The sequence below is a fragment of the Podarcis cretensis genome (assembly GCF_951804945.1).
Source record: "Podarcis cretensis genome assembly, chromosome: 9".
Classification (NCBI taxonomy): domain Eukaryota; kingdom Metazoa; phylum Chordata; class Lepidosauria; order Squamata; family Lacertidae; genus Podarcis; species Podarcis cretensis.
The window spans coordinates 59276752-59565109 of record NC_137178.1 but is presented as its reverse complement, the minus strand read 5'-3'; the positions used below and the strand labels follow the sequence as shown (position 1 = coordinate 59565109).

Here is a 288358-nt window from a genome sequence, read left to right as displayed (position 1 = left end):
TCTATTAACTGATTAGCTGACCAGTGTCCCTATTTTTGAGTGACAGTCCCAGATTTACAGAAGCTGTCCCGGTTTTTAATGTGATCCTGGAATGTCCCGCTGTCCCTTAGGTCTTAGGACATCTTTATTTTCATCAGAGAAATGTTGGAGGGTATGGAGTTATGCAACCCTTGAGCCAAGGAGATAAGTAACTATACAACCTTTAGAAGACATCTGAAGGCAGACCTGTATAGGGAAGTTTTTTCAATGCTTAATGTTTTATTATGTTTTTATCTCTGTTGGAAGCTACCCAGAGTGGATGGCACAGCCCAGTCTGATGGGCGTGGTGTAAATAATAAAATGATGATGGAATAGGACATCCCTATTTTCACTGGAGAAATGTTGGAGAGTATAAGACCATTCTATGATGATCTTAGTTATCATCATCATCATCATCATCATACTAATTAACTTAGGCTGCAATCCTGTAGTCATCTGAGAGTAAGTCTCACTGAATTCAGTGCCACTTGCTGCTGAGTAGACATGTATAGGATTGTGCTGGTAAACATTTTAATAATCTCTAGATAATTACTTTAGCCACAATCGATTTCAGAACAGTCCTACCCAGAACTTCTGGCTTTGACATAATGCATCCGCTGACACTGATCACCTTGGTCAATGTTGCCTCTGTACCTCTAGTGGACTTTTGGAATAACTCAGCTTTTAAAAAGGAACAAAACAACACAGCCTCAGATGCTTTGTTCCTGCAGCTGAATGGTGGTATCCAAATATCGGCAGCAAACATTGTTTGCTCGAGAAGAAACACAATCTATACATCCCCTGCTAGTGAAAAATGCTGAAACCTCTTTGTCCAGCAACAAACAAGACCCGTGGAGATCAATTCTTCCTTGCCAGCCATTAGGTGTCAGTGCAGTAAATGGGAATTATAGACAAATGGTTTTAAAAAGAGAAACCATTACTAAAGAAAAGGAGGGGGGAAGCATCTCTCTCTATATAAAGAGAATGATGGTTGTTGTAGAGCCTTCAAATGGGGCCCGGCCCACAATGCATTGCCAAATGTTTGGCTCTACAAACACAACGGTATTTGCTTTGCCTCAACAAAGCCCAAACCCTCTGGAGTGGTTTGAGGAAACCCAAAGGTTTCCAGATACTCCCAGAAATTCTTTGTACATTTTTAGGAAGGATACAAAAAACTTAGGGACAAAAGGCACAAGATGACTCCTCTGAACAAAACAACTTCCTCTTTCCTTTGCCAAAAGCAAAGTAGCATCAGCAGTGAACAGGAATGCATATATAATGTTCACAATTAAATATGAGGTTTCAATTTACACCCATGACAAAAATTCTGAATATATCTTGGTGTATCAAATCTACACATTTGTAGAACCTAAAAGGAAATGTCATCGATTGAGGGATGTCTTCGATTCTAAGGGACTTTCCAGAACATCATTTTTTGAAAACGGAAAAAACAAAAACTGTCACCACCCAGTATTCTCTCAACTAGGGATTTCAATGAAAGTTGCTCCCACATAAGTGTGTATAATTGTACCTATGTGGAAACCTGGCCTGTACTGTGCTTTTTAGCCAACTGCGCTTCGCAAGCACACGTATCTCACACCACAAGTGTGGCAACAATGGATGGGCTAGGCAGGAGATGATATTTTCCTAGCACAGCTCCCGCCTGTGAAATTTTGACACCTGAGGCAAACCACAAAATGGCATCTGCCTCCCTGCTAGAGAAGAAGGGATTAGTGAAGATATACATAAGGGACAAGCCGGGAAGAAAGAGCTACAACAGGATCTGCTGCCCCTGTTGATCCTGAGGCGATCATCACACCTTGCCTTGAGGCATCTAATCGCACTCATGGGTGGGCCGGCCCTGTTCTAGCAAGGCAACTTTTCCCTTTGAGCGCTGAAACAGTGCAATAGTTCTGCAACACAGAAGTACTATACAGTATTTGACAAAAGGGTTTATTCATTTAGCGTACTTCCAGAATATGGGACCTTCGCAAACCACAGTGCCACACACAAAAGACTCTTCTGGCGGGTTGCTCTCCAATCAGCAGAGTAATGCTTGGATTTTCAGGTTCCCCTGGAAGTATTTTGAGACTGATTGTACTTTGCTGCATTAAATAGCAAGGCCAATGAGAAAATGCAGCGCTGCCACTTTAACTGGATTTCTACTGCTTTCCAGAAGCCTCTAAGCAAACCAATTGACGTTGTTTTTCACATGCAGTGCTGCAGGAGTGTAAAATTATTCCAAGTTGAAAACAATATAAAATTATTGTTTTTTAATAACTACCAATATTTTTGCTTATTTCTTTATTAATACAAAGTGCACGTAATATACAAAGTGCCAAGATGAACCACAATACACACAAAATATAAATTACACAGGCATATTTAATTACAGTGTTGAACAAGATATGTGAACGTTAATATCAATACTATCATTTGTTTCTGAAAAATCAATAAAAGGGTAGTGTTCTAGAGTTTTCATTATGCCACCTTCCATCCCAAAATCTTAGTATCACATTTAAATCTGTTGCACAGTAAAGATGTTGCCTACTGAGTCTTTGCAGGTCAGGATTGGTCCGTTTTTATTATTTTATTTTTATTTTTGCTAAAACTGCTTTAGTAGCCGTTAAGGAATTAGAAGTCATTGGACACTGGTTCAGAAATTAACAAATGGGGATGTACTATTAGACACAGCAACATGGCACCTCAGCAGATGATTTTGGGTGTTACAAAATATAGGTGTGAGAAACCTTTGGGCCTCCAATTTTTACTGAACTACAGCTCCCTTCAGTGGACATTGGCCATGTTTGCTGGGGCTGATGGGAGTTGTAGTTCAGCAACCTCTGGAGGGCCAATGGTTCCTCATATCTGTGATCTGTTTATGAGGTATAATCTAAGTGCAATATTATTATTGTGTTTCTACGACCAAGGAGGGGGAGAGGTGCTTGTGGGATTTTCTGCCAGGTGCCAAAATAATATGTCTAATCCTAAGTACTGTGGAATTTGACTTGTGATGAGAGGCATCATTTGCTGCTCCACCTCAGGCAGCAAAAAATACTGGTCCAACCCTGTCAAGTAGCACAGCTTGGGACCGATAGGATATAAAATCTGAGAAGCAACAACAAAAGTCTGCCAAAAAGGAAGGAGATGAAATGCCACCACTACCACCAAACTGTCAGCATGAGCCCAGTAGGATTTTGGATTTTGTCATTTCTCCATCGTAGGTATCTTCTGTCATTAGTTTCATCTAGCTGAAAACTATCAAACATATTTGATACTTTATTATCAGCAAAGATCATTGTTTTCTTTCCCCTCCTTCAAAAGGAAGATCTTCTCTGCTTTCAGGCAAACAATGGAAAATGCATTTAATGAATTTAAAAGGGACGCGGGTGGTGCTAAACCACAGAGCCTAGGGCTTGCCGATCAGAAGGTCGGTGGTTCGAATCCCCGCGATGGAGTGAGCTCCCGTTGCTCGGTCCCTGCTCCTGCCAACCTAGCAGTTCGAAAGCACATCAAAGTACAAGTAGATAAATAGGTACCACTCCGGCGGGAAGGTAAATGGTGTTTCCGTGCGCTGCTCTGGTTTCGCCAGAAGTGGCATAGTCATGATCCAGAAGCTCCCTCGGCCAATAAAGCGAGATGAGCGCCGCAACTGGAGCTAACGGTCAGGGGTCCCTTTACCTTTACCTTTACCCAGGCATTAAAATCAAGCTTACATGTTTGCTTCCTCCCCCCCCCCCTTATTTTTTATTTTGCAGGCTGTAATGGTTCTTCATCTTCTTCTTTTGTGATTGCTTGCATTTGGGGCAATGAAGACAAACAGCTTAGACCTTGAGCAGCACATGGGCCAGTCAGATAGATGGCATCTGGGAGGACTTGAAGCTCCCTCCACATTCTATAGGGAAAAACAGAGCCAGGTGCACTTCTGCAGAAATCAAATTAGCCGCAAGATGCCACATCCAATTGTAGTAAATTGATGTGAGAGTTTGTGATGTCTATAGCAGATCTTACAACAAAGGTCAACGTGCAGAGAGATAGACAACAGGCTGCTATAGAGCAACTTGTAATGGAGCCTAACAATAGCAGAGAGCCTGGAAAATGCAGACGGGTTTCTTAGAATGGCAAGAGAATCCTGTTTTAAGGATGTTGCTTAGCTGCACCGGCCATCCTGCTCTCTACATTCCCCCCAATAGCAAAATCTGAAATTACGCTTACTTGGAATATTTACACTTGAAACAATCTCTCATCAGCTTGAAAAAGAGGGAGCACTTAATGTAAGCACAGTTTCAAAGCAGAGGCAACCAGGGAGAGTTGTGAGAGATGCTGTTATTTGGAAGCAAACATTATTATTTACTTCATGAATGTCATGTGGAAGGGGAGAACCACACACACACATTGACATATTGAATTTACCTATCATGATAGCTGCTCCACTGTCTTTCGTCTGACGCTAACAAGTTTGCATCATGTTTTATGACACGTAACTAGCTTTCATTTTACGTTATCGAATTAACTTCGAAGACAACCAGAGCAATCCGAATGTTTTCTTAAATAATACGGAGGCAGCATGCATCACATTCATAAACCCTGTAGGCCAAAATGTTTGGGTTCCATTAAGACAGGGACGGGGTGTCTGGGGTCCTCTGTTATTGGACTACAATTCCCATAATCCCTGACCATTTGTCCTCTTGGCTAGGACTGATGTGAGATGCAGTCCAACAATATCTGGAGGACCAAAGGTGAGTGAGAGGCAACATGCTAGAGAGATGTGTGAAATTAAGCGGATAACGTGCTTCTCTCTCCCTCACAAAATTAGAACTTGGAACCAGTCAATGTTGGACAGACCAAAGAAAATGCTTCTTCATGCAGTCAATAGTTAAACTATAGAATTTTCTCCAACAGGATGTAGTGAAGACCACCAAGTAAAGGTAAAGGGACCCCTGACCATTAGGTCCAGTCGTGACCAGCTCTGGGGCTGCGGCGCTCAATTCGCTTTATTGGCCAAGGGAGCCGGCGTCCAGCTTCCGGGTCATGTGGCCAGCATGACTAAGCCACTTCTGGTGAACCAGAACAGCAAACCGAAATGCCGTTTACCTTCCCGCCAGAGTGGTACCTATTTATCTACTTGCAATTTGACATGCTTTCGAACTGCTAGGTTGGCAAGACCACCAAGTAGGATGGCTTCAAAAGAGGATTAGACAAAGTCATGGAGCATAAGGCTATCAATGGCTGCAAGCCAAAATGGCTATGTTCTTCCACCACTGTCAGAAGCAGTATGCTGGGTTTCAGGTGGAAATGTGCTATTATACGCTGGTTCTGCCTACAGATTTCCCATGGGCATCTGCTTAGCCACTGAAATAACAGGATGCTGGCTTATGTGGGCCTTTGCCATGAACAAGCAGAGCTTTTCTAACGTTCTTATCCCCTTTCCCATGCAATGAGACTACAATAATAATAATAATAATAATAATAATAATAATAATAATAATAATAATAATTTATTTGTACCCCGCCCATCTGGCTGGGTTTCCCCAGCCACTCTGGGCGGCTTCCAACAAAGATGAAAAATACACTAAAATGTCACATATTAAAAACTTCCCTGAACAGGGCTGCCTTCAGATGTCTTCTGAATGTCAGGTAGTTGTTTATTGCTTTGACATCTGATGGGAGGGCGTTCCACAGGGCGGGCGCCACTACCGAGAAGGCCCTCTGCCTGGTTCCCTGTAACTTGGCCTCTCGCAGTGAGGGAACCGCCAGAAGGCCCTCGGAGCTGGACCTCAGTGTCCGGGCAGAACGATGCTGGACAGAAGGTAGCAAAACCTGAAGCCACACACTTGACCACTGCCAAAAATATATGCCCATTCAATTCTAAACCCAATATAATTCATATTTGTTATGAATATTATATCTCACCTTTCAGGGGAAAGTTCTCCAGGGATGGCTTACCAAATCAACCCCTTTCCTACATAATGGTAAACCAAGTTTTAAAATTGTAGTCCGCCTTGGGCAGAAAGACAATATAAAAATAAATAGTTTTTAAACTTATAAGTTATAAATCAAGATGAATGTATTGCCAAAAATGTTGTTTTTGTTTCAAACTTTGCAGATTGTGGATAAAATGGAGTGTTTTGGGAGGTGGCAGAGAGATATTTCAAAATTTGTCTGGCAGGGCAAAAAGCCCAGAATTAAGTTTAAGATATTAACTGATGCTAAAGAAAGAGGGGGCTTTGCCCTGCCAGACTTATAGTTGTATTATGAATCAGCAGCTTTCTGCTGGTTGAAAGACTGGCTACTTCTTGAGAACACTGATGTTTTAGATTTGGAAGGATTCAACAATGCGTTTGGGTGGCATGCATATCTGTGGTATGACAAGGCTAAAATACATAAGAATTTCAAGAACCATGTTGTCAGAAAAGCAGTATTTAATGTCTGGTTGAAATATAAAGACTTATTGGAAAACAAGACCCCAAGGTGGTTATCACCAATGGAGGCTAAGGCCTTGAAAAAACTCAATATGGAGGCCAAATGGCCGAAATATTGGGAAATAATAGAAAAAGATGGAGATAACTGGAGGTTGCAGAGTATGGAGAAAATAAAAGATAAAGTGCGAGATTGGCTACATTATGCTCAGATTAAAGAAGTTTTTAAGTTGGACAAAAAGGTAGGATTCCAGGTGGAAAAATCAAAGTTAGAAACAGAACTGTTAGAACCCAGTTCTAAGATACTTTCAAGAATGTATAATTTGCTGTTAAAATGGAATACACAGGATGAAACGGTCAAATCAGCCATGATAAAATGGGCACAGGACATAGGGTACAACATCATGTTTGCTGACTGGGAAAAGTTATGGACCACAGGTTTTAGATTTACGGCATGTAATGCCTTGAAAGAAAATATTATGAAAATGATATACAGGTGGTACATGACCCCAGTCAAGCTTGCAAAGATATACCATGTGTCTGATAATAAATGTTGGAAGTGTAAAGAAGCTGAAGGAACATTCTTTCACCTCTGGTGGACTTGCCCTAGAGTGAAGGTTTTCTGGGAAATGATTTATAATGAACTGAAAAAGGTATTTAAGTATACCTTCCTTAAGAAACCAGAGGCCTTTCTCTTGGGCATTGTTGGTCAGAGTGTGCAAAAGAAGGATCGAACCTTTTTTATGTACGCTACTACAGCAGCAAGGATACTCATCGTTAAAAGCTGGAAAACTCAAGAATTACCCACACTGGAAGAATGGCAGATGCAACTGATAGACTATATGGAATTGGCGGAGATGACGGGCAGAATCCGAGACCTGGGAGAAGAACTGCTGGAGGAAGATTGGAAGAAATTCAAGGACTATCTACAAAAATATTGTAAATTGTATGATTGTTAAGAAAGATGTAAGATTAGCAAAAACATGGCTTCAACAAACTAGTTATAAAGAATATAAATTTAAATTTAATTGGAAGATGAAAAGATAAATTTTGGATAAGTAACATTTTATAATTAAGTTTTAATAAGAGTATGTTAAATCTTAAAATTTGAGATATTAATATTGAAAAATTATACTATATGAATTAAACCAAGTTAATAATTTGTTGGTAAAATTTATGAGTTTAGAAAGCAGGAACAAGGGCTGTGAGGAAGTCCAAAGATGAATATGAAATGCGGATTTTGGAAAAGAATGTGTTATTAACTATGTATTTTATTGTCAAACTAAAATTTAATAAATATTATAAAATAAAAAAATTGTAGTCCTTGGGCAGAAAGACAATATAAAAATAAATAGTTTTTAAACTTATAAGTTATAAATCCATTGAACCAACATAAAATCGTTCCAGATCAGAAAAGACTTTACTTACATTTCAATGCAGGCAGCAGATACAATGCAGGCAAGGAGACTTCTCAAGTGCAAAATACAAAAGTTGGCTTCAAAATAGGGTATGTGTGACTGGAAGCCCCAGACACATGTCTGCTTAGCTTGGAAGTATGGTGCAGGAGGAAGTATAAAAGATTATCTGTTGTTACTTAATTCATGCCTAGAAGAGACGGGAAAATGACCACACAGAGGGTCCTCTCTAGGAAGTTTAAGAACTCTCTGTGTACTAGCCCTAGACTTGTCTAGCAAACCATGCATTTGTGATTTGGCTGCAAACTCCATACCGTGAGTATGATCAGCTTCCTTTTGGGAGTGTGGCCAACAGTGCAGCGCCAGCTGTGTGTGTGTGTGTGTGTGTGTTTAAATGCATGTTGCAAATTATATTGTTTTCTAAACCAACAGGCTTTTGATTCAACGTATTACATTTTCCAATGACTCTCAATATCATGGAATAGGCTCTTAAGCTTTAAACATTTTCTTCAGCTGTGATCAACTTGCCCTGTAAAGCTACAAGACATCTAGCAATTTCTTCTCTTCAGCTATTTCCCCCCAATTTATTGACAATGATATGAGAGTTGTGCACTTCCAAGCAATTTAAAAATAACTCATCGAGCATGATCCTATTTGCTTAGTTTCAATGCAAGGATGATGGGAGCAAGGATTATCCCCCCCCCCCCCCCGTTGTAGTAAATTATTTATGGGAAAGTTGTTTTCCTTTTAACAAGTAAATCTTCCCGGACCAAATTGCATTAGGCCTCTTGAATTTCATAACGGGGTTATCCACGGATGCGTGCAATGCTTCAAGGTAAGGTTCAAGTGTAATTGAGCTCATGCATTTGCACGCTAAGAAGAATCAAGAAGAGGGGGAAAGCAGTTCAACACATAAAGAAAAATGATTGCGCAGCCTTGTCAAAGTCACACTTGGTAAAATAAGAATATGCAGATGTAAGCTTGTGGTTAGCCAATAGGGTCCTTTTTGAGGAGGGGTGATGGTTGGTGAGCCATAATTCCATGGCACTCTCTTGGCCAGTGTTGGGGCTTCAGCTACTTCCCCCTTTCAACAACAACAACAACAACAACAACAACAACACTTTATCACTTTATTACGGTCGTAGACCAGCATAACCTTTCAGATATAACCTTTGCCTTTTGCATTTAGTATCTGGGGGACCAGATAACTCAGTTGGTAGAGCATGAGATTCTTAATCTCAGGGTTGTGAGTTTGAGCCCCGCGTCGAGCAAAACGATTCCTTCATCGCAGCGGGGTTGGACTAGATGACCCTGGTGGTCCCCCTACAACTCTACAATTCTATGGTTGTATGAAAACAAACAACCCTTTATAGGTGCCAACATTGGTTCTTTGTCCACCAGTTGCTGATTGTCTGGTCAAGGGCAGTGTCGTCTGCATTCTGTTCTGCATTCTGCACATGGCCAGCGCTCTGTGAAATGTTGGCTGATATAATATAAAAGTATTTATATTTATTTCAGGCATGATATATTGTGCATATAGTTTGAGACACAAGAGCAATGCTGCTCTTTAAACAGCAAACGATAGCATTTTCCACTGAAGCACAGCCTATCAGAATACACAGTGCTTTACAAAATACAGTGGTACCTCTGGTTATGTACTTAATTCGTTCCGGAGGTCCGTTCTTAACCTGAAACTGTTCTTAACCTGAAGCACCACTTTAGCTAATGGGGCCTCCCACTGCCGCCGCGCCGCAGGAGCACAATTTCTGTTCTTATCCTGAAGCAAAGTTCTTAACCCGAGGTACTATTTCTGGGTTAGCGGAGTCTGTAACCTGAAGCGTATGTAACCTGAAGCATATGTAACCCGAGGTACCACTGTATATTTGTTTTGCAAGCTTTATCGATCTGATGTATTTTAGTGATGATGGCCCTACATATATTTGCTGTTTTTATTGGTTTGTTGGATTTTAGCTGCTCATTAACCGCGGCTCTACTTGCACATTGCATTGGAAAGCTCTTTGGTCAAGCAGTTTGTCAATCTTCTAAATAAATAACAACAAAGCAAACTTAAAAACCAAGCACAACTTGTCTCTAAAAGGTTGACTATCTGGGGCCTCCACACATGATAGCAAAGCAATGAAGAAGACCCTGGAAAATAACACTCACAGAGAATTGATATTGCCAATTTCCCCCCGCCCCTCAGTTGCTTCTTTCTGTTCTGCTCTCATTTTTCCCTTGTGTTGGGCGGAGTGGGCTGTGTTTAATAACATAATTTGCATCAGCGAGTCCCCAATGACCAAGCTACTGAGGGCTGGGAGGAGATTAGCATGGTAATCTCATTCCAGAGGATAAAATTAGCAAAGATATTTCCCTGAATGGAGAGCTGCCATTGGCGAGCTGCCGTGCTTAGAATCAATTACTAAATTACTTTGAGCTCTAAGTCGACATTAACAGAAAAAAATTGCCATCGACCAAAGGGAAATAAGATCAAAAATATGTGATCATTAAATCTCTCGCTACTATTCGCAAATGTGGCACACAAGAACTGCACCAGAAATAAGGCACAATTTAATTTTTAACAGTAGCCCCTGTCATCATTTCAGCCAGCACTCTCCATATCTTGGAAGTATGTCTTGGGTACTTTTTCATCTTCAGATGAATAAACGTGAGAATAGAAAGGGAGGGGGGGCAGAATTCCTAAACGTTCTCCAACATCCATATTGCCACTAGCTCCTAGTGTTCCTGGACTAATTTCTATGTAACGCTGTTCACTTAATTTTTATTTTCATACAAAATGTTTTTTTGGGTGGATAATCTAGCTCAGGGATGTGGGTGTTGCTGTGGGTTAAATCACAGAGCCAATCAGAAGGTCGGCGGTTCGAATCCCCGCAACAGGGTGAGCTCCCGTTGCTCAGTCCCAGCTCCTGTCAACCTAGCAGTTGGAAAGCACATCAAAGTGCAAGTAGATAAATTGGTACCACTCCAGTGGGAAGGTAAATGACGTTTCTGTGCACTGCTTTGGTTCGCCAGAAGCGGCTTAGTCATGCTGGCCACATGACCCGGAAGCTGTACGCCAGCTCCCTCAGCCAATAAAGCGAGATGAGCACCACGACCCCAGAGTCGGCCATGACTGGACCTAATGGTCAGGGGTCCCTTTACTTTTACCTACTCTAGCTCAAGGCAGTGCAGCCCTACCACATTTTTTTTATCATTGCGATAATCCTCTTTGGTAGCTGAGGCACTGGCTCCTTGACTAATGCCAACTTTTCTAGGCAATATAAGAAGGAGCCAAATCTCTCGGACAAAACCAATTTCCAGATCCATGTTCACTGAGGTCTAGGCCTGGAAAATGCCTTGATTGCCCTGTCTGGTGACCTTTGCATGGATGGAGCCAGCAGGGGCATCCCTTGTCAATCCTCCTTGATCTCTCAGCGGCTTTCAATGCCATCCATCATGATATTCTTCTGCAGCAGCTGTCTGAGTTGGTAGTGAGCAGCACTGCTTTGTGGTGGTTCCAGTCCCACTTTGATGACCATCTTCAGAGGGTAGCGCTGGGAATTTTGTTCAGCCCCATGGAATACGGGATGCCATAGGGTTTGATTTTTATCCCCCATGCAATTCAAAGTGTTGGTGCTGACCTTTAAAGCCCTAAACGGCCTCGGCCGTAGCGTCTCTACCCCCATTGTTCCAGTGCCGAGGGCCTTCTGGCGGTTCCCTCACTGCAAGAAGTGAAGTTACAGCGAACCAGGCAGAGGGCCTTCTCGGTGGTGGCACCCGCCATGTGGAACACCCTCCTGTCAGATGTCAAGGAAATAAACAACTATCTGACTCTTAGAAGACATCTGAAGGCAGCCCTGTTTAGGGAAGTTTTTAATGTTTGATGTTTTTAATATTCTGCTGGGAGCCGCCCAGAGTGGCCGGGGAAACTCAGCCAGATGGGCAGGGGTATAAATAAATTATTATTATTATTATTATTATTTATTATTATTATTATTATTATTATTATTATTAACTACATGAAAGAATAGGGTCACCCATAGCTTTGGATTGCATTGTCATCAGTATGCTGACAACACAAGTTCTATTTCTTGTTAACATCTGCAAGGAGACCTGTGGATACAGGGCAGTATATAAATTTAATGATTTATATGGACTGGATGACAGCCAAGACACTGAAGTTTAATCCAGGGAAGCAGGGGTACACATACTCCTAAACATTTTGCGAATCTTTGTACTTTTATCCATTTACTGTATTTCTTTTTCCCGATTTGAACTACAAAATGGTGGTTTTTCTTGAGTCAAAATGAAAGTACCCCTAAACATTTTTAAAAGGAAAAAAGCCCATACCCTTGCGTCCCCCCAGAAAAAAAAGCACTGGTTATATCATTCTCTCATCAGCATGTAAATTTTTTAGGTTGTTTCTCCTTGTTCTTATGTTTTTCACTTTCACTTTCCTGGGGGAAAAAGCAGCCAGTAATAAATATAATTATCATATCAGGGCAGTGGCATACTTTGGGCTTTCAAATTTCAGCAGCGCCCCATGCGATGTTAAAATCCAGAGCCCTCCCATCTCTCATGCTCCCTTCTACAGCAGTTTTAGTGCCCCCTGTGGGGTGGGGCCCAGGGCGATGGCACCGGTCATCCTACCCTAAAACTGCCTCTGCTTGGGGTCACCAATTTGCTAGCACCAGCTATGTTACCAATGGCTAGCATGCTCTTGCTCATTGGTACGCTCATTGGGATGTGGGTGGTGCTGTGGTCTAAATCACTGAGCTTCTTGGGCTTGCTGATCAGAAGGTTGGCGGTTCAAATCCCCGTAACGGAGTGAACTCCCGTTGCTCTGTCCCAGCTCCTGCCAACCTAGCAGTTCAAAAGCACACCAGTGCAAGTAGATAAATAGGTACCGCTCCGGCGGGAAGGTAAACGGCGTTTCCGTGCACTGCTCTGTTTCGCCAGAAGTGGCTTAGTCATGCTGGCCACATGACCCAGAAAGCTGTCTGTGGACAAACGCCGGCTCCCTCGGCCTGAAAGCCAGATGAGCACCGCCACCCCATAGTCACCTTTGACTGGACTTAACCGTCCAGGGGTCCTTCACCTTTACCTTTGCCTTTACCTTTACCTTTTACCTTTTATACTCTTGCTCAGCTCCTATGCATCAGTGCAAGGTCTGCTCAGGAAAACTCATTGACCCCTGCCTTTCTCTCTTACACACACAAAGCAGATTTTTCTTTTGCTGATAATATTGCCATAGTCATTACAAATAATTAAAATAAATAAATAGCAAATACGCCGCTGCTTTCCTGCAATTAATCTCACATGTCTCTCATAGTGGGCCTTGGGAACACGCTGGATTTCAAGACATCTTAATGTGTTCTCCCCTCCTTGACCTCCGAACATGAAATTGGGACTTGAGTGTCTGGACTTGAGCCCATAGTAGAGCCCATAGTAGAGCCCATAGAGTGTCTGAACTTGTGACCTGATGGATGTTAGGGCAGCCATTCCGTCTGTGTGCCACCATCCCGCTCTGCCCAAAGGGTCTGATTGCTGAGAGACCATCCATACCTACCAAGATAACTTCTTAACCTTGATAGGCCAGAGAAGGTCAGGCGATTCTCTGTGACATCCCTAAAAAGTTTCTGGATTGGATTTGCTACCTGATCTAAACAACGAAGAGACTTGGTCTTGCTTGTCATTTTTCCTTGCTCCTTCTCAACAGTTGCTTTGCGCCATTCTCAATCAAACAGCACAACCAGGTCTAGCATGTTGTCACAAAAGGTACAAGCAGAGAACTTTAAACTCTACCAATGTTTCAAATCAGAGGAGTGCTAAGCAGTCTATGTTATCCTCATAATATACACCATCAGCTGTCAGATATAAGGAGGTCTTGAATTCAACCCTGCTGGGGGAAGCAGGGTCAACATCATTAACTATAGATTCTGTCCAGGGGTTTCCATATAGAGCCCTTGGGCAATGTGTCTGCCAGATAGATCTCTATAGATATGCATTGCTATAGGACCAGGAGGGGGCCCTCACACACTCATTAGTGATAGACAACAAGCTTTTGTTTCTTGGAAGGTTTACTGGAATTAACCGATTACTGTCAACTTGACACAATATCTTTTGTCTCCGACGCCGTAGATCATTTTTGATGGTTTTATTGATGGAGTGTTGTCTAATGTAAATCGTACGGGGAGCTGGGTTTAGATGAAGGAGGCCACATTTCTTACCGGAGAAGAAATTGAAAAAGCCATTTATAAACCTATCCTTAAAAATGGCATGTTTTGTTGCCCTGCAGCCGCAATAAGAAGCCAGAGCGATCTTTCGTCCTCTTAAGGCAACGGCCGCCCTGACGTTCATGGGGTCAAGATTGTAGCCAATGATAGTAACAGGAGCAATTAAAGGGTTTTAACATTGAAAAGCAGACAGTGTGTTCATAAATTGGACCCAGAAGCAGAGAGTCTTTCCATGGCAATTAGAAGCTAAACTAAGGAGAAGACAAGTTTGACAGATGTCCTTCACTAATATATTATCCTGTTGGATGAATGGGGTGGGTCGGCTACAAAGCATTCTTATCTCTCCCCCCCCCCCCCACAGCCTCTAATACATTAAAAAGTGACTAATTTAGAAATAATATGGCATTTGCTCCAGTGTGATCAATATAGAAGACCACACAGTAATTTGGGTTTCATACGGATTACGGGTATAATCCAGCCAAAATTAAGCATTTTCACTCCATTGGGGAAAAGTTAAGAGTGCACTTAGATTTCTCCCAAGCCATTGGTAGGCTTTAAAAGTTCTTAACTTTGGTTAAATTGTACCTTGTTATTATTTTTTTCATTTCATATTATTTATGATGGTTTGGTTTGGTTTTGATAATGTGCTTCTTTTCTAATCTGTGGTACAACCCATTGACTAAGACTGAATATTTAAAAGCACATTTTTGAGTGTGGAGATTTACGCTATTACATTCCAGGAAATTCAATTAAAAGTTGCAATAAACAAATTCTTCATCGTCACACATTTCATTATACAATTTCTATGAGAACAGAAATTGTATAGCACGTGTAATAGCACAGAATCTATTTTCAGCAGCTCCTAACAGTTGGATTTTATATATTGACATGATATCATAAATAGGACCGTCAACCTGGTCCCATGAGAGCAACTCACAAGTAGAAGCAGACTTCCATGTACGCAGTGTTTTGTTCTGGATTAGCTCATGCACTGGTGCATCACCCAAGATCTGGCACTGCCAACTTGGTGTCCGTGGGCACAAATGCACCCATAATGAGTTCCAGTGGCGTAGCGTGGGGGTGCAGGGGGGGCCAGCCGCACCGGGTGCAACATTGGGGGGGGGGCGCGCTCGCACTCGCAGCTCTCTACCCCTACCTGGCTCACTCACTCTCTCTCACTGCAGTGCTGGCTGTGCGAATCCGATCCGAGCTGCCGGGTCGCCGCCCGCTGTGGAGGGGGAGGGTGCCAGGCGTGCGTTGCGGTGCGGAGCGGAGAGAGAGCGAGGGAGGGACTATCTGGGGGAGGGACAGCGCAGCGCTGAGCGCAGGAGAGAACCACATCCGACCAGCCCAGGCAGCAGCAAGAAGAAGCTGGCAGCGGTGGCAGGTTAGGGGTTAGGGGCGCAAATTACTTGCCTTGCCGCAGGTTAGGGGGCGCAAATTACTTGCCTTGCCCCGGGTGCTGACAACCCACGCTACGCAGCTGATGAGTTCCCCTGGTGCCTGTGAGACCCCTTTCTGCCTTTCCCCCTTCCTTTTCAAAGTGGGAAGGGATCAATTACAGCTTAAAAAGGTACACAGAACAGAGAGAGGCAGTGAGAAGAGCATTGCTTTCCCCCTCTTCCTTTCAACTTTGTGAACTTTTCCAGGCTGGGATCTGGGGCAGAACAGTCAAACAGGAGGGAGATAAAGCTCTCTGTAAAAATGTTGTTAGAAACAGATATGAAAGGTATGTTTGTGGGTAACAGCAGCAGCAGTAACCAGACCAGATGCATTGAACAAGGGAGAGAAAGTCTGAACGGATCTGGGCCAGGCAGGATAGTGGAGGAGGGATGAAACAAGGCAGTGGATTGGGTCTATATTTGTATATTGGTCCATTCTCCTCCCCGCCCCCCTGCCAAGGAAAACGAGCAAGGTCCTAACTAAAGAAGAATGGCAACTTAAGCTGGTGGAATATGCACAGCTTGCGGACCTAACACATAGAATAAGAGAAGAAGAAGAACATAGTTGTAGAGAAGATTGGAAAATGTTTATTGAATATATGGGGGGAGATTGTGTACACTTGAAAACGTTGGCAGCATTAAGATAAATTCAGCAGTGCAAACCAGTTTTGTTGGATGCAATAATGGAATACTTAATGTTTAGTTTATGTAAAATATGCAGGGATTTATGATATGCAAAATGAAGTGTGGAAAGAGAAGAAGGGAAGTCACGGATATTTTAAGGATGTTTAAATGAGTATTCTAAATTGTAAAACAGAAAATTTAATAAAACTTATTTTATATATGTGTGTGTGTGTACATTTGTTCTTATTCCTCTCTGAGATTGGGCCTGCATTTTCTCTCTGTGCTAGGCTGTGTTTTATTCTCTTTCACACACAGTTGGCTGTGCATGTTTTAGAAGACTAGATGGGTTTATAGTCAAGGTAAAGGTAAAGGGACCCCTGGCCATTAGGTCCACTCGTGACCGACTCTGGGGTTGCGGCGCTCATCTCGCTTTATTGGCCAAGGGAGCCGGCGTACAGCTTCCGGGTCATGTGGCCAGCATGACTAAGCCGCTTCTGGCAAACCAGAGCAGCACATGGAAACACCGTTTACCTTCCCGCCGGAGCGGTACCTATTTATCTACTTGCACTGGCATGCTTTTGAACTGCTAGGTTGGCAGGAGCAGGGACCGAGCAACGGGAGCTCACCCTGTCACGGGGTATCGAACCGCCGACCTTCTGATCGGCAAGTCCTAGGCTCTGTGGTTTAACCCACAGTGCCACCCGCATCCCTAGATGGGTTTATAAGGAACATCTAATGTTCAAGAGAAACATTATCTTGAATTTACCATTCACATATTAAGGGATCATAGCACAGAATTTATAGAGAGGTGTTGCCAGTTATCAAGTAAGCATAGCCCCTGATGTTCAAACGATATGAAAACCTCTCCTGGACTCACCACCAACCATGTGTGGTCGCGGCCCATGTTCTCATGAAGGGGAAGTGCCATTCAAACTCTCTTATAGGACACCCGCTTGTGAAGCAATCACTAGCAGACAGAGGATCGTTCCCATGAGCCTAGCCTAGAGCAATCTTGTGAGAACTGTCTCATGTGTGAACTGGCCATCTGCTTACCTATTTGAAAAAATATTTGCCTTTATGCCACGACTACAGACCCATATCTTAACGATAATAATGAAGCCACAACTCTTTTCTCCTGCTCAAAATATTCAATATTTCTTCACAGCCCCCATCATTTTATAAATACATACATACCACAGATTTTCTTGATGCTTCTGCTATAGATCTTTGTATTAGTTCTCTCTCCAGCCAGTTTCAGCAGCACTTTTCAATCCACTACTGGGAAATTCAATTAACGTGCTATTTACATTTCTGTTAGCCGGAGAAATGCCTGTAAACAAAGATCGAAAAATTTGTAGAGATGGTTAAAAACGTCTTAGGCAAAAATAGGCTTGTGGAGAGCCTTTCAGCGCCTCTGTAGACATCTGCAGAATTCAACACATTTCTGTTGACCCCTAGTTATATTTTAACAACCCACCTGCCAGATTTAAATGCATGTAATAGACGCTATTTCCAGACCACCCTGCTCCAAGAAGGACTTGGAAAATCAATTGGTGCAATTGCCACCGCCTTTCCTCTTTTATACCATGGGGTAAACAGATCACAATATAATCAATGATATCAGACAGAGTGAGGGGTGGGATTCCAGTACTTTATCTTTCCACAGGAAATAATCCCATTTCATAAGCTCATTAATAGACATGAATGGATTTCTCCAGTGAAAATAGGGATGCCCTATTCAACAACAACAACAATTCTACCTCACTCATCTGACCGGTTTGCCCCAGCCACTCTGCGTGGCTTCCAATATATAAAAATAATAATAAAACATTAATCATTTAAAAAAAACTTCCCTATTCAGGGCTGCCTTCAGATGTCTTCTAAAGGTTGTATCTCATCTCCTTGGCTCGGGAATCGCATAACTTCATACCCACCAACATTTCTTCGACGAAAATAGGGACATTCTAAGGAAAAGCAGGACATTCCAGGATCCAATCAGAAACTGGGATGGCTTCTGTAAATCCAGGACTGTCCCTGGAAAATAGGGACACTTGGAGGGTGTGGTTTCAGAAATTTTAGCTTTGCTTACTAAATACAAGTAAAATAAAAATACAGTGGTACCTCGGGTTACATACGCTTCAGGTTACATACACTTCAGGTTACAGACTCTGCTAACCCAGAAATAGTGCTTCAGGTTAAGAACTTTGCTTCAGAATGAGAACAGAAATCGTGCTCCGGCGGTGCGGCAGCAGCAGCAGGCCCCATTAGATAAAGTGGTGCTTCAGCTTAAGAACAGTTTCAGGTCAGGTACGGACCGCCAGAACGAATTAAGTACTTAACCCGAGGTACCACTGTTGCCAAAATTTGATTACTCTACAGAGTATAGGAGGGGAATCTCAAGCCTGGAGGGTTGGAACTCTCCCAGCACACACCCACTTTCTCCTCAGGCCACACACCCCACTGACCATGCTTCACACCCAGAGTGTTTTTGCCTGGCTGGAACGTGTCCTTCAACTTTGATCATGCTTCTTGCTTATCATGACAAAGGACAGAGAAGGTGGGCTTGAATGTATGTCAGAAGAACTATGTACAAAGGCAAAATTTCCATTTGTTGCTTTGCGCACTTTTGGCTCTGGGGATGCCCACCACGGGACGCAGTCCTCAGAAGGTTGTTAGAAGCGGCTCCTGATCTCTCTCTTTTTTTAAAAAAAATTATTTTTTATTAAATTTCCATTTACCAAATTAAACATATCATACCAATTAGTCCAAATTGTATCAATACACATCATAAAGTCCAAATGTTTTCCAAATTAATTTTTTTTGTGGGTGGTACCCATGCTTCGCGATCGTCAGGAGTCCAATCATCCATATTTCTGCTGCTTTCATGTTTACAATGATGTTTTCAGTCCCATCTTCTCAACTCTTTGTCGTTACTCATTTTCCTTTTCAGTCACCTCCGAGTTCTCTCCACAAGTGGATTGAAAGAAACAGTCTTATTTATATCTCTGTGTGGGAAAAGCGGCTCCTGATCTCAAAAGGGTTTCCTACCCCTGCACCAAACACCAGAAACTTTCCTGATGAAAACTGAAACTTCCTGATGCAGATTAACTAGAAAGGCTTCCAGAAAATGTCCAGTTCAAATGTATTTGGGCTATTCTGAAGCTCCCTAAAGTGTCTGATAGGAGACTTACGTTTGATATTCCTGGATAGCAATTGGAAATCTTTTGAGAGAAATTCCAGATTAAGGGACATACAGCCCAATACTGAAGTATATTCTGTATCCCCCAAATCTTTCCTGTGTAAATACTACTAAACGTAGTTTAAGAACAGACATCCATAATTTTATTTACATGCCTGGATAGGCTTGCTAAAGCCATGTTTATTTAGAAGACTTTATAAACCACTTATAAATCACTAAGCAGCAAACATAGAGCAATTTAAAACAATTATAATATACTTATCAAATCATACAAATGTTAATGCAAACAGAATTAATCAAGTAATCAGCTAGTATTCTGTTAAACAAGTGACGGCCGTGGAGAAAAGAGAAGTAAGCAGCAGTTAATTCTTAATACACCTTAATTTCCCTTTAAGTGAAGAAAAGGGAGTAGGGGAGAATGAGTGATAAGAAGTGGATTATTTTCTAAATTGGAACACCATTTAAAGGGCCAAGTGGTACTTCAGCCTTAGCAACAGAAACGTATTCAGCACAACAGACAAGGGCAAAACAACTGGAATTCGGGATTGTGAAAATGTTCCCATACAAATGCACTATACAGTTCATAATTTTGCCACATTTCTGGTAAATCTAGTTACAAAATTGTAGTGAGTGCTGGTCTCAAATCAACTAATGCTCTTGGTCTCTCCACCCATTGGTTTTCATTGGGTAAACCTACAGATCAACGTGGCTTCTGGACAATGCCTTTCCACCTACAAATGACCCTCAATTCTTTCTGGGGGTTACAGAAAGCCCTTAATTAATTGTGCTGGTGGTGCTGCAAAAAACTTCACAGACTACCCGTTTCCAATGCCCAGTACAGAGAGGGAAAGAGCAGCCTTCCATATGCTTGGCTACTTTGGGAATGTTTGAATATCTAATTCAGTCTTCCTTCACCTTCCCCAATTGTTGTTAGCACAGCCAGGGGTGAGGAAGGATGCGAGCTGTAGCCCAAGATCTTATGAGGACCCGAAGAGTTTGGGGTGTTAATTAAGGTAAAAGGTAAATCACCCCTGGACGATTAAGTCCAGTCAAATGAGACTATAGGGTTGTGGTTTTCATCTCGCTTTCAGGCCAAGGAAGCCAGCATTTGTCCACACACAGCTTTCCAGGTCATGTGGCCAGCATGACTAAACCGCTACTGGCACAGCGGGACATCGTGATGGAAACCAGAGCACACGGAAGTGCCGTTTACCTTCCCACTGCAGTGGTACCTATTTATCTACTTGCACTGGCGTGCTTTCAAACTGCTAGGATGGCAGGAGCTGGGACAGAGCAATGGGAGCTCACCCCATTGCAGGGATTTGAACCGCCAACTTTCCGATCAGCATCAGGGGTTTAGACCACAGCGCCACCTGCGTCACTCACTGGGCAACCTCCCAGCTCTCAGACTAACCTGTGTCCTGGAATCCATCATGGGATTAGCACCACATCTGTCAGGAGCAAGCCAGCAGTAAATCGCACCGTTCAAGTTGGGAGTTAACTATTTATTAGCAAGAACACAATCTGAACAGACTAGGTGGGCTCTGAGCCTTTTTCCCTTGGGAATTCCCCAAGCTGGTTCCTCCCACCATTCTTCTGTGCCCAACCAGTCCGGGACACAGGCGGCGCTGCGGTCTAAACCCCTGAGCCTCTTGGGCTTGCCAATCAGAAGGTCCGTGGTTCGAATCCCTGCAACGGGCTGAACTCCCGTTGCTCTGTCCCAGCTCCTGCCAAGCTAGCAGTTCAAAAGCACACCAGTGCAAGTAGATAAATAGGTATGGAAGGTAAACAGCATTTCTGCATGCTCTGGTTTCCATCGCAGGGTTCCGGTGTGCCAGAAGCGGTTTAGTCCTGCTGGCCACATGACCCAGAAAGTTGTCTGCTGAAAAAACACCGGTTCCCTCGGCCTGAAAGCGAGATGAGCGCCACAACCCCATAGTCACCTTTGACTGGACTTAAACATCCAGGGGTCCTTTACCTTTTACCTTACCTACCACCCCAATGTAAACCATTTTTAAAAGGAATGGAATGGTGGGACACAAATGTGATAGGTCAACAAATCAAATGTGTTCTAAATTAGGGGTTGCGTTTATTCCACATGAGTTGATCTCAGACAGAAGACTCGTTTTACAGGCCACTAGAATTTCAGAGTTCTTTTTTGCTATTGAATCCAATGGACCTACCAGGGTGGGACTTAGGAGGGTCCTCAAACGCAGCAGGGCTGGCCTGCAACATTTTAAAGTAAATAAAGCCATTTCATCACCGTTCAGGGAAGCACACTGCTCCCTAAAACACCATTAGGTCCAAGGGCTGAAAATGTCTAAATGCCCCATGGATTGTCTCTTCCAATACTTCTCCTGTATCACTTCCGCGCTACATCTCTGGTGGTACCAACTGTAGTCAATGCTTCCTCACAAATGCTTCTTCTTGCTGCCATCCCAGACATGGTGAATATGTTTCTCCAATTTCACTGCAAACAGAAAGGCCTCCTTGCCTAATTTAATCTGCTCTCCTTTGTCACAGGCAGATGTCACTTTTACATCTGTGCCTCTCTTCAAATGCTCTCCTCTCCCCCACCTTCCACGAGCCAGCAGCTGTTCCTGCTATCAGCAAAACTCCAGCAAAAAAGCAACGTGGAGATCCCTCTGCTGGAAGAAGCTTGTCGCACTTTCCTGCTTTCCTGTGTTTATAAAAATACACACACAAAACACTATCATATATAACAGGCTATCCTTTCATAGCATGGGTGTAGCTGCCCCACCCACCAAGTAAAACAATAGAAATACTTAACCAACTGACTAATCACGACGGTTCTGCTCCCCCCCCTAACAAAAGTCCTGCCGCCCCCCAAAAAGTCCTGGCTATGCCCATGTTTCGCAGCTAGCAAAACTGGTATCAAAAAACACAACTACACATAACAGCAAAACATGCTTATGCAGTTAGGAGGTACAATTCCCAAAGCTGTGAAAATGAAACACTAATGAGCGTTACAGTAGACCTGTGCATAATCAGAAACAGGAAACTACTGCCGAAAGCAGGATCCCCTCTGTAACATATAGTAAAACATACCTGTTGTTGCCCGTGTCATCACACTGTCAGCTTCCTGCTTTGCCCTCTCCCTCTTCAGATGCTTCTGTGTGGGAATGTTCATGGATGCAGGAGAGGATATATTGTCTGATAATAGCCTTTCCAACTTGTGTTAACAAGTTCACAATTTAGCAGAGTAACATTCCCCTTTTTAAACTTGCAGCAGATGCGTTTGCTCAGGCTCATTAAAGCCTCTATAATAACTGTTCTGGTATTTTCCCCTTATTCCCTCATAAAAGATAAGACACGACACAGTCTTCTATAAAAGTATTAAAAGGTTTACTCACACATCATTCTGTTCACAATAGGATCCCAGAAGGCAGACTTAGCTTAGAAAAGTAACATACACCTGGAAACTATCTCATAAGGAGACAGTCCCTTTGTCCTCTCTTAGCTGGAGCCAATAGAGCATCTTTGGCAAAGCAGATGTTGTTTCTTCGATGCATGTAGTCAAAAGAGGGAGATGGCTGCCCTGCCCTGTGCTTTTGTCATTACCTGCACAGGTGAGGCCACGCCCACCTCTAGTCACATGCAGAGGAAGACTGTCCCAGCCCAGAAGGAAACAGGAAGTTTACCTGCTGGCTGGACAAACATTCCTCCCCATGTTGTACTTGATTGCTCTTGTGTTTCACATCCCACATTCTGGAGGCAACAAGGAAATGTGTTGCATGATGAACTACAGCTCCCAACATCCTTGACAATTGGCCATGCGGACTAGGGCTCATGGGAAATGGAGTCCAACATCAGGAGGGCCACAGGTTCCCACCCCTGGTTTAATGTGAATGAACATGCACTGCTCGTTCCCCCACTCCTGCTGTACTGTGGCCAAAACAAGAGAGAGTCGTCTAACCCCAAGCTCATCCTCCCAGCAAACGCTGAGTAGTAACCAAGATTTGTTCTTGGCTTACAACCCATGGTCTGGAGGAAACAAACCCCAAGGCTGGGTGTGGTTGACGAGACTTTGGCTTGCTTTGTCCAGGATATGGCAGCGCCATGGGAGCTTCTGAACAGCATGCTGCTCGTTCAGAATAAAACCATAGTTTTTGTTTGTTTGTTTGTTTTTTACAGAAGTATGTGTAATGGAATTTTTTCCATGTAACATTTTTACAAATCAGTTTCATTTGTTGAGACATTGGGGGGGAGGAAGGGGGGAGGGGGGAATATGGGGGGTGTTTCTATTTTGCTTAATGTATGTAGGGTTTGGTGTCAGCGTTGCTCGTGTTGTTCATTTGTGTTTCTTTGGTGGTGAGAGAGGTTGGGGTTGGCCTAAGGTGTGGTTGTTTGTGATTGGCTGTGGTGATCTTTGTTTTCATGTGTGAGTGGGGTAGGTGGGTGTTTAGGATCAGGTTAGCCATATTGATTCGTATGCTGTTGGTGGATTATTGTCATTGTCTTGTTGGGCTGTGCGTGTAATAAAGGGGAGCCATACCGGGGTAAAGGCATCTCTTCTGTTTGCCCCCGTGTCAGTTTCAGTTTATTGGTTAATTTTTCTAGTAGGGCTGTTTCCCATACTGTTTGGTACCATTGGTCCATGCTTACTCCTGACAGGTCTCTCCAGTGTCTGGTTATGGTGTTTCTGGCTGCTGAAAGTAGGTGGGTTATGAATTCTTTGTGGTGTAAATGGGCATTGTTGTCTTGGAAGATGTTTAGTAGGGCCAATTCTGGGGTGATGTCTAATACTTGCTTAGTTATTTTACATATTAAACCATAGTTTGTTTTAAGCTATGGTTTAACGTGACCCGCAAAGGGGGTCATTGTATCACTTGTGCAAAATATAATGCAAAGAACATGGTGAATAGCCACCAGCTCCCTCTTACTGCTTTCTAAATGTGCAGAGAGCACAGCGGATTTATTCGATTTATTAGCTGGCTCATCTGCATGGAATAAAAGAGAGAGAAAAGAAATAGAAATATTATTCCATTTCAAAAACTTAGAGAAGATACTTTGATTGCATGCTGATACAGAGAAAGTGCCTCCTTCCTCCCTATAATCTTTCAATGTAACTAAAGCATCTTGTAAGGGAAAAAAAATACAAACATAGTCTTTGACTACAAGGTTTTATTCACACAAAATTGACTTCCATTGAAGAAACAGCTATTGTCTGTTGCTTGCGTTAGTGACTCTATTATTTGCGATATTGAGTTTGATCACTAACATAGTCGATGTGTCCCTTGGCATAGGCTACAGTCTGTTTTTCTTTTCTTTTTTGTGAATATAAAAATCATAAATGGAAGAAAATTGGGGAGCCATCCCAAGCCCAAATGACATTTTTGAAGCTGATCCTTTGCTTGGTGGGCATCTCTAGCGGGAATCATTAGCGGTCTCTCGCAAATAAAGCAATCAAAAAGAAAGCTCCTTTGAAATGCTCTCTGGTGTTTAATATTTGATTCATTCCCATGTTACTACTGTGTGTTTAGCCTGCGGAAAAAAACAGCTTCATAGGAGTGAGACATGATGGGCCTGACAAGCGTTTTGCCCGTCAATTGCTACTTCAGTACAATACCGTTTTGTTTGCTGTTTTGTTTCCCTGTCTTCTAACATTCTTTCTGACTTTGAAGGGAGGGGGGAGATAGATGCCGTGGGAGGAAGGGGGATTTTCCTCTAAGAAGGCCAAAGAATAGGAAAGAGAAGTTTCCTTTCAACTCCAAACTGATCTGTCCTTGATACACATCACCAACCCTTGGTTCACCTCTGTTACCTTCTTTCCTGCTCTAACTTCCTTGTCACTGCTGTAACCATATGCAGGAGGAAAGGGAAGATTCACACAAACCTCCTCATCCTGTATCAATAACGGACAGAGCAACAAACTGTATTTCTGGTTGGCTGGACCTGAATTTGTGATGTGTAGACAAAAGTCCGCTTTTTGGAACGGGAGGGAAGCTGGACAGCATAGCTATTGGTGACTCTTAATTCTATTTGTGCCGCCTGGAAGTCAGGATGGTTTGTGTGTGTGTGTGTGTGTACGTCTTCTTTTTTTGTCCATCGCCCGCCCCCCTCCACACTTCATTTTGATTTGATTATTTCGTAGAGATGGGCTCCCTTTTCACCCCCTCCAGACGCGTGGAGGAAGGCTGCTGAGGCAGTTGGCCTATAGTTGCCGTAATCAAATTAAGCATTTGCTACAACTTTTGAGGAGAACGGCTCGCGTGTAAAAAGGACGACTCCAAACAAAAAAGAGAGCAGGGGGCCTGGGGATGCCAGGAGAGGAAGGGGAAACCCGCAGGTCCTTTCATCTTTAGAGGAAAATTTGGAGAAGGGAAAGAAAAGAATCTACAAAAGATTCCACCCCTCTCCTGCCCTGCCGAAAACAACCCCCCACCCCCCAAATGAATAAATAAATATGAAAACAGAAGGGAGATAATCAAGTCCAGGGCATTTGCTCAGGGGGCTGAATGGCACCCTGAATGGAGACTAGAAGGTGGCAAGCAGGTGGAGGGGGGAAATGGGCGCTATAAGTGAAGGATAAAGAGAACAGCTGAGTCGCAGCAGGAAAAAATGTGAACACTAAAGGCTGTTTAATGGTTGTATTTTGGAGCCTCGGTTTATGGCCCGCTGGGACCAGGGAGGTTTTTTTAAAGCCCCGCCTAAGGTCTTAAGAAGGGACGCGGGTGGCGCTGTGCGTTAAACCACAGAGCCTAGGACTTGCTGATCAGAAGGTTGACGGTTCGAATCCCCGCGACGGGGTGAGCTCCCGTTGCTCAGTCCCTGCTCCTGCCAACCTAGCAGTTCAAAAGCATGTCAAAGTGCAAGTAGATAAATAGGTACCACTCTGGCGGGAAGGTAAATGGTGTTTCTGTGCACTGCTCTGGTTCGCCAGAAGTGGCTTAGTCATGCTGGCCACATGACCCAGAAGCCGTACGCCGGCTCCCTTGGCCAGTAAAGCAAGATGAGCGCCGCAACCCCAGAGCCGACCATGACTAGACCTAATGGTCAGGGGTCCCTTTTACCTTTAAGGTCTTAAGAAAGAAATTTGTTGTTGTTTAATCGTTTAGTCGTGTCCGACTCTTCATGACCCCATGGACCAGAGCACGCCAGGCACTCCTGTCTTCCACTGCCTTCTGCAGTTTGGTCAAACTCATGCTGGTAGCTTCGAGAACACTGTCCAACCATCACGTCCTCTGTCATCCCCTTCTCCTTTCCCAACATCTGGTTCTTTTCCAGGGAGTCTTCTCTTCTCATGAGGTGGCCAAAGTATTGGAGCCTCAGCTTCAGGATTTGTCCTTCCAGTGAGCACTCAGGGCTGATTTCCTTCAGAATGGATAGGTTTGATCTTCTTGCAGTCCATGGGATTCTCAAGAGTCTCCTCCAGCACCAGAATTCAAAAGCATCAATTCTTCGGCGATCAGCCTTCTTTATGGTCCAGCTCTCACTTCCATACATCACTACTGGGAAAACCATAGCTTTAACTATACGCACCTTTGTTGGCAAGGTGATGTCTTAAGATGCTGTCTCAGTTTGTCAAGAAAGAAATGGTTCTCTCTTTATCTGGGGCTGCCATTGCTACCAACTATATAGGAGGCCAGAATGAGGTACTGTCACTGCCATCCATTTCTCTGGGCAGAGACCACTTTGGCTCGTTGAACTTGTGATCCACGCTACTAGCAGTTCCTCGTTATCCAAGCGACTCCGCTATAGGCTACTTCCATGCTTCCACATGTGCAGAATGTGTGCCTCCATATGCACCTCCATCAGAATTTACTGCTCGGCGGTCTACTTCTGCAGTCTCCAACCCAGTCTTTAGCGGAATCCAGGTAAAAAGAGAGATGTGCCGTGCAGCTGATAAGCAACCTTAAAATGCTACATCTAGCCCAGTGGCTGTGATAAGGGCTGCAGTAACCACAGTGCCCATGAATAGGAGGCCTATGAGATACGAGATGGTCTGGAGCAGAACTAGGCCTTGCCCCCAAATCCCCCAGGCCTAGGACCTCCAGCCTTGTCCGGAATGCTTATTTGCTGGCAATGTTAGGATGACTATCTCTGCTAGATTTATATGTAAAAACCAGGTGAAACAGCCATCTTTGGCAGTTGTATCATCTTAGGTATGTGCCCGTCGCTGTGTGGGATGGATCCCCTATTAAGAATAACGCACGCATGCCAAACGGTGCAAAAAATTGCCAGTTTGCTTCTGGCTGGCCACTCAACTTTGGGTTTGCTTCTGAACTCTGGGACACATCCTTAACTTTCCTGCAAGTGGAACGGCAACAAAATGTCACAGTGTGCAATGTTTTTGTTCAGGGTTCCAGCCAGCCAGCCATGCCCTTTCAGGACACTCCATTCCCTTCCCCCTCCCAGTTTTCTGTTCTGTCCCCAACCGTCAGTTAACTTTCTGTGTCCAAAGCTCAGACCACAGTGGACTTTTTTCAAGAGGGGGGTGGTGGAATACTTCACACATCCTTGTACTTCTGCAAACCTTGGCCTGCTAACACCTCCTTTTATGCCATTTTGGCTACATGAGGGTCCAAAGAACGAGTTAGCTTTTACTTATGTAGGTTATGTACCTTGGCCCAAGCGCTGGCAGTAGTCTTTGGCCCATAGACATACCCATTGCCTCCTCAATGTGTCACTGATATGAGAGCTAACTAGAGCTTTCAATCTAGAATGGCTACATATATGAGCAGCAGCGTCTTCTGCTCACTGCAGTCCTCGGCAGAATAAACAACAGCTGCTGAGCATGACCACTTGCAAGAACCAGTAAGGTTAGAATTAATATTGATATTGGAAGGAAGCATGTCTCATTAGTGGGTGTGATTTTTCAAGAGTCAAATTTGTGTATTTGTGTGTGTGTGTGTGTGTGTGTGTGTGTGTCCCGCCCCATCACCAAGGCCATCACCAGGGGGCAGGATTTGGGAGCAGAAGTCAAAGTCCAGCTCCCAGCCAGAATAAGCAGGCGGGCTCCCAAGAACAGCAAGCTTGACTGATTTTGAAGCAAATGAGGTAATACATGATCAGTCAGTAGAACATGAGACTCTTAATCTCTAGGTTGTGGCTTTGAGCCCCATGTTGGATTGCAGGGGGTTGGACTAGATGACCTTAGCGCCCCCTCCAACTCCGGTTCTTGCAACTAACACCATAGTTCTCAAAGGTTGTGGCAGAAGAGGATGCCAAGTGAGGCAGGAAGATCCAACGACAATAATTTATACATTCCAGTGTTGTGTAGTGTAGTATAGTATAGTATAGTATAGTATAGTATAGTATAGTATAGTATAGTATAGTATAGTATAGTATATATATTTAAAAAATCTTTCTTTTAAGAATATGGATAGTTATCTTTTCAAAATCAAGCACTGCTACCAGTTGCTTGCTTTCCAATCCTTGTGGAGCAAGCAAATATTTATTCTGAAAGTGTAGCCCAGAAAAACAAGTGTGAGAAACACTGGTGTAGCGCAAAGCAAGCTACTCCAGAAATACTTATGCTACCGAAGGAGCGTTCCCCCGCCCCAAGCAGCCATTAAATCCGGTGTCAAAGCTGACTTAACTGGAGGCCGGGTTAAAAGCGTCAAGAGGCCACGTGGAGTAATAGAGGCCTTGAGAGTGGTTGCGTTGGAGCCACTCCCGAGGACTCCGCCTCCGAGTCCGCTTGGGGGTTGTGGGTTTTTTCTCTGCTTGGGGTTGGTATGTTGTGTGTTTGTGTGTATAATGCAGATGTGTATGTATGTGCCAAAGAGGGCAAACAACCGCCCCTAATAGCCTTTCGATGCGCGCCACTCTGCCACTCTTTGCATGGACGGCGGACCCCTCACCCCGCGTTTGGACTCCGGAGAGGTCTTCCAGGGAACCCCCCCCCCTCGCCACTTGAGATATTTCCCTCCCCGACTATCCTTGCCTGTTCCGGGGCAGAGTGCCCGTTTCCCCCCGGCTCCGGTTCTGCGCCGCCAAGGTCGACGCGCAATTGCGCGCTCTCCAAGAGCACCCTCGACGGCATCACCATCCTGGCCCACGGACTGCAATTGGGCTGCGTGGGTTGTCCCCTCAAGAAACCCTTTCATCGGCGAGTCACAAGGACATGTAGCAAAACACACGCACGCACACACACACCATTGCAGCCGCGTTTAGGGTTTGAAGGAGCCTTTCAATGTGCCATAAAACACTGGAGAAAGTCCGGTGGTAGTTCCGGCGCACGCGAGATTTCTCCCCACCCATTTTTCCATTCTTTTAGGCTCTGTGAAAGCTCTGCAAATACTGCGGATCGGTCTTAAAGGCTTTAAATACTATCCGAGTGTGATAGTTTTATTAGCTCGGGAGGGATGCAAGGAAGCGCATCAGAAACACCCGGAGTTTGTTTGTTCCCCTCGCCCCCCTCACTTGCCTGTTCATTTTGCAAACTCGCCTCGCGATAGTTTTGGTTTTTACCAGCTCAGAGGAAGGGAGATCTAAATGCAAGAAAATGAATGGCGTGGACTTTGTATCTTGGGGTAAATAACAGGCTGCAATGATCTCCAAGGAAGCACCATGCAAATCGTGAAATCCACAGACAAGAATCTGGGGGGGACGGGGGGACTGATTTGCTCAGGCTCCCTGGGAGGAGAAATTTATTTTCTTCTACAAGGGAATGTGAAGGGAGCTGCAGCGTTGTCAGTAAACAGAAAACGTGACTTCATCCGGAGCATCAAGACACCAATTTGTTATTGGAGCTGTTTTAAAGTAGATTATTATGGTCATTATTATCGTTACGTTGGGACCCCCACCAAGCGCAGAGATTGAAAAGGCGAACGTAAAATTAAAAATAAATAAATAAGCACGTTTTAAAAAAAACCCGCCCCCGCCTCGATCTCCATGAAAGGATGTCCATATCTCTTCCGCTAAAATCCATCGGATTATCAAAATGTTAGGGTCCGGCTGGGGAAACGTATTTTGTGAACGCGGGGGGAGAAAGGATGCGGGTTTTAGGTGGGCGAGGACGCGTCCATGATTTAAACCCAGGCCTGGGCCTAATCGCTGCCTTCGAAACCCAAGTGTTGGGAGCGGGCGGGCTTTTCTCGTGGGCCCTCGGTTAGTCTCGAGAACCACCGGGGTGAGGGTGGGGAGTTGGTGGTGGTGCGGATGGTGCCAGGAAAGGGAGACGCAGTGGAAAGCGCCTCCAGGCACGCGCGACCTTGGAAGGAGAAGCGCGGGATGTCCCGTCGGTTCCCCAGCTCCACTCTCCCTCCGACCAGGTGCCCATCCGCTGCCACACCCCACCCCGGGGTCCCTTTCGCAGGGTGCCCGAGCCCTGCCAGTGTCCTCGCCCTTTATCACATTTCACGCTCGGAAGGGGGTCTCTTTAGAGTTCAATTGAGCGCGTAACGCGCGTACAAAGCAGGTTTCGCGACAACCCCGGGGTTTCACTCCTTAGTCCGAAGCTGCGGGGGTCGGAGGCTTATTTCTCTTCTTAGCTGGGGGGGGGGGGACACCACCTCTCTCCACACACACCCTTAAAACACGCCCCCCCCCAGCAACAACCCCCAACCCTTCTCTCTTTTTATTCCCAGTTGTGTGGATGTGCGTATGCATAGGGCAAACTTCTAGAGCCCCCCAATAAAATATTTAAATATTTGAGGGGGGCTCAAAGTTGATAGCCATTGCCATTCAAACGGTGTGTGGGTGTCTTGTCTTGTGATCGATTATGTGGGGCGGGGTTTACCTGGGGCCCCCAATATTTTAAGCAAGTTGGCAGCCCTGTATATAGGGGTGCTTGCGCGCGCGCGTGTTGTGTATGAGTGTGATCAGTTAAAAAGGAGGTTTAAAAGCTCGGGCAAATCGGATCAGGGAAAATCGTCACCCAACTTTCCTCCTTTCCCAAGGAGGCTGATCGAATTAAAAGGGCAGCGAGGCTGCTTGGCGAAACAGAGGACCGGGGACGTCGAGGGTGTGTATTAAATTCTCATTAGAGATGCAGGAATCAGCCAGAGGGAAGTTGGGCAACTCAGCCTCCCTCCCTCCCTCTTTCCTCCCCCTCCCTCCCCTCCCCTCCCTCCTTCTCCCCTCCCCCTCCTTCCCCTCTTTCCTCGCTCCCCCCACCCCCACCCCAGTTGCCAGCCCAATAGACTGATGAGTTATTGTCATGTAAAAAGCGCCCGCGATCAGACCAACCGCTTTGCTATTGTCCAAGTGGAAACAGCCAAGTTTATGATGAGGACTATATGCTCTAGAGACCTCAGGCAAGGCAGCTCATAGGAGCCGTTTTTTCATAAAACTCGGCACGGCTGGTAGCAAGGAGGCCACTCTGGAAGCAAGAGCGGAGCTGTGCGCATCTCGCTCTCTCCCCTTGCCTTGGCTCTTCTTCTCTCTCCCCTCATCCACCTCGCCCCCACCCCCACCCCCCACCCCACCTTGACCAGGAGCCCCATTTTTTCTCTCTCCCCACCCTCCAGCCCCCAAACCCGTTGGCTGGGCCATCCCCGAGCCTTTTCAATGTATAAAATGGAATATTCTTACCTCAATTCCTCCGCCTACGAGTCGTGCATGGCTGGGATGGACACGTCCAGCTTGGCTTCGGCTTACGCGGACTTCAGCTCGTGCAGCCAGGCGAGTGGCTTCCAGTATAACCCCATCAGGACCACTTTCGGGGCCACCTCCGGGTGCCCGTCCCTCACCCCCGGATCCTGCAGCCTGGGCACCCTTAGGGACCACCAGAGCAGCCCATACGCGGCAGGTAAGGACCCTGCGCCCCTGGCTGGAAACTGGAGAGAGAGAGAAGGGGAAAGGCAAGCAGAGAGAGAGAGAGAGGGCAAGAGAGAGGAAGGGGGAAGAGCCAAGCCAAAGCCCGACCGAGGAGACAAGAGAGGGAGGGGAAAAAATAGGAGAGGGAAGCCTCGCTTTGATTGCATTTGGAAAATGGCAATGTGTTTAGTATTTACCCAACGAAATTTGCTTACACAAATGAAAGAATTTATCACGTTAGGAGCGATTGCAGGGAAGGAGAGAGAGGAGAGGAGAGAGGAGGGGGGTGGGTTGGGTTGGGTTTGTGTGTTGGGGGGGGGGGAGAGGGGGGTGTAATTCACTTACACCGTTACACTATCCGAAGTCACACCCGAAACCGCCAACAAAATTATCTTAAGCTGCCAAAATGATCGGCATAATTTATTTACTTTGCGAGGGAGACGGAAAAGCTGGGGGAAATAATTAAATAAGCCGCGAGGAAAGCTCATTACTGACACTGTCTTCTTCATCATCTTCATCTTCATCGCCTTTTTTCCCTTTCCCTCTTTTAAGAAACCGCATCCACCACGGGCAACAACAGTAAACAAGCCATGGAGAGATAAGCGGCACTGTCTCGCTGCTAGTATTTTTCTTTTTCTTTCATTCCTTTCTTTCCTTTTTTAGCAGCTCCCCCCCTAGGAACAACGAAATCCCGCCTGGGCGAAAGTCTTCGAGTAAGGGAGGAGGCGCAAAAAATTCAGGGGCAGCTCTGGAGGCGTCTGGGAGGGGGAGGCGACACTTACTTGGGAGCACGTCCCATTGAGCTCAATCGGACTTCCGAGTCAACATATTTAGGATGGCACCTGTCGGTGTTGCTCTATTCCGGTCAACGCCACGGGTCGATTTTGCTATCGAATTCCATGGAAACAGCATCTCTGGTGCTGGTCGTGGATCATTATTATTTTTGGACCATTTTTTGTACTAAATCAAGCAGGCATGTAGCAGTAGCATTTTGAGAGAAAGGCAGCCTTGGCCGTCTTGTGTGAACGCTCATACCCGCATCTAGCGAGATCGCCCTGCCAATCTCTCCATTCGTCATCTCTCTTTGCGACATTGAAGGAGGAGATGGGGGGGGCGCAACTACAAGATTTGCCTGTCATTCCAACGAACCACCACCCCCCATCTTAATTTAGCATAAATTGTCGTCGCTCTCCCCTCCCCCGCAATTTCATTTTTGGAAAATCGTCGCTAAGGGTGGTATACTTTTGATCCAACCGCAATAAACAGATACTGTGGGGTGGGATGGAGGGGAAGGGAGGTGGTTGGGGTTTTTTTAATAACCTATATCGAAAGTAAAAAAAAAAAAAAGTGTTTTGGAGAATCCATCCGCAAACAGACCGTATCATTCTCCTTCCTTTTCCATTTCGTTATCGAAATACATCCCTCTCCCTTTTCTGGATTAGAAACATTAACCATCTCAGAAAACGGAGGGGACACGAATGCGTTTCTTCTCCATGTCTGCTCGCGAGTAAGCTCCCTGCTTAAGCGGGTTGTTAGCATGGCGGTGTAGACGGTTTCGCGGGTCACGCTCCGACCGCCGCAAGCGCAGTGAAACCATTCGAATCCGGATCCCCCGGACGGCTGTCCTCGCGTTCCAACGGCTTATTGAGGGGAATCGCAGCACGTTATCGACTGGCCTGTGTTTCTTTTCCTCCCACCCCGCTCCCCTTTCCCTCTTTAGTCCCCTACAAGCTCTTCACCGACCACGGGGGCTTGAACGAGAAGAGGAAGCAGAGGCGGATCAGGACCACCTTCACCAGCGCGCAGCTGAAGGAACTGGAGAGGGTGTTCGCGGAGACTCACTACCCAGATATCTACACCCGGGAGGAGCTGGCCCTCAAAATCGACCTCACCGAAGCCAGAGTTCAGGTTGGTGAAGGAGCTCCTTCCGATCCGGATTGCAGCCGCCGCCTAGGCCGCTTCATCCGGAGCAAAGCATCGCGGGTGGTCTCTCGCAAGCGCTTTCAAGATTTTGCTGGACGGGAGGTGACCAACGACAGAGAGTCCCAGGGTGGGAAGTCTGTTGCTTTTGCACATTTTCATACTTCCCTTTGGGAAAAAATATGAAAATGGATGCAGGGTTTTTTATGTTTATCATTCCGGGCCGCTGCCTTTTATTTTTTTAACCTCCTTTATCTTGAGTCATTCCTCCATCAGCAGCAGAAGGCATTCAGCTTTGCATCCCAAAGCTGTCTCACCTTCCTCATGGTAATGGACTCCTAAGGGCAGCAATTTCCTTGGAGAGCCCAGGGGCTAGGATATGTATTTCCTACAGTTGGCTCACTTGCTAGAGCCACCCATTTCTGTACAAGTAGCTTGTCAGTTCCTGATTTTGGCAGAGGACACATTATCATCTGGATAGCTGAACAGGGCAGCATGTGGCGAGGACCATACCATTCTGCGTATTAGATATTTGCATCCCTTCTATAATTTTGATTATTATTTTTTTTGAGATCTTGTTGGCAATGCTCTCTATTTCTGTGGGAACAATTTCTAACTTAGCAAACTGAAGATCTGAATTCTAAAAACAGGGAGAGCTTTACACTAAGATCTCACCTGATCTGCAATCCAGGTACATATAAACACCTTTACCTTGGAGTCACTGACGTGAAATAATTATATTTGGCATACACTGATGTGTCTTAAATTAAGACACACCCTAAATCAGGGGTGGAGAACCTCTGGCCCTCCAGATGTTGGCCAGGGATCATGTTAGTTTATATCTAGCAAAATCTGGAGGGCCAGAGGTTCCTCACCTTTGCATTAAATACTCTTTCCTTTCACTACTTCTGAGCATTTCAAGAGTGCAAAAGACTGGTTTAGGATGTGCCAAGAAATAATAACACAAGTCATCAAGACTACAATCCTATGCAACTGCCCAGCAGAATGAAATTGAGATTTCTGAGAAAACAAGGCTGCAAACCACTCTGATATACCACAAAGCAGGTCACAGGGAAGCAGTTAATTTGCAAAGCAAGCCAGGCCAAAGCATGCCACGATAGACTGTGGCATCAAGGCTTTAAGCATGGGCAGAAGAATGTTAGGGTGATGATGCCAAACAGCAATAAATCCGAACAGAGGAGAGCCATTGGTATTGGAGCTGAAAGGGAATGTGGCTGCTCTGCTTTGGTGTTGTTTTTGTTTTTATTAGATATTTTATGGGGGGTTTTCTTGATTTTATTCTGTAAACTGCCCTGAGACTCCCGGGTATAGGGCGGTATATAAATTCAAAAAATAATAACAACAACAAGCAATTGGCCAACATGCCAGATGTGCGTGGCCAATGGTCTGGTTCCATGCCAGCACACCTGGAAGCATCTTAAGTGTTGCCATGCTAGACCCTACCAATGGTCGCCTGTTCTTTTTATTTACGCACCGTGGCCGAGCTGATGGCCAACAAAACTCACAGACAGGCTACATTATTCCTCATCAGAGGAACAACAATGCATGTTACTTTATAGCAACAACCAGCTTCTGCAGTGAAGGACTTTTCCTGTCCACACTGCCCACACAATAGGGAGTAGATTACGGCAGTTCATTGTCTGGACCTATTAAAAGAAAAGAGTCCTCTGCTGAAATGATATGAATGTTCTGAGATGAAAGTTCTCCTTTAGCTTGGCATGGCCAATAGCTACCCAGAGTCCGTCCATTCAACTAGGGCACATGCCGTCCTTTTCTAAACCATAAGTGGAAGAATTTGCAACCTAGCATCGTTTAGACACTGGGTGTCTAAAGCCAATTTACCCAGTCGCATCATGCCAGAAAGCAAATATAACCATGGAATAAGCTGGCCATCTGTAACATGTTATTAATCTTACTGTTGCTGGTACCCCTGATTTCTCACAGGAATGGGAATTTGTGATGCTCACAGATGGGCTTGTCTACGCTCATTGCCCGTCGGTTGGCATTGACTTGGGAAATGGGCCTTTTCGTTCCCCTTCCTACACCCATACGCTCAGAATAGTTAGCAGTGGGTATTTTAATCCTTTTGGGTGCACACTCAAGTTCACGTACTAAAAATAGTTGCCAGTTAAGACCTAGAAGGATAGATCTTTCCACATGTTTATTGATTGTTTTCTTTGGCTCAAGCTGGGATAGCTCAGTCGGTTTGAGCACACGTTGGATAAAAGATAACGGGTTGGCCCCTTCCCATTCTACAATTCTATGATTTAAGTAGTGATCGCTGAGTTCTGGATCAGCTATTTTGAATCCACTACTGCAAAGTGGCTTTCAAGGCGCGCTTGGGAGAGAGGGAGAGAGAGAGAGAGAGAGAGAGAGAAGGGGGATTGTCTCGCATAATGGTCACAAACACAGAATCAGTGCCTCGAGGTTGCTTTGGCTTGACTCGCATATCCCGTGCACGTGGGAACAGAACGCCTGCCCCCCCCCCGCTCGCCGCCCGCCCCACTCTGAACCTCTCTCTCTCTTTTTCCCCCTCGCTCCTTCATTCCTTCCTTCCTTCTGGCCAGGTCTGGTTCCAGAACCGACGGGCGAAGTTCCGCAAGCAGGAGCGCGCCGCGGCGGCAGCGGCGGCCGCAGCCAAGAATGGCTCGTCTGGGAAGAAGTCCGACGCGTCGCGGGACGATGAGAGCAAAGAGGCCAAAAGCACCGACCCGGACAGCACCGGCGGGCCCGGCCCCAACCCCAACCCGGCGCCCAGCTGCGGCGGCGGCGGGCCCAGCCCCACGGGAGGCCCCGGCGGACCCGGAGCCGGCGGGCCCGGGCAGGAGGCCGGCAAAGGCGCGCCGTCGGGGCCTGGCGGCTTGTCGGCGGCGGCGGCGGGGCCCGGGCAGGGCTGGGCCCCCGGGCCGGGGCCGATCACCTCCATCCCGGATTCCTTAGGCGGGCCCTTCGCCAGCGTGCTCTCGTCGCTGCAGAGACCCAACGGCACCAAAGGCACCTTGGTGAAGAGCAGTATGTTTTGAGCGCGGGGCCGGCCGGCCGGGGCTGCGTCGCCGGGGCCGGGCCTCCCTCGACGGGCGCTTCCCCAGTGGCCGAGAGCGAGGAGGCGGCGCCCTCTGCAGGGAAGGGACTCGCCAGGCCTCCACTCCTGCCCTCCTCGCTCACGTCGGAGCGGCCCCGACGGCGCGGACTTGCAAGCGACCTTGCCCGGGCTACGAACAAGCGAGCGCGCCCCGTCGTGCGCATCGCTCTGCTGCAACAGGCGCCGCGCCTCCGCCCTCTCCTCCTTGCGCAGTCCCTGGCCGGGAGAAAACTGTCCACAAGCTGCCAGTGTCGTTTTGTCGGTGTTGCTGCTGCTACTGCAATGTAATCCTTCCTCCCCACCCCGCCAAACCCCCCTCTCTTGGCCGGGTTTTTCCTTGAGGCCGAGGTGCTTTCAGCGTGGCTGCACACCCGTTGCAAAACCGCGCGTCCGCCTTTGCGCATCGTGAGCGCTCCATTTTGGCGACTTGGCACGGCCGTCGCCTCCAAGGCGCGCGCATTAAGAGCCACGCGGTCTCCTCCTCCCCCAGGGCTAAATTGGAGCCCACTCCGCCGCCCCCCTGCCTCCCCACTCACTCACTCACTCCTTTTCGTGGGCTGAGCTGACGAGGCCCAGAGAACATATCCAGAGTTGAGAGGTCTAAATTTGTAAACGTACTGAAACCAAGGGGTTGCTGTGCAAGTCGTTTGTACTGTAACTAGAGCACAGCTTCTGAATGTATCGGTTAGGCTAGTAGGACGCACACCCCTTCCTGCTTTCGCAGCTTCCCTAGAATATAATTGACACGGAGGGTCTAAAAATTACAGTTAAATGTTATGTTACACCGGAGGGGGCGTGGATTTAGTTACAGAATCAGTGCAATCTGGTTATGTTTTATTCTGAACCAAATTCCACACTCTTCAATCGGGCTTACTCCCTTAATAAGCATGTTTAAGCCTTAAACTTTACGGATTGCCGCCTCGGTAGATCAATCTATGTTTTCTAGGTAAGGGAGCCCATTTCTGAAGGCTTCCCAGAAATATTTTTGCACCACAAAACACCAGCCCTCGTGGAAACCGCAGCTTGCCTCAGGGAAAGCTACTTTTGTTTAGCATTCCTCTTAAACAAGGTGACCTAATTTGATGTGGCAGTTGTCAGAGGGTATGTATGTATGGTTCAAGCTACATTAAGGTGGTTTAGGGTGGTGTGCCAAATGGTTGCTGTTTGTGCCCGGGTACCGCTTCGTAAATGCAGCATCGGTGATGACTTGCATTTGTGAAGGTGCAGCCAGAGGACCCAACCCATCTCCTTCTGCGAGGGTGATCAAAAGTCGTATCAGAGTTCAGCTGCCAGCCCTCGGCCACACACAGTAATCCACTGAGACGTGTGAGCAACAGTTCTTGGACCAACTCCGTTTCCAGCCCTGCCGAGTGACAACGTGAACCGGCCCTGACCATTCAGCATAGCCAACCCTCTTATTATTGTGATCATTACTAGCACTGATTAGATTTTTCATTTACGGCCCTACCCTTTCCCCACCGCAGTTGCTGCAAACCTACCGTAATTGTGTGTTTCAATGTGCAGGGAGAAGTTTACAGAAGGTGAACCAACTCTCTGTCCAAAATAGCCCCAGGGGTCTTAACAGCCCTTTCTGGCAAATGGATTGGAATTCATTCTGAAGATTACGATTACATTGTCCATGCAGTTTTTAGGCATCTCTTCTTAGGGTTTTAAAAATGTTTCTTTTACAAGGCACAAGAACCTAGGTATTAGTTATGTCGACAGGTATGCTTTACCATCTTTTTCTGTGTCTTTCTAAAACTGTGTTCTGTGACTCAATTGTATAGTGTTAATATTGATACAAACTTGTCTACTCTAGTTAGACGTATAAATAATGTTTTCTCTCCTTGTAGTCTTTATGGTGTGTCTTTATGGAGAAATGAGGTTCTCACTGGTTACATTTCTTTGCATTTAGAGAGGTCGGCTTCATGCAATGGTATCAGCTTTGGTTATCAATTGCATGTTGTCTCTTTTTTATTATCGTTATTTTTCCTTTTGTGTTGGGATATGTTTGTGAGCATTAACCATCATAAATTATGTTCCAGGATTTTCAGATTTATTTATATGTGGTTAAAATGAATGCTTCTATTTAAAAGGGGAAATATTTCTACATGTGCATATAGTTTTCCAAGAGTGTACCATTAACTGATTGTTGATAATAAAAACAAAAAGCAAATACAGGCCCTCTACATCTCTCGGTCTAATTTACTTTCTTCCTGAAGTGTGTTTTTAAAAACAAGATTGTCGTGATAAATGGTGGCTGATAGGCACTAGAGAGTGGGCAGGATCTGAGCGGGAAATAAATCAACCCCCCCAGAATTTCCTCTGTGGACAATGTTGTAGGAACCAGGAAGTGCTGTGACCCAGTTTCTAGGGTGGTGATCAGGTTTTGAACCCTTCACAATACGGTCTTCAAGTATAGCACTTCACTGCATTGTACCTTGTGTAAGTGCTGCCATTCATTTTGTGAATATCTCCTTGAGATAGTTGCTTTTTTAGCATGTCAGAAAGTTCCTTGTTGGATAGCACATCAACTTAGGTCAGAAACAGATTTCAAAACAACCCATCCATTATTTTTCATCTGAAATCTTTTAGAGAGAGGTGCAGTTTAATTCCTCCACAACACTGCAGTCCTAACAACCAGAGAATTAAAGTGGGTTGCCCGATGCATAATAATCTCTCGGTGACTTCAGCATGACAGATCAAATACCCCAGTCAGAGCTTTTCATGTCATCCGACCCCACCCCAAAGCAGTACTTTTAGCGGAGGCCATTCACACAGTCACCAAAAAGTCGATAAACGATAAGTTACTGAATGAATGTGAATTGCCAGAGATCTTTTTCTTCTTTTCAAATAAGGGCAATTCAGGCTTACAGGATTCAAAGAAGAGCTTTCACACCAATACAAAAGTATTCCGGAGTCCAGTGTAAGGTGTATGTGTTGTGTGAATGGGAGGAGATGATGGGCATTGAGAAAGAAGTAAGATATTATTCCTTACACCAAAAGGTATTTAACTGGCAAGAATAAATCAGTGTTTGTGGATAACTTACGTAATGTACATGGTATAGGTATTACAGTATAGAAAACAAATCTCAAATATACACTTTGTTATACAGGCTAGACCTAGCCACCCGGTTTGGCTATTTCAACTCTCTTTGAATTCATTAAGCTAATCACATTGAACAGGAATTCATAACTGTGTTAGTTTTAAATTCAAGAGTTACCTGGCAGTCACGATCGTAAGAAATATCCTTTTCTTTTGCTCACTTCCTAGCAGTCAGCATTTACAAAACCAGATTACCTTACAAAATAAATATTAAAAGGCCTCCTTGGAAACTGCTCCAAAACATCCCAGATTGGGATCTTTCTGAAAATGCTTTGTATGTCTTTTTTTAAAAAAAATGCTTCATTTTTTGTTTGATTGAATACCCAAAACTTCGACTGTGATGTTTCCCTCTAACAGTTATCCTCACAGCTCGAGCTGATGTTCTGCTTTCTCAACACGCAATTGCATGCCAATGCTTTAAAAGGCTTTGTTGCAGTTCAGCACAGAGACATTTTCCTCTCAAAAGAAGTACAAAGATAAAAATAATAATTGAAATGTCGCCAATAGTTCCAGTACAGGACAGTCAACCATGAACAGAGTTGATTATGCTGGAATACCAGAGCCCTTTGCAGGAGACAAACGATTTTTAATACCACTTTCAACAAAGAATAATTGCTAAATGCCTTGGTGAGGAAAAGCTGCTCAGAATGTGTGTTTCTGGTGACCAAAATCATCCCTTTGGATTAGAGATGCAAGGAACTGGGCTTGTGCATCGCACTCTCCACTTCAAAACAATTTGGAACTTGTGTTATTTTTAACGGATTTCAGCTACAACACCAAATATTCAGTAGCGATAAATACATAAGGTGTAGAATTCGCTATTAAGAGATAATCTGCATGTGATTCCAGATGCGGCAAGAGAATGTGGAAGAACACAATCAATACACACATTAAAAGGACATAGGGTTTAGTTGTTAATCTTTTAAAATAGTTGCAACTATGCTGTTTAGTTTATTTCTTGTGCTTTTGGTGCTCAACAAGGCCAAAGATCTCGCAGAGGAAAACTGGATGCCACACTTGTTAAATTGAAAGTCTTTATTAGCAATCCAGGATAATAGATATATCCCCCTAAACCATGTTCTCAAGTTTTGTAGAGAGTAATTATGTGTTCCATACTTTTTCAGATGTTAAGGTTTCTGTTCCAAGTGTTGTTTATATATTTGGAATTATTTACATATTTTCAGTTTGGGGGGCATTTTTAATATTCATTTTAGCTTAGGTGTATTTGCATAGGAGTTTCTTATCCAGACAAAACCCTACTCACTTTATGCACAGACTAATAAAACTGGATGTTTGTTGCTGGGATACATTGATTAAAAAACTGATTAGAACTGAAAAGAAAAGTCTGTTGGCAGGGTCTTGCTTGAGCCTATAATAAAGGGCTCTAAATTTATCCCCATAGTAATTAGCTAACTACTGTGTATTTTAGTTTTTTAACATGAGAAATAGTCATTGTATCTTTGCTGCTAGGTTCTGTGTGTATTGTGTGATGAAGATGTTGGGTGGTATATGTGTAGTATGGGGTTCATCTTGATTTTGAGGTGTGAAATTATGTTCAGTAGGCAGCTTCTAGGCTTCAAAGTGAAGCAGCATTTCTTTCCATTGCAATTCCAATTTTTATTACATACTTATTTCTCCCTTTGAAATACTAGGACTTGTATGTTTGAAACATTAATTCAATGAACTGGCATAACGCCATGCAGCAAAGAATGCCAGAGGCTCAGAAGCAACGCTATAGTCTTTTTTTCCTAACCAAAAGAGAACAACTCCAAAGAGGGGAAATGTTTCAACTAAATCAACACCTCTAGGCAGCTTCATTAATGTGTGACCCCAAAATTCCAGATTTCCCCCCAAACTGATGCCAAATTTTTGTGCTAGTTTTGTGCCATGAACCCCACATTTTGTGCACATTTTGAACTTATTTGAACTAATTTGAACTTTGAGCTTTGAACTAATTCAAGCGTTGAACTAATTTGAGCTTTGAGCTTTGAACTAATTCAAACTTTGAACTAATTTGAGCTTCGAGCTTTGAAGTATTCAAACTTAGAGCTTTGAACTGAGGTCCATCTCCAAGGGCCTTCTGGTGGTTCCCTCACTGTGAGAAGTGAGGTTACAGGGCACCAGGCAGAGGGCCTTCTCAGTAGTGGTGCCCCCCTGTGGAACGCCCTCCCATCAAATGTCAAGGAAATAAACAACTATCTGGCTTTTAGAAGGCATCTGAGGGCAGCCCTGTTCAGGGAAGTTTTTAATATGTGATGTTTTATTCTGTTTTTAATGTTCAGTTGAAAGCCGCCCAGAGTGGCTGGGGAAACCATTATTATTATTATTATTATTATTATTATTATTATTATTGAACTAATGCAAACTTTGAGTTTCAAACTAATTCAAACTTCAAGCTTTGAACTAGTTACAATGCTCCCCAGCTAAAGCAACGAGGTAATACTACAAAGGCAGCCACAGCCATCTCTATTGCTGTTCTTCATTGCACATATATGAAACAGGCAAGCTTTGGAACATTAACACTTCACCTTACATCACCACCACAGGGTTTTTCCACAGGGTTGCTTTCAAAGCTGATCACAACATGTCAAATGAGCAGCAATAACAATTCAAAAACAGTAGGAACAATTACAGAGGAATCCTAATGTCAATAAAGTCCAATCCATAAAACGTTGCATAAAATAATACAGGAAACTAGCCTAATTTAGCAGTTGAAAAAACCAAACTTGGCAGGCACGTCCCTCAGTGCTGTGTGTTGTTGTGATGGCTTGCATAGCAGAATGTGCTATTGCAATGCAAACATCACAGGAATGGCTGTTATGTTAGCTCAATGGAGCTCATCCGCACTTTCAACAAGTGGAAGTATATGGCCTGTTTGGACACACACCTAGTGGAGAAGTCAACGCAAATGCTCAGATGTTTCCTAATTTAATGTGATTTGGTGCAGAACTCCCCAATCAGTGCTTACCTAGTGTGGAATACAGTGTTGTGCTAAGATCATTCTGTCAATATAACTATTTCTTCTTGTCAGAGGGAATAATCTCCCCTCTCCTCCCCTACCTCTGGTAGGGGAACATGCCATGCTCCTTCTGGGGTAGTTTGTCTACCTTTGTGTAATGATAGCAATAATTAATTATTTCTACCCTGCCCATCTGGCTGGGTTTCCTCAGCCACTCTGGGCGGCTTTCAACAGAACATTAAAAACAGAATAAAACTTAAAACATTAAAAACGTCCCTAAACAGGGCTGCCTTCAGATGCCTTCTAAAAGCCAGATAGTTATTTGCTTGACATCTGATGGAAGGGTGTTCCACAGGCGGGTGCCACTACCAAGAAGCCCCTCTGCCTGGTTCCCTGTAACCTCATTTCTTGGAGTGAAGGAACAGCCAGAAGGTCCTCACCCTGCACTCAACTTTCACCTGTGGCTCCTAGCAGCTGTCAGCATGCAACAGGTGGATGGCTTCCAACTGGCCAGCTAAACTGTGGGAATGTTCAGGATGGCAGGAGAGGATATATTGTTTATTAATATCCTTCCTACCTTGCGCTGGCAAGTTCCTTTACTTAGCAGAGTTACATCCCCCTTTTTACACGCACAGCAGATAGCTGGTTGCAGGCTGGTGTGAGCCTCTCACTATTATACAATTCAGTCTGTCTTCAGATTGAATTGTACATTCCTGGTAAGTTTCCTTGAATCCCTCTTAAAAGTATAAAGATGTCACAATCTTATTCAAAGTCAATAAAAGAAGTTTACTTACATCAGTTCACAATTGGATTCCTGAAGGCAGGCTTAGTTACAAATACAGTGGTACATGGGGTTACATACGCTTCAGGTTACATACGCTTCAGGTTACAGACTCCGCTAACCCAGAAATAGTGCTACAGGTTAAGAACTTTGCTTCAGGATGAGAACAGAAATTGTGCTCCGGCGGTGCTTCAGGTTAAGAACAGTTTCAGATTGAGTACGAACCTCTGGAATGTATTAAGTACTTAACCCGAGGTACCACTGTATGTACATGTGGATCTACCCCATATGGGGGAATAATCCCAGTGCTTCTGCTAGCTGAGAGCTAGCAGAGCAGTCCTAGCTGAAAGTTGGTCAAACAAAGAAGGAAGTAAAAAAAAAAAAGAGGTTGCTGTGTGACTCGTCCTTCTGTTACCTGGACAGGTTAGGTCATACCCACTTTCTCTCACATGCAAAAGGAAGGATTCTCCAGCCAGGAAGAACAGGAAGTTTTGACTGGGGGGACCAAACATTCCCTTGCATGTCTTCTCTAGCATTTCAAGGAATGTTGTACTTGACTGCCTCTAGTGGATCACATCCCACATAAACCAGGTAAGGGTTGCCAATGGGTCTCAAACCCTCACTTCCCCTGCAAGTGAGGAAAGTCTCTGGCAGATTGAGCTGACGAGACCAACAGTGGATCCAAGAAGGTGGTTTCTGCACGTGCTGTAGAGGGAAGCGAGGGGCAGATGGGACTCGTCAACCTGGGAAGGGAGCCCATCTAGGAGAAGGAAAACTAATCCCAAACCTCTGCTGCCTTGTGGGATATCTTTGGGAGAAGAAAGGGCTAAGGAGGAAGCCCTGTACAAATCTGGAGAGGGGTCTCTAAGGAAACCTTTTATGCCTCATCCTGGCAACTCCTGCAGCCAGGCTGGTGCCAAACATCTTGCTCTGCTTTCTTTGGACCACATCAGCGAGGCCAAAAGGCAAGTATTGTCATCTGGGCATCCACACTGCCCAGGCTTATGCCCCACAGAGGTCACTGCTAACACAGCAAAAACAATGCAGGAGGCAGCAGTTAAGAGTCACCGGTTTCTGCAGCCACAGCAGGCGCTGTGATTCTCCAGTGGTTTGGCCTTGTCCTTGGAGGTGCCCTCCACTGACTCTCAAGAAAGTCAGATGCCAACCATTTAATATGTCCATGATAACAATTCTATCCGTTTTAATTCCAATACAAAATAAACCGTGTCCACAGTTAATTTGAAAGGTTCTAGTCATCTGATTTATTTCCTCCGGTAGAGGGTTGTAACAGGTAATTTCCTTTATTTCCGTCATGTCCCAAGTCTCTGATCACAGGAGCCAGAGCACTTCCCCAAGTTTGGACAATCATAACTTGAGCATCTATTAACACATGGGATACCAAAACAATTTGCATGCTTTCTGGTCAGCTGCTGTACAGGAAATGTTAACATTAACATCTCTTTCCATTAATTGGCACCGCCATGTTTTGTTTTGTTTGATCACCAGTGAGCCTAACGGTTGGATAAAAGTTGTGGCCAGCCAAGACATTCATCTTAGCTGGAGCCTTTCCTACGTGTAACTGGGTATCTGTGGAAATAGCTACCTCTCATTTAAATATTTGCAATGTATCTGCTTTACAATTTACTTTTGATTATAGCTTTGAAGGATCTCACGCTTGTTTCATCAAAAAGAGAATGTACCCATGTTTACCCAGAGAAAGTTCTATTTAATTTAGTGGGACTGGATTATTCCCATTTCATTGTGTGCTTCCAGAGGAGCTATGCCCTATGCTAAGAATTAACCTTGGCTTGAGAGAATTTTTTTTTCTTTCAAAAATGACTTTCAACTTTTGACTAAGATTTTGGTTCACGTAGCTAATCATATTTTGAACGAGAGAATTAGTGGCAACTCATCCTGGTCTGCTTTCAAAAGGGAAAACTAAGCAGACAGTCTTGTTAATTTAGCATATAGACTTGGAATAAAGTACAACATCCATCATCTCATCAAAATTCAATTAAAACTCAGTCCAGCATCCAAGGAGAAGGAGCCAATTTTCTTCTGGAAGCAGAGCTCTCCAAACATCACTAAAAACCTTTAATGGTTCTTTCTTGCATTCTGGGAGTGATTTAAAAAAAGAAAAAAAGAATAACCACTTTGGGACTTCAAATTAAGCTTTACATTTAAAAGCTAGAACACATGTCGTCTTAAAGCAGAGACCTTTGTCATTAATTTAATGCATGCTGTCAACACGCTTTGTCCAACACCAGTGAGATGCATCTAGGCCATTCGAGTTCAGCTTTAAAATAACCTCATTTCTAACCGGTGGGTAGCTGGCCCTCACACTTGCTGAACATTTTGGGATTTGGGGCTGGTGAAATTGTTAATAAAGTCATGGGCAAAGGCTTTGCTTAACATATAGTTGAAGCCAATCACCTGCATTTTATTCACAGGCAGAGAAATCCAAACCCCCAAATCACCATTGGGTGGCTCAGCAAAAGGCCATGCTCTCTTCTGAGCCCGTATATATTGATCCTGCAAAACTGTCCTAATATATGGTAGACGTTTTGGGCTAACTCCTGAGTATGACTGTCATCCAAGTCCTTTCTGGCGTAATTTCACGTAATGAAATTTGGAAAGGAAAGCTAATACCTTTCTTGAATGTTCTCACACACATGCCCCTCTCCAATATGCCAGATTTCCAAAAATCAAGTCATATAGATCCAATTCAAACTTGGGTATGTTCCAAGAGACTAGGGGCAGCACTTGTATCTCTGGACTATTGATTTATCAATGAGAAGTTTTCAGGTAACAATCTACAGTACACTTTCCATCCAATGGGAATTTAGCTCTGCACATCACACATCTCAAGACGGAAAACAGATTCCTGGATTTTCAATACCTGTTCTACGGCTTCTAGCAAAAAGTATAGCACCAGGCACCAAACAAAATATATTCGTTTCCTGCAAAGTTTTATTATGTTTGGCTATACCAAAACAATTAAAAGTCAAACAGCACCAGTTTTAATCAATGTTTATTTATAAACATAACATTTACTATAAAAGCTGTTGCATTTAGACAAGAATTCTCTTGCTTTCCAGAGGCATTTTAGAATAAATATCATCAATGGAGATTAGTGTAACTGGTATTCAACATTAACCCAAGTAGGACTTTCATCCTTTGGTGATCTTGCATATAAAGTAGCCCTCTTTTGGCTCACCAACTTTTATACCACTTATAGATAACTACAGAGAATACGGAATTAATTCTACATAACAAGAATAAGGGCCACTATGAAGTTTTGAAAATGAAATATATAAAAAAATAATTATGACATGGTTATGCCTGCTCTCTAAAGAAATTAGAAGCTAAATACACTTTTTGGGGTTTTTATTTTAATCCATTATGTTTATTATATTGGCGCGTCAACAGTAAATTATCTTTTGAAACACATTATTTACCATTTCAAATCAACATAGCAGTAGATAAACTCCCCCTCCCTGGCCATTCCCTACCCTTACCCATTCCCAAGTTATTTGTGAAACAAATATTAACACGTTTATAAACAGAGCTGGAAATAATGAGGCGGCTGCAGTGTGCATACTCATTTGAAATGAAATATAAGGAGGAAGAGTTGACAGTTTTTAAAAAAATCTTTATGCTGGTGACTAATCCATCTTAATGGAAGTGGAACGTGTGAGTGATTCAGGTATTGATACATGTAAAGTTAGCTGCTGCCATCTTTTAGTTTACAAGGAGAAAGATGGTCAGCTACATTCGTAAGTGGATGTGCCATAAAATCCTGTTTGCGTATAAAAACGTTGCACTTGAAAAATTCTGCTAGCATGTAAATTCCGGCTGCAGTTACTCTCTTACTGAAGACTGGCAGGACTTGAAGGTTATTAAAAGCAGGATCAGATCTGCACAATTCTCATGATTTTGCATTTTTATTTTTTTTAAAAAGCAACCTTTGCACACAAGTGCAAATCAACATCTTCACAAGCCATTGGGATATGCTGTTGTGCAAGACCCACTGAACAGGACCTGCACAAGAACACACCACCTTCTGCTCTTGGGGCAAGTTCTATTAATTTCAACGGAGCTCCCCACTGGCTTATACTAAAACAAGCACAGAGCTGTGCCCTTAAGCACCACTGGTTCCCAAAAGTCTTGAAGATACCCAACTGTAAGCTGGGTTCAGGCCCATATCCGTAGTCCTTCACATGCACTAAATACCTATGCCAAACTGCTCTCTCAACACCTTTTAAGACGGCACCAACGTAAACACAAATCTCCTGGTCAGGTGTGCAACCGCAGTAGACTGCAGTGATGCATCAGTCCGGAGACTTAACGCACAACCCAGCTCCAATTTGCAGGGAACACACTTGCTGCCAATAGCAAGAATGCCACAACTGCATAAACTTCAGAACATTGGTGTTGGGTCCTTACATCTGCCTTTATTTGAAGCAGAGATGGCTAAGCCCCAGTTCAAGGGTCTGAACTAGTCTCTCTCTTCCACCAGAACGCCACTGATTTTTGTGGCAGCAGCAAACGGGGGGGGGGGGGGCGGGGGGTTAATGTAGATCAAATGCTATGGGGAGGGGTAGAGCTCAGTGCCCCGGTGGGGATGTAAATCACCCCTCCCTGGTCATTGGATTGATCACTTGAATGCAGAGATGGTGACAAATCCCCGCCCTCAACTAATCTGCATGGATTAGCTGAGAAAGGGTTTTGTGCAGTCTGCAGAGGAGTGTGAGGTGGCCATGTGGCCCCCAGAGGCTTGGGTGTGGCCCTCAGGCTCAGAAGCCCCTGCTGTTTCACAAGAGAACAGAAACAACGCGATAGGTTGTGCCACTGACAAGTCGATTTGTGGAACTGAGCACTTGGGCTTGCAAACCGCAGTGCTCAGATCAGAGGCCTGCCTTCCAGCTGAACCTCAAGGACTGTCTGTTTACAAGCAGAGGCCGTTTCCTGAACAGGAGACGCTGGATTCCAACCCTTGATGCAATTTCCCAAACTTCTGAGAGCTGACACAGCCATGTCTGAATTAAAAACGGAGGCGCACATCACTGCTGCACCCAAAGCAGTTTCCTTTTGTAGAGTGTGAGAGGAAGAATGGCTATCCAGGAGGAGCCAATTTCTTGCGTTTCTGCATAAGCCGCTGAACAGAAGGAGCAGAAACTCATGCAGAGATGCAATGGGAAATCTCCTTGGAGGATGCCCAATTCTGCTGCAACTCTGTATTTAATATGACGCAATGGAGACAGAGACACACCGCAGAATGATCTGCCTCCAGCTTGGCTGATCGGAAGGAGCGGAAGGTGGAGCAATCCATCATGCAGAGACACACCGGGCAGCCTCTCCTGCACTTTGGAATTGCATGAGCTTTTAACTATGCAGTCCAGTTCATGTTACAAAGCACACAAGTAACACTCTCACAGTCCACAGTTTGGGAATGACTGCTTTGCACTGTAATCCTATACTTGTTTACTCAGAAGCAATTTCTTTTCTTCCCCCCATGGCGCTTATTCCAAGGGAAGCGTTTGTAAAAACTGCAGTCAAGCAGGGGAATAATTCAGTTTTTTGGTGAGGGAGAAAGGTACTTACACAAATCAGTGGTTTCAGTTTTTATACTGTGCATTTCTTGTTATACAAAGAGGTATTATGCCTACAGCACAATCCATTCAAACAGCAAAGTTATCTATATGTATCTCCAAACAAATCACTTCAATGATTACTCACAATGTGGGGGTCAAATGGACAGTCCCACAAGGTTTGTTGTTTGCAGAACAACTTCATTGCCAATCTCTGTCCTTAGAAATTATATTTTTTCTTAAAAAACAACACCACAATTATTACATCCATCTGTCACTGGTGAATGTGCAACAGCTTGTATTTTCTAAGGCACAATTTTAATGAAATGTGTAACTTCCTATCAGACAATCGTATGTTTTAAGATAGACACAATCGTATACAAATGCTTTTGAGTGACAAAAGGAGACATCATTGCATGTTTGCACAACTGCACATCAAGACCCACCTAGACACATAAATAAATAGTGACACTGTGTCACCCTTAGAAAATATTTATTGCTTACCTAAGAAATGTCCACTATTTCTTTCTGCTAGCCCACCAAGAGATAACCGATGTGCAAATACAGTCACATACAACAAGGAATCTCAATTAATTTTGTTTGTTGCTTTCATATTCTTAAGGCAGCATAAATATATTTTTCCTTTTTGAAGACCATAACTACATAGGCTTTCCAATCTCTCGCACCTTTACTCAGCCTCCAGAAGATACCAACGAATACTGCTCACAAACCACTATTTTACAACCGTAGCACATCAGCCAAATCTAGCGTGCTGCCTCTGATCACCATCCCGGTTCTTTAGGAGTCAGGAAAATGTTAAATCACACGCAGTGCACCTGATTTGACCGGGTTTAAATCCAGATTCAAATATAACACCCTCTCTCTTTTATTTCTTGCACATTTGAAAACTTCCATCATTATTGGTCAAGAGGGCTGGTTCTTTAGCTATCTGAAAAGCATGGTTGCTGCTGCTCCTTCCTTGTGGCTGATTCTCATGCTGCTCCAGAACATAATGTTATGTGCACACCGAGGAGGCTGCATGTGGGGAACGATGTGGCTACTTCCCATTCCTACAATGGGAATGCGCCAGTGTCAAAGTAACTACATCCGACGCCCACACTCATAGTACTCCTCCCACATTATGCATGTTACCAGAGTGGTGTGGGAATCAATCTGGGGATAATGATGAAGACCACACTGCTAAGGGAGCACACAAACAGCCTGGGAAACATGCGCATCGATGCACTACGTGTTCAGGCTGTCTTCCTAGGCCATTGACTCTTAAGCCTTTGTAGCGCAATTTCCCTTCAGAGTAAACGGCTACTGGCATAAGAGGCAATGTTCCAGGAAGAGCCGACACATGAGGACTTTATCCCTCCTTGAAGAAAAGTGCATGGCCTTGTCCTAAATTTGTGTGCGTGTAAACATACCCAAATCCTAAGCATATTTATTTGGAAGTGCATCTCACCGGCTTCAGCTTAGGAGCTTAGGTTCTCAGCCGAAATCATATGATTATTACCATGTATTCATACGGGCCCAGGTTCCCCCTTTAAATTCGATATATGCAAAATCATTGGGGTACAGAAGTTTAACCAACTCTGCAGCAACTTTACTGGAAGCAGGAATATATAAATGAGTAGTCCCAAAGTTGTACCCATCACTGAATACTCCAGCGTCAAGCATGCCCACTCTCTGCAGAATGAAAGGCTCTACAGCCCCAAATCCCAGAGTGTCTGTCCTGTTTTCTTCAGGCTGTGTGTCTCCATCCCTACCGCCCACATACATCTTTCCCTACAACCGAAAATTAGCAGCCTTGGCTTGCAATGTTGCTCCACCGACCTTGCAGAAAGCATTTGCAGTGGTCGTTCTATGATATTTATCTCAAGATGGACTTCTTAACGGTTATTCCAGGGTGCCCCAAGTCCTGCATCCTCGGTAGACATTTTATTTTCCATACAGCAAGTGGTTGGAGGTGCTAGGTGTTTATGGGTCAGACTCCATAAAAAGTTACACACCCCCCCCAAAGCAGCAACACTTTCACTTTCACAATTATGGTACACATGTGCAGAGGCATAGACGGACCATTACACACCAGCACCAAGGGAGAGAAATAACGTCACATCTTCACGGAGCCGCATTGAGGTTGGGTTAGATGATGATTTAGGTACCAACTTTCCCCCGCATCCAAGTCAAACCCTGGGCACATCTCGATTAAAACAGGGTACAGCTACCAGTGGCTGGTAAATTGCTTCAGAAAGAAGATTCATCTCATGGGCTGCCAGTCGACCAATCCCTGCTGGGTATTTCTACAACCTCAAATGCATGTATTATTTAAGCTTAGAGAAAACACTTCATTCGGTAAAATAGTTTGTTATTACAAGAAACATCATTTTATGCACACAACAGATGGCATGACTGTCAGTCCAATCCTAGGCATGTCTACTCAGAAGTAAACCCCACTGAGTTCAGTGGACCCTATCCCCAGGTCCATGGGTGTAGGATTGAACATGCAATCACTTGCTCACTCAATTTCCTGACTTCCACTGAAAGTAATATAGTAAAATGTTTCAGAATTACAGGATGTTTGGATCAAACTAGTGTCTTTGTATATATATAAAAATGTTACCACTTCAGAAACAAAACAGGGGGGAAACTCCTTTCTGTCATGCTGTTAAAATTTTCTTCTTCAAATGCAACTAATTAGATTTACACATTGGCATATTATAGAACATCTACAAAAAGTAGTGTAAACTTAACATTCTCAGTTCCTAGTCGTATTAGAAACAGAACAGGTTTATTGCATCTTTATTTCCTTGTTACTTTCATAAGAGCAGATTCGGAAACCAAACGTAACTGATAATATGGAACACGCACGCTCCTGCAAGAGGGGAAAAGGAGCTGAAAGTCCATAGATGAACTTCATACATGTAAGTGAATTAAGAAAGGGGGTGGAATATGTATTGCATTGGATGTAGCCTTTTGTGCCTGCCTTGCAAAGATGAGATGAGAGCTATCAAGTCCATGGATATAAGCTCTGACAAGTGATTGTCCCGAAGCAGCCCCAGGAACAGAACAACAGCGACAATCCTTCTTGGAGAACACATTTGCACGCAAGACTGAAATCCATGTCACAAAGTCGTGGGCTGACCAGCGGCTATAATTAAGACAAAAACGGGTAGAAAAAGTGAAAGCGCTTACGCCATTCTTCACGTCCGGAAGCAACAAATAATAAAAATAATATGAAGATGATGGAGTTTTCGGAGCTAGCCGACCTAACCGGAAGAGTCCGCGACCAGAAGGGGGAGGAGTATCAGGAAGAATGGACAAAATTTAATGATTATTTAGTTAAATATGTAAAGTTAAATTAACTGGAAATAGCTTGCATATACTTAATTGGCTTAGGATTTTATATAAGTTAAGTGATGAATTAACATGTTTAATTTTAAAATGAAAAGGTATAAGGATGTTAATGTTTAAGTTAAATTTCATAAGAACCTTGATTTGGAAAACTGTTAAAAGGATATGCATGGAAATTCAACCAAGGGGAAGCGAGGAAGTCACTTAACAATGTTAATAAGTGTAATTTTAATAAGGCTATGATCTAAGTTTGTTCGTTTGTTTATTTGTTCGTTTTGTTTATAATTTTGTGAAAATTAATAAAATTTTAAAAATAAAAAATGAAAATAATAAACAATAAAAATTTATTTATATCCTGCCCTCCCCAGCCGAAGCTGGGCTCAGAGCCGCTAACAACAATAAAAGTAACACAGCATTCTAAAATCAATTCAGAATCAAATTAATGGCAACTGCAATGTATTTTTTGTGTACAAGCATCCTATGACCTCCTTCCTTCTGTATTTCCAATCTTAAACAGCTGAAGAGAGGGTGCAGAGCAACACCGGGTCTTATATGGCTGTGTACATTTAAAGGAGATGCTGGAATTGAGGCTCTGAGATGGATAAACCACAGTTCCCAGAATTCTTTGGGAAAAGCGATGTGCTTTATATGCAGTTACTCAACCAGGGTTGAGAGATCAGGCGCGATGCACACCTTTCTCCCACCTCTCCATGGCTCCCCCCAGCTCCCCACTAAGTGAGCACACTAGCGTTTCCTTAGCATTGCAAAAATCTCAGCAGTAGTCAGCAACTGGAAACAGGAACGTGGTTTTCCGTCAAATCTCCGTCTACTTTCTGTCCACCCTTTCGCAGAACAGGCTATAGCAGTTAGATTCAAAGTCAAAGGAGAATGTGGGATTGAAATAATTAAAGCCACATATCTAAATGATAATTTATCCATTGTTCATTTCATATTTACAACAGTTCCTGCCAAAAACGTGCGACTCCCTGGTGCAAATTGACTGTGAAACTATACAACAGTGCCCTCTACCTTTCAGGATGTGGAAGTGTTTCCCAGCGCAAAAAGCAGCAGCTTAGATTTAGTTTTTTTCTTCTCATTCTCTTTATAACAACACACTTTTTCTTCCCAGGAAAGAGGAGAGGTACATCTGTTGCGGTTCCTTTCTTTACTCAAAGCATCTGAAGGAGTGTCTCCACCCCCATCGTTCTACCCGGACACTGAGGTCCAGCACCAAGGTCCTTCTGGCAGTTCCCTCACTGCGAGAAGCCAAGTTACAGGGAACCAGGCAGAGGGCCTTCTCAGTAGTGGCACCCACACTGTGGAATGCCTCCCATCAGATGTCAAGGAAATAAACAAATAAACAACTACCTGACTTTTAGAAGACATCTGAAGGCAGCCCTGTTTACGGAATTTTTTAATGTTTGATGTTTTATCGTGTTTTTAACATTCTGTTGGGAGCCGCCCAGAGTGGCTGGGGAAACCCAGCCAGATGGGTGGGGTATAAATAATAATAATAATAAATTATTATTATTATTATTATTATTATTATTATTATTAAGCTATCTAATGGCAAACATGTATGTATCAACTTGTCCGCAGAGCATCTTAGGATAGGGCAGTGACACTGGGCAAACACACATATCACAGGCTTCCTGTTTCCATGCTACTCTGTCATATCTAAAATATTTATACCCAGCCCATCTGGCTGGGCTTCCCCAACCACTCTGGGCGGCTTCCAACAAAATATTAAAATACAGTAATGCATCAAACATTAAAAGCTTCCCTAAACAGGGCTGCCTTCAGATGTCTTCTAAAAGTCTGGTAGTTGTTGTTCTTTTTGACATCTGGTTGGAGGGTGTTCCACAGGCCCAGCCAGATGTGTGGAATATAAATAATAAATTATTATTATTAAGCATGCATCATGGAATGTGAGCAGCCGTACCCTCTGAGCCAGCTGGGACAGCCTGCCTTCTGCTAAATTAGCAAATGAGCTAGGCAGTGCTAAAAGATCAGTGCAAACAGGTGAATGCAGAGAGGCAGGAACAGCCTCTGTCCCTTCCTGGCCTTTTGCACTGAATTTTGAAAGGAATCAGAGCGGTTTCTTCTGCCATTTCCCACAGCCTGTGCTCCAGAGCCAGTTTACAAACTCACAACGGTGGAATATCAAGACTGCAACCTTCTTGCAGTTACGAGTATCTTGTGGGTTTACAGAACATGCAAGCATCCCCTCTTTTATGTGACAATGGTAGTATTTTATTTTACTGCGATCAGCCTCTTAATATCCCGTTAGCTCTAGCATTTAGTACTGTTGCTTTCGCAGTGCTAGATTATTTCAGCTATCGGTACGACTAACCAGGAAAAAGATCGGGAGGCAAAACCTACAATCTCCAAGTCACTCTTTGTGAGGATCATTGCTCATTGTGGTGCGGTAATGAGTGTCGGACCAGGACTGGGGAGACCCAGGGTGAGATTCACCGAGTGACCTTTAGCCCATCATATTCTCTCAGCCTAACCGACCTAACTGGAAATAAATAAAAAGCAGTGCAATAGCACCTTAAAGGTAAAGGGGTAAAGGGAACCCTGACCGTTAGGTCCAGTTGCGGACGACTCTGGGGTTGTGGCGCTCACCTCGCTTTATTGGCCGAGGGAGCCGGCATACAGCTTCCGGGTCATGTGGCCAGCATGACTAAGCCGCTTCTGGCGAACTAGAGCAGCGCATGGAAACATCGTTTACCTTCCCGCTGGAGCGGTACCTATTTATCTACTTGCACTTTGACGTGTTTTGTTCTGGATATAAGCTTTCGTGTGCATGTACATTTCTTCATGTGTGCATGCACACGAAAGCTTATATCCAGAACAAACTTGGCTGGTCTCTGAGGTGCTACTGGGCAGTTTTTTTATTTATTTTGACTGCGTCAGACCAACACGGCTACCTACCTGAATCTACCTCATTGGATTGCTGTGGAATAAAATAGGGGTCTGGGGCAGGAGGCAAGGAGAAAGAAAGGTGGGATATAAATGGAACGAATGAGTGAATGAATGAATGAATGAATAAGAAAAGTATACAGTTTCAACAAGAAATTAAATCATTACAAGATTATATGTTGGACATACCTGTAAATAACTACTTGCCCATTCACCTGTGAGGAGTGCAAATTGCCTACATCTGATCAGTTTTAGTAAAATGTGGGGTAGGGTTGGATCATGCCATAGCTAGGCACTTTTAAGTCCCACTGATCTCAGGGGGAGACTCGCATTTTCTCCCAGGGGAATTATGCAAGGCCTTGAGGCACCCTTGCCATGAAGTAAACCCACTAACCACAGTGCGACTTACTTCTGAGTTAGTGTGCACAAGAGGGTGGTGTAAAGTGCCTCAGGGCACTTTTGTTTGTTTGCACACATCTTTCAGGCAACTGATGCGCAAATGATTTATCTCAACCGGTATGTGTTGGCAAGTGAGGTAGTAATTTTTTTTGTATTTTTTTTTTTGTGGGGTGGCATAGGCCCTGGGCATATTTGCAAGGCCACTGTAGTAGGTGGTGTTGGGGGAAAAAACCACACACACACACACACACACACACACACAGTAAATATCACGTTGAGACCAGTCCCCGGTACTTACTTCTGGATCTGATGTAACAATCATTGCAGTTGAGAAGACCACTTCTAATCCGGACGTCTGTTCCGCTTGCTGCATCTCCAAGTTGTCCCTTGCAGATTCCACACTATTTATTGATAAAGAGTGGATATAATTAAAGTTAAATAATACATTCATCGGGATATCTAGGGATATGCTGTAGGCTGCCCAGAGTGGCTGGGGAAACCCAGCCAGATGGGCAGGGAATAATAATAATAATAATAATAATAATAATACCCAAACTATGTTGCTTTTATACCAGGTTAATTGTCATGGTGCCCATCCACCAAGAATCCTGGGATCTGTACTTTGGTGAGAGTTTTCACTCTGACATATCCCTTCCCTTACTCCCTATCACATGATTACTGTTCCCAGAATTCCCAAGAAATTAAATGATAGCTTAAGTCAGTGGTATGGATACGCCATCTGGGTGTGCATCTTTGTTTGGGTTAAAAAGAAAAAAATATTTCCATAGTTCCTCGCTACATCTTCACCGTCTCCAAGTGCCAGGGGCTGGAGTGAGGAGGAACGGTAGAGACCACCCCCGCCCTTTCTCCTGAACCTTCCTGAGAACAGGAGGACAGTATAGATTTAGAATAGTGGTTTGCAGAAGGGCACAGTTCAGAGGCTGCAGAGGGGAGAAGCTGGGAAATATTGGGAGAGGAACAGCAGGAAGAAGAAGCAGCACCAGGGGAGAGACAGCTGACAGACTCAGTGTCTCTGGAAAGCATTCCTGACCACCCCCTCACCCAGGACCAGGCGTGCATTAAGGGTATTAGAACAGAGAGCTCAGGGGAAGAAAGCTCAGATTAGCTGACACAGGGGTGATGTAGAATAGGAGAGATGGAGGGGGCGGGACTTTACTCAGAGCAACGCCATTATCTTAGGGAGACTGCCTTCCTTCGTCGCTCTCTGTGAATTATTGAATAAATTGCTTGGTAAGAACTTTTATTGTTTATCTGCTTCTTGGCTGCCACTGTGGGAGGGATCAGATTCCCTGATGCCTGACATCAAAGCAGGAGGATTTCTAGTGGCTGCGTTGTCTGGAGTAGCTTGCCACATAGACGGCTCGGGATGGTGGAGCGTCCATCACCAGAAAGAAACAGAGGGTATAAGCACCCGCAAGGCAAGTTGCACTAAACCTCCCAACTGTGCTGAAGGGAACTGCCATGCAAAAGGCAACAGGCAGGCCATCCTTTAGGGAGAATATGTTACTGAGGAATCCTACCCTGAAGCACTGAATATGGAAATAAAGACCGAGTGTTTCGATAATCATGGCTGCGCCTTTCCCGAGAGGCTGTCCGCAGCTAGAGCAGAGTTTCTTTCCACTGACAGACCTAAAAGAAAGAAAGAAACGTCAAAACCAGATTCAAACATTTCCTCCCATGCCGTGGCCCCCGTGAAAATCCTCTCACTCACAAAGCTGATGTTTGGTACGAGAGGAAACCTGCCGCTGCCCTGAAAAGGCTGGTTTGTCCTCCAGCTAGCCAAAGCGTTGAGGACCTAGCGAGTGCTCAAACCATTCATGGCCAAGCAGGGCATCCAGCCGCTGAGGATCTCTCATACCCCAAAGGTGGGGCTCCTCTCCTACACTATGAGAAACACTGTACTAAGCTGACATTATGGACAGTGGCTACCTGTGGTTGGCAAGGGTAGTGAATCTCCTAGAAGAGAGAGACATCTTCACCAGAGTAGCCCAATGGACAATGAGCATACTGCACCACAGTTCATTTCGGTTTCCTGTCAACTGGATCACACAGGAAGGAACTGTTTCTGGCTGAGACACCCACAGGGCTACATCCATCATAGCTACAGCATGAGTTATTCCTCTAAGGCAAGCGCCATGTAGATGTGCTCCATATTCGTGGTGGTTTGATAGGATCCTGTGCCACTGAAATTCTACTCAGTACTGAGTCAGAGTAGATTCCAACGTATAGTTAGCAGAATAACAACTTAAACTCATTGCAGGATTCCTCAAAAAACAGACCAGAGGCAATTGTATTTCATCCAGCAGAGCTTTACTGCTACTGAAGGCAAATGAGAATAATGGTCACAAATCCAATACATTCAGGATTTGCACTGTCCATAAGAAATCCAGTTGCAGCAGACTTAACTTAAACTTACAATAACTTATAGTAAGTCTAAACCTTAATACTAAGCATACTATGTACAGAACACCACACCAGAAGAAAAAGAGATAGAAAGAGAAAGTGAAGCCCAGGCACCTTCTGGCCTTACTTTTCTAGTCAGCATGACCATGACAGAAAGAGATAAGAGAACCAGTTTAAGCCAGCTGTACTCAGCTTCTCTGAAGGAATAACCCAAACATCATGAACCTTCCGTTTGTTTCTTTCACACAGAAAAGCTTCCAGAACTCCCTTGAATTAAGTAGAATAGGAGAGATCTCTACACATCAGATCAATACTTTTTGAACTAAGAAATGCAAACTGACATCCTAAGACAACTATCTCCTTTATGTTTTGCCTCCACTCCACATGGCATTCGAACAACCTCCCATTATCTGTAGAAGCAGCTCCTAGATATTTTCCAGGGTGATAAAATACTTTTGGGAACGTCTTAATCTATGCCACCACTCGTACGCCTCAAACACCAGTTAGGAGGTTTTAGCTGAAATGATAACTTTGTAAAGCAGCTCATTAGCTTGTGAAAATCCTTATTGACCTTTTGTACCTGTTGGGTGACTGGCTTTGAGTTGTAGGAGAACAGGGTGATGATGATGATCGCCCAGCTCCAGAGCTCTCTCGACAGCCTGCCCTGAAACAGAAACAAAACAAGAGGGAACTCTGGTGAAGCTTTGGAAGTGCAAGTCCAAGTGATATCATAGCTGATTGTATGCTCTCATACTATGCTGATTAAGTCACAGAAGCCTCTGTTACCTACCTCCTTTTTATTATTATTATAATATTTATTGGCATTTTCATTTTCAAAAAACACCGTGTGATTTTACATATCTTTACATATCTATGGGACGCGGGTGGCGCTGTGGGTTAAACCACAGAGCCTAGGACTTGCCGATCAGAAAGTCGGTGGTTCGAATACCTGAGACGGGGTGAGCTCCTGTTGCTCAGTCCCTGCTCCTGCTAACCTAGCAGTTCGAAAGCACGTCAAAGTGCAAGTAGATAAATAGGTACCGCTCCGGCGGGAAGGTAAATGGCGTTTCCGTGCGCTGCTCTGGTTCGCCAGAGGCGGCTTAGTCATTCTGGCCACATGACCCGGAAGCTGTACGCCGGCTCCCTCGGCCAATAAAGTGAGATGAGTGCCGCAACCCCAGAGTTGGTCACAACTGGACCTAATGGTCAGGGATCCCTTTATCTTTACCTTACCTATATTCTGACACTCTCGAGTCAACGACATCCCCCCATCCCCCCCCAACCCAACTGACTTTCTAACTTCCAATTATAATTTCATTCGCATTTCTCATTCCCCCCGTCTACCTTTCCTTTTGCTTTGAGATTCTTTATCATTGTAAACAAGTTTCTAATTTTAACTGACAAACCTTTAAGCCCGTCCTGTTAGTGTTGTTAAGTGTTGACAACTCTGTTACCTACCTCCTCATTTCTCTTGCGGAACTGACCGGCAGACCTAAATTATGTTCCGACGGAAAGTTTTTCTGTTTCGTGTCTGAAACACGTGGGCTCTGCGTAGTTAATGACTGCTGATTCCACGTAACATCTGGAGAGAGAGATTCGAATTAGGCAAACACTTGCATAATAAAGGGGTTCTTTGACAGGGAACATTTCTGAATACGAACACACACCCAAAAGAAAGGTACCATAAAGCTTTGAAAAAGACCCATAGCTACATTGCTACGGTTGTCGAGCATGGAGAGGGTCATTTTTCGAGCCTTTTGCACTTCCAGAAAACCTCTTTATTGAGTGATTTGTTTCCAGGGAGGTTACAGGACGTTCCCTGAAGCAACTGTCATTCACATACACACCCAGAGCATTTCTCCTCACTTTCCTTATCACAAGGTGTCTGGCTTATTTTGCAAGCACGTTTGTTATGTACCAAATTCACTTTAAACGTGGAAGCTGAATTTCATGTGTCAGGGAACTGCCATCGGAGCTCAGGGGGGTGGAGAGGCTCTCGGATGCTGGGAGACCCTCAGATGCTGAGGAAGGAACCAGCAGGGGGAGAGGGAGAGTTTCCGCCTAAGAAGGAGGGGAGGAGGAGACAGCGTCGGAGGTGAGGCTCAGAGACGCTTCAAGCGAGACTAGTGGTGAGAGCTCAGGACCTCCCCTTGGAACGCCCACTCTGCGCAGAAAGCTGTTGCGCAGGGAATCAAGGAGGAGACTTTCTGTCAAAGAACTCTTATGTTGGAAGAAATTCAGGAAATGCCCACTGACGGATTCTGCCAGTGATTAAGGCAGCCACGCACTTATGGCTGTGCGGTTAGGGAGAGTGTAAAAACTGACTACAAAACTGGGAGCGTTTTAGCGCTTACGCACAAGCAACCCCTTATCCCATTACATCATGGTACGTGATTGAATTCCACAAGTGAAATAGCAACAAGAGTCTGGAAGCCTTGTGAAGGCTATGTTGAAAGTTCTCCGAAGATAATTTCTGAGCAGTGGTTTCTTTTTCTTTTTCTAAACCGCACATTGTATAAAGAGGTTGGATTCTGCACAAAACAACTCAAGGTATTTTAATTCTTTCAGTCTCCTCTAAATTTAACAATACATGCAATACCAGAAAGGAGAATAGTAGATTTTATTTTCACTGCAAATGTAGTTTCAACTAGTTAGGAGAGAGTTGTTGTTTTGTAAAGAGATTTAAAAAGCCTTCACGTACCCTGGCACAGCGGCAAAGTCATCTCAGTGGGCTGTAGACATTCTGTCCTGGACATCTGTGGGTCTTGCTCATTTCCTCTCTGTTTACTGGTTCCTATATATTCTTCTTTATTTACAGTGCTGATAAACACAAAACATAAAAAGGTAGGAAGAATATGGAGCGATTTCATAATTACATTTCAAATTAGGCTACCCATTTGGGGAGGCCCAGGTAGCTTTGATTTTGGCAGCACACTCTTCCTATGATAAAGTATTGCATTTGAGATGATATGAAAATCTGTTTGCTCTTAGCTCTGGCGGCAGCTGTTTTGTACATGAAAACCAACTAGTGATGTTATCAGGTTGAATCCTGACAAGGCAGAAGTACTGTTTTGTGGGGACAAGGGATAGGCTGGTATGGGGGACTCCCTGGTCCTGAATGGGGTAACTGTGCCCCTGAAGGACCAGGTACACAGCCTGGGAGTCATTTTGGACTCACAGCTGTCCATGGAGGCGCAGGCCAATTCTCCATCCAGGGCAGCTGTCTACCAGCTCCATCTGGTATGCAGGATGAGACCCTACCTGCCCGCCGACTGTCTTGCCAGAGTGATGCATGCTCTAGTTATCTCCCGCAATGCGCTCTATGAAGGTGACTTGGAAATAACAACTACAGTGGTACCTCAGGTTACATACGTTTCAGGTTACATATGCTTCAGGTTACAGACTCCGCTAACCCAGAAATAGTGCTTCAGGTTAAGAACTTTGCTTCAGGATGAGAACAGAAATCGTGCTCCGGCAGTGTGGCGGCAGCAGGAGGCCCCATTAGATAAAGTGGTGCTTCAGGTTAAGAACAGTTTCAGGTTAAGTACGGACCTCCGGAATGAATTAAGTACTTAACCTGAGGTACCACTGTAATCCGGAATGCGACAGCTAGACTGGTGACTGGGAGTGGCAGCCAAGACCATATACATTGGCTTGAACTACATTTCTGAGCACAATTCAATTGTTGGTGCTGTCTTTTAAAGCCCTAAAAGGCCTTGATCTAGTATACCTGAAAGAGTGTCTCCATCCTCATCATTCAGCCTGGACACTGAGGTCCAGCTCTGAAGGCCTTCTGTCGGTTCCCTCCCTGCGAGAAGTGAGGTTACAGGGAAGCAGGCAGAGGGCCTTCTCGGTAGTGGCGCCTGCCCTGTGGAACGCCCTCCCATCAGGTGTCAAGGAAATAAGCAACTATCTGACTTTTAGAAGGCATCTGAAGGCATCCCTGTTTAGGGAAGTTTTTAATGTTTAATGCTGTATTGTGTTTTAACATTCTGTCAGGAGCCACCCAGAATGGCTGGGGAAACCCAGCCAGATGGGTGGGGTATAAATAATAAAAAATTATTATTATTGTCATTATTATTATTATTATTAAGCTATCTAATGGCAAACATGTATGTGTCAACCTGTCCACAGAGCATCTTAGGATAGGGCAGTGACACTGGGCAAACACACATATCACAGGCTTCCTGTTTCCAGGCTTCTCTATCATATATATATATATATATATATATATATATATATATATATATAAAAGAACACCACTTCCATATCTGTAATAAGACTTCTGTTTCTTCCCTAGTGGGAAGATGGCTCAAGCGGTTTGTTCATATATTCTTTTGGAAGAAACACCTGTGCAGGCACACCCCATGAAATGTTATTTCTTTTACACACCTCATATTTTCCTTCCATGGTTCATATTCTTTGCTTTTCAAAAAGGGAACACCATCTTGCTCAGAAAATAAATTCTTCCGAGCTCTATCTTCCTTTTGCTTATCTTCCTCTTCAGAGTAGCTCACGTCGACCATATTCTACAAAAAATAGAGATACAGACACTCATTTTTTTTAAAAAAAGAACAGCCTATTTATTTAACAAAGAAAAAATGGGGGGGGGATTATTTAAAAGTACATTATACTTTCAGGATTTGACAGAGATGTTAAAAAAAGGAGTGTCTTTAAACCTTTTTACCTCTTCACCTCCAACAGGTTGTGCCATAGTGTTATAAGTCTCATTTGTTTCCCCCAATTGAACAATGCCACATTACTGCCCCACCAAATCGCCCTCAAAGTCCAGCTATCTCAATGTCTGAACTTGTTTGGCCAGCTTCTCATTTCAGACATAGCTATATAATTCTTCCATTGCACATTCATCCTCAGCCTTCCAAAGATTCTTTTCACGAAGAGAAGGCTAAATCCCAAGGCATTTTAATTCATTTCTGCTTTCAAAGCAGACACTGCAACCAGATCCTGAACTGCTGCGCTTGGCGGAGTTTGGATGACGCAGAGATGACACACACACCCCGATCTGACTCCTTTTTTTACCATCCCATATTTCCCCCCTCGTTTCACCAGCAAACTCACCACAGTCCCATTTCCATCCGTCACAGAGGAAGACGTGGACAAGGGTTCCGCAGAGCTCGAAGTGACTGTGAATGGCACCACAGTGTCCTCAATGATCTTGCGTTCCTAAAGGAGAGAGGCAAGGATGTCGAAAGAACGAAATGGTGAAAGTTTGGCAACAAAACCCAGCTGCATCATTAGGAACCAGGCGATATAAGACTCAAATGTGCCCTTTCCCTATTTTTCCCTGGGGAGGAACAGAATGCAGGGAAGAGGCACAGGGAAGAGGCTGGAAGTCAGATATAAATGAACATTTTATAAAATAATGTGTTTTAATAATAAATGTAATAAAATAAAACTGGGCAGAAAAACAAAGGATGTAACTCCCCTGGCTGGATCCCATCATAGTCCAGCATTGATTGATTTATTTTAAATTGTTGCTACTGAGAAATTTCCACGGATAACAAAAGTATATATACCATCTAAAAGCCCAGCATTTTGTTTCTAATAGCAGCCAATCTAATGCCTTTGGGAAGCTTACAAGTAAGGTAAGGGGATTCATTCTGATGTGTTTGCAAGGAGACTGGATGATACAGTGCTGAAACCCCAGTGCACTTTCCTTATTGTAAAAAATCCGATCTTATGGGGATGTGGGGTCATTGTGCAAAACCTCCCAGTCAACTCTTAACTGAACAACCTGTCAGTATGTGACTGAAACGCACCTGGAAATAGCGAGAGTCTGGCAGCAAACCCAGTTTGGAAATGGTTTTTTTAAAACGCTAGTGCCCAGATCATAAGAAGTAATAGTTCTGCTCTATTCCGTGCTGGTCAGGCTGCAAGTGGAGCTATATGGCCAGTTGTGGGGTCACATTTGAAGGAGGAAGAGGGTGACCAGGAAGATGAGTGGTTCAGAAACCATTTCGCGTGAAGAACCGCTGAAAGAGTTTGGTATATTTAGCTTGGAAAAAAGAAGGTTTGGTGAGCGGATGGTGGAGGGGGGCAGCTAAAGAGCTGGACTAGAACCAATGGCTGGAAAACTGCAGGGAAGTAGGTGCCGGCTAAACTGTAGGATAAACTTCTTAATAGGAAAAGCTGTTTAACGGCAGAACAGACTGCCTCAGTGTGGGAATGTCGAGGAAGGTAGGAGAGGATATATTGTGTTTTGATATTATCCCTCCTCACTCACGCTAGTGAGTGAACAGCAGAGCACATTCCCTTTGCAACTTATCGGGAGCAAGTTGATGAATCGTTAGAATCCTTTAATTAAGCAGTCCAGTCTGGCTTGTTCCTGGTAAGTTTTCCTTTCATTTCCCTCTTAAAATAATAACAACACAACACAGTCTTCTTTAAAAGTAAGAATAAAGTTTTACTCACATTCAGTTCACAGCAGTGATCTGAAGGCAAGCTTTATCTTGTGGTTACAGTGAAAAGAAGTCTGAGCTACATCTCAGACTTTCTGCTTGTGGGCTCCATCCTTTGTGAAGGTTGAGCCATGCGCTGGCTGAGAGCCAGGAGAGCAAGAGCCCAAGAGAGAGATGGTTGCATAGCCAACCCTTTTATCTGGTCAGCTAGGATCATGCCCATCTACCTGGTCACACACAGGGAGAGGAAGCTCCAGAGCAGGTATGACAGGAAGTCCTCCCTGTCTGGAGCCACATTCCTCTGTGTGTCCATTCTAGGCAACAGGAAAATGTTGTACTTGACTGCTCTCCCACAATCAGGAATGGTGGGCTCTCCTTTACTGGAGAGGCTAAGGGCTAGCCATCTAGTTGCATCGTGTATTGCAGATCCTGCTCTAAGCAAGGAGTTAAGACTAGTTGACTTCTGAGGACCCCATGATTCTGGCAAAAAACACACACAACAAAAAACAACCCAACCCAATGACAAGGCAAATTAAACACTGTATTACAGCCACCATGATACAGGAACAGCCGCGTCAAAGCTGCGTCTCTGCCTTCGTACCTCCTCATAGTATTTCCGCTCCTCCTCTTCAACTTCCTTTTGTGCCTTTTCCCATTCTTCTTTCAACTTGTCCTGCTCCTTCTGATACCTTTCCTGCAGAGAGTTCCAACACAAGCTGTTAACTCGGGAATTACGGGAGGAGGGAAATTGTTTTCTCATCTGGGTCCAAAGAAGAGCTCCAAATGAATATTTATTTGGAAAAGCAACTGCTCTTTGATCAGTAAAAGAAGAAGAAGCGAGACTCGCTAGAATCGAGGATTCCTTCAGAACTAAAAAGCAATAAAAAAGATATTTGAAAAACCTTAAAATTTAACATAAAAAACCCCCAGGAGTTGCTACCCTTCCTCTTCCATAATGCCTGGTTCACCTTTTGACATTTCATTTGCCTGCGTTAAAAGATTTGGAATGGGAGTTGAGGAAAGTACACTACAATGGCACAATGAGGGACAAAGTTTATTGACTTACGCACTGAGGAAAGAGAAACATGGAAAAGGGAGGAAGCAGGAAAACTGATACAGGGAAGAACAGAGAAGGCGAAGGATATACAGAAAGTTGCTTATCTGTTTGCTATGCATTCGGACATCTCTTATGATATTGTAAACAAATTTTACGTGATGGTTCCTGAGATCAAGTAGCAGGTTTTTGTCTGTGTTTGGATAAAATGGGCTACGATTTGGAATCAAGATGGTGGACTGAACCTTTCAAAATTGCACTGATTGTAAGCGCTGATTTCAAAACTGGACTGATTTTTTTGTTTCTCCGTTTCTCAGAATTCCCAAGAAACTGTGGGTATGAGGGTGCTAGTATAGATGCAATAGTGGGTGATAAAGATGGTACTCAGGTATGAAAAAAACTGAAAAGCTTTACTTTTCACAAAGTTTTACTGCCTTAGTCCTTCCTCCTCCAATGACTATAACATCAGCTACAGTTCTATGAGATCTTTTGGTGTGGGCAAAGGATAAGACTCAGTGCTGTAAGGAAAATCATCTAACTTTTAGAAATACCCACTAAAATTAAAAATAAAATGAAATGAAATCTCCCTAAGCTAGATAATATATTTTCATAGTCCCTCGTTCAACTTCAATTTTATATTCATCTGAAATCATAAGGCAGCATGGCTATGACATGTTTGATTAGCAGCTGATCAAACTTTGATTGCTATCTGAAACAAAATCCATTCTCAGCCATAAAACAGAAGAGAAAGGAGGAGGGAGGGAGGGAGGGAGGGAGGGAGGGAGGGAGGGAGGGAGAAATAACAAAAAAATCCACTATACTTGGAAACATGGGATATACATTTTCATTTGGCTAGGTTTGCATCCGAGTTTAACTGAGGTTCATAGATATATTGACTTTGGCAGTAATCTAATCAGGATAAACTGCTGCCAGTAAAATTTTAATGAAAGATGAAGAACTATGTCAGCTTATAAGATAAACAGACAACGTATAAAGGTCTTAAGTGGAGAAGATGACAACTAGCCAAGTAGTTGATTGTTCTAGAGTGGAATTATTTTCTAAAAAATATACCCATTCTCAATGAATACCTATTTTCTGAATTAAAAAAGGAACCCTTCAAATCATATTCACTTCCCAACATCCCTATGCCTAGCCTTTAAAATGTGTATCATTAAAATGCATATCATCAACACCACTATGTTGCACTTCTGATGAGAGTTTTATATGCTTTTCTCTTTCATGGAAAAATCTGGGAGCCAGTCAGGGTTTCTAGATGAATGGGGAGTCAAAGGATTATGTGAATAATAAGGACATGTGGCTCAAGTTTTAAGGAAAACTTCTCAACTATGGAAAGGTAGGCTTGGGAGAAATTTCAGAAGCCACGACAGTCCTCGAAAACCAGGTAGGATACAAATGTAATAAACAAATAAGGATGGGAGGTACCTGAAGCACACGCTCCTGTTCATGTTGCCATCGTTCTTGTCGCTTACGCTCCTCCTCTGGGTCCCAAGACCAGCAACCAAAGCGCTGAAATAAAGTTGAGGGATACCGTTAAAGGCTAGGAATACATACCAGAAAACAAGAAGTTCCACGCTGCTTTCAACGTTTATTACTTTAAAACAGACCCACCCACACAACCACAAAACCAAATATATTCTGAAGATGTTTAAAATAGTCACACAGAGACCAAAAAAGCCTGAAGCGTTTTCTTTGGGAATAATAGGGACAGAGGTCCCCCAAAAGTTGGTTAAATTGTTTATGTATGCCACGGCCGCATCCAGAACCCTGTTCGCACACAAATGGAAAAAAGTGCGGTGGTACCTCGGCTGTCGAACACAATCTGTTCTGGAAGACTGTTTGACTTCCGAAACGTTTGACAACCGAGGCGCAATGGGAAGTTGGCAAATTCCATTGAGAAAATGGAAAAACGCGCCTTGGAAGCCGTTCGACTTCCAAGGCGTGTTTGAAAACAGAAGCATTCACTTCTGGGTTTTCGGCGTTCGGGTTCCAAATCATTCAGCTTCTGACATGCTTGAAAACCGAGGTTCCACTGTACCAATGGCAGAGGAGTGGACTTTGAAATTACTGGACTATGTGGAGATGGCGAAAATATGAGGGGAGGGGAAACCCCTCAAATATATTCATACATACACATCATCTCTATCCAGTAAGGGACAAGGAAAGTTCTACCCATGGAAGTTGGCTTCTGCGTGTGCAACCAGCGTGGGGACAAATATGACCAGAATGCAATTTCCACTAGCCCCATTGTCATTGTTCAAGATGTGGACCCATATATGTCTACGTCAATAGAGGAGTGCTGGGACCAATCGATACAAATGCACCTTTGCATTTAATGTGCAGATTTCTTAAAATGTAAACAGCATCAGTGGGGGGGGGGGCAGATGATAATAGGGTGAGAACAGGCATGGAGGGGGAAATATAATCCTTTTCTCCCTTGCTGTGTTCTTGCGGAAAATTCCTCCTCAGAAGGTGGTATTGTGAGAATGCCCCACTGGTGACAATGCCCTGATCCCATTAATTCCCACTGATCCTATTTGCGCTTTTAAAATAACTGCTTATTAAATGGAAAGATGCACTGAGTGCCACGTGTAGTTTGGCCATCAACAATATTTTTAAAAACTGTGTCCTAATTAGGGCTGGAAAAAGCATTCGACTTCTTTGTTTTCTTCTTTTGATCTGACACATTCCAAATGTTGTGCTTTCTAGGCACACAGAACGGAAGAAAAATGCGGAAAATAAATTAATTAATTTAAGGCTTGGGCAAGCCAGCCACATAAGTAATTCACAATTAAGTCTGGGAACAAATAAAAGATCTCGATACTTTTCACAAGAGAAAAAAACCCCATAACTTACATTTGATTTGTCACTGTTGTCAGTGCCAGCTGCATGGAGAGAAGAACAATTGCAATTAAAAATGCCAAAACATAAGCTTATTTTTTATATGAAAGGCATCATTTATTTACATGTATTTTTACGCCCTGCCCTCCAACCTTGAAAAGGTTTCCAACGCTAACAATTTAAAACCGACAAGTTAAAACTGCAGCCATTAACCTCAGATTTTGGCAGGTTCTTGGGCAAGATGTCCTCATCTCCCTGAATGGGCTTTTGCTTCCTTTCAGCTCTCTCCCCCTCCCCTTGCCCTTGCCCTCTTAGGGATGCTTAAGGATTTCACACTGCCTACACCAAGGGTCAGCAACCTTTTTCAGCCATGGACCGGTCCACCGTCCCTCAGACCATGTGGTGGGCTGGACTATATTTTGAAAAAAATAATGAACAAATTCCTATGCCCCACAAATAGCCCAGAGATGCATTTTTAATAAAAGCGCACATTCTACTCATGTAAAAACATGCTGATTCCCGGACCGTCTGCGGGCTGGATTGAGAAGGCAATTGGGCCGCATCTGGCCCCCAGGCCTTAGGTTGCCTACCCCTGGCTTACACTATTAAGCAGGTCCTCAGATTTCACCCTTCTCCAAAATTTGAAATGCAACTCTGAGCTCAAGACACATGCCGAAGTACATTTAAAAATCAGCATTTCAGGGTAACTGACATACCAAAAAAGTGTGATTCTTTGTGCAGGTTTTCTCTCTCTTTCTAAATGTGCATATTGATGGAGAAATGCGAAAGAACAAAGGTGTGAATGAACTCATGAGAAACTGGCACAGGCTGGAAACTGACTTATCCATCTATCCCTATTTGCCCCAGGCCCAATGTGCTGCAGAATACCGTATTTTTCGCTCTATAAGATGCACCTTTTCCCCTCCAAAAATTAAGGGGAAATGTGTGTGCGTCTTATGGAGCGAATGCAGGCTCCATGGCTTCAGCATTGCTTTCGCTGAAGCCTGGAGAGCGAGAGGGGTCGGTGTGCACTCCCCAGGCTTCAGGGATAGCTGCCCGAAGCCTCTGGAGCGCAGTGGGAGCTCCAGCTGCGTCCAGAGGCTTCGCGTTTCTTTCGCAACTGGAGAGGCGCTGCACAGCTTTTCCTCTCTGTGCAGCGCCCTTTCAGCGAAGCGGGAGGAGAAACGGAAGGGGCTCCTTTTCTCCTGCCACTTCGCTGAAGGAGCACTGTGCAGAGAGGGAGAGAATTGTTTTTTCTTGTTCTCCTCCTCTAAAACTAGGTGCATCTTATGGTCGGGTGCGTCCTATAGAGCGAAAAATATGGTAAGTGCCCTTTCTCTGTGATCCTGTCACTCACTGAGCTTGGAGAGGACAGGTGACAGCAACAGCAAATAAGGGGGGTGAATAGCAAGGCCAATGGGCTCAGGGTCAGAGGTAAGTCGCCTGCTTAGCAGTTGCCCAGTTCCATCAATTCCTGACGCCAACGTCTTTAGGATGAATCCATGCAGAAAAAGATATCAAGATTCTACAAATCTTTCTTTAATAATCTGCAACTTTTTAGAGAGAGAAAGCCCCTGAGAAAGCAGACAGACAGACCTTCCACCAACCTCTATGCAGATGGAGAAAGGACAACATCAGCATTAAGTCAACTTTAGGTTCTAAGCTACTGCTGGCTACCAACGGCTACTGCTTTTGGCCATATCTGAATGCCGCATGCTATCTAAGCTCTATTTCCCCCCTACGCTGAGCCATGTGGGGAAAGGGAATGTGTCACTCCAGTGCCACAGTTACCAAGAGAGCTCTTGCCATCTTTGGTGAGACGGTTTTGATCTCGACAGCTTCGCGGTATTATGGAGCGAATTGACAAAGTAGATGGTGGCATTGCTCTGTTATACATGAAAGGCGAGCTCTTTGCCAACTATGCGACTGGGAAGGCACTCTCTACGAAAGCAAGGAGGATGGGCAAAGATACTAGCTGTGGACACATTCTAGAAGACACCTATGGGGCGTAGCAAGAGGGCAGGCAGCCGCATCCGAGGCCGACACTTTACCTGACTGTGAGAAAAATTGGTAGCGCCGCCAGGAGTTCCGAACCTTAAGCGGAACGCTGGGGCTGTTGGGCGACTCTAGAATGGACGGCAGGCCGGGGGCAGGGGGACAGAACAAAACAAAAGACACAACACTGTGAAAGGTAAGCAGAGACCAGAGAGCAACCAAGAGACTCAGGAAGATGATTAACAAATCTTGTGAAAGTGGGCTGGTTGGTTCTAGCTTCCCATGGAGATCAAGCGAGGGCCAGGGAAGATGGAGCAAGCTTGTTTTCTCCCGCCCTGGAGGCCAGAATCTGAACCAATGGCTTCAAGTTACAGGAAAGAAGATTCCAACTAAATATCAGGAATAACCTTCTGATGGTAAGAGCTGTTTGACAGTGGAACAGACTCTCTTAGGAAGCAGTGGAGAGGTGGTGGACTCTCCTTCCTTGGAGGTTTTTAAGCAGAGGTTGGATGGCCCTACTCGAGTGTAGGCTCAACTCCTGACACACCTGTCATGTATTTGAGATTCAAGGGTTTGGACTCGATGACCCTCGAGGTGCCTTCCAACTCGACAACTCCATGATTCCATGTTTGAAAGCAACTAGAAAATGGCAAAACTAATACTGTCCTAGTGCAACATGGATCCTTGATGTGTTACTCTCATGATTGTTTTGATTGCGATTGGGCTGCTTTACTTATATTTCGCAGCCCATCTTAGGCCCAGAATGATGGGAGAAAAGGAAGGGGCAAAATGAAGACTGAACAAATAATAAATAAACAAATGGTTTCCATGGTGCTTCTTGCTGAGGGTCTGAAGGCACTCTACAGTCCCTGTTCGCCCAGTACTTCAGTCTACAGAAGTCTCCTCCTCCCACCTGCCTGCTGTCAGTGAAGGAACGGTCCTAGGAAAAGGTTTCAGCCTTTTCCAGGGACAGTCCTCACACTTCTGATTGCCTGTTCTGCTTCTGAATAGAGGTTAAGAATACCAGAGCAAGGGTGAGCTTGGTTCAGTGCCTCCAGACTGCTGGAAGATCACAATGCCATTGTGATTCAGCTTTATTCTGCCATTGCCAACCATGGGAGAATTCTACTTGGGGACATAAGGAACACCAACTCCTTTCTTCATGAAAGCCAGCAAGCAAGTGAACCAACCAAGAAGTCCTCAGGTAACTGGAGTCTCCCCCCACCTCAAACTCAGAAATTATCATAAAGAGTTTTACAACAAGCCAACTTCAAAACTTGTCTTGTGATCCTGGCTTGTTCTGAAGCTGTAAACCATGGTTCCCCCAGTTTGGATGAAAAATAAAACTGTGGTTAGCGGGAGACTTCCTGGTTTGTTTGCTCCTGACATGGAGAGGAGAATGAAGAGGTTGTGTGTGTGGTCAAAAGGCCTGCCATAACTTGTTTTGTTTTTTTAAAAGCAAAAGTATGATGTTACAGACTTGTCCTCTACCCCTCTGGCAAATGTTCAAGGATGCACTGAGACTACACCCCTAATTCTTCTTCCCTCCCCACTTCCTGTTTCGTTTACCTTGTGGGGCAGAATTCTGCAAAACCACTTGGCTCCTCTCGGGGATTATCTTCAAAAGTGGAAATATGATGCCTCCATCTTGCACAGGGGCTTCCAAAGTCTCTACCTAGGCCAATTTTTGAAGACTAGAATCAGTTCTAAGACAACAAAATAGAATACAAAATATAGACCCTCCTTTTTAGCACTGCCTATCGATGGATTTCTTAGCTGCACTAATTAAGCAGTCTAGGCTGTATCAGGTAAGCAGGATATTCTGCCTAACTTGCATTTATTTATTACGGAATATATGGTCTACTTTTTCTAACCAAACAGATGTACTGAAGTGGCTGGAAGTCCTAAAGACAGACACATGGAAATCATAAAACAGCTTGTCTGAATAGAATTGCTTTAATTTGTTTATGAAAACAAATGAGGACATCTAAACATTATTATTTTTTTGCTTGTTTGTTTGCACTGGCTGACATAATTCACAATGCATTTTCCCTTATCACCTCCTTCCTGTGTAGTTACAGTCCTACCTCTGTCCGAACAGGAATATATTAGACTAAATTCCTGGCTCTGCAGATACATAAATGAAGCTTGCTTTTTAATCTTCTAAATCTATTTGCAAGCTAGAACTGACAAACAGAAAATTCTTCTTTCCCTTTTTGTGCGAACGCTTTCCCATGAGGGTACACATCTCCTTGTGGGAAAGATGAGCACATTCCAGCTTCAAATGGTGGAAATGCAAAACGAAAACCAGCTGTGTATCTTGCATTTTGCTGGTCAGCCTAGACAAGACGCAAAATGTGTCATTAGGAACTATTCTGTACTCTCAAAAAAATTAATAATAGCTACATATGGGCCCTGTTCTCTAGCGGCAGCTAGACTGGTGACTGGGAGTGGCCACCAGGACCATATAACACCAGTCGAGGGTCTACACTGGCACCCAGTTCTTTTCCAAGCACAATTCAAAGTGTTGGTGCTGACCTTTAAAGCACTAAATGGCCTCGGCCCAGTATACCTGAAGGAGCGTCTCCACCTCCATCTTTCCAGCGTCGAGGGCCTTCTGGTGGTTCCCTCACTGAGAGAAGTGAAGTTACAGGGAACCAGGCAGAGGGCCTTTCTCAGAGGCCCTTGCATCAGGTGTCAAGGAGATAAAGAACTGCACAACTTTTAGAAGACACCTGAAGGCAGCCCTTTATCAGGAAGTTTTTAAACATTTTATTAGGTTTTTATATGTGTTGGAAGCTGCCCAGAGTGGCTGCAGCAATCCAGCCAGATGGGTGGGATATTATTATTATTATTATTATTATTATTATTATTATTGCAGTGTGTGGCAAGGGAAAGTTTCCCTCATTTGTATTGTTGAAGAGCAGTGAAACTGAAGGGACAGTGCTGCTTGGTCTGCTGTTTTCATCTTGATTAGCACAGAAAAGAAGAATATGTTTTCACACTAATAGCAGAGTTCAGGAGGGATTTTTATTGGGATTATGGCATTGGATGGAAGAATTGACCTTCCCAATGAAAATCAGCTCCCTCATGCCTGTTATCCGATAGAAAAGAATACCCTGATATAGTTTTTAACCGATGCATTGAGCCTCATATCTAGCGTCATCCTCAACTACGTTTTAGTGCATCACACTACCTTCTGGATAACTGGTGCTTCTACATCCTTCAGTTGCCCCCTTTCAAGTTTCTTCGGCTCCTCATTTGAGCCCATTTCCTTGCGATGATTACTGAGGAAAGAGTTCGTGATGGAAGAGAACTCCGCCATGGCCACAGTGGGGCTGGCACGGGAAACAGTTGTGCTGAATTCTTTGTGGTCTGAAGAAGGATTGGGGGAACAAGGGAAAAGCAAACAAAAATCAATCAGGACGATTAAATAAGAAAGAGAAGTGCAGCCTCATGTCAAGAACGTTGAAAATGTTATCCAATGAAAAGACACACAGAAAACATATTCAGAAACGTTTATCTGAGCATATACTGTTGCTTTGTTTTAATTCTCATTTTATGTAACTGTTGCATGTCGTGTGTATAAGTGTGTGTAGACACACAGAAGAAGAATAATCCAGTGCAGACGATGGCCACTATTTCTAGAAAGCAGAAAGAATAAACAGGCCCACAACTTTTAGCCAGTTAGAAACAGTGCTTTTTTTCCTTAAAAAAATGTTTAGGGGTACTCTCATTTTTCTTCTCATACTGAAATACTGTCCCTCAATGAGACCAAACTTAGATTCACAAAAGGTTTAGGGGTATGCGTACCCCTTTGTCCCCCCCCCCAGGAAAAAAAGCACTGGTTTGAAATATGAAGCTGACTAAAGTCATGCCCCAAATTATTGGACAATATGCTCAAAAGATGCAGTATAACTTTAATATAAATACTTTTGCAGCATCTAAAAGGAGGCATTCTACCTACTCTCACATAGAAAGGAATGCCTCTCTTACGATGGTTCCCACTACAAAACATACCTGCAAAGGATAAAAACAAAATATTGCATGCCTCTTCCTTCATAATTTATTGATTTATCCACACATAAAGGTAAAGGTAAAGGTACCCCTGCCCATACGGGCCAGTCTTGACAGACTCCGGGGTTGTGCGCCCATCTCACTTAAGAGGCCAGGGGCCAGCGCTGTCCGGAGACACTTCCGGGTCACGTGGCCAGCGTGACATCGCTGCTCTGGCGAGCCAGAGCCGCACACGGAAACGCCGTTTACCTTCCCGCTGGTAAGCAGTCCCTATTTATCTACTTGCACCCGGAGGTGCTTTCGAACTGCTAGGTTGGCAGGCGCTGGGACCGAGCAGCGGGAGCGCACCCCGCCGCAGGGATTCGAACCGCCGACCTTTCGATCGGCAAGTCCTAGGCGCTGAGGCTTTAACCCACAGTGCCACCTGCGTCCCTCACATACATAGCTTTAATAATTAAAAAGCTAATAACTAATTTAAATTTCGTTCCCATTTTCCCCCACTCTTAATCTCAGGGTTGGAGGTTCAAGCCCCACATTGGGCAGGGGGTTGGACTAGATGACCCTCGGGGTCCCTGGAGGGTATCATACTGGTTGACCTGCTGTTGAAAGTAATGTGGGGGTTTTTAAATCAAGTTTTATGTGTTATATACTTTCCAAGTTATTTTCATGCTTTTATTCTGAAAAACATCGTAACCCATCAAAAGCCTTTTAAAACCCAGGCAAAAACAAACACGATGTTCACTGCTGTAAACTGCTTAATTACAAGTTAGCTTTCTTTCACGAAACCTCTAGAGGACACTGTTCATGTATGTGTATAGACAAAAAGCCCATATAATATTCCTTAAAGCAACAAACCTGGAGACAGTCTTTCCGAATCGGTTTTCTCATTTTGGTTGATTGATTTAGCTTCTTCCGTCAAGGTGCCCTGCAGAGAACATTTATATTACTGTCGATCCACAGGCAGAACAAATACAAAATTGCAAATGGGAATGAAGAAAACATCAAACTTTGGTTTGGTTTTCCATCACAGAACAATATTCCAAACTTTTATATTGGCCACGCTTCCATGCCACACTAAACCGCAACTGAGTGCAATGCAATCGAGCCCTCGTGAGCCACAGTAAGCCCTTGGCTTGCATATTGTATACCCCTTTCCGCCCTTCCACCTGTGTGACTAGAAAAGAGAAGTTTGGAAGCGTTTGCTTCTCCATGGTTTGTCGTTTTGTATGAAATTACAAAGTATGCTTACCCTTTACTCTGGTTCGTTTGAAGAAAATTTGAAACCATTCTTTTAATTTGGCCTTTACAAAACAAAACAAACTATAGTTCTGTTCATCTTGCAAGAGACTAGCAAGGACCGCCGACTCTGGCTGCAGTTTATCCCACCTACGTAGAGGACCAGACGGCACTGATTGGCCGGCCGAAACAGTCCCTAAGAGGAGGCCTATACAAAGTCCACCAGTTTGGCCATTTGCTGGCAGGCAAGCACCAAAACCCTTGCCCCTTCACTGGATCATTGCAGGGCCCATAGATCGGCCAACCATTTAAGGTAAGCAGACTTCCCTGTGAATGGCTCCCATGTAGCACAGGATTCCATCTAAATGACCTTAATTACACTAATTTTATTTCCTTGCTAAAAAAAAGTAAAAATTATCCTACCCCTCAACCAAGTCCCCAAGAGCATCTTACAAAAACCAAGAATGCAATACAGTTAAAATGTAAGTGCCATACAAATGTTTATTTTTGAAATCTCAAATATGATCTAACCCATGTGAAAAGAGGCTCTTTCCTCCCAAATTGACATCCCACGTAAAAGCCCAAGTCATTGGCCCATTTCGAGTAATTAACATTAGGTCTCCCATTCTCCCCATGTCCCCCCCCAAATCTGCTCTGTAAGGGTTGCCCAGTTCCCAGAGCTGAATTTGAGGGTTCCTTGCACTGTGTGCATGGAACTCTGTTGCATCAGCAGAACTGTGGCGTTGGATATGCCCAGCTGGTGGGATCTGCTGACAAATAAGCTGCCATGTGGCTGGGGAAGCATTAATAATAATAATAATAATAATAATAATAATAATAATAATAATTTATTTATACCCCGCCCATCTGGCTGGGTTTCCCCAGCCACTCTGGGCGGCTTCCAACAGAACACTAAAATACAATAACCTATTAAACATTAAAAGCTTCCCTAAACAGGGCTGCCTTCAGATGTCTTCTAAAAGTTTGGTAGTTATTTTTCTCTTTGACATCTGGTGGGAGGGCGTTCCACTGGGCGGGTGCCACTACCAAGAAGACCCTCTGCCTGGTTCCCTGTAACTTGGCTTCTTGTAGCGAGGGAACCGCCAGAAGGCCCTCGGCGCTGGACCTCAGTGTCCGGGCTGAACGACGGGGGTGGAGGCGCTCCTTCAGGTATACTGGACCGAGGCCGTTTAGGGCTTTAAAGGTCAGCACCAACACTGAATTGTGCTCGGAAACGTACTGGGAGCCAATGTAGGTCTTTCAAGACCGGTGTTATGTGGTCTCGGCGGCCGCCCCCAGTCACCAGTCTAGCTGCCGCATTCTGGATTAGTTGTAGTTTCCGAGTCACCTTCAAAGGTAGCCCCACGTAGAGTGCATTGCAGTAGTCCAAGAGAGAGATAACTAGAGCATGCACCACTCTGGCGAGACAGTGTGTGGGCAGGTAGGGTCTCAGCCTGCGTACCAGATGGAGCTGATAAACAGCTGCTCTGGACACTGAATTGACCTATGCCTCCATGGACAGCTGTGAGTCCAGACTGACTCCCAGGCTGCGCACCTGGTTCTTTAGGGGCACAGTTACCCCATTCAGGACCAGGGAGTCCTCCACACCTGCCCGCCTCCTGTTCCCCAAAAACGATAGTGGCATGCAGTGATTTTTTTTTGCAGGGAAACAGGGACAGAGGAGCCAACTTGCTGGGGCAATGGGGGGAGTGATGTCATGACCTCCTGATGCGTGTGCGAAGATCTCGCCTCCCTCCTTAAGCTTGGCAGAAGCTTCCCTTTGGGAAGGAGGTGCCAGGCATTAATGCTTTAATACTCTAATTTACTAGGGACGCAGGTGGCACTGTGGATTAAACCACAGAGCCTAGGACTTGCCGATCAGAAGGTCAGTGGTTCGAATCCCCGCGACGGGGTGAGCTCCGTTGCTCAGTCTCTGCTCCTGCCAACCTAGCAGTTCGAAAGCACGTTAAAGTGCAAGTAGATAAATAGGTACCACTCCGGCAGGAAGGTAAACGGCGTTTCCATGCGCTGCTCTGGTTTGCCAGAAGCGGTTTAGTCATGCTGGCCACATGACCCGGAAGCTGTACGCCGGCTCCCTCGGCCAATAAAGCGAGATGAGCGCCACAACCCCAGAGTCAGTCACGGCTGGACCTAATGGTCAGGGGTCCCTTTACCTTTGCTCTAATTTACTGGGAACATTCACGGGACTAGCCTAGTAACTAGTTCACTGGTGGCACTATTGGTTTGAAGGACACCTGAAATGTACTGTAAAAGAGAGACTGAAAGTGGGTCCACCCCCATTGCAAAGCACGTCCAATCTGATGGCACGGTCCTTACCGTCTCCGCTCTGTCTTTGCTGTGCTCGATGAGCCGTTTTAGGACAAGCTCAGTGCTAGGGCTGTTTTGTTCCCCCTCCACTGAGGAACCGTCCACCACACTGTTGGACTTTGGCGACCGGCTTGGCGAAGGGGCAAATATTAACGTTGTGCATTCTCTCTCTCGTTCCTCTTCCACTCCGTTGACAGCTTCTCCGTTCATGCTGACTTTTCCATCCACCTGCAGGGTACAGTTTCAAAAACCACGTGGGTAACGTAAAATTGAGAGGCCCCAAGGCAAGGTGTATTATTTCTCAGCGGAAAGAAGTGAAAATTCTTTTTGTGGCCTCAGTGTTTTTGGCGCAGTGAAGCAGACTTTTAGGGTGCCGTTCCCGCCAGCGTTACAGCAACAGCACGCAAGCCATTTGAGTTAGTGAAACTCCACGTGTTATTATTCTTTCCCAGACACTTCTGATTCTCTCTTTCCTCCCCTGCTCTCTCCTCTGTTGTCTTCCCCTCTTGTAAAATTTACATTTTAAGCCAGGGGCCAGCAAACTTTTTCAGCAGGGGGCCGGTCCACTGTCCCTCAGACTTTGTGGGGGGGGCAGACTATATTTTGGAAAGGAAAAAAAAAAAAAAACACACAAAAATTCCTATGCCCCACAAATAACCCAGAAATGCATTTTAAATAAAAGCACACATTCTACTCATGTAAAAACACCAGACAGGCCCCACAGATAACCCAGAGATGCATTTTAAATAAAAGGACACATTCATGTAAAACATGCTGATTCCCAGACCGCCCGTGGGCCAGATTTAGAAGGCGATTGGGCTGGATCCGGCCCCCGGGCCTTAGTTTGCCTACCCATGTTTTAAGTGTTCTGGGAAGGGGTCTACTCTTTTGGTTTGTAAGGGCAAACAGGAAGAGTGAAATAAATATAAATACTTAAAGGCTGGAATCTGATTAAATAAATATTTGAGTTTGCATTTAACTAACTTCCACTCAGAGTTAGAAATTAAGGGACCCAGATTAGCCATGTTCCTTAATTTCAGCAGATCTGCTCTGAGTATAACAGACACTGAAGCATCAGAAGTTTTTTAATCTCTGAAGTTTTATCTTTTCTATTTCCTCTTGGAAGCTCTTTTCTATCTCTCCCTCCCCCCCTTATTTCTCTATCTCTTTTTCATCATGTTTTATCTTACTTAATGTTGGACAAAAAATACAGCTGAGATTAAGTTTTGCATTTCTCTTCATGAACTCTAATAAAATTTATTTTAAACATGAAAATCCTCATCAAGTAAACCCACACACATGTGCATATTAACAACCGCTCTGAAGGAAAGCATGTTTCACCGAGGCAACTGGGGCACGACTCACAATTTACCAAAATATTTTCAGTCAATTTATCTGCTTTAATCAAAAGCAGCAAACATAATGATGAAGACCCTTGTCATATTTGAAACGGGATTCTCGAAAGCTTCCCTTTCCTTTTCTCCTGAGCTACCTTTGACTCACCTAACGCAACCTACCTTAAAGGTTCTCAACACCTGCTGTGTGCTTTTGGGTTGCGAGTAAGGCTTGGCAGTCAGCATAGGCACAGCCTTCGAGACAAACGGTTTGCTTGGAGAGGTGCGGCCAGTCGAGACGCTGGCTTCTAACCCGCTGGCGGGAGTGATGGTTGCTTCTACCTTGGCAGTGTACTTGGGGGCGGGGAGCGACTGTTGCCGTAAGTATCTCAGGGGGTTGGGGTCCTTGGGTGGGGACGACGAATTTGGCTCCGCTGAATGGCTTCTCTCCAGAATTTTTGGCATCTCCAAGCGCTCGAGGACAGCTTCGCTAATGGTGAACCTCTCAATGTACTGCTGGAGAATATTATCTGCTTCCTCGCGTGACCTGGCATTCTTGTACGCTTCGTGCAGAGCTCTCTCGCGCCTCTCTCTGTTTGGGTGTAACAGAAGCAAGGTTGCAAAGGGGGACCTATCATTATTGTCATTAATTACCGTATTTTTCATTTTATAAGACGCACCAGACCGTAAGACGCACCTAGTTTTTGGAGGAGGAAAACAAGAAAAAAATATTCTGAACCTCAGAAGCCAGAACAACAAGAGGGATCGCTGCGCAGCGAAAGCAGCGATCCCTCTCGCTGTTCTGGCTTCTGGGATAGCTGCGCAGCCTGCATTTGCTCCATAAGACGCACACACAGTTCCCCTTACTTTTTAGGAGGGAAAAAGTGAGTCTTATAGAGCAAATAATACGGTAAATTTGTATACCGCCCGACACCCGCAGGTCTCGGCACGCCTACAACATAAAATCACGTTATAAAAAACACAATATACAGAGTAAGTTAAACAAGTCAGCATGTGCGCAAAAAAAGAGGATGCCCCACTTGTTTCTGCTTTGCAAGAGAGTCTGGGCAAAGTAGCATCCAGCCTCAGTTCACGTAAACTAACTTAATTGCTGGCGCCATTTTATACCATAAGCAGAATCAAATCAGTTGAGCCTGTACCACTTCCCACTGCAGTAAGAAATTTCCTAGCTTGAATGCAACCCTTCACCATACTCCCTGCATAGAGAAAGCAATCATGGTGGGGAGGCTATCAGGTGGAACATTTTACCCTGACATGCTTGTTTTCTATGTGACACACACACACACACACACCCTATGGATGGGCGATTCAGACATGCAACCCCTTCCTCCCCAGGTGCACTTATGCTTGTGGCCTGAAGTTGCACCGACCAGGAAAAGCTTTACTGTGTGAATCTGTTGATTATGCAAAAGATAATGAACAGATGATCATGAACCATATATTTTACCACACACACCTCCATTGGATGTGTGGCAAAACCCTCCTCATCCGTCGGCAGAATAATACAGCTGGGAGGTTGTTTGTTCCTTGGTGATCATGGCATCCTCATTGGATACAGGGAAGCAACTCTAGAGTAGGAATCACTAATGACAAAGTAGATCCCTGGGGCAACCAGGTGTATGTTAAAGAAGTGTTTGCTCCACCCAGAAGATGGAAGGGGCTACTTCTTACCCAAAAAGGTCCCAAAAGTGGAAGGGACCAAATTCCACCCCCTCTTCTCCGGGAAATTGCAGTAAAACGTAATTATGCATAAGTGCTAGTTTGTGCATGAAGGGATTAGACAATAGAGCTGGATTGCAAGACTCAGCTACGTCACACCCCCTCTTCTCCAACAAGTGAGGAAATGAATCTTTCTCTTCCTGTTCCCTCTCTCTCCACACCATGTAACCTAAGAGGAAGGATGTGTCTAAGCTTAGAGCATGTGTTCAGAACTATATTCTGTATTTTCTACCCAAGAGTATTCTGCCTGTGTTCTCCTTGCTGCTGCTTCGATAAATGCAACACTCTGTCCTTTGGAACGTTTTGTAAGTAAAGTATTTTAAACTTACTTAACAGTGTGGTCTGTTCACTGTAAGAGTGGAGTGCTTTGCAAGTGGACTAAACGGGATAGGCAAACGGTTAAGCAGCCTATATTCCTAACGCTTCACTGTATTGCTTGACTTTGTGAGTTTAAACTCTTCTACTAGGCTCTCTCTTGCTGTAGAGTATGTTTAGCCCCACATTTTGAATCTAGGCATCCAGCTTATTCTTTTATTATTCACCCTACGCACAGAGGTCACAGTAATTCTACACCCCACACAACCTCCACCTTACTTCACTGAGCTCCACAGCTTTAAGTAATTTTCTCCTAGCCAGCTCACTTCTGGCATCAGAACTAGAAAACTACTTTAAAATATTGGAGCTTGGTGAGGTGAGACGGAGGCTAGATTTTGCTCCCTGTTCTTCTTTGCAAAAGAACAGACCCCCATGCTTCGAACATGGCCAGCGCTTATTCGACACCCACAGAGTTGGCCTACACGTATAGTTGCACTCCAAGAGTCCTCAAACTGTGCTTTCATTAAATGAACCTACTTCTCTTCCACAATTTCTCTGTAGGTCTTTATGCTTTTCCTCCGCTCACTGGCCTCCTCAGTGCCAGTCAGTAGTCTCTCCATCTTCTTTCGCTCGGCTTCTTTTTTAAATAAGTCCTGAGAAGCACTTCTCCGGCGACTTTTCCACCTGGCTAAGTCCTGCAAGAGGAAGATGGGCAGAGGACAGAACTGTAATGATTAGGCATGATGTTGAAAATCAACTCTGTGAGGTATAATAAAAAAAAAAATAGTAGTAATAATTATTTATTTATATGCCACCCATCCGACTGGGTTGCCCCAGCCACTCTGGGCAACTGCCAACAAACCAAAGCACAGTAAGACATCAAACATTAAAAACTTCCCTGTACAAGGCTGCCTTCAGGTAGGTAGGTTCGGTTACTTGTCTTCCGCCAGTAGGCCGAGACTCACAAATGGGTAGCACCCCAACCGAAGGTCTGTTATAGCACAGTCATTTCCTCAGTGTTTCCCAAGCTTGCGACTCCGACTACAATTTTTGGACTACAATTCTCATCATCCTTGAAGCCTGGTCCTGCTAGCTAGGGAGAATGGGAGTTGTAGTCCAAAAATAGCTGAAGACCCAAGTTAGGGAAACCCTAGTTTAGACTAAATATACATATGAGAAAGCCGGAAAGCAGATGATCTGAGGCAAAAGAAAGGATGAGCTTCCTGCAGCTGCATTTGTATAACACAGTGAAGTATTCAAAGTGGTTCACATAATCTTTACAACAAACCTGTAAGCTAAGTCAATAGCATCATCTCCTCTAAACTGCAACTGAAAGTGTGGCTTACGGAAGGCCAACAAGTGAATTTGTAACAAAGGTGAGATCCAAAGCAACGATCCCAATTTCTCACAGGTTTCCTTCTCCCTGCAAAAGAGTCTTCTGTTCTCATACTCACATCTTGCCACCGGTCCTCTTCCTCTTTGAGCTGGTGGTGGATCGTCTGCAGCTTCTCGTGGCGAGCTTGGCTATGAGGTTGCATCACGGCAGCCTCGTCTGCGCACCTCATGTCAAACATGCTCACGCTCCTGGAAAGGATGAGGAAGGAGGCTATTTGTCGTGGATAGACTTGGTGCGTTTCTGCCACAGGAGGGCGCTGGAGCAAACTTAAATGCATCGCGTTCTGCAGAAAGCTCTGAAGTGGCAAAGCTGGAGGTATTTTTGCATGTGCATCCACTTCATCGGAAGCCATGTGCTTTTTTACTTTAGTATAAACAAGGCTATACTAACGTGCATGCAAATTGCCTGATTGTGGTGCGTTCCAGTAACACCGCTGCAAAAGGAAGAGCTGGAGGTCTGCGCAAGGCTGCCCTTTTGCTTGGCATCTAATGTGAATTGAGCACAGCCCTATCCTTGCATAATTTCTCAACTGTCCCTTGTTTCGTTAGGAAATACAACAATAATCATTCTTTGGGCGTTAATAGCACCGACTGGAAAGGTTTTGGAGTGAATCAGCACCAGTGGTTTTTTAAAACTGCATTCAGGCAAACACTAGGGAGCTCAGCAGGGTTCCCCAGTGAGAATTTCAGTAATGATGGAAAAATTCCCCTCGCCCACCTCTGCTGATCTTGTTTTGCAATGCACAGAGGGGAAGGCTGAATGTGGTTTAGGCTGCACTCTCAGTTCATGGGGTGTTATACAGTGGCTGTGTTCAGATGTCACGATGCAAGCCTGCTCTCCGTTCCTGTCTTCTCCCCTGATGCAGCCGCAAGCAGTTCAGAAGCTTCCACTTCTGTTTTTGCTTAACCACAGTGTGTCGTCCAAACTGCGGTTAACACCAACCATGGTTTCTTTGCGGGGGGGAAGCCAACTTGAAACCATGGCGGTGTAAACAGAGCATTAACATCAGCCACAGTTTGCACAACATGGTGTGTTGTGGTTTAGCGAAACCTTCTGTACTTTTCCTGGCACTTGCATCTAAAGAACAGATGAGAAAGGAGCGAGCAGTGAACCCAAGGCTTACCTCGCCTTGTACACAAACATAAAGGTTAGTAGTGTGATCACTGAACACAACTGGTGGGGACTTGATAGGCCATATCTGTGCCCCAAATGAACTGAGTGTGTGCCTTCAGATAGGTCCCAGAATCCACTGCAACACACAAGGGCTGCCTGGAAGACATGAAAGTGTTCCCTTCACACTAGAAAGTCTGAAAACTGCTTATCTAAACTTTAGTTATGAAAGGACCATGAGTTACTCGGAGCAAAGATTTCTGGTTTCCTGAAACAATTGAAGTGATACATTAGAGACAGTTGAGATGTACATACTGCAGGTTAAATGCCAACAGGCGAGTTAAGTAGTAAGAGCCATCCCTACTGAGCGCACATGCAGAGTGAATGGTCACAGAATTCCATTGTTATTCTGGTTTTAAAAACAACAGCAACCCACCAAAGTACCACTTATTAATACACCATTACACAAGGAGCAGCAATCACACCCCATCACAGTCTCCTTTGCAAAATGAAGTTAGAGGCTGGTTGTTAAAAAACGTTGGGTGAGATAAAATGCCACATGAGACAAGGACAGTATACAGAGCTGGTTAATTTTCAGCTATTTACAGAATATGCACCATATTTCTGGTTGCCTTTGGATGGAAGTGCAGTTGACTGTATAAATTAAAATAAGCAAATCAGCCTCCTTTGTGTTTCTGTATGAACACGCCCATACATGAAGAGATTAGGAATCTCCGACAATGAATTCTTAACTACCATGCCACAATGGTGTAATATCAACGAAGGAGTCAAGTGTAGATGTCTTCTGCCATCTACCTATTTCTGTTATCATCCTTCATACAGCAGGCCTGTATAGCCCATTTTCTATTTGAAAGTATGTGAATTGTATGGAACTATCTAATGATACCTCAGAATGCTACAGAGCCAAATTCCTCCTCCTAGAATTGGCTTTTAATGCACATTTGCAACAAAAATCTAAGGTCGAGGGCAGGTTGCTTTTTTGTTTTGTTTTGTTATTAAAAACGGATTCCCCAGTACATTAAAATAATCATCTCTTGTGGGAATACAGTCAAGATCTTTATTCTTGCTTTCCATTTCTTTGCTCCTAAGTACTCGCCCTTTAAAATGATCTAATATTACAGGAAAACAATGAAACACCTATTTTTTGTTTTTTTAACTTTTTTTTAAAAGGGGTTTGATATTATCCCTGAGACTTCATAAATTATACGCAAGCAGTCATGTTATTAAAGCGTAGCAGGATTTTCTTTTAACGAACTAAGGTCTACATTAATTTCCTTCTGGGATAAATCTTTAAGTGACAGGATGGAAAACCAGTGAACTTTATTATATGGCATGGTAAGTTATGTTTAGGGGGGCCGGAAAGTTGGATGCCAAAGGGTAACTGAAAGTCAGAGTCAGGCCAGAGTTGTGGACATCCATAGAAAAATCCAGAGTTAGTTGTCCCTAGACTAGGCATTCTAAGGTCATAGTCGGTGACATGAAGCTGGAGCCAGAATAAGTGTTTGAGGATGAAAGCAGCAGGAAGTACGCTTCTGTTCACCTGAAGTGGTACCTCGGGTTACAAACACTTCGGGTTACAGACTCTGCTAACCCAGAAGTAGTACCTCAAGTTAAGAACTCTGCCCCAGGATGAGAACAGAAATTGCGCGGTGGCGGTGCGGCAGGTCCCATTAGCTAAAGTGGTACCTCAGGTTAAGAACGGTTTCAGGTTAAGAACGGACCTCCGGAATGAATTAGGTTTGTAACCAGAGATACCACTGTACTAGGCCATGGCCATTTAGGGCTTTAAAAGTCAGCACCAACATTTTGAATTGTGCTTGGAATCATACTGGGAGCCAATGTAGGTCTTTCAGGACCGGTGTTATATGGCCTCGGCGGCCACTCCCAGGCCCCAGCCTAGCTGTCGCATTCTGGATTAGTTGCAGTTTCTGGGTCACCTTCAAAGGTAGCCCCACGTAGAGCGCATTGCAGCACTCCAAGCGGGAGATAACTACAGCATGCACCACTCTGGTGAGATATTCTGCGGACAGGTAGGGTCTCAGGTGGCGTACCAGAGGGAAGCTGCCCAAAGTGGCTGGGACAACCTAGTCAGATGGACAGGGAATAATAATAATAATTAATAATAATAATAATAATAATAATAATAATAATAGAATAGGACACCCCTATTTTCATCAGATAAATGTTGGCAGGTATGGTATTGATCAATCCATGCAGGCTTAATATTGCTTGCCAAACACAGGGGTTGATGAGTCAAGTCTCTTATCTCTGCTGTAAAGGGCTCTAAGGTCGGAGCACCCATTGTCCTAAGTAGCTCACTAGGGCTAAGTACCAGACACATGTTATGAGGTTCCTCGTTTAAGCCTGGAATCCTTGACAATGAGAACATGTTTTAAGACGGGGCCTGAATATTAGGGTGCAAAAACAAACTAAATGCCACAGGGAAGACTGATTTCTTTCTTTAAAAGCAACCACTACTAAATATAAACAACAAACTCAAAACAGACCCATTGGGCTCCAAGTCTGAACTGGGCAGGGAAAGGCTATTTACAGTAATCTTTTCCTTCCATCTCAAAATCGCTCACTTCCTCAAGTTGATTTTCTCTCTGGTTTAGGGACACACAATATGTGGACATCACCCCTTTTCTCTCATAAGTGGGGGGAAAGCAGATCGGGAAATGAGGTTCTGTGTAGGCCAAGTGGCAGGAAGGGAAACAGTTGAGCCCCTTCTGCCGCAGTACAGAAGGCTGATTTTCAATTTTATTTTATTTTTCACGTTGGGGAAAGAAATGCAAAACTTACGCCAGAGATCCTACAAGGTAAGTTAACTGTGCTTTGGCTTTTGAATCTCAGCCTGATGTAATAAACTCATTCCCTCAACTTACTACTTAGTAATCTACTCCTAGACCTAAAGGTAAAGGGACTCCTGACCATTAGGTCCAGTTGTGACCGATTCTGGGGTTGCGACGCTAATCTCACTTTATTGGCCAAGGGTCATGTGGCCAGCATGACTAAGCCGCTTCTGGCAAACCAGAGCAGCGCACGGAAACACCGTTTACCTTCCCGCCAGAGCGGTACCTATTTATCTACTTGCACTTTGATGTGCTTTCGAACTGCTAGGTGGGCAGCAGCAATGGGAGCTCACCCTGTCGCGGGGATTCGAACCGCCGACCTTCTGATCAGCAAGTCCTAGGCTCTGTGGTTTAACCCATAGCACCACCTGCGTCCCTACTCCTAGACCTAGCCTATGCTTATTCCCTTATTAATTCCAGTTCCTTTAGTCATCGCAGACGAGTGGGCCCTACAGACCCCACAGATTTTCTTTTTTTAAAAAAGGATCAAGCCACAGATTAGCAGAAGTCATATCTTGCAGCAACATCCACATGCTTTATAGCTTTCTGAAAAGGCATGACTTCAGAGCACATACCATCACATCACAGTGTATATGTTAAAGCACGCATATTTTGAACAGCTCTGCATCGGAACAATGACGAGTAAGAATGGTGCATCAGCTGCATTTAAAATTAGTAATAAATACGGAAAGCATGCAGTTTAAGTTGTTAAAGCAACCCACTGAGCACACAACAACTTACTCTGCGTCATCAGACACAGGAGTTCTGGAGCCAAATCTATAAAACCAAATATAAAATTAGAGAGGTTTTGTGGGGGGTGGAGATATAAATTGCATTGAGAGGAAAGGAGGGGCGGGTAGAAGAGGAAAACCACATCAAGCAAGGAGATGTTTATTTGAAGCCAGTCTTCTCCATCAGTCCAGAGTGTGGAACGAACATTGCATATTCAAAGCATCGCATGTGAGATCACGCTTTAATCCTTCACACAACAACTAAAAAAACCCAAACCAAACAATTTTTTAAAAAAATGCTTTTTAAAATTTGGAACACCCTGTTAGGAAGCCACACTGTGAAACCAAGGCTGGGAAGTGATTCCTCATAAAAGCAGATATAAGAAGTATATTTCGTTTTATGAGATGAGCCACACATGCAAGTTACATGTTGCACCATGCATAATCAATATCTGTTAAAAAGACATTTCAATATGCATAGTATGTGGGACCTGAGATGCATTCCGCAAGGGGGGGACCCAGATAATGCCATTGGATCCTGCAAGTGAATACGTTTCTACGTCCATTCTGAAAGTTTATGCAACTCATTAGCAATGATTGAGATTCATTCGGCACAGTCATATTTACATCCAGAAAAATCATAGCCATATACATGGATTGGAAGCTCTCCAAAGAATCTACCGTTCTCCCAAACCAGCACCTTCCCCTTCATTCCTATAGAAGAAGAAGAAGAAGAGTTTGGATTTGATATCCCGCCTTTCACTCCCTTTAAGGAGTCTCAAAGCGGCTAACAATCTCCTTTTCCCTTCCTCCCCCACAACAAACACTCTGTGAGGTGAGTGGGGCTGAGAGACTTCAAAGAAGTGTGACTAGCCCAAGGTCACCCAGCAGCTGCATGTGGAGGAGCAGAGACGCAAACCCGGTTCACCAGATTACGAGTCTCGCTCTTGACCACTACACCACACTGGCACTAGCCCATTTTGTAGAGATTTCTTAGAATTTCTGAGAAAGAAACCAAAAAATGCACCACTGGAAAGCACTTTATTAGTTTCAAAAAGGCACACTTCCCAAGTACATTATGGTTAATCCGCAATTAAAATATTCAACGCAGGAGCAAAACAGGCTTGTTTCCAGCAGGCGCACACCAACACACTACAGACGGCTTTAGGGTGCAATTTCTTGACCACAAGGTAGCTCACGTTTGTGCATGTCCGTCCTTCAGAGACGTAACTCCTTGGCTGTTTCTTTCAGTAAGCTGCATCTTCGAAGAATCTCCTGGCTGGAGAGGCTTGGAGTCCAGCAAGTCCTTATGAGGAGAAGAGGCGCCATCTTGCCTTACACCAGGGACTCTGTCTTTCCCATCTTCCAGTTTGTGCTCAGGTTGCGCCAAAAGCTTTTGAGGGCTTTCTGCACAAAGCTTTGGATGCTTTTCAGGGACTGTCGAGTCCGTCATGGTAATGCTAAAAACGTTAATTTCTGATTTAGCTTGTAGCGAGACACACTGTATGTACCCAACATGCATTCTGACATAGAAACTAACAGATGAGATTATGACACAAACCATGCATGGCTATAGCAAAGGCAAATACGATTTTCAGCGACAGTAGTTCTGTGCCTATCTATCCTGGCAGGGGGGCGGGGAACAGCATGTCTGGTTTCACCCAAAGGCAGCAATGAACTGGGTTTTTTTTGCAGCAGAGCTACCCAACACCATCAACTGCACTCTGACTTCACTGAAACCAATAAACCTTTCTGAAACTCTCAGCACCTATGTGGCACAATATCATGTCCCCTTCACGTGCCACCCCAAGGAGGACTCTGATTCGGATGACTCACAGGTCACCTCACTTATGAGGTGCACTCTCAGCACCCCATTTCACACTGCCTCAGCCTGAGGAGCTGGGTCTCCCATCTTCCTCAGACTATGGGGGTGCCTCCCCCTGTAGCTTCTCCCACACCACAGACATGCAGGAACTTTGGGCCCTTCAGAACACCACAGGAAGAACAGCCAATGCAGTTCTGTGGTCCCTAAAGAAGGAAGCAAGAGGGACCAGGGGTTTTGAACCCTGAGTTTGGGTTCAAAATTTCGCTCGGCCGTAAAGGACACTGGGTGACCCTGTGCCAGTCACTGGGCTAAAGCTCAGGAAATCTCAGCCTGCACAGCATGTCTGAACAAGAAGCTCTTCGTTTAACATGGGGGGTTGTTGTAATGTCAAAATGGGGAATGCTACACGCTGCTTATTTGTCAACAGGCAACAGCCTAAGCTACCCGACACACTTGTATTTCAGAGTCTATAAAGAGGGCTCACTCAGAAATCATTTTCCTCACACCTTGCCCCCCCCTCCCATTATCTGGAAGTTTTGACCAAATTTACTTGGCATGAGTGTAGTGCCAATACCTGGCCCCCTCAAAAACATCTCAAAAATGTTTTTATCCCCTGCAAAAGAGGTTTCCATTTCCTTTTCCCATTCTCAGGGCACTTGATAACTTCTTTAGAATTTTGCTGGATGAGGTGGTCATGGATGCTTGGTGTGTGTGTGTGTGTGTGTGTGTGTGTGTGTGTGTTCCATTAAACATTCTCCAGTTTTCTGCAGCCTCCCTGGCTGCCTACACTTCTGAATCTAAAAAGGCGCTATGAGAGGAGATATACCTCATGTCACCTCTCTCTGAGCTTTAATTGAACTCAGAAAAGTTGGCACATGAGTGCCTGAGTTTGGTCCCCTCACTGTTTCTTTATTCATGCATGTGTTTTATTTAAAGAAATTTACAGCTGAACGTTTAAATGAGTCAACTTTCCTGGCATGCATATATATGGTATGTGGCATGCATATATATGGTATGACAAGGTTAAAGTTCACAAAGGATTCAAAAACCATATTGTTAGGAAAGCATTATACAATGTTTGGATTCGATACAAGGATTTGTTGGAAAACAAAACTCCTAGGTGGCTATCACCAATGGAGGCTAAGGGGGTGAAGAAGCTTAATATGGAAGCTAAATGGCCAAAATATTGGGAAATTTTAGAGCAAGAGAGTGGAAAAATTAAATTACAGAGTTTTGAGAAAATAAAGTCCAAGGTACGAGATTGGCTTCATTATTATCAAATATTGGAGGTGTTTAATCAAGACAGGAAAATTGGCTTCCAAGTGGAGAAATCAAAATTAGAAACAGAATTGTTAGAACCCAACACTAAGAACTTATCAAGAATGTATAACCTGTTGTTGAAGTGGAATACATTAGATGAGACAGTTAAATCAGCTATGATTAAGTGGGCACAAGACATTGGTCATGATATTATGTTTGCTGACTGGGAACAGTTATGGACCACCGGAATAAAATTTACGGCATGTAATGCCTTAAGAGAAAATATTATGAAAATGATTTATAGGTGGTACATGACCCCAGTCAAGCTTGCGAAAATTTATCATTTGCCCAATAACAAATGCTGGAAATGTAATGAGGCTGAAGGTACCTTCTTTCACCTTTGGTGGACTTGCCCAAAGATTAAGGCCTTTTGGGAAATGATTTATAATGAAATTAAGAAGGTACTTAAATGTACTTTTCATAAGAAACCAGAGGCATTTCTTTTGGGCATGGTCGGCCAACTGGTGTCAAGGAAGGATAGGACTTTTTTTTATGTACTCCACCACAGCAGCAAGGATTCTTTTAGCAAAGTATTGGAAGACACAAGAATTACCCACATTGGAAGAATGGCAAACGAAAGTGATTGACTTTATGAGACTGGCGGAAATGACTGGCAGAATCCGTGACCAAGAGAAAGAGATGGTGGAAGAAGATTGGAAGAAATTTAAAGTATATCTTAAGAACTGTTGTAAAATTGATGAGTGCTAAAATGTCAAAGGAAAGGAAAAGATAGAATTATAGCTGTATTTGGTTGATGAATTAGGAGAAAAAATTGAAAAAGAAAATAAGTTATTATTTAATTGGAACGAAGGGTTGTTGAAAAAATTTAAAATAAGGATGCAGAGAGGGGGAGGTAAGGGGAAGTCCGAGAAAGAAGGTTTATGAAAAGAGGATCTGAAATTATACTTGTTTATATGTTTTTGTATGTTTATGTGTGTATGTTATTTTGTTTTAAATCTATGTTGGAAAATTAATAAAAATTATATATATATATATATATATATATATATATATATATAAAAATGAGTCAACTTTCCATACTGCAGTAGTCCCTGTCCTCCTTAAATGACCACGCCCAGAATTTGGTGCTGGGGAACCAATGGCTTGCAGGGTCCCCCATGCTATTTAACATCTACATGAAACCACTGAGGGGGTTTGGGCTGTTGTTTCAACTCCCATCATCCTTAGCCATCATTGGGGATGATGGGAGTTGTAGTCCAATGACATTTAGAAGGCCTCATCTCTGTATACCTATTCAAGTCATTCACAGTCTAAAGGAAAAGAGCCGACTTTGGTTAACCTTCCCTGCCTAATGTCACTTAGAAATTCTTACTAGGCAGCCAAGTGAATGACTACTGACAAACTCAGTGCATCGAAAGGAGACATATAGCTGCAGAACTTAAAAAGCAGGCCCTTTCCCCATGTGAAAATTAGAGACTGATTTTTTTAAAAAAGACTACAGAATAGTTTTCTGACCTCTTGACTTTCTGTTCAGTCTTTACAAGATCCTTAGTTGATTCCCCACCATTCTGCTGTTTCGAGAAAGGAACTGGGAGGAACTGACTAACACTTGGTCCAGTCTGCTTCGAAAAATCTCTGGTTCTTCTCACCATCATGTCATCTTTCCCCGGATTCCTGAATCCCGCTTTGCCTCCTGCTGCATTAGTTCTGTGCTCATCTTGGTCTTTAGACTTCTCAAAGCCATCTTCGCATGTGGCAACAGAGCTTAGGGATACAGGGGAAGGTGTTCCCAAACAATGTCGTGTCGCACAAGTCAACGGGGAACTTCTGCTAAGGCAATCGTGGGCACTGTTATTCAGGAGACAACAGATGACCGAGGAGGAAAGCTTGCCTGCGCAATAATTGCACATAACACTCTGCTGGGAAATAGCCTTTGAGGGGACTGTGACATGGCTAAAGCTAAGCTGATCTCCACTTGGACAGTGTGCCTGGATGAGAGCCTATCTAGGAACTCCTTCCAGGAAACCCAAAATAAGTGACGGAAAGAAATGCGGGTAATACCCTGATGTTGGATTATGGAAATAATTCATTCATACACATACACACACACCCCTTCACATAAAAATTATAAAGGGTGGGATGCAATATACCACAATAAGTCTCTCATTCCACCTATACAAGGATATCTCCATGTGCAACAAAACATTCTCCCCTCACGTACCACCTTAATCTGTTCTAGGAGTTTTCCCAACTCCCCAGAAAAAAATTGAGGTGGGGGGGAGTCCTGATCTGCAAGCAGAAAACATGGTGTTTACAGGACACAGTGGTTGAATACTGCCCATAGAACCAAAACTAGACCCAGAAACTAGAATCCAGAAATAAAATAAAAACTTACATACAAAAGTAGCAGCCAGCACTAACAATAATGATAAGAATAACAATAGTCACACAGCTGGACAAAAACTGCAGAAATCCTCCAGGCAGTCTTCAACAACTGGGTTTTGTTTTGTTTTACATTGGTTTTTAAATGTCACCAATGAAGATTTCACAACAGTTAGGCAGCCTATCCCTTTATTATATTGTGTTTATAATTATATCCACGAAGCTTTCCGTAATATCCCAAAACGACTAAAATCAAAACCTTGCAGCATTGTAAACCTTTCTTCTCTCACATCTCTTTTTAAACTAATCATGCTATTTTCTTCTTCTGTTAAAAGAAAGCAACTAGCTGGTTTTTGTTGACAGGTATTAATTAGAACGTGTCCTTTTTTCTCTCTTTCTTGTCAAGAAGCAGAATAATATAATGCACAGTTAGCATTTCATGCAAGACAGGCATTAAGTAGCTAATAACAACTGGTTTCCCATTTCTGACCTTTCTGCTTTCTGCAGAGTCTTCCGTTCTTTTCCTTGCTGTTTCAAGGGACGATAACTGACTACTGAAATGGGAGGACAAGATGGGCGAACGGGGCTAGTAGATTTCTGAAAAGTTCCAAATCTTCTAGCCAGCATATCATCCCTCTCAATATCTGGGAAGCTGCCATCCATCTCTTCCTCGCTGCTCTCGTGCCACTCGCTCAAACTGCTTGGCGTTTGCTTCTGAGAATCAGCACAAGCATCCGAGAGAGATGAATTACACGCATCCATAACTTCACTGACAGTACAAGACGGAGATTAGGAGAGAGAAAGGGAGAAAGGTAATGAGATCCACATGGAAGCGCTGAGAAGAGACCTTCACTTATTCATCTTATCTTTAAAAGCGAACATCTGAGTTTCTTGCTAGGAGTATCAAGCAAGGAATTCTTGCAACGACAATGGGCTGATTAGATAAAAGAAAACCAAATAAGTGAAAATTATTGGCTGCACAGAAAATTGGGGGGGGGGGGAGAGAAATGCACCGCCGAAACAAAAGTGCAATCCACTTTTAACATGCACACATACAAATATACCAGAGGGAGGGGAAAACAAAACTCTAACTAGATGCCCCAAAGAAGTAAACTCTGTAATGTGCTGCCAGAAACAAAGCAAAAGCTAAGGCTAACGCTTCAGATGGTGTAATAAAAGTTTGAGAAGCCTTGATCAGTAAGGGCCCCTCCAAGACTGGTATTTTTGGGGCAGGTGAGTTCTGTGCAATGTCATTGACACAATAATAGTGCATTAGTGGTGGATTTATAGTGAATCATCTGCACTTAACTTACTCTGCCAAACCTTTATCAGGCATTGCAAGTATAAAAAAGGTAAAGGACCATGACAGTTAAGTCCAGTCGCGAACAACTCTGGGGTTGCAGGGCTCATCTCGCTTTACTGGCCGAGGGAGCCGACGTTTGTCCACAGACAGTTTTTCCAGGTCATGTGGCCAGCATGACTAAGCCGCTTCTGGCAAAACCAGAGCAGTGCACGGAAATGCCGTTTACCTTCCCGCTGGAGCGGTACCTATTTATCTACTTGCACTTTGACGTGCTTTTGAACTGCTAGGTTGGCAGGAGCTGGGACCGAGCAATGGGAGCTCACCCCATCGCAGGGATTCGAACCGCCAGCCTTCCGATCGGCAAGCCCAAGAGGCTCAGTGGTTTAGACCACAGCGCCACCATGTCCCCATTGCAAGTATAGGCCATCATAAAACCTATATAAAATTTTAAAATATATACAAAATATATAATGACGAGGATTTCATTGGAATTTCTCTTCCTGCTAAATAGTGCCATTCACCACTCTAAGAGATACTGTTGACAAAAACTTAGTTACCTCCGGGCTAATGTCACACAGATAGAATCTGATATTTTCATTGTGCCGTGATGTTAAATTACCCGAAAAAGGGGATATAGCATGTGTTTGCGTAGCTGGTTGTACAATGGACAGTAGAAAAAATATTTTCTACAGTGTCCGGCGCATTCAGAGAACATCCACAATGTCTATCTTTTTCTGGGGGTGTTTGAATATCTGTCCTTGACAAAAGCTGAGGGGAAAACGTGACTCGTGCACACATCTTTCCACGGTATTAAGTTTTCCTGCAATGCTTTCCCGGTGTCACCACATTTTTGTGGCATGTGGAGGGGCACTCTTCTGCTAGAGTGCAACAAAAGTGGAACACCACCCTTATTCCCCTCCAAAAAACACAACATTTTGGGTAAGAAAACATACTAGATTTCAGCAGGATGGTACAGAGCACGCACTGACTGGAAGCAAGGTTATACAGTGGTACCTCGGGTTAAGTACTTAATTCGTTCCAGAGGTCCGTTCTTAACCTGAAACTGTTCTTAACCTGAAGCACTACTTTAGCTAATGGGGCGTCCCGCTGCTGCCGCACCGCTGGAGCACGATTTCTGTTCTCATCCTGAAGCAAAGTTCTTAACCCCAGGTAATATTTCTGGGTTAGCGGAGTCTGTAACCTGAAGCGTATGTAACCTGAAGCGTATGTAACCCCAGGTACCACTGTATCTACTCCAAAAATTTGGCAGTAATGAAAGCGGGATCACATATAACTTGCCCTGCGAACACCAGGTGCACAAATCGTCATGAATGAAGAACTAAATAAGATATCTGGAATGGGCCTAAGTCAACCTGTGGCTGACCCCTACTGAAGAGAATGCACTAGCACCAGCCAAATCCAGGAGAGATGGTCACGTTCTCTTTGGCCTGCCTTGCCATTCTTCTTTGCACAATGCAGCTTAGGGCAGATTCACCCAGCAGAGGCCGACACTAAGTGCTTCATTAGAATCAGGAAGTAGTATCCGAGAAATGGAGAAGGGGAATAGTGGGGCTTCATTAGACCACACCACTTGCATGTACATGCATTGCTTGGTCCACAGCAGAGGTGGGAGATCAGTGCAGACTGGGTGCATGAACATAATAATAATAATAATAATAATAATAATAATAATAATAAAATTTATTCCCTGCCCATCTGGCTGGGTTTCCCAACATATGGCTTGTGGGGATCTAGCATGCCATATGAGTGCAGAGGATCCCTCAATCAGGCATACACTGAGGAACCCATCCTGAGCTAACGGGACAGAGCAGGCTGGAAGTCTATATACAGTGGTACGTCGGGTTACATACGCTTCAGGTTACAGACTTTGCTAACCCAGAAATATTACCTGGGGTTAAGAACTTTGCTTCAGGATGAGAACAGAAATTGTGCTCCGGTGGCACGGTAGCAGCGGGAGGCCCATTAGCTAAAGTGGTGCATCAGGTTAAGAACAATTTCAGGTTAAGAACGGACCTCGAGAACGAATTAAGTTCTTAACCAGAGGTACCACTGTAAATAATAACCACTTCAGGCAACTCTTCCTAACAATAAGATATATTTATTTACAGCAGAACCTCAGTTTTCAAATGAAATCCGTCCCAAGGGATTTCAGTGCAACTTCAATGGAGAAAAGTGGAAAAACCTCACTGGAAGCCGTTCGACTTCCGAGGCGCATTTGAAAACGGAAGCAGTTAATTCCGGGTTTTCGGGATTCGGAAACCGAAGCGTTCGGCTTCCGAGACGCTCGAAAACCAAGGTTCCACTGTATTAGGAAATAAGTAGAACTGGCTTCTGAGAGACTTAGAATAGAACTACATGGGGAACAACCATGCCTGCTACCCAAACATGTCTGCCATTTAAGATTAATACAGGGTTAGGAAAAGCAAAGGGGAACTGGCAGGCTCTTCTTAACTTGTCCTACATTAGTCAGTTCTCTCCTGTGTCTGTTAGCCTCCTCACACACCCCACCTCCAAAGCATTTATTCTCCAGTCAGGTATCTTCATCGGGGGGGGGGGAGGGGGAGGGGGAAAGGTAGTTTAACACACATGGCACATTTATATGTGTCAGGGGCTCAGGAGCAGAGGCACAGGGAAGAGAGGAGATGGAGAGCGAAGGGGAAGAATCCGAGGGGAGCGTAGGAGAAGAGGACAGTGGACCGAGGGATTCCATGAGCCTATCCAGCGAATCGGAAGATTCACAGAAGGGGGCGCCAGTGGCCAGGGGTAGGGGGTTCCCAAGGGGAACGCCCCAGGAGCAAGGGGGCAGCAGGGACTCCCAGAGCAGTAGCTGGAAATCAGGACCAGCTTCCCCACCAGAGCAGAGTGGGGGGGAAGAGTCCCAAGGATCGGGGCCAGTGCATTCCCCACCAGGGAGAGAAGATAAGGCAGGGCTGACCACGCCTCCATCAGAAAGTCGGACAACGGAGGAGAGGTCAGATCCGGCCAGTGTCCCGGAAGAGGGAAGCAGTGACCGAAGTAGTGTAACGGTTAGGAGAAAGGTCACTGGGCTGGCGCGAGAGGCAAGTTCAAATGTACAGGAGCGCGGGACAGCAGAGAATGAGGATTGGGAACCGGGTCCTAAAGCCCGCCGGAGGGAGGGGGAGGAGCTAAGCGACTCAGCGTCGGAAGAGTCCAGAAAGGGCAATGCCCCAGCGGGCAGGAGGACCCAGAGGAGGAGAGAGCAGCGTAAAAGGTGGAGCAGGGCTAGGATCTTAAACTGGTGTCATAGGGGAGGGGACTCAGACGGGACTTCGCCGATCTAGGGTTTAAGACGTAGGGCTGCACGCTGTGGCTTTGAAATGGAAACTGAACTTCAATAAAGACTTTTGTACATTACTACAGCCTAGCATTGGTCCTCTGTGAGCTGGGACCTAGAGGCAGCTCTGACAATATGGAAAAACCTGCAGGTACGGGAGAAATTGAAGCACCTTTACCTGTAGATTCTCCTGCAGCAATTAGCATCCTCAGGCAAAAGGTCGCATCCAAGCCATACATTCAAAGCTCACGGACTCCCCCCAAGGAATCCCAGGGAATGCAGTTGGTTAAAGGTGCTGGGAACTGTAGCTTTGTGAGTGCTAAACTACAGTTCCTAGGATTTGTCAGAGAATATCATGCGCTCGAAATGTGCTTTGAATATGTAAGGTGGATGTGAACAAAAGTGGGGAACTCTGTATTCGCTTCTTAACACATAGTTCTGCCCTTACTTCCAAAAACAACTTAATGAACATAAGGTAAAGGTAAAGGGATCCCTGACCATTAGGTCCAGTCGTGGCCGACTCTGTGGTTGCGGCACTCATCTCGCTTTATTGGCTGAGGGAGCCGGCGTACAGCTTCCGGGTCATATGGCCAGTATGACTAAGCCGCTTCTGGTGAAACCAGAGCAGCGCACGGAAACGCCGTTTACCTTCCCGCCGGAGCGGTACCTATTTATCTACTTGCATTTTGATGTGCTTTCAAACTGCTAGGTAGGCAGGAGCTGGGACTGAGCAACGGGAGCTCACCCCAGCGTGGGGATTTGAACCGCCAACCTTCTGATCGGCAAGTCCTAGGCTCTGTGGTTTAACCCACAGCGCCACCCGCTACATAAAGGTAAAGGTAAAGGTACCCCTGCCCGTACGGGCCAGTCTTGACAGACTCTGGGGTTGTGCGCCCATCTCACTCAAGAGGCCAGGGGCCAGCGCTGTCCGGAGACACTTCCGGGTCACGTGGCCAGCGTGACATCGCTGCTCTGGCGAGCCAGAGCCGCACACGGAAACGCCGTTTACCTTCCCGCTGGTAAGCGGTCCTTATTTATCTACTTGCACCCGGAGGTGCTTTCGAACTGCTAGGTTGGCAGGCGCTGGGACCGAGCAGCGGGAGCGCACCCCGCCGCAGGGATTCAAACCGCCGACCTTTCGATCGGCAAGCCCTAGGCGCTGAGGCTTTAACCCACAGCGCCACCCGCGTCCCCCACCCGCTACATAGCTCCCTCCTTATTTCAGATATCGTGATATATCAGCATATTGCAATGTTTAGCTGTTGATGTAGCGTGATGTTGCAAACCAGGTATTGCCCAGCCCCAATCCTAGCTATTGTGCCTTTCACAGAGATACAAACTAAATACCTGGGATTAGCATGCAGCCTGTGGACATCGTCAGGATGACCAAGAGAGTTGACATGGCTCACAGAGAGCAAGGATGAGGTTTCAGCTGTGGTCCCAAGAGCCCCAGCTCTTTCCCTATTGGCTGCCTCTTCCATGTCATCTTTAGGCGCAGCCCTAGCAATTGAAAGCTTCTCCCAAGCATGAAGGTCAATTTCTGTCACTGGCCCAAAGTGCACAAACCTCTGCTTGGGACTGCTGGCCTTCTTGGACATTCTCACTTTGCAGCTTGCAAAACGGTTACGACTGGCAGCTTCCACTGCCGTTTCAGAGGTCAGAAAGGAACCTGGGGTGTTCGTGAGCTCCTCGTCGCTAACGACAAAGATGTAAGCAAAAAATAAAATAAAAAGGCATATAAAAAGGCAGCTACAAGACTGAGGGAAAACCAAGAAACCAAACTTTTAATGAGGAGGAGGAGGAAAATCACTCAATGCAAGAAATTGGGGTGTTGTGAGAAGAGACCCTGGCACCCCCCTTTTTATCAAACCAAGGAACATGGAGAAAAATGATTCTGACCAAGAGTGAAAGCAACATTTAAAAATGTAAACAGCACAACAGGACCAAAGCCAAACTGTATCCAGAAAATTATATGAACTTATCAAAGGACAAAAGTGGCTTGGTTCCAAGTGATGGCATAATGTCTCTTGGAAATCTGAGCAGTACATTCGCAAATAGCTATGATGGCAGTTTTTTCTTGCTTTGTAAACTTTTTGCTAGATTGTGCCCACAGCCCTTCCACTAAACCAGATAGAGAGCTATCGTCTAGCCGTGATTGATTCAGACATATTCCCATGTAACCCCGAGCAGAGCTAGCAAGGCTTGTTGCCACAGCTGCTTCCTGCATGGGAGTGCCAAGAAAAGAGGGAAGCCCTGCAAGTGGAAACTTGACAAACACCAAGGGAAAGAAAAGTGTTTCATTTCAAGCCTAGACTCTTAAAGATTATGATAAGGGTTATTCCTGGTTCCTGCGCAGATGTGAACAGGAGACTTGTGCACAGAGCCGCTAAGATGGCCCATGATGCTATTCTTAGCTATGTTGGGGATGGACCGACAACACTCCCCTTGGTGGCTTGGGAAGGTTCAGCACCCCACTAACCCCAAGGAAATACCAAAGACAACACACACAGATAAGGGGTGGGTGAAATCTCTCGATTTTGGTTTCTCTCACTTTCTCATTCTTCCTGTCTTATGTTCAGTTCTCCAGATTTGTCTGCAATTCCTTTTAAGCGCTCATGAAAATTCATCAGCATTCAACGCAACTTTCTGTTAATATATAATATAGTAAAGCAATTTCCCCTAATCAATTGCATTTTTTACGTTATTATCACCAGTATATGCATTTTTTTAAATGCACATTTTACCCTAGCATATGCATTTTTGTACACATTACTTGGGTGGAGAACTAACTGCACGGCAAAATTAGGAGAAGTGTGAATTTTGAAGGAAGGATGTGCTTCGGTTCACATGCTGTTTCATGAAGTGTGAATTAGGCAGATTCTCCCCGTTCCTACACAAAGATGGCTGGCAGAAAGACATCAGTTATTATTGACCAGACCTTACTGTGTACCCTGGTAATTTGCTGCATGCAGATATTATGCATATGTCTTAATTGCTGGCCTTTGGTATTCCTGAGTGCCATGATTTGAGTTAAAAATATTTTAGGAGCAATATGAATCTTTATTCTCTCTCTCCTTCTCTCTCTTTCTATGGAAACATACCTGGAATTCCCTGAAACTTTCAGTCGGTCCCAGGTGTCTTGATCTGCTTGTGTTATAGTAGCTCTCACAAAATATGGCAAATCTACTTGGGAGGGGCTAGCCTGAGTTTTTCGCTTAGCCAGGTCATCTCTTTGAACATCTGGAAATTTAGATGCGTCTTTCTCCTTAGACTCGTCCTTCTGTGACTGCGGGAATGGTTTGTCTTCGCATATCACCACTGGCCTCGCTGAAGTCACACCCATCTTCTGTCCACTAATTTAATGCACATTCCAGAATCAGCAGGACAAAGAATACTTTTGAAGGACCAGACAGTGACAAGCAGCAAGCTCAGTAGCAGGAACGGCTCAAGCTAGTTTGCTGCCTGAGGCAAAGGATGAGATGGTGCATTCCCCATTTTGGGCACAAAATCTGACTAGATTGGTAGATATATCTTACTTCAGCACTGGTGATGGGACAGAGTCCTCTACCTCACCCTTAGGGCAGCAAGGAAATTTAGGGGCTGCACAGCAGACCCTTTTCTAGTCACTTTCCGCCCTTCAGAATTTGCTGCCTGAGGCAGCTGCCTCACTCTGCCTCATGCAAGGGCTGGCCCTGCCAAATCAAAATATTGAGTAAAAGTGGGCAACGGAGGAGAGAACGATGTTGGAGGAAGCAATCATCTATTGCTGCAATTTCAGCTAGTGGCTGGTATGCTCCATTGAGAGACAATACCCCCATTTTTACATAGTTATTGTCTACCAGTGCTAGCAGCACCTTCAGTGGGCCTCCTTAACCTGGAAGAGGCAGGGGTGCAAAAGGAGAGTGCTCACATGCCTCCTCTGACCTTCTAGAGTGCTTCAAGCAAAGCAGGAATGGTGGCAACATTGGGACACAAAGCTCAGGTCTTGCCAAATGCCACTTCTTTGGCCAGGCCTGCTCTCTACAGACAAACGACAGATTATGGGCAGAGACAAGCAACCCCATTGATGCATTTTTGAAACAATATTTAATTTATTAACAATCTCTCATTTTGACAGTTATGATGACGTCTACTTCCTATGCTGCAATGAATTCAAGTTTTGTCTCCCAATATAGCAAATCTTGGGGATTTTCTTTTACTGCTAACCATTCCCAAGCTCGGCATCCAAGGATTTGGACACGTTCTTCAGATGCCATTCCAAGACATTAGTCACCAGTTAGACGCTGGGACTGTAAATGTTGGCATTTATATTGTCGCCACAAAGGCAACACTTTTTATATGGCTAAAAGCAGCAGGAGTTCACAGTTCTTACAAAAGACTTTCTGCACTATCCAAGAAAGCTATACCCAGTTAAAAATGCTGTATACAGATATTTCTCAAAGTATAAAGAGTAAATCACTTATGCTCCCTAAAAATGTCACTGCTCATGCCTTTTACTACAATGCCTACACCAGCAATGAGCAAAATGGACACCAGTCTGGCTATGCAGTAAAAACATTTTGCTCAACATCCACTTGTATGTTGCATCACCCACACCCAGCCCACAATTATGCCTGGAGCTCAATATAGCTATTGTAAAAAGAGAGAGCGAGCGAGAGAAAGGGCTTTGCAGGAATTCCCCATAAGGGGTTAACCAAACTGAACCAGACCTGTTTTTGCAGCTTCTTCATTAGCAGAAATAAATGTGTCCAAAGCCATTATGCAGAAAAGAAACTGACAACTTGGTGTAACACAACATGGAGAGACAAACAACCCTTAGAGCCAAGCTAGATAATGTGTCAAGAGTCATGAATTTTGTCTTCCAAGATCCCTGCAACTGCCACTTTAACAGAACTGCAACTGGAATTCATCTGTTTTCACCATATATATATATATATGTTGCAAGCAAGCAAGCAAGCAAGCAAGCAAGCAAGCAAACAAACGGTTCCTTTCCCACCTGGGTGGGAGGAATTGCGGGGTCAAGCAGGAGGAAAGTGATGTTGAATGAAAAAAACAGCAGGAAGTAAGAGCGTTGAACAGCCATTCTCCCTCCCATTTCTGATTTCAGTTTCTGATGCTACTTTTTAGATTAAAAAAACAGTAGAATGTTGGGAGGGAATCCCAGAGTCTCCTGCGTATTATATCCTTTTCTTAAGTCTTGTGGAAGATTCTACCCTTAACTAAGAGACTAGGAGAACAGTGGCTGTCAAACCAACCAACTTATATTCTACACTTGCTGTTCCCAGTCCAAATTTAACTGACCCAGACACTCCTCCCCTTTCCTACAACTTTTAAGAGAGCAGCCAGAGAAACTTTGCAGAGAGCTTTGAATTCCCCCACCTCCCCTGTGAACCCACTGGAAAATGGGAAGCTTACACTGAAGTGCCAACACCATTGCCTGGTTAAAAAAAATATATCCCAAATTAAATAATACAGAAACAAGTAGAATAGCACACCTTGAACATTCCTGCTTTTTCTTTTGTTTCTTCCCTTCTTCCACTTTACCTCGATCTTTGTTTGCATAAGATCCAAGTAGATACTGGTTAAATGGCAACGTAAGTTTGGGCTGATTTAGTCTTGCTCTGCGTATAGCAAAATCATCCTTCTCTAGGTCAGGAATCCTGTCATCTCGTTCGTCTTCGGACCCAGAATCTTTTCGCTGATAGCTCAGCATAAAGGGGTTCTCTTTGCGAAGGATGATGTCTGGAGTAAGCTCATCCATTTCGCACATGTGCAATTGACTGATCCATAGCAAAGTTAAATAGGAAATCCAGATGTGAAATGAAAAAAGACAACACGACTCTCCATATTTCTTTAAAAAAGGCAAACAAAATATGCTGTACGTGCCGTTAGTTCAGAGGAAGCGTTCATAATTTAAGACTCCATGCTGCAAAAACCGGGATTCCATGCATGTACAGTTAGTGACAATGGATCTTTATTTCCTGCTTTAATTATTTGTGGAACGAACATGAACAGAACAAGAATTGCTCATTTCACCATTTAAAAGAGGCACTGTTATTCTCAAAAACACTTCAAACACTTCTTTTTTCCTCTAATCAAAAACTATCAGTACAGCTTCTGGCCATGTACTTAACAGAAAGACACTCTGGATTCTTACGTTTCCTTCTAGCGCTTATAAGTTCTTAAAATGAATTTCTTTTTCTTTACATTAATAGCAGAAGTCCCCACCCACCCTCTCTCTTGAAGGTTTTGGCTTATGGTCCCATTGACGAACATCAGAGAACAGGACTGTAGTCACTGATATTCATCTATTAACCTTGAGGTGGGAAAATAAAAAAGTTCATTAAAAGAAAAGATGCAGAATATAACTGGTGCCCTTTCTTCCCACCCCTGAAGCACCCTGAAGCTATGGAACTTCTCTGATAAAAAAATGCCTCTTTTATAATATGGCTATCCCAGCTCCTGAAGAACTGTGAACAGTATCATCAACCAAGAATAATGTTGTCTACCAGAGGCCCCAAGAGGTAATATTGTCCCAATCCAAGCAAAACCCAAAGGAAAATGAAGCTATTTGCATTACAAGAATTTATAGCACAAAGCCACTTCCGCCTTCAGGAGTTGCAGGCTTCACGGCCCCTCCATGTGTGTGGTGGGTAGAGGCCAGCCCCCGCGATTGGGGGATTTGCAGCCGTGTCACCCCCTAGCTGGCCAATTGGCTGGCTTGGGGGGCGTGTCCTGCCCTATATAGGCCAGGGATCTCCCTCTTTGCCGCCTGCCAGCTGTTCCTGTTTTCCCACCCTCCCACCCTATAAGGTTTCGTTCTTTGACTTTGCTATGGACCTTGGTTGGTCCCCGTTGAGGGGCCTGCTAGGAATTTTTCCACTTGGCAAATTGGCACCAGCCACCTGGTTTTCGCCTACCTTGTAGCAAATCGTCACATGAAGGGTCAAGAAATCTCATTTTATGCTAACAAGTAAGAAGCTTATAAAGCAGTTATAAACTAGTTTAAAGTATTATGGCTTCCCCAAGGGACTTCCCAGGCTGGCTTTGCATGTTCCTATAATCTGGTTTGCATGGCATGCTTAACCAAATTATGGCTTAGCAACATCATGTACATGTGCGGGCCCCCAGAGAGTTGCTCACAGCTATCTTATTCCTCCCTAGTCCCTTTTACTGCCACTACAACTCATGGTTAGCGAGGCGAGAGCTTAACTGTATGTCCTGATTCAGAAGACACAGAGAAGTTTCTCCCCAGGAATATGCATGCCTGTAGGGTCTCACTATGGAATAGTCTGGCTTACTGTATCAGACAAATCAGTGGAAAACACCAACAGGAAAGAAAAAGGAGATTTCTAAATGCTCTTAACATTTATTAATTTTTTAAGTTTCCTTCCTCCTCTCTGCAACCACGTGTATTTAAAAAAGAAGAAGAAAACTAATTAAGTTCATCTTGGGTCTTTCACAACCAAATGGGGTTCAGAAAGGTAGGGCAAAGGGCACACAACAGCGCAGGTGTTTAGCCTGCCGCTAAAGCACAGCTTTCCTCTTTGGCAGGCATTCCCTACCTTCTAGCACCACCACTTTCAAATTCTGCACCTGGCACCTAAGAAAATACAGTATTTCAGGACGACAATGGGGGAGGAAACAATCACTTACTGCTGCAGACCCTGAACATCTTGCTCTACCTAAGACAGCTCAAGAGGTCCTTGAGAGGAGAGCATGAAGAGTCCTGCGGATAAGATGACGCCAGAGCGCTTCCCCCAACCTTTGTTGCCCTTGGCTAAAGGACTGAGTTGTCCACCTGTCATAGCTGTCAACTTACAGATTTGAAAATAAGGGACCAGCAGCCTTGAAAATAAGGGATCAGCAGCCAAAATAAGGGATTTTCCGAACACAGGTATGTTCAACTTTTGAGCCCCTCTGAGCCAAAGGCAGAAAACCCAGCCAGCAGCCAAACGAAGCCTCAAGCGGTGGTTCCCACAGCACAGAAACCCGGCAAAGGGGATGCAGCAAGGAAAACCACTGTCACCTCTCCGCTGGGAAGCGCTGAGCAAAGGCGAGTCCCCAGGCAACACAGCCGATTCGATCGGCCAAATCATGCAAGCTCCACCCCCCAGTCATTTTTAGACTCCTTATTGGGTGAGCAACGCAGCCAAGCAACACAGTTGGAGCCTATCTCCTCCCTGGCCAGAAGGGAGGGAGGGAGAGGAGCTGCTTCCTTTGAAACCCGGGAAATTTAAGGGACATCATCAATAAGGGACAGCAGCGGGACACAGTGCTGGGATAAGGGACTTTCCCACCAAATAAGGAACAGTTGACAGCTATGCCAGCTGAATCTGCAGCTTTGAAGGGGGAACTGGAAGTTGCAAGGCTGGAGCTGTGCATAATGACCAAAAAGCTGTTAACCTCCTCCAAGCACACGTGCTAAACCTATTAAACCCAGTGTAAGCCTGCAAACTCTCCAGAAAGGGAGAGACGGACAGCACTGTGTTTCATTGCTATTTTGAGTCATGTCCAAGGTTCTCATTTAAGCCTCACAGATGCTGTTGTTCAAACACCGTTGTCTTGGTTATTGCACACATTAGTCCCAGTGTGGGACTAACAGGGGTTCTGTTATTGCCTGCCATACAACCGAATACATGAGATATCGTTGGAAAAGCACCAGGAAAGTGGCTTCAGGCATTCCCTTGCCAAATGGGGCCTTGCACATCTTCCCCACAGTGACTTCCAGGTGTGCCTGAAGCTCCCACGAATCTCCGCACACTTTCGGCAAATGGAACTTGAACTTTGGTTTTTACAGTTTTGGATACAGGTAGAGATGCAATGGCAGCTCTCGAAACCAGCCTGCAAAACCAGGCACAGTTGTGGAGGGGGGAACAGTTCCTGTACTTGGAATGCAAGGGCACTGTTATGTACTGAGTTGAATAGGATCCAGAATGCAACAGTCTGATTGGTCCTAGTACAATACGATTCAGAATGATTGATCCTAGAACAATGCAGCAGTATGACTGGTCCTCAGGAGGCACCCATTCCAGCTCCAGTTGGAAGTGAATCCGCAACCTGATTGGCCTACAGAAGAATCCTGGAATTAGCCAATCACATGCAGCCCATTGTGTAAATAATGTATATAAAGCAGATATTTGGGGGGAACTTTCATTCCTCCTCACCACTATGAGCTGAATAAAGAACATGAAATCCACTCTCGACTCCGAGTATATTTCAGGCACCATCTTGCCCTCTGCTTCAGGCGGCAAAATGCCTTGGGCCAGCCCTGGCTGCTTCCAACGACGTGCCAGCATCTGACTTGAGCAATTGAATGCAATCAAGCTTGCTCATGAAAACATGTTTTTGTGCATGAGCAGCATGATTTGGAAGTGGCTGTCTCCGTTTTCCACAAAAAAAAATAAAAGCTTCAGGCTACACTAATCTGCTGCTCTGCTACACTGTTCACACGAGTAAGATACTAATGTGTCCATTGTTTTGTTCATGTTGACCAGGACTTTCCTGACAAACAAAGCAACTCTGAGTTTAGAACAATCTCTCTCTCGTGTATGTGCGTGTGTGTGTGTGTATGCACACCAAGCAGCCCTACTTGCAGTTAAGGCATTTCCATTAGTTTTATTACAGCTGCATCTGTAGCAAACCAGTACTACTGGGTATCATACCAAGAATACGTTGCAGCAATCCCTTGTCTTATCAGCATTTGGCTTGTGCAATTTCAACCATATGTAGTTGAAGGCAATCTAGGTGAAGCAACTCAAGTCAAGTTCTGAGCTCTTTTCGCATTGGGTCTCCTTGAGGTTACTTGACGTAAAGAGGTTTTAAGCTCTCTGCCTTGCTTGCTGGGCAAAACTACTTGGCACGGTGGTTCTGAGGGTACGCTCTCTCTCTCTCTCTCTCTCTCTCTCTCTCTCTCTCTTCCCCTCATCTGCAGTCCCAAGGTTTGACTGTATGCAATTTTATGCATAACCCTTGGACCTGCAATTCATCACAATATTAATACTGCCCCTTTGAGAGAACTGGTAACAGATTGGCTAGAATATCATCAATTCAATGATTTTTTTTTTAAAAAAAATGGATAAAAAGGAAGTTTTAGTTACAAGTTATCAAGATTTCAAAGAGAGATCTTAGAAGATAATTTTAAATTGTTGTAAAAAAAAAAGTATAATTTGCTCCTGGGATGGGATACAAAAGCTGAACAGGTCAAATCTGTGATGATACAATGGGCAAAAGATGTGGGACATAAGATACAAATGACAGATTAGGAGAGGCTATGGAAAATAGATGTGAAATTTACGGCATGTACTTACTTTATTGAAAGAAAACTATATGAAAATGATGTGCCGTGGTATTTAACCCCGGTAAAATTATAAAAAATGTGTAGAACAAGTACCAATATATGGTGGAAATGTAAAGAAAAAGAAGGTACCTTTTATCATATGTGGTGGAATTGCAATGTAACTAAAAAAATTATGGGAAATGATATATAATGAAATGGGGGGTGTGTGTTTAAAATAACCAGAAGCTTTTCTATTAGGAATTATAGGTACTGATATCCCGAAAGACCAGAGGAAGCTGTTTATGTATGCTACAACAGCCACTCGGATGTTACTAGCCCAGAGATGGAAGGAAGAGACAGCCCCGACCAGAGAAGGATGACAAATCAAGTTGATGGACTATGCCGAAATGGCAAAACTAACTGGGGAGCTCAGGAATCAAGGAGACAATAAATTTAAAAAAAGAATGGGAAATGTTTATAAAGTATATACAAAATCATTGTAAACAGGTCAAAACATTAGCAGGATTTTAAATACACTTGTAATGTAACAGAATGTACACTTAGGAAGATGAAAAAAATTGGAGAAGTATTGAAATGCAGTTGGAAATAGAATCAAAAGGACCCATGGAAGGGATGAGGGGAAGTCAGGAGATTCAGAGTAATCTCAATATTTGGATTTTGTACTGTTTTTTTGAGGTATGTTTATTTTATTTTTCTTTCTCCCCTTTTTTCTTTGAAAATCAAATGAAAAGATTATATTAAAAAAATACGGCACCTTTGATGGGCATTCTCTCACACCCTTTTGCTGTTCTTATTCCATCAGCAAGAGTTTGAAACAGATACACAAGCCTGATTTTTTGAAATGCAAAATAAACAAACAAGCAATCAGGAACAGCAATGCCAGAAACCCCAAGCCAGACTCCTCCATGTGTCAAGCTGCACATGGATGCACAAACATGTCAGTATTCTGACAGAATAGCCCAACTAACTGATCCACCCTGCACAATACCCACAGGTAGAAAAGCCGAAACAAACAAGCTACCCTCATATCAGACGTGCCTGAACAACTGAAAGAGAAGGGATGGCTGCTGATGACATTATTGTCACGTGTTTGCTTACAGCAAATTGTTGAACAGTCTCCATGCTCTACCAGAAAAATGTAACAAGCTGAATATTTTTACGATTCCTGTTTTAAATTATACATCCTTTAATGCAACTGCTTAACCTCATTTTTGCTTTGCATTCACGAAAGCGAAGCTCAACCGCTCCAAGAAAATTGCATTTAGAGCCTGTTAATAGGGCACAGTAATTAGAGCACACAACTCTTTTCCAGCCAAAAATTCCTGCACCATAATCGCTCAGTTGCAATGAATGTGTTTAATAACAGATAATACTGCAGCACGCCGGCCTGCAATTCCCAGCTATTGTTTTCTCAAATCTTGCAGTGAATTCCGGCGAGGAAACAACAGGCGCATTTTATGAGGTTATTTTTCTCATGACGTTGCAGCAAAACCCAGGAAAAACCACACAGCATGGCAAATACCAAATGCATGCTCACGCCAAGTCCCACAGTGCGGGAGAGCTAACCTGCTACCATAGCGTTGCACAGCCGGCATGATCTTAATACCGGCCTGCTCAATCCTTCGTAGCTTGCCCAGTTCCTTGGGATCTTTTTCTGGATTTCTGGGCCCCGCTGCTTTCTTGGCAGAATGTGTAGAAGACTGACATAAAGGCTCTCCTTGGTTCACTTCTGTTTGAGCAGGCTTCCCAGAGGGCTTTGCAGCAGAAACGCAACACCCCAACCACTCTTCTTCAGATTGCGCCAGTACTTCGGTTTGTTCCTCTTCTATAGTTTCAGGGTGGCTTTTGCTAACAAGTCATACAGGGCAGATTATTTCACACCACAGTCCTGGCTTATTATTACCTGCTGCTGCTTGCGACCGTGCAGATCAGGTTAAGTTAATTCCGCACTGAATTAAAAGGAGACGTGGCTTTTTAAATGTGAGCCATTACTAAAAGGGGAAAAAATTCCACCACTTCGACATGTGGATGTGAAGGCAGTACACTCATGTTTTTGCATATATGCACACATATTGGAATAATTTACAATAATTTATTATTTATACCCAGCCCATCTGGCTGGGTTTCCCCCAGACACTCTGGACAGCTCCTAACTGAATATTAAAAACACAATACAGCATTAAACATTAAAAACTTCCCTAAACAGGGCTGCCTTCAGATGCCTTCTAAAAGTCAGATAGTTGCTTATTTCCTTGACATCTGATGGGAGGGTGTTCCACAGGGCAGGCGCCACCACCGAGAAGGCCCTCTGCCTGCTTCCCCGTAACCTCACTTCTCGCAGTGAGGGAACCGCCAGAAGGCCTTCAGAGCTGGACCTCAGTGTCCAGGCTGAATGATGAGGATGGAGACACTCTTTCAGGTATACTAGATCAAGGCCTTTTAGGGCTTTAAAAGACAGCACCAACAATTTGAATTGTGCTCAGAAACGTACCAGGTTGGATCTAGAATAAACTAGTTGCATTAAAGTCCCATTAAAATCAATGGAGGAAGTAAATCATGGCTTAAGTTCAATGGGAACCAAGTCCAATGAACTTAGTCTGGATCGAACCCATTATATCCATATTTAAAATAAAGGAAAACTTGAGTAAGGTGGGATATTCATTTTCAAAAAGACCACGTTTAGGTGGGGAAAACACCTTCCGTCTGCTTCAGATATTCTCAGAGCCGTCATGCACCATTGTCTCCATGGATGCAGACACATGGGGCAAATGACATCTGACCCCGGGGACTGTTGTGGCTCATGTAAATCACTGCCAGGAGGCAGCATGTGTCTGTGTGACTGTGCCAAATCAGTCAGAACAGCTGCCTGTCAATGGTCAGAAAGAAAGACTTGTCACTGGGTGGGTGAGTTCCAGCTGCTTAGCCCTACAGCCTTGTCTCAGAGGCCTTCAGTGAGCTAGATGCTTAGTAGACAGTGCCCAATGGCAGTGGGAGAATCTCTTGTACGCTACTTTGAGAGCCTCTCTGGGCTGTAAAGTGCGATAGTTCTATTAAAAGTACAGTGGTGCCTCGCAAGACGAAAAGAATCCGTTCCGCGAGTCTCTTCGTCTTGCGGTTTCTTCGTCTTGCGAAGCAAGCCCATTAGCGGCTTAGCGGATTAGCTATTAGGGGCTTAGGGGCTTAGCAGATCGGCTGATAAGCGGCTTAGCGGATCAGCAGATAAGCGGCTTAGCGACTTAGAAAAAGGGGGGGGGGAAACCCCGCAGGAACTCGCAAGACATTTTCGTCTTGCGAAGCAAGCCCATAGGAAATTCGTTTTGCGAAGCACCTCCAAAACGGAAAACCCTTTCGTCTAGCGGGTTTTCCGTCTTGCGAGGCATTAGTCTTGCAGGGCACCACTGTAAATAAATAACGCTACTTCCTTCACTATCCTTCAGTGCTCCATCAGTGCCCTTGGCACTTTTCCAGATAAAATAAGCACACACACAAAAAGGAAGGTTGTTGTGTCAAGGACCTTGTGATTGAGACTTAGTTGGTAGTTCAGCAAGGGAAAAGAGAGTGGCAATAAGAGCAGAATACGAGCAACTGCAGTTATACATAAAGTCAAACTTCGGTTGCCGAACGTAATGCGTTCCAGAAGCCCATTCAGCTTCCGAAATATTCGACAACGAGGTACGGCTTCTGATTGGTTGCAAGAGCTTCCGGCACTCAAGCAGAAGATATGTCGGATGTTTGGCTTCCAAAAAACATTCGAAAACCAGAGTAGTGACTTCCGGGTTTTCGGCGTTCGGGAGTCGAGGTTTGACTGTAATGAGGCTTTTCTGTTAGTCAGGGATAAGGACTTAGGCCTTAAGCCAAGGGCTTCTTGGAAATGATGGATTTGGGAGGGAATTGAGGAAAGAGAGAAATGAGAACAAAACTGTAGCACCCGCGACGGCAATCGGTGAGAACGTTTTAGAGCATCTGAACCAAAGTTCTGGTTTAAGTAACGTACATGGTACTAATATGAAACCCAGCATCTTGTTAAAAGCAAAGTAGGTCAAACAACCTTATGTCCACAGTAAAACTCATTAAGTAATTCTGTAGTAATGTTTCAATAAACTAAGTATAGCAGAGCTGTTTATGTGATGTTCTAAGTCAAACTGCATTCCATATGATTGCCATCTTGCAATTAATCAAGCAAGAGAGAACACGGCCAGAAACCATCTGTTGGTCACCTGTGAATGGGAGATGCACTTGTTAGGTTTAGGTGGCTCTGACTTGGTAACCTGAGAAGTGGCCAAGTCCTTACCTGAAAGGTCTCTCTCCTCCTAGGGGAGAAGTAGCAGTACTCCAGCTCTTCCTGAACTCCTCTCGTTCGGCCTTCTTCTTCCTGAGAGGAGCCGGAATATAGGCAGTCTGGTTACTCTTATTGGGGAGGTATTGGTTAAAAGGCACAACTGATTTGGGTTCACCATAAGATGTCCGCCTTGCAGACATATCGTCTTTTTTCACATCTGGCAACTTTCGATGCGGCAAGTCAGATTCCGAATCGCTTCCTCTGCCTACGTGGAAAAGAAAGAAAGAAATTAAGAAAAAGAAAGAAAGGAGTCAAGTTTAAATGCTTAATTCATGTGTGCCAGTAGGAGGATCACTGCAATTATTTGGTGCAAAGGTGTCTATCTTCTTCCCCCACAAACGAATGTACGGTTTGCAGGCTTCAGAGTGTCAATTGCCGTAGAACATGACACATACAAAAGTGCTCCTTAAATTCAATGGGCAAATGAAGCATAAATTCCAGTCGCTGCTTAGGAGTGAGAATCAAGTTTTTAAATTGTCAGTAAAAGCTGTTGTGCTTTAAGATCCATCTTGAAGTTTCACAAGGTCACACTTCCACACTGCACATGGGACTGCACAAATGAGGGCAGACTTTTTTTAAAATGACCCACATCTCTATTGTATTAAACGTTTTAAAAAAACACAATTGAGTATTGCCCCTTGCACAGGGAAATCTTCAGTTAGCAGTGATAATTGAGAACACACGGGGACGTCCTATAATACGTTTTCCCTATTATAATCTTGAATTTGAAGGTCAGAAATACAATAACTGCTGTGTTCACACAGCTCCAAGAAAAACTCCTCTAGCTCTCTGCAGGCATAATATTTTAGCTGCCTTAAGCAGAAATATTCAACAAGCAGCTGCACTACAGATATAGCTAGATGACAACACAAGAACTGTCTTGCTGGGTTTGATCAAAGCCTGTCTCATTCAGCATTTTAAACAGCACTCAGCCAGATGTCTCTGGAAGGAGCAGTGGTCATCCATCGTTGCTTATCTCCAGTGCATGACACTCAGAGTAATACCATCTCTGAAGACGGAGATTCCTTGGCTAATAGCCGTGGATATACACCCCCAACCCAAGGATTTGCTAATCCTTTTCAAAAAGCCATCAAAGCCAGTAATGAACCTACAATACTTGAACTCAGGATCATCCCATGGATTTGGCCACAGGATGCTCAACTTCATGGGATGACCCAAAGTTCAAATAATATGGGAGAAAGGAAACAAATTTCTGAACAACTGTACAAAATGAACTCAAGACCTTTAAACATTTTTCCTTTCTTTTCAAAGATGGTAGTGTTGCAAAAGGTAAAGGACCCCTAGACAGGTAAGTCCAGTCAAAGGTGACTATGGGTGCGGCGCTCATCTCACTTTTCAGGCTGAGGGAGCTGGCATTTGTCTGCAGACAGCTTTCTGGGTCATGTGGCCAGCATGACTAAACTGTTTCTGGTGCACAGGACACCATGACGGAAGCCAGAGCGCACAGAAACGCCAGTTACCTTCCCGCCACAGTGATACCTATTTATCTACTTGCACTGGTGTGCTTTCGAACTGCTAGGTTGGCAGGAGCTGGGACAGAACAATGGGAGCTCACCCTGTCGCAGGGGTTCAAACCACCGACCTTCCGACTGGCGAGCCCAAGAGGCTCAGTGGTTTAGACCACAGCGCCACCCGCGTCCCTTGGTAGTGTTGCACAACAACATGGGCAGGGACAGAGATCCAAGTCTACTAACTGTAGCTCTCCAGATGTTGCTGAACTCCATTCGCACCAGTATCAGACAGAATGTCCAACCACAAGGGAGAAGAGGTGTAGTCCAATGGCATCTTGAAGGTCCCTGCCCTAAACAGTTCAGGACCAGGTGACGTGAAGGATCACCTTCATCCATATCAACCAGTTCACACCTTGAGCTCTGCATCCCATATCCCACTTGTATACTTCCATTTTCGTACAAACAAGTTTACAACATGTGGGGCACTCTCAGTGGGGTCCCCGTGTCCATGGGACAGTTTCAACTGAAACCTCCTTGTCCCCATCATTTTAAGGTCTTTAAGCAGTCTTGAAAGACCCATTTAAAACTGCTTTCTTCTTTAAAAAAGAAAAGAAAAGAGCATGCTATTTTTTAAATTGTACTGCTCCATGATACAAAACTGCAATATTGTAATTTTTTTAATCTAATTTTTTTTACACTGTGCTGCAGGTTGTTGTGATTGGTGATGCTGCTAGTTTTTAGCATTTTATTGTTAATGGCATTTTAATGTCGCAGCCGACTGATCTGCATGAGTGCGGAAGGCCTCCTTAAGTGGTTTAACCCTAAAAGGCGGCCTATACATATCTAAATAAATCAACTAGCAAGCAAATGCGTGACTAGCTATATCATCTGCTAACTAAATGTTAAGTTTTTCCCCTACACCACAACGGCTATGCTCAGATTCCCAGGTTAGAGACAGCATGCTTCTGAATACTAGTTCCTGGGAATCAAACGTGGGGGAGAAAACGGCTGCCCTCTGGTTCGCCTTTTGGGCTTCCCATAGGCACCTGGTTGGCCACCATAAGAACAAGATGATTCCTTGGATAGCTCAGTTGGTTGGAGCAGGCTATTGAGCAGTCCCAAGGTTGCAAGTTTGATACTCATACGGGACAGCTGCATATTCCTACACTGCAGGAGGTTGGACTAGACAATCCTCAGGGTCCCTTCAAACTCTACAGTTCTATGAAGTTGGACTAGTTGGGTCACTGGCCTGATCTAACCAGCCCTTATGTTCTTACCATGACTCCATGTCAATCAATTTACTGTCTCGCCAGAGTGGCACATGCTCTAGTTATCTCCCGCTTGGACTACTGCAGTGCAATCTACGTGGGGCTACCTTTGAAGGTGAGCTGGAAACTACAATTAATCCAGAATGCGGCAGCTAGACTGGTGACTGCGAGTGGCCGCTGAGACCACATAACACCGGTCCTGACTTCCAGTACGTTTTCGAGCACAATTCAAAGTGTTGGTGCTGACCTTTAAAGCCCTAAATGGCCTTGGCCCAGTGTACCTGAAGGGGTGTCTCCACCCACAACTTTCAGCCCGAACACTGAGGTCCAGCTCCGAGGGCCTTCTGACAGTTCCCTCCCTGCGAGAAGTGAAGTTACAGGGACCCAGGCAGAGGGCCTTCTTGGTAGTGGCACCCACCCTGTGGAATGCCCTCCCATCAGATGTCAAGGAAATAAACGACTATCTGACTTTTAGAAGGCATATGAAGGCATCCCTTTTTTAGGGAAGTTTTTAATGTTTGATGTTCTATCGTTTTTCAAAATATTCTGTTGGGAGCCACCCACAGTAGGTGGGGAGACCTGGTCAGATGATGATGATGATGATGATGATGATGATTATCTCCTTACATTTCAGGCCCAAGAAGTGCCACCACATAAATTTGACTGCTATGACATCCCCCACCCTGCCACAGCTTGTAATTATAAGGCAAAATGCTTCCGCCATAGCTCTAGACCATAAATTGCCATTCAGAGAGAGTTCCCTTCTGACTTCAAGGGATTAAAAGGCACATCACGCTTCCAAAACTCAAGCCAGCTTCTCCAGCGGCAGCACACCAGCTCTTTCACACCAGAAGAGCCGTGTGTCACATTCAAAAGGAGCCCTGGAGAGCACAGCTTACCATCGCTGCTTCCTCTTAGCACCACATCTGGAGACGGCGTCTGCTGGGAGCGGGAGCCGAAGGAATCCAGGCTGTCAAAAGAATCATCTCTTCCGTGGCGGGGAGGAGAAAGGGAATCGCTGCGTTCAGAGTCCCAACAGTCTACATAGCCGCTGTCACGGATGCTGCGCTTGGGGCTCTCCACATCCTCAGTCTCCTAATGTGGACGAAGCAAACACACACACCCACATACAAAGTGTTGTTGTTTTTTAAAGAAATACCTTTAATGCAAACAGCAATAACTTTCTGAGAATCTAGCGTGCCTAGAACCTACAGCTGGGGACAGAGAGATATTTTTCTAAGGGAGTTGAAAGTGGCATCCTGGAGGCATGTTCACCCTGGTACTCACACACATTTCTTTTGTATCATGGCTGTCTCTGATCCAAAAGGTTTTGCAGGTTTTCGAAACAGTAGGAAGAAAACAGTTTAACTAGAACCTCCCACGGGGCAAACAAAATGTGTACATACACTACGGACAATGCCTCTCTCTCAAAACAGTTTTGTCCATCTTAAAAAAAAAATTGTCTGTTTCCAATACCAGAGGAGTCAGTGTGGTAAAATGTACACATCACCACAGCCAGCAACGCCATTCTTGTATCGCCTTTTTACGCTTACAAAAAGAGACAAATCAGTCTTCCACCCAAAACTTCTCTTTCCGCCACTCTCTAACCAAAACCATTTTTCAAGTAACTACGAAGAAACTACTGTTAAAAGGCAAAACACAATCCACCATGGCAATGTGCAGAATGAAAACACACCAGATTTGTACAGAGAATTGGAAGAAAACAGGTTAACATGTTCTAAAGAAGAGAAGTGGTGTCGATGTGTGGCACTTTAAAAGACTAAGCCATTGATTATGGCTAGAGCTCACTTCCATCAGGTATAGGTTTACATGTATACCAAGAAGAAGAAAGAAAGGAATTGACCTGAAACATGACTGGTTCTGCATCCAAATCCATATCGTGCAGGCCATTGTCCATATCATAGGAGCAAAGGCATCCTGGGTTTAAGTTAGCAGGCAAGGCACGTCTAACTCCACCGAGCTGATCATTTCCACCTAGATATCATACTGGCCCGGGACACCTGCAGAGAGAATCTGCTGCTGCTGCTTTTGGCTCAGTCAAACAACGAAGCAGCGAGCTGCAGGAGACAGCGTCTTTCTACCTCGGAGAGAAATTCCAGTTATGAAAGAGGGGATGTCTTTCTTCCCGGAGCAATCAGAAGCCGAAAAATATGCAAAACGCTTTTCCTGATGCCTCTGAAGAATTCAGTCTTGCTCTTTGTTTGTTGCCAGCTCCTGGCTCTGGGGGATATGAAAGCACTTGTATCTGACCCACATGTTCAGAGCAGTGAGAACAATGGCCGCCTTTGACAGCCTCCCGATTATAAATTCTTTCCAGAGCAAGCCGCACATACTAAAACACTGAAAGCTCCAGAAGAGGGAAAAGGTCAGGAGAAGCCATCCTCAGCCTTCCATTATTAGAAGAACATTGCCCCTCGTTTCAGACGGTATCTTATCATCAGTTACAACGGGATGAGGCCAAGAGAAACAAAAATAAGGCCCTTTGCTGAAAAGCAAACTTTTGGGAGTCCACCCAGCTCCTGCTTCTCCCTTTGAGTAAAAAAAAGGCAGGGGCAATATTATCACCCTCAGATGTGGTCATCAGAAAAGCCCAAGGTGAGAAATGCTTCTCAGGGAGTCCTTTTGAAAAGGTGCAAAACTGCCAACAGGTGCAGAAGCGTCTGTATCATGTGGTACAAATAAACAAGTCATGCCAGAGGCCTGCTTCACTTGATTATATAAACAGATGTGGAAGACGTTGCAAGTTCAACCAACAGAGGTTTGCAGACCCATACGCCATAATGGCATATTTGTCAAGGAGTCATGATTGGCAAAGCCTCTGAGTTAGCTGTGCCCCTTGGGCTTCCCACTGTAGGGATGAATGATTCGTTCTGTTTCCAGTTCACGTCAATTTCACATTGTGTTCATTCATAAGTCCATTTTGTTTTATTTCTGAATGAATCTGTGATATATTTTTTAAAAGAAATCTGAATGGCTATTCTTATTTACATTTCTATTTAAATATGCATTGCCACCACAAACATATGTATTTGAGTAGGTGCTTTACCTCAGTACTATATGCTTTTCTAAATCTATTCTCTCTAAGAACTTTATCACAAAATTCAGAGACCCTCCCTCCCCCAGAAAAATATATGTTCCAATCTGAACATTCAAATGTGGATCAGGTCACAGGATTTCATAGGAATCAAATTCCTCAAGCATCCTTACTGCATTCTGTGTGAAATGGTCCTCAACATTAGGTGGGGATAACCCAGGTTCAGATCCTCAGTCACGTATGAAACTTAGGCAGTTTCACACATTACCCAGAGGTGAACCCAGACTTGACCCTCAATAGGGAAACCAAGGCAATCACAGCTTCCCAACAAGAGAACTGGAAAAATATATGTGTGTGCAAATAAGTGGTTCTTGCATCCCTGCTTTTTGTATTTAGGTGCACTCCTAAAACTTGCCGTATTTTTCGCTCCATAGGACGCACCGGCCCATAGGACGCACCAAGTTTTGTTGGGGGGGGAAATAAAGAAAAAAAATTATTTCCCCCCCCCAGGCGCTTGCGGGGCCGGCAGCGGGGAGAAGCACTCTTCTCTCCGCCGCCTGCCTTCAGACCAGGTCCGGGGACAGCGGGAAGACGCGCTGCGCCTCCCAGCTGTCCCCAGAGCTTGCGGGGCTGGTGGCAGGGGAGAAGCACGCGTCTCCCCGCCATCAGCCTCCAAACCACATCGGGAGACAGAGGGATGGTGGCGTTCCGCCTCCCCGCTGTCCCCCGACCTTGTGGGGCTGGCGCTGGGGCTCTGCAGGCTTCAGCGAAAGCCTGCATTCACCCCATAGGACGCACACACATTTCCCCTTCATTTTTGGAGGGGAAAAAGTGCGTCCAATAGGGTGAAAAATACAGTACTTAGCCTAATAAGTAACCTGCCCAGGGCTTTCACCGAAGAACCACAGAAAACACCTATTCTCTTGACCTGTGCACCAACAGCCGATAGCTCAGACCACCTTGTTCTGCCCTATCTACAGATACTGTATATAAGTGTTTTGGAAATGAAAGGGTCTCATGTCTCATACTGTGGTCCTGTCTGTCCCCCCAAGAGTTTCTCCCAAATTTACATACTAAAGTGGAAATAATAATTATTACAATTACTATTATTAGCAGGGCACATGTGCAGCAAAGACTTGTATGCTGCTGGCTATATAGGGCAGATACAAGGTACCCACTTACATGATATCTGATGGATGGCACAAGTGAAACTCTTCCTTGTGGGAACTGTAAAGGTAAAGGGTAAAGGGACCCCTGACCATGAGTTCCAGTCGTGACCGACTCTGGGGTTGCGGCGCTCATCTCGCTTTACTGGCCGAGGGAGCCGGTGTACAGCTTCCGGGTCATGTGGCCAGCATGACTAAGCCGCTTCTGGCGAACCAGAGCAGCGCACGGAAACGCCGTTTACCTTCCCGCTGGAGTGGTACCTATTTATCTACTTGCACTTTGACGTGCTTTCGAACTGCTAGGTTGGCAGGAGCAGGGACCGAGCAACGGGAGCTCACCCCGTCGCGGGGATTCGAACCGCCGACCTTCTGATCGGCAAGTCCTAGGCTCTGTTGTTTAACCCACAGTGCCACCAGCGTCCCTGTGGGAACTGTAGGCTTACATAAAAGAAAGGGAAAGGACACACTAGAGCAGGGTTTCCCAAACTTGGGTTGCTAGCTGCTTTTGGACTACAATTCCCATCATCCCTGACCACTGGTCCCGCTAGCTTGGGGTGATGGGAATTGCAGTCCAAAAACAGCTGGAGGTCCAAGTCTGGAAAATCCTGCACTAAAGGGAGACCACTTAGGCCTTCCCCCTTATAGACCCCAAGAATAAAGACTGTTCCTCGCTACATAGCTCAATCTCATTTATGGTCACACAGACACTGCATTTCTTCCAAAATTGGCCACAATTATTACAGCCGCATTGCAGATGAGGAGCAGGGCAGAGAGAGGCTACCAGCTTGTCTACATACTACCAAGAAAGAGGTGAGCTTTAGATGGGAAACTTCCCAGTTTGTACATCAGTCCCTTTGTTATTATGACGCATTAGGTGACATCCTGGGATTAGGTCTATGAAATCCTATGTGAAACAAAACAAAACAAAACAAAACAAAACCCAGTACCATGAACAGCAGAGGTAGCACAGAAACATACAAAGGGCTTTAAATATGAAGCAGGGTGATTCCAAAACTCAAATGCCCTACAAACTTCTCAGGGAGAAAACTTAGTAATTGGGGTCACTGTTGAGTTGGCTGCCAAAAGTCCCTTAGCGTGCTGAAAGCCAAGGTCCCCTAAGGCCAAGCGTGGAGCCGGCAAATAGCTTTAAGGTAAAATCACAGAGTTTAAGGAAGTTAAAATAATTTGATCAGATGAAAATGCAGCGTTTCATGGTGTCTCTTTCTTCTGTTTAGCAATGAACGACAGAAGTTACTACCAAGAGCTAAAGAGGGTGTCCTTTCTCGCAGGTAAAAATGTTCTATGAAATAAATTCAATGTGTTTATCTGTTACTCATACGGAGCTACTAGCCCAATTGCCTCTAAGTTACTAGGTGTGATGACCTGGGACTTGGGCTCAGACTCGGAACCAGAGGAGACTCATTCTGCACTGGATTATTTGCCTCAGGCACCATCTGAAGCAAGTCTGGGGCCTGACCCTGAAGAGTTCCAGTCTGCACAGGTCCCCCTGCAACAAACACCAGCTGGGCTGAGTCAGGGGCCTGAGCCTGCCCTGGCTCCAGATGCAGGGATTACCTCGTTGCCTTCAGCTGGGCCACCACTTATAGTTGCTCCACTACCGGTTGGGTAGCTGCAGAGACTAAGGTCTGAGAGAAGGAGAGACCTGAGTATTCGCAGGAGGAGTGCTCATCTTTGGGCGAAACAGGGAGGTAAGTCGCCGGGGGATCAGGACCGACCGCTACCCCGACAAAGATAAAAGGCTGTCGGACCCTGCCCCAGGTTGCGGGAGCAATACTGTTGTATGCTAGATCCTGCCTCTGTCCTTACCTGGTTTCCAGTCTTGTGTCCTGCCTCGGCCCTGTCGGACTGACTGCAGGGGAACCTTTGGATTCTGGACCGGACCTGGACCGTGTTTCACAGGTTGCCCTTGGGCCTAGCACACTAGGTATGGTGCTTTACAAATGTCTAGCATTTTGAATTTTCCCGTTCACTTATTTATTTCCACACTGACTAACACAAGTTTGTATACTTGAAGGAGCGTCTCCACCCCCATCGTTCAGCCCGGACACTGAGATCCAGCACCGAGGGCCTTCTGGCGGTTCCCTCATTGCGAGAAGTGAGGTTACAGGGAAACAGACAGAGGGCCTTCTCGGTAGTGGCGCCCATCCTGTGGAACACCCTCCCTTCAAAAGTGAATGAAGTAAGTAGCTTTCCTATCTTTAAAAGTCATCTGAAGGCAGCCCTGTTCAGGGAAGTTTTTAATATTTAATGCTGTATTTTTAATACTTGCTTGGGAGCCGCCCAGAGTGGCTGGGGAAACTCAGCCAGATGGGCGGGGTATAAATAATAAATTATTATTATTATTATTATTATTATTATTATTATTATTATTTGTGCATAAAGCGGGCTAATGAATATGTGGGAGGGCTAGTATGACTTCTGCGGACTTTACTTGCAAGCCTGATGCTGTTAGGACCCGGCTTTGGACAGCAGACTGAAGCAAGTCAGGAGTTGTGGGACCAGCCAGAAGTTGAGAGCAAAAGAGTAACTCAGAGCAGGAGGACAACCCAGGAGGAAGGATCATAGAGCAAGCCAGGGACAAGGAATGATGCAGGAACAAGTCTGAGCTCAGGAAGAGCTTGTGGCTCAGGCAAGGCTCAACCAGTGTTCAAAACTCCCATTGTTCTAGGAGCATTTTGCGACGGGGAATTTCATTAGGGCGAGCAGTTTCTGAGCTCTGGGTGCAGTAGTGCGTCGAATATTTCAGATAAAAATGGCAGAGTAGAAGGAAAGGAGAACCTTATTCTGCCTCACCACTTCCAGCTACTCTCTTAAGGCAGGAGAAGAGACCCACTTAAGAATATTACAGGGGTAGGCAGGTAGCCCATGTGAAAAATGAACATAATATTTTACCTGCAGTTCATTCATTTCCGGCGCTGTGGGTTAAACCACAGAGCCTAGGACTTGCCGATCAGAAGGTCGGCGGTTCGAATCCCCACGACGGGGTGAGCTCCCATTGCTCGGTCCCTGCTCCTGCCAACCTAGCAATTCGAAAGCACATCAAAGTGCAAGTAGATAAATAGGTACCGCTCTGGCAGGAAGGTGAACGACATTTCTGTGTGCTGCTCTGGTTTGCCAGAAGCAGCTTAGTCATGCTGGCCACATGACCCGGAAGCTGTATGCCGGCTCCCTCAGCCAATAAAGCGAGATGAGCGCCGCAAACCCAGAGTCAGTCACGACTGGACCTAATGGTCAGGGGTCCCTTTACCTTTGCCTTTATTCTTGTTATAAAAAAGAGTTCCTGGTCATTCTGTTGTTGCGCCCCTAAACTATTATTGTTGTTGTTGTTATTTGTTGAAATTATATACTTCCCTATACCCAGGGGTCTCAGGGCGGTTCATAGAATAAAATCAAGATATAAAACCACAAAATACATAATAAAAATAAAAACAATAATCCAATAGTCCCCCCCCCCCCACCAAAAAAACCCTCACCTAGGTTTAAGGTGCCATTGAGCTCCTCGCTTTCATATTTCAGTTTCTAACACTGGGCTCAACACCAACTGGAAGCCCTCTTGTGCGCTTTCCTGTCTAGGAGGCGTCAATGGCTGGCCTGGGGCAACAGGATACTCACTGAAGTGATTACCTGCAGTTCAGTGGATCACCACACAGGGCAGCTGTCCACCAATCTCAACTTTCTGACCAATGCTCTCTTAATAATATGAAAACTCACATCTTCATCCCACAATGCACTCTGCCTACCCATTTGGACCTCAGGCCTCTCTTAGTATGCAGACTCCCTTTGATTTTCAGCTCAAAATACCAAGCCTAGGTAGCTGTAATAATAACAATAACAACAACAACAATAATAATAATTTTATTTTATTTTTAAATAAATAAATTTTTATTTGTTTCTTTTCTTCTTTCTATAAGGAATAATGATTCCACAATCAACATCAAAAATACGTCGTCGTCCCTCTCATTCCCCATGTATTTATTTATCCTTTCACCACTATCTCTATTGAGATTCTTAAAATCTCACGACTTCCCTCCATTCCCACTTCTGGTTTCTTATATACACCAAATTCTTCTGCATTTCCATATCTCCTATTAACCCTTTATTATATCCTAAATTATCCGAGTTTCTGGTAATTGCAAGCCTTTAGTCCAAACCTGCTAATGTTTCAACTTGTTTACAATGTTTTTGCACATATACAATAAATGTTTCCCACTCTTTTTTAAACTTCTCATTATCGTAGTCTCTGAGCTTTGCTGTCAGTTTTGCCATCTCTGCATAGTCCATAAGTTTAATTTGTCAAATAATTTTATTATTTATACCTCGCCCATCTGGCAGGGTTTCCCCAGCCACTCTGGGCAACTTACAGCATATCTAAAAAATTTAGCATGTTGTGAAGGAAATGAACTGTTCTATGTTATAAAAATATAAATCTGGGTTTGCTGACACAGTAGATCACACTTAGACTGTCTGGATTTGGGAATTAAATGCCAAAACCTCAAGCGTCTTGCTTTGATAGCCAGATTAAGGTGGATCTCAGTGTGATAAGGAGGAAAAACAGAAGGGAGAGATGCAACTCTAAAGTAAGATTCATTAAAATTTTACTGTGAAGGACTGTTTAATTTTCAGGAAGAGTAGATGGGGCTTAACTCTGTTTATTTGTTCTTTTGCTCCAAGTGGGAAGAATGCTTTGGCATGCAAGTAACTTTTATTTCATTTAATTCTTTTCCCCAAGATGAACTATCATTTTTAAAATATGTTAATAAACTTTGTTTCATAATAATTTTGTGCTCTCTCTTAATTTGCCACCCCATGTCAAGAGCCAAGGCCTGTGCTACTCTTGAGCTATTGTCAAAGAGATACAGAGGACATTTTTCGCCTAGTGGCAGTAGAAAGTCTAAAGATAAGGGTGGGAGACCAAAGGGGTACACTTTATTTAGTCGGGAACTTTGCCCATACAGCAGAGTTGACATATATGTGCAACTCTTTTAACCTTCCTCTTCTAGGCATTGCTCTCCTTTCCTCGCTGGGTGTGCACAACTCTGCCAGGAAAAGAAAACACCGCAATTTGGGTGCCTTGAGTAAAATAAACTACAGTGGAACCTTGGTTCTCGAACTTGATCCGTTCCGGGAGTCCATCTGACTCCCGAAACCAGTGCTTTTTTTCCTTAAAAAAATGTTTAGGGGAACTCTCATTTTCCTACTCATATTGAAATACTGCCCCTCAATGAGGCCAAACTTAGAGTCACAAAATGTTGAGGGGTATGCGTACCCCTGCGTCCCCCCAGCAAAAAGCACTGCCCAAACAGGAACACGAGTTGCACTGTGGGTTAAACCGCAGAGCCTAGGACTTGCCGATCAGAAGGTCGGCGGTTCAAATCCCTGCGACGGGGTCAGCTCCCGTTGCTCAGTCCCTGTTCCTGCCAACCTAGCAGTTCAAAAGCATGTCAAAGTGCAAGTAGATAAATAGGAACCGCTCCGGCGGGAAGGTAAACGGTGTTTCCGTGCGCTGCTCTGGTTTGCCAGAAGCGGCTTAGTCATGCTGGCCACATGACCTGGAAGCTGTATGCCGGCTCCCTCGGCCAATAAAGCGAGATGAGCGCTGCAACCCCAGAGTCGGCCACAACTGGACCTAATGGTCAGAGGTCCCTTTACCTTTAAGCCAGAACACTTACATCTGGGTTTGCGGTGTTTGGGAGCCAAAACGTATGAGTACCAAGGCATTCAAGAACCAAGGTACGACTGTATGAGCAAGTGACAATTTGCTTTTCCTTTAATGGTAACCCAGATATCTCAACTGATGTGGGCTGTCTCACACCCTGCTTAAGAGCAGAGCTGGCCACCTACTTTGAGACATCACGGCATATACAAATGTAATCATCCACACTGCATGCAAAACACATTAAAATTGTTTTGTATTCCTACAAGATGGCTGTTCAGCGCATAATGTTATATATGCATGCCATGCGTTCTGAAAAGAGAACCAGACCTCCAGACCCCAAAGTCAATCCTACTTAAACACCCTCTTTGTCCCCCCCCCTCTTGGCACCCTCCCCAACCAATCTGACATCTTTCCCAAATTCCCCTGAAGCTCTACATACCAATAGAATAAGTTTAATCCTTTGGCAGATTGCCAGTTTTTGAGGGGCGGGGGCAGGGAGGGAGGAAGATAATATGTCTCACTATAGTGGAAAACGCTTGACAGCAAGGTAAATGAAAATCAGATGAGCTAGACAGTGACACAGGCCAGTTTTCATTCATAAAACATTTCAAGATACAAATTACAGAACAAATTAAAGAATGAATCAACTGTAAAAAAAAATTATATATTTTCTGTCCTTCTGTTACTTGAAGAGTAGCCTCGTTTTGTCTGTAAGGAAAATGGGGATGGATGCATAAACCGAGAGCTGCCACACCTCCACATTTTCTATGCCATTAGGGCAGATTCATGTTTGAGAGTGGCTAAGAGTTGAAAAGTAACCCTCAGCCATCAGCTAACAAATTTGCCTTTTGGCTTAGTAATACTGGCCTCCCTTGCAAGGCTATTGTAAGGATCACCAAGATAACGGGTGCAAAGCGCTTTCAACACTTGAAAATGCGCTGCTGGAATACAAAGTATTATTTAGCATAGCGATTAACATGGAAACAACTAAGCAGCCTCTCTCTGTGTGTATCCTATTATTATCGCCTCATTCAAAACATGTGGTGCAATTCCATTGCTTACATCTGCATTATGACATCTTTAAAAACAGATAATCTGAAGCATGGCATTCCGTAACACAACAGTTATCACAGCCATCTGGAAAAAATCAAATTCACAGACATGCAATAAAAGCAGTCATAATAGCTACACAGAAGATCTCTTTCCTCAACAATTTCACATATTACAAACATATTGGAGGCTGAGAATTATTATTTTTTAACCATCTGCATCACAACTTTTATTATTAAGCTAACCTGGTTGCTGGAAGGAGGGCTATGTTTCAATATTTCTGTACATTCCGATATTTATTTGTTAATCTGTTTGTTCGAATTTTGTTATCATCCCTTCTTTGCTATGAGGTACCAATGAAAGAGCCGGCTAAATTGAACATTTACCACGACTGTCTACTTTGTATGGTTTTAGGTTTTTAAAAAATGTGTTTGCTATTTTTTTGTATACCTAACTGTTTTAATTATCTTTTAGTGTACAGTGGGACCACCAATTTACTTACAGGAGTGTTAACCTCAGGAGCACAAAATAACAGGATCACACTAGTTTTCCAAAACATGAGGAGGGAAGCTGTTTCTTAAAGAATGTGTTTATTTTTACTGTCCCTCTAAAACTACAAAGGAAGAAGAACTCTTTTAAAAGCCAAGAAAAATAGGGAGGAAATGAACAGAAAGGAAGCTGTTCTGACAGGACGGAAGATTGGGATAGTTTAAGGAGGCCTCGGGAGCCACATAAAATTTGGGGTTTCCCCTCCATAAGCAGCAAGCTGCCCACCGGTGACTTAGTATTAGCAGCATCACTCTAAATCAGCATCCAGTCCCTCTAATAGAAAACCTCAGTCAACTAGCTAGAGATAAGAATGAAAAAACAATATGAGCATTAAAGGTGGCAGAAGAATATGGACAGAAATTGCAGCAGGTGTACTATTGGGTAGGAGGGCGGGGGGAAATGCCCAGATATTTCACATCTGGATACCAATGAGCCTCTTGGGTTTCAGACAGTACGTGGGTAGATTGGTCCAAAAAGCCAGGGATACAAATTTTCACGGCCCTCTACAGCTGCAATGGCTCATTTACCAGAGGTAATGCATTTTAGTGTTAACTCTGGGAGTGTATACAGTCGTACCTTGGTTTTCGAACGCTGCAAACCCGGAAGTGACTGTTCCGGTTTGTGAATTACTTTTGGAAGCTGGACATCCGACGGGCCAGAAGCTTCCTGCAGCCAATCCAACGGGGTAGAAGCTTCCTGCAGCCAATCAGAAGCTGTCCTTTGGTTTCCGAACGTTTTGGAAGTCGAACGGACTTCCGGAACGGATTCCGTTCGACTTTCAAGGTACAACTGTACTTGATTGTGACCAAACTAAGCCTCCTATGTATATTTTGCTCTAGGAGGCTTAGTTTGGACAAAGTCAAGTATACACTTCCAGAGTTAACACTAAATGTATTACTTCTGGTAAATGAGCCAGCGTAGCCGCTAGAGGGCCATCAAAATTTGTGTCCTAGGCTTTTTCAACTCATCTTACCATGTACTATCTGAAATCAAATTGGCTACCAGATGTGTGTGTTTTTTCCAGTTCTCCTACCCCACTATATTGTACTTTTACTAATGAGGAAGCTATTGTTCCACTAGTAGAAAAAACCCCAAAAGCAAATACCTTTCTCAGCTGCGTTAGCAATCCTTCAAACTCCCTCAGGTTGAGTGTTGCTCCACTGAAACCAGTGCTGCTGTTTGCTGTTTTCCCCAGCCAATAGATGGTGACTAAAACCTGAAGAATGAAATGAACATTAATTGTGGGGGTGATCTCTCCAAACCACTCTATCAGTTGAATACAGCAACCTTGTCCAGCTCTCCAGCAGCCTTTTAAAATCTCATCAAATCATTTGTCAGCGGCTGTTTTCAAAGGCTCTCTTACAAAAGACCATGGTCACACAGACTTTGAAGCACATGAAATCACATCAGCACTGCTGATATTTCTAATGTATGTGAAGTAGCAATGGCAGAGCTCCCTATTAAACCTTGTTCAACAATATCTGGGGAGCCAAATAAAGGAAAACTCAAGAACCGCAACACTTCAAGGGACAAGGCTTCAATGCTTAATGAAACTGCTTTAATATTGGTTTGTCATTCTATGTTCCCAACACAGAGGTACAAATCACAAAGATACTGACTGCCTGATGCCGAGGGTTTATTACAAGTTCTGCAAGTTTCACTAATATACCATTTTAATGCTTGTTGAGGTGGCTTAGCATTTTTTATTTCTCCACCATAAGGAATAATCAGATTGAAACTAACTCCAAAGCAACAGTCTGCTTCTCTTGAAGTTTTTCCTTTTACATGTACAGAGTTTCAAACATTAATAATCTTATTATTAATGTTTGAAACTCTGTACATGCAATGCACTCTATGTGGGGCTACCTTTGAAGGTGACCCGGAAACTACAACTAATCCAGAATGCGGCAGCTAGACTGGTGACTGGGAGCGGCCGCCGAGACCACATAACACCTGTCTTGAAAGACCTACCTTGGCTCCCAGTACATGTCCGAGCGCAATTCAAAGTGTTGGTGCTGACCTTTAAAGCCCTAAACGGCCTCAGCCCAGTATGCCTGAAGGAGCGTCTCCACCGCCATCGTTCTGCCCAGACGCTGAGGTCCAGCGCCGAGGGCCTTCCGGCGGTTCCCTCACTGCGAGAAGCAAAGCTACAGGGGAGCCAGGCAGAGGGCCTTCTCGGTAGCAGTGCCCGCCCTGTGGAACGCCCTCCCATCAGATGTCAAAGAGATAAACAACTACCTGACATTTAGAAGACATCTGAAGGCAGCCCTGTTCAGGGAAGTTTTTAATGTGTGATGTTTTAATGTATTTTTAATCTTTGTTGGAAGCCGCCCAGAGTGGCTGGGGAGACCCAGCCAGATGGGCGGGGTACAAATAATAAATTATTATTATTATTATTATTATTATTATTATTATTATTATTATCATTATCATTATCATTTCTTATATTCTAATAAAGAGATCTTCACCTAATGTAGAAGCCAGGCAAGCATCTCCAGGAAGAGCACTCAATAATTTGGGTACTGCTATCAAAGGGGCCTTTTCCTTGACTCCCCATCTCACATTACTAGGGTTTGTCTCCAACAAAGATCTTAGGGTCTAGGCAGATGTATATGGAAAAAGTATACTGACCCCAAGGCATTTTAGAGCTTTAGAGGTCCATGTGAGCGCTTTCAACTGAATCCAGATTTCTCTACTCATATTTCATTCTCTCTTAACCCCTACACTAGCTGTATTTGATAGCATAGCTCTCAGCACGTTCTCCCGCCAGCTTTAAGCATGGTTCAGGTTAACCAGGATTCCACCTCAGCCAGAATTTGCCAACCAGCTGAAAACCATAGTTAAGATGGTCGGTGTTAACCATGGTTAGGAATGACAGAGAAGGTTGAGAGAATTCACACTCAAAAGGGATGTAGATAAGGAGGGAGTGCACAATCTTGCCGTCTGGTCCAGATCAGTTGATGAAAATCAGGAAATCTACAGTGGTTGTATGTCAGAACCATTATGTCTGAATTCCACCCCCACCCGTTCCCCATTCTTAAAGATCTTTCCTCCCATCACCCCTTTCTGAGGTCAATTGCATATATTCTTCATCGTCTTAAGAGGAAAATTAAAAGCACAAGACGGGATTTCCACATGCAGGATATATATATAGGAAGAAAAACTCCCAATTAGTCCTGGGACAGTAAAGGGAAAGAATTCAGTGAAAAGTAACTTAACAAGAATGTTAGTTTAGATGAACCATACATAATCAGGGAGATATATTAATTTTGTGAGAACTCTCTATTTTTAAAAAATGCAATCATTAATGTAATCGTCTGTTGCATTTATTACATAAAGTGGTTTTCCTGTTTATTTAGTAACACCAGGTGCAATGCTTGGAATCAGTCTAGATAAACATCAGATAACTGACAGGAAACTTCCACTCACAGAAACAAATTCTCTGGAGACTGTGGGCTGGGGTGCACATCTATATATAATGGTCTGAACTGAAAATGTTCCACTATTATACTGCTTAGGAAGCCAAAGTTTTCATAATTCATTTCCTGATAACATATTTTTATTAGGTAGGAGTTAGCTTGGAGTGTTGATGTTTTTCTTGTATTCAGACATACTGAACCATATGTTGACAGTCCAATCTGATATGTGTCTACTCAGAAGTAAGCTCCATGGACTCCAGTGGGACTGGAGCATAGCACTGTAGCCTGAGTTATCGCAATTTGCTTTAACTACAATCAAAATTAAGAGCCAACTGTGTGACATTCATATTTATCACCTGAATTCCCTATAGTGCATTTTTTACAAACCCAATGCCCTGGTTTGCACATCACAAGCAAACCATGGTTTACTTGTGAACGTAAGAGATCTAGCCAGCAGAACTAACAAACTACAATTCCTGGTTTAGCATTATATCTAAAACAGGGGTCATGGTTTGTTTCACTCAAACAAGGCCAACTAGTAGGCCAGTAACAAACCTTGGCTTAATACCATGGTTTGTTTGGAGTCAGACAAACCACAATACCTGGGTTTGGATATAAGGCTAAGCCATGGATCGTGGTTTGTTGTTCCCAGTGACTAGTGCAGGGGTTGGCAAGCTACGGTCCCTGGGCCAGATCAGGCTCACCCGGGTCCTAAATCCAGCCCGTGACGTGAATCCGGAACCCGCTGCGAAGCTGAGACTCCTGGCAATGGCAACAGGAGGAAGAGGCCGGTCTGTTCTTAACCTGAAACTGTTCTTAACCTGAAGCACCACTTTAGCTAATGGGGCCTCCCGCTGCTGCCAGAGCATGATTTCTGTTCTTATCCTGAAGCAAAGTTCTTAACCCGAAGTACTATTTCTGGCTGAGCGGAGTCTGTGACCTGAAGCGTATGTAACCCAAGGTACCACTGTACTTAACCCAAGGTACCACTGTATTTTGGCCCCTTCCATATGAACCATCAAGCTTGCCGTGAGGTGAGGCTGTGCTCTGGAGTCTACTTCTGTAGGAAGTTACAGCTGCAATCCATTATGATTGTTGTTGTTGTTGATTTTCAGTTATATACATTTTCAATGGCTTTACAATCATTTTAACATTTCAAACCTCAACTTTCTTCCTCTTCTTTCTGCGGTTCCTTAAATTTATTTCCCTGCATATTCCAAATTAACTTGACATTCATTCATTCATCTACTTTAACTATATACTCTTATAAAACTGCAGGTTATTACAATATTCCTGCCAGTGTTCTTATCTGTTTACATTTTGTTTGCAAATATTCAATACACCGTTTCCATTCTTTTATAAAAAGTTTGTTATCTTGATTTCTTACTTTTCCGGCAACTTTTGCCATTTCTAAATATTCCATAAGTTTTTGTATCCATTCTTCTTTCGTCAGGACCTTTACAGCTGCAATCCTAAGTGCTTTCACTAGGATGTAAGTCCCAATGAGATTTAAAGCATAATCCTAAATATATTCACCGCCATTTATGTGGAAGTAAGCCTCAGTGGGTTGATTCAAGTAAGCATGAGGTTGTAGTTTACACAACCCAATCATATGTTTGTTTACTGATTGACTAGTCCCGATTTCAATGGCGATCACTTCCAAGTAAACATACAAAGAGCTGCACTGCATGGGTATAACCATGTAATAGTTAAGACATGTGTTTTAGACCCTCTTTGACTAATAGGTGTTCCAGAAAATCAGGGCTGTGACATAGACCTAAGAAGGGCAGACCTCCCACATCACGGTTGCTTTTACAGACAGAAAATTGGATCAGGTGCTCCAAACACAGAACTCCATCAATGCCTAGTTTGGCCTATCATGGGAGTAGAATCATTGAAACATAGAATTGTAGAGTTGAAAGGGACCACAAGGGTCATCTGGCAATGCAGGAATCTTTTGTCAAATGTGGGGCTAAGTCACATTGAATTCAGTGAAATGTCTGTGTAAATAAGCATGCCTAGGATCAGGTCCAATGTCAAACTATTCAGAACAGGGCTTTACATTATTAAAAAACAAACTAGCAAATAACATTTTTAAAGGTAAAGTATAATGTCATTATCTAATTAAAACAACAAAGCAGCAACACTGGAAACATAATTATGGAGTTTCCTCCCCAAAGGCAGAAGCTTGGTGACATCATTTCAAAATATTAGAAAGTATTTCCATTTTTTTTTATTTAAAAAAAAAATCTCACCAGGCTTTCAAAGGAGTAAATAATGTCTGCTGCTATTACTAGGCTTGGATTTAGGCTTATATTGAAAATGGAAATGTTTTAATCGCAGGTTCTTATTTGGTAGACCTGACTGAGAATCTCTTTTGGTTGGGAAGGTTAGTTAGATGTATGTATTTTATATATGCACATCTATCTTTATGAATGTCTCTTTGAAAAGCAATACACCTGCCAATGAATGGCTTTTAGTAAATCTTGTTCACAGCAACTTCAGAATGCAACTGTTCCAAAAAGGCTCATGCACTGTTGGAGGAAAAACAATTACAATACTGATGACAGGAAGGGCAGGATAAAATGACAGTGGACTTTTTACCTGTGGCTGTGATTATGGGCTCGAAAAGTTATTACAGAAAGTTCTTGGCATTTCCCTGGAGTCTCCAAGGATGTCAGCCAAACGCAACTTGAATTCTCTGTAGTTTACAATTGACAGTATGAAAACCAGAAGTTTTGTCTGGCTTTGGATAGTTTATCTAACTCTGTGACCAACTGAATTTAAAGTTTCCTTCCTCACTGTACAATCCCCAAACTGTTCCTGCTGTCACTGGTTTCAATCAACAAGGCGACTGACTAGAAAAGGCTGCTTTGAAACTACAATCCCTCAAGAACAACACAGAAACGAAGGGAGGTTTGCTGTTGTGATGGGGGGGGGGGGTGACAGTCCTGCAAAGTTTCTATAGCACTATTTAGATTTAAACATCAAAGCTTTTTCTTGAAGTGTCAGACACATCTCTATTAACCTAACAAAAATCCAAGTTAGCCTTTGCAACAAAAGCAGAAAGGAAACCAATCATAGTTTTGTTTTTTTAAATATAGTTTAAACAAAAGCCAAAAACCTTGCTGGTGTCTAAGGGAGTTAAGCTATTTCCTAACTGAAGCAGGAGCAAAGATAGCTTTCCACAGCAGCACCACAGATCATGAATTGCAGCAAGACAAAGTGCATGCCAACACACAAAAGCTCTTTTCAGCTACACAACCACATCTGCGTTTCAAGCTCAGTCTGTGGCAACAAAACCATCCATAGCTGCGAGAGGGGGAAACATGCAACAAGTACTTACATTTTTCAGCTTTCTGCTACAGTCAAGATTCCTGGATGTGCAAGCACAACAAGAAAGGAGAGAGAAATATCAGAAACGAGAAACTCTTTCCAAGAGCTTGTATTATGCAGTCGGTCACATGTTCCCCCTAACAAAAGCCTGCAGGATGTGTCTGCTGGTTAGAAACACATGAAGGGAAGATAGAGAGCAATCATTCATTTGGTTTATAGCATGAAAACATGCTCCCAATGTTACCAGAGTCAACAAAGCTACAAAATAATGCAGGTTAGCAGTCCTTCCTCAGTGGAACTAAACCAATTCAAACACACACAAACACAGGCAAATAGTCTTGCTCAATTTATTAACTTTTGTTTGTGTTTACTTGTTTATAGGGATGACAAATCAGGTGGACAGTGAGAGAGAGGCTGTCCATTTGCGGGTTTGACACCAGCTCCACTGACTCAGCTTGGTTTGCTGACATACAAATGGGAACATGTCCCAATAATGGCTGGATGTTCCCATCTTCACCGTCTGCCAATGAAACAGGCTCTTTCCTAACGTAGCTCATAAGAAATGCGTTAGTCTTTCAGGCGTCGTAAAATCCAGCTTGCTCATGCAACGCTAGTGTAGTAGTTGAGATTGTGAGTGAGAGGTCCCTGGTGCAAATCTCACCTTAGCCAAGAAGTCTGCAGGTGACTTTAGGCAAATCACTATCTCAGCCTTGATCTCCTATTTGCAGTAGGGAGATAACACTTAGCTACTTTCAGGGTTGTTGCACAGATGAGGACAAGAATGTACAGTGGTGCCCCGCAAGACGAACGCCTTGCAAGACGGAATACCCGCTAGACGAAAGGGTTTTCCGTTTTGGAGGCGCTTCACAAAACGAATTTCCCTATGGGCTTGCTTCGCAAGACGAAAATGTCTTGCGAGTTCCTGCGGGGTTTTCCCCTTCCCCCCCCCTTTTCCTAAGCCCTAAGTCGCTTATCAGCTGATCCGCTAAAACCGCTAATAGCGCTAATCCGCTAAGCTGTCAATGGGCTTGCTTCGCAAGATGAAAAAACCGCTATACGAAGAGAATCGTGGAACGGATTCTTTTCGTCTTGCGAGGCACCACTGTACCCTGTTCGGGTGTCAGAGCTACTCCTATAACATAGATAGGCAAACTAAGGCCCGGGGGCCGAATCCAGCCCAATCGCCTTCTAAATCCGGCCTGCGGATGGTCCGGGTTTCAGCATGTTTTTACATGAGCAGAATGTGCCCTTTTACTTAAAATGCATCTCTGGGTTATTTGTGGGGCCTGCCTGTGTTTTTATATGAGTAGAATGTGTGCTTTTATTTAAAATGCATCTCTGAGTTATTTGTGGGGCATAGGAATTCGTTCATTCCCCCCCCCCAAAAAAAAATATAGTCCGGCCCCCCACAAGGTCTGAGGGAAAGTGGACTGGCCTGACCCCTGCTCTAACTCAACTTTTACTGCTGAGACCAATATCCACTATACAGCTCTTACAGAATGTATAAAACATCTTCATTTTTCCAAAATATAGTCCGGCCCCCACAAGGTCTGTAGGACAGTGCGCTGGCCCCCTGCTGAAAAAGTTTGCTGACCCCTGTCCTATAACAAAGAGTACACTGGAGCAGAGAGCATCTGCCATGCCCTGCACTTACCCGACCTCCTGGCAAGGTTACCAGCTGAAGGAGTAGGAAGGGCCAGGTGGCAGGCATGGTGCAAGCACACCACCAGGAAATCCGAATTGGCTCCACTGGTGTGCTTGCCCTGCCCTGCCCACCCTGACACCTCACCCCTCCTGGTAAGCAGTGGGGACTCCCCTAGCAGGAAGCTGGGTTAAGTGCCGCTGTTGGACTGGTCAGAGCACAAAATTGTACAGTGATACTTCACGTGCAGAGGAATATCCCATCTCCAAATCTTTGCCCCGAAGCCCATGGAAGGCTGTAAAAATGTAGTCATGGCTGGGGATTAGCTACTTTCCCCACTCCAGTGTTGGTTCACACAAATATAGCTAGAGTGGTACATGCTCTAGTTATCTCCCGCTTCGACTACTTCAATGCGCTCTACGTGGGGCTACCTTTGAAGGTGACCCGGAAACTACAACTAATCCAGAATGTGGCAGCTAGACTGGTGACTAGGAGCGGCCGCCAAGACCATATAATACAGGTCCTGAAAGACCTACATTGGCTCCCACAACATTCCCAAGCACAATTCAAAGTCTTGGTGCTGACCTTTAAAGCCCTCAACGGCCTCGGCCCAGTATACCTGAAGAAGCATCTCCAGCCCCATCATTCAGCCCAGACACGAGGTCCAGCGCCGAAGGCCTTCTGGCGGTTCCCTCACTGTGAGAAGTGAGGTTACAGGGAAGCAGGCAGAGGGCCTTCTTGGTAGTGGCGCCCACCCTGTGGAACACCCTCCCATCAGATGTCAAAGAGATAAACAACTACCTGACATTTAGAAGACATGTGACATTTTGTGACATGTGACATTTTGAGGTATTTTTAATCTTTGTTGGAAGCGGCCCAGAGTGGCTGGGAAAACACAGCCAGATGGGTGGGGAACAAATAAAAAATTATTATTATTATTATCTTGCACGGTCATGTTTTGAGGTTATTCTGCCTCCTTTCAGTGGCACTGCTCCCATCCCACCCACCCCCCAAAAATATCACAACCATCTGTGCCCCATTCTATGTACTTTGCCTGGAATGGCTGCTTACCCAGTCATGGGGTGAGCAGCTGCTTCCTTCAGTGCCCTAGGAGGGTCACCTGTGTAGACCTGTGTCTTGTGGAGGAACCATTAATCCTGGGCCTGACCCTGTTATGAGCAGCCCTCCACCAGGAGTGCCTCAGCCAAGTCCAACCTACATCTGAAATCAATAAAGTTGTGGCCATGTTTTTAAATCCCAGAACGTTGTCCTGTCCAGTTATCTCACCTTCACAGGCTAGGCCCTGCTCCCTGTGGAGGGGTCACTGCGACTGGGTCCGCAATGAACACTCGCCTGCACAGACATAAATGGGATTTGGCATGCCATGGGCAGTATTACATGTCAAGTACAGAAGTGCACAGGCTTGGGCCATAAGTCAGGAATGTGAGCGTTAGACAGAAGACCACTGTTCTTTGACAGTTCATCTTCCGGGAAACAGCTGGGTTAAGATTTTGTGGGAAGTCACAGCTAGTCAAGAGGAACCTGGGATGACGTCCGATGTCAGTGCACCTTCCTCTAGCAGCCAATTTGATTCGATTTGGCTTCTACTTGACTCTTGAGCTAAGTCTAGATAAACAACACAGCCTGTGACCCTCCAGATAACAGCATTTACACTGCTGAGTGAAATCCAGAGGTTGCGGTGATGGGTGGGGACACATTTTTAAATGCTATATGAGCAAATAAAGGGCAGTCGCTGGGGTAACAGAGAAACAAATAAAATACCATGGTTCTTAGCCATTTTACGTTCCTGAATCAAAACTTGTTTAGAATGCAGAGACCTGAAAGGAAAGCTGGGGAGAAGGGTCCCTTCTGCTGGCCTAAGATACATGGAAGGTTCAAAGCTGCTAGTGCTGAAAAGGGGGAGCTGTAACCAGGAGTCCCAAGAAAACTGCTTTTGGTTTCTGGGAGGGACATCCAGGGACCTCATGAAGGATCTTTTAGCAAGGGTTGGCTTCATGGGTGACCATACTATGTCCAAAGGAAGCTAATGTTACTTGCTTCCAATTCCTTCTACAGTGGTACCTCGGTTATCAAACAAAATCCGTTCTGGAAGCCCATTCAGCTTCCGAAACATTCAAAAACCGAGGCGCGGCTTCCCATTGGTTACAAGAGCTTCTTGTACTCAGTGGAAGCTGCGTCACATGTTGGGGTTCCAAAAAACATTCGAAAATGGAAGCATTTACTTCTGGGTTTTCGGCGTTCGAGAACTGAAACATACGACAACGAAGGCATTTAAGAACTGAGGTTCCATTGTATTCTTAAGGAGGGCTCATAGTTCTAGGTAACACAATCATCATGTTGCCAAAGCTGCAGAGCCCACTATAGGCAAGATCAAGTGTTGGGAAAATCATGCTATTTGAAGTAAGAGCAGATGAGGTCTGCTATGGAAAAGATGAATTCTTCAGCCAAGTCTCCAAGATCTAAAGCCAGAAAGTGGATCAATGTAGGAACTCAATCATGAGGTTTCTGCATTCAGTTCCAGATACTACTTAGGGCTGGCATTGATTTTACCAATGATTCAGCCCTGCCCCATGTGTTTTTCAAGTTCTCACAAGGGATTCTTACTCACACTTTCAGAACTAGGGCCTTAGTTGTCTGAGTGGACCCAGTGATCGGTGGACTCCACAACTAAGCCTTGCTGGATAAACTAGATTGTTCCAGGGAATGATCCAAATGTGATCGATGCAGCCCTGGGCCTGAACAGAACTTGAATGTGAGACCATATTGGAACTGTGTTTGCTGGAGCAAACTGGGAGAACGGCAGGGATAAACATCACCAATAAAAACATAGCTATTTATCCCCACTACTTTGGAATGGCAGTGTTTGTTGCTGTGTGTATATGAGTGGGTGGGTGGCAAGGGACAGCTATTTTGCTGAATTCCTTCCCTCTCATGCACACTCAGACGCACTGTCTACCATTTTCATCAAAAGCTGATGGTTTGTTTAATCATAGGGCCATCAAGCTTTTGAGGATCCTTTAATGAGCACTATAAACCATCTTGAAAGCCCCTTTAATCTGCAACAACAAGGTACTTAATTTCTCTGCCTACTTAGAAGCATTGGTAGCATAAATATGAACAAGTGCCATAAATTTAAGCTGCTTTCCCCCCCAAACAAATGCTTTAATCTCAATACCACCCTAGCATACATTTTCAAAGCATCAGGTTATATTTTAATCAAGACTGGAATTTAGACCTTTCAGTGCCCCAGGCAAAATGTTAAAACTACAGTAAATATTTTGCACAGGATTCTGGTTCCACTGAGCTGGGCAGTCCTTTTCGCTCATCTCACTGGGACTTTCCAAGGCCCATGTGGGGAGGAGGTCCTCCTTCCCATGCCCCATAACATCTCTGACATGCCCGACTGCTTGGTAGCACCATCCTTTATGCACCTCTCTGGGAACCCATGAACCAGCGTTTTGATTATGGGGTTCTGTCACCCACCCAAGCACCAGTCCTGCTTGGCCTGCTCATCATTTTCAGCAGCTTCCGAGCCCCCTTTCTTGTTACATGCATCTTCCAATGATGTTTAGACCTTCTTCCTTCCTGGATCAGTTCCTGTGCTCCTGGGCACAAAAGAATTCCCCCTTGCCTTTGCTACTACAACAAGAAGTGCTTCATTGGCAGCAGTCTAGGCAGGGGCGGAGGAAGTGGGGTGTGGTGGGGGCAGACCGCCCCAGGTGCCTTTGCTGAGGGGGGAGACATTTGGCACGCCACCCACCCGCGACTCCCAAGCCTACCCCAAGCCATTGAGGGAAGGGGGGAGCTGCGCCACTTTGCCAGCGGCGTTACCCCCTTTCCCCTTCATTTTGACAGCTCGGGGAAGGCTTGGGAGTTGCGGGCGGGGGCGCATCGAATGTACGCCATCGGCGTCTTGCTCTGCCCCCGGCTGCAGGGAGCACACACTGCTTTGTGTGCTCAAGTGGCTACCCCGCGCCCCTCAAGAGCACGCTCCGCCCCCCTCGGGAGTGCGCCCCATCCTGGGCAGCGCGGGCATATGCTCTGCCGCTGAGTCCAGGGTAGAGTGTAGCACACAGATCTTTTTTTAAAAGCCAAGAAAACTGGTCTCCCTTTAGTGATCCTCTAATTCATGGGTATGGGGACGCGGGTGGCACTGTGGTCTAAACCACAGAGCCTAGAGCTTGCCGATCAGAAGGTCGACAGTTCGAATCCCCGCAACGGGGTGAGCTCCTGTTGCTCTTTCCCAGCTCCTGCCAACCTAGCAGTTCGAAAGCACATCAAAGTGCAAGTAGATAAATAGGTACCGCTCCAGTGGGAAGGTAAACGGTGTTTCTGTGCACTGCTCTGGTTCGCCAGAAGTGGCTTGGTCATGCTGGTCACATGACCCGGAAGCTTTACGCCGGCTCCCTCGGCCAATGAAGCGAGATGAGCGCCGCAACCCCAGAGTCGTTCGCGACTGGACCTAATGGTCAGGGGTACCTTTACCTTTTAACTCATGGGTAGGCAGACTACGGCCCCAGGGCCAGAGCCAGCCCAATCGCCTTCTAAATCCAGCCTGCGGATGGTCCAGGAATCAGCGTTTTTTTTACATGAGTAGAATGAGCCCTTTTATTTAAAATGCATCTCTGGGTTATTTGTGGGGCCTGCCTGGTGTTTTTACATGAGTAGAATGTGTGCTTTTATTTAAAATGCATTTCTGGGTTATTTGTGGGGCATAGGAATTCGTTCATTCCCCCCCCCCAAAAAAAAATATAGTCCAGCCCCCCACAAGATCTGAGGGACAGTGGACTGGCCTGACCCCTGCTGTAACTCAACTTTTACCAATGTCCACTGTACAGCTCTTACAGAATGTATAAAACGAAACAAAAAATCAATTAAATAACATAAATGCTGCTAAATAGGGTGTGAAACGTGGAATGCACAATTCAAAAGTCAGTTGCCACCATTTGTATTTTCGTTCATGCAACACCATTTTTTTCACATTCTTTTTGCTTTGGGTCATAGAATCATAGAATCATCGAGTTGGAAGAGACCACAAGGGCCATCGAGTCCAACCCCCTGCCAAGCAGGAAACACCATCAGAGCACTCCAGACATATGGTTGTCAAGACTCTGCTTAAAGACCTCCAAAGAAGGAGACTCCACCACACTCCTTGGCAGCAAATTCCACTGTCGAACAGCTCTTACTGTCAGGAAGTTCTTCCTAATGTTTAGGTGGAATCTTCTTTCTTGTAGTTTGGATCCATTGCTCCGTGTCCGCTTCTCTGGAGCAGCAGAAAACAACCTTTCTCCCTCCTCTATGTGACATCCTTTTATATATTTGAACATGGCTATCATATCACCCCTTAACCTCCTCTTCTCCAGGCTAAACATGCCCAGCTCCCTTAGCCGTTCCTCATAAGGCATCGTTTCCAGGCCTTTGACCATTTTGGTTGCCCTCCTCTGGACACGTTCCAGTTTGCCAGTGTCCTTCTTGAACTGTGGTGCCCAGAACTGGACACAGTACTCCAGGTGAGGTCTGACCAGAGCAGAATACAGTGGCACTATTACTTCCCTTGATCTAGATGCTATACTCCTATTGATGCAGCCCAGAATTGCACTGGGATCTGCTATTAAACTCAGACTGAAACAGAAGGCCCACTTTTAATCTTATGCCAGTAGCAGCTCACATGTTGGGTTGAAGCCATGGTGCTGCCCTCTAGCCACTGGCATTGCTGCAGTTTACCTGGACAAGGCTGGGAAGGGGAAGACTGGCAGGTTTATGAAGGTCCACAGATGCAGAGATGAATTGGCTCTTCTGGTGCACAACCCCAGAGCATGATTTTCATTCGGATTCTGCACTCCTCCAAATTTCCACTACTGTTCTTGGCTCAAAACAACAATAATAATAATCCAAAAATTTGTGGGTTTTTAAAATGATAAAACGCACATATTGAAATAAGATGTGCATTTAAATATCATTTTGTGATAAAATACAAATTTTTGAATTGTTAAATGGCTCTTTTAAAAAAAAGAATTTCAGGTTGATGAGAAAATGGGGACAGAGCAGACTTCTGAATGAATGTGAAACTGCCATAGTCCAGCTAAAAAAATGATCACTCCGTTCCTTGTTAGGAGCTACCACTGGCACAAGAATACGGCAGCTAGAGTAGGCTAGAGAAAGCCATGAATCTTGAAATTCTACACCCTTTCCACATAGCAAAAAATATATTATAGATATAATGCAGGCATGTAATTCCAGAAATGTAGGTGTTGTGTTACTTACCTGACTGTTGCTTTGCTTGAGTTGTCCTGCAGGTCTACTGGGTCAAAAAGCTGAGATTCTTTAAGCCCCAATTCCTTACAGCCTCTTAAGAACAAGGCAATATTGTCCTGAAATGAAGCAAGCAAAATTGATGTCGTCTTGTAATCACAGAAGATTATCTCCTTCCCCTTCCTAACCTAGATCACCTGGATGATTCCTAGTTTACTTAGTCTTCCAAATCTGGACCCAACATGTAGCTTTGTTATGTAATAAAGTAAAGTTCTGAAATATAAACTCAAATGCATCATATCTATCCATAGCTGCAGGGATTGCACTGGTCCTCATTCTTTGTAGAAAAAAACTGTGACATTTTTGTGACTACTGTAGCTTATATAAAAACCACAAGAACCACAAGACATATACCCAGAGATCTATGAAGTTTGCAAGTGAGGAACAGGAGGTCACAAATTTTACCTATGAACAAGCAAAGGACCCACTCGTCCTTTTGCAGAGAGGGTTGGGCAAATTTCAGGCCTGCAGGATCTACTTTGTTTTTTACTCGAACCCTGAGATGCATCAACTGTACAAAAACATAACAGGCCTACGAAGGTGACATCCTTTGTGGGGTGATCTGAAATATCTAGCTCAGTGAGATATTGGAAGAGATGGTGCAATAAGAGTGGGTAGGCCAGAGTGGAGGGCTAGTCCCCTTAACTATTGATTTTTGAAGGTATGGGGGACTTAGGTTGGCTAACAGAAGAGTGGATTTCATTATGTTTTCTCTCCAGAATTCAAGTACAGTGGTACCTCGGGTTACATATGCTTCAGGTTACAGACTCCGCTAACCCAGAAATATTGCTTCAGGTTAAGAACTTTGCTTCAGGATAAGAACAGAAATCATGCTCCGGCGGCGCGGCGGCAGCAGGAGGCCCCTTTAGCTAAAGTGGTGCTTCAGGTTAAGAACAGCTTCAGGTTAAGTATGGACCTCCGGAACGAATTAAGTACTTAACATGAGGTACCACTGTACAAGCGCAATACTCACTCAGCATAGTGGTGATAATGAGTGTCACCACGACACTTTGACTAAATAAATGGCATATTTTTTGCTTTTGCTGCTTGTAAAATTATAGCACAGGTAGATACTTTATAGGTTTGGTTGATTATTCATGTCTGTATTGTGGCAAAATGTAACTTATTTGCAAACTTGTATTCTGAAGCCACTTCTGTTTTATCTCTGCCCGATGGCTAGTGCAAAATACAAATCAGATTTGACAACAGAATAAGTCAAACTCATATTGTGATATTTATTTTCAGCTGGCCCTCCATCTATTTAATGTAAAACAAAAACAAAACAAAACAAAATAACTCCAGAGGGAAGACAATTGTTAACTCTTCTTTAAGTCTCAGCTACCACTGGGATTTCTTTTGCATAACCAGGGACTTACTGAGGAAAACTGTCCCTCCTTTGGAGCTTGTCTGTTCCTTTTCAACCTCATTGTTTGTTTTGTACTTCTACAGTTTCGCAAGAGTTGCACTCTTTATTATTTCAGTGTGCAGTGATCAGTTCACTAATCGCAATGGCATTTGGCATGCCAGCATCAGCACACTCACAGCTTGCAGTCACTGCCAGCCTCGCTGCAAAAATCCTAGACTGAACTTTTACAGACTTCCATGTTCTCTGAATTCAGCCCCTAGTCCAGAAGCCAGAAAGTGAAGGCAAGGGCTACAAGAAACAAGTCCTTCTTCCACAGAAGGAAGTGTATGCTTATGAACTTTTGTCTGTTTTCCACCTTTCCTCCTTTACCTCCGAACCCCGCAGCATTCTGCAAGGGGAATGACAGCTACACTAATGTCAATTGGAGAGGGGGAAATGTTTATTACGTTTCGTTCCGCCCATCTCCCGGTGCAGCTTACACATGAACCATCCTGTTTTAGTTTCACAGTCACTTTGTGAGATAAGTGACAGCCAAAGACACCCACAACAAGATTCATTTATAGCTGAGCAGGGATTCAAAAAACCCTAAGCTTCCTGTTCGAATCCAACGTGTTGCCCCTAAACCACAGTCAATCTGAAGGGTTGCAGAAAGAATCTCCCTTTGATGTAGAATCTCTCCACTTTCCCCAGGCTTCCTTCTTGCTATCTACAAAAATTTTCTAAAGACCTTTATGGATGAAATTAGATTTCTGTGTGTATTTGTGCAGGGAGGGGAATGCTTCCTTGGTGGTATTTTGAGTAGAATGGTCAGGTTTAGATATTTTGCTGATCAGAACCAATCTAAAAAGGGAATAAAAGTTAGGTACAAGTGTGTTTACAGCATTATTTGTTATTTATTTTATCATGATTTATTGAAATTGTATCTCTCAAAAGAGCATCAGGCCAGCTAGGCTAGGTACACAGTGCTTTTTCTTTTTACATGGTGGAGCACTGAAACATGTGGTAACATTTGGAAACACTCAACGAATAGGTGGGTCCCATCATACACTCCATATATATATATATATATATATATATATATATGATTTTCAGTTATATACATTTCAATAGTTTTACAATTATTTTAACATTCCAAAACTCCCCTTCCCTCTTTCTGTGGTTCCTTAAATTTATTTTTTAATCTTTCCTGCATATTCCTAATTAACTTTAATAACTTATTAACAAATGAATGAATTATTTATTCATCTCCTTGAAAGATATACTCTTATAAAACTGCAGGTTATTACAATATTCCTGCCAATGTTCTTAGCTGTTTACAGTTTGTAAATATTCAACAACCCATTTCCATTCTTTTATAAAAAGTTTGAAATCTTGATTTCTTATTTTCCCCCCCCCCCCCGTAAAGTTTTGCCATTTCTGCATATTCCACAAGTTTTCATATCCATTCTTCTTTCGTCAAGACTTCTTCTTCTTTCCATTTTTGGTCAAATATCCACCATACACACCTCAGCAGTTGTGTTCTCAAATGGGGAACAAAAGGATAGGGATGGCTCCCATTCTTGCCCTCCACCTATGAGGAGATCAGAGATCAGAGATCTTGCAGACATTACCACTGTGGTGCGAGAGATTTTTTGCTCTACAAGACTCACTTTTCCCTCCAAAAAAGTGAGGGGAAATGTGTGTGCGTCTTATGGAGCGAATGCAGGCTGCGCAGCTATCCCAGAAGCCAGAACAGCAAGAGGGATTGCTGCTTTCACTGCGCAGCGATCCCTCTTGCTGTTCTGGCTTCTGAGATTCAGAATATTATTTTTTCTTGTTTTCCTCCTCCCAAAACTAGGTGCATCTTATGGTCTGGTGCGTCTTATAGAGCGAAAAATACGGTAACTACCCTTCACACAGATACAGGAATGTAGTGTTGCAGAGGTTGTGCACCAGCCCCAGTCTCTGCCGAGTGGTAGCGAGATTCCAGAGAGTTCCAGACACTCACTCAGGGTTGTGTTTCCATTGGGAAAGCAAGGAACAGCAGAATCTAGTGTCTTTAAGAAATATGGTTTATTGTACACATCTTTACAGCTGGAAGCCTTTGATGCAGGGGGTGTAGAACATTATGGCCTAAGATAATCCCTCGTTGCTCCTCTCATAGCTTCAGCAAGACTGGCTCCAGAGCAGCAGCCAGTCATGATGACCCCTGGTCTCTCGGTGCAGCCTCCTCCAGCCATCGCCACATGGAGTTCTCCTACTTCCTCCTACATTCTTCCCAGAATGCCTTGCCAAACGCAACCCCTCCCCTTCTGTAAGCTTGCTCCCCTTCTCCAGACCTCTGTTTTTTAAATGGGTACCATCACGCCCCTGTTACCCTGGCAACCTCAGTTTCCCAGACCCAAGCATCTTCCTTTGATGAGCTATCAACACATTTGCCATGCTAAACAAATAGCATTCCAGGGGAGGACTCTCAGCACTGAGTAATTTCTAGCATCCGGTAATTTCTAACATCCACTAACTCCTTAGAATCGTGGGCACTTTTGCTCTCCCAAACACTGGTACCCCAAACCTGTAACAGTATAAAGGGGACCAAAATCATAGAGCATAACTGTTAAGTTGTGGGTGAACATATCAGACGACACAACGATTCTCCAAACAGCTCTTGTTTATTCACAGGCCAGAACTGAACTGAACTGAAGGGTTCAGCCAGCCTGCTTATATAGAGCTCCAGTACAACCTAACTGTAGCAACTTTCTGTAACTATCCAATCACTGAACGTCACTTTCAATCCCTTATTTGCATATGTGGACCTGAACTATCTACAGTATCCCCCTGCTGGCCCAGGGTGAGAACTTCAGTACATAACAATAACGGACAAAGCAACCACACGAAACCACCACCCACAAGAGGAAGCTCTCCTTGCCATGGCTGTCAACGTTTCCCTTTTTTAAAGGGAAATTCCCTTATTCCGAATAGGATTCCTCGCAAGAAAAGGGAAAAGTTGACAAGTGTTGAAAAGTAGACATTTCAAGATGACAATGAACACCACATAAAATGCTTGAACATGAACTGCATCGCCAGCCGGCAAGTTTTAAAAAGCTTCTTTTAAAACACGGGGCTGTTATTAACGCAGCTATATTTCCTCCTTCTCGCCTTGTGCTTTCCCCCTCCCCGTCAAATTAAGCAACGTTATCTTTCATTTGACAGCCAACCTTCAAGCGTATCCATTATACCCACTGAAGATGGTCTCCTCGAGAGCAAACCAGAGAGGCCTGCCAGTAGCCACCACACGCCTACCAAATCGTTATTCCCTAATGGCAAGCAGTGAAGTAGCTACAGCTGCCCAGAAAAAGAAGTTGGGTTCATTCCTGCTCAAGTTCACGACCTACGAAAGGGAAGAGCAACAGATTCCTTTTCTCTTTTAAAATTAAACATCTACTTCTTACAAGCCAAAGAATGCGAACCATAATCTCTTAATAGTTTAGGCACCCTCCACCCCTGCCAACTCCAACAAAACAAAATTGTGTTGCTGTGGGATAGCCACACTTTAAACATTTCCCACTCAGGGTTTTGCAGCTTTTGTGTGTGTCAGCATTATATAAAACAAAGCCTACGGGAAAATTCGTCAAACAACAACTTCTTGTTCAATAACAATTTTCTTACTACTTTTGAAATAACAGCAAAACCGACAAACTAAAGATATTTTCGTAATTCTTGTAGCAATATGAAGGTAATTAACAATTACGAAGGTAATTAACAATTACAGTAGTAGCAGTAATAATAATAATAATAATAATAAAATTTATCTATACCACGCCCTCCCCGGCCAGAGCCGGGCTCAGGGTGGCTAACACCAGTAAAATTTAAAATTACAGTAAAAACATAATAGGAAAAAAACCCACCAATTTAAAATACAGGTTAAAATGCCATTTAAAATGCAGCTTCATTTTAAAAGTAGGCCATAGATCAAAACCATAAGGGAAGGGAAACATAAGGGTCAGACTGCGTACAAACCAAAGGCCAGGCAGAACAGCTCTGTCTTGCAGGCCCTGCGGAAAGATGTCAAGTCCCACAGGGCCCTAGTCTCTTGTGACAGAGCGTTCCACCAAGTCGGGGCCAGTACTGAAAAGGCCCTGGCCCTAGTTGAGACCAATCTAACCACCTTGCAACTTGGGACCTCCAAAATGTTGTCATTTGTGGACCTTAAGGTCCTCCGTGGGGTATACCAGGAGAGGCGGTCCCGTAGGTACATGGGTCCTAGGCCGCAAAGTGCCCCCAAAAAATCACTGTAGTTTTGCAACCAGGGTTAAAACCAGTACAGTTCTTCAAATTCCATGGCATCTAGCTGTATTCAGACATAGGCAGAACCTGCTCCTTGATCTCAGGAACCAGCCTGCAAAATTGGGTTGTGAGGACTTTAGTAGTGCCCACATGCATGGCAAACAAACAACTTTCTAAAATGTACAGCGGATTCTAGAGAGCAAGAATTATAATTTTCCTATGTTCCTTATGTGATTTATGAATTATTAAGTTTTTAAAAATATTTATTGTACCAAAGATTTGCTTACACAAGACTTTTCCTGAGGAACAAAGAGGACAACTTCCAGCTTTCGCCCCTTATTTTTGTTTTTGTCTTTTCAAGGGAAACTTTCCAAGGTATTGTGATCTTCTCCTGAGAAGCCTCAACTAAAAGAGTTCCTTCAAAATCATGTCAAAATCTACTCTTTAAGCCAGTTCATATGTCTAAAACAAGCATTAAAACACTGGGGGGGGGGGGGGAGACACTGTTTGAGAGATTGTGTAATGGCATTCATGAAAAATTAAGTGCTTAATTTGTGATCAGATAAAAACTATGGACAAAAAAGAGAGAGAGAAAGAGAGAGCATTTGAGGCCAACCGGAACAAATTACCAATTCAATCTGATGCTAACTTGCTGGCAGGATGGATTGACCAGAAAGCACACACACAACTGTGACCAACAAGGTGGGGTGAGCTACACCCCACAGTCGTATTTAGATTTGAATCCCACTATCAAAACATGACAATGAATAAATAATTTTCACAGGTGTGCCAAGAGTCAAGGCTCCAGCTAAAGGGATGCTTTCGGATATCATTGCATAGAAAGTAAGGGGGGGTTTAAAGCAGGTGGAATTTCTCCTTCTATAGCCCCCGACAGCAAGTGCTAGTATACTACTGTCCTTGTGGGGCAGCAGAAGGAGTGGGCAAGAAGGGTCAAATGTTCCCTGCTAAGAGCTGATCCATAAACATTTGGAATAAGTAAAGCTGCTAGGACTGTACCACTTCAGATTTCAGGCAGTGGGGGAGGAGAAGAAGAAGAGAACTGCACTTCCCAATCTAAAAATAAAATAATTATAAAAAAATAAATGCCTGCCCTTAGGTTCTGCTCCAGCATCTCTTGACTATCTAGTTTTCTATATGCAAGAAGTACTGGAGAGCATCTTAATCTCGAGGCTATGGGTTTGAACCTCATGTTGCACAAAATATTCCTGCATTGTGGGGCTGGGCTAGAGGACTCTGTGGCCACCTTCCAACTCTATAATTCTATGATTCTATGACACGTCATATGCATCGCAAGATAGGGTTGCCATAATAATAATAATAATAATAATAATAATAATAATTTATTTATACCCCGCCCATCTGGCTGGGTTTCCCCAGCCACTCTGGGCTGCTTCCAACACAATATTAAAATACAATAACCTATTAAACATTAAAAGCTTCCCTAAACAGGGCTGCATTCAGATGTCTTCTAAAAGTCTGGTAGTTGTTTTTCTCTTTGACATCTGATGGGAGATAATAATAATAATAATAATAATAATAATAATAATAATAATTCAGTATTTATACCCCGCCCATCTGGCTGATTTTCCCAGCCACTCTGGGCGGCTTCCAATCAAGTGTTAAAAACAATACAGCATTAAATATTAAAAACTTCCCTAAACAGGGCTGCCTTCAGATGTCTTTTAAAGATAAGATAACTGCTTATTTCCTTCACATCTGAAGGGAGGGCGTTCCACAGGGCGGACGCCACTACCGAGAAGGCCCTCTGTCTGGTTCCCTGTAACCTCACTTCCCGCAATGAGGGAACCGCCAGAAGGCCCTTGCCGCTGGATCTCAGCTGAGCGATGGGGGTGGAGACGCTCCTTCAGGTATACAGGACTGAGGCCGTTTAGGGCTTTAAAGGCCAGCACCAACACTTTGAATTGTGCTCGGAAACGTACTGGGAGCCATTGCAGGTCTCTCAGGACCGGTGTTATGTGGTCCTGGCAGCCACTCCCAGTCACAAGTCTAGCTGCTGCATTCTGGATTAATTGCAGATTCCGGGTCACCTTCAAAGGTGGGGATGGAGACGCTCCTTCAGCTATACTGGACCGAGGCCATTTAGGGCTTTAAAGTTCAACACCAACACTTTGAATTGTGCTGGAAATGTACTGGGAGCCAGTGCAGGTCTTTCAAGACCGGAGTTATATGGTCTCGGTGGCGGCTCCCAATCACCAGTCTAGCCATATTCCAAAAAGTGAAAATCCTGACAGAGTTGTTGAGTTTTTGGGGGGAACATCTCCCCTCCAAAAAAAAAAAAATCATTTAGGGGCTTTTCTTTGATTTTGATTTTTTTAAAAAAAAAATCACCCTACTTGCCATATGTCCGGGTTTCACCAGACATTTTGCTAGTTCAGCAAAAATCCACCCGGATGCCATTTTTCTGAGCGATTCCTGGGCGTATCCGGGGAAACCTGGGCTTATGGCAGCCCTATCATAAGATGCTCTCTAGTGAGATATTTTGGGGTCTGAAGGCAAGGGCCTGGCTGTAACGCAACAGATGGTCTGTAACTCAAGTTAGAGAGTCTTCCCCAGCCTGCATCCCTATAGATACTTTGGATTTACAACTCCCAACCCCTAACCATTAGCCATGCCGGTGGGAACTGATGGGAGCTGTAGCCCTAAAGATCTGGAGGGCACCAGGTTGGGCAAGTCTGGTCTGTGGAGTGAAGCAAGGCAAGGCAGACAGGAAGGCAAGGAACTTAGCAACAATTCAATATCTGCTGTACATCAACACAAGTATAGATAAAGGAAAGTAATAGCACCACTCTATACTGCCTTGGTCGGACCACACCTGGAGTACTGTGTCCAGTTCTGGGCACCACAATTTAAGAAGGATGTTGTCAAGCTGGAATGTGTGCAGAGGAGGGCAACCAAGATAATCAAGGGTCAAAGTTTAGCCTGGAAAAGAGGAGAATGGGAGGAGATATGATAGTCACCTTCAAATATCTCAAGGGATGGAGCAAGACTGTTTTCTCCTGCTCTGGAGGGCAGGACTCAAACCAACGAAATCAAGTTAAAAAGAAAGGAGATTCCAACTAAACATCTGGAAGAACTTTCTGACAGTAAGAGCTGTTCAGCTGTGGAACAGGCTCCCATGAAGGGTGGTGATCTACTTGAGATTCCTACATTGCTCGGGATCCCTTTGATTCTACGAAGAAACAATCTGCCCAGCTTAAGGAGATACGGCAGGTTTAACAGGAGAAGATGAAGCACCACTGGAGTTGTCCCTTCTGTTTTGTGAGCAGCTGTTGAGCTAGCAAGGTTCAGCCTGATCATCCCACTTGGCATTCTGCAGTACCTCCTTCTAGCCAGCTGCACCAGGGAGCTGAAAACGGGATTAGGGCATCAGTGGCTCTTTCCACTGGCAGGCAGTCATGATGGAGTATGGAGTATCCAAATCCAACATCCCTTGAGCAAGTGATCCCTGGTACATGGTTTGCTGCAGGCATGTGGAGAATAGCCATACTCCTCCTGGATGTTCCTGGCAGCGACTGCCATGGGTTTTTAGTGTACACCGTCAAGAATCCACAGGCTATACCCTGACAGTCACAAAACCATGTTTGTGGCTGATCTCTCCAGGCCAAGTGTAACATACGCAGCAGCCCTTAAGACTATCCAGAGATGCTGCAAAACAATGAAGCTCACTTAATCACTGGTAGCATAAGAACAAAGGAAGAACTTGGGACATTTCAAGCTGTGCATTTCATAATACTGTTAGCAGCTCCCATCAGATGTTTTTCTTCATTAGGCTCTTCCTGTGACCCTTCAGGAGGCAGGAGTGCCAAAATGATCAGGGCAAAGCAGCCTGAGTTGTTTTGCCTTCAGCTGTGTGTTTATCACTTGCCCTGGTCAGCTATTTCTCTTTACCCAGAAAAACAGCAGTTAACCAAAAGCCCTTCTAATCTAAACACGGTTCTCCCATATTGGAATTCTCTCCCAATATCTGAGCCAGTCGAATTTGCAAAGCAACAGATGGAACCAAAGAAGGGAACTTGAAAGTGTAGATGAGAACCTTGGGCTGTTCTCAATGCAGAAGCTCCGGTTATCAAAGAGACAAGCGGCTTTTGTAAGCTAGGAGAGAAAAAAGGACTTGGCTTTTCTGCAGTGGGAACTGCTGTTATGGAAATGGCCGGCCAAACTCTGGATGTGTGGGCAAGGATCTCTCCCCCTCTTTCTCTCTCATGCACACATTTCTCTTGATTGGATCTTAAAAGTACAGATTATCTATAAGTAAGATTTTGTTTCTTTCTTGTGGAAATGGGATTGCATATGCATGCACACACCCTCTCACACAAACTACGCAGAATGACTAGCAATAGGAAGCCAAATGTCCAGAAGGTAGACTGTTTTTTCACTCTGGTTCAGTGGGACGTGGGAGACGCTGTGCGTTAAACCACAGAGCCTAGGACTTGCCGATCAGAAGGTCGGCGGTTCGAATCCCCGCGACGGGGTGAGCTCCCATTGCTCTGTCCTTGCTCCTGCCAACCTAGCAGTTCGAAAGCACGTCAAAGTGCAAGTAGATAAATAGGTACCGCTCTGGCGGGAAGGTAAACGGCGTTTCCGTGCGCTGCTCTGGTTCGCCAGAAGCGGCTTAGTCATTCTGGCCACATGACCCGGAAGCTGTACGCCGGCTCCCTCAGCCAATAAAGCGAGATGTGCACTGCAACCCCAGAGTCGGCCATGACTGGACCTAATGGTCAGGGGTCCCTTTACCTTTACCCTGGTTCAGCAAGATCGAAATTACCTCTCCAAGTCCTGCTCAGTGATGCATCTATACCAGATATGGGGATTCTGCAACCCACCAGATATTGTCAGACTGTAGCTCCCAACAGCCCCAGTCAGCATAGCTGCTGGTTAAGGGATGATGGGTGTTGGAGTCCTACAACATTTGGAGTGCCACAGATTCCCCATCCCTGGTCTATACAGCTGTGAGGCTGACTGTTGCTCACTTCTGGGTGTCAACATTCACTCCTGACCAGTCCTTCCCACATCTCTTACACAAAACCACTGCTATTTTTTCCTTAGAAAAAGAGGTGCTGCAATTCACCATGAACGCCTCCCTTGATCTCTTATAATGGCAACGGCACCCACCTGAGCTAATAGTCCAAACTTATGGACAACTTCAAACTTTCACAGCCTGTGCTGCAACAAAAAAGTAAGCAGGGATAAATGTCCCTGGTATCTTCTGGGGAAGGGAAGGGTGGGAATTAAAACCTACAGGAAATTCTGGCATTTGTACTCCACGTAACTTTGTAAAAGGGCTTTTCTGTGCCGGAAGTGCGGTGCGGTGAGTTCCCGCTGAAAAAAAGCCCTGCACATAGCAATCATGAATCCTTAGCCATCAAAACATGGATGCTTCCCCCGCACGTAACACAACATTTAGATTATCAATTAGAATCATAGAGTTGGAATGCAAGAATCTTTTTGCCCAACATGGGGCTCGAACCCACGACCCTGAGATTAAGAGTCTCATGTCCTACCAACTGAGCTATCCTATTAGTGCTATATTTTCTTTAATGCTCCTGCTATATCCAGGGCTACAACACATGAGCAGATAAGTCTGAGGTGTCCATCCATTGCCAAGCAACCTTTTACTGTAGCAACATGTTGAGACGCTACTCATCAATTCGCTCCGGGGATTGTGATCAAGTAAATGGTGTGAGAAGACAGAGAGGTCTGGTGCCAGGTTCCTGATACGACAAAGACATTAAAGCCTCCAGATGAAAGTCACATTTCTGTGGGGTCTTCCCCTATGAAATTCCAGTGAGGAAGCAGCAAAAGCAAAGGACCAATAGCATTGTTCCCTTCCCCTCGCTATGGGGCTAGGAAAGTAGTTTAGGAGGAGACGGCAGGTGGACAGAAGGAGATGTACAAAGGTGCAACATTGGACAGGAAACACAATTTCTAGTTACTCTTCTTTTCCTTAGTTTGCTTTTCTTTTTAGTCATCCTTCACGTGTGCACAGATAAAAGCTTTCTCAAAGTAGCCATACATTTGCTGACATGAAGCTTAAGCAGCATTAAGCAGCTAATAGTCCAAATTTAGGAACAGCTTCGCACTTTCACAGCCTGTGCTGCAACAAAAAAGAAAGGGGGGAGGGAAATGTCCCTGGTATCTTCTGGGGAAGGGAAGGGAAGGGTGGGAATTAAAACCTACAGGAAATTCTGGCATTTCTACTCCATGTAACTTTGTAAAAGGACTTTTCTGGGCTCATATCCATTATGAAAAAAAGACTGGGACCAAGAAAGAAATTTGCTTTGAGGAGTTTTTCTGACAAGGCTCCTTTTCTGTTCAAAACAGCTGCTGTCAGATGACTCAATGATTCCCCCCTTTTCTCATTTATTTCCATAAGCTGAGTCCTAAGCAACAGTGAAAGGCACTGGCCACAATCCAGCACTAGGTTAGTTAAATAAATGGGATTTAAGTATGCATAACCATATGCTAGATTGCAGCCATTTTATTTTCTCAGCGCAGGGCTGAGCGGTGCATATTCCATGCTTAACATTAAAAAAAACCAGCAACAACTCTTGCTATCTGGTTTGTGCAAACTGGGCATATTTTCACACCTTACTTTGAATTTAATTCTACTTTCAAATGTAACATTTTTTAAAAAAATTATGAAAGCTGTTTGGTAAAGATGGGGGTGGGTAGAGAGGGGAATGTAGAGAGAAAAGGGGCTGGGGTCAAGCTAAATCAGCAAAAGGGTTTTAACGCAAGTCTTTTTTGCTGCTGCTTATTTGTAAAGAACTAAAAAGAGTGAGGGGCAGAGAATACCAATTAGAAATGAGCCAGGACAGAACAATGGCTGCCTGCAAATGGCAGTTAGCAAACCTGGAGGCCTGCCTTGGGAATGTGCACTCCTGCCCCAAATGTACTACCCCTTCCCAGGAGAAAATCTCCCCTCCTTTCTTAACACCCACCTCAAACCACTGTTAACATCAATGCCGACAAACTACTTACAGACCCTCCAAGTGTCCCTATTTCCCCGGGACGCCCCTGATTTAGAGAAACCGTCCCAGTTTCTCATTTGATCCCAGAATGTCCTGCTTTTCCTTAGGAAGTAATAATAAAAATATTTAATAATAATTTAGTATTTATACCCCACCCATCTGGCTGAATTTCCTCAGCCACTCTGGGCGGATCCCAACCAAATGTTAAAAACAGTACAGCATTAAATATTAAAAACTTCCCTAAACAGGGCTGCCTTCAGGTGTCTTTTAAAGATAGGATAGCAGCTAATTTCCTTCACCTTCAGAAGTAGCCCCACATACAGCACATTGCAGTAGTCCAAGCTGGAGATAACTAGAGCATGCATCACTCTGGCAAGACAGACTGCGGGCAGGTAGGGTCTTAGCCTGTGTACCAGGTGGAGCTGGTAGACAGCCGCCCTGGACACAGAATTAACCTGCACCTCCATGGACAGCTGTGAGTCCAAAATGACTCCTATATTTTCCATATTTTCACTGGAGAAATGTTGGTGGGTACAGAGTTATCCGACCCCTGAGCTGTCTGAAGGCAATCCTGTATGGGGAAGCTTTGTTTAATGCTTAATATATTATTATGTTTTGATATATGTTAGAAGCTGCCCAGAGTGGCTGGAGCAACCCAGTAAGATGTGTGGGGTATAAATAGTATAATTATCATTATGGAATGGGACGCCCCTATTTTCATCAGAGAAATGTTGGAGGGTATGTAATTATATTTGGTAGGGGGAATGTTGCTCTAGGGAAGAGAGGATCCATTGGGTCTGTATTCCCAAGACTGGCTTCAGATCTGTTAAAAGTGTGGCTAGCCAAGCCACAATCATTATGGAAAACTCCAACAAGGATCCAACCATGGTCTACACAGCCGGTATCACACCTGCAGGAATAAGATATTACCAAGAACTGTGCTGTTGCAGATAAAGACAGATTTTGTGTACACAAAAGATCCTGGGGAAAGGGAGTCGATGATAAGGGCAATTTAGTTCCTTTATCTTTCCAGAACCATACACAAGGATAAATATAAGCCATGGGGGTGAAGTTAGGATTTGCAAACAAATGAAGCGGGCATTCATATATCATGTCATCTTTCCTTATCTAATGTCAACTTGAATGGCAGCAATGGGCAAATACAGAGTGTTTTATTGTCACAACTCATCTGGGGGTTCCACCCCCTTCAGAACCCAGATGTTACACAGCAAGCTTTTCTGAATGTTTATATTAATGACAAAAAAAATGAGGATGGCGGTACCTTGTGGACCCAATATTGTGGGTAGTAATGGTGAATGCTTGAAAAAGAAGCATCCTTTGTTTAGCACTGTGCTAAAGCCATCCTGCAGGAAAGTAGTTTAACCCCAAAAGCAGGTTCAAATCCTACAAAACCGTGACGAATCTTTCAGCAATGCCAAATGCATTTTCACCAGCACAACAAGGATTATTTCCACTTTCTAGAAAACAGTAAACAAGAGCGAGGTGCAGCTCAATGAAACTGCACGCTCTTCCAATATACAAAACCATGGGACTCTCCAGAAGTTGTTGAACTCCCGTTCCCATCGAGCGCCAGGAATGATGGGTGATGAAGTGCAACTTGAAGGCCACAGATTCCTAACCCTGCACACAATTAAAGGTTTGCTTTAACTGACATCATTCACCGTTCACAGAGGCAAAACTGCCTGTCAACTCTTGCTATAGTTGCTATAGTCCTCTGAGCTCAAGACTTTCAGAAAGAAAGGATCCCACTATTAGGTATGTTTTTATTTCCAACCCAAAGAGAAATAATCAAAGAAAGCTTTTTCCTGAATACTTCTGCCCTTTTCATGCAATAGCCCCTAAGTACGAACACACAACTTACAGCTCAACCGAGGAACGAAGAAAGATCCCTCTCTTAAGGCTGCTCATCTCTCCAAGAGCCATAATTCAAATGGAAACAGGATGGGGAAATGGAATGGACAATAAATCTGTGAGATGAGTCCAGAGCAGTCTGATATAAAATGAGCAGGCACACGTACAAAACAGAAACTCATTTGGGAATGGGATGTGCTTTAACCCCTTCCCTTCCAGAAAGCTCTGTTTCAACTACAGCTGTCCAAGCATTGTTCCAGCACCCAGGGTCCTGACCGCAGTTTTGGTTTTCGAGTCCAATTTTGAGAGGTTAGCTCTGGGGTCAGGCCATAGGAAATAACCGGTTAGCTATGACAAGAGTCTACACCGCAGAAGCCACAGCCAATTGTTGCAACACATTGGTAGAGATGTTTCAACATTCCATTTTCACTCTCGGTCTGCAAAAGTGCTGGTGGGATATCAATGTGCACAGAATACCATGATTGTCTCTTACATAGTTTTCAGGAGGAGGCTAGGAGAGTCCTCTTATGCCCTTCCTTGCACAACTGCCCTGGGAGCAGGCTGGCAGCATCCTGAATCTTGAGTTATCTGATGGGAGGCAGTGATGGGTGGGTGAACATATCAGACGACACAGCGATTCTTCAAACAGCTCTTGTTTATTCACAGGCCAGAACAGAACTGAACTGAAGGGTTCAGTCAGCCTGCTTATATAGAGCTCCAGTACAACATAACTATAACAACTTTCTGTAACTATCCAATCACTGAACATGACTTTCAATCCCTTATTTGCATATGTGGACTTGAGTGAAAACTATCTACAGTATCCCCCTGCTGGCCCAGGGTGAGAACTTCAGTACGTAACAGCCACCAACATGGATGTCTTTAAAATAGACAAATATGCAAAACGGGCAAACCAATGGACGAGAGGACTATCCAAGTCTCCTAGCCTTGATGGTTATGCTCTGCCTCCGTAGTCAGGGGCAGTAATGTTGCCAGAAACCACAGGAAGCAAAAGGGCTCTTGGGCTCGAATCAGCCTTGTGGGTTTGCCACAGGCTGGCCACTGTGAGAACAGGGATGTTCATTTAGATGGGTCATTGGTCTGATCCAGGAGACGCTTCTTGTGTCCTTTCGTTCCCGTACTCCACATTATCCCCTACAACTGCCTCATGAATTATGGGAGGCCAAACAATCGCTTCCATAGGGACTCGGAGACAGCACTCCCATGATAATGATAAGAATAAGAATAAGAATAAGAATAAGAATAAGAATAAGAATAAGAATAAGAATAAGAATAAGAATTATTATTTTACTTATATCCCGCCCTCCCCAGCTGAAGCTGGGTTCAGAGCGGCTAACAACAGTAAAAATAACACAGTTTACATAAAATCACAATCAATTAATTGAAATACAGTGGTGCCCCACAAGACGAATGCCTCGCAAGACAGAAAACTCGCTAGACGAAAGAGTTTTCCGTTTTGGAGGTGCTTCGCAAAACGAATTTCCTATGGGCTTGCTTCGCAAGACGAAAATGTCTTGAGAGTTCCTGAGGGTTTGTTTTCCTCCCCCCCCCCCTTTTTCTAAGCCGCTAAGCCGCTTATCCACTTATCCGCTTATCCGCTAAGCCGCTACAAGCCGCTACAAGCCGCTAAGCCGCTAATAGCGCTAATCCGCTAAGCCTTCAATGGGCTTGCTTCGCAAGACGAAAAAACCGCTAGACGAAGAGACACGCAGAACGGATTCTTTTCGTCTTGCGAAGCACCACTGTACATTCTAAAATCAATTCAATTCTAAAATCAATTCAGAGTCAAATTAATGGCAACCATTGGGCTAGAGTTCTATGAGGATTACAGAAGGAGGGGGTCAGACTGTGCCTTGGCCAAAGGCCTGGTGGAACAGCTCGGTCTTGCAGGCCCTGCAGAAAGATGTCAAGTCCCACAGGGCCCTTGTCTCTTGTGACAGAGCATTCCACCAGATCGGGGCCATGGCCGAAAAAGCCCTGGCTCTGGTTGAGGCCAGCCTAACTTCTCTGTGGCCCGGGATCTCCAAGATGTTTTTATTTGAAGACCGTAAGGTCCTCTGTGGGACATACTAGGAGAGGCGGTCCCATAGGTATGAGGGTCCTAGGCCTTATAGGGCTTTAAAGGTTAAAACCAGCACCTTAAACCTGATCCTGTACTCCACCGGGAGCCAGTGCAACTGGTATAGCACCGGGTGAATGTGATCCCTCTCCATTTATCAGGGACAACAGGGCAAGCATTCAGCTGCTTTCCCGTCTTGGGCACAGCACAACCTGTTATTTCCCCCTCTTTCACCCTGCACCCAGAACCCCAGAGTTTGGCATGAACATACTGTAGGCCCCAGCAGCCGAATTATACCAAGTTTCATTAAGAATGGAAAAGGAAGAGAGAAGGACAAAATGGAGAAAACAGAATATGGAAAATAAATAGCTCTTTAGCTCAGACCTACTTATGCTGACGCAGGTGGCGCTGTGGGTTAAACCACAGAGCCTAGGACTTGCCGATCAGAAGGCTGGCGGTTCGAATCCCCGTGATGGGGTGAGCTCCCGCTGCTCAGTCCCTGCTCCTGCCAACCTAGCAGTTCGAAAGCACGTCAAAGTGCAAGTAGATAAATAGGTACCGCTCTGGTGGGAAGGTAAACGGCGTTTTCGTGCACTGCTCTGGTTCGCCAGAACCAGCTTAGTCATGCGGGCCACATGATCTGGAAGCTGTACGCCGGCTCCCTCGGCCAATAAAGCGAGATGAGCGCCGCAACCCCAGAGTCGGCCACGACTGGACCTAATGGTCAGGGGTCCATTTACCTTTACCTAACTTATGCTGACCTAGTAATTTACAGACAGGTGTGTAGTCTCTTTGTGAGTAACACAGCATAGGTGGTCAGTTGCTGGGTTTCTGTTTATTGATGAGGAAAAACAGGTGCTGAGCTGACGAAGGTAAGGATCACATCCCCCTGTTTTAAATGCTTACTACCCACATTGGGTTGAGTGACAGCCGACACTTTTCTTAAGCCAATCAGATCACGTTTGCCAGGTAACCCGTGTGACACCTTTCCAAGCATTGTGGGGGAGGGTCACACTACCTGTGGGAAGGGAAAGATGACTATTGCCGGTGGACATTGCTACCCAGATTTCTCAACCTTCCGGCCTACAATATTCTGTGCTTGTGGGGCTCCCCCCCCCCCCATCAACACTTAACAGTAACAGAAGGAAGTGTGGTCTGAAAACAGAAACCGTTGCCCTGACAAACTGTGAAGAAATCCACTTTGAGGATGTTTAACAGTTAAAGAAGAACCAAAGAAATCATTATTTCTTTGCAAAACAATGGATATTCCAAATGCAGCTAAAATAAATCTGCTTTATGCCAGCATGGCTCTCTTTTAAAAACAGAAAACAAAATCCCTGATGATTTGCCAGCACCTACACCCATGCAAATTCTTCACATTTTTTTATTATTTTTCTTTGTCATGCAAATGTATTCCACTGTGAAATACAAACAGAGCTCTCGCTTTTCTCACAGAAAAATTCCACTTATTTTTGGAACGAGAGTTTAACCAATTTAACTGCATTTATTTAACATTTGACACACAAACACACGGAGTCTGCAAGTATCTTCGGCTCGCTGCGTCCAAAGCCAGACCCCACTGCCCTTTCTGCCCCGAGTGACACTTGCAAGCTGAGACAGGGCAGGTGGCCTTAAGATAAAAGGGTCTTCTCAGTAGTGGCTCCTTTCAGATGGAATGTCTTCCCCATCGAGGCTCAGGTGGCACCTCCTTCATGACCTGTTTTATTCTCACATGCTATTCTTTTTTATTATCACAAACCTGGTGCCTTTATTACGCCAGGTCTTCACATGGCTGCTTTATTCTGGAGTTGTTAGGTTTGTGCTCCTTGCTACTTGGCCTACGGCCTTCTAACCCCATCGCTTTTTCGGAACTAGGGCTTTAGGTTTGGGTAGCTTCGCTGGTTAGCACATGGTCCTAATAATGCCAAGGTTGCAGGTTCGATCCGCATTTAGGACAACTGCATATTCCAGCATTGCAATAGGTTGGACTGAATGATTCTGAGGGTCTCTTCCAACTCTACAATTCTATGATTCACAGAACTGTATCCTTACTGATTTTGTTGTTTTACATTGCTTTTAACTGTGGGTGACACCCGATATTGTTTTATTGCTGCACAGAATTGCATTTTTGTTGATTTGGCTATTTTGAGTTTTTGAAATACACACACACACACAAACACACACACATGCAGTCATACCTTGGAAGTCGAATGGAATCCGTTCCAGAAGTCTGTTCAACTTCCAAAACTTTCGGAAACCAAAGCGCGGCCTCCTGCAGCCAATCGGAAGCTGCGCTTTGGTTTCCGAACGTTTTGGAAATCAAACAGACTGCAGCCAATCAGAAGCCACGGAAGCCCTGTTGGACGTTCAGCTTCCAAAAGAACGTTCGGAAACCAGAACAGTGACTTCTAGGTTTCGATCGTTTGAGAGCTTTGTTCAGGAGCCAAGGCGTTTGAGATCCAAGGTATGACAGTATATATAGTTCACATTTTTGTTTATTATTAAGAATAATCTTATTAGGAACCCACCAGTTAAGCAGAGGCCCCATGATGGGCTACATAATATAAAAATACCCCCAAAAAAACATTATAAAATCACAATGAAACATAATAAAAGCAGCAGCAAATCATTGTGGGTGTGGCTCAATTTAAAAAAAATAAAAATCACTGCACCTCAACCCTTGAAAATTTAGGACACTTTTTCCATGGTTGCCCCTAGACCAGGGAAAGGAAACCTGTCACCCTGTACTGGTTGTTGGACTCCAACACCCATCATCCCTGACCACTGGCCATGCTGCCTGGGGCAACCATGGAAAAAGTGTCCCACATTTCACTGCTCCTCGAACTACATCATGAGCATGGCCTCCAGAGCTGATCTGAGGTTCAAGGAGGTCACTATCCAGAACAGACCCAACGAAGTCAATGCTCTTGCACAACTATTTCATTGGGTCTATGTGGAGTGTGACTAATGCTGCCCTATATTTCTTGTTCAGCACCTGGAGAATGACAATTATTGGACAACTGACAGAGCTTAAAAAACTGTAATATATATATTGGAACAAGTCTCCAAAAGACAGGCAGTTCTCACTCCTATAACATGGTTTCTACCGAGTTCCTGTAGATTCCCAAGCCAAAATAAACTTCCTAAGAAAATAATCTAATAAGCATCCAGTTTTCCAGGAAACTGTACTTTATTATCCATTTTGCTACAGTTCTCTTTCTTGTAGGGTTGCAGTCATTTACGAAACGTTTGAGCATTTTTATGGAGAACTGTCTTTCCCTGACTTCTATACACAAACTCTTTCTAAAGCATGTCTGCAAGCCAATATTGCTCTCTTCATTAGGGTTGAAAACAAGAGCCAAAAAGCACCGTGAGCCAGAGTGCAGCTATAGTTCAGCCACTCGGTTTCGCCTTCCCCAATTTCCTACTATTATTTCTGACTCCTTTTTCACACACCCTCTGAGGCAAATGTCTGAAATTCCCATAGGGATAGCGTTAAGGAACTGAAGTAATGCTACAAACGCCACTCAACCCCAGTCAAACAAAAGATAAGCCCAAAATAAGTTCATTCTTTTTTTCTCTCACAGTGACACTATTCAGAGACAGGAAGGAAATTTGAGGAGAAAAAGAGAGAGCATTCCTACAGAAATGCTGCCTCGAGACTTCAAAGCTATGATAGCTATTTGCCCCTAGTGTGGCACATCATGTCTATACATTCGCTTTCAAAAATAAAGCATCTCCTGAAATTCTACACCATGGGGAACACGCAAGGTGATGGATTCTCTCTATACAGTGTAACCTCGGATTAAGTACTTACCGTATTTTTCGCTCTATAGGACGCACCAGACCATAGGAGGGGGAGAACGGGGGGGGGGGGAATTCTCCCCTTCCATTTCTTCTCCCGCTTCGCTGAAGGGGCGCTGCGCAGAGAGGCGCTCCAAAGGCTTGCGGGTAGCTGCCTGAAGCCCTCGGAGCGCAGTGGGAGTTACCACTGCACTCCGGGGGCTTCAGGCAGCTTCAGCAAAAGTAACGTGAAGCCTCCGGAGCACGTGCGGAGCTCTCCCTCTGCGCTTCGGAGGCTTTGCGTTGCTATTGCTGAAGCCAAGGAGCCTGCATTCGCTCCATAGGATGCACACACATTTTCCCTTAATTTTTGGAGGGGAAAAGTGCGTCCTATAGAGCGAAAAATGTGGTAATTCGTTCCGGAGGTCCGTTCTTAACCTGAAACTGTTCTTAACCTGAGGTACCACTTTAGCTAATGGGGTCTCCCGCTGCCACTGCGCCGCCAGAGCACGATTTCTTTTCTCATTCTGAAGCAAAGTTCTTAACCCGAGGTACTATTTCTGGGGGAGCGGAATCTGTAACCTGAAGCGTCTGTAACCTGAAGCGTATGTAACCCAAGGTATCACTGTACTATGAACTACCAGCAGCCGCTCAAAACAAAACAGGACACATGTCAGTCCTTTATTCATTAACAGGAACAAGCAGATCCAACAACCAATAAATAACTAGCACAGAATCACAGAAATGGAGAGTTGGAAGAAACAACCTGTCATCTAATTCAACCCTCTGCAATGGAAGAATCTCAGCTGAAGCATCCATGACAGATGTCCATCCAACCTCTGCTTTTAAGACTTCCAGTGAAGGAGAGTCCACTATCTTCCAAGGGAGACATTTCCATTCTTCAACAGCTCTTACTGTCAGAAAGTTCTTAATAACATATTGCATATGCGTGCACTTAAAGCTCTTGTAATAACTATCACCATTTGTAAGCATTCTGCACTATTCAAAGCTGCTGATTCTTTAAAAGCTTTCCAATCTCAGCTTTGCACAAAGAGCAAATTATGGGATCCATTTCCCCATTCCCACCCAAATGGTGCAATGAACCACATTTAAAAACTCCTTTAAGAAACAGTACATGACTGAGAAGAAATTGCCATGTATTCATGAACTGTATGACAAGCATGCATCGCTGGCTACAGATTTGTGCTTTTTCAAGCAAGTTTTCAGAAAGCTTCCAGAAGAGACATCCAGATTTAGGCAAAGCTAATGTCTAGAGTTTAAAAAAAATCAACCCACGTTTGGGAGTAAAAAATACTGGCTTTCCAGAGGCCCTTTCCACTCCAGTTCCACACAGTGAGTCATGCATATTTCTTTCCAGTATGTTCACCCTAGTGATTATAGACTGCTACACCAAGCCAATTGTAGATTATATAATAAACAAGATCTCATGCTAGATAAAGAAAGAAGTGTCCCACAGGTGCATCAAACCACTAGCATAGAGAGAGACACATCTGCAAGTATACAGTTTGGATTATTTATTTCCCTAGACACACTGCATAGAATACTTGGAGCAAAGGAAGATTCTACAGTTATAATTTCTACTCAGTTGATATTCTTAATACGCCAATAGCAGATGAGAAGCTTGATCTCTTCTTCTCAGGAATCTTCTTTGGCGATCACTCATAGCCAAGTAAGATGGTCTTCCATGAACATGGTCTTAATAGTGAGTCCATAAGTGACTGTGGAGACCAATTCTGGATCCACACATCCTTCCACAGTGGATACATAGGTTTCCAAGTAGGAGTTGATCACGGTGAGAGTTTGCTTGTTTCTCCCTTTCGTCCTGAGTCCGTGCTTCTTCAAAGTCTATAACACTTTTGGTAAAGGCTGTTCTCCAATTGGAGCGCTCACAGGCCCATGTTTCCCAGTTATCAGTGTTTATACAACATTTGTTGACATTTGCCTTGAGAACCTTTTTAAACCACTTCTGCTGTCCATCGGTATTTCGCTTTCCATTCTTAAGTTGGGAATAGAGTAGTTGCTTTGGAAGACGATAATCAGGCATCTGAACAACATCCAAAGCCTTAAGCCCCAAGGTGATAGGATGGTTGCATACCCGTGTGTCTGCTACAAAGCTTCAGGAAGGAACAATATGCAGTAGACACACCTCAATTTTTCCACTGCCAATTGCATCTGCTTTCTCCAACTGTTCACTCAACCACATTTCTCTTGGCCAGGCTCCATGAGGCAAAGTGGTTGATGTGGTTGATGGAGAGACGTGATTGGCAAGGAGGAGGACAATAGTTTTGAGGGCGGGAAAGGGGTTCAGTTTCATTTTGCTGCTACAAAATCTGCGTTCCAAGACCTGTGTCATGCCACCATTGTGTCTGTCTTGGAACACAGATCCTTACAACTTCATCCATCTCCCTTGATATCCTCCCTAAGCAAAATGGATGGCTGCTCCTCCATGTCTCATGCCCACTCTCAACTTTACGTTCTATCAACATATCAGCCAGATGCCTTTCACACTGTGCTGCTCTTTGTCTGCTTCCCAACCCTAAATTTATCCCGTTGAAATGACATCATATTCGCCATAGCAATGCTACTGCATCAGGCAGAGCAAGAATGTGTAAACCTTGAAATGCATCTACTATTCTCTCTATAGCCCTGTTCAGGTATCCCTGTCTGATACTTGGAGTACGACTCCTGTCCGCAGGCAATTGCTACTAGGTAGGCGAAAGCCAAATGGTTGGTTCCAATTTGCCTAGTGGAAAAAATTCCTACCTAGCCCCAACAACATGGCAACCGACAACTGCCATAGCAAGGTCAAATCAGAGCAACGCATTAGAAGAGGGTGGGTAGGTAGGGTGATCCAACGAAGAGGAAAGGAAGAGGAAACCATCCAGCTGCACCGTGATTAAATGGCCCATGGCCACTCCCACCCTGCTGGCTGATTGGCTGGGGCTGTCCCTCAACAAAGGTGACACGGCTGGTGATGACGTAGGGGTGAGGTGGTGGACCTCCACCCCCACGCCGGAAAACTATTGAGACACGGCCGCCTGTGCACAACGTCACCCACCGATATAGAGGTGAGCAGATTTGGAGTACACCTCCTGACCCCAGGCAATGATTTCCACCAATGATTTCCGACTCCCTACCCCATACATTTGCTGTATGTGTGAATGGAGTGTATCTGAACAGGGCTCTAACTGAGAACTTAAGACTGTTGTTCCACCGCCTTGTTTTTTGAAAAATCAGTGGAACAACCACACTATTCTTCAGTAAATGGTCAATAATTTAAACAAACAATAGGTCAAGATACAGTTTCCTAAATCAGCAAAAAAAAATATTAATTATGTAACATATAAAGCAGGATATAGCCTCTGCTAAATTTAGCTCTAAGACACAGTTTTCTTAGAAGTGACTTTTACTGAAGATGCAGGAGGAATCAGGGTGCACTCAAAATAAAAATGGGACCCTGGGTGTAGTGAATTCGAAAAGTCCAAAGCAGTCATTTATATATTTTTTAAAAAATACTGTCTGTGATTTAAAATGTTCAGGTCCTAATTGGAATGCATCCCAAGATATTCATAAATAGCAATGTGAATTTTCACTACCGCTGCACACGTTTAATAAGGCAGGTGTGCTTGCATTACTCTGGAGAAAACGGCCACCACAACACCAGGATGTAAACAAGACAACCAAAACGTCTCAGCCACAAGATACTTACCAGTCCTGCAATGGGAGTTGGCAGTCTGTTGATCTTTTTGACCAAACCAGGCTTTATGGAATTCAGCAACCTGTCACGAGAAAGGAGTGTGTCAGATGAAGGATCAGTCAGAAGACTCAACTTGAAAATTGCTTTTCTCCCGGTCGGTGAGAACACTTAACGCAGCAGGGAAACCTTGAGACTATTAACTTGGGACAAAAATTACGTAAGCCTGCAAGCGCTATTGTTTTAAGTTCAGATCGGTATCTCTAGGTCTGTCAAGAGCTTTGAGCTGCAGTGCGTACTTAAGTGGAGGCCTGAGGAATTTGAGGCATGGATTCAACCTGTACACAACTGGCTGGCTCTGGTCAAAGAAGGGAAATGCAGCGAGACTGGCTACACTTGAGCTGATTTATACCAGCAGGCCAGAAGGTCATGTGATTCCCTGACCCCTATGAAATAGGGAGCAACCAGGAGTCCTTGATCTTCCCACTACAGACTGCCGTCACCTCACTCCCTGTCTGCCTTTCCCTTGCCTCACCCTCAATTCAACTTTTAAAAGGAACTGAAGGGACGTTGGCGCAAGAAAAAAGAGTGAGGAAGGGATACCAGTGCTGATTTTCTAGGAAAAAATAGGTGCCAGAACTTACCGTGAACAAATCCCTCGTTCTCTTTCAATTGAAGCCAGCACGCTCAAGTCATTGAAAACCTCCACTGTCACATCTGTGATGTCAATGTGACAACAAAGCACTGTGGGACCTGCAACAAGTGTGTGTGTGTGTGGATTTGATCATCACTGCATGTGGCTCAACGGCTGTGTGGGAGAGAGGAACCACTGGCTTTTGCTCAGTAGCATGATATCTGCCATCCTAGGCCTTCTCCTAATCCCACTCATTGCTTTCTGCATTTATGTGGAGTTCTTCCTTAACCCCATGAGGCTGCGCATAGACCAGTACTTTGAAGGCCTGAAGAACCCAACGGATGTGTGGTTTGTGCTCCCATTGAGACACAAGGACCTGCCATTTTGGGGTGATGGCACCCACTTGAGTTCCTGCTGAAAAAGGGCCCTGATGGAAACCATGTAGAAGGACTGGTGAACCTTATAGCCCTTCAAATGTTGTTGGACTACAACTCCCATCACCCCCACCCTTGCTGACAGGGGCTGATGGAAATCTCACAACAACCGAAAGGTCACAGGTTCCCCATTCCAGATCTGCATGTTCCCTTCATAACAAACTGGAACGGTTGACGCATGCCACAATGTGTGGCACTGGGTCCGACGGTGGATTATGAATTCTCTCCCCACAGAATTCATGGCACGATGGTGGATGCTGCCAAAGGTTGCAATGCCTGCATGGAGAGAATTCATCCCACAGAGATCATTTCTGGATTTTTCCACAGCTGACATTTGGACGAGACATCTGATCAACGTTCTGGTCACCTTCCAACTGGGACTACTCTTGAAGGTTGCACGGGAGCTGAGCTCCATTAAAGCAGAATATGGGTGCCAGAATATTAGCCAGTTCAGACTGGTGAAATCACAGCACATCAGTTCTGCAGGAGTCACACTACTGGCTGCCTCCTTGCTTCTGGGCCCAATTCACTTGTGCTTAATGCTAAAGTCCTAAGATGCTTGGTACCACTATATCTAGAAGAGCGCATCTCACTGTATTAGCCTGCCAGTGCCTTAAAAGACACATTTTAAGAGCCTTTTTTAAGAGCATTTTAAAAGACACATTTAAAAGCCTGAGCCTTTTAGGAGTTTCAGCCTTGATTGCTTAACCCACTCAGCAATTGACTGCTTTTAGCTGCCTTAATCTGATTATCAGGGATGCAGGTGGCGCTGTGGGTTAAAGCCTCAGCGCCTAGGACTTGCCGATCAAAAGGTCGGCGGTTCGAATCCCTGCGGCGGGGTGTGCTCCCGCTGCTCGGTCCCAGCGCCTGCCAACCTAGCAGTTCGAAAGCACCTCCGGGTGCAAGTAGATAAATAGGGACCGCTTACCAGCGGGAAGGTAAACGGCGTTTCCGTGTGTGGCTCTGGCTCGCCAGAGCAGCGATGTCACGCTGGCCACGTGACCCGGAAGTGTCTCTGGACAGCGCTGGCCCCTGGCCTCTTAAGTGAGATGGGCGCACAACCCCAGAGTCTGTCAAGACTGGCCCATATGGGCAGGGGTACCTTTACCTTTACCTTTTAATCTGATTATCATTACATTTTTTTAAAAAAAGTTAGATTGTTGCTACATTGTTGTTTTGTTTGTTGCACCCCGCCTTGGTTTTGCCATGGATGAAGGGCTATACAGTGGTACCTCAGGTTAAGTACTTAATTCGTTCCGGAGGTCCGTTCTTAACCTGAAACTGTTCTTAACCTGAAGCACCACTTTAGCTAATGGGGCCTCCTGCTGCCGCCGTGCCGCCGGAGCACGATTTCTGTTCTCATCCTGAAGCAAAGTTCTTAACCTGAAGCACTATTCCTGGGTTAGCGGAGTCTGTAACCTGAAGCGTATGTAACCTGAAGTGTTTGTAACCTGAGGTACCACTGTAAATATTTTAAATAAATAAAGGGGAGAAACGACAAGGATGTGTGGCCAAGAAATTGACAAGGAATGAGGAGGCAAAAGAATGGGAAGGATGAAGAAAAAAAAAACATTGGGTGTGTCTCTAAAAATGAAGGTGGAATGAAATGGCCATTGTTAAAGAGATTTCAAAGCTTAAGTTCTCAGAGAGAGAGAGAGACTGCGGGCTTAATATCCCTTTGAGCCAAATTCCCAAGATCAGAGAGTCATTTTTCAGTCTATGGAAGGTTTAGGTTTGTCTAGCAGCTAGCTCCTACCACAGAAATAAATTTCTAAATCCTGAGCCCCTGATTTCCACTATTGGTTTTTCCCCACTCATTTATCAGTTGCAGGAGGAGGGGGAGGTGTTTCTGATGCTCAGCCACCCCACATCAGATCTTAGTTTCCCTTACCTTTAAAATATCGAGTCCCAACACCTTTATCTAAGTCACTGATGGGAAGTATGAGTGGGGAAATATCAAGCATAATTATAACAACAGTGTGATGAAGACCTTCAGGGTATTTTCCTTCCATTCCCAACACCTAACCCTATTGACTCACATCTGGAGTGAGCAGTATAACAGGAATGCGAGAATGTGTGAATCTGAGATCAATCAGCTGCTAACACTACAAGTGATATGTGTAGAAGATCACTTAGATCCAGGGCTCCCCCCCCCCCAGCTGGAACTCACTGGACCGCTGTTCCAGCACCTCTCAAGTGGGCGCCGTTGCCATTATAACAGAACAAGGGAGGCGTTCATGGTGAGTCCCGGCACCTCTTTTTTCTAGAAAAATAGCACTGCTTAGATCCCTTAATTTCCCAGTAGTGATGTATGGAAGTGAGAGCTGGACCATAAAGAAGCCTGATCGCCAAAGAATTGATGCTTTTCAATTATGGTGCTGGAGGAGACTCTTGAGAGTCCCATGGACTGCAAGAAGATCAAACCTCTCCATTCTTAAGGAAATCAGCCCTGAGTGCTCACTGGAAGGCCAGATCATGAAGCTGAGGCTCCAATACTTTGGCCACCTCATGAGGAGAGAAGACTCCCTGGAAAAGACCCTGATGTTGGGAAAGATGGAGGGCACAAGGAGAAGGGGGCGATAGAGGATGAGATGGTTGGATAGTGTTCTCGAAGCTACGAACATGAGCCTGACCAAACTGCAGGAGGCAGTGGAAGACAGGAGTGCCTGGTGTGCTCTGGTCCATGGGGTCACGAAGAGTCAGACACGACTAAACGACTAAACAACAACAAGATCCCTTAAAACACCGAAAGGGAAAGATTTCACAGTAGCTTCCAGAATAATAAAGCTTACCAGGGCCTGAAGAGTTTGGGTAATTTCCCAGATCTATGTGAGTTAACAACCAAATGGCTTGGGTCTACTCAAGCTTAACATTTGCAGACAATTTGCATGTAATGTCTGTGTGGCACACCCATGAGCCAGATGTAGGAAAGAGAAGACCAGTGTGAGGGTCCCCTCATTACATATAACTTTTATGCACATATTTTAATTGAATTGGGCCAGGGATATTATAGTTCAGGAGACTCAAGTGGGGATTCCCACGCCCCATGTTGATTAACACACCCATTATGCAAAAGCGAAGAAGCAAACCATGAGAACTGGCATCTTCCCAGTTTCATGCTATCAGCTGACAGCTGCAATGAGCACACCTACTATAATTCAGTACACATGGGACTATGTACTCTGCACTAGAAGTATTAACCCAATGGCTCCAAAAGCTGTGCACCAAGAAAAACGTGGTTACTTCTGCAACCTGTTTAAAACGAGAAAACATTGTGATTCTGGTTTTGATCATGGTAGGGAGGGGAAATGGGATTAGACAAAATTGTGGAGAATAAGGCTACGAGTTCTGTGTGTTGGACTAGCACATGGGTAGGCAAACTAAGGCCCGGGGGCCGGATCCGGCCTAATCACCTTCTAAATATGGCCCGCGTACAGTCTGGGTATCGGTGTGTTTTTACATGAGTAGAATGTGTCCTTTTACTTAAAATGCATCTCTGGGTTTTTTGTGGGGCACAGGAATTCGTTCATATATATATATTTCCAAAATATAGTCCAGCCCCCCACAAGGTCTGAGGGACAGTGGACCAGCCCCCTGCTGAAAAAGTTTGCTGACCCCTGTAGGATCTGGGAAACCGAGAATCAAATGCCCTCTGAGCCACGAAGCTCCTGGGGTGAACTTGGGCCAGCCATTGGGCTCAGCCTAACCTACTTCACAGGCTTGTCGTGAGGATTAAAATGGAGAGAGGGAGAGCCATGTACACCACCTTGAGCTCCTTGAAGGAAAAGCGGGACATACAGTGGTACCTTGGGTTAAGTACTTAATTTGTTCTGGAGGTCCGTACTTAACCTGAAACTGTTCTTAACCTGAAGCACCACTTTAGCTAATGGGGCCTCCTGCTGCTGCCGCACCGCTGGAGCACGATTTCTGTTCTCATCCTGAAGCAAAGTTCTTAACCTGAAGCACTATTTTTGGGTTAGCGGAGTCTGTAACCTGAAGCATATGTAACCTGAGGTACCACTGTACTTGTGCTAATAATGAAGAGTATGATGGCTATGCATAAGCAGGAGAATTTGATTGCACTCATGTCCTATGTAGAATTATAAAACCATAGAACTGTAGACTTGTAAGGAGCCACATCTAGCCCAACCCCCCTGCAATGCAGGATTTTTTTTGCCCGGCGTGGGGTTCGAACCCACAACCTCTGCTGACTGAGCTCTGCTCTGCTGACTGAGCTATTCTGTAGGCTCTGCCTAGGTATCTGGCTGGCCATTGTGGAAAATAGGATGCTGGGTTTTAGTCTAAACTAGCAGGTCTTTTTCTTATGTACCCAGTGCTGTTTTTGTTTAAAAAAATATTTAGGGGCGCTCTCATTTTCCTACTCGTATTGAAATACTGCCCCTCAGTGAGGCCAAACTTATATTCACAAAATGTTTAGGGGCATGCGTACCCCTGCACCCCCCCCCCAAAGGCACCGTATGTACCTACTGTATACACTGAAGCCCAATGCCCTACTGGAAATCTCAGACTTGGTTTCTAGGATTTCAGCAAGCAAAGACTTTCAGAGTCAATGTCTCCAGCCATAAGGACTAGAAACCTCCTTTAAAAAGGGGGGGAGGACTGCAAAGGTCCCCATGAAGCACATCCACATTTTGTGCTTCTTCTGAACTCCTGCAGAATTGTGGCGTGCACACACACACACACACACACACACACACACAATATTAAGGATATTATTCACTGTTGTGTCTTGAACATCCAAAATCCAGAGTGCAGTGTTCTGTAGAATCAAAGGGGGCCGGGAATTCTGATTATTGAAGCATAAGGTTAAAATTAATCAGATAGTATTTTCTAGTTTAATCCAATCTCGGATCCAAGTAACATGCAGCTTCATAATATAGTTTGAAATCTGGAAGGGAGAAACCTCCTCTGTCTTTCATATCTGTAAATATTTTATGTTTTATCCTTGGCTTCTTCCCTTTCCATATAAATTTTGAGATATCCTTTTGCCATTTTTTGAAGCATGATGTGTTACTTATTACCGGTATTGACTGAAACAAAAATAACGTTTTGGGCAATGTGTTTATCTTAATGGCTACAATTCTGCCTAATAACGATAAGTTCATTCTTCCCCATATATCTAGATTTCTTTTTATTTTGTTCCAGCCCTTTTCATGGTTGTCTTTATATATGTTTGCAAGTGGTAGAGTCTGTTCTCCTAGCATTTAAACATTTTTCTTCCAGGCCAGCATAATGACAACGACACCAAGTAATATTTTCCTGACTTAAGAATTTCCAGAGTTAATGCGGATACTTCCACTCACTGCCCAAATTTTCCACAGTGGAAAATATTGAAGAAAGGGGTACAGAGAGGGGGAGAGAGAGAGAGAGAGTGCAGAATTTTAAGGATGCACAAACTATGAAACTTGATTGCAGGATTTCCTCCTGCATTTCAGTGGCACACACAAAAGCGAATCCTGGAGGTCTTAATGCAAACACCAAATGTCAGAAGCTGCTTGAAATAAATCTTTTGGAAATGTTTGCATTGGCCCTATTAAAGGTTAAGGAAGAGGTGAAGGGGAAGAGAGAGGAAAGGATCTGGGCTTGCAGTGGGAGGAAATGAAAAATGTGGTTAGACCACCACTATTAATGATTAGGGACCCAAGCTTATGAGGAAGAGGAAGACAGGAAAGAAAAACCTCTCCCTATTCAGTTCTTTGCCTGAGGCATCAGAATAGGGCTGCTATTCTTTGGCATCTTTCTTTCAATGCAGGCTGGCTTTCTTGAAAAATAAAATAAAAATACTTGTTTATTCACTGAAAGCAGTAAACTAAAATTTAAGAGTCTTCTGTGTGGTCTTTCAACATTTCAGTCAAATAGAAACTAAAGCAAATTGGACCCTTCAGAGGCAAATAAAGCAAGGTTTACTTCCTACAGAAAATATAATAATACAACAAACATGCAAGGGCAAACACTGGTGCCTTGACTTCAAAAAGGGCTGGCAGATGAGGTCACTGTTAGGTTCTGTGCTGTTGTAAGGAGAGGCATGGGCGGCAACGACCCGGATTCAAATCTCCATTTGTCCATAAAGCGCACTGGGTGCCCCAAACTAGTTTCTCTCTCTCTCTCTCTCTCTCTCTCTCTCTCTCTCTGAAACAAACCTAATCTTGTAAAAAGGCCTTAGCGCAGCAGCATGCAGAGGGTCCCAGATTTAATCTCAGGTAACTAATTTTTTCCTGCCAACCTAGCAGTTCGAAAGCACGTCAAAGTGCAAGTAGATAAATAGGTACCGCTCCGGCGGCAAGGTAAACGGCGTTTCCGTGCGCTGCTCTGGTTCACCAGAAGTGGCTTAGTCATGCTGGCCACATGACCCAGAAGCTGTATGCTGGCTCCCTCGGCCAATAAAGCGAGATGAGTCGGCCATGACTGGACCTAATGGTCAGGGGTCCCTTTACCTTTACCTTTAATTATTATTTTTTTTATTTATTGAATTTATATACCGCCCTATACCCAAAGGTCTCAGGGCAGTTCACAGAACAAAATCAGAATATAAAACCACAAAATATGTAATCAAAATAAAAACAACAACCCAATAGCCCCCCCCAACAACCCAATAACTAGGGGCAGGGCTGGGAAATGAAGCCCCAGACAGCTGCTTCTAATAAGTGTAGATAATACTAAGCTACATCTGTAAGGGAGACGCAGACATCTAAATAGAGACTATTATTTGTGGCACGGTATCCCTTTACGTGCATTTATTTTTGTTTCAGATTTGTCATGGCCAATAGCTAGCACAATAAAGTTATTTGGTTTGGATTGGATACTAAGCTACATTGATCAATGATGTGACTCAGTGTAAGGCAACTTTCTTTGTTCCTAATGTAACCCCACATGACTGTACCGAGAGAATAAAAAGACATATTCACTGCCCTCAGGTACCTGGACAAAAATGCGGGAAAATATATTAACAAAGGCAGCTTCAAAAAGTTTACTTGAAAAAAGGTAAGTTCTTTCTCTGTAGGATTTATATGGGGGGTGGGGTAAAGAAAGAAGTACAACTGGGTTCAAATATTCTTTCTCCCATGTAAAAATGCATGAGATTTCCGTCTTAGGCCTGTTGTGACACATGTGGCGCTGTGACCTAAACCACTGAGCCTCTTGGGCTTGTCAATCAGAAAGTTGGTGGTTGAAATCCCCATGATGGGGTGAGCTCCCGTTGCTCTGTCCCAGCTCCTGCCAACCTAGCAGTTCGAAAACACACCGGTGAGAGTAGATAAATAGGTACCACTGAGTTGGGAAGGTAAACAGCGTTTCTGTGCACTCTGGCACTCGTCACAGTGTCACGTTGCGCCAGAAGCGGTTTAGTCATGCTGGCCACATGACCCGGAAAGTCGTCTGTGGGCAAATGCTGGCTCCCTCAGCCTGAAAGCAAGATGAGTGCCACAACCCCATATCTGCCTTTGACTGGACTTAACCACCCAGGGGTCCTTTACCTTTACCTAGGCCTGTTGTACAGAAAAAATGCACAACAGAAGTTCCCTTGCGGCTTTTGGGGCAGTGTGGTGACTTCTGAAACTGACCAGAATTTCAAAAGCAGAGGGGTCTGCCATTCAAAGTGTGTTGGGAGCACGGGGAGTCACACATCCCAGTACGCATGTCCGAGTCCTTGTGGGATCCCAGCTTTAGGCAAAAGTTATCCCTTCCCTCTGGCTATATTATTCTCAATCCTTTTATGCAGAAGGTTATTCCGGCTGCAACTTTGCATAGCTCTCACTTGATGCTCTACCTTCTACTTGTTGCTTTGGTCACGGACCCCATACCGAGCTATAATATTTGTTCCTCATTACATCTTGAACAATAAAAACATAGCAGGTTGCGACTCCGGCCTGATACAAAAACAGCCTCCCATGTCCCTGCCTGAACTTAGATCTCTGTCCTTAATGAGACTCGACGTCTCCCTCCAGGCTAGACGCAAGCCAAATCCAAGAAGCCGATAATGGTTTGGCATTAGAATATACAGCACTGTATACCACAGGAAATCGCTAGCCTTTTGTCACATTGTGGCATGGGTCACTCACATTCATTCCATAAAGGCAAAATACCTGATTTTTTTGTGTGTGTGTGTTTATGCACTCACAAAGCAAAAACAACAAACTCCCCTAGCTGCACGAGTACATCGCAGTGCTATTGTTAATCTTAGGCAGTGACTAATTAACCAATTAAGTACGATAATCATCATAATAATAAATTTGATTTATACCCCGCCCTTCCCGGTTCAAAAACCGGGCTCAGGGCAGCTAACAACAAATTTAAAACATTTAATTGATGCAACAAAAAACAGCATAAAATACAGTATAAAACGTGAATAACAATAAATTCAGAATTCAAAAATCAATTTAGGGGGGAAATCCATCCAATAAACATTAGATGATCACCAGGGCTAGCTGGCTAAATTAGTCCTCTTTGGGCCAGCGGGAAGACCAGGGGAGAATGAGCTGTGGGATCCCAGAGCAGGTGATCTTCATAAAAAGGGGAGGGGGAGGGAAGGAAGGGGAATAAAAGATCAGGCTAAGTTCAAGCTGAAAACCAGGCAAAATAGCTCTGTCTTACAGGCCCTGCGGAAAGAAGTTAAACCCTGCAGGGCCGTAGTCTCATGGGACAGAGCATTCCACCAGGTCAGAGCCATCACTCAGAAGGCCGTGGCCCTGGTGGAGGATATAGACTTTACCACCAAATAAACTTAAAACTTCCATGAATGACCAGGAAAGCCTTTCAAAGTTGGGAGTACTTGAAAAATTATTACATCCAAGTGATCAGCACACCAAATGCACACTTAGCACATCTTGGAAAGCAAATGCCATTCTGGATTCTGTAGTTGGTTCCAAAAACCAGTTTCTCTCACAACTGACATGACCCCAAATGAATAAACCGTGGCAATACCTTCCGCCCTGTATTGACATTTGGAGCATTGAAGAGGAAAATGATAGGACACAATGGAAACATAAACATAGAACTGATCATCTCTGGCATTATTTGAAAACCACTGGTCTATCCTGCTCATTGGGTATTAGCTAGCCCCTCCACTCCCCATTCGCACTGATTCATAAAATCCATTAAAAAACAAGTATCATAGCCCTCACTGTCATAATCACTTCCTTTACACAGGACAAGCCATAAGATACTGTTGCAAGGAAGGTCTCTTCCCAGAGAAGAGGAAGATAGAATACTTTAAAACTTACAGCTTTACCTACTGGTTTTTGGAATTCAAGCAAGACTTTAAATTGCCCATTTGTTTCTGCTCATTCCAATCTCTCTGAATTCTCATTTTTAAAGGGTGTTGCTAAAAGGGGTGTTTTGATCACTTCTTTAACGCCTTTTAAAGAGACCACTAGGTATTAACAGAGGGACGCAGGTGGCGCAGGGACGCAGGTGGCGCAGGGACGCAGGTGGCGCTGTAGGTTAAAGCCTCAGCGCCTAGGGCTTGCCGATCGAAAGGTCGGCGGTTCGAATCCCTGCGGCGGGGTCGCTCCCGCTGCTCGGTCCCAGCGCCTGCCAACCTAGCAGTTCGAAAGCACCTCCGGGTGCAAGTAGATAAATGGGGACCGCTTACCAGCGGGAAGGTAAACGGCGTTTCCGTGTGCGGCTCTGGCTCGCCAGAGCAGCGATGTCACGCTGGCCACGTGACCCGGAAGTGTCTCCGGACAGCGCTGGCCCCTGGCCTCTTAAGTGAGATGGGCGCACAACCCCAGAGTCTGTCAAGACTGGCCCGTACGGGCAGGGGTACCTTTACCTTTACCTTTAGGTATTAACAGAGAATTACTGCTTTAAAACAAATGGTTGCAATTGCAAACAGCTGCTCAAACATTTACCAGCAGGTCTGGTCCACCTAGCTGCAGCAGCTGGGCAGGAAAACTGACAACAGTGGTTAGACTAGATTGCCACAATACTACCGAGTGGTCTTCTGCACAGGTCAGCCTGCCCTATGCCGCTTCCGGAACTACAGTGGTACCTTGGGTTAAGTACTTAATTCGTTCCGGAGGTCCGTACTTAACCTGAAACTGTTCATAACCTGAAGCACCACTTTTTAGCTAATGGGGCCTCCTGCTGCCGCCGCGCCGCGGGAGCCCAATTTCTGTTTTTATCCTGAAGCAAAGTTCTTAACCTGAAGCACTATTTCTGGCTTAGTGGAGTGTGTAACCTGAAGCGTATGTAACCTGAAGCGTATGTAACCTGAGGTACCACTGTATAGTCTAGAGAGTGGCATGCGCTTGTAATGTACATGGAAGGGAGCAAAAATGAATGTGCCAGACCTTTCCTAGACAAACTGGTGTTTACTGAGACAGTAAAGTAAAAGGGTTAGAATACTTGTTGCAGAAAGGAGCAAGGAGGGGTCTGAAGAAGAGGAGGAGGAGGAGGAGGAGGAGGAGTTTGGATTTGATATCCCGCTTTCTCACTACCCGAAGGAGTCTCAAAGCAGCTAACAATTTCCTTTCCCTTCCTCCCCCACAACAAACACTCTGTGAGGTGAGTGGGGCTGAGAGACTTCAGAGAAGTGTGACTGGCCCAAGGTCACCCAGTTGCTGCATGTGGAGGAGCAGGGAAGCAAATCCAGTTCACCAGATTACAAGTCTACCGCTCTTAACCACTACACAGGGAGCCAAGAGTGGATGCACTCTGATGTTTTGACATCTGGGGAAATGAGAGGAATAAAGCCATAGAACCTGGCCTAGTTCCCCCTCCCCACAACTTGAAATTCATATTCCTTAGCCTTTTTCCTAATTGATATTATTATTATTTTAAGTATCCAACGTTACAGTCAATATTGTTATAGATTGGGAGGGGGAAACGCCCCCAAGCCTAGAAATTAATAAATGGTGGGATTTTGATTTTCTGTGATGCGAAAGCTGCAGAGGAAGTCCTGAGCTAGCCTATGCAGAACAGCTTGGCCAAGCTAGGGCCATTAAGAAACAATACAGGGCAATGTTGCCCTTACTCTCCTCCTTGCCCTGAGGTGTAAACAGAGACTGGGGGTTTGGATGTCTGCCACTGTAACTGGGTGTGAGTTGACAGGAAGAGTGTTTTTGGAGCAAGGCCTTCAGGGAAGAAGAAGGGAGAAGAAAGACTGGGATCCATCTTGGGCAGGCTGTCTGAAGGCTGTCTGTGAGAGATGCCTTGCCAGGCATGGCCAAACTTGGCCCTCCAGCTGTTTGGGGACTACAACTCCCATCATCCCTAGCTAATAGGACCAGTGGTCAGGGATGATGGGATTTGTAGTCCCAAAACAGCTGGAGGGCCAAGTTTGGCCATGGCTGCCTTAGACTCTAGGGCAGCACTGCTATGGGGGACAAGCCCCTCTTGAAACGACCAGGCTGTAAAATCCAGATTCTCTCTATGCAGACTGAAGGTGTAAACAGGTGAATAAACATATTTCTTAAACCTACAACAGTCTCAATTCTACACAGGAACATAGACCCTGGGTGAGTGCCTGGAATTTTGCAGAGAGCGGGGGGTGTGGCACACAACTTTTGTAACAATACAGTTATTACACTAATGCAATCACAGTAATATTATTCTATGCTCCTTGTAATTTAGAAAAGCGAAAGAAGAACAGTTACGTTGACCAAGGGCAGGAAAGAGCACCGTGTGTGGCACCAATACATGAAGTAAGTGAAACTACAAACTGAAGTTTGAGAGAGAGTTTGATGCGGAGAAGTCATTTTTCCAAATGTCCATCCACGGTGTTCTGCACAGCAATGGTGAAGTGGGCAGGGGGAGACTAGGCTTCATACATTAATTGAGGAAAACACAGGAAAAGAAGTGTTGGCTCAACTGCGGCACGAATAATTCCAGCAAGGCTCTGGGTGCCTGCGATCTGTTCTACAGCACCACTAACTTAAGCAAAATAGTGCCACTGTATTCTGCTCTGGTCAGACCTCACCTGGAGTACTGTGTCCAGTTGTAACTGGCTGACTGACCGAACCCAAAGGGTGCTCATCAATGGTTCCTCTTCATCCTGGAGAAGAGTGACTAGTGGGGTGCCACAGGGTTCTGTCTTGGGCCCGGTCTTATTCAACATCTTTATCAACGACTTGGATGATGGACTCAAGGGCATCCTGATCAAATTTGCAGATGACACCAAACTGGGAGGGGTGGCTAACACCCCAGAGGACAGGATCACACTTCAAAACGACCTTGACAGATTAGAGAACTGGGCCAAAACAAACAAGATGAATTTTAACAGGGAGAAATGTAAAGTATTGCACTTGGGCAAAAAAAATGAGAGGCACAAATACAAGATGGGTGACACCTGGCTTGAGAGCAGTACATGTGAAAAGGATCTAGGAGTCTTGGTTGACCACAAACTTGACATGAGCCAACAGTGTGACGCGGCAGCTAAAAAAGCCAATGCAATTCTGGGCTGCATCAATAGGAGTATAGCATCTAGATCAAGGGAAGTAATAGTGCCACTGTATTCTGCTCTGGTCAGACCTCACCTGGAGTACTGTGTCCAGTTCTGGGCACCACAGTTCAAGAAGGACACTGACAAACTGGAATGTGTCCAGAGGAGGGCAACCAAAATGGTCAAAGGCCTGGAAACGATGCCTTATGAGGAACGGCTAAGGGAGCTGGGCATGTTTAGCCTGGAGAAGAGGAGGTTAAGGGGTGATATGATAGCCATGTTCAAATATATAAAAGGATGTCACATAGAGGAGGGAGAAAGGTTGTTTTCTGCTGCTCCAGAGAAGCGGACACGGAGCAATGGATCCAAACTACAAGAAAGAAGATTCCACCTAAACATTAGGAAGAACTTCCTGACAGTAAGAGCTGTTCGACAGTGGAATTTGCTGCCAAGGAGTGTGGTGGAGTCTCCTTCTTTGGAGGTCTTTAAGCAGAGGCTTGACAACCATATGTCTGGAGTGCTCTGATGGTGTTTCCTGCTTGGCAGGGGGTTGGACTCGATGGCCCTTGTGGTCTCTTCCAACTCTATGATTCTATGATTCTATGATTCAAAACTAAAAAGGAACTCAATGGGAATTGCCTCTTATTCTGGCACACAAAGACAGCTCCTGCAAAAAATTGCTTTACGCAGTATTAGTCAATCCAAACCACTGTGCCAGAAGCCATGAAATCACTCCTTAAAAAAAACGAAAGAGCTTAGCGCCTGAGCACAGCTGCATTAGCAATTGAATCGAGTAATGTTATGAAAAACAGAAGTGTTGCTTTAAACCCAAAAAGAAGAACGGCTACTCAAAAATGGTTTTCACACTTTCAGATCTATGGCATACGTCCTTTTACCCAGTCTGTTACTATAATACGCACATTCCTTTCCAAGTCACCATGTACACATATTTTTGTTGAAGACAGATTTGATGAGAAACTCGTGTATTATGTACTGAGATATCTGGACTATAGAATGGAACGTAATAGTAAGAGCCATCCCTTGAACTTTCCCTTACACTGAAAAGTTTTAACAGAAGCAAGTTGCAGGTGTATTAAACCTGGCTGCATATACTTTGGCCAGCCTTCAATTAGTCTGAGCACCCACAAACCCAAACTGGCTTTCTTTCAGCAGGGAAAAGAGCTTCAAAATACCACTCTCCATTTTAATCTTTCTTCAGGTCCCTCCAGATTTCCCTCATGCACACCAGTTGCAAATAAGACATCGCTTTCCATCTCTCAGTGCAGTGAAAACAAAGCACGATCGGGTCTAATTGGGGGTATATATATATTTTTTTAAGCCTCTAACAATGAAACAGGAAGCGCATATATCACACAAACAAATGAGAACATCAATGAGAAGCAAACCACAAAATAAGCACAAGTTAATATAGTTTTAATATAAATTACTCTGCAATTGTTAAAGTCATAGATCATTTGAACTTGGGGTTACAAGTGACGTACTTTTTTGAGGCCTACATTTGAGACAGCAAATATGCCTTTTCTTTCTGGTAACACTATCACAATCATACAACGGAGGGAGGAACATCTCTTACATGCCCATAATAGCTGTATGGATACTTTAATCACCCCAGCATCATAACCTCTGGAACGTTCTTTCTCAACAGGATTCAGTCTGCCCCTCATTTTGTCCTCAGGGTTCAAGAATATGAAATCTATGAGCCTTACATGGAAGGGGAGAATTTATCCATACCTAGATGCCACACGCACGAGTTTTGCTGAGAAAATCAACCAGTTTAAAACCAGACATGCGCCATTTTTTACTGGGGTGAGGCACATGTTGCTATTTTCTAACTAGCAAAGTACAAAATGGTAAGTTGCTTTTAATACTGTGAAGGTAGGTAAAGGTAAAGGACCCCCGGACAGTTCAGTTCAGTCAAAGGCAACTATGGGATGTGGCGCTCATCTCCGCTTTTCCGAGGGAGCTGGCGTTTGTCCACAGACAGCTTTCTGGGTCATGCGGCCAGCATGGCTTGCTTCTGGTGCAACAGGACACCGTGACAGGTGGCAGAGCACACAGAAACGCCATTTACCTTCCCGCCACAGCGGTACCTACTTATTTACTTGCACTGGTGTGCTTTTCAACTGCTAGGTTGGCAGGAGCTGGGACAGTGCAATGGGAGCTTACCCCGTCGCACGGACTTGAACTGCCCACATTCCAATCGGCAAGCCCAAGAGGCTCAGTGGTTTAGACCACAGCGCCACCCGCAACCCGACTGTGAAGGAAAGATAAGTGACAGATGCCACTGATTGTGCACACAGCCCCACCCAATTCTGCTCCAGACAGGAAAGGGTGGGGTTTTTACAGGTTTGACCCTGCATGACTCCAATTACCTCAGCAATGCAATGGTCAAACCACTTCCCAGACATGCCCCTGGGAAAGGGGAAGGCAACCGAACACAATTGCCAAGATGCTCTCTGTCCACCTCTGCACTTAAATGATAGGGTTTGCTTGTCAAGGTTGCCAGATGGCTGACTGAGGAACACTAGATCCCTGGCAAGCAGGATTCACAAGAGGCGATCACACTCACGCCAGAGTGCAACGGAACAATCTCCACCAGGGTAAGTCAGGTCTGTGAACCTCATTGGTCAGACAAAGGGTATTTGCAAGCAAGCAAGGCATTTTCCCCCTCTTCTTTTGTACTAAAGGTCCACAAATTGGTTAGACTGGGATTAATAGGGCAACATGAGCTGAGCGGTAACTTAATTCCCTGTTAATTAAGCACTTTTCTACCAAAGGCACTATTAGCCAAGGACGAAATGTACGACTAGTTTTCAAATATAGTTTTCAGTTCGTCATGCACGTATTTGGTAACACGGGGAAGTACAGTGAAGAACACATCCATATGGACTTTTATATCCAACCCTTCTTCCAAGGAGCTCAAAGTGGCATACATGACTTTTTCCTTACAACAACTTTATGAGGTAGGTTAGAGAGCTGTGAGAACTATGAAGTTCACTGGATGACCATGGCCCTTAGGTCACTCTCAGCCACCCTAATCTACCTCAAAAATAGGCCTGCCACTAGGTTTGAGGAGATCCTGTGAGGTACTAGGGACACGGGTGGCACTGTGGTCTAAACCACTAAGCCTCTTGGGCTTGCCGAACAGAAGATCAGCGCTTCAAATCCCTGCAATGGGGTGAACTCCCGTTGCTCTGTCCCAGCTTCTGCCAACTTAGCAGTTCAAAAGCACAGCAGTGCAAGTAGAGAAATAGGTACCGCTGCGACATGAAGGTAAACAGCATTTCCAGGTGCTCTGGTTTCCATCACAATGTTCTGCTGTGCCAGAAGTGGTTTAACCATGCTGGCCGCATGACATGGAAAGCCATATGTGGACAAATGCTGGCTCCTTCGGCCTGAAAGTCCTCGGCCTATAGTCGCCTTTGACTGGACTTAACCATCCAGGGATCCTTTAAAAGGTAAAGGTAAAGGACCCCTGACAGTTAAGTCCAGTCGCGAACGACTCTGGGGTTGTGGCGCTCATCTTGCCTTACTGGCTGAGGGAGCCGACGTTTGTCCACAGACAGTTTTTTTGGGTCATGTGGCCAGCATGACTAAGTCTCTTCTGGTGAAACCAGTGCATGGAAACGCCGTTTACCTGAAAAAGGAACACGACAAGGTTGCCCCCTATCCCCTCTGTTATTTATTTCTGTTCTGGAGGTGCTTTTGAACATGATTAGGGAAGACCGGTTGGTACAAGGAATACAGGTCGGAGTGAAACAATTTAAATTGAAAGCTTTTGCAGATGATTTGGTTTTAACACTACAGGAGCCAGAATCTAGTACGAAGAGAGTGTTAGAATTAATTTATGAATTTGGTCAGGTAGCGGGGTTCAAACTGAACAAGAAAAAAACCAAGGTTTTGGAGAAAAATCTGACACCTTTGGAAATAGATGGGTTTCAGAAAGAGACAGAGTTAAATGTTGTTAAACATGTAAAATACCTAGGGGTAAACTTGTCTGCCAAAAATTTGAATCTATTTAAAGATAATTATGAAAAATGCTGGTCAGAAATTAAGAAAGATTTAGAGATCTGGTCAAGATTGAAACTTTCCTTGTTGGGTCGAATTGCAGCTATAAAGATGAATGTATTGCCGAAGATGTTATTTTTGTTTCAGACCCTACAGATCGTGGACAGAGTGGAGTGTTTTGGGAAGTGGCAGAAAGATATTTCTAGGTTTGTCTGGCAGGGCAAAAAGCCCCGAATAAAATTTAAAATATTAACGGATGCAAAAGAGAGAGGGGGGTTTGCCCTGCCAGATTTAAGGTTATATTATGAAGCTGTGGCTTTCTGCTGGATGAAAGATTGGTTACTCCTTGAGAACACTGACGTCCTAGATCTGGAAGGGTATAATAATGTTTTGGATGGCATGCATATTTGTGGTACGATAAGGTAAAGGTTCATAAAATGTTTAAAAACCATATTGTCAGGAAAGCTATATTTATGGTCTGGACAAAATACAAAGACTTATTGGAAGGTAAGACCCCGAGGTGGTTATCACCAGCGGAGACCAAGGTTCGAAAAAAACCCAATATGGAGGCCGGATGGCCGAAATACTGGGAAATAATAGAAAAAATTGGAGATAATTGGAGGCTGCAGAGCTTTGAAAAATTAAAGAATAGGGTGCAAGACTGGTTTCATTATGCTCAAATTCAAGAGGTTTTTAAGTCAGACAAAAAAATAGGATTCCAGGTGGAAAAATCGAAATTAGAGACAGAACTGTTAGAACCTAAGACCAAGGCGCTTTCGAGAATGTATAACTTGCTGCTTAAATGGAACACCCAGGATGAGATAGTCAAATCAGCCATGATAAAATGGGCTCAGGATATTGGGTACAACATTATGTTAGAAGACTGGGAAAGGTTATGGACCACTGGAATGAAATTCACGGCATGTAATGCCCTGAAGGAAAATATTATGAAAATGATATATAGGTGGTACATGACCCCAGTCAAACTTGCAAAAATATATCATCGGTCTGATAATAAATGTTGGAAATGTAAGGAGGCTGAAGGGACATTCTTTCATCTTTGGTGGACTTGTCCAAAAGTGAAGGCCTTCTGGGAAATGATCTATAATGAGTTAAAAAAGGTGTTTAGGTACACCTTCCCTAAGAAACCAGAGGCCTTCCTCCTGGGCATTGTGGACCAAAAGGTGTTAAAGAAGGATAGAACTTTTTTTATGTATGCAACTACAGCAGCAAGAATACTCATTGCAAAATATTGGAAGATACAAGACCTTCCCACGCTGGAAGAGTGGCAGACGCAGTTGATGGACTATAGGGAACTGGCTGAAATGACTGGCAGAATCTGAGATCTGGGAGAAGAGACAATGGAAGAGGACTGGAAGAAATTTAAGGACTATTTACAAAAACATTATAAGTTGTATGAATGTTAAGAATCTGCATGACTTGGAAATTTTAGCTCCTGCAATTAGATTAGGAAAATAGAAAGTTAAGTTATAAGTAAGAAAAAGTTGAAATTTAAAGTTATTTTATGTATTATCTTAAGGTATAAATATTTGACAAAAGGTACTTTAAATTTAGAAGTAAAACACTCTGAAAGATATAAATAAGATACGAAACAAGGTAATAATTTGCTGATATGTTTATTGTAAAGAACGCAGAGTGAGGGAGATGTGGGGAAGTCCAGTTAGTAACCTAAAAATGTATTTTGAAAGTTGGATTGTTTTTCTTTCTTTCTTTTTTCTGGTTTGTCCTTCTTTTTCTTTTCTGTAAACTGAAAATGTAATAAAAATTTTAATAAAAAAAAAAAAAGGAAACGCCGTTTACCTTCCCGCCGGAGCGGTACCTATTTATCTACTTGCACTTTGACATGCTTTCGAACTGCTAAGTTGGCAGGAGCTGGGACAGAGCAACAGGAGCTCACCCTGTAGCGGGGATTCAAACAACCAACCTTCTGATCGGCAAGCCCTAGGCTCAGTGGTTTAGACCACAGCACCACCCGCATCCCTCCAGGGGTCCTTTACCTTTTACCTTTTACCTTTTACCCTTTACCCTCATACCTGTGAAGTAGCACCCTGCCATTACACTCCCACAATTGAACTATTGAACCTGCATGTTAGGGGCAGGTAGCGTCAGAGATATTCCACTTTAGCTGCTTGGCCCTGTCCTCATTCCACATACAGAAATTAACTAGACTGGAAGTTAAATCTTAACTCACTAGTGGTGATGGAGTAGCATCTTCCACAACACCCAAGACAGCAAGCGAAGGGGGTGGGATGGAAAATGTCATGTGGCATACATAGCTCTGTCCTTGAAAAGAGAGGAGATGCCCAGGGGGCTTAGGAGAAACAGCAAGGGGGCTGTGCTTTCTGCTACCATCCAGCGTTTACCTCCTGTAATGGTTTCCCCACTTTGCCTAACAGTAGGGCCGGCTCTGATCTCCCAGTCCAGGCATAGGCAAACTCCGTCCCTCCAGATGTTTTGGAACTACAATTCCCACCATCCCTATCTAACAGGACCAGTGGTCAGTGGGAACTGTAGTCTCAAAACATCAGGAGGGCTGGAGTTTGCCTATGCCTGTCCCAGTCTAATGAGCAGACTAGAAGTTAATTGTGCGCAAGATATTGCACTTCTTGAATGTTCTGGTGCAGTTGTCACTGAAAATAAATTTTGAAGTACATTTTAGAGTACACATAATAACTTTTGTGAGTAATATTCAGAGTAGACTACTCTGAGTACAACTTACTTTAACAAAAAGTTTTAATCTCAATAAATGAATGACTTGCAGAATAATGTAGATAGGTTTTGCCCCACAAAACTCAATGTGACCCTTGAGAGCGGAGTCAGCCTTTACCTGCAAGTCCCCATCCTGTAATCTACTTCTGGCGGCCCCTGTTAAATATGACAGAACTTTGGAAATGGTCATGTATTAACACAAAACAAAGCATCCTGGTGGACTCTCTGTTCACACTAAGGCCAATTTCTTGAGCTGTGAAGAATGCTTGCTAGGCAACAGCAGAAGCCTGCATGTTAAATAATATTGGCTGATATTTGAGAGTCTCCCTCGTCCATTCCACAAAGAGGTATATTACATCAAGAATGGCAGCGTTCCCACCAGATGTGCATGTATACTTTGGAGGACGCTTGGACAACCCACCATGACCATCCAGTTCCTAAGCATGCAACACATTTGATGACGAGCCTCAGTTGTTTGCTTTGGCTACACTTGTTTAAGTTGGAGGTGCTCCACACAAGAAGTTTCCTTTGGCTTGAGGTTGGATGACTCCTAACAGCAGGTCTGTACTATAATGTCTGGAAAAGTAACTTTTCTTCCTAGGAAGTCATAGCACAATGTGCTTTTTAGCACATCCGAGGGGGCCATCTAGGCAGCTGGCGAAACATTCCCAAAGCCAGGTCAACAAACCAAACTCGACAAAAAGCAAACGAACAAAAAATGGTTGTGTGAATCTTCCTCAAATCTATCTCCAAAGGATAGATAACTTGAACGCTATAGCTATTATTACGAGGACTTCACAAAAAGAACTTAAAACTCATAGTTCAAGGTGCAGTTTTACTTACTCACACAGCAGAACACCGTTTTCTAATCCAGACCGAAAATCTTTATCACCAAAGGTTCTCCCCGTAACTTGCTGTAAAAGAAGGAGGTGGGGATTAGTCCATCAAATTTTAGGGTTTGGGACGGTTTTCTGAACAAAAACAAACTTCATCATAAAGCACCCCAGCTCAGTATTTTCTGGCACTTCTGAAACAGCCTTAGTCACAGCCTAGAAATTTATTTTCAGCTTATACACTGTATCCCATGTAAGACTTCAGTGGGTCTACTACTCTGAATATGAATTAATTGGATACAGTCTTATCACTTTAGGAAAACTGACCTAACACTTCATTCAAATTTACGCCATCATTTGGTAAAGCCTAAAACTGTCACTATCAATGGTCAACTGCAAAGCTGTATTCAGGCAATTTATAATTATTATATACAATCCCCAAAATACTGATATGCTGAGAAGTACCAACTCATGATACATTTTGACACATTTAATGAAGTAGGTAGGCTCTTTCCTATGTTTGTTGTTGTTGTTGTTAATTAAATTTGTATATACCACCCTTCAGTTGAAGATCCCAGGTCTACAAAAGGGACTGAGAGCATGTTCATACCACTTTTTGGGGATTTTTACTTTGAATAAGTTCTCAAAGGGCTATCTGTGCCCAAATAAATCATATACAGTTGTTACACAAGGTATTGGAAAATACAAACCAGGAAGCCCCATTTCTGAGAAAACTATAAAAAATAAATTTTACTTTGTAGAGGTAGTTAAAGCGTGGGTATGACTCAATGAACTTTTCCCCTCAGAAATTTCCAGTGCTTTACATTTCACATATAATTTTTTTCCCATTTCACAAGTTCATTGGCAAAAATGAATGGACACCAAACACAAATAAATACAACTGGACAAACGTGGCCATTTCCATGTATTTAGCTTTGCTTACTAAAGCTAAGTGAAATAAGGATGATAATTACATCATTCTCCAGACCAGGAGTGGGGAAACTGTGGTTCGGCAACATTTGGAGGGGCCCAAACTCTCATCATCCCCAACCCTTTGCAATGGTGGTTGGGAATTATGGAAGTTTGATTCCAGCAACTTCCAGAGAGTCACAGGTTCCCCACTCCTGCTCTAGGGCTGCTGAAAATTCCCTGATGCAAACTGAAACCTTTCCAAAGCAAATGACCCCAAATCTAAATCTATTTGAATCGAGTTAGCCACAAATTATTCAGGTCCACTTTCCCAATGGTCAGAGAGCAGAAGCATCCATTCCACACACACACACAACATCTTTAAATGATGCTACACTGCAAAGGCACCTACAGCACTTTTGTACTCCATCCCTCCTATGCTTAACACACAGGGTGATATTTTGGGGAGAGCTGCAGGATGCAGAGCTGACAATTTATTCAATCATTTGTGCAGTGCAGTACCAGGGGCAGAAACGAGAAGCCTTCTGCCCAAATTCCTAGCTGAAGCAAGCATTGCCTTTGCAGCCTCTTTAAGAGCACACAGAACCTCACAAGCATATCTCATTCTCTACTGATGCTTGAGCTATTTGCCAAGCCTTTGATAAGATTTATAAAACGTAGAAAAACAGGAAGAGGCTGCTTTTCATGTGATACCATGATTAAAATCAAAGAACCAAAGCTCAATGTAATTTGTCATCTACACACGTACAACAAACGGTATGATTTCATCATCTTTGTTATATTTTCCTCTTTAAAGAGGTTGTGTTCAGTCTTAGCAATGGAATGATTCTATTGCTGTTAGTTGACATACATGAAATGTGTGTTTACCAAGGAAAACAAGGACATGTGAGCACGGAGAGACTAAACTCAGTCGAATGCAGGGGTGAGGACCTTCAGCCTAAAGAGGAGCAGAGTATGGCCTGCATCAAACCTGCCAGAATGAATGGGAGATAAGTAAACAAGATAGTGAAGCTCTTCAGATTCAGGCTTGGAATCAAGAAATCCCAATTCAAAATCAGAGGCAAATTTTACACACCCCAAACATCTTCTCTGGCTCATAAGAAAATCCTGAGTGGGAAAAGAATTTCCAACCTCAGCCCGCCACCACTGCTGCCTGTCCCTACTATACATCTCAATCTCCCCAAGCGGTGCAGCAATAAAACTGCCAGCACATTCACAAAGCTAAGCAGGGTCCGGTATGGTTTCATATTGGATGGGAGACCAACGCGTGTTGAGATTCCTGCATTGCAGGCAGCTGGCCTAGATGACCCTCAGGGTCCCTTCCAACTCTACAATTCTATGAAAGGGAAGAGTGGAGGTGGAGACAACTTGCAATGCAGGAATCCTGCCAGACAGCCAGACACACTAACTGACCCATTGTGCCACGGGGGGCTTCCCTTCTGTTTATGACCAAAGGAGCACCAAAACTGTATTGAAGGGAAGGGGAAATTGTTCCTTTCTTGCTGGCTAACAGAGTGATAGGGTGTGGGGAAACTATGGAGGATCCCATGGGAAAACTACATTTCCTATCTTTCTTCTTCTTTGGAGATCACTCATACCCAAGTAAGATTGTCTTCCATGAACATGGTTTTAACAGTGAGTCCGTAAGTGACTGCGGAGGCCAATTCTGGATCCACAAGTCCTTCCACAGTGGGGACATAGGTTTCCTGGCGGGTGTTGATCATGGTGAGGGTTTGCCAAGCGTGCCTTCCTCTTAGCACGCTTCTCCCTTTCATCCTGAGTTCAACATCATACAGTGGTGCCTCAGGTTACATACACTTCAGGTTACAGACGCTTCAGGTTACAGACTCCGCTAACCCAGAAATAGTACCTTGGGTTAAGAACTTTGCTTCAGGATGAGAACAGAAATCGTGCTCCAGCAGCGCGGCGGCAGCAGGAGGCCCCATTAGCTAAAGTGGTGCTTCAGGTTATGAACAGTTTCAGGTTAAGAACAGACCTCCGGAGCGAATTAAGTACAGTGGTACCTCGGGACGCAAACGGTATCCGTTCCGGAGCCCCGTTCGCATCCTGAATGGAACATAAGACGCGACAGTGCATCTGCGCATGCACGGGTCACGTTTTGCCACTTCTGCGCATGCGCGCGACACCGTTTTGAGCGTCTGCGCATGCGCGAGTGGCGAAACCCGGAAGTAACGCGCTCCGTTACTTCCGGGCTGCCACGGAGCGCGACCCGAAAGCACTCAACCTGAAGCACATTCAACCTGAGGTATGACTGTACTTAACCCGAGGTACCACTGTACTTCCCACCATCACCACTGAGTGGAAGAGTGGAGAATGTTTGAGGATTGGCAGTCTGGGAGACATCCTTCCTTGTCCTAGGTTTGACGCATGGATTCCCCCACGCACACCCAGTTTCTTTTTTCCTGGGACTGAAGTGAGAGCCAAAGAGCTCACTTATCTGTGTTCTTTTAAAATTACATATTTTTAAAACGGATACCTTTCTAAATTTGCCCCATTACTCACTTGAATCAGCTTCCAGCAACAACAAAAACCACTAATACAATAAAAACAATAAAGTTATACATAATACGACGCAGATAGCTATATCAATAAGCCAGATCAACGCCAAAAGCCAGACCGCTAAACAAAGCCATATTACCACAATTGTTGTCAGTATGCATCAGTTCATATTACTGAGGCTTGACATGATCCACTGCATTAGCCTAACAAGCCCCAGGTGTCAGAACAGCTTAAGGAAGGGAGGGGAAAAGCAAAAGGTTACAAATAACTAAGCAGATGCTGTCCCCAGGTGAAATTTTTCCTATCCCGCAACATATTGGAAGCCAACTGACTGGGCAGTGCCAAAGCTTAATGAGACCTTGGCTTGCTCCTGGAGGCAATTATTTGGTTTCTACATGAGATGGATAGCAAGCGAGGAAGGAAGGGGATTGCATTATGTGAAACACAGCCATGAAGAGATCGTTTGTCCTAGAAAGGATATGGGGGATTGTGCTTGATAAAAACAGCCATTTATCTGCTCATTTGCACTAAATAGGTCCCATACGGCTCTGTTTAGAGCAAAACAGTCAAAACAGATGCATTTTGGCCTCAAGCAAAGATGGCTTTTTCGTTAGAGAATACTACAGTAGAGTAAAATAGCTCCACAGATTATCTTGAAGACATTGAGAGGTTGAAATCCACAGATTTCTCGGTTTAACCCTAGAGTACGCCTGGGCAGCCGGGAGCCTGAAAGGGCCCTGAAACTCTTCCATTTTATTCAACCAAACTACTATGAAGTAAGTGGTTCATAGACTGCAGCATAAATTTCTGCTGGAGAACAGCTTTGAGAATTGGGTTGCTTGCCACACAAAATTAGTCCATTTATAGGGGGGAAAGTAAGCTTCCACAGAAGATCACATTATTTGTCCCTGCTCCATTTCACCCCCTCTCCCATAAAGCCATCTGACAAGATGAACATGTAACAAGTAGATGAAATACACCATTACAGTATTTCAGATTCCTGAGGGGCCCTTCCTCTAACCAGTATCGCTGAATCACAATCGCTTGGTTGTAATTTGGCGGTAAATACTTGGTGGTAATTTGCAATAAAGGAGCATGTTTTTGGTACTTATTGTATGCCATTACCACAAACCTCTTGTGTGATCTTTTGGAAACCACTTTGGTTTCATTCTCTAAAATGGAATGAATTATTCCTTTATTCTACCCTTGCTTGACTCGAATTCTCTGGGCCAGAATACTAATTATGTTGCTGTTTTCATTCAGTGCAATATTTTCTTTCAGAAACACCCAGGGGGGACAATCTGGATCAGGACCTGGGAGATTTTTGCAGGGGAGGGTAAAAATCGGGCTTAGTCAATGTTGTGCCTTCAAAAAAAATAAAATTGGACTACATTTCCCATCATGCCCAACCACTGGCCATGCTTGCTGGGTGTGGTGAGTGTTGGAGTCCAACAACACTGTGAGGGAACCACATTGGAAAGCCTTGTTATAAACCAGGGGTCAGCAACGTTTTTTGTGATCGGGCCGGTCCATTTCCCGGCAGACCTCTCGGTGGGCCAGAGTATGCGCGCCCATGCGTGCACTCAAACTATTTCCGGCGCTCTTCACAGAATCCCCACACCGATCCACAGAATGGCCATGGGCCGGTTCCAGGAAGTTCATGGGCCGGAACCAGCCCATGGGCCTTAGGTTGCCGACCTCTGTTATAAACAGTGCTTTAAGACCAGTGGTGTAGCATGGGGGTGCAGGGGGGGCCAGCCGCACCGGGCGCAACATCTGGGGGTTAGGGTTAAAGGTAAAGGTAAAGGTACCCCTGCCCGTACGGGCCAGTCTTGACAGACTCTGGGGTTGTGCGCCCATCTCACTTAAGAGGCCAGGGGCCAGCGCTGTCCGGAGACACTTCCGGGTCACGTGGCCAGCGTGACAAAGCTGCATCTGGCGAGCCAGAGCTGCACACGGAAACGCTGTTTACCTTCCCGCTGGTAAGCGGTCCCTATTTATCTACTTGCACCCGGGGGTGCTTTCGAACTGCTAGGTTGGCAGGCGCTGGGACCGAGCAGCGGGAGCGCACCCCGCCGCAGGGATTCGAACCGCCGACCTTTCGATCGGCAAGTCCTAGGCGCTGAGGCTTTAACCCACAGCGCCACCTGCGTCCCTTTTGGGGTTAGGGGGCGCAAATCCACGGGTTAGGAGGCGCAAATCCACGGGTTAGGGGGCGCAAATTACTTGCCTTGCCCCGGGTGCTGACAACCCATGCTACGCCACTGTTTAAGACTCAGGAACGAAAAGGCCTTAGGAAGTAAAAAGATTTCTGCCTTTCCAGAAGAATTTCAAGTTCAGCACCAAGCAAGAACACCACAGACTGAACAAGGTCCTCTCTCAGGTCCTCACCCACCTGATGGCAGGGGGGGGTCTGAAGCAGGGTCTCCAAGGGGTATCTGAATATATAGGAAAGCTCATGTGTTTTGAAGAAAAAGCAAGCTTCCAGCTCCTCTGGCTGTAGGGATATACAGAATGTTCCTTTTTAACCAGGCCTTTGGTTGATCTGATGTCCTTTTAAAATGTGTTTTAGTGGGGGAGGGTATTGGGCTGCTGTTTTTATTTTTATTAAGTATTTTGTGGTTTTATATTTTGATTTTATTCTGTGACCACCCTGAGACCCCCAGGTATAGGGCGGTATATAAATTCAATAATAATAATAATAATAATAATAATAATAATAATACTCCCTTTTATTTGTAAAAGCAATAAAGTTCCACGATTTCACCGTAAATGTGCCTTTCTTTCTTTCTTTCTTTCTTTCTTTCTTTCTTTCTTTCCTGTTTTTCTATCCTGTTGCTATACATAGTTTTTGTGTAAAGTTTTTCAGCAAGGGCCATTTCCCACACTTTATTGTACCAATTTTACCAAAGAAATTCCACTCAAACCCTTCCAAATTCTTGCTGCTACCAGTAAATATCCAACTAATGGCCCTGTTATTTTCCTTTCCTTTTATACTATGGTTCTCACTATACTTCTTTATTTTTGTGCTTAAAACTTAACTCCAAGGGACAGAAGTTACACAAGTCAAATAAAGTGATTTAAAAAAATAAACAAACCATGGCGAGCTTTTGTTTTCAGGTTCTGCCATGGTTCATCTCAAAACATCCCCCCTCTTAGGGTTGAAGCACATGGTTCACAATATGGAAATTCTCGGCTCACTCTGCCCTCTCTGCGTATCGGAGATATGGAGCAACAAAGCAAACCACATTTTTGCCCTGAAAAATGTGAGAACAGATCACATAAATTAAGCATAGAAGAGCCTGCCTGCGCCACCCATATCACGCAGAAGGCCATCTTTACATCATCTGCAGACAGAAGAGCATAAACTGGTCCTCAGGCTAAGAAATATATAGTAATGCTTGCAATTTCTTTTTCATCTGCATTCTTGCTCCCTCTGAAATCTGTTTGCAATAGCAAACAGTATACTTAGCTTTCAGTGGCCAACGTATACAGAGAAGGCTTTAGCCATCAGAAAAGTAAGTCTGAAAGCAATTACCTTGCTGGTGGTTCCTTTTGAGCACAAATTTACACACCGATGCAATAATTGGAAATAATATTTTTTTTAAAAAAAAATTGATCTGTCGACAGCACCTATCTGTGACAAACAATGCAATTCTAGATGAAATGGAATTACTAATCAATTTCTACATAAACAGAGCTGGGGTGAAAACCCACATTAATTTATTTCTGGAACATCCAATAAGATTGTAATGCGGTAAAGTGGCAATTGGTCTGTTGCTTTTGTTTTTCCCTGCTGCTCCAGATACAGGAGAGGTTTTGTTCACAGGGCATGTGGCGGGGAGATGCTGGCTCAAACAATAACCGGCTCTTTTTTTATTGTTAGAACACCTGCTGCCTCTGACAGCACAAACTCATCCATTATGCAATGTCCATGTGGCGATGGGACCGCAAGCAGTAATTCTGAAACAGAGTGTCAATGCGAAGAAATAAAAAGGGTAATTTCTCACTTGGCTTTTATGCATGCAATCTCTCCTTCCTTGACTGTTTATATTGCTGCTGTTGCTGCTGCTTCTTGTGTGTATATAACAATTTGTGATCAGCATCAAGGAGAGAGAGAGAGAGAGAGAATGCCAAGTACCTTCTCTTTGTCTTCCTTTCTTAATTATTATTTTTTATTTCCTTCCTTTTTTTTTGTAAGGGAAGATACAATCCATGATCTATTTAAATCAGTTACTGCAGCTTCCACTATGCTCAGTGCTGGATCAAGACCCACGCCAAAGTTTGAAAGTAACAATTATGGTTTCTTTTTTTAAAATTCAGGCTAATGTTTTATTATTATTATTATTATTATTATTATTATTATCATTTATATGCTGGAAGCCGCCCAGTGTGGCTGGGGCAAACCAGTCAGATGAGCAGGGTATAAATAATAAACAACTTCTTCTTCTTCTTCTTCTTCTTCTTCTTCTTCTTCTTCTTCTTCTGATTTAGGCAGACTTTCAAACTGTTAAGTTGTGGGCAAACAAATCAGACGACACAGCGATTCTTCCAAAGCAGCTCTTTATTTGTAAGCTGGAACAGAACTGACTGAGGAGCTCATGCTTATATAGAGCTCCAGAACAATGTAACTGTTGCCATTTTCTAAAACTATCGAATCACTGAATGTCACTTTCGATCCTTCATTTGCATACAAACTATCCAATCACTGAATGTCACTTTCGATCCTTCATTTGCATACAAACTATCCAATCACTGAACGTCACTTTCGATCCTTCATTTGCATAACTATCTACAGTATCCCCCTGCTGGCTCAGGGTGAGAACTTCAGTACATAACAGAAACAGTTATTCAGCAGGGCACCTGTGGCGAGTACAAATATCCTCTGGGTAATCAAAGGGTAGGGATTGCAGAAAATAGACAAGAACAGCATCCAGACTTAATAAGGATCTAGATCAAAAATATGAATCGTTCTACTCATGGTATTTCTGATCTAGAGTATGTTCAGGGATTATATTTCTTGGAAAGCTGCTTTGGAACTGGACTCAGGGAGAAGGTATGATATCACACTAGACTTTCTGTTACCTCAGATCCAACTTTCTCCACACTCCTCTCTTGCTTCTGAGTTGGCAATGAGAACTGAACACCCATCAGAAGCTTATTATAGTCAAGTAAGACAAGGTGCAAAGTATAAAATACAAATTCAGAACCTGAAAGAAGCCAACTTAATGACAAGCTAAGAACTGACAATCACAGCAGGCCACAAGACTGGACTATGTTCAGATATTCTGCCAACTGCTTGGTAATAAATGTATTGATCCACTAAAGGAAACTACCACCCTTCTAAGAACTACAGTAAAAAATGAAAAATAAAATTCTGACCTGCGGGTCAATCTTGGACCACCAGTGGATCAAATTTGACCTGTGAGACATTTAAAAAAAAAAAAAAAACCACTTCCACCTGCCAATCTGCTGAGATCACTGCAATGTGAGGTGTTGGTTCTTCATTGGCTGCGCTCACCAGGGGTGGGTCTGTTTGAAAGCCCTCTTCAGAGGTTCAAAGAGATACATAGGTCTCTTTGCAAAAGGTCTTTCAACCAGCCCCGCCCCCCACTGCACTTTGAAGTCCCAACAATTGGGACTTCAAAACAAGCCTCATCTGATGTCCTTATGGCTCCACACACCTGTCAAGTTTGGCCCCCTAGGGAGGGTGTGATGTGAGCTTAATGCCTTCAACAAAACAAGAGATTTCTTATTCAGGGATAGCGTTTGCCACAGGTTCATATTTGGCCTTGGAACTTACAGTTGCTGATACCTAATATAGCATGTCCACATTTCTATTAACAGCAACACATTTAACACAATTAAGATAAAATACAGGCGATAGCAGTTTTCATATTTCATCAGGAGGCTTATTATATTTCTTCTCCCTTTCATTAGTACAAAAAAAAAAGGATTTTCATGAAACAAAATCTCTTTGGCCAAAGATTTCGTGCCCTTTCTCCATTTTTTTAAAGCAACTTAAAGCTGCATTTCAAAGACTGCGTTGGTTGTCTTACAATGTAACACTTTTATTTTCATCTTGGTAATTACCAAGGCTGAGAAGATTAAAAAATTGAGACGACAACATGCATTCATCATCTTTGGGTTTTTTTTAAAATCATAATTAGTAAAGGCTGTAAAGTTAAAGATGTGTCATCTGTTTACAAATCTCATCCAAATAACTGTATTTTTAATTTCTCATTCCTTGTCCAGAAGCATACTGGCAGAATATTCAGAGGACTGGAACCCCCAGAAAGCTGTATGTGCTGAGCAGAAACTACCATCTCCAAAACATATTTCTGAAATGAACACTACACAAAGTTTTATGATGTTTTAATCATTTTACTGTACATCACCCTGATATTTTTTATGACCTGGCGGTTTATATTCTTATAAATAAATTAAACATATGTCGTCCTTTCCTCTACAGTTCATGAATGTCCACTCAGTTAGGACAACAGAGTGAATGAGGCGGGAGTCCTTCTTTATCAATTGGCCATTCGTATGAATTTGAACATTTTAAATGGCAACTGCCCTCCGGACGTGCCAGGAGAATTCACTCATTTGGGCACAACATCAAATAGTGTCCTAGACTACCTTCTAGTTTCAGAAGACCTATTTTCAAACTTCTTTTATTTCAAAGTAGACAATGTACAATCCAGTGACCACCTACCTCTAGCGGCCAAGCTAACGCTTGACCGGCACCCGGTTAGCGGTACACACCCAATTCATGTAGGTTTAAATGCTGCAGCTCAAGTAAGAGGCATTAAATGGTCTATGAAACAGGCCCAAAAATATGCAGAATTCTTCCAGAGGAATATCTCCGAATCCCTTATTGTTTCAGTGGCGGAGTTGTCTGAACCAAATAGGATACTGGAGTGGTTCTCCCACTCAGTTCCCTCTGCTGCCCCAGTCTTATACCGGGGAAAATTATGGGACACATCTGAAACCTACTTGAAAACGGATGTTACACAACCGTAGCAAATCCACACATGTATGAGATGTACCATCACTTGCTGAATACTGCCTTCCAGATGTTGATGTTCCCCACAAAGCTCTCAGCACCATTTTTAAGCTATTACAGGCACCAGATGGCCAAGTTTATAGTTTAGTTTGGTTTATAATTATTTACAATTGCTAGATCAAATTTGTGAACTTGACCTAGCAGCCCATTAGCACTTTGCAAAGATGGAAGAAGTCAGCTCTGTAAAGTTCCCTAGAGAAACTTGTACCAGGAGGATCATCCTTCACAGCAGAATAAATCTCACTGGTATTCCCACTCCTTTGTTCTCCTTTCTTTCCAAAATAGGAATAATGCATCACATACATGATACAATGGAACCAAAGTGACATTCGACTTCCCATTCTTAAAAGGCAGTTGTGTGATTCCATGGAATTTTTCTTGAAGTTCAACAATGTACAGTGGTACCTTGGTTCTCAAACTGCACTGCAAGGGGTTGGAGTAGATGACCCCGAGCCCTTTCCAACTCTATAATTCTTTGATTCTATGGTTCCCTGAACACGTAGAGAAATGAAAAGAGCAGAGGAGAGATTGGTTGTGCTCACATTTGTTAAATAAATAAATGCAACATATTGATTGGTCTTCAACCATATGGAGCAAGCAAGGCTTCCTTCCATTTCTAACAATTTGATCGTGAAGTGCTCTAAACGCTGAGGGGGTAGAAGCTTCTTCCTTTCCACAGAAGTTCAAACAAACAGAAAGCAACTCCCATTCATGCAATGGAGAAAGTGCATGAACCAAGAGAAAGTATAGGAATCTGAAGTCTGGGGAAAAGAAATCTCAAAAATCCTGCATTTGTCTAGTCAGCTTTTCCCAGATTAAGTTTATAGCCTTCTCATCCCCATGGAAAATTACAAATGCTAATAAATTTAAGTTTGAGGTTAACACCTGAACTGGAACAGTAGCCCTTCTCTTGACTTTCCTCTGGAAAAAAAACATTGCAAATCTCCCTGAAATATAGATGGTATGTCTTTAAGGAATTCTTTGGGTCGTTCTCAGTCAACATGCCTTTGTTTATGTCAGTGTATTTCCATCCCTTCTGCTTTACTCTGTATTATACAGAATAATCCTAGCAGGAGCTGAAAACATTTTGAGATTTGAACAGCCCAAAGGGTGTTTCAGAAGCAGGCTTAAAAATCTTTTAATGACGGCATAATACGTGAATAGTTTCTGTAATGTTATGTCTCAAATATAAAGGGATGGGGAACAGAAGCAATTTCAGGGGGTGAGTGGAAATTTGTGTCAAGACACCTCACTGGTTTGTCTTTTGTGGAAAAAAAAAATGTTTTTGGTGCCATCTCTCCAAGGACTAAGGGGCTGTGATTTTCTCACAGGGTTAGAGTCCTTGAAAAACAGAGTTGTTGCTTAGAATTATATTTCGAAAGCCGCCAAGAGCAGTCCAGTGCTGCCTGTGGTAAACAATAAACAGCCCAATTTCCCCCCCCCCCTTAAAAAACCCGAAACCCACACCCCTTCAAATTAACTTCAAATTGCAGGGACGTTTTCATTCAGCTCTATTTAAAATCCATCTAACTGTGGAGGAAAGTGCATAGAACTGGCATACTGTCCTGAAACAAATCATTCGAAAACAAAACAAGCATTGCCCATCCTGATGCGAACTCATTTTGCGCAACACCGCTTCCCCAAGCTTGTATATAATGCTTTCATTTTTGTTCGGTTCGAGTTTGGTTGTAGCTGTCTCAACTGCAACACTAAAGGCTCGACGTGTGCAAATCGCCAATCAATTCAGAGCTGTCATATCACCGGAATCTTTCTTAGTGGTTTGGAGGGAAAGGAACAGAGGAAAAACAGCCGCTAGAGATAACAGAAGGGACGCAGGTGGCGCTGTGGGTTAAACCACAGAGCCTAGGGCTTGCCGATCAGAAGGGTGGCAGTTCGAATCCCCGCGACAGGGTGAGTTCCCGTTGCTCGGTCCCTGCTCCTGCCAACCTAGCAGTTCAAAAGCACATCAAAGTGCAAGTAGATAAATAGGTACCGCTCCAGCAGGAAGGCAAACGGCATTTCCGTGCGCTGGTCTGGTTCGCCAAAAGCGGCTTAGTCATGCTGGCCACATGACCCGGAAGCTGTATGCCGGCTCCCTCGGCCAATAAAGTGAGATGAGCGCCGCAACCCCAGAGTCGGCCACGACTGGACCTAATGGTCAGGGGTCCCTTTACCTTTTACCTAGAGATAACAGGAGGAGAGACAAATTTTGCCAGCCAATGCCTCCCTTCCTTTAACAAGATGCTGCTCAGCCAGAAGTGTATCTGAAGCAGCTCCTTCCATCACAGGACCACAGGGATGGCGACAAGGGAACCCCGAGCATCAAATCTGACTTGCTTGTTGGGACAGGTTGCCAAAGGATGTCTTCTCCCTGTTGATAACTAACTAACTAAGAAGAAGAAGAAGAGTTTGGATTGGATATCCCGCTTTATCACTACCCTAAGGAGTCTCAAAGCGGCTAACATTCTCCTTTCCCTTCCTCCCCCACAACAAACACTCTGTGAGGTGAGTGGGGCTGAGAGACTTCAAAGATGTGTGACTAGCCCAAGGTCACCCAGCAGCTGCATGTGGAGGAGCGGAGACACGAACCCGGTTCCCCAGATTACGAGTCTACCACTCTTAACCACTACACCTGCTAGAAATTAGATAACCTTGGAGCAGAACTTCCAAACACAGAGTCTTTTTTTGGTGCTTCCAAACAGAAGTGTGGAAACAGCAAACTCATTCTTTTAATGATGGTCCTCATCTAGCAAAAGAAAAAAGGCGCAATTCACACACAGTAGGCTCAGGGGGAGCCCAAAGGTTTGCAAAAGAACGAAGTACTGTATCTTTATCCGAAGAAACACTAAGGGATTGGAAACCCGCAAACAGCTCATTGAAGCATGAGCGTGCTAAGTGGCCATTGAATGCTATCTGTTGGGAGGTGGGGAAATGGAATGGGGTCTTCTGAAAGAAGGCATGGGTGCCGAGCTGGCTGACATCCTGAACAGGAGCACTCCACATTGTAACATGTTTTTTGCAGGTCCCACTTGTCTGGTTATATAAGCTAAAAAGAGTGACACATGACAGTTGGAACTCAAGTCTCTTCCTTTACTCCCTTGAGCTCCATTATCGTACTGATGGGTTTTCCCAATAAATCCGGCAAAAAACGAGAAAGCAATTAAAAACATATCTGATAATGCAACCAATGCTTTTCTGTTGTTTTCTGCTGTCCCCTACCCCCTTAAGATACCAGCCCCAGTGGATTTGATTTCAATAGCTTTTAAACTTAACTAGGGTATGAAGAACTGAATTCAACAGTGGAGTCTATCACACTATTTCATTAAAAAAAATGAAAATGAAGACTCTTGAAATATCAGAGGGACGGTGGATTCTGAATCCCATTTCAATGAGGAATGGCCATAGCTGCAAACGCATTCACATGTGTCTTGTTGAACTCAATGCGGCAGCTAGACTGGTGACTGGGAGCGGCCGCCGAGACCATATAACACTGGTCTTGAAAGACCTACATTGGCTCCCAATACGTTTCCGAGCACAATTCAAAGTGTTGGTGCTGACCTTTAAAGCCCTAAACAGCCTCGGTCCAGTATATCTGAAGGAGCGTCTCCACCCCCATCGTTCTACCCGGACACTGAGGTCCAGCACCGAGGGCCTTCTTGCGGTTCCCTCACTGCGAGAAGCCAAGTTACAGGGAACCAGGCAGAGGGCCTTCTCGGAAGTGGCACCCGCCCTGTGGAATGCCCTCCCACCAGATGTCAAAGAGAACAACAACTACCAGACTTTTAGAAGACATCTGAAGGCGGCCCTGTTTAGGGAGGCTTTTAACGTTTGATGTAGTACAGTATTTTAATTTATTTATTTTTAAGCCGCCCAGAGTGGCTGGGGAAGCCCAGCCAGATGGGCGGGGTATAAATAATGAATAATTATTATTATTATTATTATTATTATTATTATTATTATTATCAATGGGGCAAGTTGGCCACCACTAGTGTCCCTATTTTCCAGACCCTCCAAGTGTCCCTATTTTCCAGAGACAGTCATGGATTTACAGAAGCCATCTTCATTTCTGATTTGATCCCGGAATCTCCCACTTTTCCTTAGGATGTCCCTATTTTCACTGAAGAAATGTTGAAGGGTATGGAGTCATGTGACCCCCGAGGCAAGGAGATAAATATACGACCTTTAGAAGACATCCGAAGACAGTCCTGTATAGGGAAGTTATTTAATGTTTATTAAGTTTTTATATATGTTGGAAGCTGTTCAGAGTTGCTGTGGCAACTCAGTCAGATGGACAGGCTATAAATAATAAAATTATTATTATGGAATAGGACGTCCCTATTTTAATCGGATTTAAAAAGGAGGGCACTTGGACATGAAGCTTTAACCGTGCCTGGACAGAGCAGAGGAAAGTGTGGATAAGCTCTAAGAAGCTGTTTGAATAAATGAAAGAGGCTGGGTCTGCTCGAAAAACTTAGAAGTAAAAACCAGTACCAAATGATTGGAGAGGAAAGGAGGTAGGAGACAATCTGCAGCCATATGGACTGGCCAACAGCTGACTGGTGTTGAAGCCAAATCTGTAGAGCTTCTATTACAACTTGTTGATTTTGCTTTGTTGCCTCTTGATCAAATGTTCTGGAAAGCGCAATTTGAGGGAGGAATCTTTTACACAGGAAGCAGCCTTACACCAAACCACTGGTCCACTGTCTACACCAGGGGTAGGCAACCTAAGGCCCGTGGGCCGGATGCGGCCCAATCGCCTTCTCAATTTGGCCCACGGATGGTCCGGAAATCAGTGTGTTTTTACATGAGTACAATGTGTGCTTTTATTTAAAATGCATCTCTGGGTTATTTGTGGGGCATAGGAATTCATTCCCCCCCCCAAAAAAAAATATAGTCTGGCCCCCCACAAGGTCTGAGGGACAGTGGACTGGCCCCCTGCTGAAAAAGTTTTCTGACCCCTGCTCGACACTTACTAGAAACGGCCCTCCAGGGTTTCAGGCAGCAGCCTTCCCCCAATAATAATTAATAATAATTTATTATTTATACCCAGCCCATCTGGCTGGGTTTCCCCAGCCACTCTGGGTGGCTTCCAACCGAACATTAAAAACAATATAAATATAGCATCAGACATTAAAAACTTCCCTAAACTTCAGTTGTCTTTTAAAAGTAAAATAGTTGCTTATTGCCTTGACATCTGAAGGGAGGGCGTTCCACAGGGCGGGTGCCACCACCGAGAAGGCCCTCTGCCTGGTTCCCTGTAACTTGGCTTCTCGCAGTGAGGGAACCGCCAGAAGGCACTCTGCGCTGGATCTCAGTGTCCGGGCTGAACGATGGGGGTGGAGATGCTCCTTCAGGTATACAGGACCGAGGCCATTTAGGGCTTTAAAACCCAACCCTACCTAGAGATGCCAGGGGGTGGAATCATGGAATTGCACAGTCGGAAGGGACCCTGAGGGTCATCTAGTACAACCCCCTGCAAGGCAGGAATCCTAAGGAGAATAAGCAGACTTATTCAGGGATGGAGAATAAGGGAGAGTCCTAGCAAACATGAGGGCATGTGTCCATGCAGTTTAAAACCCAGAGTCAGTGACTGTCAAAAACAACAACACAGGGTAGCACTAATTATACTGAAATGTCTCCCTGTAATAATGTATAACCTACTGTAATTGTTTTGATGTTTGCCCAAGATGGAGCAATTATCCATTTCATTAGGAGACAGGCAGAAGGGTGGGAGGGAGGTGAAAATCCTCTTGGAGAACTTGGATCTTACAAGCGAAGTATATCTCACCTTTCAATCCCTGTTTAACCCTAACGTTTAAAAATCTGATGTAAAAGCTGGTCACAACATCTTTTAACACAGACATTACACATGTATAACTCAGGTTATTAAATAAAACCCAGAATTTATTAGCGCTTTTAAGTAAGCTCAAACAAAACCCTGATTTCACATGAAAGGAGCAGTTCAGGCTGACATCAGGCTTGTTTTAATTATACCCTAGAAAGCAAAACTTCAGCCTATTGAAACAGCCCATTTTAACCTTCATCTGTGATCATGAAAGCTATTGTGCCAGATCAGAAATGAACACTTTATATATTGAGCGCTGCAACACTACGTAAAGCAGCCCAAAGGGACCATTTGCGAAAGCAGATCGTTACAAGAATACTTAACTACAACACAGACGCTAAGCTAGCACTACCAATTAATCTAACAGGCTCAAGCAATAAACAAGAAAACTTTGCTTTTAAATACCACATGCACAAAAACATCATTATCCGTATCTACTTTTAAGACTGCTCCCTAGAACTTGGAATAATTCTCTGGAGGTTCTTTAGCAAAGGTCCTTCTGGCCCCATGAGAAAGAAAAATCTTCATAATTTCATGTCCCAAGGAACAAAGCACAGATATGATAGAATGAATTCTTGGTTTCCTATGTTCTGTTTTATTTAAAAGATCCACCTGAAATATCCATCATCTTAAGTAGTATGGATACACCTGTATGACTATCCCACCTTCATTTATGGGAGTGGGTGGCAAGCCACAGAGCCTAGGACTTGCCGATCAGAAGGTCGGCGGTTCGAATCCCCGCGACGGGGTGAGCTCCCATTGCTCGGTCCCTGCTCCTGCCAACCTAGCAGTTCGAAAGCACGTCAAAGTGCAAATAGATAAATAGGGACCGCTCCGGCGGGAAGGTAAACAGTATTTCCGTGTGCTGCTCTGGATCGCCAGAAGTGGCTTAGTCATGCTGGCCACATGACCCAGAAGCTGTACGCCGGCTCCCTCGGCCAATAAAGCGAGATGAGCACCGCAACCCCAGAGTCGGTCACGACTGGACCTAATGGTCAGGGGTCCCATTACCTTTACCTTTAAGCTACTGAAGGTAATGGGGCCCTTTACATATCCAGCTGTCCTTTGTCAATGACAAATTGTCGCTGTTTCTTGTGTTGAACATATGCTATATGGTAGTTTATGGACGTAATAGGTATCTAAAGCCATTTGCACATGTTGCCATGCAAGCAGTCCATGCAGAATGTGGGAAACCTATATATAGAAAGGAGCAAACCAGTTATGTTTTAGGGAGCAAGCTAGCAGGCAGGGCCCATTACTTTCATCACAGGAGCCTACACAACACAAAAACACTGTTGTTGTATGTAGGTTTTATTTTATTTGTTTTTTATCTTATATTTTGGAAATGTACATCCAGGTTTTATTCTTTTAAATTTTTTTTTGGGGGGGCCAAGAGTGTGGGGCCCTAAGCTATAGCTTGTTTTGCTCATACAGTGGTGCCCCGCAAGACGAATGCCTCGCAAGACGAAAAACTCGCTAGATGAAAGGTTTTTCCGTTTTTCGAGGTGCTTCGCAAGACAAATTTCCCTATGGGCTTGCTTCGCAAGACGAAAACATCTTGCGGGTTTGCTTCCTTTTTCGTAAAACCGTTAATACCCGGGGAATCCGCGCTCCGCAAGACGAAAAAATCGCAAGACGAAGCAGCTCGCGGAACGAATTAATTTCGTCTTGCGAGGCACCACTGTACGTAAATTCAGCACTGGGGGGGGGGGTCCTTACTTCACAGGCAAAAGAAACAGCTAAGGAAACAATTCTTCAAGAGCAGGCACTCGCACACTGCATTAGAGCAATCTAATCAGGTTGCCAGAACATAGGTGTTGAACCAGCCAGAACTTTGGCTTCCCTGCGACACCACATGTGAGCAGGAGCAGCTTGCGCACAGCAGTGGCACCACAGGAAAAGCCTTTTGGTAGCAGAGGCACTGCTTCTTATTGAGTTCGCGTGAAGATGGGCAACACTTGCGCTGCTTTGGAATGATGAACTTCAGAACAATATCTCAGCTCCAAGTGCTTTTGTATACAGTCGGGTTTTTAATGGATCTGAATGAAAATGTCCCTGCAATTTGTGGCAAAATTTGGAAGGAGGTGGTGGTTTGTGGGAGGGAGAAAAAGAGACGGAAACCTGTGCCAAGGGTTGAACTGTTTACAGTGGTAGCAGCTTCCTGGTGGCTACGAACCAATGGCCACCAATTTGCCCCTTCCAAAAATTAAAGCGAAGGAACAACACTCTGTTTTGAGGACTTCAACCCTGTGAGAAAATGGTGGCCTTGCCAAACCCTTGTGTAGATTGCACCAGACCCTTTAAAAATGTCACCACAGCAATGGGGAACCTTGGTACAAATTTCCCCTCAACCCGTAAAAACCACTGTTTTTCTTCCCCTCTCCATACTTTCAAGTCAGCATTCATTTTAAAGGCTGCATTTTGAGATTTGGAATTTTTTTATATAAAATATCACTCCCCACCCTCCCAAAAAGCTAATGAAAATGTTTTAAAAGGTCAAAACCAGCACTTTGAATAGTGCCCGGAAAAACACTGGCATCCAGTGGAGATTTTTAAGCACTGATGAAATATGTTTAGTTCAATTTCCCCCCAGTTAACAACCAAAACGGCGGCTACATTCTGAACTAGCTGTAACTTCTGAGTAGTATTCCCAGGCATCTCTCTATATAATGCTTTGAAGTATGTTAACAAAGATATAATTTGCTGTACTACATTATACTCTTTGCTACTCCTCCCCCGCCCCCATCAGTTATTGTTCTTCTGATTTATAAAAAAAATCCCAAAATATACATGGTCACTAGGACACCAACTGTTATATTGAACAAAAGTCCTTTGAATTTAGTGAGAAAATTCCTAAAGGATGCTCACAGCTTACAGAGGCATTCAAAAACATACAATATGATTATGCGTAAAAAATTCCAGAGATGGAATTCTTTCTCGCACCCCTCCGCTGCTTCCTTTTCCAATGCCAGCTCTTTAAATTTGGGGGCATTTCCTCACTGGAGGTCCATAATGTACAAATGCTGAAAATCTCTAATCCTATTCAACATCTGTCAAAATAAACAACTGAAACCTGTCAGAATCACCTTAGACACTCTGAAATCTGTACTACTGAGATGGAGAGGTTTTCAAACTATTTCAAGTACAATAGAACTTGGAGCTATTTATCAGTATCACAGCATTTAATGTACTTGATCCTCTTTTCTTCTGCGTTACTTTGGAAAAACAGTAATAGTAACAGTTAAAATTGAGGCTTGCGGTTATTTGTCTGATAGTTAAAGCAGTTTGATAGATTCAAATTGGTGGAGAGAACTTTACAAAACGGTCTGCGATCCTTAAGAAGTTTTGGATCCACACATCTACACAACAAACGCATTACAGTTTTATACAGGCTTAATTGTCATGGCTTTCCACATAGAATACTGGGAGATGTTGTTTGATGAGAGGCCTAGAATTCTCTGCTTTTTAATATTTGCACAAAGGCACAAAGCAGTACAGTGGTACCTCGGGTTAAGTACTTAATTCGTTCCGGAGGTCTGTTCTTAACCTGAAACTGTTCTTAACCTGAAGCACCACTTTAGCTAATGGGGCCTCCTACTGCCGCCGCGCCGCCACCAGAGCACGATTTCTGCTCTCATCCTGAAGCAAAGTTCTTAACCTGAAGCACTATTTCTGGGTTAGCGGAGTATGTAACCTGAAGCGTATGTAACCTGAAGCGTATGTAACCTGAGGTACCACTGTAAGGTAAAATTGGGCTCCTCTAGAATCATGGTGCATTTACACAATGACAGTGCCAAATAAGTTTTTGAAAATATAAATAAATGAGAGTCACAGATCCTCATTTACAGGTGATGTCAGGGGCTGGACTAAGGAGGAATGGTGGAACCGTCCCCCCCCCTTTACCTAAACCAGGGGTCAGCAAACTTTTTCAGCAGGGGGCCGGTCCACTGTCCCTCAGATCTTGTGGGGGGCTGGACTATATTTTGAAGAAAAAAATGAACAAATTCCTATGCCCCACAAATAACCCAGAGATGCATTTTAAATAAAAGGACACATTCTACTCATGTAAAAACACGCTGATTCCCGGACCGTCTGTGGGCCAGATTTAGAAGGCAATAGCCAGCCCTGGCCCCCGGGCCTTAGTTTGCCTACCCGTGTCCTAAACCTTCCTGAGAACAGGAGAACAGTATAGATTTACAACAGTGGTTTGCAGAAGGACATAATTCCGAGGCTGCAAGACGGGAGAAGCTGGGAAATATTGGGAGAAGAGCAGCAGGCGAGAGACAGCTGACAAATGGAGTGTCTAGAAAGCATTCCTGACCCCCAACCTCCCAGGACCAGGCGGGCATTGAGAGTAGGAGAACAGAAAGCTCAGAGGCAGAAGGCTCAGATCAGCCAACACACGGATGACGTAGAATAGGAGAGACAGAGGGGGTGGGACTTTACTCAGAGCAACACCATTATCTAAGAAAGACTGCATTCCTTCGCCTCTCTCTATGAATATTGAATAAAATATGTGGTAAGAATTCTTCTTGTTTATATGCTTCTTGGCTGCCACCTGACAGGTAAAGAGCGATAGCGCGCATATACAAAGCATCTTTCAGCATGCCATCCGCACCAATGGCAGCTTGTCTTCTGGGACAAATAAGATAGCAGCCAGGGTGGTATCTGATTCTGTTTGAATGATTTACCTGCTTAGCTATCTTCTCTCTTTGCAACTGCATCATAAAACTGAAGGTGGCATACATGTGATTCATAGACTTGCTTAGCTTTCGCACCAGGCCCTGGGAGCAACCCCGTGGCTGATTAACCCCTGGGTGGATGTTATTTAAAAGAGTTTTTTATAATAAAAAAACCTATACACATTAAATGCAACCACACATATATTGTACAGTCATACCTTGGAAGTCAAACGGAATCTGTTCCGGAAGTCCGTTCGATTTCCAAAACATTCAATAACCAAGGCGCGGCTTCCGATTGGCTGTAAGAGCTTCCTGCAGCCAATTGGAAGCCGCAGAAGTTCGGGTTCCAAAGAACGTTCAAAAACTAGAACACTCACTTCCGGGTTTGTGGCGTTCAGGAGCCAAAACGTTCGACTCGCAAGTCATTCGTCAACCAAGGTATGACTGTATTGTCCAATGGGGCTCTCATGCTAGCCTGGACAGAACCAAGGAAAGAGAATTGTTATTTATTTAGCTTTTTATTGCTATTATTTCTTAAATTAAAGACCCAAGTGGTCCCAGGTTGTGTTACAGCAAATTAAGCTACAACATTAAGACAAACCACTGTCACAAGAATAGGTTGGGTCCCCAAAACATACGTTTCTGAAGTCAAAGGCCAGAAGGAACACACAATCAAGTCTTCCACTGCTTAAATGTGAAAAAGCGACATTTGTTCTCTTTAAATAGTTAGGAACAGAAGATGTGCAAGAGGAACCAGGAAGTTAGGGTGTGTGCATGTGCAAGCAGGGCTTTTTTCAGGGGGAACTCGCCGGAACTCAGTTCTGGCACCTCTCAGGTGGGTGCCATTGCCATTCTAAGAGAAAGAAGGAGGAGTTCGTGGTGTGTTCAGGTACCTCTTTTTCTAGAAAAACAGCACTGCAAGCAAGGCGTTGTACTTATATTGGAAACCAAGCAGCATCAGGTACACTGCAACGAGTGTAGATAATCGTGTGGTGAAAATATTCTGTATCCTCCTGAAGCTGCTGAAGGAGTTAACGGAGACCACTTAATAGGCACTCCAGATACAGCAGGAGTATTCTCTTTTCACAATTGCCATTCCAGATTATTATTATTACATTTGGAAACCCGTGAAGTTCCACTCAAAACGAAGTGCAAGAAACATAGTGTACTCTTTATTTGAAGGGAGAAAAAAGAAGATTTTCCTGTTGAGCACAGCTCTCTGGAGAGTTTGCCTAGCAAAAATGTGTAATATCAACATTCATCTGCCACAGCTCATTTAGACTATTTCCCAGAAAGAAAACATCCCCTCTCTGTCCAACAGATATATTTGTGATACTTCATAACTCAACTGATCATTTTAAAGTATTCATTATTTATGCTTTATTTATAAGAAAGTTAAATGAGGGAGATGTTATACAATTTATGGAAGTGGATCAAGACATGGATACATGTGTCAGACAACTAAAGCTGCAACATTTCACTGATGAGATTAAACAGATTTTAAAGCATTTAATTGACTTACAAAGCTGCCCCTATTAATCAAGCAGGAGTTTGGGTTTTTATTTAGAGAACTAATTGTTTTTAATACAAGTACCTACAGGTAAGGTGCAGATGGCAAGTTCTGTTTCAAGAGCTTCCTCATATGGTAACCCACTGAAATGCAGGTGGAAACTTTTCAGTAAAGTACCCTGAGGCCTTGGACTTCTCCCATCTATCCAGACTGGCCACTGGATATTCCTCAATAGAAAGGAGTGGAAAAATTGTTCCGGTTGATTCTTGCTCAAGCGACTAAGGCTGTGTACACACTGTATCTCTGAAGCACATTTTTTCCCTCAAAGAATTCTGGGTACTGTAGTTAACCTCTCACAGAGTTATAATTCCCAGCAACCCTCAACAAATACAATGGCTAGAATTCTTTGAGGAAAAGAACATACTTCTAATACACTTTAAAGGTATAGTGTAAAAAATCTTCTGGGCTCTGACTTGTTCCTGTATCCTTGGTTGTTCTTTGGTCCTTAATACTGGGGCTTGTTCTACAGCTCCTGCTACCCAGCTCCTGGTTCATCTCAGACTGCAGCCCATCCCTCCCATGACATCTTAAAACGGCCACTCCCCTTTCATCTCAAACAGGAAGTGATGCTTCTTTCAGAGATGCTCCTTCTAAGACTGTGCCTGAATCACCTGCATCCTCCAAAAACATAAAGTAAAGGTAAAGGGACCCCTGACCATTAGGTCCAGTCGTGGCCGACTCTGGGGTTGTGGCACTCATCTCGCTTTATTGGCCGAGGGAGCCGGCGTACAGCTTCCGGGTCATGTGGCCAGCATGACTAAGCTGCTTCTGGCGAACCAGAGCAGTGCATGGAAACACTGTTTACCTTCCCGCCGGAGATAGATAACCTATTTATCTACTTGCACTTTAACATGCTTTCGAACTGCTAGGTTGGCAGGAGCAGGGACCGAGCAACGGGAACTCACGCTGTCACTGGGATTCGAACTGCCGACCTTCTGATCGGCAAGCCCTAGGCTCTGTGGTTTAACCCACAGCGCCACCCGTGTCCCTAAAACATACACAGGGCCAAACTACACGTTACACTTCCTATATTTAAAAAAAGAAGAGTGTATTTTTTTATTTTCGAGAAAAAGCAACATTGGAACCCTGACCCAGAATCTACTCCTGGTCTGGACTCAAGTTGCATCTTATTGACTGCTGTTTGTCCCCAAAGATGCTGTTTGCAGTGGGAAGCAACCTCTGAGATAAATAGTATCAGGGTTTCTCAAACTTAGGTTTCCAGCTGTTTTTGGACTCCCATCACCCCTAGCTAGCAGGGGTTAAAAGGTAAGGTCAAGGACCCCTGGATGGTTCAGTCCAGTCAAAGGCAACTATGGGAAGGCACTCCAGGCCACTGAGGCCACCTGAGCCTTGAGCGACAGCAAGGCAAGCTACGAACCTGCTCCTTCAGAGGAAACGTAACCCCATCAAGAGCAGGCGATGTCCCACCCATCTGGTCTAGGACATTTAGCATGGATAGCCACCAAACAGGCATGGAAACATACCTAGACTGCCCGCTTTTATATAGAAAACATGTCATGGGGATCTCCAGAACCGCACTCAGCCATGTCAAATGGATATAGGAGACTGAATGCGTAGCATAGATGACATCACTCTGTGCACTAAACTGGAAGGAAGGATTTTACCAAAGGTGTTGGACTTTATGATCTTCAAATCTCTTCTGGACTGTGTGCGTGCGTGTGTGTGTGTGTGCGCGCGCGCGCGTAATAAAGAATGAACACGTGAGAAAGGAATTCAATTGTATTTTTATATTCAGTAGGACAAAACACACACAAGCCCTAAGAATAGTGTGGAACAGAAAGAACAGGTGCAAGGGCATCATCCTATTACCCAGGCGCTGGGCCAAAGAACCGTGTGATTAGTTCTGTGCAGCCAAAGAAGCTCCGGACTTGGGATATTTGAATAGCTTTGTGACGTAGTACAGTGACTCGCTTCAAAACAAAAAAAACAGGCACAAATCCCACTGGGTGTGTCCAATGTTAGGCACGTAAAACGGAGCTCTTTGAATTCCAGCCAGGGTCCCAAGTGATGTAGCAGCACACCAATCCAGCAGCCAGGAACCACAATAATAGGTAAGGCTGAGAAATTACTTTAAATATATAGTTCTTTTTTCTACACAATCTCCAGTAAAATAAGAGAAAAAGCTCAAAAGGGGCAAAAGAAAGCCATTCCGATTCAACAGGCTTGCATTATTCAGGCGAATAACCCAATACTGTTCCTAAAGAAATTTATCCCCACTGCTACCCACTGTCTCCAAAAACCAAACAAGTGTAGAGTTGGGACTCTGAGGGTCATCTAGTCCAACCCCCTGCAATGCAAGAATCTCAACTAAAGCACCTGTGACACATCGATCCAACCTCTGCTTAAAAACCTCCAAGGAAAAATCTCCACTGCTTCCTAAGAGAGTCTGTTCCACTGTCGAACAGCTCTTAACATCTTCCTGATGTTTAGTCGGAATCTCCTTTCTTGTAACTTGAAGCTATTGGTTTGGGTCCTACTCTCTAGAACAGGAGAAAACAAGCTTCCTCCATCTTTCATGTGACAGCCCTTGAGATATTTCAAGATGGCTATCATATCTCCTCTCAGGTTCTTCTCCAGGCTTCCTCAACCCTTCCTTTTATCCAACTCCCTCAACCATTGCTCATAAGGCTTGATCATATTCTTTGCCCTGCTCTGCACAAGCTTGTTAATATCCTTCTTAAATTGTTGTGCCCATCTTAGTTGAAGTTCAACTAATCCAAGTTGAACTGTGTCATTAGTCACGTTCTCCAGACTGATCAGATGGTAAATTCAACCTACTTTTCCTCGTTTCTAGTCAAGACCCAAATGTGACGCGCAGAGATTTTGCTGACGTCAGGTGCAAAGCCTCCCAATTGTCTCCTGCTCTCAAGTCTTTGGATGCCAGAATAGGTTAGTCATGCTGAGGTTATTTTCACTTCAGCCACTGTTTGAAAACCGTTCTGGCAACAACGTCAAATCTCCATGACCAACGAAGATGAGCATAGCATTGTTAGCCTCCCACCCAAAATCCCCTTTTCTAGAAGCTCTCATGTGCATCTAGAAACGGCAAACTACGAGACAAAAACAGAGAAGCTTTTGGGAGAAAGGATGGGCTATAAATTTTAAAATATATGATTACCTTCACAATGGCTATTGGTTTTAATTGGCTTGCACACAACTAGTCTTTTGTAACCTCTGGTGAGTAAAACCTGCCCGGAGACAAAAAAAAAAGTTCTGCTTCCCTCTTCTCTCTCCTAAAGCAAGGCAGGTAAATTTAAGCACAGGGTGGTAAAATATTTTGTGGACTTGTTTGCAACCCAAGGCTGAGTTTTATTTTCAGCCCCTGCAATGCTGACCAGCACAAGCCCACCTAAGCCAATAATAATAATAATAATAATAATAATAATAATAATATATTTTTTATTTATACCCCGCTCTCCCCAGCCAAGACCGGGCTCAGGCGGCTAACAACCAATAATAAAAACAAGTTGATTAAAATACAATTTAAAAAAAGATTAAAATACAACATTAAAACATTAGGATGCAGCCTCTTCACAGGAGGAGAAAGGAAAAAGAAAGAGGGAGAGGGAATCAAACTGATTCTAAGCCAAAGGCCAGGTGGAACAAAGGCCAGGTAGCCAAGTAGAAGAAAAAAGTAGAAAAAAGTAGGAAAAGGTAAGAAAAAAGCCAAGTAGAAAACGGATGAACAGGCTCACAAACAGAGACTTGTGGTTAAAATGATCAGATGCCTGCAAGTGGATCAGCTAGGCTAGATCAGCTATGGGATAAGGAGGCATATTTGTCCTTTAAAAAGGTTACTCATCTATACAGCTATTTTTGCCTTTTCCAAAGCTGGCTAAATACACTTAAGCTCCACAAATTCATGCCGCTCCCAGCTGCAATCCTAGACTCACTTATCTTACTTCTAACAAGTACACATGTATATAGAGGTCCACTTTCAGTTTCTCACAGCTCATGCTGGGGTTTATGAGGCGATATGCTTTATTATCCTTCTCGAGACCCTGGCAACTTTATCAACTGTCTCCATACCAGGAATGCTTTAAGACCCAATGTGCACACAAAAAAACAACAAAAACCCCAACCACGATTAAGCAGCGCACTGCAGCTTCATTTGTTTGCAATATTCTCCCCCTTTGCACCGAAAACTTTTGCACAGAAAAGGCAGCTGCTCTGTATTCTGCCCACTGTACTTCTCATGAAACTTTGCAGCTTAACTCTCCCCCTTTAAAATACGCCGAAATAAAACAAAACGTGAATGTTAAAAGTCCCAGGACTGTAATGGAAGAGTGCACTGCGGAATTCACCTGGCTATATATTGAACTCGGCCCAAGCAAGGCAAATTTGCAATAATCCCCAAGGCCATACTTTTATTTTTATTTATTTTTTATGAATATTTATTAAGATTTTACAAAGTCACAAACACAAAAATACACAGTCAAACAAAAAAAGGAAAAAACTCTCAGACAAAAATACAAAACACAGAAAACAAGAAAAATAAAAAAAGAAGTTAAAACAAATCCGCTTTTTTTTAATAGCTTTAAACTCATTAGCTTGTTTCTTTGACCTCCTCACACCTCCCCTTTTTGTATTCCCATTAATATAATCAAATCAGCAAATCCTTACCCTCTTTCATTTATCTTAACTCTATATCTTAACATGTTAAAACTCTATGTTTTCACCCATCATCAATTCATTTTTGAATACTCTTTTTAACTTTGTTGCTAATGCCACTTATTTTCAATCCAACATCATTTTAACATTCATTAATTTTACAGTGTTTCTGCAGGTAGTCTTTAAATTTCTTCCAATCTTCTTCCACCAACTCTTCTCCCAGGTCTCGGATTCTGCCAGTCATTTCCGCTAATTCCATATAGTCCATCACCTTCATCTGCCACTCTTCCAGGGTGGGTAGATCTTGTGTCTTCCAATACTTTGCAATAAGTATTCTTGCTGCCGTTGTTGCATACATAAAGAAAGTTCTATCCTTCTTTGGCACCAATTGGCCGACCATGCCCAGGAGAAAGGCCTCTGGTTTCTTCAGGAAGGTATACTTAAATACCTTTTTCATTTCATTATAAATCATCTCCCAGAAAGCCTTAATCTTTGGGCACGTCCACCAAAGGTGAAAGAATGTACCTTCATTCTCTTTACATTTCCAACATTTGTTCTCGGGCAAATGATATATTTTTGCAAGCTTGACTGGTGTCATGTACCACCTGTAGATCATTTTCATAATATTCTCTCTTAAGGCATTGCATGCCGTGAATTTCATACCGGTGGTCCACAACTGTTCCCAGTCAGCAAACATAATGTTATGACCAATATCTTGTGCCCATTTAATCATAGCTGATTTAACCATTTCATCCTGAGTATTCCATTTTAACAGCAAGTTATACATTCTTAAAAGTATCTTAGTTTTGGGATCTAACAGTTCTGTTTCCAATTTTGATTTTTCCACCTGGAAGCCAATTTTTTTATCCAAATTGTAGGCCTCTCTTATTTGATAATAATGAAGCCAGTCTCGCACTTTATCTTTTAATTTCTCAAAACTCTGCAATTTCAATTTGTCTCCCCCAAGGCCATACTTTTAAACAGCAGTGAAGCATTAGATACACCTAGCGCCAGTTCACACACACAAAAGAAGCCCGGCCTGAAACTGCTGCCAAAATAAAACACAGAGAGAAAGCATGAATTCACAGTAGCCTTGGAAGTACTCTGCAGCTAAATATGGATGGTTTGGGATTTTTGAAGCCCATGTTTCCAAAAGTCTTTTCTATCCAGTCTCTGCATCAATGTGCATTCCTTTTTTCCCTTTGTTTTAAAAATAAGTTAGGTGAAAATTTGCAGTCTATTCTCCCCACACACACAAAATGCATAATTTTCCTTAGATTATAAATTTGCACAAATTTTGGTATTTTTGGGGGGAAACATACTCCCAAATAAGCCTGCCTAATTAAGCGTTAAGGGACTCTGGTAGCGCTGTGGGTTAAACCACAGAGCCTAGGACTTGCCGATCAGAAGGTCAGCGGTTCGAATCCCCGAGACGGGGTGAGCTCCAGTTGCTTGGTCCCTGCTCCTGCCAACCTAGCAGTTTGAAAGCACATCAAAGTGCAAGTAGATTAATAGGTACCACTCTGGCGGGAAGGTAAACAGCGTTTCTGTGCGCTGCTCTGGTTCGCCAGAAGCGGCTTAGTCATGCTGGCCACATGACCCGGAAGCTGTACACTGGCTCCCTCGGCCAATAAAGCGAGATGAGCGCTGCAACCCCAGAGTCGGCCACGACTGGACCTCATGGTCAGGGGTCCCTTTACCTTTAATTAGGTATTAAGATCATCCTGGAAGGCCTTTTTCTGGTTTTCTGCTGCTGGAAACCAGAGATGGGGCACCACTCACAAAATGGCCCTACTTTTACAATTCTTTCTACAAAAGGCTTGCTAGGCAGCACTCCCCTTTGCCAGCAACTATCTAGGAAGATTGGCTACTTTTCTAGATTTTACTGATAGTTATAAGCAAGAATAATCCAGTTTGATTAAATATAGAATAACTGCATAACAATATAAATCATTAGCAGAAAGTCAGATGATTATATAATAATTAAATCTGAATTGATACAAAATCAAATTTGGTAATATTTGTAGCAATCATTTAACCACACAATGTCTGCAAGTTGTTTTCTTCTGCCAGAGGACAAAAACAAAATATAGTTACAATTTTAAAAGCATATTTAGAAGACTCTATATAGAACACTGAAAACATTCCTAATAAGTATCTTAATTGTCACTTGAGTGATCCAAATCATTTTGCACTTATGTCAGTTTTTCGGGGGTGGGGGTGGAATTTGCTGTATTTGATTTAAATGCTTATTTGAGAGTTTGCTTTCATGTTTTATGATAAGTGATAAAAAGTTTAAAAGCAAGCATGAAAAGTCATTCTTACCAGAACAAAGAACTCTTTGAAGAAACAAAAACCTCTTACCACATTTAACAGATGACACCATTCACTGTCATCTGTGAAATTACAGGAAAACTATTGTGCATATTGTCAAGAATTATGCAAGAGAACAATTCAAATTAAAGCCAAACTATGGTTTGTCATCTCTGTATTGCAAGAGCCACCATTAAAACTTGTCTTAAGTTTTTTGGGGTTTTTAACCCAGTAAATGTTAATTAAACACAGCTCAGTGCCTTATTAGTGTTTCCGCTCACACAGGATGCTACATCCAAACAACAGACTTTGCACATGTTAATTCATGTGCAACGCACATTCAGAGACAACGCACAATTTTCACAAAACTTTATTGTTTACTCAGTTGGCAGTCATTTGCTGCTGAAGGCAATATGGGGCCATTTTTAAAAAGGACAGTTGGTGCCAGATGTTTAAATTATTAAAAAGGTCAAAAAAAATTCTTACATATAGAGATGGTCAGATTCATCTTAGAAAGAAATTTAGAAAACCCTATGAACCATGTGAGCTCAGCAATTGCAAGAAAAACATAAAACTATTGCCTGAGTTCCTGTAGTACTTATCATGCTTACAGAGACTGTGTTGGGTGACTCAGACTCTTGCCACTGTAATCTTAGAATTACCGTACTCAACCTCATTGGACTGGTCATGTTGTACGGATGCCTGATTATCTTCTTCCAAAGCAACTACCCTATTCCAAACTTAAAAATGGGAAGCGTAATGCTGTCAACAAAAGAGGTTGAAAGACTCTTTCAAGGTAAATCTTTAAAAATGTAGTATAGACACCGACAATTGGGACACACTGGTCTGCGAGCGTTCCAATTGGAGAACAGCCAAAGGTGTCATGGACTTTGAAGACACTCGAACTCAAGACGAAAGGGAGAAACATGCTAAGAGGAAGGCATGCTTGGCAAACCCTCGTCCTGATAAACTCCCACCCGGAAACCTATGTCCCCACTGTGGAAGGATGTGTGGATCCAGAATTGGCCTCCACATTCACCTATGGACTCACTGTTAAAACCATGTTCGTGGAAGACAATCTTACTCAGCTACGAGTGATCACAGAAGAAGAAGAAGAAGAAGAAGAAGAAGAAGAAGAAGAAGAAGAAGAAGAAGAATTACTACCCAGGGGTTGTTTAACACTCAGAAGCCATGATACAGCATACCAGGCTTCCACACTGGGGCCCAAACTCAGGACAGGTTAATCATCCAATGACTTTCTTGACATTCAGGGGGTTCTACCAAGAGTTGTAAAGGCTGTACTTTCCATTTTTTCCAGTAGCTTTCCAACCTGTTCACTTCTCCACTGTACAATAGACAAGGTCATGGGTTTTCAAATAGCTGGAGGCTCCCATGGGATTACCCAATAACTTCTGAACACCCAGAAGGGAAAATAAATCGAAGAGCTATTTAAAGGTAGTATTTATTTCAGAAGATGAAACCAAAATCCCCTCTTGAGCATATAAAAATAAAACAGAAAACAGTTATCTTGTCTCACAAGTTCACTGACTGACTTTAGTTACCACATAACTTAATCTAGAACAACACTGCAATCCTATCGATCGCAACGTAGAACAACTGTGTACAAGTCTACTTAGAAGCACATTCAGTGGGATTTACTCCTAGGAAAGTGGGCACAGGACTGAAGCCTATGAATCACAGCAGATAGACTTTGCCTAGTCCACGTTGCAAAGCAAGCATCTTTGTCTTGGAGGGAAAAGAAATGCATGCAGTTTGAGATTCCAGAGATTTACAAATGGAACCTTTCCAGGCACTGAAGGCTACTTTCTCATTAAGTTCTTAGAAGTGGTAGCATGATTCCTCATTCCACTCCCCACCAGATTTCCTTTTTCAACTAACGTTCAACATGCCATGGCCACAGAGCAGGCCCAGTCACAATCAGGCTGCTTTGGTTCAACTTCTGTCGTCGCTCATAACCTGGTGTTAGGAATAATGAAATCTATTACAGTGTGAGAGACAGAAACAATTCACACACCTGCCACCCTATCCAGCTCCAAATCCCAGAGAGAGAGAGAGAGAGAGAGAGAGAGAGAGAGAGAGAGAGTGGGAGGAAGGAAGAGGAGATTATTTCCCCCCTTGCATGCATAGAAGCTGAATTGGACCAACTTCAGAGTCAATTCACTGCTCATTTTGCTACGCAAGTTCCCACAAACTGCAATCATTCTTCAGATCCATTTGCCTGTGCAAGTAAAAGCTATTTTCCTATAATTATCCTACTTTATGGACTATTAGCAACTGACAGGCACCTTTCATTACCCCTGGAATCGCTATCATGTTTGGCAGATAGCAAACACTATAGTCATCCCCAATTACATTGCTGGTTTTTCCATCATTTTGTTTCTTGGAAGCACAACCGATGTTCACAGCATTTCACACTGTACCTGAATTTGTTTTATAAGGGTGAAATAAATATTTTTCATGCAGTTCTATAAGAAAGAAGGCTTCATGGAATCAATGGTTTTTGAGCATATATTTTAGACTGTTGTCGTTGTTGTTGTTGTTGTTGTTGTGAAATTGCTTGTCACCCAAAGGTCTCCTGGAGACTATAAGGGAAGGGAAAAGGGAGTGTGTCACACAACACATCAATATATTGTCTAACACAACATTTTGGTGAGGAGAGACACCCGCCATATAAATAATGGCAAACACTCAAATAATAAACCAAGTATACTCCCACACACTAATTAGCAGATAAGCAAGACTTTGAGTCTCTCATTTCTTTTAGTGTGCCTCTACATCAGAAAGCATTCAAGAGAAAAGGCACTGGAGCTTAGCCAAAGGTTGCTTTTAAGGAGAGACAGACAGACAGAGACAGTCAGACATAATAAAACAATGTGTGTGTGTGTGTGAGAGAGAGAGAGAGAGAGAGAGAGAGAATAACTACCAATAGTCAAGAATTTAAAACAAACCCTTGGTAGTTTAACAGGGCAGCTTCATAACCCTTGGTTTCAACTTGGCTTGTGATGAAATTTGCAAGAGTTTGCTTTAATCTATCATGGACCCTAGCAACACTAAGCCAGGACGAAAGTATAACAAAACTCTGCTAAAGTCCTATTCACAGTCGCAGAGACTGGAGAGAGGAAAATGTACAAACTCAACCCTTCGTTCAGGCTCATTCACATTCCTTCAGAAAATGTTACACCACAGTTTGGTGATATGCATGAACCTGGCTAACTGCATATTTTAAAATATCTTATGTTTGTGTTATGATATAATTCTCAATCTGACTTTTTACTGCATTTTTATTTTTCAAAAACTGAATAAGTACAAGGTGAGGTTTTTTTTTAAAAAAAGGAATTAACTATGCAAATTCATAGCTCCAGCATTGTTGTTTGTTTGTTTGTTTGTTTTTGGTGGTGAAAGTGAAAAAACATGCATGTTTTTCTATGGCAAGCAAAAGCAGAAGAAATCCTACCAGATTATTCCCCTAACACTGGTGGTATTCAATCAAGCATGTATCCCTTCAATGCGATTCCATGGATGTGGAGTTACAGGAAATGCCAAAAAAAATCAATGCTGGAAGCAAAAAATTAGACCCAGTGAAAAGAGGCATAAAATATTCCTAAGCACAAACGCTGTATTTAGTTGCATATTGGAAGCCAATCTTTGCCCAGGGTCATAACTCAGTGGTAAGTACATAACTGGCAGGCAGAAGATTTCAGGTTCAGGCTCTGACATCTTCGGTTAAAAAGGATCTCTAGCAGCAGGCATGGAAAAGGTCTTGGCCAAGACCAAAATTTTGGAAAGCCGCTGTCAATTAGAGCAGAAATTACTCAGATAAAGATGGAGCAATGGTCTGGCTCCGTTTGAGCTTTCTATATTTACAGCAATTCAATGTAACAAAATGTAGGCTTAAGGAATCTTGGACTCTGGTCCAGGAAAGCTTATGCTCCCAAAAATTATATTAGTCTGAGACGCATCAAGAGACTTTGAGCTGACTCCTCTAGACTTAGTCAGCTGAATGTAGGACCTCTCAAAATGAATGGGACCAGTTAGGAGAAGCCATGAGTAAGTTCTCCTTGATTTCAATGGGAACTAAGTGCGACAATCTTAGCCTGCATCCATTGCCTTTGCTGTTTTTGCTGTAAAGGACATTCTAAAGAAGATTTCCTCTTCATCAGTGCAGCAATAATTGCTCCCCTGGATTTTAATGTAGCATGGTTATTATTATTATTATTATTATTAATTAATTAAATTTGTATACCACCGTTCATTCGTAGATCTCAGGGCGGTTCACAACTTAAAAAGACAAGTTAAAAAAAAAAACACATTCCACATAATAAAAACAAGAACAAAAATAAACCAATAATCCCCTCAACCCACTCGCCCCTACATTATAATCAAAAGCTCTGTACAGTGGTACCTCAGGTTACAGATGCTTCAGGTTGCAGACTCCGCTAACCCAGAAACCTTGGGTTAAGAACTTTACCTCAGGACGAGAACAGAAATTGCGCAGTGGCAGCGGGAGGCCCCATTAGCCCCATTACCTCAGGTTAAGAACAGTTTCAGGTTAAGAACGGACCTCCAGAACGAATTAAGTTCTTACCCCGAGGTACCACTGTAATAGTTTTAAAATGAAATATGGATATGGTCCAGTGTTATTTTTCTAGAAAAAGAGGTGCCATAACTTACCATGAACACCTCCCTTGTTCTCTTATAATGGTAATGGCATCCACCTGAGAGGGGCCAGAACTGAGTTCCAGTAAGTTCCAGTTGAAAAAAAGCCCAGGATACAGTGGCCAACATGGTAGGGCAGTGTCTCACTGCAACCCCCCTGATGGTGGAGTCGCCTGAACAGGACAGCAGGAAAGGTCAGGGTTGTGTAGACGCTATGGCAGAGCCAATCTGGTTCTTCCACTGCTACGCCTATGCAGCTGTGACCTCCCCACCATTATCCCACCTCCCCGTTTCAGAAAGAAGCAGCAATGCCACTACAGTGGTACCTCAGGTTAAGAACTTAATTCGTTCTGGAGGTCCGTTCTTAACTTGAAACTGTTCTTAACCTGAGACACCACTTTAGCTAATGGGACCTCCTGCTGCCGCTGCACCGCCGGAGCACAATTTCTGTTCTCATCCGGAAGCAAAGTTCTTAACCCGAGGTAATATTTCTGGGTTAGCAGAGTCTGTAACCTGAAGCGTATGTAACCCGAGGTACCACTGTATTGGGGGGGGGGTATTCTCCTGACATCTGGGAGGTCCACAGGTTCCCTAATAGGCCAGTTATATTTTTCTCAACCGTCCAAGAAGCCTTTCACGACTGTTATTCTTTAGAAGCTTTCGCTAACATGGGACTAATTCCACTCCATCGTTCCAATAGCAACACGGCTCAGTGGGAAAAATAGGGTGAGGAACTGGGATAGAAATGCTAGGAGCCAAATGGCTACTGGGACCCAGGTTGTGGGTGCCAAAACGGAATGCCTAGTCGCCACGGAAGGGGGCGTGTTGGCAACATTTTTTATTTATTATTTTGATAAGCATCAGCTAATACACAATTCACACAAGTGACACGTTTTTAGCAGAAATTGTTAATACGTGTTTAATTTGCTGTTTACAATAAAAACATTGGTACCATACTTCAGTTTTCAAAACACTCAACTCTTTATTGTTAAACTCCTTAACATATTGTCTATCCTTAACATGTACTTCGGGGCTTCAAAGCACATACATTTCAGTAATCCTTGAGTGTCACCCAGGAGCAAAAAACTGGCACCTTGACTTTTTGTGGCACTCACAAATGGATAATCTTTAGGTGCAAAATGCGCCTGGCACCCTGCTAATTTCGAACCCTGGAAAGGAACCACACATTCAAAGGTTTCGTGTAGGGGCTCAGCGGAGTAACAGTGGGGTAAAGTTGCCATCAGCAGAAATGCCCGCCCATTTTTCCTGTGCCATTTGCAGGCAGCAAAAATTAGGGATGGTTCTGTCAGTTTGGGGGGGGGGTAAGGAAAACAAAATGGAATTTGAGGGTTGGGACCTGTTCCATTCAGCGGTTGCTAGTCACCCTCTGAAACCCAAAACCTCTGCCCAATACTATATTATGACACTGTCAGTCAACAGCTACACCTACCAGGCTGCTGCAGAAGCGGCAGAAAGGACAAAAGGGGTGAGTGGTTTCGCGCCCCTGTTCATCGCCAGTCTGCCACCGCCAACACCCAAACACACACAATTCAGAGGGAAACTACATGCCTTGGTGAAGCTCACAACATAACGGCACTGCTTAGTTTTGCCTGACAGGTGGTGCATTTTTGCAAAACTGCAAATTCAGACATTCATTCTTTTAGAAACTATATGGGAGAAATGAGGTGGGGGAGGGCACACGGCAAAACTTACACCAAGTGGAAACACTCTTAAGTGTGTCATATGGATTTATTATAACAAATGGGTCACAGTCAAAGTGTGTTAGGCTTGTGTGCAGGAACATCTGTTGCTAATAATGCTGAGGAAATGTATTTTATAAAAAGTTTTTATACATATAAAAAAAAAATTGGCAGCAGATGGAGCCAGTTCACATGACCATTGGGCATATGGTAGCTACTGGAAATCCACTTGAAAAACCTATGCATGCCAGCAATATTACATATAGTTAATCTTGCATACATCCTATGGAAATCTATGTAACTAAAGCCAGATTCCTACGTTGTTGGAACAGCGTGGTTTCTGCTCCCAGTATTGCTCCGGTAACATAAAAACATAGAAACCACATGGGAGAGGATTGTGCAAGAAGAAGCATGCTAATATCATAGGCTAAATCATAAGGGGGAATGTTATGAAACAAACCATACGGTGTATGTATTAGTATGTGCATTCCAAAGCCCTAAAATCTCGTAACTTCAAGAGAGGGGTGATTGACGGGCCTGCGTTGATAACATTGCTGAAGTTATTATGGAGACATAAGAATAATTATGAGAAGAAACACTCCTTTCAAGTTAATATTTCCAAAAGCAACTCTTTGAATCGGGCCTACGTGTATGCCACAATTCCAACAGAGCACAAAAATGTATGATGTTGGGTTAAAGAATTCCTCTTCCTGACAACTCCGGCTTTCATGTTTTTAAAGCATTTCTCATCCTTCTGGCTGAAAATATAGGTTTGTACGCGTGTGAGTATTGCCTGCTGAATTCTCACAAGTTTAGAGAGACAGGAATCTGAACAAGGTTTCCAGTAACCGGGGCAAGGCTTCATTGCCCCTCCCCGTGGATTAGCAAAAGCAGAATAAAATAGAGAGGAATTAAAGTGACGTCATGTAGTCTTTCTTGATGCGTTTTGCCAAAGTACAGAATTAGATGGAGTACAGGCTCTATGAATCTTACCCTTCCCCACGCATACATAGACAGCCTTCCAGGTCATGTGGCCAGCATGACTAAACCGCTTATGGCGCAACGGAACACCGTGATGGAAACCAGAGCACAGAAGCGCCGTTTACCTTCCCGCTACAGCGGTACCTATTTATCTACTTGCACTGGTGTGCTTTTGAACTACTAGGTTGGCAGGAGCTGGGACAGAGCAATGGGAGCTCACCACATTGTGGGGATTCGAACCGCTGACCTTCCGATCAGTGGCTCAGTGGTTTAAGACCACAGTGCTACCTGCGTCTCCACCCAAAGATTACAGGGAGGTTCACAATGTAAGATGATCCATGTATAACTCCAATGCTGATCTATGAAACTGAGAACTACTACAACAGCTATTTCCAGCCCATATTTACAGTGCTCTCCCCGATTTTATCCCTCCCATCAGCTACGTTTGTGGCCTTCTTAACAAGACCTACAGGAACTAGACGAAAACAAATGTTTTAGGGATGTATCCTGTGACACCACTCGACTGTTCTTGGGCCCACAAGAGCTAAACAGTCAAGCTGCATCTGGCAAACACTGCTGGCTCGCACACATGAGAAATCGCGCCTGCGAAATCTGGCAGAAGCAAAACCAAATCTTTGTGTTACTTCGGAGGTGAAAGCATTTCTTTTATCTGCTGCAAAATGCAAGCCATAAATCTCCTTTGTGTGTTTTGTTGCCCTGTTTCCAGTTCACACGAAATTGCACTCTTCCGCTCGATAGCGTCACTTCATTTGTTGCCTTGATTTTATTTTAAGAATCTCGAGTCTTGACCCGTCCTTAGAAGATAAAACCCCTGACCCAGTGCAGAGTTATGTGTATCCTCATCAGGGTCTCAGAGGCTGCCTTCCATCCTGCAGCTCCTTTTGCCAAACTCCCCAACCTGTTTTTTAAGCTTGGGAGAGTGTAGATCATTATTCAGCGGTTTTGTGCGGGAAGCTGCCAGGCAAGAAAGCATACATTCGTATGTATACAGGAATCTCATGAATGTCCACTGCTATACTGCAGCCAGTGCAACTATATGTGATCTTTTAGGCCCAGAGAAACTATTGAAATCCACCCATTTCAAACCAATCTTAATCCATCTCTTGTGGGAAGGGCATGTTCCTGCCCAACCACGCAGCTATACTAGGATCTCAGTTTTCTCAATTATTTTCTACATGCATCTCTTGTTTTTGACCTGGGGGAAAAAAGAAAAATGGGATTATCCCACTACACCTTTCCAATCTTTGATAATTACATATCAATCCTGGCTGCGACTTCCCTTGCTGGTTACAAAAATACATTTTCCCCCACTATATAAGTGGGCAGAATACTACCATTTAGAAACAGATGAGACAGTCAATTTTTGCTTCTTTCCATGTCTCGCTTTCCAATCCTAAATCCAGTTTGCCAGATTTCTGCATCAATTTCCTTAAAAAAAAGTCCGCATGAAAACAGTCAGCATTTTAGTGTACAGTTCTGTACAGTTTTGCTTTCTCTTCCTCTTTTTGCAAGCAAAGCATATAATGGTTTTTTTGTATGTTATTTTCACTAACAAGCATTTTTCTGCACACTTCCCTCTAATATATGCACCTTTTTTGGGTGGAGAACTGCGTCACAAAATTCGGAGAAGTGCAAATTTCACGCACTGTTTCAGGAAGTGAAAAATGGGTAGCTTCTCATTACTACCATTCTTACTATTGACACATTTAGCTTTGTAGCACACTTCATTTTAAATAGAAACACATTCTAATTCAATCCTGTTCAAAAAGTAACTAGTTTCAGTTTGTCTTTTACAAAACGAAACAGCTGAGTTCAAAGTTCATTCAGATGAACCTTTCGATTCAAAAAAAGGTTCACCCTCGGCCATTTTTAACCAGTAGCCATAACATTACAAGCTGCTGTGCTGAAGTATAGGATCCAAAAATAAACCAGGGGGGCAAATATAAGTAAGAACATGCATGACGGACAGAATGTCAGCAGATGAAGCTTTCCTCATAATTTTATTTCCACATTATAGAAGGCTTACCCTGCTTAATTTGTGCCAGCCACACAGCTGTTAAAGGCACAATGCATCATTTGTTGTTTTCCCAATACAGTAGTACCTCGGGTTGAGTACTTAATTCGTTCCAGAGGTCCGTTCTTAACCTGAAATTGTTCTTAACCTGAGGTACCACTTTAGCTAATGGGGCCTCCCGCTGCTGCCGCGCCGCCGCCACGTGATTTCTGTTCTCATCCTGAGGTAAAGTTCTTAACCCGATGTACTTTTTCTGGGTTAGCGGAGTCTGTAAGCTGAAGCGTCTGTAACCTGAAGCGCATGTAACCTGAGGCACCACTGTACCCGTTTCGCACTGTGTTTTTTTTTAAATAATATTTATTAAATTTTAGTTTAACAATACAATACATAGATAGTAACACAGTCTTTTCCAGTATCCACATTTCACATTCATCTTTGGACTTCCTCACGACCCTTGTTCCTGCTTTCTAAACTCATAAATTTTACCAGCAAATTATTAACTTAGTTTGATTCAAAGGGTGAATCTCTTCAGCAAGGAAGATACAGGAAATGCCTCACATTTCTTCAATATGACTGCTAAGCAATGGAGATTGAGTGACTAAGCATCCCTAGCAGGATCAGTGCTGACACCCCACCCCTCCTCCGCCCCGCCCACCACCTTGTGCTCTTCCCACCACTGCAGCCACACACCCTGGCATGCTGGGGCTTCCTGGTTGTGGGGACCTGGCTGCAGCACTAGGAGGCATGACCACACCAGGAGAGGGCATGGTCACAGCAGCGGAGGAGCAGGAGGTGGTGAGCACCCAGCCACAGCGAGGGCCCAGTAATGGTAAGTGCCATGGGAGCCCGCTACCCTGAGGCAACCTCCTCACTGAACTTCATGCATAGGAAACCTCGGCTCTCCAGGTGTTTTGGGACTACAGCTCCCATACAGGGAACCAGGCAGAGGGCCTTCTTGGTAGTGGCACCTGCCCTGTGGAATGCCCTCCCACCAGATTTCAAAGAGAAAAATAACTACCAGACTTCCAGAAGACATCTGAAGGCAGCCCTATTTAGGGAAGCTTTTAGAGTTTAATAGGTTATTGTATTTTAATATTCTGTTGGAAGCCACCCAGAGTGGCTGGGGAAACCCAGCAAGATGGGCGGGGTATAAATTAATTTATTATTATTATTATTATTATTATTATTATTATTATCCCTGACCACTGGTCCTGTTAGCTAGGGATGATGGGAGTTGTGGTCCAAAAACATCTGGAGGGCTGAGTTTGCCTATGCCTTATACACAGTCATCTTATACACAGATAGCAGAGGGGGGGATGGGAGATTGGTGGCAGCAGCCAGCAGGAGATTAGCAGCGGCGATTGGGCGTGTGATTGGTTGCTGCGGCAAGGTCTGCTGATGATTGGCGGCTGCTGCGGCAATTGTGGAGGCTATTTACGGCAGCGACGAGGCATGCATGCAATCGGCTGTGGTCGCGTCGAGTCTGCAGGTGGGCTTTTGGCGGCAAGCGTGCAGACGATTAGTGCAATTTCCCCCATAGAGGTCATCTTATACAGAGGGGTGTGATATACACGGGAAAATCTGGTAACTTACGTTTTCGTGGGTTCTACACCAAAAGTTACTTCACCTTTTATTCACTCAACAATTACAGGAACGACTTGAAGGTGTTGTTTAGAGATTATTGAAAGAGTTTGGTAAACTTCATTCAACTGAACTAGTTCATTCCAAGCCAGGGCCAGTCCAGTACATTTTGGCACCTGAAGGGAACCATAAAATATGATGTCCCCCACCATGGAAGTAGCAGTGAGTGAATAACTACATCAGGAACAAGGCGGGAATAAAGGTCTATCCAGGGAACAAGGGTGGGAGGAGACCAGTAGAGCATGCTATTAGCCAAAAAGTTGCCGTAGAAGAGACCAAGGAAGCAATGCATTCCTTGAAGGCCAGATCTGCTGCTTCTGTAGATTCTGCCACCTGAGGCAGTTTCCTCACCTTGCCTCATGGGTGGGCCAGCCCTGTTCCAAGCACTGATCACTGGATCCTACATGGACTAGAACCCCTTTAAAAATAATTTAGAAAGCTAAGAACGGCACCTGCTAACAGCCCAAACAAGTATCAGTTGGCATGTCCAGAATATGGGCTAAGCTGGGAAAAGCAAGGGTTTTGGGCAACCCATCAAGCTAAGCTACTCTATCTTCACAGCTACCAGAAGCATAATAAGGAAATAAGAAATAAATAGGCCGTGTAATTTTACATGCATACTAAAGAAAAGAAAAAACGTGATTTTCACAGCACTCAGGAACAAAACCCAAAGCTTTGTGAAGAAGTATTTCAAAGCATGGAGGATTCTGGGAAAATGTGGCATCCACTACAAAATGGTGGAATCTATTGCTTCATTATATGACAAAGCACAGAGCCTTCGAGGGCTGGTCCCCATCTCGTGTATTATTTTCTTTCCAGGAGAGCAACAGAAAAAGCAGCCAAGTAATACTGTCCCAGAGGTTACTCATTACATCACTGCAAGGCAGCAAAATTGGACCTGTCAACTGACCGACCACCTCTATATCCCACTTGAAGATCAAGATTATTTAGAAGAACTTGAAAGTCTCCGGATCAAAAGGTCCATTAATTATTTGAAAGCAGATCTTCTACCCAAGCCAATTCAAACAAAACCACACTCTTGGAACCATAATCCACTCAAGCAGGCACATTCCACAAGGGGAAGAAATGTCAATACACATTCTGCCATTTCTCCTACTTGTTTTCGCATTTCAAACCGGTCCCCATTTGTCTGAAGAAACAAGCGCTTTGTTGTTGCCAAAGAATTACACAAGTTGCTATTATTCCAACTAGTTAACCAAATTATCAGCACAAACTTCAAAACTGTGGCATGCAGGCTACTCATTGCAAAAAGGTCAAAGAGCACATCAGGCTCCTAATTGGGAATGGGGATATTATTCAACACTGTACTACAGTGGAAGCTTTTTGCTATCATATATTCACAAACTTTCTGCAGACGTAAAAGCTAGAAACAAGCCTATATATATATATATATATATATATATCAAACAGAAATGTTCCCAAGAATTGATGTCTTATATATCTTCCTTCCTGTAGTGCACACAACTGGAAGTACATGAAGAATAGATCAGAATTCATGACATCTTGGGTATTAGGCCAGGTTAAATGGCAGCACAGGTAGCTAAACCTTTAATATTAATTGGAAAAACAGGAATGGTCACAAGGACTTTGATGGGAACAGAATGTTTGATTGGGTAAGAAATGAACATATAAGGTAATGCATTATTTTTGTATAAACAGAATCAGTATTAAAATTGTGTTTGGAGTCATATGCTTATTTGGTATATTTCTGAAAGTGTCCTGCATTTTGAATTTTTCGATTAAATTAAAAGAAGAAAAGATTAAAAGGGGGTTTCAGCCACCTTCTTCTGCTTTGACACGGCCGTCTGTTATGGACGCTTTAGTTGAGATTCCTGTATTGCAGGGGTTGGACTAGATGACCCTCGGGGTCCCTTCCAACTCTATAATTCTATGATTCTATGACATCCACCCAGGTGAATCATAGAATCAAAATTGTAGAGTTGGAAGGGACCCTGAGGATCATCTGGACCATCGCCCTGCAATGCAGGAATATGCAGCTATCCCATAAGGGAATCAAACCTGTAAACTTGGCACTATCAGCACCATGCTCTAGCCAACTGAGCTATATATCAAGTTCATTATTAATGTCAAAACCAGTATCATCCTTGCTTTTCAGTCCAAGGAAATGAGGTTTAAATATTCAAGCATTGTTTCTGACATCACTTTGATTCCAGATATACTAGGAATCCGTTTGCATTCTTTCACATTCTCTCTCTCTCTTTCCCTGGAAGATTTTAAGTTGGGGTAGGGATAAAGCACTTGAAGGAGTGGTAACCAATATCTTGTATATCTGTCACACAGTTAGCTCCATTCTCTTCATAATCAACAGTTGCTAGCACAAAGCTACCTTGTGTGAGTGTTTCTTGAACTTCTCAGATTTCGGTTCGGTTGCACAAAGAACCTTCACTGCTAGCATTTTCCCAAGGCTCCAGCCAAATGTTAATTTTACCTGCTTGTTTCCCATTTTTGGAACCCGTGTTCTGCTCCTAACCTCTATCATAGTAGTACTATTGTTTCCAGTTATTATTTGAAGAGGTAAGACAAGCCACCAATATGATTTATTTAGCAAACTCGGGAGCCAAGGGGGCAAGATATTAGAGTGCTCTCTAACTCAAAAACTGAAGTCGGTGCCAGCGTGAAAGCTGGCTAGCTTACTCCTTCACAAGCCTGCTGGAATAAACATAGATACAGTATATGCTTTTTAGGAGAAGTCACATTCCCAGAGTAAGCCTTGTCTCACAACTCATACTTATAGACGTCTATCCCAATCCCAACAATTCAAATACTGGGTCAACACTCAATAAATATCTTATGTGCATAAAAACGTAATGCTACCACTGCCCGGCCCCACTGAAGGATTTGAAGTATCCCATCACATTCCTGTATTTGCATGGTCAATACGGGGAAGAGGAGCAAAAGAGAAGACAGGTTGAACGAGAGCAGTGGCTGTGGCATGGGAGCGAGGAGGAAAGGACACTGAGACAGGGAAGGTAATAGTTTAAAATGGTGGCAGAAGTTTCAGTGATGGGGGAAAACAGTGGTTTCAAACAACAGTGGACATCTGAATAAAGCAAGGACAGGGAGAAACTGAGAGAGGGGATTGGTAGTTTTAAGCAGTGGCAGAAGTTTGAGTAAACCAGGGTTGGAGAAACGCTGAGAAGAAAAATATGGCAGTTTAAATCAGGGGTAGGCAACCTAAGGTCCAGGGGCCGGATGCGGCCCAATCGCCTTCTCAATCCGGCCCATAGACGGTCCAGGAATTAGCATGTTTTTACCTGAGTAGAATGTGTCCTTTTATTTAAAATGGATCTCTGGGTTATTTGTGGGGCATAGGAATTCGTTCATTTCCCCCCCCCAAAAAAAAATATAGTCCGGCCCACCACACGAGGGCCGGTGGACCGACCCATGGCTGAAAAAGGTTGCCGACCCCTGGTTTAAACAGAAGCATATATCTATGCAGAGTTTTGAGTAGAGAGAGTTGGGGAACTATATGTTGTTTTAAAATAAAGTTGGGTTACAACATATTTTAGAAAAAAAATATGCACCCCATGATCTGCTCCTAGCTACAATTCCTTTTTTCTTTTGTCTACATTTTCATCACTGCGAAACCTGCTGGATACATAACAGAACAGAATCAAAAGGCCTCTCGAATCTTAGAATCATGGAATCATACAAAAGTAGACTTGGAAGAGACTCTGAGGGTCATCTAGTCTAAACCCCCTGCAATGCAGGAGTGTCAATTAAAGCATCCAAGACAGATAGCTATTCAAAGTCTGCTTAAAAAACCTCTAGTGAAGGAGAGCCCATCACCTCCTGAAGGAGAACATTCCACTGTCAAACAGCTCTTACTGTCAGAACGTTCTTCCTGATGTTTAGTGATAATCTCCTTTCTTGGAACTTGAAGCTATTGGTTTGGGTGCTGCCCAGCTGAGCAGGAGAAAACAAGCTTCCTCCATCTTCTATGTGATAACCCTTTAGATATTTGAAGGTGACTATCATATCTCCTCTCTATCTCCTCTTTTCCAGGCTAAACATACCGAACTTCCTGAACAGTTCCTTATAAGGCTTGGTTGCCAGAACCTTGATCATCTTGGTTGCCCTCCTCTGCACATTTTCCAGCTTGTCAATATCCTTCTTAAACTGTGGTGCCCAGAGCAGGATACAGTACTCCAGGTGGGGTCAGACCAAGGCAGAATAGAGTGGGACTATGCCAACAAAGGTCCGTTGAAACCATGGTTTTCCCAGTAATGATGTATGGAAGTGAGAGCTGGACCATAAAGAAGGCTGATCACCGAAGAATTGATGCTTTTGAATTATGGTGCTGGAGGAGACTCTTGAGAGTCCCATGGACTGCAAGAAGATCAAACCTCTCCATTCTGAAGGAAATCAGCCCTGAGTGCTCACTGGAAGGACAAATCGTGAAGCTGAGGCTCCGATACTTTGGCCACCTCATGAGAAGAGAAGACTCCCTGGAAAAGACCCTGATGTTGGGAAAGATGGAGGGCACAAGGAGAAGGGGACGACAGAGGACGAGATGGTTGGACAGTGTTCTCGAAGCTACCAGCATGAGTTTGACCAAACTGCGGGAGGCAATGGAAGTGCTTGGCGTGCTCTGGTCCATGGGGTCACGAGGAGTCGGACACGACTAAACGACTAAACAACAACAACAACAACATTACTTCCTTGTTCCTGTGTATCTGTTGATGCAGCCTAGAATAGCATTGCTTTTTACAGCATCTTTTTTTCTGGAAGGCTGAAGAAAGGGTGAAAGGTGAGAGAAAGCAAGAGGCATACTTAAAGCAAGAAGAGGACCCTATTCCAAATCTACTACCGCAAACTGTAGATTACAGCAAAATCCAAATGAATGCTGCATTGTGTCACATTAACATATTGAGGGTGTTTTAAGAGTATGACATTGACTTTTACTAGCTCCACCTCTTTAATAAGCCCAGCACCTTATTGAACCACTGAAACAGACACAGAGCAGATCTGGACCGTGATAGGAAACAGATCTGAAATGCCATCGAGACAAGGAACAGACCTCAGCCATCTCTATACAAATCTTTAGTTCAGATTCTTTATAAACAGGCTCATTCTGATCTATTAAGTTTCACATTCCAAATTCCAGCCAAAGAATCCAGACAATTTAATTGATTGCGTCTTGGTATTCTCCCACTCCAAACGGCAAAAAACAAAACAAAAACACAAAAAACATTTCTACAACTCCTTACCCACCTCAAACTTTCCCAATCAAAAGAAGTTAAACAATGGCAACCATCAAACAAATAAAAGTCTGTAACTAGATTCCCTAAAACAGGTGCAAAAATGCAGCTCGATTTCAAGACAAGGTAGATGTTTTTAAAGAGAGGAATTATGTGAGGAGGGATATCTTATAAGGCGTTCTAAACTGGTGATACATCTGTAGTTAAGTAATGTCAAAACCATCCCACTCACGTTGCTTTAACACAGAAACGAATGGAGGGGTGTCCTTCAGTCTCAAAACAAGAATAGTGAGCTAAAATTGTTTACTTTAAGATTCCAAAGATACAAATATCCCTTCAATAAATCACCAGTGTAATAAAGTCCAAAGAAAACTGGTGTGTCGCTATATGCTGCCAGGAGATGACGGAAGGTAGACAACCATTACCGTTATACAGTAAATAAATTGGGTTCCTTACAAACTCTAAATTAAGCCATTCACAAAACTTTCCTATCTTTTAGCTAATGTGTGCCTAACTGCTCGATATCAGAAGAGTGTTTCAGGAAGAGTGAAGATAAGTTATGGGTTTGTAAGGACCAGGTGATCTGTGTGTTTTTCCTCACCTGACCATTCTGAAAATGACATGTATCTACAGTTACCTATGGTAACTTGAATAACACAACCAGTTGAACGCAACCACTAAAATTGTGGGGTTGATGATGAGGAACAAGTTACATCTGCAGGCGCATCACTGAACGTGGAGCTGCAGAATGTATGAAGGAACTCCAGTGAAAAACACTGTGTTTGAGGGAAGCAGGCCGAAAGGCAGAGTTCAGTGATTCAGATTTTGGTCAGGGGTCTAGTGGCTTGCATTCTAATATCCTAGCAGGGCCCATGAGGCAAGGGCCTCAGGTGGCAAGATCCATAGGGGCAGCAAATCCCGGTGTAGATATTTACTTCCCCCTTGCTCCTGATGTAGGTTTTCACTCACCCCTTTTTCTACGGCAGGGTGGGTTGATGGGAGTTGTAAACCAAACTATCTGGAGGGCACAGATAGGAGAGCTGCATCTTGCTGTTAACCAGAAGGTTGGTGGTTTGAGCCCAATGCAGGAATATGCAGCTGTCCCATACAGGGATCAAACTTGGGAGCCCACTGAGGAAGATGGAAAGGAGTTGCTGAAACAGTTAATTGAAGTGGAATACAAAAAGGGAGGCATGAGGAAGTCAATGAAACAAGTGAATGAAAGATAAACTTGAAAATATTGGAAGTGTTTTTAATTGTTTTTGTTTTGTTTTGTTAATTTAATGTTTTATGTAGTGTTTTTGTTTCTGTTTTTGTATTGTATTATATTGATTTGTTTAATTCTTTTTCTTTCTTTTTGTAATCTTTAAATTCTTAATAAATATTATTAAAAAAAACAACAACTTGGGAGCTCACAGTGGGATCTGAGTGCTAGAGTTTTTTCAAATACAAATAACGTAAAGGGACCCCTGACCATTAGGTCCAGTCGTGACTGACTCTGGGGTTGTGGAGCTCATCTCGTTTTATTGGCCGAGGGAGCCAGCTTACAGCTTCCAGGTCATGTGGCCAGAATGACTAAGCCACTTCTGGTGAACCAGAGCAGCGCACGGAAATGCCGTTTACCTTCCCGCTGGAGTGGTACCTATTTATCTACTTGCACTTTGACATGCTTTCGAACTGCTAGGTTGGCAGGAGCAGGGACCGAGCAATGGGAGCTCACCCCATTGCGGGAATTCGAACCGCTGACCTTCTGATCGGCAAGTCCTAGGCTCTGTGGTTTAACCCACAGCGCCACCCGCATCCCTCCTCAAATACAAATACACATACTTAAATATATGGTTTATTTGTTTGAGTGTCCCCAGCCAGCATGGTCAATGGCCAGGAATGATGGTACTGTAGGCTAAAACAACTGAAGGGCACCAGGTTGGGGAAAGATAGAGATAATACCGAGATAGGTGAATCAATGGTTTGGCTCAATATAAAGGCAGTGCAGTATGTTCAGCAATACAGAGTTCAGGGGATTCATTTCATAAGAGAAAAATGCAAAATGTAAACTGATGCACAGACCAACAACATCTTAGCTACCAACACACCAAATCAGAATAATAAACCCCAGTCTCAAAACCATTTTCCGCAACACAGTTGCAATAAATAAATGGATCACTACTATTTCTCCACTAAGCAAATAAGAAGCATTCTCAAAAGCATCATCAGCAGGTATGTGTTTTTTTCTTATACTGCTTGAGTTTAGCTTTCTGTTTGTATTTCTTTCACAATAGCAACACAGTAAGAAAACAGTAGTACTGTAATAAGGAATGCAGACAAATTTAAACACAAAGAACAGGAAAAGAGTTGTGGAAGCTGATAACAGGTATGGTGGCAGTCATTACTGATTTTCGAGCAAGAAAGGAAATAACTTGTCGGCACCTTAAATGCTCAAAGAAGTACTATAAAGACATTCTCAAATTCATCACAATCTCATGCGGTAAAGGTTTAGATATTAATTGCAAGGGCCACAAATGCTAGCCCAGAAGAAACAGAACCACACATCTACTGCCCTCAGCATCCATCTCATACAACTCAAAAAGAAAACACAGCGGAGCTTTTTCTCTCTACAGTCATACAAGGCTGGAATGGCTTGCAGATGAATAGCATTTCCAAAATACAAGATAACTTGGCCATATCTCAACTACAGGGACCATTTCCATTTAGTACACTGTACTAAAGCAATCAGGGCCACGACCTCTGGGTTGGTTTTTCTTGTCTGGTCATGTAATCCATTTGTCTCTATTTTTCCCCCCCAGGAACAGTCAATAGTTTGTGGTATTGTCCCTATATAGTTTTGTTCTTGTGGTTTCATAGGGGAAATGCAATTTTATTCTACTCACAAATACATCCTGAACCTCTCAAAGTTTGAACCCTTACCTTGATTCTAGTGCGCAGGGATGTAAATACATGTACATAAGCACTTAAGGCTCAGGTAAGCTGAATATGCACGGAACATTTCTACAGTTCCTCTGCTTTCTGCAGGATTTCCTGCTATGATACAGGGTTGGACTACAAGTCACCATTGCAATCACCATCTACAATCTCCAGTCCAAGTCATTAAAAAAAATCAAACTTAAAAAAAAGTTCTCCATGCTCTCACAATAGAATTAGTCCTGAAAGAGGGTCAATAAAGTATCAAAGCTCATCAAATGACACAGTTATCCAAACATTATTACAGTAGAACTTTGGTTTTCCAGCATCTTGGAAGATGAACGTTTTGGTTTTCAAATGCCAAAAATCCGGAAGTACAGTGGTACCTCAGGTTAAGTACTTAATTCGTTCCGGAGGTCTGTTCTTAACCTGAAACTGTTCTTAACCTGAAGCACCACTTTAGCTAATGGGGCCTCCCATTGCCGACGTGCCACCGGAGCCCAATTTCTGTTCTCATCCTGAAGCAAAGTTCTTAACCTGAAGCACTATTTCTGGGTTAGCAGAGTCTGTAACCTGAAGCGTATGTAACCTGAGGTACTACTGTAATTGCTTCCATTTTTGAATGTGCCTCAGAAGTCGAATGGCTTCCGAGGTGCATTTCTCAATTTTCTCCATTGAAATTGCTGACTGCCCATTGCGCCTCAGTTGTCGAACGTTTCAGAAGTTGAACGGTCTTCCAGAAGGTTCCACTGTATGAGCTAAAATAAAACTAATAGGAATGCATGCACAATGTTTTAAAGAGATGTGTGGATATCATCCCAACCATGAGCAAGTCAATGTGTTCTTGCAAAGGGAGACCTTACTCAACCAGCCTCAGGTTACATAAAAGCTATACAGTGGTACCTCGGGTTAAGAACTTAATTCGTTCTGGAGGTCCGTTCTTAACCTGAAACTGTTCTTAACCTGAAATACCACTTTAGCTAATGGGGCCTCCTGCTGCTGCTGCGCCACCGGAGCAAATTTCTGTTCTCATCCTGAAGCAAAGTTCTTAACTCGAGGTAGTATTTCTGAGTTAGCGGAGTCTGCAACCTGAAGCGTATGTAACCTGAAGCATATGTAACCTGAAGCGTATGTAACCTGAGGTACCACTGTATGACCTGAAAGAGGTTCCAGCAGTGATGGACGAAACTTTCTTTCACTTGACTTTTTCCAGATGTTTCACCTGAAGAAGTTGAGGAACATCTAAATTCACTTAAGGTTACATTTGGTCAAAATTTGTTTCAAGTAAAGCACTATGGGATCTTGGGATAGTCACATGCATTCCCCGCCCCCCAAGATATTTAGGGCTTAAGGTTTCAGCAATCTTCTATCCATACACAAAACAAACTGTACAACTTGCACCCTTTACTTTTCTTTCTTGCCTCCTAAAATCCATCTGGTCTACTTCCAAACTAAAATACCAAGCGTTAGGAGCTGTAATTCTTCTGAAAGCAAATCCTAACAGCTGTGATAAATAGCACGTTTAAGTGTGCAGAAGTCTACTGGCAAAGAAGTGAAACCATAGAAAGCTATTAATGCCAGTGAGTAATTGTTCCTGGGGAAAATGTTAACTAAATAAAATGTCAAAGCAAAGCAATTATTAGATACACTAGACACTAATTACCATTGGGAAAGATAACATATTCATGAGCATTTATTTTTAAGGGGATTGGCTTAAGATCTCTCAGTAGCTGCACATGGCAAACATTCTGTTTTACGTGTGCTAGGTCAGTGCATAGTGCATTTTTTTACACTTCCTATAGGCAGAAAGTGTGGTCTGAAACAAAGCATTGCAGTATGGAGCTCCCATTTGCAGTTGCAGTCAGTCTGCTAGCTACACCCAATATATTCCAAGGTAGCTTCAAGATGGCCGAAACCCAAATCCCTCTTCCCTTCCCCCATTTTTCCATTTTTCTTTCCCAAGTGAGACTCAACGTCAGGGTTGCCCTATGTCCCGAATTTCCAGGCAGAAATCACTGATTCTGGACGTATGGATTCTGGACGTCAGGGTTGCCCTATGTCCCGAATTTCCAGGCAGAAATCACTGATTCTGGACGTATGGATTCTGGATGTCAGGGTTGCCCTATGTCCCGAATTTCCAGGCAGAAATCACTGATTCTGGACGTAGACTAGATTTTGGCAAATTTCCTTTTTTTAAAAAAAACAACAACAAAAAACAAGCTCAACAACTCTGCCAAAAAACCACTTTTGTGTCCGGATCTTTCACTTTTTGAAATGTGGCAACCCTACTCAACGTAGATCCTAAGGATCTCTGAAACAGATCTCTGAGCAGTGGGGATGGCTGACTCTTTTTATATCTTGTATTTCTACATGCCTTAGGATTTATCCCAAAAGGCTTCTTTCAGCTTCTCAGGGGCCATGCTTTGGATACCATCCTCTCCACCATGACCACCCAAGTTCACTATTCAAGGAAGTGATGATAGCACCAAAAAGAACCTCCTCAGCCTGAGCTGCCGCTACATTCCAGGGAATTCCAGGTCCCCTTTGTGCAGGCAGCTTGCGTTTTCGAAGATTGCCTGGAAGAGAAACTCTTATTGGCTTTGTTCCCAAAAGAGAAGCAGGTGTCAGGAATTTTACTTTTTGAAATATGGCATCCCTAAGTATCCCTCAAAGTTTTCCCTTAGACTTCCTGCCAGTGGGGAGATGGGCAGAGACAGCCCACCTCATGAATCCCAATTCTCTCCCACAGGAGAACAAAGTGATTGTTTTCACATGTTAATGAGTCATCTCTGGTCCAACTATGCCACAGGTAAAACATAGGTATCATCACAGCACACTGATGCCTTAAAATACAATAGTCTGTTTCTACAATGATTAACCCAGGGGTCAGCAAACTCTTTCAGCAGGGGGCCAGTCCATTGTCCCTCAGACCTTGTGGGGGGCCAGACTATATTTTTTGGAGGGGAAAGGAATGAATTCCTATGCCCCACAAATAACCCAGAGATGCATTTTAAATAAAAGGACACATTCTACTCATGTAAAAACACACCGATTCCCATTTGGTCCATGGGCTGGATTTAGAAGACGATTAGGCCGGATCCAGCCCCCGGGCCTTAGTTTGCCTAACCATGGATTAACCAAACGATCCCTATGCATTTGTGAAGTCCCCACTGCTAAACTTCATTGTGTTTCTGTGTAAGCTCATTCCTTCTGTTCTTGAATCTTCTCACACGGGCCATCAATACATACTTCTCCTGGCTGCCTTGCCCAGGTTACCTAATCCAATCTCTCTTCACTGTTTTGTGGGGAAAGGTCTAGCAGCTAGAGGGAGCACAAAGGAAGCCGATTTATACAGAGACAGACCATTGGTCCATCTTAGTTCAGCAGGGTCTACATTGACTAGAAATAGTTCTCTCTCTTTTGAAACAAATTTTCAAAAGTTTAACATATAATACATAATAAATTTGTCTTTTTTCGACTTCCCTCCCCATTTTACATGGTGTTTTTGTTTCTCCCCCTCTGCTGCACACTATCTTCTAACTCTTATATCACAACAACAATACTATATTCTCTAATTCCTTCTGTTGCTCATAATTCAACTCCAGCTCGCGAATTCATCAAACCATAATACTCATTCTAAAATAGTCCATAAAGGGCTTCCATTCTTCCACAAAGCAATCATTATTAGATCCTGCTATTTTGGCTGACCACTTTGCCAATTCAGCATACAGTGGTACCTCGGGCTAAGAACTTAATTCATTCTGGAGGTCCGTTCTTAACGTGAAACTATTCTTAACCTGAGATACCACTTTAGCTGCGCTGCCGGAGCACAATTTCTGTTCTCATCCTGAAGCAAAGTTCTTAACCCGAGGTACTATTTCTGGGTTAGCGGAGTCTCTAACCTGAAGCATCTGTAACCTGAAGCGTCAGTAACCCGAGGTACCACTGTAGTCCATCACCTTACTTATCTTAGAAGTGGTTCTCCAGGATTTGAGACCAGGTTCTCTCCCAGACCTACTTGTAAATAATAATAATAATAATAATAATAATAATAATAATTGCTACTACTACTACTATTGTGTATGTTTGTTATGCCCTACCCATCTGACTGGGTTGCCCCAGCTACTCTGGGTGGCTTCCAATAAAAATAGAGAGGGAAAGAAAAAAAGGGTGGGAACCAAATCAAGCATTAAAAGATTTCCTAAACAGGGCTGGGGTTGAACCTGGGGTTTTCTGCAAAGCAGATGATCTGACACTGAGCTGTAGCCCTTCCCCAGATTCAGGGCAGCCTGGAAACATTTCATGATGCTCACGGCCAAGCATGAGAGAATCTGGGCTGCTTTCCCCCTTGCAACTAGGATAAGCATCAGCAGGGATGGAAGGGGAAGCAGTCAATGGGAAAGGTGAAGTCGCTGAAGTCAACTACAACGCCCTGGAGAAGAGTTTACTACAGGTCACAAGCAAAAACCATCCTAAGAAGGGGCTCCCCCGCCCCAGCAAAACCTACAGCAGCTGCTGGCACAAGTGCACCCAGGGATATGTAAAATCCCTCTGTTCTTCAACAGATGGAACAAAGAACACACAATGAACCTAATGATTCATGATCCAGGGCTGAAGATCTTGCCCTTAATTCAACCTTTTAGGTCCCATTTATCTCCCCTCCTACCCCAAAAAGGTACATTTTCTCTTGGTTTTCTGCAATTTGCATCAAGGGCTATTGATTCCATGAAAGACATCCTAGAAAGGTCTCCTAGGGTGAGAGACTGGGAGAGCTAATACACTCCCAGGTGGGAAATGGGAACGTCTACCTCTCTGTGTGCGTGTGACAGGTTATATAATAAATATGGTAATACAGTGGTGCCTCGCAAGACGAAAAGAATCCGTTCCGCGATTCTCTTCGTCTAGCGGTTTTTTCGTCTTGCGAAGCAAGCCCATTGACGGCTTAGCGGATTAGCGCTATTAGCGGCTTAGCGGCTTTTAGCGGCTTATCAGCTTAGCGGATAAGCAGATAAGCGGCTTAGCGGCTTAGAAAAAGGGGGGGGGAGGAAAAAAAGTCGGAAAAACTCGCAAGACATTTCGTCTTGCGAAGCAAGCCCATAGGGAAATTCGTTTTGCGAAGCGCCTCCAAAACGGAAAACCCTTTCGTCTAGCGCGTTTTTCGTCTTGCAAGGCATTCGTCTTGCGGGGCACCACTGTAGGCCTTACAGGTATTTTTTTCCTCTTTTTCTTTTTTCTCTCTTACTTTTAATCTTTTGGTTTTTTAAGTATTCTTGTTCTGTAGAGTAGTTTGTGTCAGCATCGCCCTTGAACCAGTATCACCAACTGGACTCATCCACTTCAGCCCCGACTGGGCTAGGCAAGCTGGGTAGCACTTCCAGAGACCACCTTCTGCACAGGAACAGGTCAAAGTGCTGTGGACTCACAGCTTAGAGTTGTGAGCACCGGATTCACTTCCACCAAAGACAGTCGTCACACAGCAGAGTATAGCAGAGCATAAACGACTCGGAGAGCAGCTCTGTAGAATATCTTCTTTATTCTATCTACAACTATAATACACAACTATATACAGAGCTAAATGAGGTCTAAACAAAAAATGCTGAACTGCACTGAGTGTCTGCAGCTGCTCTTAGCAGCAACCTTATCTATACACACGATCTCTCTCTAACACTCAGTCTCTCTCTCTCTCTTTGATGTGAGGCTGGAGCGGAATAAGTAGAGAGCAGAAACCACCCCTCATCTCTGAAGAATCAGCAGAGAACATCAGCAGATTCTTGGATATGGGAGGGGTGAAATCTCCTCAGTTTGATTCTTAATGCATTTTATTTCAAAAATTGTCATTAAAATATATATTTTTTTAAAAAAAAAACATCTGAGTATTATTATTATTCCAATCAACATGGGTTCTTTAAGTCCCAGATATGGAAAATCTATTGCATCCCTTAGCAAACCAACCCGATGCATTTAATTACCATTTGCTAGCTGCCTTTCTATTTCAAATTCAAAGGGGTGTAAAAAAGCAAAAAAAAAAAAAAATCCAGTTCAAAATTATATATAAAAGCAGCAGCACTGGTAAAATTTGAAGTAAAGACACCAAACCACAAGGCCACTTTTAAAAGCTCATGAAAAGTTCAGGGTGCCTTGAAGGGTATCCTGGAGCATGAGTTCCTTCTACCATAGAGAAAACCCTGCCCCAAGAACCACAAAGACTTCTTAAGTAAAAAAAATAAAAATAAAAAGCAAGAGCCAACAGATTATTCAGGCTGCAACCAGTACACACATAGACCTGGGAGTAAATGCCACAGACTTACTTCCAAGTAAGTGTATAGATTTAACACAGCCCCCAAAGTTGAGTAAGGTAAAGGGACCCCTGACTATTAGGTCCAGTCGTGACCGACTCTGGGGTTGCGGCGTTCATCTCGCTTTATTGGCAGAGGGAGCCAGCGTACAGCTTCCGAGTCATGTGGCCAGCATGACTAAGCCACTTCTGATGAACCAGAGCAGCACACAGAAATGCCGCATACCTTCCCGACGGAGCGGTACCTATTTGTCTACTTGCATTTTAACATGCTTTCGAACTGCTAGGTTGGCAGGAGCGGGGACCGAGCAACAGGAGCTCACCCCCTCACAGGGATTCGAACCGCCGACCTTCTGATCAGCAAGTCCTAGGCTCTGTAGTTTAACCCACAGCACCACCCACGTTGAGTAGTAGTTGAGTAGTAAGAACTATATTGGTAGTTTCAAAAAAAGATTCATAGAGTCAGGGTTTGCAGAAATCAGGGATGGGGGGGGAGCGAATAAATATAGAATCTGCAGTTGACTCCCCGAACCTAAAAGGTAATTTAAATAGGTCATGAGCCAAAAATAAAAGCCGAATTGTCAAGAAACCATAGTTTAATAAAGAGGAACAGCAATGAAAGAAATGGACAGAAAACAAGAGAACTGGGACAGAGCGTATGATCTGCTACTGACTCTTATCTCATAAGAAGGCTAATATGGCTAAATGTTCCCTTGTTGACCTAAAATCCTATAGCGAAGAATCAAAACGCTGAAATTCCCCATGGAAGAAATGCAGATAAATTAACTGGGAGTTAATCAGATGCCACAGAAAATGCTTTTTGCTACAGATGTAACAAGACCTCCCTGCCCCTCAAAAAGTACACCTGTTCTTGCTTAGCATATAGTGTAATTCATTCTCCAGATTTTTTAGGAGGTACAAGAAATCTCTAGGGAGGGAACAATCGCATCCAGCAAAGGAACTTCTGTAAGCTGGTAAGTGATTGCTGGCTTGATTTACACTGGTTAAAAATGGATACTACTTGGCAAGTCTATAGGACTAATTCCAGCAGCTTGGCCGTCTTTATTTTTAAACTGCCCACCCCACTTCTTCCCACATCTAGCACTCCTCTGTTTGCAAGCTCCCCAGCTGTGATTTGCCAGTCTGGAGCACTCTGAATGCCAAGGATCACTGGGGAACAGCCGCTACGTCCAGTTTTAGAATCGTCTTGCATGCCTGGGCAGTTAAAAATGTTAGCCTCTGAGCATTCCCTAGACTTTGCACTTCCAACAAGTGCCACTAAAAATGTTGCCGTTTCGAACCCAATCTCTATGAACCTCAAGTCATGCAGTACAGTGGTACCTCGGGTTACATACTTAATTCGTTCCGGAGGTCCGTTCTTAACCTGAAACTGTTCTTAACCTGAAGCACCACTTTAGCTAATGGAGCCTCCCACTGCCGCTGTGCCGTTGCTGCGCAATTTCTGTTCTCATCCTGAAGCAAAGTTCTTAACCTGAGGTACTATTTCTGGGTTAGCAGAGTCTGTAACCTGAAGCATCTGTAACCCGAGGTACCACTGTATACGGCATTGTTTTGCTTTTTTAAGTAGAACTGCTTCTACCTCCCAAGAGGGAACGATCATGTCCAGCACAAGGACATGGGTCAGGGAGCGGGGATGTTAACTTGCAGGGATGTTTGCTGAGAAAAATAAAGCCCACCGCTTAAAAACAAACTCTCTTTAAACAACAGCAGCAAAATTCTTATTATGCATCGCCTATTCACACACCCCCAACATCAGGTGTAGGGTGGGTGAATACCGACTATAGGGCCTTTTCCGCAGTGGCACCCAAAACCTAGAACAGCCTCTGAGCTTTCCAGTTCATCACTTTGCAGTTCATCTGTTCATAAGCAGCAAAGGCAGTTTCACTGAGTGTTGTTAAATAAGAGCTTTGCTACTGCATGAAAAAGGCATGTGGAACAATAAACAATCATTATTTTTGTCCAGCCCCCAAAAGGGTGACCAGAAGTTGATGGAGCTGTGTTACATGCACAACTGACAAGCCAGATGCACAATTCACACCCCAATGGGAGTGGCACCTAGGACTCCCATAGGAAAACAAGTATCAATAATAATAATAATATTGATTATTATTATTATTATTATTATTATTATTATTATTATTTATACCCCAGCCAATCTGGGTGGCTCCCAACAGAATATTAAAAACACGATAAAACATCAAACATTAAAAACTTCCCGAAACAGCGTTGCCTTCAGATGTCTTCTAAAAGTCAGTTAGTTGTTTTATTACCTTGACATCTGACGGAAGGGTGTTCCACAAGGAGGGTGCCACTATCAAGAAGGCCCTCTACCTGGTTCCCTGTAACTTCACTTCTCACAGTGAGGGAACTGCCAGAAGTCCCTTGGAGCTGGACCTCAGTTTCCAGGCTGAAGGATGGGGATGGAGACACTCCTTCAGGTATACTGGGCTGAAGCCGTTTAGGGCTTTAAAGATTCACACCAACGCTTTGAATTGGGCTCGGAAACATACTGGGAGCCAGTGTAGGTCTCGGCAGCCACTCCCAGTCACCAGTCTAGCTGCCACATTACACATAGGATGAGAGAGTTAGCAGCATTTGTTCCAACCTTTCAAGGGTAGGAATACACTTCCTGGGCTGGCAAAGTGCTCCCAGACATCTTCCATTCATCTATATATGTGTCACAGAAGCTGATCCCTCCTGAACCAAGACATCAAGAGACTTGGGGGGCTAAACCATTTGAACAGCCTAGCCATGGAAGCTGACTGTGCTTGCTATAGAGGAATCTGCATTAGACTGATCTGTGACATAATGCTTTCAGTTTTATAGCATTATGAAATTACTCGTATTCTGCAGCTCACTTTATGTACACACCTCACCTTGTGATCAATATGTTACTATACCTTTAAGATTGACAGACTCTTAAGAGTAGTAGTAATAATAATAATAATTTATTATTTATACCCCACCCATCTGGCTGGGCTTCCCCAGCCACTCTGGGCGGCTTCCAACAAAACACTAAAATACAATAACCTATTAAACATTAAAAGCTTCCCTAAACAGGGCTGCCTTCAGATGTCTTCTAAAAGTTTGGTAGTTATTTTTCTCTTTGACATCTGGTGGGAGGGCGTTCCACAGGGCAGGTGCCACTACCGAGAAGGCCCTCTGCCTGGTTCCCTGTAACTTGGCTTCTTGTAGTGAGGGAACCGCCAAAAGGCCCTCGGTGCTGGACCTCAGTGTCCGGGCAGAACGATGGGGGTGGAGACGCTCCTTCAGGTATTCTGGACTGAGGCCGTTTAGGGCTTTAAAGGTCAGCACCAACACTTTGAATTACATCCATTAACTTGTTCAGTTAAGAGATGGCTCCATTTGGTTGGGTGGATGTTTTACATATAATGTATGGATGTTTTACATATACGTGTTTGCTTGTTAATAAAATGCAGAATCTATTTTAAATGACAACATTGAATCTGAAACTTCATGTTAAAGACAACCCATGCCACCAGGAGTGATACTGTGGAACATGTGAGGCTCCACATTCTTTGTCTCTCTCATATGTCACAGTTGAAGAATGAGAGAAGTTTGAGCATAATGAGAAGGGGAAGGGACTGTTTTAAATAATAGCAGAAGTTTGAGTATAGCAGGGATGGAGAAATACTGAGAGGAAAAAAGGGGTAATCTTAAACAATGGCAGAGGTTTGAGCAGAGTGAGTGAGAAGGCACTTAGGGCGAAGTGGTGGTTTAAAACAAGGTTTGAGCATGGCAAGAATAAAGTTGGAAAAGGCTTTGTTGTGTTAACTTATCGGTGTTAGAGTCTGTGTTGCATCTATCTCTCTTTCCCCTTGTTAAAACTTTTTTCTTTTAATTAAAAGCCTTTGTCTCTCCATCCCTGCTTTATTCAAATTGTTCTCATTGTTTTAAACCACTCACTTTCCCCCTCTCAGTGGGAAAACTGTCACACATAGAGAGACACTCCTCCCACCCCACCAAGGGGTCCATTTCCTCTAAAAATCATTTATTACAGACATGAGCGCCCTCCTTTTTCTTCCTGTCCTCTCCTCTTTCCCCTGATGTGCCTTTAGCTTAGAACCTTGGGAAACAGCCAATGAAAATAGGTTGATGACAGACTAGTGCAAACACAGTATAGAGAGATACAGCATTATAAATTAAATCCAGCGTATTGTGAAGTTTCAAGTCTAATTACGCATATTGCACATGAAATTTCCACCTCCTTTCTAAAATTTGAGAGAGGAGTTTAAAAACTTTGCTGTTACTCCGATTAATCCCAATACAATCCTGTTGACTTATTGATATAAGGGTTTTTTTCGGAAAAGAATTTGTTTCCACAATGTTTGCGCGTAGCTTTTTCCATGAATCAACATATTGGCAAAAAAAAATATTAGCATGTGTGATCGTTTGCTTAAATCAGACCTTTTATTCTATTTCCAGATCACATGGATTACATTTAATTTAGTTTCTGATTATTTAAAAAATGGATGAATAAAGCCAGGAAAATTAAGAGAAGAAGCCAAGCACCATACAACCCACAACATTGTAGCAATAATTTGTTTTATGTTGAAAAAATGAAGACCATTCTTGCAGCACACACAACTTCACATCAACAGGACTTGTTTATTGTGGTGAAATTACACATCCTTTTTAAAAAGGAGGTAAGATACATGAAAGCCACATCATCTGAACCAAAACACCTTTTTATTTAACTCAGATGTGGTTCAAGAATAAGTTTCTTAGAAGATCAGAGGTTGCATGGCTGCAATAAAGGAGAGAAATTCTGAATAAACTGTCAGAAGGAGTGTCAGCATGGGCAGTTTCAATTTGATCAATGAAGAGTACGCGTTAATGGCCTAATTTGTACAACACAGTCAGCCAAACTATGGTATGTTCATGACTACAGCTCACAGTGAAGAAAGAGCCCGTCAACAAAGAAACAAAAAAACCAGTGAGTGGGTCAAAAATACACTTTTGCGGGATGAACTATAAAGATCTTAGTTGGTATGATGAACCTTTGGCAAGTGGACTGTATGCCAACTTGTACAAGTAAGGAATGCTTCAGTATTCAAATTTCTGTTTTATATTATTGTAAAATTATTATTTTTAAGTCACCCTGTTGTTTCTCATTTCCCTTCTTCGTCTTTGCTCTCCTGCACATTCTGACTGCTAGCTCACGCGCTACCAAGCATTGCTATAATTTCTTTTAAAATCGCAATTTGAAATCCAACGAGAGTGAAATAAAGAACTGCTCCCGTTTATAGGTCAATGATTTAATTCTATCTGAATTTTAAGAAGGAGGAATTGATACTTCCACTACTGTAATGCCTTCTAGCATGTGCAGACTAGTAAAAGCTATCAAGCAGGGAGGTGTTATTTTTAAAACAGGATAGTAAAATGGAAAACATGACCATGAATGAGTATTTTCCCCCACAGGTAGGAAGCATCTTTTTCTTTGGAATCTAGGGCAATTCTTAGTCATACCTTCTTCTTTCAAATTAAATATTACTGTTATCACACCACAAGATATTCATCACTGCAAAAACCTACCATGTATGAGCACTTTGGAAAGTCTCAACCTCTTAACTAAGGGCCCTCCTTCTGGTAAAACCCAGAATTCAGTCATATAGCTGACTGCCTAGTAGCCTTTTTTTTTTTTTTTTAGGAAAGATTTGAATATATAATGCTTTCGCATAAATTACCTTGATTTTAGCACAAGCAGTATGACAGAGCACCATAAAACAGATGTGTTATTGTAAGGAAATGCAAGCTTCCTGAGGAAGCAAAGCCTTCTTCCTAACAGTATTTGTGATATTTTTTTTTTATTTGCGAGTTATTTTCAAATTCACCATTTACTTAATTGACGCCAACTCTTGTGATTTCTTAATTTGTGAGCAGAACTTGTACTGGGTTCATTTTTATTCTGAGGAACTCTTTCTAAAAACATAACCATTGACTGAACTGAACTGGAACTAATGCTAAACATAATTTTGTAGGGACTGCTTAGGAAAGATCACAGGGATCACTATCGGTGGTAGTATTTAGCATGTAATGGTGATACTTCTTTGTGATCACATTCTATGCCTGTCTGGGGAAGATGATATTAAAATAATATAATTGTGTACTCGTTCTTAATGTCAAACCAAACTTATATGCATCAAATCCAGCCCAAGTTATGTTACACACAGTCCATTCCTACGCATATTCAGAAGTAAGTCCCAATGAATTCAGCAGATCTCACTCCTAAGTCAAATATGCACAGAACTGCAGCCAACATCCTGAATCAATGGAACAAGTTAGTCCCTAGTGGATGGAGGCCAAGCAAACTGACAGCTTACTTATATAGAGAGTCTCTGTTTCTCATCATCAGGTCATTTTCAAGGAAGATTACAAATAGATTATACGTTTATATTTACCAGATACACCATTCAATCTTTTATATTTCATTAGCCTCAGATTTTAACCCTGACAATCATGTGGAGCCAAAGATTAATTTAACCAATTTACTGTATTTTTCACTCTATAAGACGCACCAGACCATAAGACGCACCTAGTTTTTGGAGGAGGAAAACAAGAAAAAAATATTCTGAATCTCAGAAGCCAGAACAGCAAGAGGGATCACTGCACAGCAAAAGCAGCGATCCCTCTTGCTGTTCTGGCTTCTGGGATAGCTGCGCAGCCTGCATTCGCTCCATAAGATGCACACACATTTCCCCTTGCTTTTTAGGAGGGAAAATGTGAGTCTTATAGAGCAAAAAATACAGTATATTTGCATCCAAGATGGTGAGCATCATCACGGGTTAAATGGCAGACCTTTCAACATCTCAGGAAAAAAATTACAAGAGTCCTGGGATACAATATATACATATATGTCAATCAAATTTTATTATGACCTAATAAAATGACGCAGGTGGCGCTGAGGTCTAAACCACTGAGCCTAGGGCTTGCCGATCAGAAGGTCGGCAGTTTGAATCCCCAAGATGGGGTGAGCTCCCGTTGCTCGGTCCCAGCTCCTGCCAACCTAGCAGTTCGAAAGCACGTCAAAGTGCAAGTAGATAAATAGGCACCGTTCCGGCGGGAAGGTAAACGGCGTTTCCGTGTGCTGATCTGGTTTCGCCAGAAGCGGCTTAATCATGCTGGCCACATGACCCGGAAAAACTGTCTGCAGACAAACGCCGGCTCCCTCGGCCAGTAAAGCGAGATGAGCGCCACAACCCCAGAGTCGTCCGCGACTGGACTTAACTGTCAGGGGTCCTTTACCTTTAATAAAATGTGTAAAAATGACAGAAGTTAAATGGGTATGATCTAAATTGAAAACGATTCATATATTAGTTTAGAATGCTAGAAATAATTGGCTGCCCAAGTTTTCTTTCAGCCCTTTTGATAATATTATCACTCATTATCTCTCGACTGAGGTGTATCTCACTCCAAATTCAAATTCTTTCAGACATTTTCCACTGGCTGTTTGGCAGCTGATGGGTTAAGCTATCTTAATGGTGTTTCTAATTATGCTACTTATGTAATCTATGGAAATTGGTTCAATTCTACTGAGCATTATATCTTTCTCTTTATTTATTTTTGTAAACCACCCTGTGATCATTTTTTGTGAAGCCCGATATAGAAATCTATTAAGAAATATTGATTTATTTGACCCAAATTTTGGGGGGAGGGGGGAATCAAGAGCCTCCCCACAAAAGGAAAGAAGATGAGAAAAGAAACCGGGGGGTGGGAATGGTGATACATTCAACATGCTGCTGGTAGACATGAGAGAGACTTGACAAGCAGAGGAGAAGAGGAAGAGGAAGAGGAAGAGGAAGAGGAGGAGGAGGAGGAGGAGGAGGAAGAAGAAGAAGAAGAAGAAGAAGAATTTTATTATTTACACCCCCCTGCCCATCTGGCCGGGTTTCCCATATGCTTATAGCATATATATATAAATAGTCACGCATCAAGCATTTAAAACTTCCCAATACAGGGCTGCCTTCAGATGTCTTTTAAAAGTTGTGTAGTTCTTTATCTCCTTGACATCTGAAGGGAGGGTGTTCCACAGGGAGGGCGCCACTACCGAGAAGGCCACGAGTTGTTGCCCATGATGCTGACAGAACCAGTGCCACCAACCACAAGGACACACAGAACTTGAGCTTGTTTTGGCCAGACTTACCACCTTCCATAAGCTACAGTTGGAAGGAGTGCATAACTGGAGCAACTGCACAACTGAACTGATAAAATGGATGTTGCACAATTCACCCGGGAAAAACACAGCATCTAGAATAGAAAAGCAGCCTGGAAAGTGACTATATTAAGAAGGCAAGGATTATTTTCCTTTGGAGGTGTGGTTGATCTCTGTCGGATGGTTATTATAGGCGGAATGACACGGCTGGCATTTTTCTACCCACCTGTCCCTGTCTACAACCATTAATGCAGCTTTCGCCTTTCGCATTCTCAAGGAGAAGATGCACAAACTAAAGTTGTGACTGCACTGAAAGATTTCTTTATCCCAAGCACTTAGGGCAAGTAAAACCTTGTATTTATTTATTTGTTTGTTTGTTTGTTATATATTTATTTATTTCTAAAACACAATGTGCAACTTAGAAACCCAACTTAGAAACACCACTGATAAAGAAATAAAATCAAACCCAAATTGAAAATCTCAAGAGCCTTGTTAAAAGAACCGCTGCAGTATGGGTGTTCCAACTCTCCTCCAAGTAAGCTCACAGCACCATCTTTAGTTATTATGTACCCAATGAAAAACCAACATCTGCACCTGCCTCAAACACAACAGCTTGCAAACTGCTGAACCTGGAGCTTGCACCTGTTACTTACAGTATGTAACGCATGAAGTAGCTCATTCAGAACCAAGCTATAAGCTAAGGACATGAACTATTGTGCCATATGATGATCAGGGATACTGTTTTACCATCGTTCTTTACTTACAAAGAAAAATAGCCTTCCGTGAGTTCAAAAGAGAACAATAAATTCTGTTTTGAGAACTTACATGCTTGCATTAAGTTTAGGTTCCATTTTAAACCGAGTTATTTTAAAAAGAGAAACTTTGTGGGGGGAAAATCCACCTGAACTTTAAAATCCTACTTTTAATTTTATTTTAATTTCATCTATCCACCCTGTTACAAGATGAAAGATCTCAGAACTGCCCAAAACAGTATTGCAACAACTTTGTCCAATTCCTACAGTGGGACAGGGAGGGTAAAACTTCAGCTTTACTCATGTGAAGTTTACTTATGGGTGATTATGCCAGTTTTAAAATAGAATCTTCCAATGGTCAATGCCTTGACTTGTGATTACTGTCTAGGTCATGACCCCTGCTCCGCTGCCAAATACAAAGGACATGGCCACAATCCAGTGAGAGTTATGTACATTTGAGTCCCATTGTAGTCAGTTGGGCTTAAGAGTGCTTAACTCTATGCCGGATTGTGGCTCATGACTCCATGAAGTCAACAGAAGTTTTTCCACAGAGACCAGCGAACGATGGTGTGGACTCAAGGCCAAATATTTTTGCCAACACCTGTTTAATGTTCGTTGACACTGGGGGACTTAGGCAACCGTGTAATGAATTGTGCTTAATCACATGCTTACTGTTATGTACTGAGTTGAATAGGATCCAAACTGCAGCAGTCTGATTGGTCCTAGAACAATAGGATCCAAAATGCAGCAGTCTGATTGGTCCTAGAACAATAGGATTCAGAATGCAGCAGTCTGATTGGTCCTAGAACAATGCAGCAGTATGATTGGTTGGCAGGAACCACCCAATCATGCTCCAGATATAAGTGAATCCACAACCTGATTGGCTTACAGTAGAATTCCAGAATTAGCCAATCATGTGCAGCCCATTGTGTAAATAATGTATATAAAGCAGATACTTTGAGGGGACATTCATTCACTCCTCCTCACCACTATGAGCTGAATAAAGAGCATGAAATCACTTTGCGACTCTGAGTATATTTCACTTACGTCACCATTGCCTTCGATAATTTCGTTTGTCGGTCGCCTAACACAGGACACAGTCTCTAGGCAACGTACAACAGCTAGAAGCAACCGCCATCAGAATTTAACAATAAATCAATGCATAAACACTAGCTCCACAGAAAAACGAAAAAATAGCCCAGAGAGGCAGCAACTTAAAGCCCTGACAGAGCTGAATCATATTCCATCAAATGCTCAGGAGAAGAGGGAAGTCTAAACCTAGCATCGAAAGGACATCAGCACTTTCACCTGAAAAACCTCATTCCGAAGGGGGGCCACAACCAAAAAGAACCTTTCCTGTTGCCACTGTCCAAGCCACTCTCAAAGGAGGTATCTGAAGAAGCACCTCAGAGGAGTACCTTATGATCCAGGAGATGTGTTCTATAAGATATAAAGCTTCATAGGTTAAAAACAGTCCTTTCATTTGAACCCAAAAGCAGCTAGTGCAGTAATGCCATTTCGATACACAGGATGATATCCACTGTTGGTCATTTTCGGAGTAGACCCACTGAAGTCAATGAACTTAAGATTTCAGTTGTTCAACTCTGAGCAGAGCTTAGTTTATATCCATATACAATGTTACCTCAGTTTTTGAACGTCTCCGTTGACAAACATTACGGTTTTCAAACGCCGTAAACCCGGAAGCAAATGCTTCAGTTTTCGAACACGCCTCGGAAGTTGAACATGCCATGCGGCTTCCGTACTGAGTTTTCCGTATTTAGGCTTCCATATTGAGTTTTCATTTTTTGAACGTTTCAGAACTCAAACGGTCTTCCAGAACGGATTACGTTCGAAAACCAAGGTACTGCTGTACAACTATAAACCAAGCAGAATACATCAGACTACCACATCTATCAACTCTTTATCACCATTGAGGTCACCTAGATTATTAGCAAAATAATTTGATGAACTTAGTGAAAAGTGGATTTGACCACAGGATAAAGATGGGTCTACATTTGAATTCTCACATTCATTTCTCTGAAATCCTTTGCCCTGCCACCTTTACAAAATCAATGCCCCCCCTCCAAAAACAGGTGCATTTAACAACTCTTGTGAAAGAGACTCAGTACATATTAATGTATTTACATACATACTTTCCTATCCTGTTCTATGTGGGAAGCCAATACTTTAATTTCTGTGTAACAGTGGAGAATACAAAATTTCCAGCTACTTGTGATGTTTCAGCAATATTATCTTTCTTGCTTCTTTTATTCAGTTTGCAGATATACAAAAAGGAGCTACTTCTATAATGATCTTCTAGGAAGGGCCACTTCAAACTAAAAGTGTCCCTTTTAAGGGGAAACCCATATAAATGACACTCACATTAAATTACCAGCTATTATCAACATGGGGTTTGTTTGCCTTCTTCGCCTGAATATGGAACCACTGTCCATGTATGAAAATTTGCACATCTCAACCTTGCAACTTGGGAGTTACTTCTACGAAAGCACATACCTGATTCTTCCTTCTTCAGGCGATTGCTTTTTCGGTCAATATCTGTCTCTAGGGAAAGCAATCTTAAATGGGGAATGTGGAGGTAAAAGGGGAAAATAGGACTTGCTCGCTTGAAGCTATTGTATTAAGGATACATTCTTGTGACCTGGCAAAGTTTCTAAGGAATGCACGCCGATGGGAAAGCCTTCTGTCAGGCTAACAAAATCATAACAGACGTTCTGACAACAAGGATACGGCGTGATAATAAGGCAAAAAAGGGAAGTGCCATTTGTGTGCTATAACAATAGCCTCAAGGAATTTATCAGGCCTCAAGTGCGATTTTATTGCTGTATTATCTTCCTATAAATCTGTGACCCAAATAACTGTTTTTGCAGATGTTGTTTCAAGTCATGATAGTCTAATTTTTTTAATTTAAAAATACCTTCATTCTGCCAAAATTAACATTTCAAAGTTACAGGATGCTACTGAGAGCAGCTTGCCTTTGGAAGTTCCTCTTTTGTCACTTTTAAGAGTGGTGGGGGCCAGCCCAGTTCTGTTTTCCTTGTGGCTTAGGAGCAACGCCTGTGGATAGGGTTTCTATAAAGGTAAAGGGACCCCTGACCACTAGGTCCAGTCGTGACCGACTCTGGGGTTGCGGAGCTCATCTCGCTTTCTTGGCCGAGGGAGCCAGCGTACAGCTTCCGGGTCATGTGGCCAGCATGACTAAGCTGCTTCTGGCGAACCAGAGCAGCGCACGGAAACGCTGTTTACCTTCCCACTGGAGCGGTACCTATTTATCTACTTGCACTTTGACGTGCTTTCGAACTGCTAGGTTGGCAGGAGCAGGGACCGAGCAACGGGAGCTCACCCAATCACGGGGATTCGAACCACCGACCTTCTGATCAGCAAGTCGTAGGCCCTGTGGTTTAACCCACAGCGCCACCCACATCCCGAGGGTTTCTATAACAGCCCCTGATTCAGGGGAGAAGGGGCAGCTACGCTTCACCTTAAGCAATTCTTTACATCAAACCTGCAAGGCAGAGAGGGAGCTTAAATGGACATTTCAGCACCTAGAGGGCTAAAAATTAACTGGAGTGTGAGGGACAAAATTAATCCTTCTTTTGAAGCTGGGATTTGCTTGGACAGGAAATCCCCCTGTTGCAGAATCATGTCCCAAATACATGAAACGAGATTGGTGATTTTGTTTTTAAAAAACCCCACTATACTTTTACACAGCCAGTATATTCCTTCTGTGAAATGGAGATGCATTAATTGAAAGGAGATACATACTGTCCTTTCAATAATGCAGGCTGCATTAAAAGAAACGCCTCACCCTGCCGGCGCTGTTATTTTAAAGTCTACTTGTTACAAGGAAGGCCCTTTCTAATTTATATATCAGCAGCAAAACATACATGTTGCTAAAGCAACAAATGGCAACAAACTGGTTTTCCGTTGCTGCTGCCTAACACTTGTGCAAAGTCTAAATGGGTTATTGTGGCCTGAATTAAGTGTTTCCTAATGCAGCCGTAATCAGCAAATGAAAATAATGCCTTAACATTGTGTTAGAAGAGTTGGCTTTTGTTACAGTTTCCTGATTCACCACACAAAGAGACCATGTTGAATGTATGCTGAAAAGAAATAGCCATTCAAAAACCAAACCCCTCACACCCGATAGTCAGTGTTAGGAACTCAAAGAGATATAAACTGGGCTCCAAATGGCTCCTTATACCAGGATTGCAGCTGCCAAATGGAACGCCTGTTTGCCATTTGTGGGCCAGACAACTTGAAAATTGTATTTTTCAAGACAACTTTTTGGTTCCAGAAATTCGTTCTGAGGTGTCGTTAGTGTGTGAAAAGAGGCAAGATCCAAGGATCTCCAGGCATGGACCTCCAGATGATGGAGACATCAGCCACCATCCTGGCACCTGGGTGAATTTCAAACGTTGCCCACGGTTAAGATGGCCTTGCAAATGGCACTTGTCTGGACTGAACCACATCTGTCTTGTAGATGGCACAAACAGCCAGCAGAGTACTGGAAGGCTGGGTGCTTCACAATATTGTGAGTCGCGTGCACACAGTTGAAAGATAGATTGGATAAACCCCACTTGATTATGTAGACTGTGTAAATCTTACATTTTAACAACATGAGATGGAAAGTCTGTTTCCTCAGCATATGGCCTGTGTCAGCCTTCCTGATGACTTCCAGATATTTGGACTACAACTTCCATCAGCCCCAGCCAACACGGTTCAAGTTGGGAGTCCACAAGATCTGGAAGGCAGCGGTTGGGGAAGGTTGGTGTAGACCAGGCATGGGCAAACTCCGGCCCTCCAGATGTTTGGGACTACAATTCCCATCATCCCTGACCACTGGTCTTGTTAGCTTGGGATGATGGGAATTGTAGTCCCAAACATCTAGAGGGCCGGATTTTGCCTATGCCTGGTGTAGACCACGCATTCAAGAAACAGACCCTGTATCATTTTGTTGAAATGAAGGATGTACATGAGAGCATGTTCCTTAGAAAGATAACCAGTGATAACCAACCCGATGATGTCATACATGGTTCCAGTGTCAATGTTTTAGATCTTGTGAGGATCTAAAGAGAGCCTCTGATGCCAGAACCATGTATGAACTAACTATGGGGCCACCAAGTATCATGTTGGGGTTCCGTAACACAATGTAGAATGCAGCAAACCTACCAGTTTGCTAGTGTTAGATGCTAGGGGCATCTGTAAGGACTTCTGCAGTGCTACTGGAGAACTGATACCATCCCCAGCAAGGGCTAGCAAGCATTGCTGGACAGCCAAGTAATCTGGGCCAATCCATATGACCTATTTGCTGAGCTTCTTTCACTTTCTACACCATTTCTTCATTCATTTAAGTACTTAATTCATTTCGGAGGTCCATACTTAACCTGAAACTGTTCTTAACCTGAAGCACCACTTAACCTGAAGCACCACTTTAGCTAATGGGGCCTCCCGCTGCTGCCGCGCTGCCGCAGCAAAGTTCTTAACCTGAGGTACTATTTCTGGGTTAGCGGAGTCTGTAACCTGAAGCGTATGTAACCCGGGGTACCACTGTATGTGTGTATGCACACACATACACACCCCGTTCCTTTATAGTCCAAGGTAGATAGCAAAATAAAAAAGCAAAATGCAACACTCAAGACTTGTCCTGAACCAAATACATATGGCAAATGGATCGTGCAAACTGGCCATTGCATAGAACTATCCCATTAGTGATGGTGGCCAATTCATACAACAGAGTGGAAGGAATGTGTATCTGTCCAGTAAATCAGGTCAGCATAGATTTTTTAAAGCCCAACATTTGGCATATGAATTGACACAGCCTTTGGAGGAGGAAATCTGCAGATTGAACTGTGACCCCAGTTCTCCAGCCCATAGCTCATATTTAAATGCAAGTTAATTTCTCCTTTCAAAGCCCCGCATGACGGGTCCAGCATACCTGAAATGAATGCCTGCTTTTACATCAATCTGACCCCCATGCACTGCAATCAGTTACAGAGGTGCTTCTCCAGGTATTGCTGTCATCAGAGGTGAGGTGGTTTATTATCTTCATCATCCATTAAATTTATATACCACCTTTTATCCATGGATCTCAGGAATAACAAAAGGGCTGCCTTTGAAATGGCGTCCTGTGAAATTGTGCTCATGATTTTTTGTGTGTGTGGCAATCTTTTGCAATCTGCGCAACTTCTTGTCTGATTTTTCCTGCTGCTTTTATTGTGCCAAATCGCTTGTGGTTTTATAGTTTGTTTAATTGAATTCTTGAAATTGGTTGTTCTTACTGTAAACTGCTCTGGTGATCTTTGCACTGAACTGAAGTTGGCTTTAAAAAACCTGATCAAGAAATAGGTCTATGAACGGTTATGTCAACGGTTCCATGCCACACTTCTGCAGTGGAAAAGCCAACGTTGTTGACCTGTCAGAGCCTGTAACAAATTCAAATTCTGACAGTGTTAATTATTGGTTGGTAGCCGCTGAGAAATAAACACCTGTGACTAATAGAATCATGTAAGAGAGACCTACAAAAAGAGAAGACTTTTCTATTTTAATTTTCCACAATGAAAATGAATTAAAAAGACTTGCACATAATGTGCTCATGTGGCTCAAAATAGTATAACTTTGCTGAAGTTGATACATAAATCCTAAATTATCAATTTCTAATGGAAATTGCCCAAATTCTCAAACTGCCTTTCAGCAAGTCCAGGACAAAATGTAGAAGTCACACCTTCTTCTTCGTCTTTTGCCATTCTTACACCACACCATCTTGAATGCTCAGTGTGAATATTTCATCTCAAGGTTTAAAACAAAAAAAGAACTTTAAACCAACTGAAGCAAGATTATAATCCAGTTCATGCTTCTCCCCATCCTGTTCCTGCCAGCTCCCCACCCCCACCCCGATACTTGGGAAACCTCTAAAAATGCTTTAGAATAAATAAATACCATTCCAGTCAGTCCATTTTATTCGCATCGGATTACTCCAGTGCCTCCCCCTACTCTGCTCTCCCAAGCCCTGCCCCCGCCACAAATTTTATCTCTTTCAGCCAAAAAAACTTTGCAATTTGCTCATGTCTCCACTGCTCTCAGGTTAAAATTCACCCAAAAGTCCACAGACGCTGGCATTTTCTCAGATCTTCAGTAATGGTATATCTGAATTCCAATCTCATCGATCAATTGCAATGAACAGCAGGTGCATTTTCATTCATTTATTTATTTTTAGATCTCTACCCCATCTTTCAATTAAAAAGCCTGCTATTGGTTCCCTTCCACCAAGGCTTGACAGCAATTAGAAGTGTGTGTGTGTGTGTGTGTGTGTGAGAGAGAGAGAGAGAGAGAGAGAGAGAAAGAGAGAGTGTGTGTCAAGGACAGAAGCCAAGTAGATTCAACAACTTGTGGGAATACCTATACTGTAAATAGTGGAGAAAGGAAGGGGTGTGTGAATCAACAATATTTTACAACTAAGGAGCAGGTATTTCAATGCAATCAATTAAAGAGTGCCCCAAGCACAAATAAATGCTTTTGTACCATGCCAAGTCACCCTTCAATTACACTATTATTTCCCATCTACGCGGAACATAAAGGGGAAACTTGCTTTGCTCCCATCCATCTAGCCATTTAACAAAAAATCTGGCTAGATACGCACATTTAAAATAGGAGAACAGCTACCACATAATAAAATAAAGCTCATGCAACTCTCTCCCCTGAGAAGCCCACCTGGCAACTACAACATCATCTTTTGGGCACAAGGCAAAGAGCTCGTGAACATAATTTTAGTCTCAACTATGACAATATTTGAGCACTCTGTTTTTACTGGGATGGCTATTTTAGCTCTTTTTGTGTGTGTGCATGTGTGTGCCTATGTATTCTATCGAATTTGATATGTTACTATTCATTTCATTGACCTTTTTGTGACTATGTGCTTTATGTTGCTTAGAGGACTAGATTAACAAGTACTCTAGTAGTAGTAGTAGTAGTGTGGTGTAAGGGCTTGAGGAATTGCATCCTTGGATAATTTATGTCGCACAACTTAGCAGGTACCCTGTCCATATGTGACACAAAATCCTGCAGTTTGAAGTGTCATGAAAATAAAACATATCAGAAACAAACAGGGAGCTAGGAGAGGTAGGTTTCTTGAACAGATATGAGAAACCAGATTTATTACACCAATTGTTTAGAGAGGCCTTATAGAAACCAACTTGTCAAAGCTTAACAAGCAAGTCTATACCCAAACAAGAATGTAGACTTTATTACAGGACCTCACACACTGTTTATTAGACCACTTTTGCTGGAGATGTAGCAAAAGACTCTATAAATACTCTGATAGAAAGATAGCTCATGTGCGGTGGTTACTAGATTAATAGCTATTTTAAGACTAGGACTTTACAGCTAACTATTATGTTTCATCTTGGGGGTGGATGGAGGCATGCAACCCTCAAGGAACACTTGACACTTTAGAATCTTGTCTGAACCCATGCCGCTTTCTTAAAAAGTGAAGGGTCTGTAGACCCCCTGGGCTACATGAAATAAAGCAAAGAAATGAATAGCAAGAAGCCCAAATATTTTTCACATATTTTGCAATTCTCACTCCTCAAAAGAGCTAAAAAAAATAAAGATAAGCATTTACAATAATGTAAATAGCCGTCTAATAAAGCGCTAAACAATTACGAGCACTAAGATTTAAGGTCCGTATAGTTAAAGCCATGGTTTTCCCAGTAGTGATGTATGGAAGTGAGAGCTGGACCATAAAGAAGGCTGATCGCCAAAGAATTGATGCTTTTGAATTCTGGTGCTGGAGGAGACTCTTGAGAGTCCCCTGGACTGCAAGAAGATCAAACCTCTCCATTCTTAAGGAAATCAGGCCTGAATGCTCACTGGAAGGACAGATCATGAAGCTGAGGCTCCAATACTTTGGCCACCTCAAGAAAAGAGAAGACTCCCTGGAAAAGACCCTGATGTTGGGAAAGATGGAGGGCACAAGGAGAAGGGACGACAGAGGACGAGATGGTTGGACAGTGTTCTCGAAGCTACCAGCATGAGTTTCACCAAACTGTGGGAGGCAGTGGAAGACAGGAGTGCCTGGCGTGCTCTGGTCCATGGGGTCACGAAGAGTTGGACACAACTAAATGACTAAACAACAACAAGATTTAATACGGCTTTGAATAATTCAGCTCCCCGACATCATTGCCAAGTGACATAACCATCTGGTTTGTGAGTAGCACCAAACCATGGTTTAGTGCCAGATGGGAAACCTTTTAAGGCCTGGGACTGCCTGGCTGATGCATGGACAATTCAAACCTATTTTTTTGCAGAGGTCTCTGCACAGCAGCCAATGCACAGGAAGATCTGTCCTGCTTTCTGAAACCAAAGCTCTGCCTGCCTCGCACCTGACATCTCATATGATGACATGTGTGAGACTGGTGGGTGTCATTTTTGGAGACCAGCCTCATTGGCCAAATGGGAAGGCTGGGAGACCAGGTTTGGCTTTCGGGCCAGTGGTTCTCCACCAGCCAAACTCACACAATCCCATCTCCAGCATGGCTGTGAGGAGTGCAGAAGTTCTTGCTTCTGTTTTGGATTCCTCACAACTCAGTGTAACATCCCAACCCAGACTAACCTACGGTTTTAAGCTGGCTTGTTTCAACAAGCCATGGTTAAGGTTAACCACAGTTTACCTGAGTTCAGAGGACATGGCAACCTGAGGTTAATCTAAAAAGAAAAAAAGCAGAAGCTTACAGTCTCTTGGAAGCTGCGCTCGAGAAAGAAAAAGGAACAAAGATAAGACAAGCCCAGGGCTCAATGTATCTCAATCTCATCATGCAAAATGGCATTACATGCAAATATAGCCAATAAGTCACTTTGGTGAAGGAGTGAGTATGTTCAGGATGAAACATTTCCCATAACAAATTAGTTAAGCCTTTAAGGTTTCGCGTGACTCTTCATTCATTTTTCAATTGGCTCTGCCAAGTTTTTGTTTTGTTTTTTTCTAGTTGCCCACATTTGATCTAAACTAAACTGTATCTAGAGCTCATTTTGTCTGATCACATGTTCCAATTTCAGTGAGACTCGAACTGCGACGCTGTATATACTTACTTGGGAGTAAGTCCCATGGAACTCAATGAAGTCCCAGGCAAAGGTTTAGCCTAGGCTCCACCTGTAAGTCTGTCTCATCCCCTCTTATCAGTTGGTGACAAAAGGAGCTGTCACACTGTAACAAAGAAATTAAAAGCCCCTGCATTCTTGAAGACCTGGCTGACAAGTCCCTTCAATCAATCAACACAATAAACCCACATGCCTTCTGGTGAAGAATACTGTATCCCTCTTTTACTGGGCACTGAGGAGCCAGGGATTTTGAATGGCTGCAATGCACAGGAAGAAATAAATCAGAAGAACTGAGGGCAAAATTATGTGCAAGAAGAACAGCCACATTTCTTTGATCACATATCTGTCCCATTAAAATAAGAACAGGGTGTTGCATGTACGTAATGTTTTTAACTATTGGTTTTAACATCAAAAGAGATATGCACGAAAGGGAAGCAGGAAGCTCAAATTTGAGCGGGATCTCACTGCAAATCCACTGTTTTCCCATTCCAGTTTAAGCTTAGAAATCCATACACACTTGCATTTTGGTTGCAAAACTGCTGTTTCCCCTCCATAGTCGTGGGCATGGGTCAATCCACAGTGTACTTCCAACCCTCCTTTCTAATTTGCTGTTTCTTCTTCTTCCTCCATTTGAGCACAAACAAGACATGTGCAAAGGTAGAACTTTACATGCATGTGCACCCTTTAAAAAAAAATAGCAAGGGAAAATGGCAAACGATTTATTTTCATGGTGCTCCTATTTATTTCTTCAGGTACTTTTTTGTCATCGTTCCTAGCATCCAACATAGTGCGCAGTCCAAACATAGGTGGAAGGCAAAAAAAAAAAAAGAGGCCAAATTCCCAGCTCCCCAAAGCTGGCAATTCCAGAGACATTATTATTATTATTATTATTATTATTATTATTATTAATAATATACTGTCCTATACCCAGGGGTCTCAGGGCGGTTCACAGAAGAAAATCACGATATAAAACCACAAAATGCATCACAAAACATTTTACAGATCAACACAAATAAGCTAAAGGCTGCTGTGTTACATGGTTTTCCTTAGTTTTGTGAATCTGAATGTTTAAACACTATTTTAAAAATCTAGGCAGTGCTCATGCCTGGAGATGCCTATCAAGAAATAGCCACAAGCACTGCCAAATAAAAAATGAAGGTAAGGGGAAAGGAGGGGACACAGAAATGGGAGTAGATGAGGAAAAAAATGATTCATTGTTTTATTCTTTTGTAAACTGCTTTGAGGGTTTGTTTGGTTTAAAAAACAACAACAACCAATCATGTGGTATATGTTCTAAAAATAAATAAAGATCAAATTACAGTTGTACCTTGGAAGTCCGTTCGACTTCCAAAACGATCGGAAACCAAAGCGTGGCTTCTGATTGGCTGCAGGAAGCTCCTGCAGCCAATCGGAAGCCACAGAAGCCCCGTCAGATGTTCGGGTTCCAAAGAACATTCACAAACTGGAACAGTCACTTCTGGTTTTGCAGAGTTCGAGAGCCAAGGTACGACTGTAATAACACTAGAGCATTGTGGATGCTGCTCCAGGTGGCACAATTAGGTGTCAGATTTTTAACCACATGTTGAATTATTCCCAGGTTGGGAAAATCCACATTTGGAGGGTGGGAATGAGCAAAATTGCAGGTGGTTGAAGGCTGGTGTCATGCGGACGACCCTGATTTAATGAGAAGATAGGCAGATTCTAATCCACACTGAAATCAAATGCTTACAAGCCCTCTCACTTTTCTCCTAGGGCAATTCCAGACGTGGACTAGGCTGGAATAAAAGCACCCAAGACAATGGAGCGTGGGGAGCTATGGTTGGAGGTGAGCTCACCTCGCCAATGCACCCTTTTGATAGTGAACTTACATGTGAGCAGCAATGTGACCCTCAAAATAGTGGCAGGTTACTCTAAAAATGCACTTTCCTTGCCGACACCAAATATTTTCCACACTTTTTATAGGCAAACTATTTCTCGTCTTCCCAGGCACAGAGAGTGGAGGTGCTATATATGGCTTGAGTTAGTGTGTGCGCAAGCATTCAGGTTACACAGAACTCTGCTTTTCTGCTGGAAGAAGGCAGCCAAGGCTCAGTTGGAACACTAAAGTCAGTCTGTAAGAAGCGCCTGTGGTTAATACTGATGTTCTCAGAGAGTCTCCTTCCCGCCTCTTTGTATGGACACAAAAAACCAACCACTCTGTATGGTTCCAAAGTAGAAGCATCGTTCACCTTCCCAAATAGCATGTTAAGGCCTAAAGCTTGCACACGCCTTTAATAATAACAGTGATAATGATAACAATAGTTCACTCATTATAGGGCCATAATTGGATGTACTAACGACAAACCCCAGTGGTCAAAAATATGACTCTCCGCTCAGGTGCGCAAAGCGAAATAGGTGCATTATTCTGTTACCTGCAAGGAGCAGGAGGGGAAAATCACTATTTATACAATGATCTGGACAACAGAACTATAACAGTATAAACTATCAGAGATTATTTGATGTGGGCCACGTTCTCCCAGCCCTCAGCTGCCGCTAACGCAGCACCCTGCTGCACTTGAACCTGTCTGGATTATCCCATTTTCAGCATCCAGACCTGGAGAGCAGCTCTTTGCTCTGAAATCCCCAAGACCTCCTCCTCCAGAGGACAGGCGAGCTCTCTGCCGAGCGCTCCCCTTGTTTACCATCTCTCGTTTCGTTTCATTCTGCCCAGAGAGGGAAATAAATGCGATTAAGAGATTAGACTGCAAGGAAGGGCGACCAGAGGAAGAGGAAGAGCGGGGACAGGGAGGAAGGAGAGAGAGAGAGAGAGAGAGAGAGAGAGAGGGAGAGAGAGAGAGAGAGACGCATCCCTCCAGCCGCCTAAAAAATGCGCCCCGCGAACTGAACCTGCTGCTGCTGCTACTGCAGCAGTTCTTTCTAAACCTCACCGACGTCCTGCCTTTTCAGCAGGCGATGGCAACTCTGCACCATCAGGGGGAAACTGCCAGAGCCGGAGATGGAGGGAGAAAAGGAGAGAGAGAGAGAGAGAGAGAGAGAGAGAGAGAGAGAGAGAGATGGAGAACCTTTGCGCGCAAAATTGCGCCTACTTCCCCAAACCGATTGCCAATCTCGCGCGGATCGGGGGCCCAAGGCACTGCAGTGGGATAATTTTTGGTGTGGGTGTGGGTGTGGGGAGGGGGGAGAGCTACTGCCAAAGGACCCTATGCACGAAGGGGAGGGAGACGAGAGGTTGCTGGCGCTCCGTTTACCTCGATCCACTGCTGCGCTTCGGCCAAAGCTGGCTCCGGCGAGTCCCCCGGAGGCTGCGTCGCCTCCAGCAGCCCCGAGCCCGGACTGGCCATCTGCAAAGGCGAGCTGCGCCCCCGCTGCCGCAGCACGGAGGGAGCCTGGGCTCCGGCGGCTCTCGGCTCTCTCCCGGGGGCCGCGCGGGGAAAGCCAGCGGCCGCCGTGCGTCCCCAGCAGCGATGGGAGGAGAGGGCACCGCTCCGTGCATGCGGGGCGCGCTTGGCTGGTGCGCCCGGCTTCCTCCTCCCGCTGCTCCTCCTCCTCCTCGCAGCCGGCTGAAGATCTGCCTCGTCTCCTCCCACCAGCCTCCTCTCTTGCAACAGCAGCTGAGCGGAGCTGAGCCGCCGGCTAAAAATAAAGCGGCGGCGGCTGCAGCAGCAGCAGCAGCAGCAGCAGCAGCAGACAGAGGGGAAAGGCCCTGCCAATGCCCAGGCCGCTGCCTCCTCCTCGCCCCCAAGCGGGAGAGCCAATCCCAGGCGCCCAGGATTCTGCGAGCTGCATCCCTGCTCGGGGACCAGAGACAGGGCAGGCCTGCGAGATTTACATCTCCAGTTTCCCTCCAATACAGAAGGAAGGGGGTCTCCTTCTGGAAATGCAAAAGCAAGCAAATATATATATATATATATATATATATTTAAAAGTTTGGCATTAGAACCAGCAGGATCCATGCACAAATTGTCAACACCAAACCAACATTAATAATAATATTTTATTATTTATACCCTACCCATCTGCAACAGGTCTATCACCCAAGCCCTCCTGCCCAATATTTATCTTTATTTCAGTCCGGTGCCAGGACCGTGTGTGCATGCAGAAAAAGAACGCAGACACCATTCGTTGTCACTAGAGAATCCTGGTGAAATATAAAGTCACACTCCCAGTGCTATTTTTCAAGAAAAAGAGGTGCTGGAACATATCATGAACGCCTGCCTTGTTCTCTTATATCTCGAGTTACAAACGCCTCAGGTTACAAACGCTTCAGGTTACAAACTCTGCTAACCTGGAAGAGTTACCTCAAGTTGAGAACTTTGCCCCAGGATGAGAGCAGAAATTGTGTGGCGACGGCGCAGCGGCAGCAAGAGGCCCCGTTAGCGAAATCACACCTCTAGTTAAGAACAGTTTCAGGTTAAGAACAGACTTCCGGAACGAATTAGGTTCGTAACTTGAGGTTCCACTGTAATGGCAATGGTGCCCACCTGAGAGGTGCCAGAACCGAGTTCCAGCTGAAAAAAAAAAGTCCAGCCCACACCTATCTTCTCTCAGTTCCCTCTGCACACGCATCACTTGCAGCCAGTCTTTAAAAATAAAATAAAAGCCTGCCCTTTGAAAAAAGGCAGATTTGACCTTAGTCTTTTTCTGCTAGCCAAGTTACAGGCTAAGTATTGAGTATTGAGTTAAATTATAAATGCGTGTGGCAATTCACTTCCTTTTTGAATTGTGTTATGTTTATTTGCATTGTCGCAGTGTGGAAGATTTTGTTTGTTTGCCATTCCTCGGGGATTTATGATGTGCCATCAATAGCCCTTGGCTAACGAGTAAAGATTTGAACTTGGCCATTTCACCACTAAAAATCCCCACCAACTCCAAGTTGCTTTTCTCTCTGCAAGGGAAAGATACAAGATACACACCCAGCTTGTGCCTTAGACTGAAAAACCTTGGAGCCACAGTGCTATGTAGTAAACTGGACCATTCCACTGGTCACTTAACCAAAAATTCTACTCTGCCAGAAACTATTCTGAACCCTCTGGAGATCTAAGAGATGGAATCTAGGACCTTCTGCAAGCAGAGAATAACTTTGTATTCTACCACTGAATTGTGGGTCCCCCATATAGGAACAGAGACTACAACACAAGAGAGGCAGTGTAAATATGCATAGTACAGGAAAATGACCCCGGCTAGATTCTCACATCCAGGTAAAGAGAGCCCAGACACACTGCTGGATGAACCACAGACACTCTATTCCAGCCACTGTGTGTGTGCTGGGCCCAGGGGTTAACCCGAGCAACGCAGTCCAGGTCCAGTCCCGAATCCAAGGATTCCACGAGGAGTCAGTCCAGCAGGAAACCAGGCTAGGCCATGCATAGGGTAACAGGCAGGTTCCAGCAAGCAGCAATGTTGCTCCCACAACCTGGGGCGGGGTCCAGCAGCCTTTTATCTCTGATGGGGTAACGGCCAGTCCTGACCCCCCAGGGACTCACCTCCCTGTCTCGCCCGAAGGTGAGCACTCCTCCTGAGAGTACTCAGGTCTCTCCTTCTCTCAGACCTGAGTCTCTGCAGCTTGGGAGATGTTGGTGGGTTACTAGACTCAGAGGCCGCCTTAGCCTCTCCTGACCCAACTGGTAGTGGAGCAGCTGCACGTGATTGCCGAGCAGAGGGCAACGAGGTAATCCCTGCATCTGGAGCCAGTGCAGGCTCAGGCCCCTGACTCAGCCCAGCTGGTGCTTGTTGCAGGGGAACCTATGCAGACTGGGGCTCTTCAGAATCAGGCCCCAGACTCGGTTCAGATGCCGTCTGAGGCAGAGGATCCGGTGCGGACCAAGACTCCTCCGGTTCTGAGTCTGAGCCTGAGTCCCAGGCCATCACAGTGTGCAAATGAATGAATCTTTATTTGCATCAGCCTTCGGCCATAGAAATAAAACAACAACACTATATACAAAGAATAGAAATAAAAAGTCAATTATATAAAATACATTTTAGGGTTTTGAATCAATAGTCAAATAGTGGATCTTATTCTGATTGCCCCAGCTAAAAACCTTGCAACCTTTGCTGTCACCTGCTCATCTTGACCAGGCAAGAGAAAGGAAACTGTGGCAGTGGCTGGGCGACCCAGAATGGACAATAAAAGAGGGGTGATAACCTCATTCCTCAGGTCTTTATAAAGAGTGCAAGCCAGAAGGACATGCGCCACCGATTTGGTACTGCCATCTCCACAGGGACATAAGCGTTTTTCGTGTGGAATCTGTTGGAACCGTCCTTCAAGTACAGCCGAGGGCAATGCATTGTGTGCATATAAACTCAGGCATGGTTCTTGCAAACAGCAGCCAATGTGCTAAGAACCTTCCCTGCCCTGTACCTCTTATGCAGAAGACAGAAGCTTTCAGAAATGGCAGCAGATCCCTGTGTGAGAAAGCCCCACCCTGGAAAAGTCTAACATCTGGCTGCTCCAGCAGCCATTTCCAGGCCAGGTTGATTTCCCCTGAAATTTGAAATCCAGGCCAGGATTATTTCCTTTGAAATTTTCTGAGCCTACGAAATCGAGTCACAGGGAGGCAGCTGAAACATCTAAGGATCTGTGAAAACTCATATACACTTTTGTCCCTCCATAGAAACCTACTTTAGTATACTTAGACCACCACCCCCCCCCACTATATTACCTGGGTTATGAAGGCGCCCTAAAGACGTTAAAGCAAAGATTATGGGATAATGCACACAGTGACTTGCAATCTCGATCACACGGTCTGTAGTCTGCTGGCAGTAGGAGTACAATATGGGCATGTCTTTAAGTTAACATCTTACATTAAAAACCTGACAGTACCAAACTATTGAAGGCTTTTCACCAAAGCCAGACTAAACGTCTTTCCTTCTGCAGTGTTGGATGGCAGGTTGAGAGGAGTTCCCTACCAGGACAGACTTTGCTCGTGTGCTCAAGACATCGATTCCATAAAACATATTTTGTTGCACTGTGCAAAATATGAGCAAGCCAGGGCTGAACTGATACTACCCTTGCTGGTACCTTTCCCTGGAAAATCAGAGGCTCACTATGTCAGGTTCCTATTGGAAGACCGATGCTAGAACATTATGCTAGAACAAATGCTAGAACATTAGCAGTGGCCAAGTTTTTATCGGTGGTTGCAAGAACCAATAATTCCTATATTCTGAACAAAATGCTTGTTTAACCTGGAGGTAGGCTGTATGAATTGTGTATTGCTTTGTAACGATTTGTTGGGTCTTTGGACCGTAATAAAGATTGATGATGATGATATTTAGAATCGATGGCAAGCAGTCTCTAGAAGTTAAGATTTGGAAGACTCCAAATAAATAAGCGAGTCTCAGTCAGGACTGTGACTGAGGAGAATGGAATTCTCCTCTCTGTAGATGGTGACTATTGTAAAATAACTTGTGACTTGCGGATTGTTTGTACATCATCCTGTAAGACAATGGGGTTTATGTTGAGGAGTCACATGATAGAATGCTCCTGGGGCAGGGACCCGAAGCTTTCTTTCTCCCTGACATCTAGCATTTTACATGCAGGGGAATTTCCTTACGTTTATTTGCATGGAGCAGCGTTTCGTTACGCCGGTCCCCAACAGCAGCCAGACCTGTCTAGATGCACAGCTGCAGTATCTGAGAATGAGGCCACAGGGATCTCTTTCTTTTCTTTTCTTTTAAAATAATTTTTTATTAGATTTTCCACAGTGATAAAACAAACCACAAAGCAAAATGGTACACAGAAAAAGAAAAAGAAGAAAAAAGAAAGAAAGAAAGAAAGAAAGAAAGAAAGAAAGAGGAAAATAAACAGATAAACAATAACAACAAACTTAATTCTTCACAAATCCAACCTTTTAAACATCTTGGTTGACTTTCTCAAATCTCTCCCTTCTGAGTTTCCTTGTAATTAAAAGTAACAGCTTTCCAATATCATTATTAAACTAAAATAATTTCCAATTATATAGTCCATCTTATTCACTTTTCTTAACATTCTAAATCCCATTTATTTAATTGTAACTTAATTTAATCCTAGGCCTATTTGTTTCTTTCAAGTAATTTCTAATTTTTTATATTACAATATTTATTCAAATAGTCCTTGAATTTCCTCCAGGCCTCTTGAAACTCCTCTTCTTTCTGGTTACGGATTCTTCTAGTCAGGTCAGCTAGCTCCGAAAAGTCCATCATCTTCATCTGCCAATCTTCCACTGTTGGTAGTTCTTGTGTTTTCCAATTTTTAGCAAGTAATATTCGGGCGGCCATTGTGGCATACAAAAATAATATAACATCTTTCTTGGGCAATTCTAAACCTGTTATTCCAAGAAGAAAGGCCTCTGGTTTCTTAATAAATGTATATTTCAACATTTTTTTTCAGTTCATTGTAAATCTTCTCCCAAAAGTCTTTCACCTCGGGACAAGTCCACCACATCTGGAAAAAAGTACCTTCTTTTTCTTTACATTTCCAACAAAGGTTATCACTATTGTGACAAATCTTTGCTAGTTTTACAGGGGTCAAGAACCATCTATACATCATCTTCATAATATTTTCCTTTAACATCGTACATGCAGTGAACTTAACCCCTTTCTTCCATAGCCTCTCCCAATCCTCCATCATTATACACAGAGACCTCTTTCTTTGCAAAATGCATGAGATTGCAGCGCTGAGTTTCTGTACAAGAGGACCTGCAGTGGATTTGCGGTAGTTTCTGGGGATGTGACTGAAATGCAGTGGAATCCCCTTCTCTGTAGATGGTGCCTATTGTAAAATAATTTGTGAATTATTGTTTTTGTAAAAAGGAAAAAAGGTAAAGGACCCCTGGACTATGGGGTTGTGGCGCTCATCTCTCTTTCAGGCCGAGGGAGCCAGTGTCTGTCCACAGACAGCTTCTCCAGATCATGTGGCCAGCATGACTAAACCACTTCTGGCGCAACGGGACACCATGACAGAAACCAGAGCGCACGGAAACACCATTTACCTTCCCGCCACAGCGGTACCTATTTATCTACTCACATTGCCATGCTTTCAAACTGCTAGGTTGGCAGGAGCTGGGACAGAGCAATGGGAGCTCACCCCGTCACGGGGATTTGAACCTGTAAGGCAATGGGATGGCTTTGTGAAGATGACAAATTTAGGACTGGGAGCTGAGTGGCTGAAAAAGGCAGACCTCCTGCTGAAGCAGCATGCCTCTGTTGAATATACCGAGACAGTCAAGTGTAAAGATTGAAGTGATGGCCAAGATAAGGCCTTATTTAGTTTTGCCACTGCTATACCTGTTTCCCTTTCAGCCAGGCAGTATCTTTGCTTCCCTGTTGCTATGGCAACGTGCCTAGAAAGAGCCTAAGCTACTGGCTACCTTTCTTTTTTTTTCCTGCCATCTGCCTGTGGCTCTGAAAGAGCTTTCCCTCACCCTATGCTCCAGCACAAATGATTTTCCCTTTATTCTGACCCACATTGTTATTCTCTCAGGTGATGAGAGGGTGCATACTCTCCAGAGGAAAAAAGGCCGACTTGTTCCCCCACCCAAGTTTCCTGTTTTCTGGCTGGCAAACTCCTTCGTCAGTACAGGGACAATACAGCTAAAACAAGGATCAGGTTCAGAAGCAGTGCTTTTAGGACAATTTTTTAAAAATATGAGGTACTGGTACTGATATATTGGTAAAGGTACCATGTTAGTGCAAAAGTACCATGTCAGTTTTTTGCAGCTGGGCACTGGGAATCCGGGTGGTGCTGTGGGTTAAACCACAGAGCCTAGGGCTTGCCGATCAGAAGGTTGGTGTTTCGAATCCCCGCGACAGGGTGAGCTCCCATTGCTCAGTCCCTGCTCCTGCCAACCTAGCAGTTCGAAAGCATGTCAAAGTGCAAGTAGATAAATAGGTACTGCTCTGGTGGGAAGGTAAACGGCATTTCCGTGCGCTGCTCTGGTTTGCCAGAAGCGGCATAGTCATGCTGGCCACATGACCCGGAAGCTGTACGCCGGCTCCCTCGGCCAATAAAGCGAGATGAGCACCGCAACCCTAGAGTCGGTCATGACTGGACCTAATGGTCAGGGGTCCCTTTACCTTTACCTTTTTACTGGGAACCCACGCTATGCCACTGCATAGAAAGAAACTGTTTCTTTCTTTCTCACGCTTGCGCTAAGAAGCAGCCTAGTTAAAAGCTCTGCCCTGCCCCTGAGCTGTGGCCCCTCCCCTCTTGTCCCCACATCCTCCCCCAATGCAACAGAGAAACACCTTAGGACAGCCAGTGAGAACTGAGCATGCTCTGTGGCCATGGAATGCTAACCAACTGAAGGGACAGTAGGAAAGAGAATGAAATGGAGGGACAGGAATGCTGGAAAGGAGCTTTCTAGGCTGCAACATTTCATTGCAGCGTCACACTTATTATTCCACAAAAATCTAGAATAAGAACTATTGCTCTTATGCAGTGCTTGAAGAGCACTGATCAATGTCTTCTGTTGGCAGGCAACAGGTGGCTTAATCCTGTTTCTTCCAATCCTGATGAATCCCCTTAGACTCTGTGCCCATCTTCTTCTCGGCAGAGGAAGGCACAAGCATAGCTGCTGCAGCCACTATTAAAAGTCTGCTCGTCTTGGAGAATGGCTGGGATTTTGTGCTCGTGGTGGCCAAACCCAGGAGTTATGAGTTCCTCTGTGACTCATTTGTACTCACGGGAGAGAGAAAGTGCATTTGCAGAGATGGACTCAAGCCTAGCAGACACATGGCAGGGAAAGGGGATTTTTAAAAGGGGGAACGACGGAAAGAGGGAGGACATGATTCACAGATCATTTCTACTAGCTTCCCACAACTTGAATACTAATTCTGTAGTGGAACAGTTCGTGTTTCCATTTCCTTCTGCTTGAGATCGAATAGACACACCAGATTTTTCCTCTCTTTTTTAATGTAAAGAGAACACTCCAAGGCCTGGGGGAAATATATAAACAGTGATGTAGCATGGGCACAAAACACAAAATTTCAACACCCGGTGCTGCCTCAGTACTGCTGCATGCTTCCGTCGCTGGGCTCTGTGGAACCAGGAAGTGAACTCTACAGACACTGAAATGACTCTTCTTTTCTTATCTCTGCAGCTGTGATCTCCTGGGTGACACAGACAGGTGGATGCACATGCGTACTGTACTCCGTTTCCCTCCCTGACACACAGCCCTGGGCACTGGGAACCCACGCTATGCCACTGCATAGAAAGAAACTGTTTCTTTCTTTCTCACGCTTGCGCTAAGAAGCAGCCTAGTTAAAAACTCAGCTCTTCCATTTATTGTATTACCGAGGCTGTCCAATATTGTTTGCTGTCGTTGTAGTCCCTCCAGGGTCTCGGGCAGCCTCGCCAGCAACCTGATATTTTATCAGGAGATGCTACGTCGCCTGGGACCCTCTGCATGCAAAACACGAGCTCTTCCCCTGAGCTGTGGCTCCTCACCGTATTTTTCTTCCATCGTGCAGATAAATGCTGCAACTTTGCAACGCAATAAAGACATCTGCTGCGGTCCGCAGCGTTTGCCTGCTGGCACCTGTTTGTTTATTTCTGCCATGCTGCCTTCTGTCGGAGTCACACACATCTTGATAGGCCATTAATCCTAGCTAGCGTATTGTCAAGCTTGGCGTCAGCAAGCTGTGCGGTTCAAGATGAAATGTATCATCTAGTCTGCTTTTGCTCTTTTGGCACTACTCTGTGATCACTGCTCATGCAATGGAAATGTCAGACATAAAACCATCCTCAGTAGTCATCACGAGGCCATTGAGACCTGAACAGCGTCGTGCAGTGGTTGATGTGGTAGAATTAAAGCAGGAAGATCCGAGTTCCCATTTCTACTTGGCAATGAAGTTCACTGAGGGAGTTTTGGTCAGTCGCACTTCCTGCCTAAGCCTTCCTCACAGGGTTGTTGAGAGGGTAAAATGTGGTGAGTATACATGCTGCTCTAAGCTCCTTGGAAGAAGCATGGAGTAAAACAGTGACAACAAAATATTATTATTATTACAGCGGTACCTCTGGTTGCGAACGGGATCCGTTCTGGAGCCCCGTTCGCAACCTGAGCAGAATGCAACCCATGTCTGTGCGTCTGCGCGTGCGTGGGTCGTGATTTGCCACTTCTGCGCATGCACATGATGTCATTTTGAGCGTCTGCGCATGTGCGAGCGGCAAAACCCGGAAGTAACCCTTTCCGGTACTTCCAGGTCTCTGCGGGATGCAACCTGAAAACGCAACCTGAAGCAAACGCAACACGAGGTATGCATGTAATATTATTACATATTATAATTATGAATAGTTATTATTACAGTGGTACCTTGGTTCTCAAATGCCTTGGAACTCAAACAATTTAGAACCCAAACACTGCAAATCCGGAAGTAAGTCTTCCGGTTTGCAAACCTTTTTCGGAAGCCGAACATGCTCCGTTTTGAGTGCCACACTTCCATTTTGAGTGTTATGCCAAGGTCTGTCTGTTTTTGCTATTTATTTTGCATTTGTTTGTTTTTTACGGCTCTTTTTTGTTTTTGTGACTGTGTGGAACCCAGTTCAGCTACTGATTGATTGATTGTGTGACTGCAGTACATTGTTTATTGCTTTCGTTTTATGGATCAGTGGACTCGTTAGATAGTAAAATTCATGTTAAATTGCTGTTTTAGGGGTTGTTTTTAAAAGTCTGGAACGGAGTAATCCATTTTGCATTACTTTCTACGGGAAAGTGCACCTTAGTTTTGGAGCGCTTTGGTTTTGGAACAGACTTCCAAAACGGATTAAGTTTGAGAACCAAGGTACCACTGTACTACTACTACACTTACTTGCCTCTCAAGATGATGTACAAAATATAATAAAAATAGTTTAAAAACGTAACAAAAAACCGCACACACAAAAAGAAGTTATTCACTGAGGAAGAAAGCATTGCCTGCCATATTTCTTCTCCCTGTTATTATGGCTGCATGGAGACCCTGTCTGGCAGGATTCGATCAAGGAAATGCCAGCATCTTCCACCACAGTCTGACATAACATTTTCTAATTTATGTTCATATTCTAGCAGCTCGTTAAATCGTAGAGATAAAACATGAATGCAAACATTTTTTTCTGAGCATTGTTGTTTTGGGATAGTCTGAATAGCAGAGACATTAGGTATTCTTAAGAGAGATTCTGCCTTTAGGAGCAACACACAGCTCAACGTACGTGCTGTAAAATGGCACTTTTAAGTGGAAAGATAACAACCAGCCTTATCCCTGTTTTGAACTGAACTGGAACCAATCCAAAATGTCTAGCAGCATTTCCTTAAATTTGCCTTCAGAGTTTTAATGTTGTTTCCAATATTTCCTTCCTCTGAATAGCTTAGCTGTCTCTTCCCTTTCCCAACATCTCCTGCCTCATTTGGAGGCAGCCGATGCATTGAACAGCACCCAGAACAGAACTTTCACCCAGTGCCAGAAAGAATCCAGCCTCCTGTGCATCTTTTTAAATATTTTTGCTAGTTTCATACAAGCCATTCTGCTGAGGTTACCACTGGACTTTTTTTTACTGCCTTCTTCCCTGTGATTTGCAGACATTAGCAGGTGATTTATTTCCATCCTGTTTGTAAAAAAAAAAAAGGCACCTGCTAAGTTTCTGCAAAACAGGCTACTGTTGAAGGCACAGGAGCTGTTATGCTGAGTTATATCTTCAGGACTTTATTAGGATTAATAATAAGCATACATACACAGCGAACCCCCATTCTCTGAGTGCTGCTCTTCGTGTGGCCAAATCAATACCATTCACACAAAAGAGGTGTACTGCAAAAGTACAAGAAAGCTTTTGAGGGGGAAACCCTAAAGGTAAAATACATGATGGGAAAGTCTTCTTTGTTATTTGTGCTGGGTTGCTGTTCAAGGAGCAGGACTGTCAAAAGAGAGCATTAAATTCCAGTGAAAAACTCAGTACAGTGATACCTCGGGTTAAGAACTTAATTCGTTCTGGAGGTCCGTTCTTAACCTGAAACTGTTCTTAACTGAGGTACCACTTTAGCTGCCACAGAATTTCTGTTCTCATCCTGAAGATAAGTTCTTAATCTGAGGTACTATTTCTGGGTTAGCAGAGTCTGTAACCTGAAGCGTCTGTAACCCAAGGTACCACTGTACTTTGGTTGTTTCTGCTATATTATTGTGCTGTTCCCGTGGGTCACCCGAGAGACGAGGTCCAAGTCCGGTCCATGGTCAAAGGTGCAACATGGAGGCAGTCGGTAGTAGCTGAAGCTGGGTGCAGGGCACCAAGTTGGGTGTAGTCAGGAATAGGCATGCAAGCAGGGAGCCAGGGCGGGTCAGGAGCTCTGGCAGGAAAGCAAAACAGGGTTCAGGCAGGAACTAGCAACCAACAATGTTGCTCCTGCAACTTGGGACTGGGGCTGGCCGGCTTTTATCTGCCCCGAGGCATAGGGCAGCCCCGATCCTCTGGTGACTTGCCTTTCCTGGCCTGGAGCCGAGCACTCCTCCTGCGGGAACTTAGTTCCCTCTGCCTCTCTGCCCTGAGCCTCTGCAGCTCAGGAGAGGCTGGAGGGTTACCGGACCCAGAGGCAACCTCAGCTTCCTCTGACGGGGCTGAGAGTGGAGCACCTGCAGGCAATGGGTCCTCCCTCACCTCAGGAGCCAGAGCAGACTAAGCTGATGCCCTCACCTGAGGACCCAGCACAGGTGAGGACCCTTCAGGCTCATGTCCCAGTCCCGGCTCAGCTGGTTCTGGAGGCGGGGAATCCTGTGCAGGATTCACTGTCAGAAGCAGTGTGCCTCTGAATATCCATTGTTCAGGAGGACATGAACAGATTTGCAGGCTTCCCGCAGACATGTCCTCCTGAACAATGGATATTCAGAGGCACACTGCTTCTGACAGTGAAGGTAGAACACAGTCCTCAAAACTAGTAACTTTTCATAGCCTTGTCCTCCATTGAATTGTTCAGTGATATGTGATCTCGCCATACACGTATATATACTTAATAGACACATTGACATCAGTCACCTTGAGCCAACACCAACTTCTCTGCCAAACCTACCTCACAGGATTGTTGTAAAGAAAAATGTGCGAGGGAAGGGATCATGTACAACACCTTCAACAGATAAATGAATGATATAAAATTTTAGCTGTAAGCTGACTTGAGTCCCTGTCACAGAAAAAGGTGGGATAATAATAATAATAATAATAATAATAATAATAATAATAATGGAAACTGCAAGAATGATAAGGGGAGCATACCAGAGGGTAAATCCTATTGAACTCTGTGGGACTTAGTTCTGAGTAAAAATGCTTTTGACTGCAGTGTGAGCTACACAGTCTTTACCCATTTACCTGGGAGTAAGCTCTATTGAATGCAGTGGGACTTACTTCTGAGTTGACATGTGCGAAGCTCAATTTGCAATAAAGGAATAAACACGCCACCCGTTTCCTAAAAAATGGCTGGCTGTCAAAGCATAGCAATTAAAGAATTTAAAGTGGATTGCTTACGTTTCCCTTCAAAATTATAGGAAGGCTTTGCATGCCAGCTTCACCATTTCCCTCATTTTCAGTATAAACAGGACTCGGTTTTTGCACCTACGCACACCACTTTTAATTGTTCTCCGAGACATGGAGAGTAGGAAAAAGGCAAACAGGGACATTCCAGGATCCAATCTGAAACAGGGATGCCTTATGCAATTCCAAGACTGTCCCTGGAAAATCTGGGCACTTGGAGGGTGAAATATACTCAGAGTAGAGTGTGAATTTCATGCTCTTTATTCAGCTCATAGTAGTGAGGAATGAAACTTCCCTCAAAGTATCTGCTTTATATACATTATTTACACAATGGGTCGCACATAATTGGCTAATTCTGCAATTCTCCTGAAGGCCAATCAGGTTGCGGATTCACTTCCACCTGGAGCTGGATTGGGTGGCTCCTGCAGACCAATCATACTGCTGCATTTTTCTAGCACCAATCAGACTGCTGCATTCTGGACCCTATTGCTCTAGGACCAATCAGACTGCTGCATTGTTCTAGGACCAATCAGACTGCTGCATTCTGAATCCTATTGCTCTAGGACCAATCAGACTGCTGCTTTTTGGATCCTATCCAACTCAGTACATAACAGAGGGTATGCAATTCAATGATTCTATGTGTTTAGGAATGGGATTGAGATTGTTCAACCCAAACTGGACCTCTGATCCACTTCATATTCTACCTAGATTCTCGGTCACATTCAGAAAGTGATTGTCAGAGTGAAGCAAGACAGACGTATTGCTGAAGAAGACCCTTTCCCTCCCAACGCCTACATTAGCATCAGCATTCAACTGATGTCTGCCTTCCATCATGCAGCTCTTGAACTCCTAGTAACATGGATTATGCGATAGTAGATGCATCCTGCAGTCTCCTTCCTCCTCATTCCTTGCACATGTTATCTGTGTATGTCCTGTGTTGCTGGAAAACAGCTTTGGAATAAATGCTCTGCAAAGTGCTTACTCGTGTAAACACGGTGGCTTGCTGGAAAGATGCCCAGGAATGTGGAGGAAAAGTGGAGATCTCGCCCAGCAGCCTTTCCTTGTTAGAAAAACCATCCAGGAAGAGCGGGTGAATAAACAACCTAGGCTCTTTCTGGTCTCCTTTGTAGGATGAGGGGGACCGAATCAGGAATGAAGACTTGGGCTTATGCCAGAACAGTGTTGTTGTCATATTGAAAACTTGATGGAATGCGGTGTCGATGTGAGATAAGGAAATGGGAAGGGAAACTAAGATAAAAGTCAGAACGCTTTGGAGCAAAAGGGACGGGAGTTAAGCTAGCAGAGGCAACAGGGGGAAATGCTAAAACCCAATATGTTGGGCCCCAGATCTTGTTGAACTACAACTCCCATGAGACCTACCCAACAGGACCACTGGTGAGGAATGATGGGAGTTGTAGTCCAACAACATATGTGGGCCCAAAGTCGAGAACGGATGTTTAAATACCTGAAGGATGCAGCATTGACTCATGGCATCTCCTGGAAAGCTCAGGTGGTTAGAGTGTGATGCTGATAATGCCAGGGTTGCAGGTTCGATCCCCAGTGGCATATTCCTGTGTGGCAAGGGTTTGGATCATATGATACTTAGGGTCCCTTCCAACTCCATGATTTACGTTTACACTGTGACCATCCTGATGTTCATATGTATTTGAAAATTTATATATAAATATGTGAAAGGAGAACAAAAGCATAGGAAGACAGCATATTTTGGAAAGGAGATGTATCTTACGCTCGCTTGTGAAGAAATGTATGTAATTCTAAACAAGTAGCCAGAGAAGACCTGCAGAATTTAAATGGGTTTGGCAGCTCACCTAGATCCATATATTCTGAAAAACGAGCGTGGGGAGAATCGGAACTGGGCTCCTTGGTTGGCCTTGAATAAATCACTTGTTCTGTCAAATGTGAACATTAACAAATTAGCTCACATGCTTGTGATGAGATGAGGTAATTATTGGCAACCATTTTGCATAGGAAATAGGCTATGGAAATGGTAAACAGAATAAAAACCCAATTATATTTTTGATACCCTGAGTGGTTCAACCTGTAACCCTACATACACTTACATGGGAGGAAAGTCACATTGAACTCAGTAGGGCCTAGTTCTGAGTAGACCTGCATAAGATCGTACTGTTAATGTCTCAGAATGTTTGCTACTCTGATGGCTGTCCAGTATCACCTACGGTGGCAGTCACTTAGCTATAACTGGAGGAAGAATTTCTTTTTCTCAGCAAGAAGATACTGGTATTTGGGGGAAAATGTCACATCCTTAAGTAAGGCAGAAGGCAGGATTAGGCCAATGGATCATTTAGTCCAACCTCCTGTTCTCACAGTTGCCAACCAGATGCCTATGCAAAGCTCAAAGACAGGACTGGATTAAGACCTTTGGTGGCTCTAAGCACTTAGAAGATTTGGGCACCCCCATATATATCTAATTCAAGATATAAACAATAACAAACCACAAAGTAAAATTTTATTTTTCAAAATGAAACAAAGCCTACGGCAAGATGGAAATTAATGCTGATCTTTGTGTGCTTCCATCCACTTTATTTACATTTGAAAAAGTTTTATCCCACTTTTTCTAATGGCAAACTGTTCAGATCCTGAAAACGAATCTTATGTGGCGCATCTGCTTCTATACCTACATTGGCTCCCACTACGTTTCCAAGCACAATTCAAAGTTCTGGTGCTGACCTCTAAAGCCCTAAACAGCCTCGGACCAATATACCTGAAGGAGCATCTCCATCCCCATCGTTCAGCCCGGACATTGAGGTCCAGCTCCAAGGGCCTTCTGGTGGTTCCCTCCATGCGAGAAGTGAGGTTACAGGGAAGCAGGCAGAAGGCCTTCTTGGTAGTGGCACCCGCCCTGTGGAACACCCTCCCATCAGATGTCAAGGAAAGAAACAACTATCTGATTTTTAGAAAGCAGCCCTGTTTAGGGAAATTTTTAATGTTTAATGTATCATCCTGTTTTTAATATTATGTTGGGAGCCGCCCAGAGTGGCTGGGGAGGCCCAGCCAGATGGGTGGGGTATGTGATAAATAATATTTATTTATTTATTTATTTATTTTTATTATTATTATTATTATTATTATTATTATTATTATTATTATTTCTGAAGAACAAATACATGCCAGCTGAAAGATCAGTGAGAGCAACTATTTGTGCGCTATGGCATGCTCCAAGAGTCCTTGGGTAGATCTAGACATGGGGAGGGGCACTATAAATAAGTCAAAAATTAGATCATTATAACAAAAGAAAGAAATCCCTATGGAAAACAGAGTTTTAAAATGTCCTGCTCTCTGGCACCACTTGGTGTTGCATGTTTATAGCTCGCTCAAATCTCTGTTCCTTTTCTAATGTAGCTGAGTCACTTCTTTCCAATCACCTTTCTTTCTCTTTGCGACACACAACAGTCATGTGTAGGCATGTCCAAGTTCTACTTTTTAATATAATTTGAACTGCAACACATGCACATGTGCACAAACACACAAGCAGAACCCAAAGCACTGTAATACAGGACAAACTTGAGTCATTTAAGTGACTCTGCAGGCATTTCTGTCCCTTAAGCTACAACTCTGCAGTACAGATACTGTACTGTAAGGAGCTACAATAGTCTTGAGACAGTGAAACAGTTAATTTCTCTTTCAATTCTCTTTCCCTTAGAAACTGCTGCAGCCTAGAATAAAGCACCACTGTTATTGTAAATAACTATTATACAGTGGTACCTCAGCTTACATACGCTTCAGGTTACATACGCTTCAGGTTACGGACTCCGCTAACCCAGAAATAGTGCTTCAGGTTAAGAACTTTGCTTCAGGATGAGAACAGAAATCGTGCTCCGGCGGCGCGGCAGCAGCAGCAGCAGCTGCAGCAGCAGGAGGCTCCATTAGCTAAAGTGATGCTTCAGGTTAAGAACAGTTTCAGGTTAAGTACGGACCTCCGGAACGAATTAAGTACTTAACCCGAGGTACCAATGTACCATGCTTATAACCTATTAGTAGCAGTGGGTATGTGACTATTTTTTTAGCTGTATGGTGTGGTATGTTGTCATTCTTCATTCCAAGGACTCCTATATTATGGTAAAATTGCTCTTCTGGGTCATAGAGAGAGAGAGAGAGAGAAATTCATTACAAATTACAGCCTAAAATCTAGGCCACTGTACAATGGTTTTACCTTTTAAAAATGAGCTTTGTTCTCTAAGGACAATATTTCAAATTAGCTGCCATTTTAAACGAGCTCTGAAATGAGTTGCTCGTTCTTCAATATAATTGGCAAAAGCATTGCATCAGGAGACACTGATAAAAACATTTGTAGGGGAACCTGAAAATAATTTCAAATAATTGTTAGGAACCATTTTCCTTTTTCCCAAAATGAGGGCCCGTCCGAATTCAAAAAGCAAGTGGCACAACTGTGTCACAAAACATTTTAATTAGCTATGAAATTGCTTCCGCTGGCCTGTGGATTGCTAACAATAGCATCTGCTTCTTGGCTAAGACCATTATTTGCACTTCTAATTAGATCTGTTTAATTGAATGATGCTTGGTTGATCTGAATAGTTCCACATTATCTGCTAGTGCAGTAATCGATAATAATGGCTCGTTTTCAGTTCAGAAATTAAGCAAATAACTAGCCTTTGGCATTAGAAAGGGCTTTTGGCTTAACAGTAAAAAGCTTTGCTTAAAGGATGAGCATTTTTGTGAAATGCTGACCCTGGTCCAACACTTAGCAAACTTAGGCAGTAACACAATTGCACGTTTCTTCTTTAACTAGGTTAGTGGTTCCCAGTGCTGGATTTACGCATAAGCTAAACAAGCTATAGCTTAGGGCTGCAGTCTCCCCAAAATTTTAAAGGGAAAAAACACTGGATGTACATTTCCAAAATATAAGATACAAAACAAATAAAATAAAACCTGCATACAGCAACAGTGTTTTGTGTTGTGTCGGCTCCTATGATGTAAGTGATTGACCCCGCCTGCTAGCCTGCTCCCTAAAATATCACTGGTTTGGTCATTTTGATATATAGGGTACATGGACTGGTTGCATGGCAGCATGTGCAAATGGCTTTAGATACCATAAATTACCATATGGCATATAAAGGTAAAGGTAAAGGGACCCCTGACCATTAGGTCCAGTCATGGCCGGCTCTGGGGTTGCGGTGCTCATCTTGCTTTATTGGCTGATTGGTCATGTGGCCAGCATGATGAAGCCGCTTCTGGCGAACCAGAGCAGAGCACGGAAACGCCGTTTACCTTCCCGCCAGAATGGTACATATTTATCTACTTGCACTTTGACGCGCTTCCGAACTGCTAAGTTGGCAAGAGCTGGGACAGAGCAACGGGAGCTCACTCCGTTGCGGGGATTCAAACCGCCAACCTTCTGATTGGCAAGTCCTAGGCTCTGTGGTTTAACCCATATTCAACACAAAAAACAGCAACAATTTGTTGTTGACAAAGGAGAGCTACCTTCAGTAGCTTAGGGCCTCATCAAACCTAAATCTGGCCTTGGTGGTTCCCCAACTTTCCCCAACATGACACTTAATAGGGAGCAGCTGGTCATCACAATTCCCTGACAAGTGTACTGATGCATTACATATCTTGCAAGTATACACCTTAATAATGCAACGTGTGAAGTTGCTGTGTAAGTTGCCAAGGAAGCAATAGAAATATGGATCACTCATGCTTACTCACCTTTGGCTTCATTTCAGCAGGAACCTGTGGCCTTCACAGAATGATGGAATTGCCCAGCTACAAGGAATCAACCCCCTGCAGCTGTCCCATTTGGGAATTGAACCTGCAACCTTGCCGTTATCAGCACCGTGCTCTAACCAATGGAGCTGCTGAGATGTTGCTGGGATTACAACTCCCATCATCCCTGAGGATTGGCTATGATGGCTGGGACTGGTGCTTGAAGTGCTGAGATGGAACATTTCATAGAAATAAAATAGTAAATGTTAGCTTGCTTCTGGATTTCCTTGTCTGTTAAATGCAAGTTAAATAGGCATTCTGTATCATCCACAGAATCAGAAAATGGTCCATTGGTGGAAATTGTTCTGCTATGGGAAAGGATACTAAAACTCAGATTGAAGATAGCACAAGTCTCATATTTTCTCATCTTAGTAAACCGCCATATTATTTGAGCAAACAAATACATTAAAAGAACAGTTTGAGTCATTTTATTTATATTTATTTAGCTCACTGTTATTTAAAAAATGTTTTGGAAAAGAGTCGCATGCTTATGTTTGGAGCATCAGTTAGATTGTTAACATTTTCAGCATGCTTATATCCGTATAAACATACTTTTTGATCAATGCTAAGCTTTTCCTTCCAATTCTCTTTAATTTCCTAAGGTAAATAGCATTTGATTAATGTATATTTTAGATTAAATTGGTGGGGAATGCTGCTTTCTCTGGAATGATCTAATCTGATGCAGCTCGCATGGATTTTTGCCTAGGGCAAAGTTTAATTTCCACTGATTTCTTATGATCTTTTGGACGACATCCCAGCTATTGTCCCGTCCCATATCCTTCAACGGTATTGGACCTTTTCAAAATGCTTTTTTAATCTAATGGTGCACCACCATCCTGTTCACCAGCGTCCACATAGTTACCTGGCTTCTATTTCTTTCCTTGTACAGTGGTACCTCGGGTTAAGTACTTAATTCGTTCCGGAGGTCCATTCTTAACCTGAAACTTTTCTTAACCTGAAGCACCACTTTAGCTAATGGGGCCTCCTGCTGCTGCCGCGTTGCCGGAGCACGATTTCTGTTCTCATCCTGAAGCAAAGTTCTTAACCTGAAGCACAATTTCTGGGTTAGCAGAGTCTGTAACCTGAAGTGTATGTAACCTGAAGCGTATGTAACCCGAGGTACTACTGTAAACCCCATTTTGCAAGCCAATCAAACACAAAGTTCCAGTCACCCTTAAAAAAAAAATCCAAACCTGTACATAACCCAAGAAGGTGTAAAGTCTTTGCAAGTACAGTGGTACCTCGGGTTACAAACACTTCGGGTTACAGATTCCGCTAACCCAGAAGTAGTACCTCGGGTTAAGAACTTTACCTCAGGATGAGAAAAGAAATCGCGCAGCAGCGGCAGCTGGAGGCCCCATTAGCTAAAGTGGTACCTCAGGTTAAGAACGGTTTCAGATTAAGAATGCACCTCCGGAACAAATTAAGTTCGTAACCAGAGGTACCACTGTGCTGTACGGAATGTGTGTGTTTTGCTTTTCAAACCCAGCTAAGTCAATGAGACACTCATCTTTTCCCACCTCTCAAAAGTGTTCCATGATATCATTATTTTTAAGTTTTTATTTACACTTTTCAAATCTATACATTTCATTGATTTTACAATCATTTTAACATTTCAAAGCTGGACTTCCTTTCCCCTCTTTCTGCAGTTCCTTAAGTTTATTTTTAATATCTTCTGCATATCCAAATTAACTTAATTTGCTCATTTATTCATCTACTTTAAATATATACTCTTATGAAACTGCAGGTTATTACAATAATCCTGCCAATGTTCTTATCTGTTTACAATTTATTTGTAAATATTCAACAAAGCATTTCCATTCTTTTATAAAAAGTTTGTTATCTTTATTTCTTATTCTTCCGGTAAGTTTCGCCATTTCTGCATATTCCATAAGTTTTTGTATCTATTCTTCCTATTGCTGGGACTTCTGCTTCTTTCCATTTTGGGGCAAGTAACATTCTTGCCTCTGTATTCATACATACATGAATAAGTTTGTATAGTTTAGGTAGTTCTGTCCCTATAATTCCCAAAAGAAAAGCTTCTGGTTTTGTTACAAACGTTATTATAAACATTTTCAATTCAATATATATCATTTCCCAGTAAGCTTTAACCTTACTACAAGAACACCACATATGATAAAAAGAACCTTCTTTCTCTTTACATTTCCAACACTTATTCGATTTAGATTTAGACATATTTGACAATTTACTCGGTGTTAGAGACCATTGATATGTCATTTTCATATAATTTTCTCTTAGACCATAACATGCTGTAAATTTTATATCCATATTCCACAATTGTTTCCATGTCTATATTATGGCCAATACCTATTGACCAGTGTATCATTGAGGATTCTACTTGGTCATCCTTTATCTCCCATTCCAATAATATTTTATACATTTTGGATAGCACTTTTACATTACATTCCAATAGGTCTCTTTCCACTCGTGATATTTGTTCCCCAAACCCTCGTATCCTGTTGCTGAATCTCAAGAACGCTTTTATTGATGGATATCTATTGGAAGGTCACGAATAACAAGGAAGGTCTTTGTCGGTTCATCTGTACACTTAAATTGACAAGCGCTTGCCTTGCAGGAATAATTTGGAAAATCTCCACTGGGAACGTAGAGGAGCTTTAACACAGATACTTCTCAGAAAGCCTTCTCCTACGTCGGTGCCTACAGGCTAATGTGTTGGTACTTTCCAGTTCTTTTAGTGAAGCCCTGGCATTTGGGCCAAAAAGGTCACATTGTGACCTTCTCCTAGACAAAGGAAGCATAGACTTCTGGCGCTTTGTGGAAGAACGTTCCCCCTGCATGGGTACATTTCTTCAACTCTGATTTCTATGTCGGGACACCGTCAGAGGTAAAAATAAACAAAGCAGCAAAGCCTAAATTTGACACACATATACTGTCCAATTACACAGTCTAGACAAAGGAAGAAATAACCCCTTTCAGGAGGAATTTTTACAAACAGAGAGGTTCCTTCCTGCTGTTGCTCTCAGAAGTCACAGATAAGTAGAGCAGACCTTCTCTACTTTCTAAAAGTGTGGGGGATGGAACACTTCTCAGTGTGAGATGTTAACAGTGCCACCTTACAGAATTCTTCCATTTTCCAGATGGTTCTGCCATGTGGCATACACAAGTGACAACAGAAGCTGCAACCTGAGTTTCTGCTGGAAATAATTCAAGATCTGAACAAGGACTTGCGGCTAAGGATGTCCATGTTTTGAATGAGCGGTTGTTTAGCATGTACATTTTATGTGTAGTCCGATCCTATGCATGCTTACGAAGTCCTACCAAATTCAGTAGGGCTCATTCCCAATACAGTGGTACCTCGGGTTAAGAACATAATTCGTTCTGGAGGTCCGTTCTTAACCTGAAACTGTTCTTAACCTGAAGCACCACTTTAGCTAATGGGGCCTCCCGCTGCGATTTCTATTCTCATCCTGAGGTAAAGTTCTTAACCTGAGGTACTATTTCTGGGTTAGCGGAGTCTGTAACCTGAAGCGTCTGTAACCCAAGGTACCACTGTAGTGCATATAGTATTATTATTAATAATAATAATTTGATTTCTTACCCGCTATTCACCATAAGGCCCCAGGGCTGGTGGATCAATATTAAAAAACACTTCAAAATATATGAAATGATATGATACCAGCCTTAATAGTTCACCTTTTGCTTAATTTTTTGTTACGTATTTCTACACACCCTGGTCCTTCACTGTTAAGAGCTGCTAAAACAGGGGGGAAGCAGGAATGAAGAGAGATGCCCAATTTAAAAGGTCGTAACAGTAAGTTCTTTCTCTGTGATGCAATCCCAGCTCATTCATTGCCACACTTTACATAGCAAAGATGCATAGCCAGAGGCTGTTATCAGCCACCAGCCTTCCTCCTTTTCTTGGAAGCAGGTAGGCTGTTCACCTTAAAAAGAAAAAATGGAAAGGAACACACAGGTGTTCGTATGGCTATGCATTCATCCTTTGGCCTACAAAGAAAAAGAATCTTAAACATTTAAAATCATATAACTACACCAGGATTTGCTGGCAGATTCATTTATATTGGCTGGGGACGCACCAGGGTGTTCATGCACATGTGAGTTGCACAGGTCTAATTTTTGTGTGTGCGCTTTTGTACATACTTCTTCACACACAAGCCTCAGTCCAGTATACCTGAAGGAGTGTCTCCACCCCCATCGTTCTGCCCGGACACTGAGGTCCAACGCTGAGGGACTTCTGGCGGTTCCCTTGCTGCGAGAAGCCAAGTTACAGGGAACCAGGCAGAGGGTCTTCTCGGTAGTGGCACCCGCCCTGTGGAACACCCTCCCATCAGATGCCAAAGAGAAAAACAACTATCAGTCTTTTAGAAGACATCAGGGAAGCTTTTAATGTTTAACAGACCATTGTATTTTAATATTTTGTTGGAAGCCACCTAGAGTGGCTGTGGAAACCCAGCCAGATGGGTGGGGTATAAATAATAAATTTATTATTGTTGTTGTTGTTGTTGTTGTTGTTATTTCAGCTGAACTCTGTCTCAATGTTTCCTGTCCACACTAGTAGGCAGTGCTTGATGGGATGTATTTGCACTGTGTGGATGGCCTCTCCCTTCAATTCGTACGTGGAGAATCTTAATTTAAGGGTCATGGGTTCGAGCCCAATCTTGAACAGAAGATTCCTACATTGCGGGGGACGGGGGGGGGACTCAAGGACCTTCGTGGTCCCTTCCAACTCTGCAATTCTATAATTCTATGATTCTCCACCCTCCCTGAGTTCTGGAAACCTGAGTTCCATTGTGGGGATGCACACAGGTATTTGTTGACCTGCACACACCAATAAATAAATAATTTAATTTTTAAGAGACACATTCTCTGATATACCAGACTTGCACAAAACTATGGGTTAGCAAACTCACACATCTCATGCCCTTCCCCACCAGAAGCCCAATGAGAAGCGCCTCCTTCATGTCTGCTGTAAAATTGGACAGTTCCTAAATTTCCCCAGCAGTACAATACTCTGTTTTGATTCAGGGAAAATGCAGTTTTATTCAAGACTGAAGCGGTTTCCAAAGGAAATTAAGTCTCGGTTGCCTGTAACAAAGGGTGCTATTCAGCTAAGTTTTACTCACAGAAGACACACTGAAATTAATGAACATGGTTAAGTTGGGACCATTAATTTCAGTGGGCCTACTCTTGAGTAAAACTTAGTTGATTTCCTATAGAGATGTCTGATTGCTACAAGAGGGGACAGACCCACTGTAATCCTTTATTGGCATTTCTAGAAACTGAATTTAAGTTTTTGCCACTCAGTGCAAAACAGAATGCTTTGCCCAGAGAACAGTCAGACGCCATATTATATTGGAGACTTCGGTCAATGATGGTTTTCAGCTTAAAACTGGAAGTTCAGGCTATGTGCTTGTATTTCCAGAGCATTTATATCTTGAAAATACCATTTGGGTTTCTTTCAATGCTTGAGTATCTTAACAGTATTCCAAGTCTGCCATCTAGAGAACAAAGCATAGCACTAACAGTCACCGAGTTTGTTAGCATCCAACTGCATTTCCAACAGTCCAACTGTATGCACACCTTCTGTAAGAGGAAGCAGATACCTGTTGCCCTAGTCCAATGTCAGTGGAAGCAAGCAAATTATCTTGATTGATTTCAATAGGGGTTTTGAAGGTTTTACTGCTGTGTACATAAAACTACTTGCAAGAACAGAGCTCAAATGCCTAAGACAGGGGTCAGCAAACTTTTTCAGCAGGGGGCCAGTCCACTGTACCTCAGACCATGTGGTGGGCCGGACTATATTTTGAGGGGGGAAATGAATTCCTATGCCCCACAAATAACCCAGAGATGCATTTTAAATAAAAGCACACATTCTACTCATGTAAAAATATGCTGATTTCCAGACCATCTGCTGGCCGGATTTAGAAGGCGATTAGGTTGGATCCGGCCTAAGACATGGGTAGGCAAACTAAGGCCCGGGGGCCGGATCCAGCCCAATTGCCTTCTAAATCTGGCCTGCAGGTGATCCGGGAATCAGTGTGTTTTTACATGAATAGAATGTGTGGAGGAGGAGTTTGGATTTGATATCCTGCTTTATCACTACCCGAAGGAGTCTCA

General features: G+C 43.7%; 2 protein-coding genes and 1 long non-coding RNA gene across 12 annotated transcripts; 2 read left to right on the top strand and 1 right to left on the bottom strand.

Annotated features, from left to right (window-relative positions):
* The first annotated feature begins 31816 nt into the window (after nucleotides 1-31816).
* On the top strand, nucleotides 31817-39222 carry PHOX2B (paired like homeobox 2B). The gene is made up of 3 exons (XM_079990366.1): nucleotides 31817-32068; nucleotides 33797-33984; nucleotides 36585-39222. The coding sequence occupies exons 1-3, from the start codon at nucleotides 31828-31830 to the stop codon at nucleotides 37038-37040; spliced, it is 885 nt and encodes a 294-aa protein (XP_079846492.1). The 5' UTR covers nucleotides 31817-31827; the 3' UTR covers nucleotides 37041-39222.
* Nucleotides 39223-46960: 7738 nt separating this feature from the next.
* Nucleotides 46961-264652, bottom strand: LIMCH1 (LIM and calponin homology domains 1). 10 transcript variants are annotated; one of them, XM_079989578.1, is made up of 34 exons: nucleotides 264270-264648; nucleotides 186924-186994; nucleotides 165869-165938; nucleotides 141714-141820; nucleotides 133797-133827; nucleotides 128137-128247; nucleotides 116434-116629; nucleotides 112747-112999; nucleotides 110022-110303; nucleotides 103651-103935; nucleotides 101257-101508; nucleotides 99503-99850; nucleotides 94027-94305; nucleotides 92670-93002; nucleotides 89248-89508; nucleotides 88059-88094; nucleotides 83393-83522; nucleotides 82476-82633; nucleotides 80067-80475; nucleotides 78559-78777; nucleotides 75841-75910; nucleotides 74165-74343; nucleotides 72538-72643; nucleotides 68989-69017; nucleotides 67558-67641; nucleotides 65662-65754; nucleotides 63721-63825; nucleotides 63034-63170; nucleotides 61343-61461; nucleotides 60100-60223; nucleotides 59213-59305; nucleotides 57759-57867; nucleotides 56516-56618; nucleotides 46961-52690 (listed from the first exon to the last, which is right to left on the bottom strand). In XM_079989578.1, the coding sequence occupies exons 1-34, from the start codon at nucleotides 264360-264362 to the stop codon at nucleotides 52665-52667; spliced, it is 5301 nt and encodes a 1766-aa protein (XP_079845704.1). In that variant the 5' UTR covers nucleotides 264363-264648; the 3' UTR covers nucleotides 46961-52664. The 10 variants fall into 10 exon arrangements, with proteins under 10 accessions (XP_079845704.1, XP_079845707.1, XP_079845706.1 ...); XM_079989581.1 differs by having other exon boundaries at nucleotides 92670-92984; XM_079989580.1 differs by having other exon boundaries at nucleotides 59222-59305; nucleotides 264270-264647.
* On the top strand, nucleotides 104980-108219 carry LOC307223694. Its single transcript, XR_013842204.1, has 2 exons — nucleotides 104980-105947; nucleotides 106477-108219. It is a non-coding gene; the product is annotated as an uncharacterized lncRNA (long non-coding RNA).
* Nucleotides 264653-288358: the final 23706 nt, after the last annotated feature.

Coding starts and splice junctions, on each gene's coding strand:
- PHOX2B (XM_079990366.1), top strand. CDS start 31,828: ATGTATAAAATGGAATATTCTTACCTCAATTCCTCCGCCTACGAGTCG. Junction 32,069..33,796: donor GAGCAGCCCATACGCGGCAG/GTAAGGACCCTG, acceptor TTCCCTCTTTAG/TCCCCTACAAGCTCTTCACC. Junction 33,985..36,584: donor TCACCGAAGCCAGAGTTCAG/GTTGGTGAAGGA, acceptor CCTTCTGGCCAG/GTCTGGTTCCAGAACCGACG.
- LIMCH1 (XM_079989578.1), bottom strand. CDS start 264,362: ATGGCCAGTCCGGGCTCGGGGCTGCTGGAGGCGACGCAGCCTCCGGGG. Junction 99,851..101,256: donor AAAGTTTCAGGGAATTCCAG/GTATGTTTCCAT, acceptor CTTTGTCGTTAG/CGACGAGGAGCTCACGAACA. Junction 74,344..75,840: donor TTCGGAAAGACTGTCTCCAG/GTTTGTTGCTTT, acceptor ATCCTTCTTCAG/ACCACAAAGAATTCAGCACA.